General features: G+C 37.6%; 11 protein-coding genes and 2 long non-coding RNA genes across 22 annotated transcripts; 6 read left to right on the top strand and 7 right to left on the bottom strand.

Annotated features, from left to right (window-relative positions):
• Positions 1-317: 317 nt before the first annotated feature.
• LOC139979045 (nucleoporin NUP188-like) lies at positions 318-5,198 on the top strand. Its single transcript, XM_071989683.1, has 7 exons — positions 318-332; positions 757-864; positions 1,728-1,801; positions 2,881-2,965; positions 3,604-3,684; positions 4,274-4,318; positions 5,081-5,198. The coding sequence occupies exons 1-7, from the start codon at positions 318-320 to the stop codon at positions 5,180-5,182; spliced, it is 510 nt and encodes a 169-aa protein (XP_071845784.1). The 3' UTR covers positions 5,183-5,198.
• A 6,799-nt stretch (positions 5,199-11,997) lies between these two features.
• On the bottom strand, positions 11,998-36,149 carry LOC139978979 (uncharacterized). Its single transcript, XM_071989614.1, has 2 exons — positions 35,197-36,149; positions 11,998-16,979 (listed from the first exon to the last, which is right to left on the bottom strand). The coding sequence occupies exons 1-2, from the start codon at positions 35,650-35,652 to the stop codon at positions 16,785-16,787; spliced, it is 651 nt and encodes a 216-aa protein (XP_071845715.1). The 5' UTR covers positions 35,653-36,149; the 3' UTR covers positions 11,998-16,784.
• On the top strand, positions 26,965-31,018 carry LOC139978980 (uncharacterized). The gene is made up of 2 exons (XR_011797064.1): positions 26,965-29,707; positions 30,570-31,018. It is a non-coding gene; the product is annotated as an uncharacterized lncRNA (long non-coding RNA).
• A 421-nt stretch (positions 36,150-36,570) lies between the features above and the next one.
• On the bottom strand, positions 36,571-83,333 carry LOC139978978 (chromodomain-helicase-DNA-binding protein 1-like). Of its 6 annotated transcripts, none has more exons than XM_071989609.1 (39): positions 82,871-83,333; positions 82,268-82,362; positions 79,931-80,354; positions 79,600-79,680; positions 78,026-78,129; positions 75,374-75,501; positions 74,586-74,703; positions 74,132-74,259; positions 73,441-73,663; positions 71,133-71,233; positions 70,056-70,246; positions 69,594-69,718; positions 68,157-68,373; positions 67,590-67,682; positions 67,042-67,232; positions 66,590-66,778; positions 65,716-65,857; positions 64,645-64,797; positions 64,418-64,489; positions 64,086-64,235; positions 62,861-63,009; positions 62,032-62,122; positions 61,727-61,819; positions 61,214-61,375; positions 60,427-60,614; positions 60,087-60,128; positions 59,466-59,608; positions 58,762-58,996; positions 57,692-57,842; positions 57,175-57,288; positions 56,445-56,765; positions 55,449-55,559; positions 54,656-54,834; positions 52,893-52,995; positions 51,765-51,904; positions 49,341-49,430; positions 48,163-48,222; positions 42,085-42,228; positions 36,571-41,628 (listed from the first exon to the last, which is right to left on the bottom strand). In XM_071989609.1, the coding sequence occupies exons 1-39, from the start codon at positions 82,880-82,882 to the stop codon at positions 41,391-41,393; spliced, it is 5,691 nt and encodes a 1,896-aa protein (XP_071845710.1). In that variant the 5' UTR covers positions 82,883-83,333; the 3' UTR covers positions 36,571-41,390. The 6 variants fall into 6 exon arrangements, with proteins under 6 accessions (XP_071845710.1, XP_071845709.1, XP_071845712.1 ...); XM_071989608.1 differs by having other exon boundaries at positions 51,765-51,907; XM_071989611.1 differs by having other exon boundaries at positions 51,765-51,907; positions 58,762-58,888; positions 82,871-83,332.
• A 1,591-nt stretch (positions 83,334-84,924) lies between these two features.
• Positions 84,925-114,993, top strand: LOC139978430 (stimulated by retinoic acid gene 6 protein-like). Of its 2 annotated transcripts, none has more exons than XM_071988649.1 (19): positions 84,925-85,480; positions 85,733-85,821; positions 87,323-87,414; positions 88,023-88,165; positions 88,814-88,934; positions 90,691-90,745; positions 91,927-92,052; positions 92,264-92,337; positions 94,811-94,928; positions 95,573-95,732; positions 97,477-97,552; positions 97,938-98,013; positions 99,356-99,404; positions 102,400-102,517; positions 102,937-103,056; positions 103,558-103,721; positions 104,404-104,572; positions 105,621-105,991; positions 113,937-114,993. In XM_071988649.1, the coding sequence occupies exons 1-19, from the start codon at positions 85,453-85,455 to the stop codon at positions 114,041-114,043; spliced, it is 2,256 nt and encodes a 751-aa protein (XP_071844750.1). In that variant the 5' UTR covers positions 84,925-85,452; the 3' UTR covers positions 114,044-114,993. The 2 variants fall into 2 exon arrangements, with proteins under 2 accessions (XP_071844750.1, XP_071844749.1); XM_071988648.1 differs by having other exon boundaries at positions 84,927-85,480; positions 104,404-104,610; positions 105,623-105,991.
• A 17,317-nt stretch (positions 114,994-132,310) lies between these two features.
• LOC139978897 (regulator of G-protein signaling 7-binding protein A-like) lies at positions 132,311-177,262 on the top strand. Of its 3 annotated transcripts, XR_011797042.1 has the most exons (7): positions 132,311-133,982; positions 146,141-146,307; positions 150,651-150,778; positions 154,976-155,204; positions 173,218-173,291; positions 174,683-176,355; positions 176,949-177,262. XR_011797042.1 is itself a non-coding variant. In XM_071989458.1 (6 exons), exons 1-6 carry the CDS (start codon positions 133,785-133,787, stop codon positions 174,781-174,783), a joined length of 897 nt encoding a protein of 298 aa, XP_071845559.1. In that variant the 5' UTR covers positions 132,311-133,784; the 3' UTR covers positions 174,784-177,262. The 3 variants fall into 3 exon arrangements, 2 of the variants coding, with proteins under 2 accessions (XP_071845559.1, XP_071845561.1); XM_071989458.1 differs by having other exon boundaries at positions 174,683-177,262; XM_071989460.1 differs by having other exon boundaries at positions 132,320-133,982; positions 150,654-150,778; positions 174,683-177,262.
• Positions 177,263-182,673: 5,411 nt separating this feature from the next.
• LOC139978297 (sorbitol dehydrogenase-like) lies at positions 182,674-199,790 on the bottom strand. The gene is made up of 9 exons (XM_071988362.1): positions 199,605-199,790; positions 193,763-193,796; positions 193,049-193,213; positions 191,661-191,820; positions 189,979-190,097; positions 189,222-189,287; positions 187,280-187,455; positions 185,372-185,493; positions 182,674-183,871 (listed from the first exon to the last, which is right to left on the bottom strand). The coding sequence occupies exons 1-9, from the start codon at positions 199,662-199,664 to the stop codon at positions 183,715-183,717; spliced, it is 1,059 nt and encodes a 352-aa protein (XP_071844463.1). The 5' UTR covers positions 199,665-199,790; the 3' UTR covers positions 182,674-183,714.
• On the top strand, positions 193,803-197,679 carry LOC139978299 (uncharacterized). Its single transcript, XR_011796940.1, has 2 exons — positions 193,803-196,199; positions 196,626-197,679. It is a non-coding gene; the product is annotated as an uncharacterized lncRNA (long non-coding RNA).
• An 865-nt stretch (positions 199,791-200,655) lies between the features above and the next one.
• LOC139978298 (uncharacterized) lies at positions 200,656-207,240 on the top strand. The gene is made up of 4 exons (XM_071988363.1): positions 200,656-200,810; positions 203,055-203,198; positions 204,404-204,557; positions 205,903-207,240. Exons 1-4 carry the CDS (start codon positions 200,804-200,806, stop codon positions 205,976-205,978), a joined length of 381 nt encoding a protein of 126 aa, XP_071844464.1. The 5' UTR covers positions 200,656-200,803; the 3' UTR covers positions 205,979-207,240.
• Positions 207,074-216,839, bottom strand: LOC139978296 (uncharacterized). Of its 2 annotated transcripts, none has more exons than XM_071988361.1 (3): positions 216,108-216,839; positions 210,161-210,527; positions 207,074-209,798 (listed from the first exon to the last, which is right to left on the bottom strand). In XM_071988361.1, the coding sequence occupies exons 1-3, from the start codon at positions 216,525-216,527 to the stop codon at positions 208,375-208,377; spliced, it is 2,211 nt and encodes a 736-aa protein (XP_071844462.1). In that variant the 5' UTR covers positions 216,528-216,839; the 3' UTR covers positions 207,074-208,374. The 2 variants fall into 2 exon arrangements, with proteins under 2 accessions (XP_071844462.1, XP_071844461.1); XM_071988360.1 differs by lacking the exon at positions 216,108-216,839 and adding an exon at positions 212,712-214,745.
• Positions 216,840-223,232: 6,393 nt separating this feature from the next.
• On the bottom strand, positions 223,233-225,688 carry LOC139978509 (limbic system-associated membrane protein-like). The gene has a single exon (XM_071988795.1). It carries the CDS (start codon positions 225,541-225,543, stop codon positions 224,008-224,010), a length of 1,536 nt encoding a protein of 511 aa, XP_071844896.1. The 5' UTR covers positions 225,544-225,688; the 3' UTR covers positions 223,233-224,007.
• A 7,608-nt stretch (positions 225,689-233,296) lies between these two features.
• Positions 233,297-247,761, bottom strand: LOC139978510 (follistatin-A-like). Its single transcript, XM_071988796.1, has 6 exons — positions 247,586-247,761; positions 242,512-242,712; positions 237,814-238,029; positions 237,252-237,470; positions 235,977-236,198; positions 233,297-235,096 (listed from the first exon to the last, which is right to left on the bottom strand). Exons 1-6 carry the CDS (start codon positions 247,665-247,667, stop codon positions 234,789-234,791), a joined length of 1,248 nt encoding a protein of 415 aa, XP_071844897.1. The 5' UTR covers positions 247,668-247,761; the 3' UTR covers positions 233,297-234,788.
• A 20,183-nt stretch (positions 247,762-267,944) lies between these two features.
• Positions 267,945-282,942, bottom strand: LOC139978508 (RNA-binding protein 8A-like). The gene is made up of 6 exons (XM_071988794.1): positions 282,783-282,942; positions 279,510-279,569; positions 278,267-278,341; positions 277,670-277,806; positions 276,687-276,817; positions 267,945-269,103 (listed from the first exon to the last, which is right to left on the bottom strand). The coding sequence occupies exons 1-6, from the start codon at positions 282,844-282,846 to the stop codon at positions 269,085-269,087; spliced, it is 486 nt and encodes a 161-aa protein (XP_071844895.1). The 5' UTR covers positions 282,847-282,942; the 3' UTR covers positions 267,945-269,084.
• Between the last annotated feature and the right edge of the window lie 5,416 nt (positions 282,943-288,358).

A 288,358-nucleotide genomic window follows, 5' to 3' on the forward strand; every position in this document is an offset into this window, starting at 1 on the left:
GCCTGAGGTCAATTTAAGACTGGGCAGGTCGATTATGTAATCACAAAGCCTTCCTAGCTATAGCATGCTATTATTGGAGCCAATCAAGAAGATCTTTAAGACTCTCAATCAGGCCCTTATCCACTACAAATTACAGTTACACTAACATACAGGTAGCCTAATAATAATAATAATAATGACAGTTACGCTAGGACTATATATAGCACTTCATAGTCATCAAAATTAATACCTTAAGTTTTCAGATAGCATATGATTATTGGTATTGTCTCCCTCCCCCTCCCATGTAGGCCTAAGCATCCAGGGTTAGTACCTACACTATGGCTCAAGGGAGGGTAGCATTTTAATGATCTCTGAGTGGATCCGTAGTCATAGCTTTCAAGGATAATAGTGAAAATGTTGAAATATAGAACACCACATCCAGAAAAAAGTTTTGTTCCAGGTAAAAGTACAATGGTGACCAAAACATTTGGAGGTTACTTGAATGGACTTTTAACTTCAAGGAGGACTTCCTTTGAACTTAACTCTGAAATCATGAAATGTGTTGCAATATATATGGTTCCAAGAGAATTTTTACATAATTTATGATTATTACTAAATATGTTTATTAATGAATACTATAAGGCTACTGAACTACTGTAAGGTACCTAGTACCTATATGGTTCCAAGAGAATTTTTACATAATTTATGATTATTACTAAATATTTTTATTAACGACTACTATAAGGCTACTGAACTAAGGTACCTAGTACCTAACAGACTACATCCGTATATCAAATCTCACATGCTTTAATTTGTTTTTGCACATCCAGGTCCAGTCAAGAACTATTGTTCATTATAAGTGGTCACTCATCCATTAAATCAAAGGTTTGTTGCTTAAAGTTTGTCATTAAAATAGTGTTCCCCCTTTCATTGCCATTTCTTCCAGTTATAACCATAAATAAGTATAAAGCCATGGTTTACAAGAACTTTACATGTAGAGAATCATTAAAGCTTAATACTAAAAGCTATGTTCTGCAACTTAAGGAAGCAAAATTATTCAAGTTTTATTTTTTCGAATGATAGTTCTAACAATTAATAATACCTTCAGCCACATTCTGTAATTGCAAAGTAGGCTAGCCTTGTGCCTCTTCGATAAAGGTGTAGTGCTGTATGACAAGTCACTTCTTTTCAAACAAACACTCTCTTCTCAAAACTTAAAAACAGCTCTTTCATGATGATAATGCCCTCTAAGAAAATCAGAGAAGCAATTTCTGTTTAAGTATATTTGTTAGCTCAGGGACATACTGTAATTGTGCTGATTTGAAATTGTCCATCTGGATCATTTAATTTGTCAAGTAGCTGTTAAACTTCAATCAAGGATTGTTTCTCTTTGAAACAATGCAAAGTACGTTGTAGTATAGTATAGTAGTTTTGAAAACCAAATCTGGTTCTTTCCAATAGTTGAAAGGCATACAAATTTACATTCATAGATTAATTTAGGAATTTACCTGAATTCTTGAGCAATATTCACGAATCCTGACTGTAATAATTAATTGAGATTATTGATAAGTTGCCTACAATTAAACAAATAGTATATACTATTGATTTTTTCTTCTTCATTATTTGTCATTTAACTTAATTTTAATTAAATAAATAATAAACTTAACCTTGTGGCACAATTGTGGAAATCTGTTTCAATACCTTAATGTAAAAATAAATTTTAAACATTTGTTCATACTTCCTTGCAGGAGCTGATTAAAGATGAACTCAATGATAATAAAACTAGACTTTTAGATGGAATTACAATCTTCAAACCCCACAGGTAAGTTTCCATTCCAGCTGTTTCTCCATTTACTATTATTTTTAATTTTTATTTAAACTTTATTTTAAGAGGGAAGCTTGTTTAGCTCTAGCTAATCTTCCACGAAGCCCTCTAATAAGACATATAATTATATAAAATGTATGAAAATTTAAGAAGACTTACAATGATGACAGGGACAGCTATGGTTATGGAAGGAATGGGTTGAAACATCCTTCGTTTTTAACATGAAATATGATCAATTTACTTAATACAATGACGACACAGGCAGCTGGGGATGTGGTGTGAAATACGGCAACATCCTTCATGTTATTAAAAATGAAGGTGGTCAGACTCATTAATTAGCACTCAAAAGTCGTACATACTGTACCTCAGAAGAGTTCATGGTCATGGTGTGCAATAAGCTGGGGTATATGAAGGCTTGACAATTGTGGATCCATAGCCTTGTTGAGGATTTAGGTTTTGTCTAAGTTTATGTTCACAGATATTCTAACCATGAAAGTAAATGTAAAAGTCATGAGAGAAAGTTGGTTAAAATTGGCTCTCAATGTGGTAATTTGAGTAATTATCATCTCACTGAATGTTAATACGTATTGCAGATTCACATTCTTGACTGCTTAAAGGTCAATACAATAGATACCTCTGTAATTTTGGAATTGTAACTAAAAAGATGCAACGGAATTTATCCTAACCACCATCTGACTCCATAAATAAGAGAAGATTATTTTGCACTATATTGTCATGGTCTATTGAGCCTAGTACTAAAAAGAGTATTAACGACAATAGTTCTCTTTGAAACACTATAAATTGTGCTACACATTCTTATTGCGTACTCTGAAGCATCGCAATATGCAATTAATTTTGTATATCAGCTACAACAGTGTTTATAATGTTAAATATTTCTTAGCAATTATTTTAGCAAACGACTACATTGCTAAATGTACTCTTTAGTCTTTCACCAAGCATTCAATGATGTTTTCTACAGAACGTAATAATCTTTCGGAATCTAATGATGCAGAAAGTAAATAGTTTACATAAAATAAAACCCTAATCATATTAACCATATCAATTTGCCTCTTTAGTTCCGGATCAGAAACAAAGTTGAAAGCTGACAAGAGTGTCGATCACCTCGAACAGAGATTTCTGCTTCTGCTTAGCAAGTTTCTGGTATGTAAATTGGAAACCGAAATGTTTTGTTAGGTATCTTTCAAAAGGGCTTTGATTCTTCCATATGATTGTCTGTCATATGCACGTTTTAATATTGCATTGAGTATTATGGTACTGTATACACAACACAAGTTGTTTTTCTGTAGTCATTTAATACTACTGTAACTCTCGTTATTGCTAGGAATTTACATTTTCACTTTTGTTTTAATACTAAAAGAGTGCAATACAACTTTAACCTGGTGAAGAGGGAGCTGCTACATATTTCTTTGATTTCATTGTCCTTCCCGGAAACAACTTTTGTTAAAGTGTTGACAAAATAAATATTATAGGTTGCTTATTAGTCTGAGTTTCATTTTTTTTTTTGTAAAAAGGGAGTTGTAACATATTCATCTTCAGAGCAAAGACTTTAATACTTACCAATTGTACTTAAGATTCCTAAAGAAGTTTGTTCTAGCCAAAAATTTCTGTGTCAATTTTAACAACATTTTGGCCCAACAACCTACTGTATGGTAAAGACTAATATCTTGAAAAGCCCAAGCGAAATCTTCCTTCGTAAACTGTAGATTACTTTGTTTTATTATTATTGTATGTAACAACTTTGTGAGAGGTTTTATTTATGCTTTTTATTACTTTGGCAGGATTTAGATGCCTTGCAGTGCCAAGAACTCTTTGGATGTTATCTTCAACATGCTTTCAGAGGAACTGGCCAGCAGTTACAGGTTTGTTTTAAAAAAGCATGTTTTTAGTTTTAATGAAGCTTGCTACATTTTCAATTGAATATTTGTAGCCATGCGAATACTTAACTACACAATATATGGTACTACTGCTATACTGATCCTTAATGAAATAAATGTTGGATGAGGCAGATGACTCTGCTGAGTGATATAGTAGACATCAAATATGAATATGTATGAATATGTATGAATGTTAAGTAACTATATAGCAAACAGATTCCCAAAGTCAATGAAAGCTTTTCAAGATAAGAATACAATAGTTTTGTGTTGAACTTGAGAGTTCCAACGTCAGATATTTTCATCGAATCTGTCAAATTCTATCAAGGCATATGATCATTAAAATACAATACAAGAGATAAGAATAGTCTTGCATAGAGAGCAATATTAGCCTTGTATTAATGACTAATTAATAACCTCAACTGTAATGATACACACATGACTATCCAGTGTATACTAAAATGTGTAGGATTGAGACAAATATTGTGGACGACAGTGTGAAACAATCTTTTTTGAATTTACTGAAAACCTTATCTGTCAGCAATTTCCAGCTTTTTTTCGTTTTCTTCCGGTGTAGTCCATCCTCAAAGATGAAAGAAGTATCCAAGCACTCATACTGAAAGTGAGTTATACGTGTCTTTCTTTTATTAATTTTAAAAGTTGGAGAAAGAAGTGATACAGTAAATTCCTATTTATCATCCACTCTGTATAAAGGTCACATGTTTTCATTTACATTGGAAAGAATGCCATGCTACCCTTTCAGATTTGCCTTGGTGCCCTATTGACAGCTGCAAATTTGTTGCATTGCCCGGGTATTTCAATGAAAAATCCAATGGATATTTCTAACTTTGCCCATTAAAAGAAATAGCCTCGCTACTCTTGATCCTTAATTCAAGTTGTGTTTACATAAATTTTATATCAAAGAAGCGAAACACTTAACTTGAAATTGTTCTGCCTTGCTAATGCCGCTCAGAATGTTATTCAAATTTTTGAGTATAAATATTATTGAGATTGTAGTTGCCAATCTGTGAAAGAACTTGTTCAATTTCCACTTAACATTGATCCCTAAGAATAAGAACTACAGGAGAGAATAGTTCAAATATTTTGAGAGATATATAAATGACCTTAAGGGGTGAACAACAGGTGCCCTGAATTATTTTTGGTCAATTTTTAAAAATTAGGTAGATCGTAGACGGTATGTACAGTAGATATGTAAGTAAATGAATATTCATTAATACCTCAGCCATTAAGTTTGGGAGTGTTGTGAGCAATTAATTTTGAATGAAACCGTAACTGTAAATTACTTTCCTCAGTTTTCATCCCTGTAGCATGGATATCTTGAGATGATGTTAAATGATGATGTTTGTTTATTGCTTGTCTGCAGGTCTGTGATTTCTATCGATCTGAGAGGTTGCATCTGATTCACGCCATCAAACACATCATTGGATTCTGTCAAGATTCGGAGCACACTTACCAGGTTCGATAAGGACTTTCCACTGCCATTTTTGTTCTTCTTAACTACGTCATTTTTTTTCTGAGTCAGCTCACAGTCAAGGATATTTTTATTTGAACAGTCTTTGAGCAAAAAGGTATACTCAGAACTTTCTGCTCTTAACTGAAGGTTTTAAAATGAAACATTTGCATTTAAGTTGACTCAAGGTGACTCAATGTTTATTAATATTTTTGTTTCTTTACTAAACATTTGGTGACATTGTTACAGTCCCAGAACACTTATCATGATACTTGTTGTCACTATTGTCACTTTATTTGAAAGTGAAGCAAACACAGCCTTTAGGATAAGGGCTGACTTTTAAGAAAGTTTGATGGGTATTAACTATGATTTTACACAGACTTCCTTATGTCCAGCAATATTAATGTTCACACAATTTAGTATAAAATGATATAGAAAATAATAGGTCGTCTGTAAGAGTACCTCAAGGATAGTTTTGGTTAAGTTCATTGGCAACCTTTGATATCCACTGTCACAGAGATGCTTAGGATAGATAACAATAGGCAAAAACAAAGATGGTCAAAAACTTCAGATTTAACCTCCTTGAGGAAATATGCACTCCAGTATTTGTACTTAAAATGGATCCCCTGACATGGATTTGAGGGGCTTAAACATAGATAAAACAAGAACAAGAAATGTATCCTTGATTGAAAATTAAATTAGAAGTGGAGCCAAACGAGTGCAGTAAGTCCCAAACAAGCGAGTTAATTAGCTCAGTGAGTAGTTTTCTTGTAGCCCCGCCCCGATAATTTGGTCAGACGTAAGAAATTTCGCGAAACTGCTTGAGACCTACCCCTCTGGTATAAAGGTTTGCAAGGTTTGCAACGATAACCTCCATGACGCGATAATTGGAATCTCAAACAATTCTATTTAAGTATGTATAAATATGCTGCAGTCAAACATGCATGGCAACAATATAAAGGTTAACCAGTTTTACAGTATATTGTTTGTACAGTTTTTGTCAAGTAAAATAAGTATGTATAATTTGATTCTATAGGGTTACTGTGGCAAATTTACCACGTGTTACCCCAATTTAACCTTAGCTGTTTACCCCTGTAAGACTAGGGTACATTTTTTTGCTGGGAGCATATGTAGGGTGATATATTATTGTATTCATGTCCTTTTAACTGTTTGTCCAAACTCTCTTGTCATCCTGGACTTTACTTTCATTTAAACATTCCGTCCTACCGCTTTACCTCAAGTCTTTTCATTGTGTTTAAAAGCTATATTTTGTTGTCTTGTTACTATGTTCTAACAGTTTTACGTCTCAAAATTTAAAGTAATATGAAAGAGAATTAAAGAGACCAAAAAATAAATGTGTTGTCATTCTTAAAAAAGAAAGTTCTCTGACCAAAAGCACTGGCAGGGCTTTGACTCTTTGCAGTAGCAGGGCTTGTACTTGAAAGAGCACCAGCATGGGTCCATCTTCAGAGTCTCAAACTAAAATTATTGCTGGTGATAAATGCACACCAGTTTTGAGTGTCTGATTTCAGCGAGTAGTACAAAAAAAGCGATTTTTACGATATGGCATTGCTTGCATGTATTGTTTTGTGTGGATACCGGATGTACCAAATCGATGTATTTGCAGTGAGTATTTCATGATCTCCAGGCGTCCTTATGCCCCTACCCACACAGAAAAGTCATTTTACTGCAATGAATAGTTCCTCCTATCATTCGATATATGCACGGAGTTCCATGATATAAGCAAGAAGATTCCGCAGCGAAAGCTGGCAGATGGGAAGGGAGCACTATGATACACTTTGAACTCTTCTAGCTCAAAATCTAAACGGTCATGGTGGCAAAAGTTGAATGTTTCATGATAGCCCCAGCCTTTAGCTATCATATGGTGGGTAGGACATGTCAATTGAAAACTTCTTTCTATGCTCAATCGGCCTTTGAAAGTGACGAGTTAAGTGTGTAAGTCAATGGGAGCAATTAATTGTGGAACGGTACCTGTTAATTACCGGCGATGCTTATGGAACGCCAAAAGGGAAATAGGTGGCGCTATACTACCCTAAACAGCAGAGCCGTATCTCTATATACGGCTCTGCTAAACAGCAGAGCCTACGGCTCTGCTAAACAGGGGTCGCTACTCTGTAAATACGACATGTTTCCAAAGCAGACCGCAGTAAAGGATAATGCCATTAACATCTTCAGGTTATTCCTATGAGGATATGCTCTCAGTTTGACCGAATTATACAGATACATGAACTAAACGTTTAAAATTTAGCAGCACTGATATAGCACTGCTCTATTTTCTGATGGGTAATTAATTATCTTTGCTAAGTGTTTGTCCAAGTGTTGCCATAATGTAGTAGACTATAATGATAATTAATCTGCATTACGGCCATTAGCGTATATGTGGTTTATTTTCTCAGCAACCAACCCGTTGGTGGTGACCTCCTGCTGAGGTCGCTCAATTAAACACCTTTCTTATCAAGAAGATATATTCTGGAGAATAGCCTTATACGGTAGTGTGGTCGTCATTATTATAATAATCAGCACAAACTGAGACATCGGGGAGAGAGAGATCTCCTAAGGAGGCTCTAGCCACTTGTCGTTCAGCCTCTCCGAAAATGAAGATGGAAAATTTAAAAACGTTGGAGAAGAATATTCCCCGACAGCAAGTTTGACTGGCAATGTTCACGAACGTTCTTGTTAACACAGCTCTGTTAAATTCATTCGAAGTTTGATCAGGTTACTGATTCATCTGTGTTCCCCCTTTATGTATAGTCGATTTCCACGACCAGAGGGTCGTTTCCCTCCTTTATGAAATTCTGCATTCGCCTTTGGCTCTTCCATAAAGGTTCCTACCTAAATTTTGAATTTTGCCCTCCACTTTTCAGGCTACTGATACATTAGTCTAAAATTGTATGATCATTGCCGATGAATATGTTGAAATATTAATATTACGTTCTCAAGTATTTGCATTGTGGCCTTGTGTTGTGTAGGCGCGGCTGTCTAGCGCAGTGTGCGGTACTCTGGCACTATTATGTGACGTTATAACGGGGTAATTTTCACACTTACCACGTCGAACTCTCACTACAGAGCAGTACACACATTTATGCGACCCAATTTGATCGATTCATGTGTTGATCTTATATTTTGTTATCTTTGTTGGGAAATTATGTACATGCTGACTGTGAGGTTGATATATAGTTTTTGTATCTCTCGTCGCTGATCTTTTGCATACTTTGCTAAATTTGATGTCACCATGGAATGTGTTTAATTTTAACGCAGGAGATATTTCCAAGGTTGTAATGTGTCCATGATACTTTTACTTTACTTTCCAGTTTGTCACATTTCATCATCACTAACTTGTTTTGATCATGATCAACACCAGCTTACTAAACAATGTATTTTCTGATGAGAGGCCTTCTCTCTTGCTGGTAATTTAAAAATAAAAAATAAAAATAAAAAAGACTGCTGTGCCCCTCCCCCTAATATGATCCATCATCATATGTATAATTTACATCAAAAGTTACCGGACACGAGTAATGTGATATTTGAATTGTGTGTACCCCTCCTTTAATTGTTGGTGCCCCTCCAAATCAGAATTCCAGTTAGGAAATTTCCTCGAAGGTTGAAAGAAAAACTAAAACTAAAAAAACTAAAAAACTAAAACTAAAAAACTAAGAAAAACTAAGAAAGATTAAGAATTTGGACCAAAGGTGACCATATTTGAATATCTAGCATAGTTGGGGGCCAATACAGCATACGATACAAGCACAGGCGATAAGTAATCCTTAATTCTCTGACTCTTTAACTTGTCCTATGCCCCCTCGTCCCACGATGGCTGGCTACGCACAAGAACACATTGCTTCTAATAAATCTATAGTACAATACCATGAGGTTAATGACAATATTTGCAGTACAAATGCAGTATTTCTATGTGTTTATGAGCAACTCTCCTTTATCTCACAGGATCGCTCCGATATCAGGAGACGCTACTTACAGAACTGAGTCGTTGTCTAGTGAAATAGCGCCATCACTGCCTCCGTCACTCTTCCTGCACCCACCCATCCTTCCATTCAGTTTATGAGATAAGGAAATTCGGAGGCGATATCACAGATTCAATTTCCGATGAGAAATAAGTTGTCACATAGAATTAACATCGATTATGCATCAAACATCAGCTTTTTGTTGTATAACTGAGATATCATGTGTAAACTCTGCGTCGTTGTTGCACTTATGAATTTATTAAACAAAATTTGGACACATTTTTCTTCTGCTATTATCAAAATTACTTTCCATCTTTGTTCAGCACTACTACGTTGGCTTTGTAGTTTTTGCTCACTGCTGATCGTGTGTGTAAACACACAAGTATGTGGGTGAAGAGAGGGTGGTTGGGAGTAAACACACAAGTATGTGGGTGAACAGAGGGTGGTTGGGATCAACACACAAGTATGTGGGTGAACAGAGGGGATTGGGATCAACACACAAGTTGTGGGTGAACAGAGGGGATTGGGAGTAAACACACAAGTATGTGGGTGAACAGAGGGTGGTTGGGATTAACACACAAGTATGTGGGTGAACAGAGGGGATTGGGAGTAAACACACAAGTATGTGGGTGAACAGAGGGTGGTTGGGAGTCATGCTAAGTAGGAGTGGCGGTTTACCAAATATTTCAAAGAGGGTATCCACCACCACCCCACAGTTATATCAACGTCGAACTCCCATTCGAAGGCACTGTTACGAACGCCCCGTTTTCACCTTATAACCAAAGCTCCCTTTTTATTTGCTTTAATGGTTGTTTCTGCGATACTGCATGTTTCCATTTGTTGTTTGTAACAGTTTAGCCTACATCATGAACTATCTTATTTATCACATTTTCATACTAATATATAGTTTTTACCTCACATGACATTTGAGCGCCTCCAAAATGGCAGAAACACTAGAAGTTATAAGCACCTATCGATATTCTATGAGAATGATCACTACTCTAGTGTATTTGTTGATTAAGCTTTCCTACGAAATTTCACCACTTGGTCGCTGGTGACCTCAAATGACCTTTGACCTCCACCAATAACATCAGAAGCTGATGACTCACGAGGATAACAAAATTCATCCCAAATTGAATATGTAAAAGAAGAAAGTACAAAACCTTTTCAAACTCAAATGACATCCACAGATAACGAATGAGTTATGATACTGAGGTGAATCTAAACACTGCGTATCATCTTAGCTTCATTTATGGGGTATTAACAAGCTCTTTAGACATTGACCACTTTTGACCTTAAACAGCTCTTTGACCTCCATGACTTAAGTGATGGGTTTCAGATAACCATGAAGGTGGATGCAAATTCTAAGTATGAAGTTCATCCAAGCTTTGCATTGGAGTTATCTTCATTAGGTTTCTAGACTTTTGACCTCTATGAACCCTGTTGAACATTGACCTCTGAAAAAAACATAAAAAACATTCCGAAATTGAATTGACAAGGTTTACAGACTGTGATGTGTGTTGACCTTTGACCTCTACAAAGGAACATGACTTTTAAACTCATCGTTACCTGCATTTCATTTCTCTCGTTACCATCTTTTCATTTCTCTCGTTACTTGGGTTTCTTTTCTCTTGTTACCTTCGTTTCATTTCTTTCAGTGTACCTTCGTTTCATATATCTCGTTACCTTTGTTTCACTTCTCTCGTCAACTTTGTTTCATTTCTCTCGTTACCTTTGTTTCATTTCTCTAGTTACTTCAGTTTCTTTTCTCTCATTACCTGTTTCATTTCTCTCGTTGACCTTAATTTCATTTCTCTTGTTACCTTTGTTTCATTTCTCTCATTACCTTTGTTTCATTTCTCTCATTACCTTTGTTTCATTTCTCTCGTTTACCTTTGTTTCACTTCTCTTCAACTTTGTTTCATTTCTTGTTTACCTTTGTTTCATTTCTCTCATTACCTTTTTCATTTCTCTCGTTACCTTCTTTTTATTTCTCTCATTACTTGTGTTTCATTTCTCTTGTTACCTTTGTTTCATTTCTCTTGTTACCTTTGTTTCATTTCTCTCATTACCTTAGTTTCATTTCTCTCATTACCTTCATTTAATTTCTTGTTACCTTCATTTTTATTTGTTTCCTCCCAATAGAGAACACATATACAAGGTGACAGCTTTCGTAACTTGTTATTCACAGGAGTTCCAAATTCTTGTAAATGTCAAACTCTTTACCTCTCAAAGTAACAGTACAATAATATAGGTTGCTATAGATCAATCAAAAATTGGTTCAATAATGATTGCATATTTCTCCTAACTTCATGGTTTTTACATCCTTAACATACCTTCTCTGAACTCAATTTTTTCTCTCTAGGTTCTGATTGACAAGATTGTTCTTTTGTTTTGGATAGGTGGGGTGAGGAAGCTGTATTTTACAACAGCAGTGATAAAAAACTGTATGCTTGGTAGAAAAGGTAAACCACATTTAAGGATTAAGGATAAGGATGAAGATATCCTGGTAAATATTCCTGTATAAGTAACCTTATTACCTATCCCCCTTCCCCCCTGTACATATGTACAAAGAAAGATATCCTTGTAAACATTTCTGTAAGTTAGCTTACCACAACCTCCTCCTTACCACCCCCCCCCCCCCCTCCTGTACATACGTACAAAGAAAGATATACTGGTGTAAGCTTAATATTTATCCTCTTATCCTACAGACCTTCCTCAACATCTATAATCCTCATTTTATTGATCATCCTCTTATCCTACAGACCTTCCTCAACATCTATAATCCTCATTTTATTGATCATTCTCTTATCCTACAGACCTTCCTCAACATCTATAATCCTCACTTCATTGATCATCCTCTTATCCTACAGACCTTCCTCAACATCTATAATCCTCATATCATTGATCATCCTCTTATCCTACAGACCTTCCCCAACATCTATAATCCTAATTTCATTGATCATCCTCTTATCCTACAGACATTCCTCAACATCTATAATCCTCATTTTATTGATCATCCTCTTATCCTATAGACATTCCTCAACATCTATAATCCTCATTTTATTGATCATCCTCTTATACTACAGACCTTCCTCAACATCTATAATCCTCATATCATTGATCATCCTCCTATACTACAGACCTTCCTCAACATCTATAATCCTCATTTCATTGATCATCCTCTTATCCTACAGACCCTCCTCGACATCTATAATCCTCATTTTATTGATCATCCTCTTATCCTACAGACCTTCCTCAACATCTATAATCCATGCAATGAGCAGAATCTACGTCAAAAATGGTCTCTCTACCGTTACAATGGTTTGTTCAGCTGAAAAATGAGGAAAACTTTCACAACTAAATTCTGATTTCCTTCCCTCCCAAGGTGAGATTTTTTCAACATTTACAGACGACGCAGGTGGTTAAACCAGACATTTTTTATTCCCATTGACAAGAATATGATTGGGAGTAATCAAAACCCTTCAGGAAAATGAAAAATAATGGAAATTAATCAGAACCCTTCAGGAAAATGAAAATAATAGAAATTCTGCTTGGCAATGACTGCTGGAAGCTGTCAAACAACTTTTACGTGTTAAGCAATCAACCATCACTGTGAAATGGTTTTACACTTCAATTTCTTAAATTGTGACAAATTGCTCACTTCATGGAAAATTCTCAGGCTGAGCCAAGCAAAAAGAGAGAAAAAACCTAATCTGTAAGCATTATCAGTTAATTTGAAATTAACTGCTTTATGATAATTCATTCCACAATCTACAGCTGACAAAAAAAAAATTAATATTTTATGGACATTTTTTTAACCAAAACTCTTAACTAGCAAGAATTAATTACATGATTCATATAGCTATTAGGCCAGGCCACTGCATCCATGAGTAAAGATCTACACAGACAAAGAGCAGCTTACAAAAACTTGTTCCTATAGCAACCACTCAGGGATGTATTGTAATGTACAAAGACAAGAGCAGCAGAAAGAGAAGATTGACAATTATCTAGAATAGTGTAGTGTAGCACTGGGAAACATCTAACAGATAATAAAACTACAGCAGACTTTTTATCTCCCAGAACTGAGCACATTTCATTCAGTAGTTCTTCTTTTCATGTTAATGTTTAATGACATCAAGCAATTGTAATAATCCGATTCCCATAAATCATCAAGATCTTCCTCTTCTGTAGATTTTGCTGGAAGAAACGTATCCTTTGCTTATGTTTCCTCTCTCTTTGTGGAGCTGCTAGTCTTTACTTATCATGAGTTAAGAAATGGTTACCAGATGTGTTATGATATCAGTGATATAGACACTATAGTACTGCCATCACCATCGTTAATCACAGAAATATTACACATTAAGATAGCTTCATTTCACACAGCACGATCATCTTGAAGCTGCAGTGTATTATGCTGAAAGCTATTTTGATGATTTAAGTGCGTGATCACATCGTGGTTGTGATACTAATTGAGTCCGCTACTATACTCTGACATCTTGGTAATATTACTACTCAGCAGTAGAAACTCAAAGTCATATCACTGACTGGATCATAAGAGATCTACATTACAGAAACAAGCACAGTAGCAGTACATCTACTCAGTTTATATAATGCAGTTTATAGAATGCAATATATACAGTTTATCTATTAAATGCCAGCAATTGGGAGACTATCAAAAGGAGACACAAAACCCAATTATTACTTAACAGGTGCGCAGGTTGCCTATCTGATGTGCACATAAATATTCAACATGCAAACTTAGTAACACTTATGAGAAATTGAGAATTTTTAGTTTCTTACAGACAAAGGGATTTCATGTCAGGTATGATACAACATACAACATAGGTTTTTTAATCATCACACCCTGATTTCCCCTTGCATCCCCCTGTACCGCCCCCCTTGGGTGCTCTAGTACCCCCTCCAAGTAAAACTTTCACATTTACACCCCAAAGAATGCATCCATAACTTCATAGGCATATAAGTACACAAATATGCATACACGCCCACATATATATCTATCTGAGCCTTTCAGACTACTTTCTTGTCATGCAAGAACCAATTCACATCTTATAAGAGTCTCCAGAGAAAATCGATGTAACACCTGTTTGCCCTTATATAGTCATGAAACTAAGTAGGTTCAAAATATAATCTCTGGCTAGAAAATTGATCTGAAACGGAAAAATCAATAAAAATGCATGATCTCCAATATATGGAGAATCTCCTGTAAAACTGATGATGTGAAAGCAAAGGGAAACTGTCAAAATCTCAAAATACATCATGAAATATAAACAATTTTAATACAGCATGAGGATATATGGAAATGATATATATTGCGGGTAAAATTTGTAATTTGAAGAAAATTAAAAACAGAAAAGAAAAGGAATGACATTTGAGCCTGTTAGTTTTTAGTTAGTTTTTTATGTCAAACAAATTGATATATTAACATTTAATAAGAAACGCCACCCCAACACCAGCATGTAAGTAAATCATAAAGTATATATATATATATATGTCAAAGTAAAAAGCCACATGTAATTTCTAAAAGGAGTTGTAAAAACAGGGTGAGTTGCTGATTGGCATAATGCTAATTGGTTCTTCAAAATAGTTGCCAAGGAATTAGCTCCAACAAATTTGAAAACAAGTCAGCAAGTTTCTTAATCAAATCTGTGGTACAGTGAGCAGGGCTAGCTAAGCCTAACCAGATTACTCCATGTTAAAGGAAGAACAGAGCTCACTGACATAGGGACTAGAATAAAGCTAGTAAATAGGCAACTACATACAGTCTGGAAATGGCAACTACGTAGGGACGATAATATAATAAAATCTGATGCCAGATAGGATTAAATTAAACTTATGTAGATAGTTTTGTGGCTGTCTGTGTACTCCATCTGGAATGAAGAGGTGGATTGGAACAAGTAAGAATGTTTTTGATTTTCATCATATTAAGAAACAAAATCTACGAACATGTCACCATAGATATTTACAAGACAAAGTATTTTCTGGATTCATCTGTAAATGCAAACCAATTTAGAGGATTCTCAATGAAAGAGAATGCATGATCCAACTGTGTTAGTCTGTTATGAGTTGTTTAGATGTTTAGACTGGCTTGCATGTACTGGGCATTAGTCTACAATAAACAAGGGCTATAAGTACGACTGTCAGTAATCACTGTATCAATACCACCAAAATATCAATAAATACGCAACATTGTTGACTACACTCCACTGTCACAAATGCCAACATTAACACAACATTAAGTGATCCTGACAAACCACTACTTGATTATTCTTCGGCTCTTTCTTTAAGTCTATGTACTCAGTGCTCCGCTGGTCAGTACTGGTCAGTACCGCTGGTCAGTACTGGTCAGTACTGTAGTATCAAGGATTGCAATATACTACCAAAGTACATAGTACAGTAACATTCCTAAAAACAGGACATCAAATTACAACTCCTGTCCCTTCAGACTTTGTCATGTGAATGTCTGATAACCAATAACTTAAAACATGTCACAGACTAACAGCAGAGAGACTGTCACACATTAAACATGTCACAGACTAACAGCAGAGAGACTGTCACACATTAAACATGTCACAGACTAACAGCAGAGAGACTGCCACACATTAAACATGTCACAGCCTAACATCAGAGAGACTGTCACACATTAAACATGTCACAGACCAACAGCAGAGAGACTGTCACACATTAAACATGTCACAGACTAACAGCAGAGAGACTGTCACACATTAAACATATGTCACAGACTAACATCAGAGAGACTATCACACATTAAACATGTCACAGACAAACAGCAGAGAGACTGTCACACATTAAACATGTCACAGCCTAACATCAGAGAGACTGTCACACATTAAACATGTCACAGACCAACAGCAGAGAGACTGTCACACATTAAACATGTCACAGACTAACAGCAGAGACTGTCACACATTAAACATATGTCACAGACTAACAGCAGAGAGACTGTCACACATTAAACATGTCACAGACTAACAGCAGAGAGACTGTCACACATTAAACATGTCACAGACTAACAGCAGAGAGACTGTCACACATTAAACATGTCACAGACTAACAGCTGAAAGACTCACACATTAAACATGTCACAGACTAACAGCAGAGAGACTGTCACACATTAAACATATGTCCTGACTAACAGCAGAGAGACTGTCACACATTAAACATGTCACAGACTAACAGCTGAAAGACTCACACATTAAACATGTCACAGCCTAACAGCAGAGAGACTGTCACACATTAAACATGTCACAGACTAACAGCAGAGAGACTGTCACACATTAAACATGTCACAGACTAACAGCAGAGAGACTGTCACACATTAAACATGTCACAGCCTAACAGCAGAGAGACTGTCACACATTAAACATGTCACAGCCTAACAGCAGAGAGACTGTCACACATTAACATATGTCACAGACTAACAGCAGAGAGACTGTCACACATTAAACATGTCACAGACTAACGACAGATAGACTGTCACACATTAACATATATCACAGACTAACAGCAGAAAAACTGTTACAGACTTATAGCTCTGAATACTTTATCAAGCATTGACAGCTTAAAAGCTGTTACAGACTAACAGACAACATTTCTTAGATAACTGAGGCAGGTTCTTTCGCTGGTACTTGGTTATTGTTTGGGGTGATTCCCATAGAAGAACTCTGTAGTTTGTTGTCTGCCTCCACTGGGCTTGATTTCAGCTTGTTTGTATCTTCCCTGGGTACATAAGAGTAAATGAGAAGGGCGTCTTCTGCATCAGTTGGGCTCTCACCTTTCTTAGGAGGGAGCTGGAAAGGAAAAATAGGAAAAAGGAAGACTTGAAACAAGTGTTATAATTTAAAACATAATTTAACCACATATTTTACATTCCACTTCACTCTCTGAAAATGTAAAACGAGTTAAAATTTAAGTGTTTCATATATAACACTACATACAGTGCAGTATAATATCGTATATGACAGTACGTACAGTGTATCAATATGACACAACATTCAGGTTGTATCATATATGATTGATGTTTATGTCTATATTAATATGATAGCCACACAGCAACCCATTGCAAAGGGTTTTATATCAAGTGGTTGTAAAGATTTGATTCATACAGAAAGAACACTTGACTATGACCTCAGGGGGATAAGAAACCACAACATGACACAATGCTAGGGGAATAATGTTTGTACATTCAGGACACTTGGTTTCTATAGCAAAGAATGCCAAATATGTCCTTGTGTATGCCTGTGACTACAAAAACTAACAAATAGTTTGCTTGCTGATTTGCTACTAGTGACAATGACAATTCATATTTTCCTTACAATCAAACGATGCAAGAATTATATTCAAAGCATTTTCTGGTGGCCAAAGTTGATTGCTGAACAAAATTGCTGAAATTTGTTTGAATCTAACTTTGAAAACCAAATCCTCATAGCAGTTTGTATTGCAAAGATATGATATATATATATATATATATATATATATATATATATATATATATATATATATATATATATAAACTAATGTAACTTATTGCAATTTAGTGAAGTCTAGCTTTATTCAATCCATGCAAAAGTTAAGGTATAGCAGCCATTTCTATGGATGTCTCATGATTGAGTTCCTTCTTCATTACATCAAGCGCTCACAATTAAAGATGGCTTTTTCATCATTTTCTTTGATATTATTTTCCATATTTTTTATTCAGGATGTTCCTTTCACACAAATCTCATATGACTCAGCTCCTATAATGAAACTCTCTTGCTACCTGTACTGTAAAATAATTTCCTCAACAATTAACTCTAACATCACTGAGATTGTAAATGTTAGTGGCATACAGAGTGTTTCACCACAATAACCTTGACAAATTTACAACATAATGTAGCACAAACTGTATATTTTTCCAACTGACTTTTGTGTTACTTTTGAAAAAATTCAATTAAGTTTCAAGGTTATCAATTTATTAAAAATTGATCATGATGGACAAGACCCATGCGTGATATCCTGCTGAATGTACACTGATCATTTGATGTGAGAAACTGATTTGACTACAGTACATGAATACAATGTGCATACTACACCACAATTACTGTAGGTGAAGGAGGTACTCCCAATGTACTGGCAGCCAAGGTCTCTTAAATTAAGGAAGTTAGCACACTTGACTTGATGACGAAATTGGACAGGTTTGACGATTGGGATGACGGTATGCAAGAGTGGTTGAAACTGGTAGAGTACCATACAGTTTAAATATCTAGCGAATAGTAAAATTAATATCTGGGCCTGGAATAAAGACGCTGGTTTATTACAATTAATGTATAATTGGATCCCGAGTTTCAAATTTAATTTCCTAGTTGTGGCGTAGGGAAGGAAACAAACGGAGTGCAGCTTACGGAGTTCAAGTCAATGACTGCATGTCCTGCATCAAGGTTATAAATCATGCATAGCTGATCATGCATAAATGAGACAGTAACTTGTAACTAAGGAAACAACTAATTCAAATAAAGTATGATTTATTTCACATGTCACATTTTAACATACTGTTCTAAACAGAGAATACCCAACAGTAGTACAAGATTTGATTAATTTTATTTTTATGTTTTCACCCAAGATATGCTTTCAGTAATCTGAAGCAAGATGACGTAAATTGCTTTCACCGAGCTGCAGTGGAATCAAGTAAAATCCAATGTGATACATATATTGCAAAATAATTAACGGACTGAAAAGTCATTAATTAGTGACAAAATCCAGATGTGACCCTATTAAAAAAAAAAAAAAAGAGAATTTGCCTTTTAAGGCGTTTCTATGTTCATGTTTATTATGTGTACATAAGTACACAGTACTAGTAGGTTTATACAACACACACTACTATAGAACAGTAGCTAATTTTCAAAGTATCTTCCATAATTAAACAACGTTCACCACTGATTTAAGTCCAAAATACTTGATTACAAAATAGCTGGAAAAGAAACTATAGTTAACCTAGCTCTGTGTGCAGTTGACTTGGCAATAAAAGCTGTGTTATGTTGACAGAATTTTATCTTATCTGTATCAAAATGCAAACATTCAGTTTAGACCATTGAACGACTAAAGTACAGCATTTATTAATTTAATATCTGTAGGGTGCATGCTAGTACTGTACTCTGGTATCTTTGATGTAAATGCATCTTCTTTCAGCCTTAAATCTCAAATAATTCTTGTTTTGATTACATGTTGATAATGTTACCATGACATCCACCAATCAGAACAACACATTAATATTTGAAAAAGAAGATCATACTGCTTGCACTTAAGTAACATTCATGTAGATCACCCACCTGATTACTTATAAAGACTAGTAATTAGCTACATAATGGTATGTTGTATGAATCCTATATGCCTTACAGGTACTAGCTAGCTACAGTATTATGTGTAGAAGTGATTTATGTTACATGAATCCTATGACTTACAGGTACTAGCTAGCTATTATGTGTAGATGTGAGTAATGTTGTATGAATCCTATATGCCTTACATGTACTAGCCAGCTACAGTATTATGTGTAGAAGTGATTTATGTTACATGAATCCTATGCCTTACAGGTACTAGCTAGCTACAGTATTATGTGTAGATGTGAATTATGTTACATGAATCCTATGACTTACAGGTACTAGCTAGCTACAGTATTAAGTGTAGAAGTGAGTTATGTTACATGAATCCTATGACTTACATGTACTAGCTGGCTACAGTATTAAGTGTAGAAGTAAGCAATGTTGTATGAATCCTATGCCTTACAGGTACTAGCTACAGTAGCTACAGTATTAAGTGTAGAAGTGAGTTTTGGCAAATATGTGAAGATATTCAGCAACTTTACCATACTGCATGTCTGTCTTCTTGAGAATTGCATTGTATCTAATCATGTCCCAAATGCAGTATAATTCCATGGGTAGGTAAACTGAGACTTGGAAAATCTCTATAAAGCCTGATGGTATAACTTTTTCAATAATCAGGTGCTGAATGTTAAATCTCTATGGGCCTCTGACAATCTATACAAAGGCTGGATATCTTCATCACATATTAAAGGGGAGCATGAAGGGGAGACAGTCTAGGTAAGACAACTGCTGCAAAATCAATTCTTGGATAAAACTTTATCTGTAACCTAGACAGATTCCTACTCCATAACAGAGCTACTGTAGTGTTCTGCTATTCACTTTGGTAGAGTAGTGTGTGTTTTAATTTGCACGTTGTATTAGAAACTTGGCACTGTTTGATCTATCTGTAATATGGTCGTTATGTAGCTTTTTGTTTTGTATGCTTAAAAAACACCCCATTTAAACTGGACTGACCTGAATGTGATAGAAAGAATCACAAGTTTAGATGTTGAGAGTGATTGAGAGATACAACTGAGCACTAAACATACAGCTGACATGTCTGCCAGGAGACATTTGCTAGACAGCTAGTTTTATTGGCTTTCATGCCTGTGCAGACTATATAGACACATTATATACAGTAAGAGTTATAGTATCAATTCACTTAGTTAAATTTGGATACTTAATGGACGAAGCTTTTAAAGCCTGACATGAATAACTCACAGTCGTTCAAATTCTCTTGTTAACTCAGTGAAGTTTCCTAACAAAGTTCCATTACAATAAACATTATAATGGCCATGAGCAGTTACTCTTTTCCTGGAGTGGCGCTAAATTCATCTACATTATTATGATTATAATCTTGTAAAAATCCAGATAATAGTCCTTAAGCCATGCATAATTATATACAATATCTTACTGTACATGTACCAGCAGAAAATGTCATAGTCATAGTGTAGCAAGTCCATACCCTACGTATGATAAATCAAACGTTAAGAATCAGGGATTCTGTGAACTTCACAACTAAAGGTAACCTTGAACTTGTTTCAAGTTTGCTCAATTGATTGAAATATAATAACAGTCTTGTTTGTACTCTCAGTATTGTGACAGATGGTACAGTTGACCAACAACAACATACACTGTATGTATAAACTGTATAGTAGTAGTAGTACTTATACCATTTGTACAGTATGTTAGCATCCATATATGTACACATATACTGTCTGCGGTAATACTGTTCATATACCGGGGTGTTGGTTTTACATGTACTGTACCTCAGTTCCCTCCATGACCATCATATGGTAACATATATCTTATTGTAGGAACAAAGGTTTACAGTAGGTACAGTCAAGTACTGTACTTAATGGCTGCTCTTTGTAATGACAGAAGATTCAAGAGGCCAATAAAAAGTGAACACAAACATCTGCTTATATCCACAAGAGACAAAATATAAATAAAGCTATCCTGGTTACATGTGTTGTAATACTTGCAGACTATATCATATTAGTGAAATACAGTCACATGCCTCAACATATACAGTAGCTGTTGAAGCTGATCAATTGTACAACTGTACTGTATGTACGCAGCAACAAGAGGGGGTCTTTTGTGCGGAATTGGACAATTATTGTGATAGTATTCATACTCTAGTACTCACATGACGAACAGTATGCAAACATTGAGATATCCATGTAGAATGTGTAGCAATTGGCTTCAATCTGAAGCATTCAACTTTGCTAATGAAGCCCACTTTGTCAGTCTTGTAGTGTAGTACAGTATATGTATTCTTAATACTATTATTATCTGCATTGCTAAACTATGTACATGTAACATTGTACTACATATGTTACTCATAACGGTACATTACGTACACATCCTTACCAATGTGTACTGACATGGATCTTGACAAGGCTACCTAACGAAAAAAGAAAGAATCCAACGGCGCCCAATTCAAAGCTAAAGTAGAACCGTGTTAAGAAAACACAGCACAAGTGCATGCAGTGTTTTAATTGTAATTTATGGCATGTAGGATTTCCATAGAAAACGTAGCACTTTACATTAAAAGATGTAGGCTACAATAAAGTTTGAGCAGTTTCTAGCACAAGATATATATATCGAGTGTCTCATCCTTATGAATGGATTATACCTTACTCTGTACAAAGTACTCTCATGGCAGACATCTTGAAAGGTACTGTAATGCACAATTTGGTCCACATTATGTACATTTGGCCTTGGATTACACATGTGATTAATTGTTTGTATCTTCTGAAAGTTGAAAACACATCACTTTGAAAGCAGATAAATTAAGTGCTCTGAAGAAGAACGCTTTTTGAAATATAATATTAATATTGATATCAATCATATATAGCTGCAGCTCCTGACATGATCCAAGCTTTCCCCAGGGCATCAAAGATTTACAAGTCTGTAACAAATTTGCCTGGAGGTTGCCTTACTAAGTATAAGCTCTTGACTACCGTTATTCACGCTTTGTTAAACTACCTACTTATATTTAATATTTAATTACTCATGAGGTCACAAGATCTTCCATACAAGGCACACCACACACTAATCATAATGAAATTTGTTATCAAGCAATGACAAATGATGCCGACAATTCTGCTATATACAGTAAACTGTTGAGAATTAGTACAGTGCATGTACAGTAGAAAGATCATAAGTGTGTGAAATCTAGGGTTGGACTATAATTACATGTACAGTATGTACAGTACAGTAAACCAATGTTCTAACTCCTATCCATCAAAGAAACTACTGTGTGACATCATTTGCAAAATAACAAAAGATCCATGATACTTTTTTTTACAATATTTATTTACTTTGCTTTTTGTTATTAATATACTGAGCACTGGCAATGATAACAAATGAACCTGTACCTGTGAGATCCTTCATTTAACATACCATAGACACTGAGTACCTATCAAATCAAACTCTGTTATTAATAATCTACTAATCTGTAGAATTTGAACAGTACTTACTGTACTATTTAATTTCTGTTATTGACTTCTGTACTACAGGTAGTTTCATTGCAAAGAGATTGTTCAATATTTGGTTAATTGTAGTTTACTTTACATCTCAATATATACTCCAAATCTTACAGGTTGGGTACTTATGAATTATGATATTTAAAAGCTCCTGAACAAACAGTATACTGTAGGTGTCAGCTCTTGTTAATCTGAACACGAGCTTCTGGAAGGGACATGGCAGAGACCTGGTGAGGGTCACTGGGTGCGCAGTGCAAGCATGGTACCAATTGTTGCAGGTTAAGTATTGAAGTGCATACTGTACAGGAGACAGAGCCTAGAAAGATCAAAGATTCTTCCATCTCAAAGAGAGAAGTCTATCTCTTCACTACCAAATGTTTAATATTTTGAGAAAACATTGTGATTAAAATATCCAGGATACATGCTTAGTGCTAGTGTGTTTTAGGGTGCTACTGTAAGCTGTACAGTATGTGAGGTTAGAGATGTGTTTGGTACAGCAAGGCAACTGTTGATGAAGTAGGCTACACACAAAGATGTGGACTTTCATAAAGACACTGCATCTAAAATCTAAAGGAATCCTGCAGTGCCTGTACATTTCTGATTAGTGCACCCTAAAAATTCATTTAGCATCCTTTTTTCAAAGTTTTCATACATAATTTTGATGCCCAGTCGCTTAAATATCATAGCTATAAATAATTACTCCATTAATACATATTATTGTAAGCATGACCACAGACCCTGCAAACACAGGTGTTTAAGAAATGGAAAGCGATACAAATTTGTGTATAATTGGTACAGTTTTAAGTATGTACAGTATGTAAATGTCACAGATCTTCCTGGAGTACAGTAAATAATGAGCAGATCTGCAAATCTTAGCCAGCTCCATACACTAGCTATAGCTCCATACACTTAGTACATCCTAGCTAGCTCCATACACTAGCTATAGCTCCATACACTAAGCACATCCTAGCTAGCTCCATACACTTAGTACATCCTAGCTAGCTCCATACACTAGCTATAGCTCCATACACTAAGCACATCCTAGCTAGCTCCATACACTTAGTACATCCTACAAGCTAGCTCCATACACTTAGTACATCCTAGTAGCTAGCTCCATACCCTTAGTACATCCTACAATAGCTAGCTCCATACACTTAGTACATCCTAGCTAGCTCCATACACTAGCTATAGCTCCATACACTAAGTACATCCTAGCTAGCTCCATATACTTAGTACATCCTACAAGCTCTAGCTCCATACACTTAGTACATCCTAGCTAGCTCCATACACTAGCTATAGCTCCATACACTTAGTACATCCTAGCTAGCTCCATACAGGGCCAAAGCCAAAAATGGTCATCACTATACCTGGAATTTGAACATTGCCACTTAGGCTCATTTCACCCATGGTTATGAGAACAACTAACCAAAGTTCTGTAATCATTAAAAAAAATTACGATAATTCGCATAACTGTGGAATGCGGTCATTCCAAAATGCAGGTAGCACGATCCTAATGTGGTGGGACGGAATTTTAGAAAAATGAGGTAATTACATATGGGAACAAAGTTGAAGTTTTCTGTTTTTGACGTTATAAATGGCTATTAATTAGGATACTTTATGCACTATAAAATGTATCAATAGTAGTTCTTGAACGAAGAAAAAAATAAAACGAACGTGTTCAATTCCGTCCCACCACATTTTTGAACATATTTTTTTATTTTCCAAGGGGGAAAAAAATGATAATTTTTTTTAAACTCTCCAAACTATCAACTATGTATGCAACTGACACCTCTGAGTGGAGAAAATATAAATATTTCATTCTGGATAGACAGGGGGGTAGTCCAACATTTTCGTGGTGGGACGGAAACAAGTTGTGGTGGGACAGAATTTTAAATGAAGGGCATCTTCAAACAGCATGTCTGGTCCAAAATTTTCCTCTGTCACTCAAGATTACAAATTTATATTCAGACTCCTTGAACACCCGACCTAATAACAATGTGATCAATTGATTATACTTCAAAATGTTACGTATCTGGATATTCCATACATACTGTACACATCACATCAGTTTTGAACCTGATGTGTCAAAACAACACATTTTCTGGAAAATTGAGATTGGGTTTTTTATCATGCATAAAAAATCCCATCACTATAGAAATAGTCCTAGTTGTTCACCCCAGGTTTCTTTTTTGGCCCTCTTGGAGTCTTGGCTTTCCTAAACTATCCATTCTAAAACATGTGCTTTTGAATTGATATCATCTGCTGATGAGCAATAATCCATGTGCACAAGAAAAGTCAAGTTGTTATGGTACTCATGACGTGAATCATACAAGATAGAAGAGCTAGATTGCAAGAATTAAGGTAAGAATTCATTCTGCTTCTCAATAGTAATAAATTAGTTTACCTCCAGTTTATTGTTATAGGCAATTCAGACAATTTGGTAGTGATAATTATGATTTAGCCTAAGCTGTTGCCTAACAGACTATGTTATACAGTAAAGGTTTAAAACAAAACTTATACTATACTGAGAGGTAGAAATGTGTAGCCTCCAGTACTAATGCAAGGAAGCAAACCTGTTAGATGAAATATTACACATTTTGCATGAGTTGTCTAGCCTAGCAAATTTATGTTTTAGCCTAAGCTGTTGCCTAACACGATATGGGATGATGCCTAAGCTGTTGCCGTCTAACATACTACTGTAAGTTGGATTTTGAAACTTGTAGCCTACGATGCAGAAAAGTGAACCAAAACACCATGTAGGCTAGTTGAAATATATTGTGCAGGAAGTGTATACTGTCTATGCCTGTTATTCAGCCTGTTCGTAACTGCACATTATGAGGCCAATCTCATGACATATTGCATTTGTAATACACAATTCACAGGATGGTGAAGCCATCTTATTCTTTCTTTCTATTCACATGTTGGCATATGGGGAAAGACCACGATTGCTTCCTGGTTCCCCAACTTCTTAATAATTAAGCCAGAGATGTGTGTGGCTATATCCCCCACCCCAGCCCCCTTTTCATGCATCCCGCTGGTAAGAATGTCCTTTTATCTCTCTTTGCAAAACAGATCAATATGGAAAATCCTGAGCCTCAAAATGTGTCTGCTAGCAGATACATACTTATAGGAAGAAAAAGAAGGAGAGAACGGGTGCTGAGGCATTTCGAGAATGGGAGCGGAGTAGGAAGAAAAGGCAAAGGGCCAACCAGAAGGCAAATAATCCAGCAGCGTACAAAGCATCCATAACAAATGTTCGAAATAACTTCCCGACTGAATTAGTCCAAGATATCATCGAGCATATTAAAAAATCATTTCACTCCAGCATAAATTTCATTGTTGCTTATGAACTTCTTGTGAGAGAAAACATAATTGTTTAATGTTTTTGTACCTAATCAACAGCCTTTACATTGGAAAAAAATTCCGTCCCACCACATTCCGTCCCACCACATTGACACACTTTCGGTAAAATTAACACAATTCTTATGCGTGAAGTATAATTTCTGCCATTGTTTCCTTAATGGTAGAAGAATAGTTCACCTCCATTTCAGTGTTAATAATTACTATTATATTGTACTACTTTTGATAATAATTACATAAAGGTTACATGTTCATGATTTCATGAGATTTATCATTCCGTCCCACCACGTCAATATATTTGTGTTACCATGGCAACATCTTCAAATTTGTGTCTGTTTTTTTTTGTGTCTGGTTGCAGTCTGTGACTGACCTGTTTGTGTGGATATCCTGATTCCTTCATATATGCTACATATAAAGTGGTATTATTTAAATGGTCTATCAAATTCCGTCCCACCACAATACGGTAATTTTGGCTTTGGCCCTACACTTAGTACATCCTACAAGCTCTAGCTCCATACACTTAGTACATCCTAGCTAGCTCCATACACTTAGTACATCCTAGCTAGCTCCATACACTAGCTATAGCTCCATACACTAAGCACATCCTAGCTAGCTCCATACACTTAGTACATCCTACAAGCTAGCTCCATACACTTAGTACATCCTAGTAGCTAGCTCCATACACTTAGTACATCCTACAATAGCTAGCTCCATACACTTAGTACATCCTAGCTAGCTCCATACACTAGCTATAGCTCCATACACTAAGTACATCCTAGCTAGCTCCATATACTTAGTACATCCTACAAGCTCTAGCTCCATACACTTAGTACATCCTAGCTAGCTCCATACACTAGCTATAGCTCCATACACTTAGTACATCCTAGCTAGCTCCATACACTTAGTACATCCTACAAGCTCTAGCTCCATACACTTAGTACATCCTAGCTAGCTCCATACACTTAGTACATCCTAGCTAGCTCCATACACTAGCTATAGCTCCATACACTAAGTATATCCTAGCTAGCTCCATACACTTAGTACATCCTACAATAGCTAGCTCCATACACTTAGTACATCCTACAATAGCTAGCTCCATACACTTAGTACGTATCCTAGCTAGCTCCATACACTCAGTACGTATCCTAGCTAGCTCCATACACTTAGTACGTATCCTAGCTAGCTCCATACACTTAGTACATCCTAGCTAGCTCCATACACTTAGTACATCCTAGCTAGTTCCATACACTTAGTACATGTATCCTAGCTAGCTCCTAATACATCCTAGCTACTGTAGCTCCATACACTTAGTACATCCTAGCTAGCCCCATACACTTATAGTGCTAACATGTACAGGATATTCTCTACATGTGCATACAGTATTGCATGCCTATATTCTGTGTTATAGGATGCAATTGTCTATAGGGTACATGTTTTTATGCTTTGTTCTTTAGTGTGTGGTTACAGTACTGTAGCTAACTGCATACACTCTTTACATCCAGGCTATATTCATTTAGAATTTATTAGTTCTGTGCGCTGTGCATTGAGCTGCATATATAGTGCCAACTAATCTATTTTCCTTTTGTGTGAGTTCTACTGTATATCTTGTCCTGTCGCACTCTATAGATGGTGTTGGATGCATTGTTCGATTCTGTAGACATTTTGAGAAATTATTGGCTCTCCTTGTGTTCTAGCTATAGGTTCTGTTAACAGATGTATAGAGCATACTGTACTAGAGTATATAGAAATGTATAGAGCATACTGTACTAGAGTATATAGAAATGTATAGAGCATACTGTACTAGAGTATATAGAAATGTATAGAGCATACTGTACTAGAGTATATAGCAATGTATAGCGCATGTACTAGAGTATATAGAAATGTATAGAGCATGTACTAGAGTATATAGAAATGTATAGAGCATGTACTAGAGTATATAGAAATGTATAGAGCATGTACTAGAGTATATAGAAATGTATAGAGCATGTACTAGAGTATATAGAAATGTATAGAGCATGTACTAGAGTATATAGAAATGTATAGAGCATGTACTAGAGTATATAGAAATGTATAGAGCATGTACTAGAGTATATAGAAATGTATAGAGCATGTACTAGAGTATATAGAAATGTATAGAGCATGTACTAGAGTACATAGAAATGTATAGAGCATGTACTAGAGTATATAGCAATGTATAGAGCATGTACTAGAGTACATAGAAATGTATAGAGCATGTACTAGAGTATATAGAAATGTATAGAGCATGTACTAGAGTATATAGAAATGTATAGCGCATGTACTAGAGTATATAGCAATGTATAGAGCATGTACTAGAGTATATAGAAATGTATAGAGCATGTACTAGAGTATATAGAAATGTATAGAGCATGTACTAGAGTATATAGAAATGTATAGAGCATGTACTAGAGTATATAGAAATGTATAGAGCATGTACTAGAGTATATAGAAATGTATTATAGAGTTGTGTATTGTTCAGGAGTCCTTTGGGTCAAACTTTATATTCAGCAGTGCGAATTAAACTTCAACAATCTCTATTAATCATTATTACTTTCAGTGGGTCAAAGCCTCAGGACAAATGCCACTGTAAGCTTTCACAAACAATTTATATTTCTCTTGACCCCTTAAAGAAGTTTGTCATATAAATTTAATAGGGATATAATTGCTGTTGCAATATTTTGCTAATAACTATTGTTCCAATGAAACCCTTATTCCCATTTCAGATGTATCTAAAAGAATTACTTTGCAGTGTTGTGATTGACCAGCTGCAACTATAATTATACCATTTGTGTTTTAGAGCTATTTTTACACAAATTATTATAACTACCAATTGTACTGGTATAGAGGTATTGGGAAAGCAAAATCCAATTGTTTATGAAGTTGCTCTTTGTTCCAATAACTTGTAAATTTCTATAAATAGGGTAGAGAATATAAATCCCATTGTGTTTAACAATATATTATTAGCAGTGCTCAATGGTTAAATTTAGCCGTTTGATATTGCCACAGGTTTCCATATCACGTTTGTTTTTTCTTTGGCTTTTCAATTGTGCCAGTAGTAAACTGAACTGTCATCAAATTTGATGAACCATGACTGGAGCCTCCCTGTCTGTGTGAGGACACCAACTTGAATAGAATTGTTAACACATCATGTACAGTGACTGCATGCAGTTATTTCACTGTGTTATGTGTACAGTAGTTGTTGTTCTACCATGCATTACAGCATAAGATTTAAGCTTCACTGCTTTAGCTGTACCTTGTAGTACACCAAGAACAAGGCAAACATGCAGTATTTAGTAGGTGTGAGACTTTATTCAGGTTAATATCAAATTTATAGTTTCAACTTTATGATTTCCTCCATGTGACCTCTGAGGTCATGGAACATAACATTACTTGAATGAATTAGCAAATGACTTCAGGCCTGCTGAGAGTGAACATTTCAGCAATTAACTAATTGCCTACAAGTGGATATATGCACACATCAGAAAGTGTGTGTAAGGTTTTGGAGTACAGTGTTTACCACACTCAAATGATGCTAATCTCTTGCTAACAGACAACCACTACACAATTAGGACACTATAAACCACTACACTATTAGGACACTATAAACCACTACACTATTAGGAATAATAACAGTAGCACAGACATTGATGTTCTAATGACTGTCTTGAAAGGTCCGATCTCCAATATGGCCAGATTGTTCAATATATATATGTACTCTTACAATAAAATCATAATTTGAAATTGGTTTGATTTTAGAGACGTCAGTAAAAAATCTGCTGATATTGTTAGATAAACCCTATCCAACAAGTACCAATCAAGTTCTCTACTGCTGTGACAGGTTAAAAACATGTTTATATGGCTGGAGCATAATCATCTTATATCTAAGTGTAGGGTATACAGTAAACAATAGTTTCTCACACCGACATTAAAGAAACTTAACTGCTGATGGGGCAATATTCTACAGGTATTCAGATGAACCATCACATCATGAGTCTAACAGCCATTTTGTGAGAACTAGGAATATATGGCTGGATGAAAATCAGAATTGACAATACGTATTTGAGGTACAAAATGTGATCTGGAGTAATTATAACATTGAATATCTTACAAATTCAATAAGTTTTTCTCGTCATTCTTCTTTCTCCAAACTACATTGGGTTTCCTTCATTGCTGACAGCAACCTGGGATGAACAGTGGAAGCCAACTTTACCAATCAATGTCCAGAAAATGTAACCATTTGAAGGAGAAAGGACCTGGATTTCACAGCCCACCACTGTTTGACTCTCCATATCCCACCCCTTGAGATATGGTAGCATTAACTTATGAGTAGTTTCTTGTTGGTCAACTGATTAGTACTTACACACCAATCTAAATTTCCTGTACTATCTATGCCAGTTTGATATATCTCTCTTATCAAGGGAGTATCTTTCATTCCTGTGCTGCAAAGCTTTCAAAGGCCTGAAATGTTTATCAACAACTTCACAGGATGCAGACTCAGCCAGACTTATCAAAAGGGAAAAGGAAATCAGTCTTGAAAGAGGAGCTCTGAAACTGCTGCTCCTACACATCACCAAATCAGTCTTGAAAGAGGAGCTCTGAAACTGCTGCTCCTACACATCACCAAATCAGTCTTGAAAGAGGAGCTCTGAAACTGCTGCTCGTACACATCACCAAATCAGTCTTGAAAGAAGAGCTCTGAAACTGCTGCTCCTACACATCACCAAATCAGTCTTGAAAGAGGAGCTCTGAAACTGCTGCTCGTACACATCACCAATGTTACAAAACTCCAATGGGCCAAATACACTGTAGATAGCATATGGTAATCTCTGAACAATACAAAATAACTTTCTGATTTAAGTCATTTCTGTGTCAGACTCAATTTGTGATAAACTCTCAATCATATAACATAGCTTTTAAGTATCTTATCATGATATCTTATGAAATCTTCATTTATAGGAGCCTAGGCTATAACCCAATGTACAAACTTTCTTCTCTGTTAAGATATAGCACAAGTATCAACACACAAACACATTAGGACTGATATGGGATTTATAAACTGGCTGATAATTCAGCATATTAGATGATGACTTTCATTGAATGGGTGGACATATATAGCATGGCAAATTAAACAAACCAATATGACATCAATTAGTATCACAGTATCACCAGTCAGGAAATAAACAGGCACCAATAAATGTTCAGTTTAACTGCTTTAGCAGTCAAACTCTAAATGAAATCAAATTAATTAGTACTGCAAGTTACAAGTCTGCATTGAGTATATTGAGTATGTCAGCAAAGTACTCTAGTACAGTAGTGTACTGTAAGATGTATTCATCGGTTAAATAATTCATTCATTTAATTACTGTGCAGACAGAACATGTTAATTACTGTGTACAATAGTAAAGATTCATTTCCATCAGATCAAATCAGCCAAGCACAGTAAGCTAGCTTACAGCATACAGAACAAATTAGAGTTACCATTTCTGATGGGACAAAAAGTTGTTAAAAATTTATCAATCTGTCTGACTATAACAAGCTAGTATGAGCATGAAGATCCTCACATGAGAAACATGAAACAACATGAAAGAAATTAAAAAAGATGGCAAAATGTACCTGTTAATGTCCTGAAAGGTCTTTTCAATATTACATGTTAATTTTTGCCTACATGACAATATGAGGTAAACGGTCATCAGTATTCAGGCTACAAATTTAAGCATGTTAAAAGTTGATATTGGTGAGTATTACGTTTGATATTTCCTGTTAGTGAAAGTATTTTGAGGGTGGTAGAAAAATGCTAGCTGAAGTTGGAGCATGGGTGATGACCATTATTATTTGGCATATTTGGAGTCAATATTGATGACATTTAAAGCACATGTTTACAATACCTTCAATTACTGCACCAGTATCATATGTCCCTAGGTTGATCCTGTATCTGGATGAATTGAATGTCTAACATTGTTACATGACATAGGCTGATGTTGAATAAGTTTTAAGTTGTTTACTGTTTAATGTCAATAAATCATTAGATCTGGAGGGAGTTTCCATGTTTTGTTTTAGTGTACACAATGTCAGTTAAGCCAGCAATCCATTACAGTACTGTAGATATACAGGTCACACAGCATACTTGTAGAGCTATATACTGTACTGTAGCTACATCTGAACTGATGGTGTCAAATCTAAGAAACCTGTTCCCACGACAGTAAGTAAACAGCATTAGATTGAACACACAGTACTAGCGGGCAATATTTCTCAAACATTTTGGTACATCAACCCTCACAGAACTTTATAATATACACAGTGTACAGTAGAGAGCGTTGTGGTCAAGTGGTTATTAAGCAGTGAACTTGTGATATAAGGATTACAGGTTCGAGTCCTGGCCAGATCATTGCGTTGTGTCCTTGGGCAAGGCACTTTATCTCCATTGCCTCTCTTCACCCAGGTGTAAAAATGGGGACTTGCAAGGTAACTTGTAATAGTTGTGTGCGCCGGTTTGTGGCTGCACCCTATGGGAAGTCCCCCGGGGACACATGGTTGTGGTGCACTGTGGTGCCCCAGGAGAGATTGATTGAATTGTGCACACTTTGGTGTGTAGATGTGACAAGTTACCAATGACCAGGGCTAAGTTGTGTGAGAGGGCCTTGGCCTTGAACAAGGCTATAAACCTAAAATAAAAATAATAATAAAAAAAAAAATAGAACTTACTGAACAAAACCTGTTTCATAGTTCAACATGTATCTTGAATTATACAATTCTGTTGTTATGTACTGCAGGTACAGTAAGTACATACACATAAATTTCATAGCACAGACCACTCAGATGACCGTAGCTGAGTTCAGGTGCCAGTGCTAATACCAACCAAATTAGAAGTGCAATGTTGTATGCTGCAGAACCTTCAGTAGGTCCAGCAACAAAAATATTTGTCATTGCCAGGAACAACTTTACCAGTACATATCAAACAACTGTCAATAGCCCTCTCTGAAACTAAAATCTATTGTTAAACAAGTTTACAAATGGTTCACTGAGTCTACTGGACACTCCTTTTGGAATAAATGAATTGGCCTTAAAGAAAGAAAAACAACTTGTGGAATTCAAGAGCCCTATAGGCATGCTGGTAGGGTCCAGCAGGAAAACCAATCCACGGTTGAGCTTTTGTGTGTGAGTGGTGGATTTAACCAGCTTAAAACACACTAATCATGCAAGCATTAGAAATCTGGCAATCACTGCAGCACCTGTAAGATAAAGTGACCATATTTTTTCCTGGAAATCCAGGGACATGACATTGATGCTGCCCCACCCCCCCCCCCCCAATATATATACTGAAATAACTTGGTCAAACATACAATGCACATTTAAAGGGAGCCCGGGTAGCAATTTGTGGATCTCTGAGTGTTTTGCTGGTGTTGCAAGTATATGCCCAGACTTAGTTTAAAACAATTTTTCCAGAAACATGTATCAGTTTAAAAATTCAATTGCTGAAAAACATGATGGTAACTGGAAGTCTCAATATTCACTCAATGCAAAAATGCTTTCATATGAATTTCAGGCTATATGAAACAATTTAATGCAATGATCTGGGTCGCCATTAATCTGTGAGCCATGACTGAACTTATCATTTGTGGTTGTAAACAATCACAGCTTAAGTTCAAGCTGTCTCTACGCACAGGAGACTACAGATATTATTCAGGAAATACTTTCTCTAAATATGAAGATGTTCCAGAGACATGTATAGAGTCTGGGGCATTTCCAGGGAAACTTTTAGCAGTACATGAAATCTGGAGACTGTCCATGGAAATCAGCCATGTCTCTTCACGTTAATACTATAAGACTGCAGTAGGTAGCTATAGCTATATACATAGGTCATCAGTAGATATTGCATGCTCCCAAGATTTAGCATTCATATTCTGTAAAACGTACGGCTCCAAATATATTTTCTTACAGGTTAAAAAAGGTTAAACTACTCTCAGACTTTTGAGAAACATGGCATTCTGAAATCAGAAGAACCAGTTTGATCTAAGGAGGCAGTGAAATAACAGTTACGGGATGACCACAGCTCTGACCATTTTGTCTTTCTATCAAATTTGGGGACAACACATGTAATATATACAATGTAACTGATCTTGCAAATTGTACCAAGTTGCGTCTGTTATTGAGACGTCTTGTAAGCTTATTAAAGAGAAAATGTAGGCAACTGCCCCAAACAGAAGAAATATTTAAACATTTGATTTTTTAAACTTCTCAGCCCTGTCACCATTCTTAAGATGAAGAAATTTACAAAGTTATACACATACCCCAAGCACCACAAATAGGGAACAACTGTACAAACATTGATCGAACCCTAATTACTGTAGACTGATATTTATACATGGTGAGTTTGAATGAACTGACCAAATGCATGGTTAAGGGGAATAATTAGTCAGATATTGTATCTGTTGTTTATTTTGCTTTGCTAAACTATCCAGTAGCACACCATCACGCAAAGATATTTTATACATGGAACCCTATTAACAGATTGAAAAAAACCTAGTTAGCATACAGTTCTTTTAACATGTGTCCTCAACCTACTGTAAACAGTCGAAAATTGTTTTCAAAAGTTGCAAAATATAGCATCACTTTGCATCTGAGCACCCTCCATTTGACCAAAATGTCTATGGGGAGGGGTCACCAACCAGTTTCATTTAAACCCCTGCCCAACAATACAGCTACTATTACACTGCCCAGAGTGGGGAGTTCATGTCATGGTGGATGTATCACCTTTACTACAAGGAAGGAGTACTAGTAGAGGCACAGATTGTTTATATACTTACGGTTATTCTTCCACATCTTGAAACATCCAAAGTTACTGGTGTTACCAATTTTTTCGCTTCTTTCGGAAACGCTAAAACTGCTGCAATTTCTAGTACATCGTCTTCATCATCAAACATGTCTGTATTCAATGGCATATTTTTAACAGGGCGTAGCTTTGCGGACGCCCAGCACACAGGTAGGGCGAATAATGAATGCAAGGGCAGGTAGCTAACGTTGAAAACTTCTACAATTTCTATGTCAAAATCTTCCTCATCTGCAACATTTTTACTTGTCATGATAAGTCCAGAAAAGTCCAAGGCCTTTTCCAAGTCCCCGGCGGTTGGAGATCCTAAGCTATCCATACTGTGAGATGTGGGAATTGACTGCTGCTCGTTGAGTTCAAGAGCCAGAATCTTCGGACCACCTGCTACCGTCTGTTGTTGCTGATCTGAAGGCTGAGCACTAAGGCAAAACATCTTGCCGATATAATTCTGCTGGTTGCTAATCGATCGGCTTTGTTTACACGTCAAGGCCAACAGAACGTTGAACTCTTTTCGATACGGTTGGCTAGAATTTCAGATATGTTTAAAGCAAGCCACGGTGTATGTGTAGACAATTATGCGAAATGTAAAGACAAAACCTAACGCTTTTCACGACGGCTTAGATATTAAGGCCTGCTCTTCCGCCCTTCAGACAGTATGTGTCCACCGTGTCGTGAATGCATTACCGAGGAATCGCGGACCCCTAACGCTGACCTATACGTAAAAGGAAATCGAAACAGGCTATCATTTGTAGTAAATCAAGCGGAGCAAAAACCGGGTTGTTTGTCAAAATCTTGGTAAACATTGTGAAAATACCCAGGCATGCAAAGAATATCTCGTTGTGTGCTGCTGTTGGTAAAACGAAATTATCAAGTCGTGTGGGATGAAAGGTCGTCTGAGATAAAGGTGTTTACATGTAATATCGAGCACATTCTTTCGTAATGGTACGGACCGGAAAACTGCCACATCTCCAGTTTGTGTAGGTCTTTATGTACAAACAATATTAACAACCTATCCCACCTAATTCACTACTGAAAATATTGATCGGCGGCCACAGTATTGTGGAGACAGAAGATATGAGGGGGGGGGGGTTAAGGAGGGGGTGGGGGTTAAGGGTGGGTGAAAACTGGAAGGAAGGAGCCTCACAGGTTTGGTCTGATCATTGTTTTTGTGAAACATGAAAAACCATGGATGGAACATTTTTTCCCCCACATTACCATATTTGCAAAAGGAGGGGGTGGGGGTTGCTAAAGTTGTGTAATGGGGGTCAGAGGTCACTCCATATTTACTGTGAAATAAAAATAAACATGTCCGTAAACAGAATGACCAAAAAAATCTGTGACAATTTCTGCATAAAATTCTTTCTTTACAATTTTCTTTTTGTCTATCTTCAATGACAATCATCAACAGAATGTAACTTTTGCTACAAAACATTTTAATATACAAGAGAATCAGTCAAAACACCCTGATTAAGGTGATACAATGGCTTTATCTTATTCACATCCTCATAAAACTCAGACCAAGATTACATTGGTGTTAAGATACAGCAGCAATAATACACTGGCCATTAATAAATAATCAAACATATTATAAACGCCAGAGGTGAGATTCCCTCAGGGCATTTTGATTCAAATTATAAAAAAGATGCTCTGGGGTAAAATTAATGTAACCCAAGCTGCATTGAGCCATGAAATAAGTGTGAGCATTGCACACTGGTATGGATAATTGCAAATACAATGCTGCACTCAGGATGCTGGTAAAGCTAAACCAGGACGGTGGGATACAAACAGGATCACATGACAGTTAAACAGCGAGGGAATGATGATGGGTGTGATACTTCATAGGGACATTATTCTATATATCACATAATATAGAACCAGATTCTAGCACCTGCTCTATTTTCATTCCTATTTCTCAACTTTAAAGCAACTGCTTGAGTTTATTTTAATTGGCCATACTTCTCAAACCTACGCTACTACCACAATGCAGTCACAGTTCTGGACTAGTCAAGTTTCATGTCAAATATTACAAGATGCGTTTTTGCAATTCATTCATATTAATACAAATCATGTATGGGTGGGTGATCATACTATATCCATCTCCTGATCATTTATTATCTTAGAGAAGAACGTTTCTAGGAGGAAGTCAAAGCGAATTGCTGCTGTCAAATTATGAGACAAGTGAGAGATCCATTTACACAGCAATGCCTTTTACGGAATTGCAGCCAAGACAGAGCCCGGTCATGAAACCATTCATACTATCAGCCTCAGTACCCTTACATTAGGACTGTGATATGCTATCCTTATTATGGTTTGTCTAGTGTTGCATCAGATATAACACATGACCATAGGCCAAAAGCAGAGACTCTTACATTTGTATTACTAACAAGGACAAGCCTTAAGGAGTAGCCAAAAGGATGGCAGTACCCAGTTTTAAAAGTTTCACTCCATTAAAAACTGACATTTTAAACAATGTCATTGGAAAGTGAAAATAATTATAACACCAAAAAAGAAAAGAAAAAAGGACAGGCTACTAATCTTTGGCAGGTAACTGTTAAATACATGTCCACTACAGTACTGACTACAAGGGACTAGATAGCTGTGTGAGATAACTGAGCGTGATGTATTGAGATCTCAGAGAAGATGACCTACATGTTACTAAATAGGAACATCCTAGTAGTCAATAAATTAACATCATATGCAGAACTTACGTGAGATGCGCTACTAATAATAGTTATATATCATATAGCTTTTAATCAAATTGATTTTCATGATTATTAAAACCATTAGCTCAAGTTAAATATATTCTTATGCAAATTTAACATTACCGACAGTTCAGTACTTGACGGTTTGGTACTATGGTAGGTTACATTACAGCCTATAACCTGCTCAGCTCCCATGGTTCATATTGACTTCAGTGCAAGGTACTGAAACTAAACTTGGCAGTAAGTCTAGGACTTGTTGAAGATTGAGGTTGTGTCACAATCTTCAATTGAGGTTTGTACTGTAGAACAGAGCTGTGGTTATAACACTTACTTGATGTAGTCTCTGGTAGTCAATGATACTGTTGTTACACAACCCGTGTTGTACCAGGAACTTGCACACAGAGTTCCAGGGCTTCTTATTCAGCTTGGTCACTGGAGCACGCAGTCACTTAAGATTGAGTGAGAGTGCTATGCTGCTAGAGTTAGGGTTAGTGAAAGTCATGTCAATGTCAATGTCACTACAGGACTAAAACCATGAAAAACATAACACTCTCTGGAAATGTCTGCATTTTCTTTATGTATGCCAGTTTTTAATGGTTTGTTTGTACTATAGCATATAGCTGATATTTTGAGGTGCCACTGAAAACAAGAATTTCAGCTTCATCTTTATTAGAATAGACAACATACATGGTGCACTGCCTCCACCCCCCCCCCCTCACCCTCACCTTTCAGAAAAATGATAAGAATAGTTCAAACTTATAGTCTGTTTGTGTATGCTGAATGAAACCAAAGCAACCGTGTACATCTCAACATCCAAATTTTGCAGTAATACTTGATGTAACTGAAACATTTCCATGTAGTGGAAGCACCTACACACAGCAGACAGATGTATAAGGCACATTAATTTAGACCTCTTGCTTTCATGTCTCCTGTAGATATAACTATGGTGCCTTGCTCTACCTCCGTAGACACACACACTAATAGGGTCATTTGTCAAATGGCTTCCTACAGTACTTAGGGTAAAGTGTGCAGTATTTAACTAATACAGGGTCAACTTACTAGAAATGTGCAGGCTAATGGTTATCGTACACTACTATGTGTAGACAATTCATAAACAAACCAAGACAGCAGCTGAGGTGTGCTGTTACTATATAGGCTTAATAAGGAGAGTGTATTGCATGTGAAGAGATGAACATGTATCCACTTATGCAAATATATTAAGGGTCAGCCACGCAATTACTATTAACATTGATGATTTTGTTCATTGCAACCTAATGGTAAACCCTAGTGACAGTGATATATTAGCACAGATGATGTGCATTGGTACTTTTCAAGTAACGTCTCCAAAGATACAGCCTGGGCACAAAAGCCAAACATCTTAACTGATCCCCTCTCTGCAACAGTCTCTTTACATTGAGACGGAAACAGTCTGATCTTGACGATGTTACATCAAATGAGTCCCTCAGATGTGCATTGGTACAATTCTACCAGAAACTGACCTCTTACATGATGTGCAATGCACTCTTCACTCAACAGAATTAATATACACCTCACATAATTTGTCAAATCTATAAACATATAATCCTGATAGTTACATATAACCAACTTTGACCCAATTTCATAGGTAGAGTTTTTAATTCTACTTTCTTACTCATTGGTGTATTCAGAAGGTGGCCATGAGATACAGAATCTGCATAAATAGCAAGTTGTGAGACTTTTGAACTATTTTATTCTGATGTGACTTAGCTCATCTGTTTACTGAATGATCACTGTTCAACCTCCTAGTGTATGTCAAACCTCCAGTGTGCAACAGGTTACTAGCTTAGGTAATAGCTCACTCATAATCTACATGTTATTTCAAATGACAATGGACACAAAGAGTAATAATTGATTTCTAATGAGTCCTTAAGTAGCATATATCTTGTGGTGAGTATTATGCAGGCTAAGCAAACTAAAAAGCTTCTTTGATTTGAAGTAGCAGAATAATTTCATGCTCAAACAATGATTGATGTTGCTTAATTACTGAAATTAATATGACAATATAAACAAACCTACACTAACAAACTGTAACCTCATACTGCCCCTAAAAAAATGTTATCTCATACTGCCCCTCCAGCCACCCTATAAATTATCGGGAAGCACACTCATATTTCAGGTCTGTAAACTTGACTAGCTGCACTCTCTGACTATACATCATAACATCACCGTGAGTTGATCTAGAGCGGCTATTTTCAGCCCCTTTACTTGACCTTTCTAAAGCCATTTAGCTTTCTAGTAGAACCAGTCAATCACCTGGTGAGTCTGTCCACAAGTTCATCAGGTGTGTTAGCAGCTGTGAAAGCTTTCACATGATCGTTTAAACATTATAATGTCACTGGTAAATCAAGTGAGGTTCCTACTCAGTATCTTCTGAACACCTGTTTTGGTGCAGACTATAAACTGATAAAGGACAGGTATTAAACTACAGCTATCAGTGGTTGGTTCCTGTGCAGCAACAGTATTGTATGAGGCTGACAGATACACAGCTACCTTCATGAATTTATCATGACATAGTTGTTGGAATTGTTTCCAGGAATGCTTTTTCAATCATGTTGTATTTTTTTCTGCACTATGATAATGATTTAATTCTGGCCTCCTTTAGAGATCAAGTATATTACAAAGGAAACTAGTGACAGAGTACCCACTGCAGGACTGACGTGCAATAGCAAGAAACACTGGAGAGAAGAACAGCAAGGTATCCTTTTATGAATTGAGCTATGGACATGTTGAAATTTCATTCAAAATTAGTCAAGTGTTGTATTGGTACCATCATCTCCCAGTCAATCCATAATCAAGCTTTGTGTTGTCCTGTAGTTACTCACAGCCTGTTTTCATCAGGTTTGGTTACCAGATACCATTTCTCAAAGATGTGAGAGCCAATATCAGACATGTTAATCAGTTATAAAACTTTATGCCTGATACAAGTAATCAATATCAAAAGGTCACCTTTAAGACTACGACGACGACCTGTTAATGACATTAAAAGCAACAGGAATACTTTCAGAGAATACCAGCAAAATATACATAAGCTGAAACAAGCGCAAACAACAAGGAGATAGTGTAGCTACACTTGAAAGGGATCCCCCTGTAGAAACTGAGTCACCACAGCGGATACTACAATATTAAGTAATAACTTTACATATTTACATCGAATGAAAACATGTCACAAATACGGCTTAATCTCCCCTGTAACACCACCCAGGGTTCAGAGAGGCAAATGTCCTTTTGAGGAGATTCCAAATAATCACTAAAGTATTTGTATTGTAGAACCCATACGAGGACGATGTATACTCCTCCTAACGTTTCAGCACCATCTATTGGCCAATAGCTATCAATTTCAGACCAATCAGGTGACTGAGCTGACAACGCTGCTACTACTGCTATAGCATTCTACTTCCCCAATCTTCTCCCTCTCTTGAGATGAGGCCTGTCACCTGACACGATTATTTCCTGGCCAATGGTCGGACTTGGATCCTCGTTTCCGTTCCTCAGCCTTATCAGAATTCTCGGCCCACTCACGTTGTACTGACCGCCTCTTGGTGGGAGAGTGATGCGGCCTGTCATGTCTTTCCTCAGAATGATGCCTAGACTCTTCTCTGTGACCATACGAGTGTCGTTCATGGTTGGAATTCTTGCTATGATGCTCCCTCTTGTGGTCTCCAGCAAATCTGAAATGTTTAACAAGAGAAATAATGAGGTAATATAAGTCACTAGGAATTGTCTGCTGAAAGAAATAGATGGCAAAGGTTATTCAAAGAGTTTTCAATAACCTGACGATACACAACGGTTTGAATTAATCTGCATTTATTATCAGGAGTGACTAAACTGGAAGAAACCATTGTGCTAAGTAATGACTAAGACAGACTTTCTGTTGTCCCAACTGGGTGTCTACAACTAGATTAGAATCACAACTTTGTTTTAATTCTTAAAATGTTGTGTTTACAAGCCTGAGCACAGCATACATACACACAGGCCAGCTTGAAAGCAATCAACTTTTACAGTCGCAATGAAGTATGCTTTCTTCCAATATAACACATATCCACTTTTAAATTAGCAGGTAATTTCCTGTCTTCAATAGAACAAGCCAATGGCCAGTTGAGATGGAATGATAAACGTACCCTCACCTTGAGTGGGTGTCATCTCTGTGTCTGCTGTCACCCCCACCTCCTCCTCCTCCTCCGTGGTAGTTACCTCCTCCTCCTCCTCCACTGGTGCCATACCTGTGGTTGTCATAATGAGACCTCTGGTAGTCTCCACTGCCACTATACCTGCAATAACAGAGAGAGAGAGAACAACACTACCCTGTTAGAACATTTAGCAAAAAGTGTTTTGTTCTCTTGAGCAAGGTCGTAATGATCAGTAGAACCACCAAAAACCGGAACCAGTCTACACCCAGAGTTGTCAAACTAGCCAAATACCTGAAACTACAGTTACATGCACAATAATGAGTGTAGCAATGTTAAATCAGGGAATAAAACACAAGCAACACCAATTGATGCAATAGATGAGTAAGAAACATGAAATGAAAGACTAGAAATAGTCAAATGAAAACTGCAAAGAATGAAAAAGGAGTTAAGATTACCATGATTCAAAATAAATAAGGAAACACAAAACCAAGAAGAAATGAAAATGTCTAAAAATCCAATAAAAAATTCAAAAGAGGAACCTTCACAAAAACTTACCAAATTATATTATACTGTTAGAATATAATATCAATTTGGAAACACAAAACCAAGAAGAAATGTAAAATGTATCAATGCATAAAAATCCAATAAACAAGTCAAAGAGGAACCTTAACAAAAACTTACCAAATTATATTATACTGTTAGAATGTGCTATATGACATTACCTACATAATGTTACATGACTTAGCACAATGTAACAATGAGTCATTGCAATCCATAAAAACAATGACAGACCAAAAAATATCTAGCCAAATTGACATCTAAACTCAACACCATTAGTACACACAACTAAAGACACTGAAAACTAATGTTACACACTGAACTATTTAACAGTGGCTTGCATTACATTATGGAATTAGTCAAGTTGAAATGCTTTGAAGTATTTCTGGTCATCCAAAGTGTACAACTATCTGGTAATATGCATTATCAATTATCAACACTATTAATTGAGCCTCCTCCTCCATACATGCAATGAATGTTGTCATTGTACACAAACTCAATTTGCAGTGGGTCACAGGACTCTCCCAGATGATTGAAAATTTATCTACTTTTCAGGGCTTGCAGGCAGAGATCATAAAATTTATTTTGTTTTGGCCATCAAGTGCACAGTTGAAGCTCGCTTACATAAATTCTTAGTATGGATTTAGAGGCTGGGGGGTCGTGGCCCAGTCCACATGGAATATCCTGGGTCATGGGCTAAAAGTTTGCAGACTGCTGGTCTAGGTGCATTGAAAGGCTTGGACCAGTTGTTCATACATTTTGTGTAACAAGACTTCTCATCATTTTTAAGATCTGTTGTGCTACATGTATGTGATATATAATATTTTGTGAATGACTATACATAAATGGAGATGTCAAAGAGATCCATGCGATTTCATATACAAGTCATGCTTGAGTATTTATTTCCTTGAGGGCTGTGTCCACTATAATCCATCACTCCCAAATCCATTCAGTTTAAGTATTGTAATTTAATACAATAGTGTTTCAAGGTCTTCCGAGCATATATACACACCACACCACACAATAGTGATCCATGCGATTTCATATGCAAGTCATGCTTTAGTGTTAATTTCCTCGATGGGTTGGGACCACTACAATCCATCACTCCCAAATCCATTCATTTTTAAGTATTGTAATTTAATACAATAGTGTTTAAATCAAAGGTCTTCCGAGAATATATACACCACACCAAACATGAGGGTATGCTTAAGTATTATTGCAATCCTACACAAGCCTACAAGACATGTCAGTCAGCAAATAGAGACTTTAGCTATCAGAAAGGATATCATGCCATAGTAAATAAAAGATCTTGAAATATAAAATGGAAAGAAAATCATGCTGGTGATACTAATAAAATAAAAAATCAAGACACACTAGCATACTTTTACACACTGTGACTAACCATGCTAATCTGCAATTCATACAGAGAGGGTATAACAACTCTTATGATTACTTTTAAACACTTTATAGTTACTATTCTTACCATATAGTTAATATGAGATTGTATTTAGTTTGTATTAATGCACTTGTAGTTACTACTTACTATTATGGGATGGTTCTAACATGTATAAACTGTAATTGTTATTTCTACATATTATAGTTGCTATTACTTCACTGAAGTTGCTAGTCTTTATTTTGGTTGATATAACTTATATTAGTAGATGCTATTTCTGCATCAGTTGCTTACTGTAGGCACTATATAACTACACATTTTGCAGATGCTATTTAATGTTACAGTACACCTGGTACCATTAGTTGCTATCACTTTGTATGTCAGATGATATGCTATATTACAATTGTTTCTTTTACATTGTAAAGTGCTATAACTACATATCACAGATGCTGTAAATACATATTACAGATGCTGTCACTGCATACCCTACAGACGCTATAACTACATATTACAGATGCTATATCCATTAATAGACGCTATACATATTACAGATGCTATATCCATTTATAGACGCTATAGGGCAGGTCCAAGCTATTTGCACTGTGACGTACGGGACATTTCAGAGACTTAAATGTGTCTAAAAGTTATAAAAAATCTATTTTCCAGAAACTTTTTCAGGTTTTCATATTTGTTATTGCTGCTAATTTATTACAAACTCATGAAGATTTCCTACACTTGCTTTAATTAGGTCCCATCTTAATTAATGTACAGTGTGACGTACGGGACCAGAGAATTTTGTGTTTTTTTTGCTAAAGAGCAATGCTGAAATCCCTCTGAAATTAGGAGGGCAGTGATCAAGCTGTTATAACTAGTGAATAGCCTAACCTTCCAAGGGCTAAGCTGTAACATATTAGAAAAAAATATGAAGCCATTCCAGTTCAGTGATTACACAAATGAAAATTGTCCTGTGACGTACGGGACATGTGACGTACGGGACAATTTGTCCAAATAAAAATTGACTATGAAAACTCATATTTTTATTCCTGAATATACCATAACAAGCTGATTTCTACATGAAAACATTAATTTGGATATGCCAGAACAATGTCATTGGTAATTTAATGCCATATTTCCTTCTTTCGGGGATCGAAAAGAGCAGTGACTGTACTTGTGAGATCATTCCACTACATAAAACATGGAATGCGTAAAGTATAAATCTAATCTACACATTCATCAAATACTCATAACATCAATTTTAGCTTTGTTAGACCACAAATGATCCAAGATGCAAGTTTTGGTGCAAAACTGTCTCGGTATATACTGTACAACACTGTATCATACTCCCCACTATTGACCCTCAAGTTGAAATATGATCCATCCCATTCAAAACATACCAAAATGTCCACAGTAACGTCCACATAATGTCCATCTATGAAACTAGTACAACAAAGAAAACTCTATAGACCTTAGAATACTGGTTACCAGACCAAATACTCATAACATCAATTCTTGCTTTGTTAGACCACAAATGATTCAAGATGCAAAGTTTTGGTGCAAAACTGTTTCGGTATATATACTGTACAACACTGTATCATACTCCCCACTATTGACCCTGAAGTTGAAATATGATCTATCATATTCATTACATACCAAAATGTCCACAGTAACATCCACATAATGTCCATCTATGAAACTAGTACAACAAAGAAAACTCTATAGACCTAATACTGGTTACCAGACCAAATATATACTCATCATAACATCAATTCTAGCTTTGTTAGACCACAAATTATTCAAGATGCAAGTTTTGGTGCAAAACTGTTTCCAGTATATAATGAACAACACTGTATCATACTCCCCACTATTGACCCTGAAGTTGAAATATGATCCATATCCTATTCATTACATACCAAAATGTCCGAGGTAACGTCCACGTAATGTCCATCTATGAAACTAGTACAACAAAGAAAACTCTATAGAACTAATACTGGTTACCAGACCAAATACTCATAACATCAATTCTAGCTTTGTTAGACCACAAATGATTCAAGATGCAAGTTTTGGTGCAAAACTGTTTTGGTATTTACTGTACAACACTGTATCATACTCCCCACTATTGACAATCAAGTTGAAATATGATCCATCCCATTCAAAACATATCAAAATGTCCACAGTAACGTCCACATAATGTCCATCACTAGTACAACAAAGAAAACTCTATAGACCTAATACTGGTTACCAGACCAAATAGTCATAACATCAATTCTAGCTTTGTTAGACCACAAATGATTCAAGATGCAAAGTTTTGGTGCAAAACTGTTTTGGTATATTGTATACTGTACAACACTGTATCATACTCCCCACTATTGACCCTCAAGTTGAAATATGATCCATCCCATTCAAAACATATCAAAATGTCCACAGTAACGTCAATGTAATGTCCATCTATGAAACTAGTACAACAAAGAAAACTCTATAGACCTAATACTGATTATTGAACAAACTCATGAGTGATTGTCCTCTGCAAAAATTGGGCGAGCAAAACTCTACACTTGTAACTAAAAATCTCAATGTCTACTATCTAAGTTCAGGACACAAGAACATTGTTGCACAGTCATGATAGTCACACTTCACAATAGGCCTACGAAATGTTGAAATGCAAACTCAACATTCCTGAAGTCGTCCTCATTCAACGTCAATGTTGAATAGCATTGTAGATGATTCTGTATCCCACACACACACACAATTGACTTCCCGATAGTATATTGAACAACACCTGGGCTGTTGGTGGTCATCAGTCAATGGTTTATTTGAAGCCATGTTGTGCTCTTCAGGCATGCAGGGATTATAAGTTGCAACTACCATCTTTCAACAAAATAAATTGGTAAGCATTGGAAGTTTTCCAGTAGAGGTCCCCATTGGAGCCCATGCATGTTTATTATGTATAAATACAGGGTTTCCCCCACACTATGTCCCGTACGTCACATTTTGTCCCGTACGTCACATTTTTAATTTTGATAATTAGATTTGCTGTGAATATTTTTTCAATTTTTTTGGGATGGATTTTGTTGAACAATGTTCTTAATTAGAACTTTACAGAATATCACCAAAAAAAAATTGTTCGTCCATATCAAAACTTGAAAAAAAGTGCTGAAAATTGTGACGTACGGGACATCAGTATTTGGACAGTAGCTAATTAGCATATTTAATTGATGAACCCCCAAACATAATATGTCAAAATTATTGGAAGGAAGGGTGTATCATGTCCCACATAACTTATATTCAATAAGTTCATATTGCTGGCAGCGAAATAGGATTCCAAATGTCCCGTACGTCACACTGCAACTTGAATTTATGCAAATTAGCTGACTGTAATTGTTCGAATAGGCAAAAAAAAATTTAAAAATTATGAAAATCTGAAACTTCAATATTTCAGCTTTAACATGACACCACATTTAGGGTGCTTCAGTAAAGTTTGAAATTTGGCTTCTAGGGATACAATAGCTTGGACCTGCCCTATACATATTACAGATGCTATATCCATTTATAGACGCTATACATATTACAGATGCTGTAACTGCATATTACAGATGTTATAACTACATACTACTGATGCTACATTAACTGTATTAGTGTGCCATTTTGTTTTGTAATAGCTATATAAGCTACACATGGTAGATGTTATTACTTTATTACAATAACTATTATAACACTTTAATTGATAAATGGCAGATGTTACATTAAAGTTGCTATTATTTACATTATAGTGGATGTAACTATATTTTACGGATACAATTAGTGCAATTACCTCGTTAACTTTATACTTGCTTGAACTATGTATTACAGATGCTAATACTGCATAACGTTGCTAATATTGAATCCTCAAAAATGCATATTTTTTGATTGTACCCATTACGATACCTTTACAATTTTGCACTGCTGAACTTTTCTCATAATTCTTTGTCTATGAAGAGAGATCTACTGTTGACCTTTATAACAGTAATGGCACTCTATCCCATGGTCCCAAATCAGTCTTGTAGGATGAGTATGAGATCACAAGACAACAACAAAAAGTTGGTAAAAGATGATGTGGTGAAGAGTCAAAGACGGTTAAATTATCTCACATTTTCACAGGTTGTCTACCAGGGTGCTGTAAGTTCATTCCAGAACAGTGTATCCCCATCCTTCACGGTTAGAGACCGCGAACAGAGAAAAATAAAACATATCAGGAGCAAAAAGAAAGCTCCACTTTCCAAACAAATGACTGTGGAAAAGCTACTTCGTGTTTATGTTTATCTCAAAATTGAGATGTAACAATTTTAGAACTCCTTCCCCAATAATCTAGAGGAATGTTTCAAATCAGCAGAAAACTAAAAAGGACAGAGAAGATGCAAGGCTGCCAAGCTCTGATACCAAACAAATACACAACAAGCCACTAGCCGTATAGTAATAATAACATTCACAATCGAATACCAATGTCTAGCAAAGAAGAATAAATAGAACAATGTTCTTCTCAAGGTGAAACACTTGACAGTTCCTGTCCATCTTGAGGTGACATTTTTACCTAATTGTATAGAATCTGAATGGAAGCTAACTCATTAATTTAACATTCAACTACACCTGAGGTGACAATTTTTACCCAATTGTATAGAATCTGAACGGAAGACTACTCAGAAACAATAGCATCATTTTGCCTCACTTTGTACATCATTAGAACAATAGCCATAACTAGTAGTTACTTGAGTAACCTCTCTCTCTTGATGCAAATATGGTAATGAAAGCAAACAGTAAGTTATAAATAGAAAACAACTCTTGTTTAAGATAGGTCCACACACCGCAAGTTATTTGTAATATGCAAACATTGAATCGATACTGTTACTGTGCTCTTCTAGCATGTCCACCTCCATAGAGATTTGTGCATGCAAAACCCATCTTAACACAAACCAATTCACAACTTAGGCATGTTTTACTAACATGCACTTCTATTTTTCAATTAGAATTTAGAGACTAAAATCAAGTCTCATTACATAATTTCCACACTTTCTTTCATGATATGCTGCTCCCCCATTACAGTAGGCTGGTAAGGTCTTGTGACAAAGTATGTGACTATTGTCTTAGTAACATGTAGACTTCAAACAATAAGTATTTCAAATTTCAATGAGGCTCTTTTTGCCACCTAATGGATATGTTTGTATTAACAACCAGGGCTCCTGCACATCATGACAGAGGAATAGCTAGGACAAAAAAAAAAACATTTATCGATTCAATGTCTCTGTTAATGAGACACAAAAGGTGTGCTAACCTGTCCCTCAGTTGGCCATCACTTGGGCGCCTCTCATGGGCCCTGTCTTGGTTGAATGAGCCCCCTGGCCCGAGGGAGGCAAACCTCAGACTGTGGAGGCAAAGTGTCATAAATAGCTTTACAAACACAATGGAACAAGCAGACATCTAACAATATTCAAGCACACTAAACATGTTTCACTGACGACAAGGGTATTAGTTCTAAGTTAGCCCTTCATATTCATTGAACAGTTCATCCTGATGTATCTGACCATTAGTTCTAGATTAGCCCTACATACTTATTGAACAGTTCATCCTGATGTATCTGACCATTAGTTCTAGGTAAGCCCTACATACTCATTGAACAGTTCATCCTGATGTATCTGACCATTAGTTCTAGGTTAGCCCTACATACTTATTGAACAGTTCATCCTGGGGTATCTGACCATTAGTTCTAGGTTAGCCCTACATACTTATTGAACAGTTCATCCTTATGTATCTGACCATTAGTTCTAGGTTAGCCCTACATACGTATTGAACAGTTCATCCTTATGTATCTGACCATTAGTTCTAGGTTAGCCCTACATACGCATTGAACAGTTCATCCTGATGTATCTGACCATTAGTTCTAGGTAAGCCCTACATACTTATTGAACAGTTCATCCTGATGTATCTGACCATTAGTTCTAGGTCAGCCCTACATACGTATTGAACAGTTCATCCTGATGTATCTGACCATTAGTTCTAGGTAAGCCCTACATACTTATTGAACAGTTCATCCTGATGTATCTGACCATTAGTTCTAGGTTAGCCCTACATACTTATTGAACAGTTCATCCTGATGTATCTGACCATTAGTTCTAGGTCAGCCCTACATACGTATTGAACAGTTCATCACTGATGTATTGGACCATTAGTTCTAGGTCAGCCCTACATACTTATTGAACAGTTCATCACTGATGTATTGGACCATTAGTTCTAGGTTAGCCCTACATACTTATTGAACAGTTCATCCTGATGTATCTGACCATTAGTTCTAGGTTAGCCCTACATACGTATTGAACAGTTCATCCTGATGTATCTGACCATTAGTTCTAGGTAAGCCCTACATACTTATTGAACAGTTCATCCTGATGTATCTGACCATTAGTTCTAGGTTAGCCCTACATACTTATTGAACAGTTCAGCCTGATGTATCTGACCATTAGTTCTACGTTAGCCCTACATACTTATTGAACAGTTCATCACTGATGTATCTGACCATTTTAGTTCTAGGTAAGCCCTACATACTTATTGAACAATTCAGCCTGATGTATCTGACCATTAGTTCTAGGTTAGCCCTACATACTTATTGAACAGTTCATCCTGATGTATCTGACCATTAGTTCTAGGTTAGCCCTACATACTTATTGAACAGTTCAGCCTGATGTATTGGACCATTAGTTCTAGGTTAGCCCTACATACTTATTGAACAGTTCATCCTGATGTATCTGACCATTAGTTCTAGGTTAGCCCTACATACTTATTGAACAGTTCATCCTGATGTATCTGACCATTAGTTCTAGGTAAGCCCTACATACTTATTGAACAGTTCATCCTGATGTATCTGACCATTAGTTCTAGGTTAGCCCTACATACTTATTGAACAGTTCATCCTGATGTATCTGACCATTAGTTCTGGGTTAGCCCTACATACTTATTGAACAATTCAGCCTGATGTATTGGACCATTAGTTCTAGGTTAGCCCTACATACTTATTGAACAGTTCATCCTGATGTATCTGACCATTAGTTCTAGGTTAGCCCTACATACTTATTGAACAGTTCAGCCTGATGTATTGGACCATTAGTTCTAGGTTAGCCCTACATACTTATTGAACAGTTCATCCTGATGTATCTGACCATTAGTTCTAGGTTAGCCCTACATACTTATTGAACAGTTCATCCTGATGTATCTGACCATTAGTTCTAGGTAAGCCCTACATACTTATTGAACAGTTCATCCTGATGTATCTGACCATTAGTTCTAGGTTAGCCCTACATACTTATTGAACAGTTCATCCTGATGTATTGGACCATTAGTTCTTCCATCCTGTATTTACTCAGTTCAGAAAACATCCTAATAGACAGCAAACAATGCCGGCTTAGTTTGACCTACACTAACAAATTAGATATGAACAAAGTGCCCAACATACTTAGCATAAAGACTTGACTGTGAATACTTCCTGGAGGTCAGTAGAAGCACTTACCAAATACCCATCAGTTATCAGGCCAGTTGACTCCAAACACATCTAAAACAGATTCTACAACGATAACTAACATTAAAAAACACATTTAACAATCTCACTTCTATATCTACAAGGAACATAAGCAACATTTATTAAAGCTAAAGGAGAGAGAGAAGAATGGGGATATCATGCAGGGATGGTTGAGATGGGTGAGCTTACCTATCCCAATCTGCTGATCCCCTCTTGTTACCAGGCGGGGAGTGAGCTGTTTGATGGTGTCCATCCCTGTATCTGGACTGGCTCAGGGACCCATCTGATCTCTTCTTGGTAGGAGTGGTGGGGTTGGAATCTCCTTTGGCCTGCTGATAAGAGGATTGGCATGATTAATATCTAGCAAAACCATAGACAATGAATGGTTGATGGATCCTACATCAGAAAACAAAAGTTGACAAAACTGTGGTTGAAAGATGCATTTCAATTTGCTATGGAGGTAGGTGGTTTACCATGAGTTATAGACTTACATTCTTTCATAGAGAAATCAATATGGTAGCTAGTTTCATTCACTTTATTGAGTGACTTAGGTAAACCATTGAAGGGTACAGTACACAGGGATGTGAGGTTTTGTTGACAGTTGTGATCCGATTGTTGCATAAAACTAAGAGTGAATCATAAAACCACTGCTTCACTGCTGATGCGGCTGGACCTGACATTATTGCCATAAACAAGAACATCAGCTATGTTGTAGCACAATGGACATTTGTAAAGTGAATTGGACCATCTATCATGGGTCACACATTGTTAAAGCAACTATTTCATGGTATCTGTGTGTTTCCTAGTAACAGATATTGACACTAATTGAGATACTGCTACTCCACACTGCCCTCTGAAATCATGGACACTTAGTATCTTACATCCCCTTTTCTTTGGAAGAGAGACATTACAAAAGATTTTGGGTTTAGCTCTGTTTTGAAATGATTCACGTTACTCCAAATATGTGACATGGTCAAGATGACCACACAATTGGGCTGCAAGGAACAGCCTTGATTAACTAACTTACTATTAGTCAGATAAACACACTAATAGATGGATATTGCATAAACTCCATTGGCATCAATGTATTGAGTCCATTTGTACTTTATAGGAACCTGTCAAAGTACTATCAGACTGGGAGGGAATACAAGTGCCCCTTCACACAACCAGCAGTTTTAAGAGGCACAAAGTCTAACTGACAAGTAAGCCATAAGAACCCTTGTATTCAATGTTCTTTTTTGCTGAGGATATTTCAAACAGAACAATTATTCTTTGCAAATAGTGATTCTCTCTATTCCTCCAGGATGTTTGACTTACCTCTTCTGCTTCCTCATTCCTCTTCTTCTTTGCATGTCGATACAGTTTATGAAGCTTCTTTGCATCAAATTCTGTGAACTTTGACACAAATGTCCAGAGATACCTGCAAATATTCAAGTTAACCAAATTGAAATAAACCTTTCACCTCAATTTATAGTTAAGTTTATACTTGTTGTGACATACCCTTCCATTAACAATGTTTCTCCAAACCTTCAGAAGTGACACTACCATAGTATGTTTCTTCCCAAAATGATCTCTACTATCAAGAAAGTATGTGTTACCAAATACCCTTCCCATTAAATGTTATTTTTCAAATCTTCCATTCAGATACTAATATAGAAATTTTTATAAGATCAAGACAGCATTTGTTCACCACGTAACCTTCCCATTAAATGTTATTTTACAAATCATCCATTCAGATACTAATATAGAAATTATTTCTAAGATCAAGACAGCATTTGTTCACCATGTAACCCTCCCATTAAATGTTATTTTACAAATCTTCCATTCAGATACTAATATAGAATTATTTCTAAGATCAAGACAGCATTTGTTCACCATGTAACCCTCCCATTAAATGTTATTTTACAAATCTTCCATTCAGATACTAATATAGAATTATTTCTAAGATCAAGACAGCATTTGTTCACCACGTAACCCTCCCATTAAATGTTATTTTACAAATCTTCCATTCAGATACTAATATAGAAACTATTTCTAAGATCAAGACAGCATTTGTTCACCATGTAACCCTCCCATTAAATGTTATTTTACAAATCTTCCATTCAGATACTAATATAGAATTATTTCTAAGATCAAGACAGTATTTGTTCACCATGGAACCCTCCCATTAAATGTTATTTTACAAATCTTCCATTCAGATACTAATATAGAAATTATTTCTAAGATCAAGACAGCATTTGTTCACCATGTAACCCTCCCATTAAATGTTATTTTACAAATCTTCCATTCAGATACTAATATAGAATTATTTCTAAGATCAAGACAGTATTTGTTCACCATGGAACCCTCCCATTAAATGTCATTTTACAAATCTTCCATTCAGATACTAATATAGAATTATTTCTAAGATCAAGACAGCATTTGTTCACCACGTAACCCTCCCATTAAATGTTATTTTACAAATCTTCCATTCAGATACTAATATAGAATTATTTCTAAGATCAAGACAGTATTTGTTCACCATGGAACCCTCCCATTAAATGTTATTTTACAAATCTTCCATTCAGATACTAATATAGAATTATTTCTAAGATCAAGACAGCATTTGTTCACCACGTAACCCTCCCATTAAATGTTATTTTACAAATCTTCCATTCAGATACTAATATAGAAACTATTTCTAAGATCAAGACAGCATTTGTTCACCATGTAACCCTCCCATTAAATGTTATTTTACAAATCTTCCATTCAGATACTAATATAGAATTATTTCTAAGATCAAGACAGCATTTGTTCACCATGTAACCCTCCCATTAAATGTTATTTTACAAATCTTCCATTCAGATACTAATATAGAATTATTTCTAAGATCAAGACAGCATTTGTTCACCATGTAACCCTCCCATTAAATGTTATTTTACAAATCTTCCATTCAGATACTAATATAGAATTATTTCTAAGATCAAGACAGCATTTGTTCACCATGTAACCCTCCCATTAAATGTTATTTTACAAATCTTCCATTCAGATACTAATATAGAATTATTTCTAAGATCAAGACAGTATTTGTTTGCACATACCCTTTCCATTTGTGTACTTTTTCTGCATCCTTGAGTTCTGATATACAATCATCTATATGTTCTCCTATCCTCAACAGACACTGCCGGGTATGATTCAGCTGTTCTTTCTCTGATACATCTACTGGTGGGTTATCCAACTGCTTCAGGAAGCGTTTCACAGGCCTCATTCGTTCTTTACACTATCAAAATACAAACATAGAAACAAAATAGAGATGAAGTTTTTAAAAGTAAACTATAATAATTCTATGATGAAAGTTATAATAACAGAGGTTGGGTTGTGGGATCAGTTATAACTAAGAATGCTCCCTCATACTTCTCAATGTGCCCACTCAGGTTAATTCCTAAGTGTTCCATTAAGTATTACTTACAGCACTGAATGTTGCCTCATCAAGGTCTCCAGTGGGGTCTATAATGACAGGTTAATTCCTAAGTGTTCCATTAAGTATTACTTACAGCACTGAATGATGCCTCATCAAGGTCTCCAGTGGGGTCTATAATGACAGGTTAATTCCTAAGTGTTCCATTAAGTATTACTTACAGCACTGAATGTTGCCTCATCAAGGTCTCCAGTGGGGTCTATAATGACAGGTTAATTCCTAAGTGTTCCATTAAGTATTACTTACAGCACTGAATGTTGCCTCATCAAGGTCTCCAGTGGGGTCTATAATGACAGGTTAATTCCTAAGTGTTCCATTAAGTATTACTTACAGCACTGAATGTTGCCTCATCAAGGTCTCCAGTGGGGTCTATAATGACAGGTTAATTCCTAAGTGTTCCATTAAGTATTACTTACAGCACTGAATGTTGCCTCATCAAGGTCTCCAGTGGGGTCTATAATGACTGGTTTTCTTTCAGCTGTTATGTGCATTGGTGGCAAGTTCTTGGTATTCTTCTTGGCTCGACTCTGTAAAGATTATACAAGTAAAAGTTGTTACCAAAGACATTCATTAAATCATGGATGAGGATATTAACCAAGTCTCTGAGCTAGCCTCTATTATGATAATTCCTACATAATCTCCAGTGAATAGATACGAGCACCTAGTAAGGAGACTTAAATTTATCAAGTCAAGTACTACAAAATATAACATCTTAAATTTACTCTACTCAGATCAACTGATTTTTCAAACATACAGAATAGAATCAGGATGACCGATACCAATATGTTAGTATAAACGTTAGAGAAAACACCTTTATTTGCACGTTTTAAGAATTGCTCAATGTCAGCTTATTCAGGTAATAAAGCAAGAGTAGTAAATTGTTGACAAGGCCTTGTCAGGATCCTCTGGTAGCAATATCAGGTACAGCAGTAGGGCTTGGACAACAAAAATACTGTAATAATAAAACACATGTAAGACAAGATACTAGTGATGATGATGGTGATGATGATGATGATGATGATGATGATGATGATGATGATGATGATGATGATGATGATGATGATGATGATGATGATGATGATGATGATGATGATGATGATGATGATGATGATGATGATGATGATGGTGATCATGATGAAGATGATAATGATGATGATGATAATGGTGATGATGATAATAATCATGTTGATGATAATGGTGATGATGACAATAATGATGATTATGATGGTGATGATGATAATAATGATGATGATGGTAATGGTGATGATGATGATGGTGATGATTATAATAATGGTGATGATGATGATGGTGATGATTATAATAATAATGGTGATGATAATTATAATAATGGTGATGATAATTATAATAACATTGGTGATGATGGTGATGATGATGATGATGATAAGACTCACCCTTTTCTTTGGTTCTTCAATTTCTCCTTCTTCTATCTCTTCATCTCCTCTGGGCTGCTCTTCCTCTGCTTCATCCTCCAGCTCCTCTTCTTTTACCTGGACCTCCTTCTTTTTCCTCTTCCTTCCCCGTACTGGTTTTACCTGTCCATCCTCTTTACCTTTCCTCTTTGGTCCTCCTTTATCTGGTTCCTTCTTTGGTCTTGATCCTCTCTCTGCATTGTTGTCTTGTTTATTCTTCCGCCTCCTGCCTGGTTTTCCTTCTGTTTCAGTGTCTCCCTTCTTCCCTGCTGCATTCCTTTTCTTCATGGATTTTGCTGCAGCCTACACAGATAACAATTTGACAAATGTAATAATAATGCCACATCCTGTAAATAAATCACTTAAATTGGTGATTCAACTCAAATTAAGGTTAAATTTAATATATATATATATATCAGATACTTCATATTTACATTTACAAACTACAACATTGATATCTAACAATCAGAAACAGTCAGGTTTAGGAAAATCTACCAAATGAGTAGTAGCTTGTAATCCCTGATTTGAATACGTAAACTCCACAAACTGCCATAAACATAACCAACTATTTGTTTCCATGTCACATCAATAAGCAATATCATAATTCCACTGATTCTGGATAAGTTATACCAGTTACATGTTTACATCATGTTCATCTTTCTTCTGTAAATGTTATAAAGCCTTCAACAATAGTCCTAGCATCACACCCTACCTCCATGATAGCTTTCTGGGTATTAGCTTCCTTGTTGAGAAGCTTGATGAGGTAATCACATCTTGTCTGAAGCTGCTTGGCTTGAGGTTTCTTATCTGGGTCAGGCAGTAAAATCTAAAATGAAAATAACAACATGTAGAAGTGATCGTAGGTAGTAGATATAAATCATGTTGCTAGTAGCTCTTAAAAAGGGAACAAAAATCCATGAGTATTGTCCTGAATTGAGCAGATGACTATAATGTGCATGCTCACAATACAATGTTCATAGTTCAGTTTGCATCAGGTAAAGGCTGTTTGGGATCCCTTTCAGGAAATGGGAACTACTTTACAAACATTAAGAGAAGGTTACATAAATGGACAGCCAAAGATGCAGTCACACACTACCATTTTCTCCAACACTTAATAAATAAACACTTTAAAAAAGTTTTTTTTCCCTATTATGCCACATTTATTGGATGTGAGACTTTTAAAGGTTGTAATGATCAGTGCAGATTTTTTTTTTTGTCTTTGTTTTTACCTTCTCATGGAGATTTAACTCTGGGTCCATCTTGAGGGCTTCCCAGTTGCCAACTCCATACTCGTAGATACCTTTAAGCAAATTGGAATCCTCGTCAAGGCCCCATTCAACACTCCAGTTTAATGATTTGGCTCTGGAGACTAACTTGTAGCTAGAAGATAATAAAAAAAAACAAGAATGCGATGTCAGCAAATTGATTGCAAAATAGACAACAACAAAGAAAGAAATGGACAACAACAAGGAAAGAAATGGACAACAAAGCAAGAATTTGAACCAGTGCCATTTAAATTAAATTTGTTGCAGCTGATCAACAAATAAGTTGATAATTCCGTAAAGAATAAATATTAAAACAATTAATTAAATTCACTTACTCCAAAAGGCATAAATGTGTGTCATATCTGTACACTGATCACATGTTCTCTTATGCTCCTTAGGTAAAGGACTCTACTGGGAGTTCTCCTCAATTTCTTACATTCCCACCAATTAATCGGGGACACCTAATATTCATATGTCAGCTGATGTTTCATGAGCAAGTAATATTATAGATCCCTAATACCATTGCTTTTAGGTGGTGGCATCAAATGTTTCAGGTAAGTCACAATCCTGTAGTATTTTCTTACTACACCTGACTTTACGTCCAGTAACTTTAAAATGCATAAAACTAATTTGGAGTTGATGAAAGAGAAGTTTGTTGAGAGAGCCAGTAGAGTACATATTTGGGATTTGACTTGTTCTTCTCCCTTCTAACACTCTTCAAAATGCTTTTCTTTATTCATTATTAACTGCTTATTATAAATGTTACATTCAATAACCTTCTGTTCATAAGGCCTACAGGTTATCCAACAGAATTCTGTTTTATCAGTCCTAAGGCTGCACAGTCTCATTACTATAACTGGTTTCAGACTTAAAATCGACTGGGTTTTACTTCACACAAAACCATGCGGCCATAATCCGCCAGTAGTAGAGATCACAGACTAATGATGAGGACTTAGCTTTCACCATCGCTATTACTGTTCCAATATTTAGTTCATGCAAAGATCTACAGGGTACCTCACAAATAATCATCTTACTTTCTTCTCTCCTCTTTATCCAACGGGATGATGAGAGCCAGAGGTGCATATTCCTCTTCATGTTTCATTACGGAGGGAGCGTTGATGGTGACACTGGACAGTTTCAATGTTGGACCTCTCTTCTTACCTACATGAGAAACCAAAGCACTTTTGAGAGACTTATGTTCCTGTCTTGTGGTTGCCTCAAGAGACAGCTTGGCTATATGCAGAGCAGATGAAAGTTTTGTGAAATTGACTGTAAAAAACCAAAGTTTATCTTTTTACCATCTCTGTTCAATGTGTTCCAATTCTTTCAAGATTACTGTTACTGCAGAAAACACACATAGTAAAGCTCACAGTTATTGTACAATGGTTTCATTTCAGTAGAGAGGTGTAAATCTGTTTTACAGGATGATTGCGGGAACATCACCTTTCACTTAAATGAGTAATATAAACTTCATGACAAATGATTGCTGTTACTGTGAGAGGCTACTCTAACAGAAGACTGTTTTTTTTTATTATCCTTATCTGTTCATAATGACATGCCAGCCTCAGTGAAGAGTTGCATTGCACCTCCTTCATTATCTCAACCTCCTAAACTTAAAGGGGTGGTATAGCTTGTGTGGCTGATATGCCACAGAAACTGAAGGCCATATGGAAGTATTTGCAATGCCTATTAATTGATGGATACATTGTTTTTCTGTAATAATAATAAAATTGCTTACCATCAAAGTTAGGGTCTTCTTTTTGCTTGGCTTCATACTCTTCTATTGCCCTCACACATCCCTCATGGAGCATATTACCTAGCCTCTCAAGGTCACCTTGGGATTTCTCCTGTAAACCAGCATCGCCAGCAATTGCCTCTAACCTGTAATTAAATCAACATTCCCATCATCAACAGATGCAAGTCATGAAGAAAGATACAATTTATTATCTAGCCCAGCAGTCTTCTCCAAATTGGTGTACACTTACAAAGGGATAGGAAGCACCTTGGTAATATATAACGTAGAGGCCCTGCTAGCTACAAGTGAACCACAACTTAATACAGCCCAAGTCAGGAAGAAAAGCCAGATGGATGGATTTTATAGATAGTGCTCCTTTACCTTCATTGTCAAATTATTTTTTGCAGTTCCATCTGGTTTATGTTTGGATTGCACTTCTTGTCTAGTGAGTAGGAAATTTGATGACATTTTCTGTATACTGCATGTGCAAGATTGAACGCTAACTCTAAACGAGACAGCTATGATACATCATTCTGTGTGAATATTGATATTAGTAAACTTGAAATAGGATTCTCTTGCTGTAACGTAGGCTAATTTAATCTAGCAGGCAGAACAGTATCGTACCTTGTGAGAGGAGCACCAAACTTCTTATAACTTTTCACAAATCTGTTGAAAGAGGAGAAAGACATGACTATAGAGAGAGCAGCGAGTCATACATACTTAACTGATAGATGTGAGAGCTTCAAAACAAACACTACCTAGCCTAGGAAATTAACACACTGTGTAGATATAATGTGACTAGATTATCATATTATCATATGAACCACGAGAGATGACATTAGCTGGGAAGGTTAACCACCAGTTGATTAGAACATTCTGGAGGCAAGAAGACATATCTCACTGAACTATGAAATATTTGACTAGTTACTTGAGTGGCTAGCCATTTTTGCTAAACATCAGTTACCTTCTAATTTCTGCGTCTGTGAATCCTTCTATGGTATTTCTGGGAACAGTCCTTGGCCTGCCTCTAGGTCGTTTCACTTTCTTCTCAGAGTCGCTTTGTTCAGATTCACTGACAGTGACGCTGGATCCCCGCCTCTTTCTCTTCCTGCTGACTACTGAAGTCTCGGAATCACTACCATGGTAGGTCATCTAAATAAACAAGGCAACAAATATTAACAACACTTCCCTGGTAGGTCATCTAAATAACAAGGCAACAAATATTACAACTTACTAGATCACCCAGCTGCAAAATGGGTAAAGACAACAAGTCAGTCTGTAGACAAGCACTGCTGCAATTTGTGAATGAGCTACAATAAAATACAAACATTAACAGCTAAGAACAGATAATCTGTTAGATATCAGACGCAGCTATAACACCCGCTTAGTATGTTTACCAAGGCTGGTCTTTTAGCCACGGTGAAACATATCTACAACTCTTTAGCTTTCATAGCTGTGCAGGATAAATGAATAATCTCATAAGTTTCATGTAATATAAGATACCTGTGTTAAGTATTAAGTGAAGTATTCAGTATCTTACACCCAGACTACACACAGGTGTGTAAAACACGAATCAGTATTACTCCCAGTAAATGCCGTTGTCAAATAACACAACATTCTTTATCTCACCACTGCAGTAATGTTGTGATTAGCTTCAATGTTGGTGACTCTGGCCTACCTGGCCTAGTTGTATTACCTGTGAAGTTTGTTTCAAAGCTAATAATCTGCTGGTATATGTTCCTTTAACTCACCCTGTTGACCTGTTTCCTTATCCTGGGAGGCAGATACAGCTCCAGCTGTTCTTTCTGTTTATCTTCCTCATCTAATTTATTTCTTGCATCTTCTGGGATGATTTCCTCCCAAGTTTTACCCTCATCTTGTAGGTCATCTTCCATTGTAGCAAAGCTAGCAACCTGATCAACAAAAACACATGGATAACAGTTCTACTGCAACGGTTACAATCTTAGCAGTTTAAAAGTTACCACTATATGCTGATTCTACCATAAAGATGTATATATGCTGATTCTACCATAAAGATGTATACTACTGTTATATGCTGATTCTACCATAAAGATGTATAATACAGTTATAGGCTGGTGATGTTCTATGAGTAGATGGGAGTAAATGCCGATACTATCATAGAGTTACCTAGTCATACTGGATTGGTAATTGAGATGTTTGATTAATATTCTGTAGCCCTTTCAATGCCAGGTATCTGAAGTTTCTTCTTTACTATATCACCGTAGACGGATGGACTGACCTACCTTAAACTGGGACAACAGTTCTTCACCTTTGCCCATGTGCTCTTCTGTTTCTGTTGTTTCAGCTCTTTCTAGGATGGTATCAATGTCCATTTCCTGAAAGAGAAAGATGTGTATAACTCACTTAGTATACATGAGAGCAGGCATATTGAAAAAGAAGACCCCACTTAGAGCATATCAGGTATACTAAACGAGACAGAAATCTCTTGATGCACCACCATATGTAATTATTTCATCAAAACACCAGATTACAGCACGACAAACTACTCTCACAGTACTACATTCATTATAAACCAATCAATACATACCTCATTGTCTTCATGATCAGAATCCTTGAACAGTTCTTCAGCACCAAATTTTAGGATTACTTTCAGTTCATCTGTATTAAACGGAGTGTTTCTGAAAGAGAAAAAGAATCTGGCGTGTTACAAGTTGTGACCGTTAAATGTCTAGAGGTCAATGAGAAAAAACCTTATCTTACTATTGAAGACAACTGTTTGTCATTATTTTCATTTAATTTTCATTTGCTGTTCTTGCAAACAGAGACTAGCACTTATCTCTAAGAGGGCAGAAAGAAGACCAAACTGTTTCTTGTAAGTTGTAGATTCTGCTCTTATTTTGTCATCAGTTTAGACGTACATTGTTTTGATTCATCCCAAACCGTAGATTTCACATTCTGTTGATTTAAAACAATTCTGCTTATTTCCAGGTTATTTTTAAGTCATCAAAACATTTAAATTCTTCTTATCCTCCTGTTTTGACATAGTTATTGTATCTTGGTCATCTTAGGCTGGTGAAATTAACCTTTGTCCTGATTACAATTCTCAAGCTTCATCAAAACAAGCAGACATTACATTTGCAAACACCTTGTATAATGACTTGAAATTAGAAATGTGACAGTTTGTACTTAAGTTCTTGTATAATTGCCTGAACTAAAATAACAAGTTATTTACTACAATAATTCATAAATAGAAGAGAAATAGTCTCCATAATGCAGACATAGGGATGGTTCCTTACTAGTCTCAAACCTGTAATTTTATATTGCTTATGAGCAGTTGGAATCACCAAAGGGTGCATTGCCTGGACAAGCAAAGTGCAGGGTGAGTGTTTGTGAGTGGGGGGGGGGGGGTCACTTACCCTACAGGATTAGATGACTTTGAGAGGACAGTCCTCCCGGTGGTATCCATCCTCTGGATAACCAGATGATCCAATACCATCTTCTTTTTTGCTCTCTCAATAATGTCTTCTTCTACACTACATTTAGTCACCAGTCTGTAAATATTCACCTGGAATCAAGCAGATTGGCTAAAATGTTACAAGTCATACATTAAATATACAACGACCTCTCATAAGCTACATGGTAGGTGTTGATGTAAAATATACACAACTGATTCAAGAATGGGTCTTGAGTTTAGGGCCAAGTTTCAAGGTTGTCATTCAGTTGATATGAAAGGAGCAACAATCATTTAAGTTGCCAGTATATCACAAATTGGGTCACACAAAACTACTAACAAAGGTTTAACATGGGTGATGTTGTTCTTATCATAACATCTTGTCCAGATGACAGAAGAGGTGAGATGTAACACTTGAACCACTATACACATCATTCAACAGAGATATCTACAATTAAGATAACATTAAGGCACAGTCGCATAGTACCTGTGAGCCATGCCTTTGTGCTAGATGACCTACAGTAACTTTGTTTACCATGCACAGTTCAGGGTATGATATGCTTATATTATGCTGCTCTACCTGATTCCTTTGTCCTATTCTGTGAGCCACGCCTGATATCAGCTGTGTTACTCCCAATGCTTGATGTTCATATTACATTGTGCTAGATGATCCTACAGCAACTTTGTTTACCATGCACAGTTAAGGGTATGATATGCTTATATTATGCTGCTCTACCTGATTCCTTTGTCCTATTCTGTGAGCCACGCCTGATATCAGAGCATGTTACTCCCAATGCTTGATGTTCATATTACATTGTGCTAGATGATCCTACAGTAACTTTGTTTACCATGCACAGTTAAGGGTATGATATGCTTATATTATGCTGCTCTACCTGATTCCTTTGTCCTATTCTGTGAGCCACGCCTGATATCAGCTGTGTTACTCCCAATGCTTGATGTTCATATTACATTGTGCTAGATGATCCTACAGTAACTTTGTTTACCATGCACAGTTAAGGGTATGATATGCTTATATTATGCTGCTCTACCTGATTCCTTTGTCCTATTCTGTGAGCCACGCCTGATATCAGCTGTGTTACTCCCAATGCTTGATGTTCATATTACATTGTGCTAGATGATCCTACAGTAACTTTGTTTACCATGCACAGTTAAATATTATGCTGCTCTACCTGATTCCTTTGTCCTATTCTGTGAGCTCTTGCCATGGCTTGTATGTCATTCTGAGGATTCCAGTCAGAGTCAAAGATAATAACTGTATCTGCAGTAGCTAGGTTCACACCCAATCCTCCAGCTCTTGTTGACAACAGGAAGCAGAAGTCCTAGTTAATAGAGAGGATAAAAGAACAATGTATTTACCATCCCTACAGTATGTCGTCTACAAATACATTTTGCTAAGAGTAAATAATGAGGTATATTTACAAACTTGATCTTTTTTCTTTATAACACACAAATTTTGCAGGATATTACATATCTGTAGAAGTATGGACCATTGTATATGTACCTGAGAACCTTCAGCGTTGAAGTGGTCCAGCGCTTGTTTTCTAAGTTCCCCTCGAATTGATCCATCCAGCCTCTATAGATGATAAAAGAAAAGGGAAAATGGGAATAACAAAATAGCAAACATATCCTCACTGAAAGATTAATTCAATTTCCAATCATGGAAATTACCAGCACACATTAACTACAGGACTTCAAATTTGCAGTTTCATAAATACTGATTTGACAAACCTGAAATGTGAAGTGTTTCTGCTCCAAATATTCTGAGAGGATGTCCAGCATCCGTACCATTTGGGAGAAGATGAGGACACGGTGGCCTCTCTCATTCAGACGAGTAAGAAGTTTGTCCAGCAGAACCATCTTGCCACTACCCCTGATGAGTTGCTAATCAGAGACAAACAAATTAAAATATCAGTGATACCATAGCTGTCTCTGACTGCTAATGTCTAGATTTCTAACACACTTACTTTTTTCCACAAAACTGACTTTATCAAAAGGAATGAGTAATTATGAAGAAACAATAAACATAACATACACATATAGTCTAATGACAATAAATGTTGAAATAACCTACTGGGTGACTTGAGACTCACTGGCAAGCATCAGACATATCACTCATCAAAAGTTCAGAATTACGTCCCATGGAAGTAATGTCATCATTTGCTTTTAGGAGTTCATGACAAGTTGAGATCATTCAGAACAAGTATACCTATGTTCTGAGGATCAGCATTAGATTAACAATTGTACAAAGAGAATAAACTAATAGTTGACTCAGACTGTGATGAAATCAATGATGGTTACGGCAGGACAGACAATATTTGACAAATAGCAGCTCCATACAATCACAGAAGCTCCAAACCTTCTAACTGTTCTGGATGCCATTGTGTTTGTGTTGGCAAAACACAAGAAATGCCATTATAGAAACCTTATACCTCATTTTGCCATTGGGTTCCTGCTATCCAATCTAAGGTCAATTAAATACTAGTTTTAAGACACCACCACAATGCTTTCTCATTTTTCCATTGGGCTCTTGTTATCCCATCTAAGGTCAAGTGAATACTAGTTTTAAGACACCACCACCATGCATTCTCATTTTGCCATTGGGTTCCTGCTATCCCATCTAAGGTCAAGTGAATACTAGTTTTAAGACACCACCACAATGAATTCTCATTTTGCCATGATTTCTCAATACAAATTATCATAAAGCAATCTTCAGCTTGTTTCTTCCAAAAAGATGCAGTCCAAATATTAATCAGAGTATTCAAATAAAAGGAACAGCTTGATCCATTAAGAAACACTCACCACTAATTCTGTATTGCGATCATCTGGTTTCACTAGCATGGGATGATTGCAACATTTCTTCAGCTCCACCACTATATTGATGAGACTAACATTACCTCTGTTTCCCTTGTTTAATGCTTTGAAGTTCTTTGTCAATATCCATCTATGGAAAGGATTAAACAGTGAGTACCCATGACACACAGGCCCAGATATCATCTGGAATTACCAATATCACTTCCATATCTAACTTTGGGAATAACATGGAAATTAATGTCACTCAAGGAGATTGTGAGGCATTTTGCAGCTGCTGAACCATTAAATACACATGGTTTCATTTAATAAATTATTGTAACTGATTAAACTTTAAAATATCCTCTCCTTTCTCTATTTGTTAAAATACGACATTTACATTTTTGTACCTTGGGAATGTAAAGTAGCAGTTAATATGATACACTGAGTAGAGTTTCATCAACATCACTGATGTAACAAAGCAGGTTTATAAACTGTTACAGAATTAATTTGGAAACTCAATCAGTGAAGTTAATGAATTCACTGGTAAGCCCAGTTTATATCCTCAGGCAAGAAGGAATAACACATTCCTGAACAAATCCAACTCAAGACGGAATAACACATTCCTGGACAAATCCAACTCAAGAGGGGATAGCACAGCCATGATCTTTTGACACATTCAATTGTACTCAATCTTAGTATACCAAAGGCATAAACAAGGTTCTTGTTCATTTTACCTGATTTCACTTTGCTAATATGAAGTTTGCCAGTATTAAGCTAATATGAACAATGAAAAGGCTTGCAAATAGCAGCTACTTCAGAACTCTTTTTAAATACATGAAGTAAACATTTATTTATAGTCTTTGGTTGATCAGAGATAACTTACTTGTAGTACTGTTTCTGTATTGAACTCATCTCCACTCTTAATATTCTCTCTACTTTGGCTGGTAAAGATTTTTCTACGTCTTTCTTGACTCTTCTCAGCAAGAAAGGTTCCAGCTCTTTGTGTAGCTGTGCATAACCATTCTTATCTGCATTAGAAAACTGCTCTTCAAACACATCCCATCCAGGAAAGCTACAATTCAAAGAGAAGAAAGACATCATGAGGTAACAAACATGGCACACCTAATCAACAGTGTTTGTTTTCACCCAGTATGGTACCCACCCACCTAGGACTCTTCCCAACCCACCTGCCCACCTAATCACCATACCCTTGGTTGAGTGCACCGTGGTGCACTCACAGCATTTGCAAGAAATAACCAAATCCTTGTTGTTTTTCCAGAGGATGAAAATGACATCTGTTTGGTACACCAGTATATCTAGTATAAATGGATTTACCTTTGTGGCATGATGAAGTGGAGGAGTGCCCAGAGATCCTTGAGGGAATTCTGCAGAGGTGTGCCAGTGATCAAAAGTCGATGGTATGTTTCAAAGTCCTTGAGGGTCTTGTAGAGTAAAGAGTCATCATTCTTCAACCGATGGGCCTCATCCACCATTAATGCTGCCCAGGATATGCTACCCAAGAACGACTGAAGAAAAGGTAAAGTCAGACATTGATAGACTATAGTATAGAAGAGCAGGTTCAGCCCTTTCCTTTAACACTTTTACTTTCTGAGCCACAGGAATTTGTGATGCCTGCGAATGGCTCAAGAAAAAAAGGGAAAATGCCCTTAAAGACATAACTCTTGCACTTTACATCTATAAGAATAAAGAAGACTTCAGAAAAATTTGATTCTCAACTAAGGGAGAACATTGACAGATTTTTCTCCAGCTTCTAAATAATCACTGACCAGATTTAATTACTGCCCCTTCTCTTCACAATAAGCGCCCCTGTTCCTCTCAACTGCACCCCAACTTCACTTCCTTATACTTCAGTAATAGCTCACCTTGTCTTTGAGGAGTATTTCATATGTTGTTAATATAGCGTTGAATTTCAGTTTATTTCGATTGCCGTTGTGACACCATTCATGTTCTCGGATCTGAAAATGAAAATTGAAACTCGTTTCTAAGAAAAATATCAATGAGGGAGTTTTGATTTATTTAAGGTACCAGAAATGGGAAAAAAAGGAAACTTAAACACTACACTCCCCCCCCCCCCCACTCTCCTGCCTTCCTTATAGCTGGAAAGGCAGGTGGATTTCATAAACCCTCAACTGGCTACAAATACTCTTAGTCTTAATAGACACAGTGCAGTATACTAGTATATTTTTCAGTCAACCCCCTATCAGACAGAATGTAAACAATGTGGAATGATTAATAATAATTTGGTCAGTCGTAAAGGTAATTGCCTACGCTATTACTCTCACAATGAAAAATCCTTGTACCAAGTTGTGGAGTGTGTGATATCATTGAATCCATCTATACAGTGATAATTAGCAGTACATGACACAAGGGCAGCTTTAGTTAATTTACAATCTGAAGACTGCATAGAGAGAGATTCAATGTAGACTTACAATGTTCCTGCTGTTAAGATCTCCAATGTAAACAACTACATTAATGTCCAGACTCCAAGTCTCAAACTCCCTCTGCCAGGAGGTCATGGTTGAGAGTGGAACAACCAATAGGAATGGCCCATAGAGTTGATGGGCGTTGTAGAGATATGAGAGGAAGGAGATAACCTGGATGGTTTTACCCAAACCCATTTCATCTGCTAAAATCACACTATTTTCTCTGTGAAATGAAAGAAGGCACAGAAACCAGTGTGAAGATGCTACAGGGGTACTTGTCATATCAAAGAAATTAAAACCGAGATGCAAGTAGTCAGCTGAGGAAGGTAACCGTTGAACACAAAAGTGATGCCTTGCCATGATTCATATCTAGAAACATGATAGTTTATCACTGCAGAAAGTATTAATTACATCTCTGTGAACACGATAATTTATCACTGCATCCAAGTTTACTTTGGAGTTTACAAGATTTACAGACTACAACTCCGGTTAACTTCAACTGACCTTCCACCTTCTCAAAAACAATATAGTTTTTATACTTGCAAGAATGACATACAATAATTATGTACTCTTTGAATTGTGTTTACGAGGCCTTCCTCTCTGATACAAAGGCTTGTAAAACAGCCTTAGAGTTGACTTTAATCAAATCATTATTCCAAATAATTTCATTCTTGAAATTGGTGAGTGTATTTCTTAAGGAGAGATGGGACCAGGCAATACATTACATTCTTAATGAAGTGGTTCTGAATATCGATTTCCTTACACTCCATATCACACTGAAGTAGAAAGGTCTCCTATACTTATTTACATATATTGTATATTTGCGCCTTATAAGAACTGTGTATTATTATTATTACTTATGCAAATACAGATCAAGACACAATATCCATGGACCATTAACATCTTTGTATACCGTTCACCCAGGTACATTAAGACTATGAATAAAGCTTGGGATCTGTGCAGCCCTTAGGGTATGCAAATATCTTCATGCTGCTTAACGGCCGATCATGTTCCATTTACATTCATTTTAAAGGTCCTTAAAGTCTAAATTTTCACTTACAACCTCATTTATTACTTAACTGCTGCTCCTTGAAACCACCAAATTTAATCTGCACAGAATGCATTAAATGAACACTAATAGGCTGTTTTTAAGACCAAATACAAGTGACTCCCAACCACTTTACAATGTATGAACTTAATATGCATTCATCCTCTCCATGTTCAAGTTGGCTCTAATGGTTAAGAGGCCAATAACGTGGGGTAAAAGCAAGGTTCCCACATTCAATTTATGGCTAGAACAACAAGGTTCAAACCAGTGGGGTTACAAGCCCATTCTAGCCATAACTTTCTTTGTTCTTTTCCATTGTCCCAAATTTACCAGTTTTCCATTATTTAATTACTTAATTAATTACTATTTACTTGGCAGGAGATAATGCTACTTACTTGCACCATGAGTGAGCCAACCAGTTAAGACCATCTAGCTGATAGTCTCGCAACCTCATCTCATCATTACCAATGTATGTAGGCTGTTCTTTAAGCGCCACAAACCGAGGTCTGACCTTGAATACCTGTAGTAAAACAACAAGATCCCCTCAATCTAATCATAATTATAATAATACAGCTAATTATAAGGTCTCAAAGCGTTATGGTAGTAACGTTTGGATTTAACACTAGAGACTATACTCATTATAAAACAAGATTATTGATAAAATATAAGCAGACCGATACACCAATGACTTGAATGATATGTCAAAAGGACAACATTTAAGAGTTTCTGCAGTAGTGATCTGTTTCTTCAATTTTATCAAAATATATTTGAAATAATTGATCTTCTCTCCTCTCTCCATCTTTAGGCAAACCAGAGGATGGGTTGGCTTTATCTGTTTATCTGAACCTATAACCAACCTTTGAACTTCTAGAAGGTATCTTCTGTGATTTATTTCTTTTGTGGTATGCATCGATGCACTCTTGAAACTTCCTGGAAATAAGTTCCCCATCCTCCCAGGTGCATTCAGAATATGGAAGCCCTTGCCACTTGCACAGGTAGTCAGGGTAACCTGAGGGGTAATCTCCTGGCTGTTTCTGGTTAGTATGAGCTAAAAAAGGGTGAGACCAACAAAGCATCAAGTACAGTAATCTTATATCTGACAAAGTATAATAAATCTTGCAATAACTTAAACTTTTGGTATTTTCATTAATGAGCCTTCCCACCGCAAATTTATCAATAAAATGCCTCTCATGGTTAAAACCTTTAATTGAAATGTAAACAATAATACAGTTTATTTGTTACATTGATTTGCCAAGCATACATATCACTCTTTATCACAATGGTGGTATCTGTTCTCTCTCTCTCTGGTCATATTCTAACAGTGAGATACAGTAGCTTGTAAGCACCAGATCATTAATCAATCTCTACCAAACTAGCGAGGATATACACATAATTATTGGATTGCAATCTTTTACATTGATTTGCCAAGCATACATATCACTCTTTATCACAATGGTGGTATCTGTTCTCTCTCTCTCTGGTCATATTCTAACAGTGAGATACAGTAGCTTGTAAGCACCAGATCATTTATCAATCTCTACTAAAGTAGCAAGGATATACACATAATTATTGGATTGCAATCTTTTACATTGATTTGCCAAGCATACATATCACTCTTTATCACAATGGTGGTATCTGTTCTCTCTCTCTCTGGTCATATTCTAACAGTGAGATACAGTAGCTTGTAAGCACCAGATCATTAATCAATCTCTACCAAACTAGCGAGGATATACACATAATTATTGGATTGCAATCTTTTACATTGATTTGCCAAGCATACATATCACTCTTTATCACAATGGTGGTATCTGTTCTCTCTCTCTCTGGTCATATTCTAACAGTGAGATACAGTAGCTTGTAAGCACCAGATCATTTATCAATCTCTACTAAACTAGCAAGGATATACACATAATTATTGGATTGCAATCTTTTACCTATTACTCTCTCCACCAGCTGGTACTGAGAGAAGAGCTGCATGGTCATCTCATGTTGACATTCATAGTATTCTACATCTTCAGGAGTTGCTTTCTCTTTCCTAAAGATAACGAAGAAAGATTAAACTTTTATCTGCTTTATGTACACCTTAGTAGAATCCATTCCCATTCCACCAATTCATATGCCACGGCCTGGAGAAGGGTTAAGGGACCCAGGGTTAAAATCTCACCAGTTTATGACCTGGAGAAGGGTTAAGGGGCCCAGGGTTAAAATCTCACCAGTTTATGACCTGGAGAAGGGTTAAGGGACCCAGGGTTAAATGTACCAGTTTTCGACCTGGTGAAGGGTTAAGGGGCCCAGGGTTAAAATCTCACCAGTTTATGACTTGGAGAAGGGTTAAGGGACCCAGGGTTAAAATCTCACCAGTTTATGACTTGGAGAAGGGTTAAGGGACCCAGGGTTAAATGTACCAGTTTTCGACCTGGTGAAGGGTTAAGGGGCCCAGGGTTAAAATCTCACCAGTTTATGACTTGGAGAAGGGTTAAGGGACCCAGGGTTAAAATCTCACCAGTTTATGACTTGGAGAAGGGTTAAGGGGCCCAGGGTTAAAATCTCACCAGTTTATGACCTGGAGAAGGGTTAAGGGGCCCAGGGTTAAAATCTCACCAGTTTATGACTTGGAGAAGGGTTAAGGGACCCAGGGTTAAAATCTCACCAGTTTATGACTTGGAGAAGGGTTAAGGGGCCCAGGGTTAAAATCTCACCAGTTTATGACTTGGAGAAGGGTTAAGGGACCCAGGGTTAAAATCTCACCAGTTTATGACTTGGAGAAGGGTTAAGGGACCCAGGGTTAAAATCTCACCAGTTTATGACTTGGAGAAGGGTTAAGGGACCCAGGGTTAAAATCTCACCAGTTTATGACTTGGAGAAGGGTTAAGGGACCCAGGGTTAAAATCTCACCAGTTTATGACTTGGAGAAGGGTTAAGGGACCCAGGGTTAAAATCTCACCAGTTTTCGACCTGGTGAAGGGTTAAGGGACCCAGGGTTAAAATCTCACCAGTTTATGACTTGGAGAAGGGTTAAGGGACCCAGGGTTAAAATCTCACCAGTTTATGACTTGGAGAAGGGTTAAGGGGCCCAGGGTTAAATGTACCAGTTTTCGACCTGGTGAAGGGTTAAGGGGCCCAGGGTTAAAATCTCACCAGTTTATGACCTGGAGAAGGGTTAAGGGACCCAGGGTTAAAATCTCACCAGTTTATGACTTGGAGAAGGGTTAAGGGGCCCAGGGTTAAATGTACCAGTTTTCGACCTGGTGAAGGGTTAAGGGGCCCAGGGTTAAAATCTCACCAGTTTATGACCTGGAGAAGGGTTAAGGGACCCAGGGTTAAAATCTCACCAGTTTATGACTTGGAGAAGGGTTAAGGGGCCCAGGGTTAAATGTACCAGTTTTCGACCTGGTGAAGGGTTAAGGGGCCCAGGGTTAAAATCTCACCAGTTTATGACTTGGAGAAGGGTTAAGGGACCCAGGGTTAAAATCTCACCAGTTTATGACTTGGAGAAGGGTTAAGGGGCCCAGGGTTAAATGTACCAGTTTTCGACCTGGTGAAGGGTTAAGGGGCCCAGGGTTAAAATCTCACCAGTTTATGACTTGGAGAAGGGTTAAGGGACCCAGGGTTAAAATCTCACCAGTTTATGACTTGGAGAAGGGTTAAGGGACCCAGGGTTAAATGTACCAGTTTATGACTTGGAGAAGGGTTAAGGGGCCCAGGGTTAAATGTACCAGTTTATGACTTGGAGAAGGGTTAAGGGGCCCAGGGTTAAAATGTACCAGTTTTCGACCTGGAGAAGGGTTAAGGGGCCCAGGGTTAAAATCTCACCAGTTTATGACCTGGAGAAGGGTTAAGGGGCCCAGGGTTAAAATCTCACCAGTTTATGACTTGGAGAAGGGTTAAGGGGCCCAGGGTTAAATGTACCAGTTTTTGACCTGGTGAAGGGTTAAGGGGCCCAGGGTTAAAATCTCACCAGTTTATGACCTGGAGAAGGGTTAAGGGGCCCAGGGTTAAAATCTCACCAGTTTATGACTTGGAGAAGGGTTAAGGGGCCCAGGGTTAAAATGTACCAGTTTTCGACCTGGAGAAGGGTTAAGCGGCCCAGGGTTAAATGTACCAGTTTTCGACCTGGTGAAGGGTTAAGGGGCCCAGGGTTAAAATCTCACCAGTTTATGACCTGGAGAAGGGTTAAGGGGCCCAGGGTTAACATTTTATCAGTTATAATGCAATAGTAGAGTCAAAATGCAATATTCTTACCATTGCTGAACTTCATCTTCTCGCTGGATGAAGTTCTCCAACTTTTTAAATCCCCTTGCCTTCTGCTCTTTTATGCTGTCTACAGATTCCCAGGTGTTATGGAGATGAGACCAATTCTTCCATTTGATGAGATAATGCATTTCAGTTTCTGTGTCGTCCTCTCCAAGTTCATTGGGATCGCCGTTGGCTTCTATGCAGTATATCGTTGTCATATTGCCTGTTACTGAAGATTCAGATAGACCATTGTGTTAATATCACAGACTTAAAACATATAACCTGGCACAGAGTAAGTTTCATAGATTAACTGAAACATAAATGACCAAGAGGGGACAATACATACAGAACATTCTGCAAAGACCTCTGAGATCAATGAAATATACAATAACACTTCTGGACAAACCTTGCTTTAGACCTTTGTACCTGTCTGTTATTGAGTCACACTATGCTTGTTGGCTGATGTGTCTACATAGTTATACCAAGTAACTTACAGGAATTACCTACTATTACTACTACAACGATGCCACCTGGTATAGCAGAATGCCTACAGAGAACCTTAGTACTTGCAGTATCTTATGGGATACAAAATTAAAATATGCTACACAACATGGGACTAACACTGCTTTACACCCCGACTTATGATCCGAGATGTTCACAATAAACACTGATATAGATATGTGAGATTGCTACTTACTGCCTCTCTTGCCGGTGAGTCGGCAGAGAACTTTCTCAATCATCTCAGTGCCATCATCTTCCTCTCTGATAGCTGTGCTCTCAATGATGTCATCTGAATCTGTTTCATCTGCACTCTCCTCTTTATAGCTGTGAATACAAACAACAATGCACAGCTTGCAGTGGACAGAATTGTGTGTAGTTTTACAACAAGTTGAAACTTCCTTGCTCCATAGTTCATGGTAAGAGATGATACAAACTGCTGTCATTGCTATGTACCTGGTTTATGTTTTTCTTTTTTGCTTTGAAATATATCGTCTCCAAGGACATAGCAGGTTGCCTAAAATTCAAATATATTCAAACAATGGATTAACTGTGCAGAGTGCATCTTTAGTATTACATCTTTAGTATTACATCTTTAGTATTACATCTTTAGTATTACATCTTTAGTATTATATATATGTGGCCTGGCCTACCTGATTGCTGTCTTAGATCTTGCTGATGATCTTTTCTCCTCCACGCTGCTGTCCGTGTCCTCAGAGCTATCGGTATCATTCTGTGACCGCACCATTGTAGGTGGCATTGATGGCTTAGCTGTAAATTAATCAAAGTCATCAAGTTAGGTGGAGCAACACAAGGGTAGACAAGGTCAAGCAGTACACTACCCATCATCTCCCTACTAACCAACAAACCAGCCCATTGTGTTCAATTGCTTTTAATTGTTCAGACACAACTACACAAGTACAGACACTATTAATACAATAGCTTTCCACATACTTGTATGCAATACAAATCATATGTCCAGACGAAAAGTCTTAAAGGAGTATATTCGTTTAGAACACAGGCTGATTGCAGGCCTTTGTAACTCGTTTGAACGAAAGCTGAGAACATTTTAACTATGCACAAGCAAACTATCAAATTTGATGAAGATCCTTGCTCTTCAAAGTATGTCACACATCAGTCTAGTTCCAGTTAATGAGGTTGGTTAATAACCCTCAACCAGTCATCTGTAACATCTTTCTACCTGCTCGTCTTCATACAGAAGTTCACAACAACTGTAGTTGATATTCATATAGGCTAAAAGTTGGCTTCACAAAAAAGACATTAATCATTTCAAGCCTTTTACTCCATTTTCTCTTGTCAGAACATCAGTCCGTCCAAAGTCGACAAAGATTTAGGTCAGTGAGCTCTGGATGGACTTACTGAGCTACTTGCATCACATTTAAACAGAACACATGCTCATAGTCCAGATAGATGGACTTACGCTGTTGCCTCCGTTGGACGGGCCTGCCTCTCCTTACTGGTTTCCGCCTTGGATTTGGTTCAAAGTCAGATTCACTGCTGCCTTCTTGATCTGAGCTGTCACTCAGCTTCTTGCTCCAGTTCTGAGACCTTCACATTATAAACAAAAGACCAGAACGCCAGTTGGATTTGTGATTCTTTGCGATACAAGTTTTGCTCAAAATTCCAAATAACTATCTCACTAATGTAGAGCAAGTGAGTTAAATTTGAACAAGATTTAAGTGAGAACCAGAAAAGATCGGAGATTATCAGTTCTTATGTGTAGCAATCCCTTGTGGGCATCAAACATTTAATCCACTGGTAAGGATTTTAGAGTATAGATAGCTTATTCCAAAATGTTTCAATATCCAGAAAGAATAGTCTTCCTATGTGAAATATAGATGTATGAATAAAAGGTCATTTTCTTTACCAATTTTAAGTTAGTAATTTAGCTCTGTCACCAACCATCCATTTCCTAATTTATCAATGAATGAGCTCTCTACATGACATGGTTAAGACACCAAAACGAAAATCATTTAGTATAAATCAGAGAAAATGGCCAATATTTTTCTTTTTCCACCAATTGAAATAGCCCGTTGATCCCTTGATGCTCCGAGGGTGAAAACTTATAAGGGCCTGCTTGAGTGTATATCAAGCAAGACTATCAATTCTTTGAAGCAGATTTCATTTCCTGGATGACTGTATGTTTTGTTGAAGACCTATAAAGCCCCTTCAACAAAACTAACTAACTAACTGAATTTGACCAAACTATGTTTACCAAAAGAATGTAGCATTGGAGAATTCACAGATAAATTGCAGCTTGTACAAACCAAGATGGATCTGCAGAGCATGTTTGAAGTTCAACAAAGATGTATTTTTTGCTTTATCGTGTTTACAAAGTTTTCAGACTTTGACTGCTGTTAACCCCAAACAACCATTTAACTTCACAGAAAACAATAGGATTCTTGTACTCAATAAGACGGATTCACATGCTAAGTATGAAGTTGAATCAAACCAGAGGGAAACCCCTCCCAGCGGTTACTTACATTTAAATACATTACATATGCAGCACAAGAGCAGTTTACAAGCTAAGCCTAGCTGATGTTCATACTGATGTACCTAAGCTGACCTTTGATCTCCACCTACAACAGCCAGGAGGATCTACTACATATGGGGAAGTCAAATCAGCATAAGTTTCACATCTTCATTGAGACCTGACCTTTAGAAATTCTGTAGGGTTTGACTTAGACGGCAAACCTTCAATGGGCTTCACCTTTACCAAATTGTGGAGCAATTTTACTTATCATTTCCGTTATCCAACATGCATATTTAATCTCATTTGAAGGTAAAGTTCTCATTATAAAGTACTTTTGATATTTTGAAATTTGGACCTCTGCTGACCCCAAATGACCTTTGACCACTACCCAAAATAATAGGGTTCTTGTACTTACTATAAGGAAGACACATGCCAAATATGAGCTGTGATGTAACCTATCTAAGGATATCATGTTAACAAGGCTGGTGTTCATAAGGCTTTTGAGTATGACCTTTGATGACCCCAAATGACCTTTAACCTCCACACAAACAACAAGGTTCTTTTACTCTGATAGGGAAGCTACATGCTTAATATGAGAGCCATTCAAGTTTCCTGTCAGGAGATATTATGTTTACAAGGAATTCAAGGTTTGACCCCTGATGACCTTACATGAACTCTGACTTACACAAGTTGTGCAAAACATTTACACTACATAAGGTTATCCTACTATGCATAAATGAGCTTCTTTGATGTTCAGGTTCTGGAGATATGTACACCATTTTTTAAACTTTCACATTTTGCCCTCTGCTGACCCCAAATGACCTATGACCTCCACCGAAAACAATCATGTTGTTGTACTAATTATGGGAAAGCCACATGCCACATATACGAACAGCAGAGGTTTCCTACCAGGAGTTATCATGTTTACGAGCTAGGCATCACATACATACACACGTCAACTTGACAGCATATAGGTTACTTGCCACATATGGCAAGTAACCAAAAACACTTCATAAGCATAGATAGATGTTTAAGTACTTCATCACATAAAATAAGAAAGGGGAAGTAGTTTACTGGTGCTGCAAGGGTAGGAATGGAGCAACTGTTCCATCCTCAACACATTCAGTTTGTACATTCTCACTATGGAATCGTATGACACCTGGACTTTTTACCGTTTCAAGGTGTTGTAACTACTGATGTACTAAACAAGCTCCATAGTTAATGTATGCCCTGTACAGTGTAATGAGACAAATTTAAGCACTAGTAAATCAACTATCATGTTGCTACTTTTGTGTTCTTGCTACATGATTTTTTTACTCATAAGGGGGTAACTTCTTGCCAGACATAGAACAGTTCTGAGATGAATGTAGCATATAGATTTATCTAGTCCATACTGGTTCTTCTCCTCAAAATGCAAATTACAAACTATTATCAGTGATACACATAGTGACTCAAAATAATTGTCTGGTCAAAGACAGGGACACCAAGAAACTAAACTATTAAACCCTCATAGCATCATTGAGACAGCAATGTTATTGGGGGAAACGGGAGGGGGGGAGGGGAATTGATGAGCACCTATAGGTTGGTATTAGAACTTACGGTCTCCTTCCTGTCGGGCCTCGGCTCTTTGACATCTTGTTACTTGATGTACTGTTCTTCCTCTTTCTGCCTTCTTTTTGTGGTTGATCATTTTCCTCTCCCGGCTATCAAATTGAAAATAAACAAAATTAACAATAAAATGAAGCGCCATCTTGCTTGGAAGTGTTTGTTACATTCAAGAAAAGGACTAGGCATATGTTCATACACTCAGTATTGTTACTAAGGTTTAAAGATGTTTGCATCCACTCAGCAAAACTTGCATCCCTACAGTCCTTCTTTAAAACATGCACTTTAAAATACCTGTAGAGAAACAATCAATACTTAGCTATAATGACCCCTGACAACACATTGGCTTGTGCACAACATAAGCCTATAGTGTTAGGTCTATAATATGCACGAAAGAAAAATCATATGATGAAACTTGCATATAACTAAAATACAACAAACTGACTGTCAATTCCGAAGCGGGAAATTGCTTACTAGAATATGCTGGCCTAGACATCACGCATGCATACTACTGTATGGTATACAACTCCCTTACATAGCAGTGAATATGTTATAGGCTATGAATACGCTGTGATGACGGACGGAAATCAATGTAAAGTAAACCAGTGCCTAGAGAAAAAATGCAATAAAATACTGCACTTTTCACTGATTTTATTGAGCCCCTAAAATTTTGTAGAAAATATTACTTGAAGATCTCAATGACACAAGAACATGACCGGGTCTACTATTTGCTCACAACTTTTATAAACCCCTTTTATTCATAAGGTTTATTTCAAAGTTGGACAATGTTTTCCTTTTCACCAACCACTATTGGCAAGTCAGCCCAACCCTGGCCAGTTCCAACCCCTTTCCCACTGTACAGTATGTACAGTAAATAACTCTTTACGCGATGTCGACTCGATTAAAAAAACTCAAGCTTCAATGACCACTTTTGACGATGTATGAACATTGCACAACTAAAAAATAACTGGAGCATGTGGTTAAAGGGAACGCGACAAAGTTTGCAACCAAGAAATATGAATGTACAATTTAATAAGTTTGTGTCCACCGGACGCAAGCAATTTGAAGATTTTGTGTCTGTAGCTAAACATTCCATCCCGGACGCAGAATCCTGTGTTCGTAACAATGCTGTACACTGCTGCTGCTGATGTTATTCACGATGGGTTGTTAGTTTAGACAGCAATGTGTCCTTGACAAACTAACAATGTCCTATGTACTCAACTGCATTTGCATTACATCTCCAACACAACAGCATCTTTGCAATTTCCTTCTGGAAGGAACTGAGTTTAAACCAAAGAGGTTGCTAGATATGATCAATTCTCACATGTATTTGAGCTTTCTTTTTAGGCAGGACAAATTTGTATGGAATTTTCCTATTTCTCCTTCTCTGAGACAAAATTCAGTCAACTCAGACGATCTGATGACCATTAAAAATTTGCCCTATCAGTGATTGTTACACTTAAGAACAATCCTAGTCAACTACAATACACAACTATTAAAAGTTAAAACAGTAATTTAAATCTGACTTGACTTTGGCTAGTGAACCTCACAGACGAAAAACAACTTACAGCAGCTGTGAACCGTTCAACTTCCTTTCTAGATCTGCTTGACCTCCTTACTCCATAAAGATCTGGAAAATCCTCCCAATACTGTAAATAAAGACAATTGAAAGAAAAGTGAACATCCTGCTCTACTTTCAGCTTATTTCATATTGTGTACACATGTTCTTATTGACTCTAGATCAAGACTTGAATTACGGATTGAGAGGGACAAGGAGGGGGGGGGGGGGCAACTTAGAAATTGCCTTGGATTATCATCGAAATGGTAAGACACCACAGCAATTTTCAAAGAAAAAGAATGACTATCTACATAGCTAGTTAAATTTGCTGATCACTTTACCCCTTTCAAGTCTCGCAGACTTTCTTTCCTAGTGAAATTTTTGTTGGTCTTCTTTTTATTTTGGTTCTTTTTCACTGGTGGATCATCATCACTATCTTCATCGTTGTTGTCATCATCGTCATCGTCATCATCATCGTCATTCTTGAAGGCATCATCATCGTCATCCTCGTCTTCATCTGCTTCTTCTTCACCTTCGTTCTCCTTGTTTCCATCTTCATCATCATCTGAATCTTTCCTGTAGTCAACAGAAGCATCCGAATGAGCTTCATCTTCCTTCTCTTCCTCCGAATGTGAACCTCGATTTGATTGGTTTTCATCTGCCCAATCCCTATGCGGCTCTTCTTCCGAGTGCTCCCCATTTCCAGAATGACTTGCCTCTTCATGTGATTCCTGTTGCTGTTCAGATGCTGAGCTCTCATTCCCACTACGGTCAAAAAATAAATCTATTAACAATTAATGAATCTCTATTTGAAACTGCTGAGTACCACAGTAGTCACTTTGTGATGTACAGTAAGAAAATGTTACTAATTTGCAGATAGCAAAGGGTCAAGTACTGTACTGTACGCTCTTTGCACAGTTCTGTAATAGTACACATACATCTGCAAGTACATTACAGATCTCAAGGAGCTCTGTATTCAGTATGACAATCAAAAACAACTGTGAACGGTGATTTCAAGGGTGGTCAGTTTCTTCCTGAGCTACAGTACTACTGCACTGTGTTACGAGAATAATGTTTAATGCATACAATTCACATAAAAAAATAAAATAGTAAAAAACATTAATAAATAAATGGGAAAGTAACAGACCAAGAAAACTAATATTCAGACAAGCAAAACCGATTCAATGTTATTTTATCCATTCTCAATGGATTCTTCCACTGGTAAAAAGCACTGGTTATGCAGCAGCCTAAGTGCTATATATTTGCAATGCAATGTTGCACTGATTCTACATTAAACAAAATCAGTTCATGCTAGTGCAGAAATGACTCACTCCACACATTGCAACATTGTATGTGGAAACACCACCCATGACAGTTGATTATATTCTTGACAAAATCAACCCAGTAACTGCCCTACTATAGTACCATAGAGCAGGCTATACCCATACAAGGATGTTAGGAACAGTAAAAGCCTTGGGTACAGTTAAGTGTGTAACATGTGTACAAACTCCATGGGCCCCATTGTAAAATAATGGAGACTATTGTTAAATTTGGAGTTAGCCAACATATTTGGAAGATGCAAAGAGATATCTTGGGCACATTTTTCAACCTGTCTTATAGCATTAGTCACAAAGAATACCCGCCTAGATTGTATGTACATATTTTGTACATGATATAAAGAAGATGCTAAAAAATAACAAAGCATTCCCAAAAACATGAAAACCTACATTTACAAAACATGAATAGACTTGTTTGAAATACTGAAGAAAAAATTGTAATATTAGTAACTTATGTGACTACATCTCCTTTGATGAATCTGTTAGGCTGTTTCAGATGTTCACTGTTCCTATTGCTCTAATAGAAAGTTCACTTTTGCAATTGACCATCAAAAATATAAATGCTATACAAAAACCTAACCTATCAAACTCGTAACTTCACAAAGTGAGCAACTATTTCACTTCAATACAATTCATGGACCCATTTTAAGGTGCAATGAACATATCAGAGATTAAAAATCAAACAATTATGAGACTCCCTGTTTAATAGTGAGATACAACCGCCTTACAACCTATAGTCTTTCTAATGTACACTGAACTATGCTCAGTTCTTAAAACCTCCCGGCATGTTTTGGTCAACACAGGCTTAAATATTCACAATAGTCTTATTCCTTGTGTTAAAACGGGAAAAAGAGTTCTTGATTCTCAGGTTATGTAGAAAAAGATCTACAAACATTATTTCTTTACAAATTCCAATAGAAGTTAGCACTACCATTGAATTGGTGGTATTGAGTTATGTATGATACATATGGTTTCCAATGCTTCTTTCCTGCAAGGGATTTTTTATTTACTCAAATGTTTCTAATCTACTGTAGCTTTAAACTAGTTCAGTTGCACAGAGAGGTTATAAAGATCACATACATTTAGCATTAAATCTGATTTGTTAAGTAATTGACTTGATCTTCCCAATGCAATCAAGCAAAGTCTTACCAACTCAATATTGACATCAATATTATCCAATCAGCAAAACAAATTGGAGGATACCTTATTTCTTTGAAGTTATTTTAACTGATAGTCTGTACCTACAATTCCTAGAGAGTACAATGGCAAAAACAGTCCAACTAATTGGAGTCTAGGGGCCTAGCCTATATCACTATCAGTGACAACAAGCAGAATTCTGACCTTGTGTTTTCTTCTACTTCTGATGAGTTGCTTGCAACTTCATTATGGTCATCAACAGGTGATGAGGGTTCCTCATCTTTTGATTCACTATCCATCTAAGAAGAAACAGTACATTTGTGAAACTTACAGGTAATCACTGAGATCATTTTGGGCCCACTACACAGGTGCAGTGAGGTTATATTTCACAAAATGATACTCTACAGCAGCCTTACGTAAGGACCTGTAGACACGAAAACAAAATATTACTTTTCTTAGCTGATACCCCATTCACTTTGTAAAGAATGATCTTGTAAAGATGTACAAGGACTAAACATTATGCAGAGCTCCTGAAGCTCCACTTGATGCTAAACCAGTTGTGATATTGCAAGTTTTAATAAATGACATAAATAGTCAAGACAGGTAGAAAATCAAACAATTTATTAGTCAATACCATGGTAAACAGCAATGTTTTTAAGTGCCTTTAGCCTACTGCCAAGTTGTACTGTAACATACCAGACTATCAGAACGTATATTGATGTAAATTTACCAAAATGTTACTCTAAAATGTAGAATATGCCATAAAACATTCAAAATTGATAAAAACGATACAAAAAATTTACTTACTCGTTCCATCATGACAAAATTGTTAATATGAAATCAAGGGATCAAGAGATGGTAAAATCTTAATATTTCGAGTCAGTTTTGTTCCAGGATTTGACAAAAATGGGAATCTCTCTGAAACTCTGCAATTTGAGCAAAATATTTGTAAATACTGGCAAGAGTCAGAACCACCCTTGAAAATAAACATGGCTACCAAGTACCAACTGTCAAATGCGTAAGCAATGCATGTACAGATGAGACTATAGGCGGTTGCAAGGATGTCGCCGACCCTCCTCCACTGCAGCAACCCTCCTTCCTCTCAGGAGGTGGCATCAAAAACTTCGTGAGAATATCCTGATATGAATGCAAATCCTGGTTAGAGAAAAAATTGTTTACAATTGCCAAGGAGACATTATATCCTTCCCTCTAGCTCAGCGATACATGTTCCTAACAAGCAATTTTTCCGCAACATATGTCGCCATGCATTGTGGGAAGGGTCAGAGTACAACGCGCTTAGAACTTGACAGTTTAAACGATCAACATTTTTTGGGGATTGAAATACTCAACTTGTACAACTAATTCGATATTTTCTTGATAAGCTATGTTTTTGAATATTATATATTTAAAAATTTCACACCCACAAATCATTGAATATATATGGTCCTTCAAGTAAAAATTCAAAAGAAATATTTGAGGCCGTAAGTGAAAGAGTCTCTATTATTGGGCGATACCAAACAGCCGACGTGACCTCCTTACTTTTGAAACTTGCTGACCATATTAGCATATTTCTAGCTAGATTAAACGTCGATTTTGTACCACAGAACTGTGATTCTACCTTATGTACGGTGACTTCAACGCACAATCATGCACACCCTGTACACCCTAAAAAAAATTGGCTAACGCTAGTTAAGGCCCCCAGCCCCCCTTTTTTTCATTATTTTTATTTTCGGTAAGGGGCTTAGATGCAAAATGATTATATCTTTTCCTTTATTTTACTATACATTTGTGTACTTCATAGGCTACAATTAACCAATCTGCATGTGTGCTTTATAAAATGTTAGCCATTTCAAGTGGAGGAACTTTTACCCGCCCTTTCTTCCCGACAGCCTGGACGAATCATTGTCCCGATGAAATAGTCCATGTTCCCTACAGTGGAGGCGCCAGAACTTGCAGAGAAGGGGGAGAGTATGTGGGGCAAGCTATAGAGGTAAGATAAACTTATACAGGGAATATTTAGGGGAAGGGAACATACGCGTATCCCTCCCCCAACATACACACGCTCTATCGGTTCCCCAAATTTTCGTTTATAAGAAGAATTACTTTTTGCATGAAATTAAAGTTGTGACAGAACTTAAATTGTATAAAACCAGGAGAGCAAATTGACCAGTTTTCAAGAAGGATGTAACCGTGCCCGAGCAACGTTAAATAAATTAACATATAGCATGCACTCATAGATACGCACAATTCCTTCTCCCTCGTAGTGACCCCCATTCGAATATGCGGGCGGGGTGATCATTGTAATTTGAAGAATATGCATTGAATTTATGGTTCGAAGTTTGCTGCTATAAATGGTGCATGCGTTCAGGTGGAATCTCAACACGCATCATGAACACTATATAAAACGAAGAAGTGGTATTCGGACAATCTAACGCATGAATGGTTACGAAATTCATCTTGCGATCCATAATTTACCGTCCGCAGACCGCATCACAGAAACGACAAAAAATAGTGGGAACCAAAGTACCAATAAAAGACCACAATATACTGAAGACCTTTATTCGGTGAATCATTTTTTCAGTTGTTAAGATTGGACAAGGTTCCACTGAGGGCCACATCTAGTGCCAGTGGACCGCAGTAATGTTGCTCGGGCGCATTTTGTACCCCTGTGGTCTAAAGCGTCCCGTCATCAATGATATATTTGATATATCTTTTGAGTTTCGAGCTAACCAATCCTGCGTGACAATGATTATCTTCAAATTATTTCCATGCAGTCATGTCTGTTCATCGGTTTAGGAACACATGGAATCACTCATAGCCTGTTGTGCAGTGCTCGTGACGCCTTGCCTGAAAGTGGAGGACGCCACACATAATTTATACCACTCTTTACAACAGTCGGCTCACTGTAGCATATTCCATATACTTGCACCATGACTTACACACTAAATCGTCAGAGTAATGTGGTCACTTAGTCCTTGTAAAAGTTTTCACTAGCTAAACCCTACCCATCACTGGATAGCTGAAAAATTATGTGCTACAGAAGCTTTTCGCTACTTTTCCCCAGTGAGAACACTCGGATTGATGTAGACTCTATTAGAGTATACCTGCATACATATCCTCTCTAGCTAGAGAAGTAAACACAGTGAGTCATACATGCATCGAGCTGTCTGCCGGGAGAGCCACCAGTTGTATTTTGACTGTGATGTACCAAGTCAGTGTTACACTAACTCTTTGGCGAACAAAACGTTACTAAGTAGTCTCTGTGTCGAGTTTTAGGTATATGGAGGATTGATCAGTTTTTGAGTTGGCTTCAGTGGCGCTAGCGTGTCCAAACTCTTTCGCTGGAAACCAGGTTGTCTTACTCTTAGCTGAGCACGTCCTCTCTTGTTATGGCTACCGATGTTACTTCCACTTGGGGTGCGTTATCTTGAATTTGTCGACATGGATAACTGAAATCATGTAGGCCTAGGCCTAAAACATGTACACCTATGACGGGAGAACATGAATGTAGGCATACTGTCGGCTATTGCTAAGTACAATATATCATTGTATTGTCAATAGATAACAGTAACACTACAATAAAGACATTACATCTGTAGGTTTCTGTTTTGATGTAATATGCATTGACTTATCTGTCAATTTATTGTTATTTGTTTTTACTTGAAACAGAGGAACCATCTACAACCTCTGTGCCAAACAACAATTGTGTTGGATCCATTCTTTGGGTGAATTTTATCCATTACTCAGTAATACCAGCTGTGAGTAATATACTTTTTGTAACTTTTAAAGATGACTGGAAGCAACAAATCTTTACATGTTGTTGGCCATTAAAAGACACTGGTATGAGTTGAGGTTGTATTTCTATTTTAATTTTTGAGGAATGAACCTTAAACAACTGAAGTGTATTAATTAAAGTACAGTTTGCATTTCACAGTCTTAAAGAGTGACCCTTAGGTCAGTTCAGATAGAACACAAAACCATATTGAAAAATGTGAGACAGTTTTTATAGCCTCATATGACATATTTTTAATGTTACAAATTTTGTCAAGGACAAATTATGGTGAATGTTAACCAAGGGTGTTCTGTTGTTTATATGAAGTTGAAAGATATGAAAAGATCATGTTAAGGTTAAGTTATTAGACTTTATGAAACAATGGACTAACATTAACATTAATACATTTAGGCCTATTGAGTCTTTTGTCAATTTAATTTTAAGGGAGCATTTCAAAAGAATTAGCATATTTTAAAGGTGAATACCCTGAATATAGGAACAGCTATAGAATAGCACTTAAGTATTTCTTTTCCATTTCCTTTTAATACATGTATATCAACACTAAACTTCTGCCTGTATTTATCCTTTTACTCTGTAGATTCTCTCCTCTGCATAAAATGTCAGAATGAAGTAGATAGCTTGAAAGTATCTTTTCTTTAAGTTTAATTGCTAGAAGAGTATTAATTATTTAAGTGTATGCACCATAGTGCAGTTTGCCAACACTTAAATTCATCCAGCCAACTTCCTCAACCACTAACTGTAATTAAAGACTTCTAGTTGCTAGTCACTCATCTCCATTCCAAAATTTAAAGCTTGTTAACATGCTAAGTGTAACTTAAGAAGTACATGATGAATGAACTTGATACTTTGTATGTGGATTAAGTGTGAGTAGAAGAAACCTGTTGAAAATCATTCAAGGTCAATAGAGTTCAATGCCTGATACTGTACCTTGTAAACATGATAAAACAAGAAGGAGAACTTGGTTGAGCTTTATATCAGGTACATGTTAATCTTCCTCATTGTCTGTTGTGGTAACAAAAGATCATTTGAGGTCAGCAGAGGTCAAAGTCTGAAAAACTTGTTAACATGATAACTCCAAAATTGAAGCTTGGATGAAGTTCATAAGTTGGTGAAGTTGGTTCCACGGTCTTCCGCCTTTACTGTACATTATCTCTGTCTGCTATTCTAGAGGGGTTCTTTTAAATTTATTTTTTGTATAGCTATTTCCCAAGATGGTATCACTTTAAGTGTTTCTCAGACAATAAAAACAGTACTTGTAAGTGGATTTTATAAAGATGTTTCGTATCCAGGTGAATAAAGTTTTATTGATTTTATGAAAATGTCACTCAGAAAGGAAGCTCAAACATAGTGTATCTTCCTAAAATTCCTTTATTGTGCAGAACATATTCCTAATAATCATCACACAGTTTACAGTAATAATATGTTTTGTTGGATTTTAGAGTTTTCTGTTTACTTTCACTCTATAGATCACAATCATTGTGTTGCTGAGTTTCTTGGAGAAGAGGAAAGACGAACGTATGAAAAGTTTCTTTGGTTTACGTCACTTTGCATTTATTTAGTGAGTTACAGTTTAGCATTTTACATAATATTCTAATAAAACAATGAACACTGATTAAACTTACAGTACAGCTACCACTAGCTCATCTCTTAAACAACTATGATAGCTATTTAAAATTAAACAGGTATTTACTGTAGGGTATTAGAACAATGATGTTTTAATGAACAAACTTTTCATCAGAGAGATAAGAACATATTTAGAAGGTGCAAAGTGCCTTAAAATTACCTTTACTTCAATATCCACCATGTAAAGTATATATGGTAATTATCATATTTATTCATCATGAGAGGAACTAGACTTAATTAATTTCATAGTAAAATATTGAAATTCTTGTATCGGTTGCCTTTTCATGAATACATGTTATTGACAATAAATGTTTTTGAAAACTTGCAGATGGTCTGTGAGATATATGCTTGCAGATTGATTTCAGACAAGGTGAAGTATTGTTAAGTAATATTGATCTGTAATTTACATCCTGTCCTGTCATTTAAATCACTCTTGACCTGGTCGTACTTAATTTACCTAGTAGTAGTACCAGACAGACTAGGTTCAAACTATTTCATAAGAAAATTCCATCAATTTAAAATATTGTCTGAATTTTCCTCTAGCCCAATCAATTTGGTTGACAACCAGGAGAATAGAGTGGCCTATGCATTAGCATTTGGTGCAACAGCCACCCTGATTCTGGATCTGTTTTCTGGCTCATTTGAATATTATTATGCAGCCACTTCAAGCCAGCCATGGGTTAGAAGTAAGTAATTAAACTAATTAAATACATGGAATGTAACTTATAATATCAAAAGGCTGAATTGAGAGAGAGAGACTTTGTTGCTTAAAATGGCAATGATCTTTTCTGGAAGTGAACTTTTTGTCATTCTTAGACTTTGTATGATTGTTGAAACATATGAGGCAATTATATATATACTGCATCCACTGTGTGATCTTAAGACAGATTTGATTTGTTGGTCATAATTGTACCATCTTTGTATACTTGAAGGATTTATGTTCTAGGAAATCATGTTTAGTTGGTGTAGTTGGATGTAATTTATAATGCGTGGTGCATTTGTTGCTGACCTAAAGTAGTTACATTATGCTTTGTAAAATTTGCAGTCACATTCACCTCCACAAATGCTGACAATTACCTTGGGTTTAGCTTTCTGTTAGCAGAATGTAATTTAATTTGTATAATAATTGAGATTACGAGTACAGTGAATATTGGTAGTACAGTACTACCTGTGCAGTGTGTATTCTTAATTCTGTAGGAATATAGTATCTCAGAAGCCAGATTGGCTTCTATAGACCAGCAAAGGACTTGCAATATCTGATGGGTGGGATTAAATGTCCAGTGATGTTAGTCATCCAAGATGTATCTGGTGATATTTTTTTTATTTAATTTTAGTTTTGCTTGGAACCATTGGTACCTTTGAGGTTGGTGTTGACTGTTATCCAATGTTTGCCTGTATAACTTCAAGAAACAAACTGGTTGGATCTATCTTTGGATTTCTGTACACAAGTACTTGGTGAGTGATTGTCTGAGCGCTGGAATATGCTTACTACACTTCAGTATGCATTTTGTGTTTGTTCTTTGACATTTATGTTTATTAACTTTGTTGCGCATTGTGCAACCCATGTTGACTGCTTCAGAATAGGGAGTTAGGGTCGGGTCACACAGAATTTATTTTATTTTGCCCTGTATGACCCTTTGAATTTAATTTACTTTGCAGTTTCCAGTTCAAAATTACTAACAAATGTTTCTTTGGAACCACTTTTGGACAAAGTTTCATGTTGACATGTTGTAGGCCAATAAAAAATAAGTTTGTGTATTAGGCAATGTTCCTGTACCTACAGTACACCAGTTTTCATTAACTGTTGGAATATTGTGTGAAAAGTTGGGGAATAAACCTTTACTCCTCCCCCTGCAGTCATGGGCTTATTGTTACGTTCATCCATTGGTTTCTTCTAAATTCAAATAAATCCTAGTTAAACTTGTTCCATTAATTTTGCATATAAACTGAAGCACCCCAAAAGTTGAATTAATTGCCAATCATCCATGAAATGTTTTCAGAAGCTTTATAAACACAGCATTACAGACCACAAAATCTTACAATTTCTATTGAATTTTGAGTTACCTCTAAGGAGCTGACTTATTGACCTGATTGCCAGACTAGGTAATGCAATCAGTTTGATTGATAAATTTCTGTTGTTTTAAAAGAGAAGTACCACCTCCCCCCTTAAAAAAACATGTTTCTCCCCCACCCCCTCCAAAGAAGAAATGGTTGTTTGGAATGAACTCTGTTACATCAAACTTAATGTTGTGTCTAATGTTGTCCCTTGGTTTGAGGTGTATGACTTTTAACATGTGATTGGGTTTGTTCAGTACATGTGATTAATACTGATTATATGTGTATGAAGATGATGCCATGTATGTAATGTGTCCGCTAGCCTAGCTCTGAAACAATTAAACTCACAGAAGAAAATGTCTAGAGTTAAAGATAACAAGTAACCAAACCTAAAAACCTTTATTCTTGTAACCATTTTGACAACGTGAAATAGCTGGTAGTCAGATAGGAAGCATTATTTGGTGAGGGTATAGTGAGCGTCTAGGTCACTATGTGACATATTAATCTTTATTAGAGGAAGTTAAAGCAGATACAGTTTATCTCTGTACACAAATAAGAAGGACACTAAGTCCGTCTGTTTATATATAAATTTAAACTAGTGATCAGTGGTATGTGTGTGTGTACAGTGTGTACATTGGCCATCTGATATCATTGATAAGATTGCATGCAGTAGCAAGAAAACAATTCCAGCGAACTGCATGATTGAGCTTTCTTATGGTGTTAATTGGTTTTGTCTTTATTTTGTTGTTTTAGCAATATTCAAAGTGTCTGTTATTGCCAGCCACCTACAGTACAGTGCATAACATGATTGTATGTGGAGCTGATTCATAGTATCACACTGGTGCCTCTCTCCACAGGTAGCTTAACACTAAGTTCAAAATAGCTTAGTGCTACAGCATGAAATCTCACAGTATGTTTTGTTGAAATGTAGAACATTATGAAAAATAGTATTGATAATTAATATCTTTATGCAGGTTACAAGTTTCTGTAACAAATGCAACTATTTTCATAATCCTCATTATCTTGGTTCATATGAGTCAGAAAAATGACACTTTACCATATACCTTTTGAGGTTTCCATCATTTTATGACTTAGTTGTCAATATGAATGTGTGATATATTTATTGATACCCTTTGTCTGTTAATTGTTGTTCCAGGTTTTGCTTCCAGTTGGCCAGTGTCATACTTTGTCCTGTTGTGAAAAGGGGGACAGTAAGTAACAAAAGATTAATTGTGATTGCTATAAATAATTTTCATTATAATGGCATCTGAACAACAATTGTTTGGTATTTGCATGGGTAAACATAATAAGCAGCCTTTTGAGATGATGTCAGTAAATACCTTGATTCTAATGACCCTAAAATATCATTGCTGCTTTATTAGTGGAGTTTCAAATAATGAACAAGTTGAACATTTTAAAGTTCCACTTTGCATATATTTGACATGTGCTTAATACTAATTTGCAACTTGTGTAGACAAAGGAATGTTGAATATGGATGGAATTATTCATTATTTGCCTTCATTTGGTGACTTTAATGGTGGCATAGACTGATCAACAGCAATTTAAGTTTGAGCAATATTATGAACTGGGGATTTTGTTTTTACCAAAATCAATAGACTCTTGTTAGTATGGGTGTTTATGTATATATTATAAGTGACCATGTGCAAACCGGACATTTTGTGCAGGAAGCTTTTCACAAATTAGCCGTACTATAAAGAAAGACCTCTTTCACTGAAGTAGATTGAACCGAATATCATATATTGACAATTCCTCAACCAATTTTAGGGACTGATTCCTTCTTTTCTGAATACCTTTCCTATACCAATGTTTTCAAGACCCACCTGATTAGACTTTAATATACTATTTAGTTCTTTCTTTGTAATGTATTCAATGAAGATAATTGTTGCAAGGTTACAATTATAGTAATAGACAATAAATGTGAAATTCAAAAACACTGAAATCACGCCAGTAACCTCAGATATGCTAATTCCTAGTTGTTATCCGTCAACTGTGCTGAATAACCCACTATAGAAGGTCTGCTTAGGTCTCTCTAACTGAGTACTAATGAAATTGATTATATGTACAGTATTAGCCCCACACCTGGCTGGCTATATCACTTGAGACTTGTTTATTTGAGTCACTGGTCCAAGTCCTGTTTCAGGCACAAAACCTTTTCCTCCTACGAACATGAGAAATTCTGTAATGTGGTTGCAAACAATGTTTACATAGAATCTTATTTGTTTATGAATATTTAACTATCATCCAGTTGCTGTAATTATAACATCTCCACCTTCCATGGTACAGTACATGTACATAGTTATAACAATGTAGTAGTTTTTACAACCACTCGTCTCTCACCATCAAATTAACTTCTCCACTTTTCTTCCTTCAGAGTATTTCCTATGAGCCACGACTGGGGGAAGTACCTACATTGATTTGCATATTCTTCCTGGACTGCAAGTTTGCTCACGACTTTGTAGTCACTATTAAACAGAGACTTTCAAAGTCTAAAATTACGGTGAGAACCCTTTAACCTTTGAAACTTCTTTGTGGAGGGATTGATAGTCCAGCATAGGACAGTGCTGTGCTGTAGTCAGCATGTCATGCTACAATGTATATTATTAACAATTAACATATATATAAAATATGATATTATAATATATATTATATTATTAACAATGTATATAATTCATATATTCTTTTTTCATGATTGTTTCTTACATTTCCAGATGGTAGAAAAGTTTATGAAGACCAGTGAAGCAATTTATGTGAAAAATTTATTTCAAAAGAAGAAAGATAAGGTGTAAGTTTTCTCAAGTATTCTGCAATTAATTGTGTCATGAGGAATCAGTGCTGACAAAAAAGCATAACTTTGTTCTACTTTTAATTATTGACTCCCTGGCCTTCCCATAGCATAATGGAATACTGAATGATTGCCCTCTGACCTCAGCAATTACCACAAACGTCAGTGGATACAAGGTTGGGTATCAGCTAGATTTGCTGTGTAAAATATGTAAAAACTCATTCTACTTAGTTAGAGATTGTGGTGGATAGGCTCTTTTATATTTTAGATTTCTTTCAGAAGGCCAAAGGAACCTATGCAATGGTGTGTGTTTGTTTCTGTGTGTGCATATGATGCCCTAGCTTGTAAACATGGTAACTCACTGAACACTGGATAAACTTAGGACTTGGTGTTTGGATGACTGTTAGTAAGTTCTCGACTGCTTTCATTACTAGGGGAAGTTATTTGAGGTCACTTGTAGGAAGTTATCTGAAAACTTTGTAAACAAACTAACTCAGTACAGTAAGTCTAGTTTTGATGTATCTTAAACTGGATATGTTCATGGGGCTCCTCTTGTGTTTTGTGGAGGTCAAAGGTCTTTTAAGGCTACAGCCTTAGTTCATTTGTTAGATCACCTACTGTAGGTAATGAGAATCCCCATGGCTTCACAGTGTATCTATGAGTCTACACATGAAGATTGCTCATTCTGGAGATTGGAACATTTTGGCAAAAGATTTGAACAGTGTATTGTACAATCCTTATCAGTGACTTGTTTGTTCAGTGTCCAGAAATGAGTATCACAAATATGTCAGTAATGATCGAGGGAGAAGGAACTCTGTGATCTTCTGGTACTGACTTAATTCATCAGTCACTTCATTGATGGCAATGTTTTGGTTAGGAATCATAAAGTTACTGTGCTTCCTGGTTTTCTTTATAATTTGTTTTAGTACAGCCAGATAAACGCTAACAGTTATAACAGCCTGATGGTACTGTATTAGTATGTTTAATCATTGATAATGTATTGTAAACTGCATTGAATATTATTAGCGTACCATCATATCACTATTATAACAGAGAATTGCTTTGGCCAAAGGTCTACGTGATACTGTAATTAACATTTATTTGTTCTGTGCAAAGGCAAACAATTGGAAGTGTTGATTTAGTAAACTGTAGTGAAACTGAATATCGTATGGCCTCCTGTTGGAAGTGAAACTAAAGTCTCTATAGTCTGTTACAGTTGAATGTATCTGGATATTACTGTGCATTTGTGCATACTTGCAATAGGCAATTATTACAGGTTGACATAAGTACCATAAGAGGGTAAGGTCTATATCAGGCCTTCAGTGACAATATCAATCCAAGCATAGTATCTGATAATTATCTGTACTTGAACCAAACTCACTAAATTTGTAGCTTTGGTGTGTTCTTATTTGAATTGAACTATCAACCTGACTAATAGAACACAGAAACATCAGTTACTATTTAACTTTGTCACATTCTGTGACTCCAAGAATTAAAATGTCCTTAGTATTACATTATTGGGGTCTTTTTAATGCAATGATCATGGTGGAACCAGTTGCACAATGCTGTTAGCTTTAGACCCTGACTACAAACATTTTGTCGATATGAGGATGTCAGCTTGTAAACTATCAAGTCAATAACCAGTATTCTGACTACTGAAACATTCTAATGTTACTAGAGAGCATTTACGCCCCACATTATAAGTAAAGTACAATGATTGTCTGCGATAAGGATGACATGCATATGTGACAAAGAACTGTCAAAAGGTTGTCTTTGTGATCTCACATGGTCTGAAACAGTGATCAGACATGACCCATGTTTGTGTGATCTACTTTAAACAATCATTTTAGGCAAATGTGTGTTGTTGGAATGTTGTCAAAATATTTTGTGATGAATTAGATTTAGCTATGTAGCTCTCGTTCATTCCAAACCAATTTAAAGGTGTATGTTAGCATTTATATGTTGGATCCATTAGGTACAGAAAATGTTATGGCTTAAGAGTGCATACGTTTTGCTTTTCCAACACAGGTAGGCTTGTCATACTGGTAATTGGTTAGATTTGACATAATATTTATCAGCTATTGAAGTGATTGGGGTCCATGAATGGGTGTGAGAAATACCTCTGCAGTGGTCAATGGTAATGGTCCTGACTTTGGACATAGTTTTCTCTATCAAACAGGTGACAATGTGTAAAATGCTAAATGCCAAGAATCATAAGCCTGGGCTTTTTACTGGTTGTTCTGATGGGGTGTGATGTTGCATCATGATGTGTCACCCCCTCCCCCCAGTTTGGTCTGATGGGGTGTGATGATGTAACGATGCCCCCCCCCCCCACAACGTCGCTTCACTTCCCTGTTCCAGATATTCTAAACATTGAGTTATACTTTTGGAGCTCAAGTATTTTGTCAATTTATCAGTTAATGATCTTCCTTACCATATCTTACAGTACTTTCAATCATTCTATCTCTTTTAGGGAACCTCAAAATAAATTTGAGACAATTCTGTTCAAATATTATGATCCTGTAGCTGGGTTTGTCTTCCCTACAAGACTGATATGTACCTTCACAGTAGCCATCATCTGTCAATATCAGGTGGGTGTTGTTGCACTTTCTAAGACACACAAGTTTAAAAACATATGTCATATAACAGCCAGGGGAGCATTGGACTACTACTATGGGTGTACCCACTCCATCTTCTTCAACCTCACACTAAGTATAATTTATAAGCATTGTATTAACAGCTAAATATAGACCTACTTTATAGTCTAAACAGGGAGCTGCTACTCTTAGAATGCACCATTTGGCGTCTAAAGTTTTTGAGTTGATTATTATTTATTAACACTCTTCCATTTATAGCTACTTTAAGTGTAGGTATGCCTCAGCCTCAGCATCCATCATTAATCATTTAAAACAAATTTGTTGTATGGGGCCAAACCTCAACCCCCCCCTCCCCCTACATAGGAATTGCACCACACAGACCCACCTTTATCAAATACTCCATTTGCCTCTGGCCACAAAAGTTACATTTAACTCTTGTTCATTTAACAAAAGTTCATCCCCGAACATTAATCAGTTGGGGGAAGTTTTGAATAAGGCCCCTACCCCCTCACCCACCACCCAAGCTTTGAGATCCTGTGCATGCCACTGGGGATAAGTAGCATATTTTACATGTATCTGACAGTAATATTTCTGTGACCACATATTTCACAAATCTTCTCTTGTTTCATTTATCTTAGCTTGCAATAGTTTTCTTCCGAAATGGTCTGATGGCATTGAAGAGGTTGTTCAGTACCATTGAAGGTTCTTTGGAGATTGTTAAAGTTCAATTTAATTGGACAGATGAACAGTACGAGAAAGCAGTTGAATTGACCAGGGACTATGGAGTAGCAGCTCAAGGTGACAGATTATTTTTACCATAGTGTTAGGTTACTGCTATTGAGTCATGTGTAAGCTCAACCGTCTGTACATAGATGATAAGCTCTTGTGTAATAAACTCTCCCACATACCTTAAGAAAATCTTTCTCCATTTTGGAGATAATGTGGATAAATATTTATCTGAGGTGGTTGCCATGTTTGTAGTCTGTGTTGTGGTAGTGCCACCGAAATGTGAAAGCTTTTATTTTCCATTTTGATTCCTTGCTGGAGGCCAAGGAATCTATGTAATGGTGATGGCATGTGTGTGTTTGTGTGTATGTATGTATGTGACACTTGCTTGTAAAAATGGTAACTCAAAAGTTTAAGGTGGATAAACTTCATACTTGGTATGTGGATCCATCTAATTGAGTACAAGAATTTCTGTGTTCATTTGGGGTCAACAGAGAACAAAGACTGAAACCTTGTGAACAGATAACTCAAAAAGGACATCTTTGTTGAGCTACAAACATGGTATGGTAAGAACCCTATTGAAATTGCTGGAGGTCAAAGGTCACTTGAGGTCAATATTTAAATGAAAGTATAAAAATCTTGTAAACATGATAACACAAGAAGTGCATCTTTCTTGAACTTAATACTAAGAATCTACATCCAGCTTGGTGAGTGAAAGAACCTTGTTGAAATTGGTAGAGGTCAAAAGTTCCATGAGGTCAACAGGCATTAAAGTCTGAAAACCTTTTTTACATGATAACTCCAATATCAACCATTAATCTGTGAATCCTCCAATGCTATGATTTTCTGAACATAGTTTGGTCAAATTCAATTCAGTTCAGTTCTGTGAAGGGCTCTATAGGTCTTCAATGAAACATACCTGGCATCCAGGTAATGAAATCTGCTTCAGGGTTCATACCCTTGCTTTAAATGTGCATTTCAACCTCATTTAAACCTACTATAAAAATCCTTATGAGTGAATGACATGGTTGATCCCCACAAGGGATTTCTACAAATCATTTCTGGTTCTCACTAAATTCTTGGACAGATTTAACTCACTTACTCTACATGAGTCAGATAGTTTCAGTATTTTGAATTTGAGCAATTTGTATGGCAAGGAATCACAAAGCTAGACTGTCTTTCTGATTGTATTTTAGGGTGAATATATAACAGTGCTGAAACGGAAACCAATGCCAGTATATGGTCATGATAAGAATTTCAATATTTTAGATTCAGCATTTACAAACCCTTGTACAGGAAGTAAACATTGCTATAAAGTTGCATATATGTGTCTCTACGTGCCGTACTTAGACTTACACGAGTAGCCAGTCTTGTCTGTGTACTAACATTAAACTCCAAAATGGAAACAGATTTCTTACAGTCATTGGATATATAACTCACTTCTTCTCTTGATACTGACTTGGCTGCAGTTATATCCTCTACACATCTGACCACAAGAGTGGAAGTTAAGGAAACCTACTTTCTCTGATCTAATCTAATGTCTTATCCCTCAGTATGCATCGTTGATTGTTATACTTTGATCTGCAATATGGAACATATCTCACTATAAACATGTCATCCCAATGGAATAATAATCCTACCATAGGAGTGCTGATACCATTGACAAACATAGTTTGTATGAATAGTTCTCGTTTCACTCAAGCTCGGACTGGACAGTGTTCATTGCAAGTTGATGGTATCAACCATCATTTCAAACCTGAGAGTAAATGTGATCTAATTTTCACTGAAGATTCATTTTCTTATTTATCCAATCCAGTTTGCTGGTGGGTTACATCTGTCATGGCAATCATTATTACCTTGATGATGGTTGTACATACCTGCTTATGTTATAGGTAAGTCAGTCACCATGGAACATACCTGCTTATGTTATAGGTAAGTCAGTCACCATGGAAAATACCTGCTTATGTTATAGGTATGTCAGAAAACCCTTTTAAAATGCTGTTTCGAATATTGATGTTTGAGAAGCTCATGTATTGTGTATTAAGGTATAACCATAATTAAAAATATAAAAAATAAACTTCTTCACAAAGAGCTCTCCATTTGAAATGGGGACTTACTAGCTAATATTGTTCTCAGTGAAGTGGTTTCCTGTAGTGGAACCATCATAGCATAAGAGTAATGTAACTGGTAAGTATCACATGATTCTAGTTGTTTTGAACATTTGATTTTTGACGTACTGGTAGTCTGCACATTTTTCCATCTCTTTCTGCATTTCAGGAAACACATGCTGAGGATGTACAAAGGAAGTAAACTTTTCTTGCCAAGAGATACTCTCTCTGCCTCTGAGAGCGTGGTAAGTTGGCTTTCATTCCAAACAGAAGACATTTACCGAGAAGTTTCTGAGAGTGTGGTAACTTCTCTCTCTTCTTGATAAGAGATCTATAGGCCTACCCTCTCTGCCTCTGAGAATGTGGTAACTTCTCTCTACTTGTCAATAGACGCCCTTTTTGCCTCTTAGAGTAATAAGTCCCCTCCCCTCTTGCCTCTGAGAGTGAGAATGTAGTAAGTTTTCTCTGCTTGCCAAGAGATACCCTTTTTGCTTCCCAGTTTGTGGGAAGTTCTCATGTTTTGCCAAGAGATACCATATCTGCCTCAGAGGGTGCGATAAATCCTCTCTTCCTGCTGAGAGATACCATCACTTGCTCTGAGACTTTGGGATAACTTCCTTTTCTTGAGAAGAGATATACTCTCTGGTTTTGAGAGAGTCATAAGTTCTCTCTTTTGTGGAAAGACACCTTCTTTGCCTCTGAGACTTTTAACTGCTGTATTCTTGCCAAGAACTGCCTCTGAACTGATGAATCCATCAAAGCATGGATAAAAACTAGGACACTGATCAATTTGACCATGAATGATCAGTAAATTACTGAGCAAATGTTTTGTTGACTTGGTAGAACTGAATCATACATACAAATGTGTAGTACATGAATGCTATTATAAGGAACATTAATAATATCCAACTGATGATATAACACTGGTTGGGCAAAATAACTTTGTCTTGGCGAACTGTATCATGATGTGCTTATACAATTCTTTCAAAAATGATTAAACCACATTCATCCAACAAATATCATGTATGGCAAACACATGGAACAGTGGGAAATTGTGTCGAGGGCTCTATGGATGAAAAACAGCCCTGGGTGATCTTGAACTGTGAAGTAAGTGATGGCAAAGGATGGTGATGTCCTTATGTCCCCTAAAGACTTTACTGAGAGGACAGCCCCACCAAGACCACCCAATGCTGTCATCTTTGAAAGGAGCAATTATTAATTTGCAATTGTCATGCATCTTTTCTGAACCCTAGGTCTTTTATTTCTGTAGGATTCACTGCATTAAGTGGCATCACAGTTCAGTTTTATTTTCAAGTTTCACAGAATAGTGAATGTATATGGGAAACCGTCTGAACATATTACGCCTGGTCAAAGGTCATTTAAGGTCAAACCAACAATTTTTGGTAATGCAGTATAGGCAAACTCCTTGAGTAAAGGCACTGTCTAAATGGTGTTGAATTAGCATTTTGTTTCATTATCCAGATTTTCTTGTTTCAGGTCTGAGTTGACTAGTGAAAGTAGTTTGAAAAGAATGCATTTCACCTAAAAAAACAAATTTTCTTAGCATTTTCTTGTATTTTATTGTAGACAGGAAATTTGCAGTATTGTGGTTTTCAGATAGCTTACTATTTGTCAGGTAAAAGTTTTTTAAAATGTCATGCACATCATTATCTTCTCTCCAGCCAATAATTTACTTGACAAGATTCACAAACCTCACAGCTACTGCTTGGCTAATACTTTATCATATTTAGCATTGTAAATTATAACTAGCATGGAGATGTTGGAAGAATGAATCAATTCACAGCTTAGCACAGCTGAACTTACTTATTAGTATTAAGTGTTTACATTTCTGTCACATCCTGTGAAATTATGATGATTCCACATAATTGGAGTTCAAATTAGATTCCTCATAAACAAGAAATCAATACATCTTACCTGCTTCAGTGCTGTGCATCATTCATATGTCAAACACAGCTTCCTTTCCATATTTAAAGCTGTTAAATGAGATCATTAATTATTCACCACTGCTTTAAATTCCAAGTTGTATTGTTTGTCATTTCTTTAGATTCATCCCTTATTTAATTTAATTCAGGGAATAATTCAAATGTTGTTCAAATTGAGTGTAGCAGTTTTGGGGGCTCTGAGTTGTGTATCTTATAAAATACTATTATTCCTGAGTACAAAATTGCTACACATCTTTGCACTAGTATAGTATATAAAATTGACCATTTTTCATAGCATTTGTGATGCGATACAGGATAAATTATTCCCTGTTATTGGCGTCACACTTTACAAGTTTGTATTATTCCCTGTTATTGTCGTCACACTTTACAAGTTTGTATTATTCCCTGCTATTGGCGTCACACTTTACAAGTTTGTAATATTCCCTGTTATTGGCGTCACACTTTACAAGTTTGTAATATTCCCTGTTATTGTCATCACACTTTACAAGTTTGTTATAATTCTCTGTTATTGGCGTCACACTTTACAAGTTTGTATTATTCCCTGTTATTGGCGTCACACTTTACAAGTTTGTATTATTCCCTGTTATTGGCATCACACTTTACAAGTTTGTATTATTCCCTGTTATTGGCGTCACAATTTACAAGTTTGTATTATTCCCTGTTATTGGCGACACACTTTACAAGTTTGTATTATTCCCTGTTATTGGCATCACACTTTACAAGTTTGTAATATTCCCTGTTATTGGCGACACACTTTACAAGTTTGTATTATTCCCTGTTATTGTCATCACACTTTACAAGTTTGTTCTTTGTTTTCCCTTGACTGTTTAGTAATTTGTAAAAAATTCAAAATCGAGAGACAAGATAATGGCAGAGTAATGACGACAATTGTAATGATCCTTTTCATTCAGAGACAAACAAATTGTTACATTTGGCATCTTTATCTGGCAATTAAATTAATGTACAGATTCTTGGTTGAAACTAAATAGTAGTTACTGAAACATTGTCAGACACAAAGAGATCTGCAATAAGCTAGACAGTTTACACCAGTCATTTTGTCCCTCTGTAGGCACAGAGTTTGGAAGGCTACTGATATATTATAAAGTGTGTGCCCCTCAGATTGGCAGATAGAAGAAAAGATAAAGAGTTAATGTTTTCCAAACTCATTAAGTAATGGAATAAATAATGTGGATTAGAAGCCAGTATGAATTTATATAGGCTCTGCAATACAGTGCTAGACAATGTCCACAGACAGCATCCTCTTACCCAAAATAGAAATTTAGTTTAAATAATGTGGATTAGAAGTCAGTATGAATTTATATAGCTGCAAAACAGTGCTAGACAATGTCCATAGACAGCATTCTCTTACCCAAAATAGAAATTTAGTTTGTGACTTGTATTTATCCAAATCATACATCTTTTCCTGGTACATTGACAGATCACATCTTCTTTCTGACACTGCAAATCTCCCATCACGTCCACTCTGTTTATTGCATACATTTTTTATATCACTGGCCAAAGATATAACGCATTTAAAATATATTTCTTTTTTTTGCAACTGTTTCACTAAGATCTCCCATTTTGAAATTATATCAAAGCAATTTTATATTTCATCTCCATTTCCTTTCAACAATTTCAAAATATCACATTTATCATTCTGCAGGGTAACCTATCCTGCACTGCTTTTATTCCACCAAAACATGTTCTGTTTGCTACACTCTCCAATATCACTGCATTATTTTGATTTTCAAGTTTTATTTTGTTCCTTTTAATATTTGAGACTCATTTTCTGCTTTTTTTTGCTGAATGATGTACAAATTGCTTCAGCATCTATTGTGTATGATACCATTGTTTCTGCGCTTAATATCAGAAGATGAAAAATTTACGCTAGATGCTGCTGACAAATAATGAAATACTGGGTACAGTGAGGTTGGCAGGAAAAGCGTGGAGATGAGAATACTAATGAACCCAATTTGCATTTAGATGAGGTATTATATGGAAGAGCTAATGCTATGGAAATAAATTCAACTGACAAGGTTTTCTTTGGTTTTACTTTTTTCAGGAAAAATTTCCCAAAACCTAAAATATATGTCTAAGTATACCTATGAGTAATGACAGACTTTTCTGATCTGCAAAGGTGTAGTTGCTGCTAATAGAAGTTACCATTCATAGGTCACTGATGTTATGGTACTTGTGTGATTTATAACTACATGGGAAGACACAGAGGATCTATTTGTTCATATGTTCTGTATTATTTTCATGATTATATTGCTATGATTGCCAGAAATTAATTGTTCTCATTGTTCATGGGAGTATTCTCTTAGCAAAGTGAAAATCTCTGTCAAGCCAGGCGTATTGAGATATTTTTTGTTTGTTTGTTATAAACTGGATCATGTTAGTTTCATGCAATTCATTATCTGTAATTTGTGGTTAATAAAGATATGTATGCTTTATGGACCTACTAGATAGGTATGCCGTTTATACTAATGTTTGATACACATTTTCTCGTCTACAGGTTAAATTATGGACCTACTAGATAGGTATGCCGTTTATACTAATGTTTGATACACCTCATCATTATTTTTTCGTCTACAGGTTAAATTATGGACCTACTAGATAGGTATGCCGTTTATACTAATGTTTGATACATTATTTTCTCGTCTACAGGTTATGCGATCATGCAGGGTCTTGTTTTCTTTCTAAGCTACCTATTCACCGGTGGTGTTGTCTTGCCTTTCATTCATTTTACTTCAAGGGTTCTTCATGTCTTCATCAACACAGTCATGTAAGTTTTTCTCTCTTTGCATATCTCTCTCTTTTCTATCTCTTTCCAATGTTGTGGAGTAAAAGTATACATCAGATTTGTTTTGATATTGAGGTATGTCATATCTCTTAGATTTATTTTTCTTAGTATGTGACATGTGAGAACAAAATCATGAAGAAGTGATTATGTGCAGGATATCCATCCAATTAGTACAATTCTACAAATATTAGTTGTTTAAGAAAATGTTAAAGTTTTGATGAAATTATGTTTGTGTTTTTGTCAAGTGTGAGCAGTGGCACTTACATCCCACTTCCTTTCATAGGCGCACACTGTTCCCCTCACCATTAGAGAAAATTGAAAAGTCTGATGAATTTGCTTACTTCACTCGTCAGTTGAGTTTATGATAAATAAGTATTGATTTTGTTTTTGATGTATTATAGACCAACACTGATTGTTCTAGTTCTGGTGTTTGCTAGCCAACCAATCCTCGCACGGACATATTTCTTGCAGAAGAGATTAGACGATGGAGACTGGGATAAGCCACTGGCTCTTCAGCACAGGTAAATGTCATTTCAACCTTAGTAAATGAAATTTTATGCATATCAGAATCCTTTGTCACTGAATCCTGAAACCACTTACAAGATTTTTTTATCAAAATTCACAAATCATATTTGTTTCATGCAAACTTCAAAATTCTGTTGTCGGCTATTGCAACCACAAGCAGTGTCTTTGTAAATAAATGATTGCATGTCTCTTCAGGTGATGTTTGTAAATAATCTCTGAGAAATAGTGTTGTTTTTCAGTAATGAGCTGCAGGACGTTTTCTGGTGCTTTCCAAATTGGAAAGTTATTCAAATCTGTTTATGTGTTTTATGTTCAAATGAATTGTTTGACATATTACCTGCTGTTGCCTAACTATTTTGTCATTTAAAACAATTTAATATTTTGCCCAAAGATGGCTCTGAAAATGACCCCTGGTTGATGATGCGTTTCACACAAAGTAAATTCTTAATAAAGGTTTCCATTAAAACCTACTTTGCTATTTGTTGGTTTATTTTCAGAGAGGGTTTTCATAACTTTTCATACTTTCTGGTCTTCCTGAATGTGCTGGTGGGAGTGGTTGCAGCTGTTGTCAGGGTCATGACCTCTCTGTTGCTAGGTCTTTTCCTAGTCATGAGAATTGATAGACCTATTCTAATGAAGGGATTTGAGAAACTTGACCAATGTAAGTATTAATTCTTCAGTAAGAAACCTTAGATATAGAGCAGTGGTTCCTAACACCAAGACCCAAGGCTGGGTTGTGAGCTCAGAAATAGCTTTCTCTTTATAATTTTTTGTAATAATACCAATAATCACTTAGACTGATTGTATTGTTTTGCGCCTCTGTTCTATGTACACATCCTACAACGTCAGCAATAATTAGTCTCAAAGTCAATATCTTGTGGTTTGTTAAAAATAATGAAAAAAAAAAACAAAGTCAATTTTGGCTTTAATGGGATTCAAACCAATGACCTCTGGGTTTACAGGCTCAGCACTCTATCAACTGAACTATCCAGCTTAAAGTTGGTGGAGATTCCAACATGTATTATCAAATAAATATGTTTTATTGAAACTATGTCTCTGATACAGCTGTTTTGTTAGTTTTATGTGATAATTGTGCCAATACAGTAGACCTGCTGGATGTTTAGGTTGCAATCATCCATAATAGCATGAACATATGGCTCACTGGAAACAAAAGTTTGAGAAATGCTTGTCTAACCTGTCAGTATGGTAACATTATTTAGTTAGATACTTACTATCTAGAATTAAACTGAGCAGCCTATGATTTTATGGAATAATTTGATGTTATGAATGTTTGTGCTGGTATATTCCTTCTATTTTGTTCCCCTTTGGCTGGCCTTGATCAGCATACAAGGCTTATGTAGGTAACCTGCAGTTCCTTAATGCACACAGTCATCCAGTCATGGTTAGCTTCTGTAAGATCCTGTACTACAAAACACTACTTACAAGGAAGCAAGAAAAGAAAAGAACCTACACACGACCTGTCAGCACTGATTTCTCAGATATCCCTGGATTAGCAGATATCCCTGGATTAGCAGATATCCCTGGATTAGGTGAGTCAACGCACCAGTTATTAATTTAAATGTGAGCACTGATTTCTCAGATATCCCTGGATTAGGTGAGTCAACGCACCAGTTATTAATTTAAATGTGAGCACTGATTTCTCAGATATCCCTGGATTAGGTAAGTCAATGCATGAGTTATTATATATTCATATTCCGGCCTGTGAGCACTGATTTCTCAGATATCCCTGTATTAGGTGAGTCAACGCACCAGTTATTAATGTAAATGTGAGCACTGATTTCTCAGATATCCCTAGATTAGGTGAGTCAATGCATGAGTTATTATATATTCATATTCCGGCCTGTGAGCACTGATTTCTCAGATATCCCTAGATTAGGTGAGTCAATGCATGAGTTATTATATATTCATATTCCGGCCTGTGAGCACTGATTTCTCAGATATCCCTGGATTAGGTGAGTCAACGCACCAGTTATTAATTTAAATGTGAGCACTGATTTCTCAGATATCCCTGGATTAGGTGAGTCAATGCACAGGTTATTAATTTAAATGTGAGCACTGATTTCTCAGATATCCCTGGATTAGGTGAGTCAACGCACCAGTTATTAATTTAAATGTGAGCACTGATTTCTCAGATATCCCTGGATTAGGTGAGTCAATGCACAGGTTATTAATTTAAATGTGAGCACTGATTTCTCAGATATCCCTGGATTAGGTGAGTCAACACACCAGTTATTAATTTAAATGTTCATTAATATTTTAAAGGATAGTTCCTTAATCACTATGATGACCTCTGTCATTATTAGCATGATGACATATCCTAGATAGAAGCATGACAGCATGATAGACTCTGCATTGTCTGCCTATAAATATGATTATTGTATAACAGTATATTGTTTACATATTAAAGCAGGGTGGCCACTGGATCATTAATTAATTTTCCACATTAAATAATATATTCTCCATTCCTTACTGAAGTTAGAGGCAGCACCTGTTTCTCACCTGAAAATCAATGCAATCTTTCCAAATCATGTTTTCTTGCAGCTGCATACGAAACTGACATCGGTGAGTTAAACTGGAAGAATCCTTTATCGAAATCAGTCAAGCGATGGCATGTTGCGTACACGCTTATCTTTAACCCAAAGCTGATCGAGATGCGTAAGGCTTCCAGCCAATTGTCTTATTTCCGTGTGGAAGATTTCCTCGCCAATAGTGAAGTGACAACTCTTAGAAGACATCGGAATGAGGTACTTTTACGGTCCAAAGGATTCAAGAGGGATGAAATTGATGGCATTTTGAAGACAGTCAGAGACAAAAACTTGGGTCCAGCTCTCATGGCTAGGTTATCTCGTAACCTTCACGAAGACATACCAAGTGAAGAAGAACTTGAATCTCCAGAGCCCAGTGAATCTAGTAAGTATTTCTCTTCATTGTTTCGGTTTATGCCTCTTAAGATTGAAGAAGATGGCTCATAACCCCAAATGTGTTTGTATTAAAACATCTGCTGACACGGTTTGTTTGCTAAGGCTTTAAAAAATTAACAGAAATGGTGTGGAAAATCTCTCAGTGTGGAGGTTTATAATCTTGCATAAGCATATTTCATATTGTATCTGAATATCTCTCAATACCAAGGTGTAGGTATTAGTGCCCTTTTAGGTATGTTGGTATCAAATATCTCTCAATACCAAGGTGTAGGTGTTAGTGCCCTTATAGGTATTTAGGTATCAAATATCTCTCAATACCAAGGTGTAGGTATTAGTGCCCTTATAGGTATTAAGGTATCAAATATCTCTCAATACCGAGGTGTAGATGTTAGTGCCCTTATAGGTATTTAGGTATCAAATATCTCTCAATACCGAGGTGTAGGTGTTAGTGCCCTTATAGGTATATAGGTATCAAATATCTCTCAATACCGAGGTGTAGGTGTTAGTGCCCTGAAAGGTATATAGGTATCAAATATCTCTCAATACTGAAGTGTAGGTATTAGTGCCCTTATAGGTATGTAGGTATAAAATATCTCTTAATACCGAGGTGTAGGTATTAGTGCCCTTATAGGTTTATAGGTATCAAATATCTCTCAATACCGAGGTGTAGGTGTTAGTGCCCTTAAAGGTATATAGGTATCAAATATCTCTCAATACTGAAGTGTATGTATAAGTGCCCTTACAGGTATATAGGTATCAAATATCTCTCAATACCGAGGTGTAGGTGTTAGTGCCCTTACAGGTATATAGGTATCAAATATCTCTCAATACCGAGGTGTAGGTGTTAGTGCCCTTATAGGTATATATGTATCAAATATCTCTCAATACTGAAGTGTATGTATGAGTGCCCTTATAGGTATATAGGTATCAAATATCTCTCAATACCAAGGTGTAGGTATTAGTGCCCTTTTAGGTATGTAGGTATCAAATATCTCTCAATACCAAGGTGTAGGTGTTAGTGCCCTTATAGGTATTTAGGTATCAAATATCTCTCAATACCAAGGTGTAGGTGTTAGTGCCCTTATAGGTATTAAGGTATCAAATATCTCTCAATACCGAGGTGTAGATGTTAGTGCCCTTATAGGTATTTAGGTATCAAATATCTCTCAATACCGAGGTGTAGGTGTTAGTGCCCTTATAGGTATATAGGTATCAAATATCTCTCAATACCGAGGTGTAGGTGTTAGTGCCCTTAAAGGTATATAGGTATCAAATATCTCTCAATACTGAAGTGTAGGTATTAGTGCCCTTATAGGTATGTAGGTATAAAATATCTCTTAATACCGAGGTGTAGGTATTAGTGCCCTTATAGGTTTATAGGTATCAAATATCTCTCAATACCGAGGTGTAGGTGTTAGTGCCCTTAAAGGTATATAGGTATCAAATATCTCTCAATACTGAAGTGTATGTATAAGTGCCCTTACAGGTATATAGGTATCAAATATCTCTCAATACCGAGGTGTAGGTGTTAGTGCCCTTAAAGGTATATAGGTATCAAATATCTCTCAATACTGAAGTGTATGTATGAGTGCCCTTATAGGTATATAGGTATCAAATATCTCTCAATACCAAGGTGTAGGTATTAGTGCCCTTATAGGTATGTAGGTATCAATATCTCTCAATACTGAAGTGTAGATGTTAGTGCCGTTAATGATTTGCAAGTGTCACATTTGAATATCTCTTAAAATTGAGTGGTAGGTTTTAGTGCCCTTATCTACATGTGGGTATCACATCTAAATATCTCTCAATACCAAGGTGTAGGTATTAGTGCCCTTATAGGTATGTAGGTATCAATATCTCTCAATACTGAAGTGTAGATGTTAGTGCCGTTATAGATTTGCAGGAGTCACATTTGAATATCTCTCAAAATTGAGGGATAGGTATTAGTGCCCTTCTAGATTTGCAGGTATCTCACATACAAGATTTCCATGAAACCAGTGGAAATTAATGTTGTCTGACATGTGTGCACACATTTTAATATATATGTATTTAAATGTAAGTGTGTCTGTATGTATGAAATCATTTGGAGGAGAATTATGAGGAAGTCTAAACGAAATGGCAATAAACATGCAAAAAACAGTAGTCTTAACTAATAAACAACAACATGCAGCCTGATTCAAAAGTACTTGACAGTGAGACATGCAATTCCACTTGAATGCCCAGCTGCATAAAACTAGTACATAGCTCATTCTTCAAAATGCATAATAACTTTTCAAGCCTAGTTTTACATTAAACAGAAAGATGCTACTTTACTAGTGTTCCCAAATGAATCACTTAGTTTAGTTACTTCTGCATACTGCAATAGTACTGTCCTTCACACAGTCAGTTTAATACAGTGTTTCATCTTAGACTAACACTCAATGACTTGGCTTCCACTGCAATGCTGAACATCTGCATGTTAATTTGAAGTGTTTGTTTATGCATTGTGAGATGTGATAGATATAGTACAAGAAGTACTGCAGATCAGGTCTTAAATCATAATTGTGTAAATCATTTATAGTAAAGTGACAGTGGAACAACAAGCATGTTGTTTTCAGTTATGCAAATAGTGCTAAAACATTTTGATCCTTGAAATGCCAAAATATTTGCTTCAATCTAAACTTTGTGTTTGGCTGTAACTGTAAAATTGACCAGGTAATGTAATATTAGCATATACAGTAATTGGATGCCCCCTTAATAATATTCAAATAAAGATGTCAATTAGATCATTTTGTCTCCCAAGGTTGTCATGTAATTGCTTACAATTCTTAGAATGTTTATCCTAATTGAGTCATTAATTATGTTGTGATTATGGTGGACTGTGTATTTTATATTATATACTGTTGCATATTTAATACATTAGTGAAGCCTTTAAAACTGTTTGACCAACAATTTACATCTGTCTAGAGTGAAACAAACTTGTGCAAGAATTAGCTTTCAGATACCATGACAACAGTATTGATTACAGTAGCTTTGCTGTATATGACCTACTTGTTTGAAAATAATGAATGAAAAGTCCCTCAACTTAACTGCAGCAAGCAAACCAGTTCTCATTTCCATGTACATTCAAGCTGTCCTTGTAGGTTGACATTAGCTATACGATGGTATGAATTAGGAAAGCACCTTCCAAAGTGTCTTTACGGTACTATGTCTTGTTAAGATTTGTTAAATGCACTTAGATCTCTTTGTCACCCTCCAAGCAAAGTACTAGCTGCAAGGTGTAAAGTAAAATACATAAGCATTTAATACTTCACAGAAATAACTCTCGGCTGATAGAAAAGATGATATACTACTGGGCAGGTCCAAGCTATTTGCACTGTGACGTACGGGACATTTCAGAGACTTAAATGTGTCTAAAAGTTAAAAAAAATCTATTTTCCAGAAACTTTTTTCAGGTTTTCATATTTGTTATTGCTGCTACTTTATTACAAACTTATGAAGATTTCCTACACTTGCTTTAATTAGGTCCCATCTTAATTAATGTACAGTGTGACGTACGGGACCAGAGAATTTTGTGTTTTTTTTGCTAAAGAGCAAAGCTGAAATTGCTCTGAAATTAGGAGGGCAGTGATCAAGCTGTTATAACTAGTGAATAGCCTAACCTTCCAAGAGCTAAGCTGTAATATATTAGAAAAAAATATGAAGCCATTCCAGTTCAGTGATTACACAAATCAAAATTGTCCTGTGACGTACGGGACATGTGACGTACGGGACAATTTGTCCAAATAAAAATTGACTATGAAAACTCATGTTTTTATTCCTGAATATACCATAACAAGCTGATTTCTACATAAAAACATTAATTTGGATATGTCAGAACAATGTCATTGGTAATTTCATGCCATATTTCCTTCTTTCGGGGATCGAAAAGAGCAGTGACTGTACTTGTGAGATCATTCCACTACATAAAACATGGAATGCGTAAAGTATAAATCTACTCTACACATTCATCAAATACTTATAACATCAATTCTAGCTTTGTTAGACCACAAATGATCCAAGATGCAAGTTTTGGTGCAAAACTGTCTCGGTATATACTGTACAACACTGTATCATACTCCCCACTATTGACCCTCAAGTTGAAATATGATCCATCCCATTCAAAACATACCAAAATGTCCACAGTAACATCCACATAATGTCCATCTATGAAACTAGTACAACAAAGAAAACTCTATAGACCTAATAATGGTTACCAGACCAAATGCTCATAACATCAATTCTAGCTTTGTTAGACCACAAATGATTCAAGATGCAAAGTTTTGGTGCAAAACTGTTTTGGTATATACTGTACAACACTGTATCATACTCCCCACTATTGACCCTCAAGTTGAAATATGATCCATCCCATTCAAAACATATCAAAATGTCCGCAGTAACGTCAATGTAATGTCCATCTATGAAACTAGTACAACAAAGAAAACTCTATAGATCTAATACTGATTATTGAACAAACTCATGAGTGTTTGTCCTCTGCAAAAATTGGGCGAGCAAAACTCTACACTTGTAACTAAAAATCTCAATGTCTACTATCTAAGTCTGGACACAAGAACATTGTTGCACAGTCATGATAGTCACACTTCACAATAGGCCTACGAAATGTTGAAATGCAAACTCAACATTCTTGAAGTTGTCCTCATTCAATGTCAATGTTGAATAGCATTGTAGATGATTCTGTATCCCACACACACACACAATTGACTTCCCGATAGTATATTGAACAACAACTGGGATGTTGGTGGTCATCAGTCAATGGTTTATATGAAGCCATGTTGTGCTCTTCAGGCATGCAGGGATTATAAGTTGCAACTACCATCTTTCAACAAAATAGATTTGCAAGCATTGAAAGGTTTCCAGTAGAGGTCCCCATTGGAGCCCATGCATGTTTATTATGTATAAATACAGGGTTTCCCCCACACTATGTCCCGTACGTCACATTTTGTCCCGTACGTCACATTTTTAATTTTGATAATTAGATTTGCTGTGAATATTTTTTCAATTTTTTTGGGATGGATTTTGTTGAACAATGTTCTTAATTAGAACTTTACAGAATATCACCAAAAAAAAATTGTTCGTCCATATCAAAACTTGAAAAAAAGTGCTGAAAATTGTGACGTACGGGACATCAGTATTTGGACACTAGCTAATTAGCATACAGTATTTAATTGATGAACCCCCAAACATCATATGTTAAAATTATTGGAAGGAAGGGTGTATCATGTCCCACATAAGTTATATTCAATAAGTTCATATTGCTGGCAGGGAAATAGAATTCAAAATGTCCCGTACGTCACGCTGCAATTTGAATTTATGCAAATTAGCCGGCTGTAATTGTTCGAATAGGCAAAACAATTAAAAAAAATTATGAAAATCTGAAACTTCAATAATTCAGCTTTAACATGACACCACATTTAGGGAGCTTCAGTAAAGTTTGAAATTTGGCTTCTAGGGATACAATAGCTTGGACCTGCCCTACTGAACAATAGAATTATTAACATATGTTGCTATTTCTGTGTTTGAGAAAGTCTTTCACAATTTTGGTTGCGATGTTGCAGGCTCTGTAACCATTGCTCAACTTCATGAATATTAACGTATGGCTTACCAAACTACAAATATGTTGGACATTGGAACCACTAAACGTTTTCTGTTTTGTTTTATGCAAAGAACAAATCATGGAAATGAAGAGGAAGACATTGTTTCTTTGGAATTGTTGGAATTATTCAGAGCTACACACTTATTAGTAGTTTGTACGTACATGGGCCTTACATATCCAACAAAGTCAAACACGGGCTACAATTATTCAAAGTGGCAATTAGACTGCATTTAACAGAACTTGCCATCTTGTTTGTTTTATTGTTTGTCAGTTGGACAGAGAGAAGTCCTGCAGTCTATTTATTCCTTGCAGTGATATTATGTTTGGTCTCCACAAGCAAGCACTGCTATTATTTTTGTAATGGTAAATTTAACTCCATTTCTCTACACCAATCAGATAATTGTGTAAAAAAGTTTATAAGGAATTCAAGTTTCTGGGCTTTCTGGATTGTTCTCTGTACTAATTAAAGGGTTTTCATGATAGATAAATTGCATTCCATGACACTAGATTTTCTTTTGGTAGAGCATGTGTATTGAAAGACATCAGATTTGAACATAATAGGGTGTTCATGTACTCAATGATACAACATATCCTTATGATAAGGCAGTTGTATTCAATGATGTTGGATGTTCTCTTCATATATAAATAGTGTTTTTTTCCCTCACAGAAGAAATTTTTATCTTGATAGCTGCTTTCATATTCTGGTTTTTGATTTCGCAGATATTCATGATAACTAGCTAGTCATTGAAGTATGATGTCTCACACTTCAGAATTTATGAGGTCGACTGGGAAGCCCTCAGTGTTAAGCCAGCTTCAAGTAACATTCTAATCTGATTTGTTATTTTTTATTCAAAGAACCCTTATACAAAATTTGTTCCACTTTAAAAGCTTTTTTTCCAAGATCAATATGTAAGCTTTTCAAACTTAAGGAATATCACAAGCTGACCCTTGTTGCAATCTTTTCTAAGGCTCATTTTAATTTTTATTGATGGCATAGTGATGTGTGAAAGTAGATTTAAGATGCATTGACAAGTAGTTAAAGAGTGGCAAACACTTGGGAGTTAAGGTGACAATCACAAGATTGCAGCATAAAGAAAACACAGCTTCATAAAATACATGTGGATTTTCCCCAAAGCATTACATATCTATTAATTACTAATGAAGTCAGAGAGAGTTATTTGTGCATTTCTCATTTTGGTTGTTTGCATAATTTTGTAAATTGGTGTTTGTGTGATGATTGCCATTCAGAAGCATATAGCTGGTATGTAACACTGATGGAATGAAACTGTGGTTGGTACATCTGAAAGTTATTGTCACTTTCACACAACATGACAAATTACTGTGTACTGACTCAATACAAAAATGAATCTCTTGTTATGCTTCAATACAGTTGATTCTAAATACTGTACTGTATGTGTTTTAGTATTTGGTACAGATATTACACCTCCTGTATGGTTCATTATATTTGACAAATCTGATTGTAACATCGTTGACTGTACAAGGAAATGGTTGAGTAATATTGGAAGGACACAGCGGTAGATAACAATACTAGAGTTATATCATTGGTATGTTTATATATTTTACATACTATGAGAAATATAATTGCACATTTAATGATTTGACATTTCCTTGATTGACATCAGGCTTCCAAACATTGATAACTTTCAATGTGTGTTATAAGTTGTTCAGACCATTTAATGAATATACAATACATTACAAGAAGGATATTACTAACAGGGAAGGTGTCGGCAGTGTAAATAGGTGTGGTAGCAGCCTTCTTATGATTATGAGGATAAAAACAAATTTACTGATTATAGAAAGGTTCACATACACTCCACACCATCCCCTCTCCACTCTTTATTTCAGATATTTTAAAGGTCTTACTTTGATATTCTATATTAAATTCTTGTCTGTGAGAGGTATCCCTGTATTTTACCTGGAGCTATAAAATCAGCCAGACTGGCCTCGATTAGAGTATTCATTTATCAACTGCTGTGTCAGAGTGGCCTACATTAGAGTATTCATTTATCATCTGCTGTCAGACTGGCCTCCATTAGAGTATTCATTTATCATCTGCTGTGTCAGACTGGCCTGCATTAGAGTATTCATTTATCATCTGTTGTGTCAGAGTGGCCTCCATTAGAGTATTCATTTATCATCTGCTGTGTCAGACTGGCCTGCATTATAGTATTCATTTATCATCTGCTGTGTCAGTGGCCTCCATTAGAGTATTCATTTATCAACTGTTGTGTGGCCGCTAAAGCTGGCTGTAAACTTTGTCTCACTATATTTCTTTATTCAGATATTCCTTCCCTGGCTGAGAGTACGTCACTGACCCAGCTTGTCATGGATGACCGGTCACACTCATATGGAAGCTGCAGTCATAGTGGCAAAGATGTTGTCGACTGATCAGATGCCGTACTCTGTCCCAGATCTCCCTTCCTGCATTTCAACAATGTGTTAACGTTTCCTATGGCTACAGTGGACAAACAAAAATCTTTATTTTCATTTCAAATATGAGCAGAACTATTTCTTTCAAGCACAATTCCTCAAAACATCATCTAAGTCTAAGATTGTGTCTTTATATTTATGATTGGGAGGAGCCTGCACAAAAATGAAATAAATTACTGAAGACCTACTGTAGCACATTAAATTGTTGTGGGAAAGTATTACTTACATGTGTCAAAGTATAATATCCTTCTGCTTTCTAATTAAGGGAATTGGTTGTTGTCTTCCAAAGCTTAAAGGGACTATGTAGCAACACACTGAGAGGTAAATATTCTAAACATGAACACAACATACAAACAGCACAATTGAAAACATGTTTGGACACCTTTTGGAATGCCTATTTTGAAAAATATTAATAATGTAGTGATAATATTTGTGTTTACAAGTTTACATCATGACATAAAAGTGAAGAGGGCAATATTTGCTGCATTTTGGTAGCATCGTTTTATGCTACTTTTTGCTTCACTTCCCCATTGCCTTTAGAGTGGGGCAGGGGGGAGGCAGGAGGGGGTGTCTAAAGTGGGTATGTGAATGGGGTCTTAATTGGTGATTTAGTTTGCATACTCCAGACCTGTAGAATGTTAGTGTGTACACATGTGATGTGAAAATTTTATCTTTTAATTTCCTTCATCTTTTGCATATGAATTACTGAATGAATATGAGACATCTTTGAATTGCAATAGGTTGCATGAAACTGATTATTTCTGTAGCAAGTCAAACACATAAATACTGAGCTGAAGATGCTTCAAGTAAAGTATATGTAAATTAAAGTAATATGAATATTAATCTATTTAAGATATACTGTTATTATGAACTCGTTTTACTTTGAATTTGACTTTGAATTAACATAATACTATTGCTTTCTGTACTTTATTTACATATTTGGTGTAAACAAAGTTTAAAACTTCACTCTCAAATCTGATGTCACTTATGGAACGAAACATTGACAAAGAATAACGGTTTGAGGGAAATGTAAGGTAGACATGATACTTTGGGATAGAGTTTCCATATGTACAATTGCACATTTGTCAGTGATTGATGTGTTGGGCACATTGGGTATTCTATTCCTGTGCAGTATAGTGTTATGTTAAATGCTCATGGCTTGTCGGTGGGATATGATTAAGACTAGAAGGTAGTCGGTGAAAGCCCTTGACCCGACACTGCTTTGTGAGGACATTTATGTCGTCTAAAGTAACAATATCTGACTGGAATTCTATGAAACACATGCACCAATGCTCATGTAACAACATAACACTGATGGGTTGAGGTTTACCTGTACATTGGTATATAAATGGTAATTACAGGTAACAGGTGGTAAAAACTGGAAAAGGGGATTACTTAACACTTGACAGATTCAATGCTTTATTCTGTTTAATGGTGAAAGCAGTAATAAAGTATGTATCATATTAGCATTACATCCTTTCTATACATATAAATAATAATCAATTTTGGAAGGAATGGATACAAGGGTAGGTAACATATTTATTCCGGCCATAAATCTTGACCATGGGTATTCAGTGGCATAGCTACGGTTTCACCATGGGTATTCAGTGGCATAGCTACGGTTTCACCATGGGTATTCAGTGGCATAGCTACGGTTTCACCATGGGTATTCAGTGGCATAGCTACGGTTTCAGGGGCCCAGGATCATGAGCAGAGCTGGGGATTTTATCTTGTTTGATGCAAAGCCATAAATTAGACATCAGGCACACTGTGATCTGGTATTGAACTGGGCAGTTAGTTTTGTCAACTACAACCAGTTGTTAACTTTTAATTATTCATGCAGCAACTTGACTGGCATGTGTCATCCATTGGCTTAAATTTTCAGACCAATTGATCCTCTGAACCTCATATTGGTACACCTCAATTGATATGTTGTTTATGACATATAGTACATACATATTACATAGAGTTGTTTATGATGTATAGTACATACATATTACCTATAGTTGTTATGACATATAGTACATACATATTACCTATAGTTGTTTATGACATATAGTACATACATATTGCCTATAGTTGTTTTGACATATAGTACATACATATTACCTATAGTTGTTTATGACATATAGTACATACATATTGCCTATAGTTGTTTTGACATATAGTACATACATATTACATATAGTTGTTTATGACATATAGTACATACATATTACATAGAGTTGTTTATGATGTATAGTACATACATATTACCTATAGTTGTTATGACATATAGTACATACATATTACCTATAGTTGTTATGACATATAGTACATACATATTACCTATAGTTGTTTATGACATATAGTACATACATATTGCCTATAGTTGTTTTGACATATAGTACATACATATTACATATAGTTGTTTATGACATATAGTACATACATATTACATATAGTTATTATGACATATAGTACACACATTACATATAGTTGTTTATGATGTTTAGTACGTACATATTACATATAGTTGTTTATGACATAATGTAGTGCAATTGCCAATCACCAGTTATTTGATTAGATGTTGGATGGATGGGGGGGGGGGAGAGGGTGGGGGATCAATGGGCAGGAGTTGTTTAATTGACTGAGTGTTGCTAAGATGTGAGTTCTCGTTTCAGATTCATTCTGTTAGATTTGTTCTTCACAAATTATGCTTGACCAGCTAATAGTTCTAATTCACAGCGCGTACTCCCTCACCTCATATAACCTATGCATTACCGTATTAACCTCGCTCTAGCATCTGGCAATTTGTCTGTATGTAAGTGTGGCCATCTCCCTTCCGTAATTGCCAGCTGTTACGCAAGTATCGCTCTCTTATTGCTCTCACTAAATCCTAAGATTTCAATTACTTCGTCTAAAGTTTATCGTTGTTTTTGTAATTCTTTTTCATCTATTCAACGTCCTGCACGTTTGAACTGCTTTTTGTCTTTGAAACGTTTTTTTCTTCGTGATTTTCGAACGTTTTTTTGGTTTACCTCGTGAACGTGGTTCACGTAGCGTGGCTAGGCCCGCACCTTAGTGTAGCGTTCTCCTAGCGTTTATTTACTTCCACGTACAGCAGTCGTGTACGTGGGCTTACTTGCAGTTAAGTAACTGCTTTGTTTAGTTCTTCATACTGTTTTCGTACAGCAGTCGTGTACGTCTTCCCTTTGCAGTAAAGTAACTGCCTTGTTTATTTTTCGTACTGGTTTAGATACGAATTTCTTACTGTTCACGTACAGCAGCCGTGTACGTTTTCATTCTGCAGTAAAGTAACTGTTTTTAATTTAGTTTTCACAGCTTCAGGTCTCGGAGATTTCTCAAAAAAAAAAAATTTTCGGAGATTTCTCGAAAAAAAAAAAAAAAAAAAAAGGATGGAAAACTGCCGTTCTTGTAAGCAGTTCCGTCCGTTCAAAGCATGGGATAAGCATGATTTATGCCCAAAGTGTCGCCCATGCGGGAGTAAGCAGACCTGCTCCATTTGCCAGGACTGGACTCAGGAGCGCTGGGATTTGATCGGTACCTGGCTGGCGGATAAAGCCGCAGAAAAAAGAAAGAAGGCGGCTTCCTCAAAGCAGGGGAAAAAGAAGCCGCCGGCGAAGGAACCCCAGGCGGCCATAAGAGATGGCATAAGCCCTAAACATGGGGGAACGGAGGGCGCCATACGAGATGGCTCAAACCCTCCTCAGGAACGGGTATCCATACGAGATGGAGCTAATTCCCGTGCGGCGTCAGCTCAGCCACGGCCGCGACCCCAGGAGGGTCCGTCCACTTCAGGCCACGTGGAGTCCAGAAGCCCCCGAAGACAAGCGGTGGCGGACTTATTTACTTCAACTCCGGGGTCGTGGGACCACAACCGGAGAGATTTCTCGGGGTTCTCCCCGGAGAGTACGGAACGGCGCCAAAGCCGAAGCAGAAGCCGTACCCACAGCCGTAGCCGCGGTAGGAGCCGGGAAAGACACCGGCGACCTCGACGCAGGTCGAGGTCTGGCTCGTCGCCCTCGTCCTCGAGCGGACATTCTTCTGGGCGACACAGGGCCAAGAAACGAAAGAGGAGACAATCCCCAGATCCGGGGCAGGCTCTCCTTTCCCAGGTTAAAGACCTCCTGGGACAATTGCTACAAAAGCCGAGTCAACAGGACCCGGAACAACAAGGGGCTCCGTCAATTCCACCACAACCGGCGCCACCGCCAGCACCGGTTACGGACGATCTCGCCCCTGAGGAGGCCCAGGCAGATCCCTGGGACGACGTCTCCTCCAGAGCTGATGATGCGCTGTCAATCGCAGCTAGTGCCCGCCTCCTCAGTGGAGACTCCGAGGCGGAGGATGAAGAACCCTTACGGGGTACAGAAATTTCGGCGGAAGCCTTTGAGAAGGCGACGGCAGTACTCCGCAGAGTCCTCGGCTTCGAGGAAAGGGTGGATGCGCGGGCCCACGAGGGGCCGGCATCCAAACTCACTTTGAACGCGGCCACCCAAAAGCCTCGAGCCTCCATCCCGGTGGATGTGGAATGTAGAGAGCGGTTCGAGGCGGTGGCACAGGCGAAACGCTGGACAGCCTTCCAGCGATCAGCCCATCGCACTTTCCACGTGGGCGACGAAGACTGGGAAAGTCTTTTCACGCCACCCCAAATCCCGCCTCAAGTGAAGGAGAGACTTCGGTCGGCGGGTGCCTTAGACGGCAAAGACAAGTTCAGGGAGAAGGGTGCACAGACCCTAGAATCCTCCCTGTTCGACGTAGATAGGGCCTCCCGCGCAGGGATGAAGTACTCGTCAGCCCTATTACTTTTCGCCGAGCTATTGAACAGATCGTTCCAACAGGCCCAGGCATCGGGTATCTCCCGCAAAGATACCGCCGCCATCATTGCCCTCCTGGGACCCGTTTCCAGGATGGTATTAGACCAGTTCGCCCGCGTCTCGGTTAAGGCTACCTTGACACGTCGGGACCTGGTTCTGAACTCCCTGAATTGGTCGTCCAGATCCACGGCGGACGCGTTCCGCAACTTACCGATCCTGGGCAGCGACCTCTTCGGCGGCAAGTTCGATGACAAACTCCGGGAGGAGGCAGAGAGGATGAAATCTCTGAGGGAGGCGGATGAGCACATGTCCCGCCCGACCTCATCCTCGCGCCCACGTTTTGACTCAAGACAAGGTAGCCGCTCAAGATCCAGCTACAGTCAGAGTCGGGGCGCTCCGCGAACGCGGCATCAATCCGCTCCTTCGCGGCCCGAACACAGGCCGTACCGCCCGCAATACCGCGGAAACCGCGGAAGCCGCGGGCGCGGTAAACGGCCCTAGGGATGCCCACCCCACCGTAGCGGCCAAGGCCAAGGTGGGGGGGCGACTAAGAGTTTTCTGGGCTCACTGGGAGAAAATCGACCCAGGAGCCTGGGTACTGGACGTGGTAAAAAGGGGCTACGAGATAGAGTTCTCGTCTACCCCACCCCAATATGGCCTCTTCGCAACCACGCCAGTACCCGAGATACCGGAAAAGCGGGCCGCCCTCGAGGACGAGATCAACAGTCTTCTCAAAAAAGGCGCCATTACGCGGGTCACCACCGCAAACGCGGACGGCCCCCTCTTCCGGTCCTCGTTCTTCCTCACGCCGAAGAAGAACGGGACTTGGAGGCCCATCCTGAACCTCAGACCTCTCAACAGGAGGTTCATCCGACCGGAGAGGTTCAGGATGGAGACTCTCACATCAATCCTCCACCTACTGCGCCCAGGGATGTGGGCATCCTCCGTCGATCTAAAGGATGCCTACCTACATATCCCCATCCGACTCGAGGACCAGCGGTTCCTCGCGTTCAGGTACAAGGCCATAGATTACCGCTTCACAGCGCTACCATTTGGCCTCTCCACGGCACCCAGGGTTTTCACCAGGGTAACAAGGGCGGTCCTGGCTCACCTCCGCCGAAACGGGGTAATGGTGTTCGCCTACCTAGACGATTGGTTAGTACTCGGCAACTCCCAACAAGGGGCTCTCGCCAGTACAAACGCCACCGTCTCCCTCCTGACGAAACTGGGGTGGTTAATCAATGTCGAGAAATCCAACCTCGTGCCCACTCAATCGATCATATACTTAGGGGCCCGTCTCGACCTCGCCAGCGGCATGGCCTACCCGACGGCCGAAAGAACGGCAAGCCTAGTGGCCACGGCCAGAAAAATACTAGGCAATCGGAATACCCCAGCGCTCACGTGGCAGCGCCTATTGGGGAAGATGGCGAGCTTCACAGACCTTCTAGACCTGTGCAGACTCAGAATGAGGCCGCTCCAGCGGCACCTCCTCAAACACTATGCCCCGGATCGGTCGTCGGCGGCAACGCCAATCCCACTTCCAACGGGGCTTCGCCCGTTTCTCACGTGGTGGGCAGAGTCGGACAGGATCGCGGCAGGGCGACCTTTCCGGAACCCAGCCCCTACAACGTCGATCACGACGGATGCCTCCCTCAGCGGCTGGGGAGCGGTATGGGGCACACACACAGTTGCCGGCGAATGGGCGGAGCCCGAGAGGGGTCTCCATATCAATATTTTAGAGACGGAAGCGGTCCTGAGGGCCGTACGTCACTGGGCAACCCACCTAACGGGCCACACTGTCACGGTCCGGTCAGACAACACCACGACCGTGGCGTATATCAACCGTCAGGGGGGCACTCGATCCCTGGCCCTCCTACGCAGGACATGGGACCTGCTCGTCCTCTGCGACTCCCTTCGGATCGGCCTACGGGCGTCCCACCTAGCAGGGAAAGACAATATACTGGCAGACGCACTGTCCAGGGGGTATCTAGACAATGGGGAATGGGAGCTCTCCCGAACGTGGTCCGACCACATATTCCACCTGTTCGGCAGGCCGTCCGTCGACATGTTCGCGACGGCCAAGAACGCCAAACTCCCGACGTTCTGCTCCAGATACCACGACCCGCAGGCCTGGAAGACCGACGCCCTAGTCGTCTCATGGGCGGGCCTCTCCATGTACGCCTTTCCCCCACTGGGATTACTCCGCAGAATTCTCACGATGCTTCGGGACGTGGAAGCGGACATGCTTTTGATCGCACCTTGCTGGCCCAATCAAGCATGGTTCCCACTCATCATCGAAATGCTGGTGGACCTACCATACAAATTCCCACCGGCCGCCAAGCTCCTCTCCCAACGGAGCGGCCACATAACCCACCCCGACATCACGAGCCTCCATCTAGCTGCGTGGAAACTCTCCGGCTCTCGCTCCAGACAGCGGGGTTTCCACCGGAGGTTGCGGACATTGCAGTGGATGCCCGCCGGCAGTCCACGGTTAAAACATACGATTCTAGACTGCACCGATACTATGTTTGGGCCGGGGACAACGCTGCTGATCCCGTGGAGGCCTCAGTAGACCAGGTGGCGGCCTTCCTACTCGAACTCTTCCGAGAAGGGAAGCAAATAAGTACAATTAGAAATTACCGCTCCGCAATAGCAGCGGTTCACAGCGGATTCTCGGATGGCTCCTCAGTAGGAACCAACCCGGTCCTCCGCCAGGTCTTAAGGGGCATGTTCCACAGACGCCCTCCCAGGCGCCGCCTGGCCCCGTCATGGGCCCTCCACGAGGTCCTGACGACCCTTGCGGGCTCTCCGTACGAGCCGTTACACAATGCTCCATTGGACAAACTAACACACAAAACTCTGTTTCTGATCGCGGCCGCCTCTGCCAGGCGCAGAAGCTGTCTCCACGCGCTCACCCTCCAACGGGGGTTCACGAGGTTCGAACCAGGAGGAGTCAGATTACTACCTGACCCTCACTTCCTCCCAAAGAACCAATCAGTAACCTTTACCCCGAACGAGATCTTCCTACCGAGTCTGTCACAAGCCTCGTCAATCGCGGAAGACAAGCGCTGGTGCCCTGTCCGAGCCCTTAAGTGGTACATAGAGAGGACCAAACAGCTACGTACCTCGGACAGGCTCTTCATTTTACCGCGGTCGCCCTACACCCCGGCCTCAAAGGACACCATTTCACGGTGGATGGCCGACTTAATTCGTGCCCACACCCAGCCTGGGGAACCCGTCCGGGCGCACGACGTCCGAGGCCACGCCACGTCCAGGGCGTGGTTCCGGGGGGTTCCCCTAGAAGATATTATGAAGGCGGCGGCCTGGAAGACCCCGTCTTCCTTTGTCGCCTGTTATCTCACAAACACCCCTGCCACGGAAGGGGATTTTGCCCGAGCGGCCCTAGGTCCGCCGCCCGCGAGATCCTCGACCCACCGCCAGGGCTCCTGTGTCACAAATGCATAGGTTATATGAGGTGAGGGAGTACGCGCTGTGAATTCCCCAAACCTTAACCGGTTTGTGAATTAACGAGCGACGTACTCACCTCATATAACATCCCGACCCGCCTCCCCACTATGGGGGACCTCGCGGACGGAACCATACAACCACGTCGGATACCCTCCTCGGATACTAGGGGAACTGGCCACACAGATATGACCATGTGACGGCCTTTCCCCCCAGGAATTTTCGAGGGATGTCGTGGGGTCCCGCCTACACCCACCGACGACCCACTCTGGACCCACTTCGGGCCCACTCAGGACCCACCTGTCACCCACACCAGCCCACCTAGGGCCTCTTCAGGTGAGAATGTTTTTGGTTGTATCCTCGGGGTTTCCGCCCCTTGGTCGATCCTCTCCCCCTTCTCCGTCCGGTGCCGCACCATTGCGGCCTGGAAATTACGGAAGGGAGATGGCCACACTTACATACAGACAAATTGCCAGATGCTAGAGCGAGGTTAATACGGTAATGCATAGGTTATATGAGGTGAGTACGTCGCTCGTTAATTCACAAACCGGTTAAGGTTTGGGGAATCAGCAAGTGTTTCGACTTCCTTATATTTAGTGTTTTATGTCAAGCAGCTAATGGACCTTCAGCATTTACACTTTTAGGCTTCATTAATTGAAATCATACTACTCTCAATAGTTACTCACTACTCTTAGATCTTGTGTGCAATATAAGTGTAAAATGTCCACAATGTCCTATTACCATTCCATTGTTAGACAACAGAAATCATATCACTGATAGAAATAAAGTCTGGATTGAATAAGATTGGTGCTAGACAGTAGTCAATGTAACTGAAGTGTTATGTATATGTTCTCAACAGAAAATCATAGCAAGCAAATTAATGTTCATTTGTACTAAAAGCCTATACAAGCCATTCCATACTAGAACAATGTTGTACTATAAATGCTGTGGATCCATATATAACTTGGTAATGTTCTCAGAGAAGTCTTAACAGTTTTCAAAATACTGTGATAAGACAACGTTGGAGCTCACGTTAGGAAATAACAAGTTTTTAATTCTTACACAATTGTGCATTCTCCACGCTGTATGTCCTCATAATATTTATATTTTAACCTTGCTGAAATGGATCCATACATTTGACTTTACAAACAGTAATAACATAATGCATGAACTTTTGCTTGTCTTAATAGCGTATGCTATGACCTTCTTGTCCATGTTAAAGTGTGGATACAGTGATGTGGGAAACAATGTGCCAAACTAGTAACATTCAAAATTAAAATAAAAACAAACAAGCAAAATGATAAGTTTACTAATTAATTTAATTTAGTCGAACAGGGTTTTTGCTATATATGTGTAGTTGATTTTCTAACCTGATGGATTTTACTACCTGTTTAAATATCATGCCAACCTGCAACATTCTACGATGTCACACAGTACTATGGTTTAATGATTCAGTCTACAGTAACATTTCTGACTTGTATAACACTGTGATATGTTTTGTTATTATTGTTGTATCCTTCTAGTTAAAAGATCCCTTCATGGATACTACTACAATTGAAGACCTATGAAAAGAGTAAACTATAACGTACTGTGCCTCTTGCTCTTTAATGTCCTGAACAATAAATACTAATATAGACACTATGTAACATTATACTACTTAGTATGTATCAGGAACATACTGCCCACACCATAGGCCCTATAGACCCATACAACAGACTAGTTGAACTTAATGCAGAGATCTGCTTGCATCTCCCAAAAACCCCTCCGCTCTCCCCCTCCACATACACACACATACCATTATTGTATAATCCAGAATACTTTTCATAGCCACTGGGATATTGCACAATTCAGGCAGGATCAGTTTACAGTGATATATACACTGATTTCATATTTAAATCTATTGATGATATATGTAAGTTTGATTAACGGTCATTTGCAGTGACCAATTGAGAGGTGAAACAGTCGTTCGGAGAGTCAACATATAATCAAAGCTGAACAACTTGAAATCGGGTTAGCCATAAGAAATGTTACAGCCACTGAAAAATGTGTTTCCTTTAACTTTCTTGGACGACGACAAAACAAAGTCTGCCTTAAGTCACCTTTTAAATTCAACTTTGACCTAACGCGTTCTTAAAGTAGCGTTCCCTCCTTATACAACATAACATGTCATAAGGAGTTTATCCAATGCTTTAGCTGATATGAACCAGATTTACGTTATGGAATATCAATCATATAGTTTTGTTGCATGCACTGATATTTCTGCCTTGTCTTGCACGTCTCAATTTCCTGCTAAGAGAAGAATAGCTGTCACTTTTTTTTGTTTCTCTCCCAATCTGCTTTTTGCTCTCTGGACTCAAGTATGAAAAGGCTACATTGTTGCCTTAAACTGTAATTTATCTTATATAATATTGACTGGAGGCTATCAGGTTCGTCATATTCGTGTTTATTTTAACCGTTGCCGATCTTGTCTCTGTAGGATTTGTAGTAATAGAAAGCGACATGTAAACCAACAGAAACTAAACAGAACAAAGCAGAAAGAAGGAAAAGCTGCATCGGGTGATAGATTTACTAAATCAAAACGAGTGACTGTAGTTTCAGTTTTCTGGATGAAATTATCAGAATATGTTTGGAGATGAAGCAGATTGCATTCGATACTGAAAGAGTGTTAATAAATTATCAAATAACTCTATATTTTTACCTTCTGGCAAGAAATGTGAGAAGTCGACGGATTTCAGTAATTTCGAAATTGAGCGAGGTCTATATAGCTTGCTAGATTTTCTGATGCAAGTGTGTACAGTTGTCTACTTTCATATATTGGCAATGTATTTGTAAATTGGTGAACTGTTAAAATCCGTCATGCGTCGGTTGAACAAACAAGTCTATTAAATGCACTTAACTCTGCCAGTACGTGTTGGTATGGGGAAGGGGAATAGGGAGGGATTAGAAATAATAAGTGTTACAACAATGACGTCATTAAATTATTATCGACTTGCTAATATGTTATTTTAGTTACTTAATTATGCCTTAGTAATGCCATGAAGTGTGTCATTCCTAATCGGGTTTGTTTCAAGGCTATATCGATGACATGAGAGTACCGTACTTGATAATAAACTTGATAAAATCGTGGCTTATTATACTATATATATATATATATATATATATATATATATATATATATATATATATATATATATATATACATATATATATATACATATATATATATATATATATATATATATATATATATAAATATATATATTCATATATATAACTATATATATATATATATATGTAATATATATATATATATACACATATATATTTACATATATACATATACATACATATAAATATATATATATATAAATATATATACATATATATATATATATAAATATATATATTTATATATAATATATATATATATATATACATTGACAAATGACTATATATATGTAATATATATATACACATATATATATATTTACATATATATACATATACATACATATATATATATAAATATATATATTTATATATAATATATATATATATATATATATATACATTGACAAATGACTTCGGGGTGAAAGTCGTTGATCGGTTGGCGTTATATTCACATTATAGTAATTTGTAACTTGCTTTGTAGAAGTATCTTCACGTTGTCTTTTGTTTCCAAACAAAGTGCGAAAACGAAAATATGTGCTCGAATTGAAGTAATTCATCAACGGAAGCAATGCAAGAAATTGAGAAGTAAACAGTCGAATAGAGAAACTAATGATGTTTAGAAGATATTTAGGTTAATGTATAAACATTGGTGGGAGAAGTACCTTCCATGTATGGGTGCGTGTATGTGTGTATGTATGTATATATATGTATATAAATATATATATATATATATATATATATATGTATATATATATATATATATATATGTAGATATATATATATATATCTTTATATATATATATATATATATATATATATATATATATATATATATATATGTGTGTATATATATATTGCGTTATCCCCAATTGTCCCCGTTCTGGATATATTTCTTGCCGTAATATGATAATTAATAACCGGTATCTAGAGATGTCTCTCGTAAAGCAACTTGACAGGCCAACTTCAGTGCAAAATGTCTTGTAGATCTGTTGTATGCAATGATTTCCCTACTGATGAGTACAACATAGCTTCATTCATTTGGATATGGTAATCTGAGTAGCGTTGTCAGTACATGCAATCAATATGTAAATTTATAGTAATATTTGGACGTATGTTACTATATCGTTTCTAAATACAGACATCAACGTACAAGAAGATATTTCCCCTGTTCGATCCCCGGGTAAAGAATCCATACATGAAACTGTTTGATTCGTTGGAGTAGAATAAATGATACAGTTAGCGGCTTGGGTGTAGAATCCATGAAACAGATCCATGCGGTACTGAGACACACGCAACAAAGAGGAGTTTAACCCCTGATCGACCTCGCGAGAGGTCCTACTGAGACACAGACTATGAGACACTGACTATGTAAGGCTCGGTAATCTTACATGATCGATAGCAATGAAAATGACATGGATGATCAGAGGATAATCTTCAACCGATAAACTCGGCATATCCCAGCTGACAAACATGGATTTTCGACCGGAAATGCTAACTTTAATTAGAAAATCCTGATTATCGGTGATAAACCTAGATTATAGGGTGATTGGATTGGCGAAGATTGTATTCAAATAACTCGTTTTATCAGTTGACAGACCGGGGATTATCTAAATTACTTGGTATATAGATTAATAAATAATAATCCAGGTTTACCAGTTACAATTTATGATTAATATACCTGGATTATCACCGATAAGCACCGGTTTCTCGAGTGATAATCAAAGATTATCGACCGCTAAACCCGGATTACCGAAATAACTTTGTATATCGCTCGATGAAACTTTGGCTTATCAGTTACCAGCAACCACTACTTGTGCACTGCTTGCAAACTTTCAGTTTTCTTACATGCTTGTATTGTAGAGAAAAAATACGAATATGGTCAAGATATACATTGAAGAATAATATTTGCTGAGAGGGGGAACGAGGAGTTTGTTTTCTAATATTGTGCATCATTTTGTCCGTTCCCAGCTTGAAACGCGCCCCTGCATTAACTTAACACTTAAATGGACGACCTAGCTCAGGGGTGTATGAGTACACCCCCCCCCCCCCTCCTCCCTCCACTTTGGACGATACACATTGAATGGTGAATGTATAAAAGAAATTCGGTTTTCGTTTGAAAAACCTTGAATTATCGGTCCAATAACCAGGATTTCCACCACTATACCAATGTGTGTCGATTAATCAGGATTGTCGTCTGATAATCCGGGATTGTTGAATTATACTGACCAAGCGCAAAAGCTGAAATTATCGTTGGTCGGTGTTGATCGGCGGAGTACTTACTTATTTAACTTTTACAGTGGCCATTCTGAACGATATCATTGTTAAGGTATGATCAGGGAGTTTCGTGGCAGCTCTCTGGCATTTCCATGCAAATTACTTTCTCGGAAGCTTGGAAAGTCACTAATATTTATGTATAAGTGATTGACTTTGCAATCCATGTTTTCAATTCATATTTGAGAATATAAGGAACACATGGGTAAGTATAGGCCTGACGAAATAACTGTTACCTTGTGAGAAAACTCTAAAATGATGAAAGCATCACGTGATCTTTTGTAGTGATTTTATTGTTATTCGGGATGGTTGCTGAGGGCTATCTTAGAGGCATCTTAAGTTGTCTCGTAGAATAATATCTATATCTCCATAATGTAGGCGGGAAAACTTCGATCGTTGAAAGCCTGATTTGTGAACATCAAAGACAGGCAATACACGTGATCTAATTTCATATATTTCTTGATAGAAGATTCCCTCGTCTCGATCAATAATGAATGCGTCTCCTAAAGTGCAATTCCTTTCTTCTCCCTTCCCGAAGATTGTATTCTTTGGTGATCGCCAGTTTCCTCGACTGGAAAAAACCTAATCACACGTAAAATTGAAATATGCTTCCACGAGAGATGTGACATTATCTCTATTATCCCATACTACTATATACGGGATTCAAATGTTAATAAATTTACGTAAGGCTGCTGTTTCGGTGTGAAAGAGTGAAATTTTATTCGTGTTTTCAGTTGTCATAAATGTCAGCATCCAAAATAGCTCTATCTGTGAAAGGTTATCATGTTATTGAAGGCTCTTTCCTCCACATGAAAAAAATAATAATTTCGACAGGGATGAGGCTGAGAGGGAATACCTTTGTTGTATTACTCGGCATCATATTGTGTATTATATACTTGATAATTTACCAATGTTATGCAACATGCCCGTACTGCCTTCTGCATGATGTCATGTAGAAGGCTCCTTTACTTAATTCTAATGGGAACTTTCCATGGTCTTAATGGCTTTAAAGGCTCAATGGTTTTACTTTACGATGACGACATCGTCGTCGTTATCGTCATCTTCATCTTTATCATCATCAACTTCGTCTCCATCTTCATCTTCGTCCTCTTCACCATCATCATTCATTATTGTTTTAATTGATTGCTTTATACCCTTTATCCTAACTTGAACGATCGATAGGCTATCCCGTGCCATCCCATAAACTCTTAACTGAGTTGTTCTTCTGTGTTAGATTTGGTACATCGGTCACTCGTTTCCGAGTCTTGTATTTGATATGTAGAACCTAGAATTAGCTTTTGATCTGATTAGTGGTGACACGTGCACCTGACCGTCAAATATAATCCATTATAACCGTCAGTGTGGACGTAAACATTCGGCGATTCATACTTGTTGTCTGTCTTCTATATGCTGAACACCACTAGTTATAAATCACACCTAAAGCATCGATTTCATCTGTGACGTCAAGGGCAACCAATCAGAACCCGATAATTAAATAGTGTGAAAAGAGTTTCCGTGCAAAATGCAACTCTATAAAAACAAAATCACAACACATATATATGTAGCTGGCTCTGTATGTTACATTACTATGGTTTACACCTCCCTTGAAAAATAGCATAAGTTAAGTATGTCCATAACAAATCATTTAAGTACTTCCCATGCAATTAGTGAAAGAACCAGCGTTCCAAACGGTGAAAGTGCGACTAGAAATATCCTTAAACGTACAACATACCTTTAAGGTGAATGTGTATGTAGATCATGCTATTAAAGCTGTTTGCTCGCTGCCTAATTGTAACATGATTAAATCATTCTGGCAGTGCCATTTAATATCTTCTTATAACAAGATAGCCCTCACACACAGGACACATATGTAAATGCACGTTCTGTGTCAGTATATATATATATGTATGTATGTATGTATATATATATATATATATATATATATATATATATATATATATATATATATATATATTTATATATATATTTATATATATATATACCAAGATACAAAATGCTATTAGAATGTGGTTTTGACTTAAGGATGTAGTTTTGTAAATGATGAACTTCAGCTTCCGAAATATCCCTTTAAATATCTACATTAACTTCTTAAATATTCACATTAACTTCTTAAATATTCACATGAACTTCCCTATATATCCACTTAAAAATTCTAGCAAGTCGTGCATGTGTACGTTTCTATTCCAGTCAGTAATTTTTCAAGTATAAACTTAAACCGAAGATAGCACCATCTCATGCACCTGATGCAGTTATCGATTAACTAGCTAAATATTAACCTTGTTATTTACTATCCTTTACCAGTCGAAAGTAAATATTCTGTGATAGTCTCTGCTTTCTGATGGATGATATTTGGATGGTTAAAGATCATTATAGCTCTTGTACTATTTATACAATACAGTCAGTTGAGGAAGTAAAAGTAAATCGAGTTATTAAACATTAATTTTGCCTCTAAGTTAAAAGCAGATGCCACTCGAATAATAAGTGAGCATATCATGATAAAATAGTGCAAACGTTAAAGATAATGCAGGTATTTGGAAGTGTATAATGGCTCAGGAAAAGTTTTGAAAAAAATCTTTGCTTGTACAAAGTTCCATCACTTCGTTACCTTTGGTGACATATGGAAGCAATAACCTGCTCTGTTTATAGAAGCAATATATACATACGCATTGAAACCACTGTTAGGAAGTATTGTGTCGCACACACATAACTTTCAATCAATTCAATAATTTTCCATACACATAAATTAATTTATTTCCTTTATTGATGATAGAATAAATAATATGACGTAGTCAACGTTGTTTTGTCTGTTCATCAAATGAAACTAACGGTATGGAAAACGAGATTTCAAGTTGGTTATTCACGAGGAAGATTCAGTTATTCGTTTTTTTTTTCATAAACAACAAAAATTTAATTAATGTATAATACTGATTTGCGCCTGCAGATAATTGAATACGTTCTAGTCCTCGAGGTACACGGACACTAGCATAAACTGCGTATAAACATTGCACATTGGGACTCCGTATATATCATTGTAATGCGTACAATGTAAACTACCTGATGCTCGCTGCCTACCATAATATGTCATAGTTAATCTCTCGATAAATATCTGTGTACAATGTAATCTATATGCGTGCACGGTCGTAGCGGTGGGTATCGCACCACAATTAGGGTAGTGCACGTCCGCCTCAGAGGTTAACCATTGTCGGAAAATAGCCCTACAGTGACCTACTGTATTGATTTGTTTGGCACTTTCGTTTTGATGCTTGGATGCTGAAGAGGACGAAATAAACTACTGATGGTAAAAAATCTGGCATTTTAGAAAATCTTGGGTGAAACAAAAATATACCGTAGCGAGAGCTGGTAGATGGGTTGTGAGCACTATGCTAAATTGTTAGCTCTTGTAGCTCAAAATCTAAAACTGTTATAGTGGGAAAAGTTGAATGTGTTGTGATAGCCAAACCCTTCAGCTATCATATGGTGGATAGGGAGATGTCAGTTGACGTGGTAGTCTATCTATTCGGTCTACTAACGGCCTCGGAAAGTGACAAGTCGTGTGTACGTCAATAGGGGCAAATAATTGTGGTGCGACACCTGCATATACAATGCACACTGCGTGTATGGTTGGCAATAAAGGACAAAATTCTTAATTATTTAAACCATTTATTGCACCATGTAACTGTGTCGCAAATGTACGTATACTGGCTTCAAACGAGAATTCGGGCCTTTTCACTACATTTTGCTATCCGAGCATGGGTACTTTTAGAGAGTACCGAATACTTTGTAAGTACACTAGAACACTGTAATTTGCAGCGTCCGTTGTGTTTGAGGAACTCGGTGACCCTACTCAAACTCGAATTGGGATGATCTATGTCTCGATTCAGGGTCAGATCCTAAGGACTCCAGGCTCTTGGTCTTGGCTCGGTTGTCATGGACTGGACAAAAATACTGCTTGTACAATTATGTAACATATTTACATTATTTTTCGAGGTTCAAGTCGATAGCCTGCCCAAAAATATAATACAAATGACGCCTCTGTGGTAACCTGATATGTTAGTATGGTGAGATACTTTATGCAAATGACCTAAAGAGAGACTATGTGTTAAAAAATCCTTACGAAAGAGGAAAGAAATATAGTGAAATGTTGACATTTTGAACATTCCCTTTTGCTGATGAAGCATAACTACGCCATTCCGGTACTGATATGTAACTCGAAATATTCAGTTAAAATTAAGGGAAAAAAAGTACCTAACCAAACATGCTAATATGGTGACATATTTATATTCTAATGAAGTGTGTCAACATAGTGACGGTAATCTAAGGTACAACCGATTAAAATGGTTGAACAAAGTGAAGTGTTTGATCTGAAAAGCGGACATGTTAACTTATAATATGCTAATTGTCTATCGAGAAAGTATGGAAAAATCCCGTGTTGTTCACCAGAATCTATGCTTTTACTATATACGGCTTAATATCTTGCCCTTCAACATTGCTTTCCATTCGTTAAGCATTGCATAAAGTGTTTCAGTCGAGAGATGATAAGCACTGCATGTGTCTATGACTTCGGAACAGGAGAAACCTTGCCTGTAATATCCACACGACCTGGTTACATCAATTCTCTTTGCTCGTGTTAAGCTGGAATATGCGATGTACTAATTCTAACTTTGCGGAATTCTCTTATCTACCGTAGACGAAAGCTGCACTTGATGCAGCAGCGATACGCAAGTCACTGCATCACCTGTTATAGGAAGATTTGGTGTCAAACCAAGCAGAATTAAGAAATTGAGCTCATTGTTTCGTGTATAGGTGAATATCGCAGTATAACTCCACGCAAGATATTACATTTCTCTGCCAGTGAGTGGGATCGAAGCAAAGAAACACGTACATGCATATCACGTAATTAGCAAGTGAATGCGACAGATAGAGAAGTACAAGTATAAGTTTTATTATCACGTTGAGCAAATGGATACGTTCCGGCATAAAGGAACCTGGTATAGTGTGGTCACCTAGAAGCCCAGTGCTAATTCTATTAGCTTTGTGCAATATCGCGACCTGGTATATATGACGCACGGATGGCACAGAGGTGATCGCAAATGTTGAATTTCGTAGTTAAATTGTGTAGTTTATTTCACTTTCAAGATAGCAGCGAGAAATTGAATATTTCTTTTCTTCGGTCTACTAGATTTGTTACTTGTTACATTTGCCGTGTTTCCGTGACTTTACGGTGTTATCTTGCATAAATGGAAGACGTTTTCTCCTTTGTAGGATGTTAGCATAGAAGAAGGTGAAGGAAGAAGGAATAACACAAAAAATTGCCATTTTATATGAGAGATCTGGTGGTTTGGCTGCTGAACGACAAAGAATGTCATTGGTCGATTCAAGTCCATAAAGAGTGGATGTTGTGTTTCATCTGAAATTACGATCTAAAATATAACGTTAACGTTTGTTTTACATTATAATAGCGACTACCTTACGAAACGTTTCGATGGGAAAGGAAGCGCGCGATGATGATGTATAGACCTACAATTAATATTCGAAGCCATGTATGCAACACCTGTGTAAATATTATAGAGTAGTATATCTAATATGAACAACAATTCCAATATACTGTTTATATATTCATGACAAACCGATGAACTATATATAGCTATTTTACACACAACGCAATTTCGCGACAGAGCACATGGCTCTGAGTAACCAGGGATTCTAATTGGAAGCATTGTCTTTGGTAAACGCGAGTTAAATTGAGTAGCGTTGGCAGCCAAGGTGGGCTTGGTACAAGTTCCATTGCAAAACAAGCTGATATGTTGTTCTATTTGGAAACTATTAAACAGATTCCTGCTGCCATGGTTACATTCACGAGTGTCGTCTGATTTATCATTGGTTGGTCTTAGTTTGCTCCTCGTACGCACCGTTCCTTCTATTTTCAAAGAAATAGATACATGTGTGAATGAATGAACAGTGGAATTATTCCACAAAGGGTGACCACGGTCGCACCCACCCTTGCGGCATCGCCGGCGGGTCCGCTGAGACCAGTTAGCGCCCGATCGTACCAGTCAACAGCTAAAACTCCTTCCTCCGCCATCAGAGGCCCCACAAATACAGAAGAAGAGGAAGAAATACTTCTGGAGCTGATTGAAGAATGCGAGCGGGTAAACTTGCTTTTATATTTTTTGTACAATTTGTTGTATCTATACGATAACTATAAGAAATTTGACTTTCTATTCATATTATGCATTATGCCTATATCTATACACTCTCTCCCACAAGCGACGATGTGAGGGTGTTCCCCACGCCTCCCCATTCCCCACCCCTCCCCCTCCTCTCGACTGTTTTCACCAACACAAAACTTACAAGTAGTTATAGGCACCATTGCGTGTATATATAGACCTAATTATAACCTAACTTTTAACCTTAATATGCCACCCACTGCACCATTTTAGGTATAGTTTGTTTTCATCTGGGGGTTTGCCTATCCCGCCCCCACGCCCCCATACACGGGAATCGGCTTTAACGACCTCAGGACCACACCGTCTCCTTTATGAGTTCCTGGGTCCGTTCCTGCTTAGAGCAAGTAACTATAATCCAATAATTAATCGATCGCTTCAGATTCTCTATCATGCTTGGACAGCTATAAAATGCCAACAGGGCTGAAACATCAATGTATGTATAATGTTACTGTAATACTAAAGTTAAAATGTTATATACCTTTATATGATGTAACAATGTTCTACGTATAGGCCTATTTATGGTGTGGTGGTAATTTCAGCTGAGATTATAAACATCAATACATGAATTAACATAGATAACAAACATTTCTAACTATAGTACTATTTGTAACTGCTGACACACAACATGAGAGTATGCATGATGTTGGTATATGCTGAAATTGCCTGATACAGTGGGCATGTTGCAACACAAAATGATCTCATCTGGGTTATGCTGTATATAATGTCATGAATCATTCAGTAAACGTATCGTTAGTGTATCGCAAAGTGAATAACGTGGAAGTACCTCCATCCTCAACATATCATAAATAACGGGTCTTGGAAGCCATTGCTTTAACTTCCCACATGAGTGCATTTCATACAATTAATCAACGAAGTCCAATTAACACATTACTGAATGAACAAAGGCTAAGTATATGAATTGGCATTTACTCTCAAATCCTGCATAATTATAAGGGTCTCAAGTTTTAGGTTTCCATGGCAACTTTTTATTACTAAAAACTTCTCTAGGGAACCAGTGATGTATGCCGATGACAAACTAAAGTGTGTTAAGAATTTGGTACATCTTTATGTTTATGTAATGCGAATGTTGAAACAATTACTTAACAACCACAGATTGAAGTGCATGTACCCGCATTACATTGATTGCCAGCTCACAACATTCAAAAAGATGCTAAAGGAACTAACTAATTGGTCTAAAGAGAATTAGAGAAATGATCAGAAATCAAACAAGCGCAGAATTTCGTCAAATAATTCATCATTCGAGCATCTTGAAATTATATCATTTCGGAAATGAACGACGAGTTGTACTCACGTCCTACATAGTAACGCAGTTACATAGTTACTAATGGAAATTACGTTTGCATGAAAAGGTGTAACAGTATTTTGAAATTTTGTTGCAAATATGATGAACTATCCCACACAAAAGTTAAATCATTTCCTAATTTCGACTTTTCTTCAACAATAATATAACTAGATTTTTCTTTTCTTTTTTGGAACATTTTTTCAGGGAAAGTATTCTCAAATTACTGTATGTTAAGGGAGCCATTCAATTTGATGCAAAATGTTGAATTGGTGAAATAGTAGATTCATGCTACCACCGTGTGCTGTAGCTGTACGGTAAACGCACACAAGACGCGTATAGGGAAGCTTCAAATTTAGGCCTACACGTCAGAATGCGAAATTACACGTATCGGCTTTATGTCATATATTCCTTTGGGTGTTTGGTTACATAGTATGACTCTCTTGTCTTGCAAGAAAACCCATTCTTTAAACTTTATCTGTCCTCGTTATAGATTGCCTAGTGTGATGGTTGTCTAAACAGTTGGTTTTGATGTCGTTTGAAGCAACACTGGAATGCACCGATTGTTAATTGCGTCCGTGTGCATATATGTATGCGATTTTGTTGCCTTCGGATAGGTTTTATTTATAAATTAAATGTACCCGTGTATATCGCTTCATTGAATCTGATGTTCAATAAACCATATACCATCTCGGTATGATTGAATCGACAATACTTCTACTGGGGCACGTCCTATAGTATAATAGTGGATTGGGTTGGCATCATCCACTGTTGACGACAGTCATTATATAATAGTAGGGTGGGTTGATATCATCCACAGTTGACGACAGTCATTGTATACTTCTACCTGGGTACGTCCTATAGTATAATAGTGGGGTAGGGTGGGTTGGCATCATCCACAGTTGATGACAGTCATTTTATATATTATATTCCAATTAATTATTTTCATGTTTCATGTTGAAGTATAGATTAATGATGACGAAAGCGTATACTAATTGTAATCCAAGTAGAATGCTAATATCTGTGTGAATAAGCCTCAGAACATGGTGTAGAGTTGTTGAAGGTAACTAACCAATATTGTATTATATGTTTGTCTTCATCGACCACCAAACCAGCCGCCTTGCTGCACTCGTCCCCTCCGCCTACCCCCCCCCCCCCTGGATAAACTCTTTTTTTTAAGCTTCCTCTACGGCACTGCTTAACCATACTAAAAGGAAATAAAAGGCAGTTATATTGCTCATGTCACTATTACCATGGAGCTATATAGCTCCATGCTATTACAAAGTGTTGCAACCTTTATACCGCAAGCTATTATTACAAAATGCGTCAAGGATTGTAAATTGCGTCGGTTATTACAAAATGCTGTAGTGCAAACCTGTAAGGTCACCACACATTGTAATCGAATGACCGTGATTTCTAGTTAGTATAGGCTGCATAGCTCAATGGCACAAGTAGATTAGACCTCGTTAGAAGAAAGGCGGGAATATTGTCTGTGTATATTGAAGGTCCACCTTTCGGGTTATTCTTCGCTGAATGCAGAGTTAAGAGTCTTCCTACATGTATTAAGTACATGTAACCTTTCATATTGTAAAGTAAATTTACATATGCAGGGACCTGTATTTAGGTTTCCAAGATCGTATTATAGGTCAGATTTTCATAACTGTGACTTATCTGTTTAGTACTCAATGTGACTTTGATGACGATGAATTTCACACCAAAATCAGATTAGGTAAAGTGATCTTGAAATTGGTAGGCCTAGACAGAGTCGAAGACTTCACGCCTTCATTAAGATAAACAAGACAAAACGTGACATAAGAAAGGTCATTATTATTATACCGTCGATTTGAAATTTGTGTCTTCTTGGGTAGGCCTATGCCATACTGTAATTAAGATCCAGTAAGATCATGTTTAAGGGGCATACATACATACATGTAGGGAATGATCAAAGGGAGGTGCATGGAGGATTCAAAAAAAGGAAAAAACACGGCTACAAAGTATCTTTTCTTGTAACATTTCCCTTCATAAGCCTTGATTTAAACTTACATGGAAACACGTTGTCATTATAAATGCATATAAATTCGAAAGAAATACAAAATTCGTAACAGGTTGTTATGCCCCGCGGCGAGATTATGTGGCCCGAAATACCTGTACTTTTGTCTTGGTTGGTACTAACATCTTAAGAACCATGCATGTGTGTAGATGCAGAGGGAACATTACCAACCAAGCAGTCACCTGTAATAAAGACGTTAAAAACTAAATAAGCGAAAAGTCCTGTTCGAGGCCTGCTGGAGTAGACTTTAATTTGGCGCAAACAATTGTTATACACATAGGTCTACAGTGTAAGAAACATAGAGTGAATGAGTTGTTCTCTTGCTTGTCTCTGTGGTAGAATTATGTACTCTTTTAGGTAATTTCAAATCACACCTATATATTTACATTGTTTAGAGGTAGGAATTAAGGGAAAGCCAACACCATTGGCATCTTGTATAGTTTCGATGAACACTTAGGGTGTTAACCTCCCTTGCAGAAAACCTTTAGACTATACCATACCTGTCTTCCAAATCATATCATTATGGTTTTCAGTGGCAATAATTTCTTCGAATTATGAGTACTCTACGTTTTTGTTGTGTACATGGGAATGCATTCAATAAATCTTCGATTAAATTGTGTCCATCTAAACATATTAGAAAACATTTGTTACCAATTTATCATGGTTAATAAAAACTTCCCTATAGTTGGGCCAATTCTTAATTACGTAGGGTGGATTAGACATATCTGTACCCATTAGTTTTAAATCATGGCACAAATGTACTTTACTCTAACCAACTGTATACGTTACTCTAACTGCGAATATTAATCGTCTGGTACGCCGTTTTACCGAGAGCACATTAGAATCGACCTACACGTAAATGAAAATAGTTACAATACATAAAGACTATATTATACATACAAGCAGTTTCATACAGAAGATCGATATTAGAGTCAATATTATTTGCATGGTACAATGAATTGATAAGCATCGCAAATCGACAGATAACAGCAAACGCAACTCAGTGTGTTAAGAATAGTTCCATGGAAATACGATATCTTGCGATGTGGTTCAGTTTTGAAAGTTTATACGCAGACGAAACTTCATTTTGGAGTTGCTTGCAGTACAGTACTTGTGATGCGACTCATTAAACTTAAGCGTCACATTTATTTCAATATGAAAGTAGACTTTGCAACTGTGTAACAATGCGTTTAAACTTAGAATGACGATGCAGAGGTTGTGAAGACATAATTAATGTTATAATTGTTATTACTAAAGCTGTCTTTTATGTTGATTTTCATGTTATGGCAATCTTACTGCATATACTGTACAGTCACAAGAAAGGTCAAGTACCTTAAAATAATAAACGCAAGCGAAATAATAAATTTAGGTTCGCAAATGAAACAAAGCTATGATTTATTCGCTTATAGTAAAACATGATTGTGTTCACGCATATCTCATGTTTAAACTGAAGAGTACCCGTGTATGAATATTACATAATTCGGTCTTAGTACCACAGAGATACTTTTTAAGAAAAAGTCGCCCAGGAAAGAACCTGGTCACGACCGAAAAACCAAACTACTGAACGAATGATCCGCTTCCAATCCCAGTCCCCTTGCATCGGGACTGTGACTGTGTGATGTACAACAGAGATACGTCCCAACAAATACTGCATGTTTAGTTCATGGCTTACACTTAGACTCATTTCTCCCTATGCTCGGTGTGATGGGTTGTTGAAACAGCTCCAACGCTGGGGAATAACATCTTCATTATCTTAATTATGGATGTGTTTCTACATTTTGGGCGAATGAATACAGTTTACTTTGTATATTCAAGAGGGTCACAGAGAGTTATCTCGCTACAGTCTCGTATATACAAGTTAATTATTACTACTTCACTCGACCATCATTAGGATAAGAATCACATCAGACTTACTTCGCTGACACCATGAGTTATTCATAACCAGGGTGTTACCGCAATAGTATAATTACGAGTAATTAGTCTGGACTTGAGGATGAATATAAACCAGTGAAGAATGATGATAGCTAAGAATGCGCACAAAACATTGTTTGTATTAACACCCGGCTGAATAGTGTTCACTTCTCAACAGACGACAGATATGCGTGTAACAGGCGAGTTTCTCTCCATGCAGGGTAATGATGCGGCGCATTGTACAGTAAATAGTCACTATGTAGAATAGATTATGTTTTCAAAGTGACGTAATGGTTGAGTGCCCGACAATAGCTAATAAGTAATGAATAAACTGCTACACATAGGCGGAGGCATATAGCGACCTTACTATAAAATAACAAATCGTGTTTAATACTAGATATCATATAGTATGAAATATTTCCCCGTGGGACGAACTGAACAACTTTCGCTTGAGAGGATGGAGGGGAGGGGGGGGGGGGGCTTTCGTATTTTCTGCTTGTGGATACTTTTTGATCCTGAATCAACGACAACTTACATAATCGCTTACACTGTACCTTGCATAGGTTAGCTACAGGCTTATTTACAGCACCGAACCTATTATTTCTTATCCGAATGAAATATTAAAAAAAAAACAGATTTTTAGACGGCCCATAATAATCAGCAAATTATCTTCATCCCGGAAATATCATTTTTTTTACTGTCACGACACTGAGTCTCATATGGGAGTCCACCATAATGTTACCTTAAATTTGACTTATAAATATACATAGGCCTACTTTGTTTATGTCAAGCACGTTACCCCGTACAAATATGTGACAATAAGCTACACCTGTAGCCCTCTTGAGTTAAGAAAAATTTCCACATCATGATATAGCATTTAGTTTTTCTTTCATTCAAAATTACACGATCGCATGCGTCTCTATTAAACGCCATCCCATCCATACATAACTATATTTTTCAACTTAAGCCAACAATGAAAGGCCGAATTTTTCAACGCTTCATTAATTACAGACATACTTATGGCAAACGTCAAGTTCGTGTTGTGTTTTGAAAGTACCAATACAGTAAAGTGCTTGGTACCCAAGAGAGCTTGATTGATCGTATTGCTAGCGTGTAGTTTAGTCATATCAGCGAGACACTAACCAATGAAGAGGGCCGAGAGACTGTGTGTTTATACGTTAAGTTAATTTAGTAGATTAGATCATGCAATTTGCTTGCATTGATCGTTACTTGAGGCAGGCTTGCAATATGATGTCACCAATTGGTGTATGTCACAATGAATAGTTGTATACTTGTAGTAAACTAACTCACAAAGCTACAAGAGTCATCACATGGTATGTGAATGAATATTTGTTTGATGTTATACTTTTAACATCGCATGAGTCGTTAGAAGTTAACCGTGACAACTTGGAAAGGAACATTTACATAACAAAAGAGGGACGCGCCCTCAGCCATAGCTCTTTTGCAAAACAGAAACTTAGAAGTATGAATAGCATTAGATGCGGAACTATGGTCCCCCACCCCCCCCCCCCCCACTCCACCTCTTCGCTCTTTCAATCCCTTACAAAAAGTGTAAGTAGTTCTTTTCACAGCCTTGCGTGTCGACGTAATTTGCAGCCTAAATACGCCATAGAATGCATCATTTCACGCAAAATTCTTTCTGGGAAGGACCCCACCCCCTTTAGTGTAGTTTGCTTCAACGAACCCATGGCCACACCCCTCCTTTTAAATTCAGTGATCCGCCCCTGCATGGACATCATTAAAATATAGTTTTGAAATTTTGGCAAAGTCGCAGAAAAGGTGTGCGCTTGAAAGTAGTGCGTTCTTAGTTGGTAAAGAGCTCGGTTTATTTTATGATCCACTTGAAGAAATGTAATATGCCTTTAATTATACCATATAGCTTGATGACATTTGTTTTCCATGTTATAAGCTGCGAACGATTGCACCAAAGATTTGGCGAAAACCTTGAATAAGAATGTCTTGAGGGTCTATTCAGGGAATTTATCGAGTCGGTACTAACAGGATTTACAATTGTTTGCTTTGAAATTCCAAAACCACCGTAGGATATACCAAGTTTGTCAGAAATAATATGGTCAGAAATAATCAGAAATAATCCTGCTATCGCCAGAATAAAAACCCCTTTCATGTAGCGTACGTGCGTTAATGGCGTATTAAATTTGGATATTTTAAAGCCAAAGAGATAAGTGTATCGAACATTATCGCCAGTAATTATGCCGTGCGATAACAGGTATATATACTATTCTAGTATAAACTCAAACTATTGCAGGACGGATCTACGCTCAAGATGTGTGTACATGTACATAATAAGCTCTAACGGTTAAAGTCACATTTGAGTACTAGGTTTACTATATTTCTTTGGTCGAAAAGTGGGACACTGCGCCTCACCCTCTCTAGAGGGCTACATAAAGGCATTTTCCTGTCAAGCTTGTGGGCTAATATGCGGTCATTAATCATATTTGGTATTGTTGAAACTGTTTTATATTATGCTTTTCAGACGGAAACGTATTATTATGCACACACCATCTGTACATCTCAAATAACGTCTCAAAGACCTTCTGAAAATTGGGACAAATTCGTTTGGGCGGGACAATATGTTTTTATTACAAAATCGAGACAATCCCGGAAGTATTGTAACCCTTCATTTGGGCAAATAATTGCTGATGTCATAAATCGACAAACATTTAGTAGAAAGGCTTGCCAAGTACGAACGCCTCAGTATAAGCAATGAATATGAAATTCTAATTTAAAACGTTGAATGCCGACTAAAAATCACTGAAATTATTTACACAAGATGATAGCAGCAAACACAAACACATATTGTATTATATAGCATCTACATGATGTCACCAAACATTGAAGTGCATGTTATTGAGATAGGTTCGAGCGTACAATATAATAATATCAACGTATATGATATCATGGCATAGCATCGATTAGTGTTCGCGAGAATGAGTAGATTCAATATCATACTTCTAACAATATGATAGCATGTAATGAGAAGTTGATAGCATCGAACGCCCATATAACTATAGTGCTATAGATGATAGCATCGAACGCCCATATAACTATAGTGCTATAGATGATAGCATCGAACGCCCATATAACTATAGTGCTATAGATGATAGCATCGAACGCCCATATAACTATAGTGCTATAGATGATAGCATCGAACGCCCATATAACTATAGTGCTATAGATGATAGCATCGAACGCCCATATAACTATAGTGCTATAGATGATAGCATCGAACGCCCATATAACTATAGTGCTATAGATGATAGCATCGAACGCCCATATAACTATAGTGCTATAGATGATTGCATCGAACGCCCATATAACTATAGTGCTATAGATGATTGCATCGAACGCCCATATAACTATAGTGCTATAGATGATAGCATCGAACGCCCATATAACTATAGTGCTATAGATGATTGCATCGAGTGTACGTATACATCATCATAACATGAAACATATCAATATAAAGCACTAGATTCTTTGTCTCAAGTTGTTTCTCTTGTTTCCCAACACGGTTCTGTACTTTATATGAGATGTAGTAAGAAGACACTTTCTCATACCAGTCAACCGACAATTTAACTCTTGACATTTTAGACTTTCCCTCTTAAAACCAGATCGTTTTCCTCATTCATTGAACATCGACCGCCCCAGAATGTCAAGGAACTTTTCATAGCTCTAACCAAATTTCCTAAGTCATTTTTCAGTTAAAAGAAGGTGTTGGTAACACGGTTTCAAATGTTAAAGTCCTTTTAATTCCTCTCTAATGGTATTGAACTATCTATAACAACTGGAATATGCTTGGAACCATCCGCCTTGGCTCTCATAATCGACGAATTAACGTCAGGAGTCGAAGAAAAAAAACTGTCCAGAACATAGAGTATATTTAATGAATTCATTAGAAAGAAATGAAATAATTCTCTACATTGAGTGCTCATCATCAATGTCATTACATCCTAAAAGATTAACAAATGTATCGTGAATGTAATCAAGACGGTATCACCCATTGGTCTTATGACATCATTATGAAGTATGATATAATATCATTCATGAATGGGTCTGTTATGATGTTATTAATGGTTTTCGATTACGTCAACTTGACATGTTGGATACAATGTTATCGCAATGGGTTACAAATATAACCGATGTTATAATAATGTTTTCTTTGTCGTGTACTACAATCATTGTAAACTGTGATATCATGAGTGCAGGGCTATGGTGTAACAAGGGTCTGCGATAATATATCGAGAAACCAAGGAATTTACCATCATAGTCTGTAATGAGAATACGGTGTTATCATTAGAAGTACATGCGATGTTATGATATAAGCTTACGATGTTATTAATGGTCAAAGGCTATAACATAATGTTGGATGTTATCATCAGTGTTCTGTTTTATCACCAGTAATAGACAAATACCATGAATGGTTTGTAATGAATGCATCATGATAATGAACATGTAGTTATAATTAAGTACATGCGGATAAAAATACCAACTGTATAACACATATACTGACATAGTTCTAAACTTAAATTTCTGTGTATTTTGTTCACCATGTCTTGTTCTTAATATGATTATAATGCTATCTATAAACGTCTATTTTATCAAACTTGCCGCATGTACACGTTAGGTGCATAATCTAACAGAATGCTGTTACTATAATACAGGTTGCTGTATCAGTATATGCACTGGCATATTAAGCCATAAAGTATATATATTCCTATATGTATATACTAAGGATCATGTTATTGTTTTCATCCTGAAGGTAGAATTACAAAGGTTTTCAAGTTCCGGAAGTGCGTGTATTGTATTCTCAAGTTCCCCATTTGTGTAGATTTCTGTCGCAGCTTTCCTCAATCTTCGCTTAGCCACTTAAGTCTAATTTTGGAACGGCTGCGCTCTCCTACTCACAACGCAAATTTAATTATCACAGAGATGTTGTTATCATTCGGTGCGCTACATGTTATCTGCTTTCATGTCGAGAAGAACAGGACAAAAACATTGGATATTCTCTGCCTTGGCAAAATAGTAGTGGAATTTGATATAAAACGAAAACGATTGACTTTGAATTTCGCTATTTCTTTAGTGTTGTTTAGATGTGTTGCAGTTATATATTATGGACAATTCAATCATGTTAACTGGCTTTATAGACACATATTTATGTACAGTATGTTTGACGATCTGATGGAAGAAAGAAACAGTAATGTGTTTAGTTTACTTGTGTACCCTAAACGAAGTATTACAATCTTCCGCCAACAGATTGCACTGGTAGGAGGCATGTCCGTACAAGGGGCAGGAAGGGGTCATGGGGTTCGGACGAACATCCCTTCCATACCCCTCCACCCCCTGACAAAACATCACCAATCCATATTTATGTTGCTGAGTTGCACCCCTGTTCTGCCTCCTCCCTCAATTGGTCTCGATTTGAACTTTTTTTTTTTTTTTTGGGGGGGGGGGGAGGTCACGAACTTACATCCGTGGCTCACATCCGTGCTATGGAGGGGTCTTAGGGGGAGGGTGTCCCCTGAATGGAGATATTTTGTGTCATAAAGGGGAATTACACTTACATTTCTCTGAAATCTGACTCGGGGCCCCAGTGGGCTAGGGGGCACACAGCATGTAACTCAAGCGTTTTCAGATATTGCTTTTTCTCTCGTAGCGTGTTTAAACCACAATACACGTGAAGAGCGAGAAATTCAATGGAATTTTTTGGAAAGTTCTGGTCGTCGGGGATCCAGGGGCGAATCCCCCACAAATTGCTTTATTTTCAGATGTTTTGTTCTCTCGTAGAGACTTTAAAGCACATGTCAGAACGAGGATTTAATTTATGTGAAAGGTATTTCACTGAAGCACTGCTCGCATAATTAGCGAGTTGTACACAGATTAGTGCTATACGGCAAATTCAACGTCATAGTAATATATAATAACACCTAAACTTATACACACAAACAAATTTATATATATATATATATATATATATATATATATATATATATATATATATATATACCTACATAAATACAAACATACAATTTGTGATACGGTATCTTTCCGTTTAAAATATTCTCCAACTGCGAGAACTCTCTGTGAAATTTAATTAAAGTGAGCGCAAAAAAAAAGAAACAATAAGAAACTAGAGCATAAATAAAGTGATCACGACTATGCCTATATATATATGTCTTTGCTCAGAATAGACAGAAGGCAAAACCTGATCCAATATCGTATATACCAGTGTCACAAGATGCAAGGTCAAGCATTTATGATACTCTCGGCATACAGGGCAAACGTTCGTTAACTGTGGTTGTTATTATGACAACAACGAATTATTCACTTTTAGTGTCTAATAATATAATAACACAAAACTTAAAAAAGATAGCTGCTCCTTCCTAATTGATTTTAATTACGATTGTAGGTACATCTCATTGTTTTATTGGTCTCATTACGCAATGTTAGTATTTGATTCGGAATCATCACCTGCGTGCAATTGTTTACATTGTACCTTGGCGAACTTGTTGGACCGGAAATTAAATTAATTTTATTGGAAGCTTTGATTTTCAAGGTAAACCTTTCTATTTTGTATCAGTATATACACTGTTACATGGACACTTCAGGGTTTGACACCTATTACTCATAGCATAGGTCATTGAGATTTTGTAAAAACAGAAGTAAAATGTTTATATATTAACAAATATATTTTAACAAAGCTAGTGCTCAGGCGCTTAGGTTATAAACACACACGGTCACACAAATTCAGCTTACTGACTGTTTTCTTTTTCTTTGCAGTTAACAAGAGACTTCAATGTCAGAGTGGCTCTGTACCGCGAGAAGTTACGTCAGCTAGGTGACGTAGGAGATGGTATTCTCGTACGAGAAGAAACTAAGCAACAAAGACAGAGAGGTATGGAAGCCGCTAAAATAGCTTCCATAGCGCTATCCCCGCACATTAAAAGGTGGGTCGTTGTACCTGCGCGTAGGCGGGTTTTTCTACTTGCGTCTATAGGTGTGTAACTATATGTGCATATAGAAGCACTCTACATACGTTTTATCAAACATTTTACCGATCACTGAGTATGTATATATATAGTTCAACCAACGTTAGACCTAAGAACAAACAAAAGTAAGATATCTTAACCAACCCAATTATCAAAGCATGAGGAATGTCTATAGATGACTGACATGATTGTTTGGTTAAGTCGACAAACTTCTACCCACGTTTGGTTGTATACATGTATACGCACCCAGTATTGGGTAAACCTTTGCACAACTTTTCAAAATTACGCGTGCCACCTAGATCTATAGTTGGATTTCTCTAACCACGATTGGTTGATCATTTGTATTCTAGTGCCCCTGGATGGGTTATTGTGACTGCTGCGGAGTGAGTAGTTCGGAGTGGGTAGTTGCGGAGTGGGTAGTTGCGGAGTGGGTAGTTGCGGAGTAGTCAGTTGCGGAGTGGGTAGTTCGAAGTGGGTAGTTGCGGAGTGGGTAGTTGTGACTGCTGTGGAGTGGGTAGTTGTTACTGCTACGGAGTGGGTAGTTGTGCTCCAGTGCCCCTATGTAGGGTGTTCTGACTGCTCCCATGCAGGCATGGGTTGTTCCACCTCAGTGTTGCTAGGTGCTCCTGGGTGGGTTGCTGCAATGAAGTGAGTTCAATGGAGTGTTCTACCTGACCCTATAGGGCAGATTGTTGTAACTCAATGCGACTCACTATATATAAGAAGTTTTGCCTGTATATCTATATATGTACCAACGTGACCTTCAACGTGTATGCCTATATACTAGAAAGTTATTCACACATGTGTTATGAGTTTCTGTGGCTATCGCAAAGAGTTTGATACATCTCTTTGTATAAATTCTGTGAAAAGACGTAAGATAATAGAAAGATGTGAAACGCTCGTTATCAGTTTACCAATTAGGAAGAAATCCTCTTCATTACAGACAAACTTGCCAAGATTAAATTAAAATGATCAAGCAACTTATCAAACTTACGCATACCAACGTGGGAAACACATTCAATAACTTCTCAATAACCATCATATATACTGTAAGCATCTTAAACTCACAACATTGCTAACTTCTCGAGCAAAGACAGCTGTTAGCAACGTTATGATGTCTAAAGAGTTTGTTGATAAAAATGAATCGAGAATATGCAAGAAATATCGATTCGTTTCACTGAGAGTTATGACTTCCGAATAATTACCCGAAGATTAGAATGAGACATTTCCTGAGAACAACATTGAACATATATTAATATGAATATATGGCCTAGGTTTGAAATTGACATAATGCATTTATTGACACCCCAGCATGTAGAATGATATCTAATCAAAAGAATGTGAAATCGATATCTTTCTCCGTATATTATTTTCGTCTTTCGAAAACTATAACTGGTCTTCGTGAATATTTTTGAATTTCAAAACAGTTTCAAATCTGCATTTTGTGATTGCCAATTTACATTGAATTTTGAACATCATTCGCTTGGGGTTCTGACAATAATCACCATTTGGTATATAGACACGAACCAACTATTTATAAATCGGAAAAACGACAATGTTGAACTTGTAATTCTTATTAGCTTATTTAATTAAACGTGCGTACTACGACAACGTAACGTTGCCCATAGCAACCAAACATTACAACATAGCCTATCATACAAATTGACTGTTTAATCAGTTTGCTAAATGTAATTTGCCGTCCGATAGTATTAAGTGACATACCGTACAAGATTTGTTCAAGAGTATATACTACAACTGGGTATGGTGTCACACTATATAGTTTGACATTATATCACGGTCAGTCTTGTGTGTGTTGGCTATATCCGTAATGCAGTGAAGCCTCTATGTAGGGTGAAATACATGGTAGTGGAGTTCCTATACAAGAGGCTGCAAAGCAGAATCAGTTGAAAGAATTTCTGTACCGACGAGTCAACTATACACTTTTCCATTCCCTGTCAGCAGTCAAGGATAACATTGCATGTGACCGGTATGCTAAACGGCAATTAGATATAATATATATATATATATATATATATATATATATATACTTACTTGAACGCAGTGGCGTAGGAAGGTACTTTTGAGTGGGGGGCTGAAGACTGATGACCGGCCTGGGGGAGGGGTCTAAGGGGAGGGGGTGCCCCCTCCCCTTTGGAATTTTTTTGCATTTCCAGGTGGCCTCAGATGCAATTTGGTGCAATATAGCACACTTCAACACCCACTCCATTTTGAAAAGAATTTTGCATTTTCACCTGGCCTTAGATACAATTTGGTGCTTCAAATGAGATTTTTTTCTCATTTGGAAATGAAAAAGGGGTTTTCTGACTTGCGGAGCGGGGGGGGGGGGGGGCGGAACGATACTTCCGCCCCCATATTTTTCACTGGGGGGCTGGCGCCCCCCCCCCCAGCCCCCGGTTCCTACGCCCTTGCTTGAACGTTAATGCTATACTACCGTATAGAGACTGACAAGCTTAAACTTTCGTAGTCCCATCAGTATTAATGAATATTCATCAAAATATATGATGACGCAGTCATTGGTTGATAACATATAAGACCTCCTCACCGTATCTCCGCATTTTACACGATTTAATATACATGCGGCTGAGGAATATTAAGTTCACCCAATCACGCCTGTAAGAAATAGAAGAGTTGAATTGTGTTTGCTTACACCAGTTAATGTAGCTTCGTAAATCGAAATATAAACCCTTTACCCCGGTAGCCCGGAACTTCATGAGAAGACGGCAAATGATGTGATATTCCATCCACTTTTGAAACTGAAAAAAAAACATAACGCTATTTCACACGTTTGTGGACTCCAAACTATGTATTGCCCATTATGAGATATCTTCAATGGAAACAGTTCTTTCTTCTTTATTCAAAAACCTAATAAAGCTGTATCATCGACGCAGATATATATAATACCGTATATTACTTTATATAATATGAATCCATATCCCCGGGCGTGCCAATTGTTCATTCAGATGAAACGGCGGTATTAATTTTACCATTTGGAGGACGTTTCTTTTCAAACAGAACCGCAGAAATGATTCGTCGGTTTTTTCTCCCCATCAGTTGACAACTTACATATAAATCTGACAATAAGCATTCTTTATTTAGACGAATTTGAATTCCCTTTAGCTAAAAGAAGAAAGCATTCAATATCACTTCATTGATCAACTTGAATGTTCTGTTTTTACCCACTCACTAATATTTCAATTACACACGCACACATACACACACACACACACATATATATATATATATATATATATATATATATATATATATATATATATATATATATATAGATATATATATATATGCACGGCAGGGCACAACGAGTCATAATATGGATATGCCGAAGTTAGTATGTTATTTTAGCAATTATTTGCCTTGTATTTTCCTAAATCGTTTTTCGAATGCCCAACTTATAAAGTGTTATCCAATCATTATCCAGGAGATTACAACCTTTAACATTGATCGCCGTCTATAACTGCTAACAGAAGGCTGGTCACTCATACCGAGTCGATTGCATGTTACTGAGATTACACTAGGTCTCCTACCATTTAGCATCTTTTAACTTTATGTGGGTCTCCCATTTGAACAGGGTCAAATCGTCTCTCAAGATATGAAATGAAAGTCTTCTTCAAGCCACCTTGTAGTTTTTATTGAATTTATATTGTATTTTTCACTAGCATTTTAAGTGTGTCTGAAAAGGGTTTGTTACAAATGTGAAGTAAGTACAAATGTGACTCCTCTTCTGCAGAATTATTCGCACATATTAGAACTATACACATTACTATATAACTGAAGGTTACAGTTATACGTGATGTCTTGCTATGTAACGACGAAGACTGAGTGCCATGTAGATTCTTCGATGAACGATTTCATATTTGAGTTCCATCTCAAAGGGAATTATATGTACAAAGTACTTTGATAAATATGCAGGTCTTCCACACTTGAGCCAGAATGTTTTGCATTTTACACCATTTCAAAAATTATATATCCTGAAGGCATACTGTGAAAGATAAAACACAGGCAGCTTCAATTAAAATTGTAATATAGCAAGGCTCAGTTGCATTGTATTGTAAGTAGAAATCTGTTTGCTTCCCGTTTTAAAGTTGTTGAACATGATACTTTCGGTTTAGAGCTACTTTATAGTCACAACCTTCCTCTAATTTACTGTATTTTTCTCCTACTTGAGATTCGTATTGTTTTTGCAGCACACAACAACATAACCCTTAGACTTGTTTATTTACTTCATTAACACATATGAATATACTTTTGACCTTTCTGTACAGCAGCACAATTGCACGAGAAGAGTTTGATCGCATCTTTGTTCAATTAACTGGTTGTATGGAACACTTCTTAATGGAAATGAAAAAGGGTGTCTTCCTTGTACAGAAATTCCCTTGCGAAAGACAAGAGGGTAAGAAATCTACTTTCATTAGTGTCTGTCTTTGTTTGCATTATGATTCCATCACAGACAGCGAGACTCGCTTCCGTATTTCAAGTGAGGTTAACTGTGATGAAACGCAGCAGTGTGAACATACCGTCTGTAGGCCTGCGTTGTTTGTTTTACATAATGATTTGCATGATGTTTGCTAATCAACAGTGACGATAAACAATTCGTTTACGCAGTGCAACCGCTCAAGCAGAGAGAGTGGGACTGGAATTTTAAGTGTTTAATGTTCAGCAATGGAGCCAGGGAGCTCCCGTACTATCTGCATACATAGGCCTCTGCGGTGTGACAGTTATTCACCCTTAAAGGGATATTCCGGTGTCAGATAAGGTGACACTTACATGAAAATACAAATATTCCACAGTGTTAGTTGGAACCCCCATTTCAATATCTTGCCCCGAATCTAAAATATGATTGATTGAATGTAACCAATGTTGACTAGTAAATAATCTTCCAAATATTTTAATCCTTATTAAACTTCTTGCTGATTTAGTATTGAATTTTGATTTTCTTTGTATTTTGAGTTTCATAAAAATGCGACGATTGTGTAGTTTTCCTCAGTGAGTAAAGTGAGATAAATATTATTAAGATGAACTAAACATTTTCATCTGAATGACCGTGATGACGTCATTTATTCTGCTGGTGCCAGATGCGTTAACAAATTACAAACACTTTTAAAAACAAAATCTTCGTCGTACACAATGCTATGTGGATGTGGTGACGACCTAAAGATGCAGACAATTTCCTGCATGTTACTTAGCAACCAACTTCAGCCATCGGAATATCTTTTTAAATGTGACATAATGTTATATGCAAGAAGGAGAAATCATTGAAATATCATGTTACGATGGTATCTAAATGTATTGACAGTGTTGGGTTCGCGGTGCACTGATTTTAATTAAGGTTACACCTGACCACGAATGTTTTGTGTTTTATGGAAATCTTTATTATAATATCACAGCAGGTGCATGCTTCCTGCAGGGTATGGATTCGTATCGCTGACTTAATACCGAGTCCTAAGGTACTTTAGATAATCATATTGGGAAAAAACTAGAAAGTAATTACGAAAGGTAATGGTTAAGTTAAGATAAGTCTGCTACTCTTAATAAACTCTTGTTTCACTCGACACAGGGATTAACACATCCTTAGGGAAAGGAACTATGGATTACATGACCTTCAAACAGGTTGACCTTCTTTAGGTGTAATCCAATTTAGTATTTCTAAAAGTCATTACGTTTCAAAAAATTAAGTAAATTTACTTAGTCCAGACTAGTTATAATGTATCATTTTAATTTAATTTGCATACTATGTATAGTTGATATATTAAGTGTAGCCTTAAGTCGATAAAAAAAAAATCCCCGTTGAAAGCCGACACTTATGTTGTTAACTTTGTAAAGGCTATATTTTCTCAAATGATTTGAAACCGTTGAATGTACATTATCCTCACAAAGCACATTGTGGAAAGTCCGATTTACTAGTTGTTCGGGACAGGGGCGTCATTCCGAATTGAAACGTGGGGGGGGGGGGAGGGGACGTAATCGATTCGAGTATTCCGGCCGTAAGTACTATCTAAGCGGAGCGCCACCATCAGTTGGGCGCAGCGTACCAAGAAAATTTCAGATTTCAATAACTGCCAGATCGCTGGAGATGGCACTTGCCAGGCTGGATAGCAACCATCTAGTTGCGTGATTTCGGGAGAAAATTTCAAATTCGTCACTCAGGAAATCTGGAAAGTTGACAAATGATGCGGGAAACTGGAACCCCAGCCCCATTTTGCCCTATGTTTCAGGATAGAAAACCCCTCATTTTTTCGAACCCATGACAACTAACATTCTGTGAATAAATTTAGTTCGAAATGGGCACATTATATTGCACCCAGTCTGTCAAGGAATGACCCCAGGGCCTCAAATATATGCCTATAGGAACGATGTCCCAAAATGTCACCGGACATAAAGGCGAAGGAAGCTATCCGTCGCGACTGCATATGAGTTTCTCGACTTGCCGTCCTGTTCAGGACCTCACCCATGCGCATGTATTGTCAGACTTAAATAGGTCCCATGTGAGTGGTGGCTAAAGTGATGAAGGCATCAAAATAAATCAGTGGTTGTTCGTTGGAGTCCTCACGCAAGTTACCTCGGTTGCTAGGTGGATCTGCATCTGGTAATCGAGTGAATTCTGGTCGAAGCTACTATGTAACCACCTTGTACTCAGGGACGTAGCTAAGGCCTGATGATTGGGGGGGGGGGGGTAGTGGCTGAAAAGGGTTTTGAAGCCAGAAAATTCCGACTGCTGCCTTGTACCCTCTCCCCCTCCCCCACCCTCGCTCTACTCGACAACGATCCGGTCAGTGTCAGTCAGACACCCAATCTTTCGCGACTGCACTTTTGTTCCGAACTTTTTTCGATACATTTGTACCCACTGGCACTCATTTCACAAACTTATTAGCCCCCCCCCCCCCACCTCAACCAAATATTTTTTGTGAAAATTCGGGCAATATGCTGATAACTTTTCGGGCACCTACTGAAAGAAAGATAATTTGCAAAATGTTTTTCAGTGGTTAAACTTATATTTATATTACCATTAATATTGTAACGACTTCCCCAATAATTATAACCAATATGGAAGAGTAATAACACGGTAAATGATTGTATGTTTCTGGCATGCGATGTAAAAACTGATGCATGCCTATATGATATACACATTTACATGTGGAACCGCGCGAAAATTTTGGTTATATTTTTCGGGCAAGTCGTTACAGCCCCCCAAATCAAATTGGACTCCTACGCCTATGACGGTAGTTCTATTAGGCATTTTGTTTTGGAGTATTCAAATTCATACGAAGTTTTGTACGGTGGAGTATAAGAATCGCGAGATACAATTTCTCAAAGTGGCAAGGAAAACGTGGTAAATATGACTGGTTAAAGGTCAATTTTGACCGAAATATTTCAATTTTTAAGTCATGCACAATCACAGGAATAAATGAATAGGCCTAGATAAACTAGAGTGCGACAGTCGGAAATTCCGACTGTCGCACTCCAATTTTCCAACTATCGTCAGTTTCACCAAGTTTGCGGGGTGAGACACCCCCCCCCCCCCCTCTAACAACGCCCCTGTGTGTACCCAATGTTCTCACTGTGAAGTAAACTCCGGTATCACTCAACAACAAGGTAACATGGAATCCGCTGCCACGGAAGATGCTCCCTATTTCATTTCCCCAATATTAGGTAACGGGCACCGTCTTTGAAACACCATCTACAACTAAACAACAAATATGTACAGGCTTTGGCTCTAGCTATGAAGTGCTGTCTCTTATGATAATGACAGAGCGCACTAGTTTTCTACGGAATCGCCCGAAGATACGGCGTCTGTAATCCGAGGAACCAACGAACTTCTCTGCTAACTCCTCAGGCTTCAACTGGGCTAGACGTTCGCGGTGAATATGGCACACCATCACATGGTTCAGCCTCTGTTGAGTCATGGTGCTCCGTAGCCATGTCTTCAAACGCCTCAAAGAACTAAAAGATCTCACGGCTTCCGTCGAACTGGCGGGGAGACGAGGAGCAACTAACCGCAAGAGAGCTTCGACATCACCAAACATAGCCCGTACGGCTGGATTCATCGACATGAATATTTGTCTATACCCTTCAACCGACGGCGACTGGAACTGGCCTCGAAATAAAGGCAGACTAAGCTTAAGTTTGTCGGAGAGCTCAGGGTACCAACTCACGAGATCTGGGTGGAATTCTTCATTCAGCAACATTGATTGATATTCGATGATATGAATCCTGAGATGTGTAGCCGTAACCAAATAGAGCCACGACACTACTCTTTTTCCAAATGTATGTGTGTGGGGGGGGGGGACATTTGATAATGTGTCCCCCACCCATCGAAATGTGGGGGGCGTGTCCCCCGTCCCCCCAGGATTGACGCCCATGGTTCGGGATGAGCTAAAAGGAAAGAAGACAAAGTAAGACTTTAACGTAGTTGAACTTTTTACTCTTTTAAAGTCGCATTGCGCATTTAATTATAAACACGATAAAAGTGATACCGATGGCTACTTCTGCAATGTACAATAAACAATGTTAATATTATTCACGAGACACTGAGTTCTATAATATGAGTATTCGGCAAATACAACAAGTTAGTGTTTCTCCTTGTTCGCAGAACTGGATTTCTCTGCACTTCCGGGTGTAATATTAACGGAGTCTGATCGCAATGCATCTAACATTGAACTATCAAGAAAATTTAGCAATAATAACCAACCAAAGCCTTCATCAAGGCGGTCTTCAACAAGGAAGCAGAACTCTGATTGGCTAGAAGACGCTGGTGGAAGTACTGACGTAATCTTAACGTCATCACCCTCATATAGACAAGACGTTGAAGGCATGATCAAGTAAGATTATACATCAGATTGATTTTATTCGAATCAGAATAGCCAGAAAATATTATTTTTATTATCTTTCTTTCCTTTCATCTGAGGAAAGGGGTGGGGGATAACGTATGTTAAATTGGTTGTCCACTCTTATATTTGTCATCCAGCCACTTCTTCATTATTAATCGCATGCAAATACCAATCTAGTATTTTCAACAGTGTGATAGCTTTCTTCATCACACTTGTTCATATCATATAAATATGGTTACTGATATATTCTTAATATATTTCCATTTTGTCTTCAAACCGTGCGGTACTAGAAGCATAACTTAAAGGAGCATAACTTAAAGGAGCATAACTTAAAGGAGATAATACAAATCCAATGGTCATTATTGGTCTATGTGATATAGATAACTGTCATGACAAACTCCCATATAGCTAAGAAATCTGATACCATTTGGAGATTTAAGTATCTCTATACACACAGAAGGCATGGAGCCTTCCTTTAAAGGATTGGTTCAGGTGTTGACATGTCTATTTTGTATGAAAGAGCACAAAAAGACAAAAAGAACAGTGAAGAAACTACCATGATAACATGCTCTGGTAAGGAGATATGACAATTTGTAGACATCAAAATTTCTTTGGAAACGACTTGTGTAGAAAGACTTACTGTGAGGGTGTGACGTTACATCCTCACTTCCTTAACATTTGTGAATATATTTCTTTAAAAATTATTTACATTTTTTAACACATTTGAAAATAATATAATAAAAAATTCTTCAGATGTTTAATCTCAAATACTTCCTTCGACAAATATGAGATCTCCTGACATATCTTTTGGTTGAAAGTCATGAAATCTCACAACATATTTAGAGAAAAAAACAAAGACTTTCAGGAATGTGAGGATGTGACATCACAGCTAGTCAGATTTCAGCAGTTTCTACACAATCTGATAAAACTTTACACTTGAATATCTCTTTAACCGAAAAAAGATATTTAAACAGTTTTTTCACCATTGTGTTTCTTTTATTGTCGTCTTTCATAACATAAACATGTATGACAACTGAACCAATCCTTTAACAATGAAATCATCTACCCACATATGCTTAATTTATTTATGTTTTTATTTATTTATTACAATATTACTTTCTCTCATTTTTAACACGATCCAATGATGACATTGGTTTCAACGCTGTTAACATTTCTACCTTGAAAAACATGAGTGAGTAACTTAAGAGAGAGTCAAATGTTTCAGATCCTATCTGCACTGACACATCACAGATTTACAAATTGATAGTTCCCAGACACGACTTCTTCAGTTTTTACACCTCGACTCCCACTCCCACCCCAGATTGATGAGTGTTGGAATAAAGTACATTGGGACGCACTTGATACGGAGTCCAAAGTTGTTTCAATAATGGTGTATAGTGATGTCTTCCAAGCACATCTGTACACTTTGTGAATTTTTGTTTGTGTTAGTGCATATATGCCACTGTGCAGGTGATATGCTAATTGAATAAAAACATTGAAGAGAAACATACTATTGCTCCGAAACAATGAAAACCAAAATGCTATTCTACGAAAGTAAAATAGTTCTGTTGTAGCTACTCTCAATACAGCAACACTGTATATACTGAATAGTACTGCATGGTAATGGTTATTTAACAGTAACGTATAGTTATTGTTAGCTGACTTAGAGGCCGATTATTATCTGTCTGTTAATTCAGAAAAAAGTAATAAAAATCTATATAACTAAAATCAGTATACAATACTTATCACACTGAGGAATGGTGAATAATTTTCATTAAATACAATGATTTGACAAGTATTATAAATCCTTTAGTTTAAATACTGGAATTAACATACTGGTAGAATTTCATCACTTCATTATAACCAACTTAATGAATTATGTTTGGTTTTTACCTTACAAAAATACTAGCAATATAAAGTACTATTTTATTTTAGCTATAATAACCATCGATATTTGACAATTCTGACTACAATGTTGGATAATATGTTTGCTGTGCTATTCTGCAAATAACCGCGTGTACGTCTATATTTCTACATAATCGCAGTAACCTATAATACTGTTACAACATGGAATCAATTTGCAGTAAATAGAACTCCCTCATATGTATATAAAAGTTACCTATATCATGTATATTCCGATGGCATACCAGAGTACATGTAGCTTTAGACTTCATTCAATAGAATTTGAATTAAGCGAAATTTCTGCACCCTTCATTCGAATTGTTGCCTAGTAACAGTCCATTATTTGCTAACATTCACCAACAGCTCACGCCATACTTTGTAAAAATAGAATATGGGGGATAAATTGAATTAACATTTATACATTAGTCTACAAATTATTGTGCAAGTAGAGCCAAATGAGTTGGTATTCGGTGCTGTACAATATATAGCTAATTAGATTTGTTGACTGGGCAGATCGAAGTTTCGAGTTAATGGTAACGTTTATTGCAAGTTGCATTTAAGTCAATTGTGTGTACCATATGATGCAAAGCAGTGACTTTTATAATCACAATACTAAGACCAATATTTAAATTTGACGCGATACTGAGTAGAATGCACAATAAACTGTTAGTAGATACATTAGCATGAAGATGCATGCGCAGAAGACAAAACAATGTTCGGAAACCGGAAGGGTGGGTGAGAGTGGTGTGGCGGGAGAGCGGGGAGGGGAACTGGGTGATATTCAGACTGGTAGTGATGGCTAAAAACGGTCTTCAAAACAATTCCAAAACATTCTCTATACGCTTACCGCTTAAAAGGTGACAGCAGCAAACTGGCTTTGAATCATGTTGTAATGTGTGACAGTGAGCTGAAATAGGACCATGGTTTGCGTCTATGATTGGTGCAAACTTGTTTCATGATATGTAGGTCCGCATTAGGACAGGACTAGTAACTTGCTGCTAATAATATGCAAAACGTGACAATTTTGTGTACTGCCGATTATGTGTTCATACTAAGTGTGTCAATGACTAAATATGCATCTTGGCTTTCTTCCTTCTATTCGAGATTTTTAAATTTCATCAGCGTAAATTTGCTCATATCTATCTCTAAATATGTAACCATACGTGTTTAGATTAAAACCTATATCTCGGCATACACAATTAATTCTCAATGAATAAAACATGGTAGGACTTCTTAACTTTTACTGGATTTCTCAATCACAGCAAACCAGTGTTAGAAATCGCTTCCCTGCGTAAAATGCGTAAATATTAGTTACGTAGCCCACAGAGTACTGTCAGTTTCCAAAATAACATTCGAAGTGTTCTCCTGATCAAACTTAACTAGAATTAATTCTAAACGTACGTGAGGAATGATAAAATAGAATCAACGTTTCAAGAACAAGTCCGTGGTATACAAATGACCATGCCAAGGATCGCATTATTCTTTTTCTCTTTAAAGTTTCCTTCAAGGTTTGATCTGTGCAAAGCCTCAGAGCATGTCAACGTGACCATGCTTATTGTAAGCTGATAGTACTTCTGTAGTTATTGCCTTTAATTCATGGTCACGTCGGATGCAGCGACTCGCCTTAAGTCAAGCCATCTTTGACATTCTGTTTGGCTTTATCAAGCTGATATGTCATACAACGACCATCACAAACATATTGCTGACGTAAGAGAACCACTTGTCGAAACGTATTTGACCCTTTGATTATTTCCGTTTCAAATTAATTCCATAATCATATTTCTCATTGCGTAAAACAAATTATAATAATAATGTCAAATGCCTGCAGATTTAGATTTTGTTTTCATTTGTATGAAACCCATTAAACTAAACTAAATACTTCCATGAATACTGCGCAAACTTCATCGTATATAGAGCTGCTCTACGTGAAATTCACCAAGTATGCAAGCTACCGAGGAAAAATATTTTTCATTACACAACTGTTTATTGTCACTCAGTCGATACAATGTTCTAAAAGCTGTACACAAGTAATGACAGTATGAACAGTGTGATGTCCTGTTTATATTAGATACTGGTTCGGAACTGTTCATACTGTCAATATGAGTGCTTTGAAGCATTACACAAGAGGACAGTATAGCATGAACAGTATGGACAGTGTTTATGTCCTGTTTATATTAAATAGAGGTTCGGAACTGTTCATACTGTCACTAACAGTGATTTGAAGCATGACACAAGAGGACAGTATAGCATGAACAGTATGGACAGTGTTTATGTCCTGTTTATATTAGATAATGGTTCGGAACTGTTCATACTGTCACTTTGAGTGCTTTGAAGCATGTTACAAGAGGACAGTATAGCATGAACAGTATGGACAGTGTTTATGTCCTGTTTATATTAGATAGAGGTTCGGAACTGTTCATACTGTCACTTTGAGTGCTTTGAAGCATGTTACAAGAGAACAGTATAGCATGAACAGTATGGACAGTGTTTATGTCCTGTTTATATTAGATAGAGATTCGGAACTGTTCATACTGTCACTTTGAGTGCTTTGAAGCATGTTACAAGAGGACAGTATAGCATGAACAGTATGGACAGTGTTTATGTCCTGTTTATATTAGATAACGGTTCGGAACTGTTCATACTGTCACTAACAGTGATTTGAAGCATGACACAAGAGGACAGTATAGCATGAACAGTATGGACAGTGTTTATGTCCTGTTTATATTAAATAGAGGTTCGGAACTGTTCATACTGTCACTAACAGTGATTTGAAGCATGACACAAGAGGACAGTATAGCATGAACAGTATGGACAGTGTTTATGTCCTGTTTATATTAAATAGAGGTTCGGAACTGTTCATACTGTCACTTTGAGTGCTTTGAAGCATGTTACAAGAGGACAGTATAGCATGAACAGTATGGACAGTGTTTATGTCCTGTTTATATTAGATAATGGTTCGGAACTGTTCATACTGTCACTTTGAGTGCTTTGAAGCATGTTACAAGAGGACAGTATAGCCTGGCATTAGCATTGGCAAGTTATAGTGCAGTAAAATTTTACAATTTAGAATATCCCAATTGTGTTAAACTTGTTTAATACTACCATTGAAAAATGAATGAATACAATATTCGCACAAGAACCATTGTCGCAACTATACCGACCCCACCCCCTCCACAAGTGGGCAGAATACTATACACAAAAGAGCGTACAGTTGGCCTACATAATAATATATAAAATAAGTGCGGTATAACCTGAGCAGTCGAAAATTCTTTAATTTCCCTTTCCTACTCAGACATATATAGTACCATTTTGCATCTAAAAACCCTCCGTTTTACCCAAATTTCTGAAAGGGGAGAGTCCTGGAGCTTTCATAGTTAGATATGGTAACACCGTAACAAAGGGATGATTCGAGACAAACGATGATAGAACCTCCCTGTGAATACACATGTGTTTATATTTAAATGAAACAGACTCACAGCAGTCTTTGTCTCTTTCAAACCTTTGATTAATTTTAAAAACTATGTACAATCCATCCAATCAAACTATTGAAGCATATAACCAACCAGCAGGTGCTTGTTTATCTTTAATCAATAACTTTCTAAATGAAAGCACACATTTCTTTATATGATTGTAAGGTGTTATGCTAACACTTTCTCGTGGAATTGGGTTAATGTATTGGAATGGAAACGGTGGGAAGGAAAGCTGCAAACTCAGTATACATTGCTCATACGAAATTTGGGATAAACAGAAGCAAAGAGGGCTGAAGCTTTTAATCATATCAAAAATCCTCTGTCAGGTTTAGGGGAATGGTTTACTACATGAGTTTACTCGGGGGGGGGGGGCTTAAAAACACTTTACATCCCCTCCTGATGCTTTACAACACTCTCGCAAACATATCTACAAACTACCGCCATATGCATCACAACAATTACTCCAACATAACCACCAATATTCGTGGTGAGTTACGAAACTTTCGTGGACATAATCAACCATCACAGAGCTTTGTAATAAATCTTCCACAATCTGCCAGGGACCATGGGCGGCGATCCTGGGGGGGGGGGGGAAGGGGGGATATATCCCCCCATGAAAATGGGTGGAGGGGATGTAATACACCATATCCCCCCCACCAAATGCCAGGGATAAGAATATTTTCATGCCTACATTTATGCATCATCGTGAATGTACGGCTCTTTTTTAGCTTCATTTCTCGCCTACCATAAACGCAGTGCGATCTTTTCAAATAAACCGTCTTTATAAAGAAAGAGAGAGAGTTTACTGTAGGCTTCATTGGCCCTATAAAAACAACATGTATTTGCGCCCACGGTATTCATATAGTACATATATGCACCCGCATAGTATTCATATAGGCCCTATAGTAGGCCTACACACGTACATGTTCCCTCGAACAGCTGAGAATCTCATGTTACCAGGGTAATGTTTAATACACGTTTCACCTGGATGCCCTAGCAATCGGTACCTAGGAATGTAACTATGTGTAATTGTGTATTGCATGTGTATAGGCCTATAATAGCCTGCATGAGGCCATTTCCTTCATCGAATAATATAAAAGAGCTCTCGAACATTCTAACGTAGCGCCTGAAACGAGATTTACAGGGGCAATTTTCCCAAAATAACACCCGAAATTAAATAAAAAGTATTTTGGATCCTGATTATGAGATATTTCGGACATGATATCCCTATTTTAAAGTTGGGTATATGCCGCTTGGAAACCTCGGGAAGTGCCGTTTCCGGCCATCTAGAGGGTTTGTAAATCCCAAAATTTTCTTGTACGCTTCGCGCCAACCCATGGTGGCGCTACGCTAAGATAGTCAACAAGGTCATATCCCCCCCACTCGGAAGTACGGATCGCCGCCCATGCCAGGGACATATTCATCATATGTAAACTAAGAACGTAACAACTGCAGCGGATTTTTCAAACCATTTAGGCGTTGAGCTACACCCAACAAAATAATTTATTGGGGGGGGGGGGGGCAAATTAACTATAGGATCATTTCACAACATTTAAGTAGGCGTAAATGGCAGATAATATCCGATAATCCGATAATCCAAGAGAAGCCCTCAGATTTACTCTTCCTTCCGTTGATTTACACAAACGTTAAATATTTATATCTCTGTTCCTGGGGACTTCTCGTCCCGAAATAGAACCTGATATGTTTCATAACTAATCAAACCTGCACATAACTTATACTTTCTCCACTTCATTCATCTGTGTTACTCAATAGTGCGATCGTTCGCATCAAATACTCAAATTAATGCCCTGACTCTCGTACGTAAAATATAGGATAGGCATAGAAAGACATCTGACATTGAGCTGTTTGCAAGCCATACTTAGTTTTAATATTTATCTTCAAAAAGAACAAAATATGTATTGATGTGAGAAAGCTGTTAATAACCTGCATGAGCTAGAAGCCTTTCGCATTAATCTATTTCTTTGTATTGATATATATTTGATGTCTACCTTAGAAGGCAGATACGGTCAATTATGCCGAAGAGAACTCCTATAGGACCCTAACGCCATTTAACTCCTATAGGACCCTAACGCTATTTAACTCCTATAGGACCCTACTGTCATTTAACACCTGTAGGATCGTAATGCCACCTACAGGACCCTAACGCCATTTAACTCCTATAGGGACCTACTGCCATTTAACTTCTGTAGGACCCTAATGCCATTTAACTGCTATAGGACCCTAAGCCAATTAATTCCTATATGACCCTAATGACAGTTACCTCCTATAGGACCCTAATGCCAGGTAACTCCTATATGACCCTGATGCCATTTAACTCCTGTAGGACCCTAACGCCATTTAACTCACATATAGGACCATAATGCCAGTTAACTCCTATAGGACCTTAATACCATCTATGTCAGGAGCGTAACAATCTTTCAAACAATGTAAAGGACTGATTAGATTGTACCCACATACAGTGAACTGTACACTACTGAACCCTTACACAAATTTTGAGGTTTTTGTCACCGCTGCACCTCCCTATAGGCTTTACCATATCCCAGAAGATCCCTGCACATGACAGTTAACTCAGCCTATAATCATTCGGGCTATACCCATACAGTAACCTTTACATTGATAATACCAGTATAGCCAAAGCCATTACAATACTTTATAGTCATAGTTAGGCCTATAGCCATGGCGATAATATGAACTTCAACATTAAGCTGTATTCAGTACATGGTAACCATTACAATAAGAATAACAAATTCGCTGCAGACATCAAATTTATAAATTAGAAAGGTAATAATGAGTACAAAAGTAGAGCCACGTGTTCTGAAGAAATAGGCTAAATCCTTACACAAATGCATGTTATAAGCCTCTAAAATTAGTAAAAGGGAAATTTGTTTAGAAATGAGTTAAATATGCATGTTCAGATTTGACAGGAGGTTTCTTGATATTTAGCTTGATCTCTTGCACACGGGCATATTCAATGTACTATATATCTCAGGGGCGTATCCAGGGGGGGGCGCAACAGGCGCGCGCCCCCCCTATTGGCCGTCACCAAAAAAAAAAAAAAAGTTTAGCAAAAAAAAAAAAAAAAAAAAAAATTGATGACGACCTTTATGTGAGATGTCGGTGATCGCTCAACCCCCCCCCCCCTCCCGTATGCTTTATTTTTTGTTTGCCAAAAAAAGGTTCTGGCGAAGTTCGGCGGCATAATAGTTTTAGAAACATAGATGGTAATTGTGTTTGTATTATCACTATAAACACTAAATGACATGCCAGCCATACTAAATTGTGCATTTTGTGTCCATATTTACTGGAAATGTTGCTTATTATTAAGGTCGAAAAATGGATCACATATGGCCATGGGCGGCAATCCTGGGTGGAGGGGGGATATATCCCCCCATGAAAATGGGTGGAGGGGATGTAATGCACCATATCCCCCCCCCCCACCAAATGCCAGGGATAAGAATATTTTCATGCCTACATTTATGCATCTTCGTTAATGTACGGCTCTTTTTTAGCTTCATTTCTCGCCTACCATAAACGCAGTGCGATCTTTTCAAACAAAGCGTCTTTATAAAGCAAAAATAGTTGACTGTAGGCTTCATTGGCCCTATAACAACAAAATGTATTATTGCGCCCACGGTATTGATATAGTGCATATATGCATCCTCATAGTATTCATATAGGCCCTATAGTAGGCCTACACACGTACATGTTCCCTCGAACAGCATGTAACCAGGGTAATGCTTAATACACGTTTCACCTGGATGCCCTAGCAATCGGTACCTAGGAATGTAACTATGTGTAATTGTGTATTGCATGTGTATAGGCCTATAATAGCCTGCATGAGGCCATTTTCTTCATCGAATAATATAACAGAGCTCTCGAACATTCTAACGTTGCGCCTGAAACAAGATTGACAGGGGCAATTTTCCCAAAATAACACCCGAAATTAAAAAAAAAAGTATTTTGGATCCTGATTATGAGATATTTCGGACATGACATCCCTATTTTAAAGTTGGGTATATGCCGCTTGGAAACCTCGGGAAGTGCCGTTTCCGGCCATCTAGAGGGTTTGTTAATCCCAAAATTTTCTTGTACGCTTCGCGCCAACCCATGGTGGCGCTACGCTTAGATAGTCAACAAGGTCATATCCCCCCCCCCACTCGGAAGTACGGATCGCCGCCCATGCATATGACACCATTTTGCATTTCAGCCCTTCTTTGAAAGAAAAAATTGTACACCCCTCCCCTTAGACCCATCCCCCAGGACGGCGATCATTCATGCCTGGCGCCCCCCCTATTGGAAAATCCTGGATACGCCCCTGTATCTTCCTGCAAGTAAACGTCCGCCCCAACTTGCTATCAGCCATGTTTTTGCATTCAGATCGTCTTGAAAAATAACTAGGAACATACACTGTAAACCTGACATATAGAACAAGGAATTATTCTATTAGCGCTATTAACATGACTTGTCCGTTGCTCTATACCCTAATCATAGATATGTTTCCTTTGGTTCTTCGATTTTGTTACAATTTGAAGATAGTTCTAACATATTCAGGATAACAGGATCGGTAATTCGTCTGTGATCGATGCTTTAGCTGTTGTGTGTTTCTTCTTCGTCTTTCTTACTAACACATTAACTATGTGGCATTAGATGGTCAATTACATCCTATCGATATAATACGCATTCATTTGTAAGGCCTAAGGCTATCCTAGATTCAAACACTACACATGTGGGTCAAGAACTATAATTTATACTGTTCTCTAGTCACCCGAGAGCCATGGTTGTATTCTTGTCTCTGTTCTTCTGTGAATACAAAGTTTGATTAACCGTTATGTTATGAAAATCAAGAGTGTATGGACGGTCATGTACAGATTACTCTTTGTAAGTAGCCATAGGCAACAAGCTGTTACAAGTGGACAATGTATGCATATCGTAAAGTCACCGAGAGAAGTGATTTCTCTTACATGATGTCAGGGATTTTGTAGAAATAAAAGAACCACACTCAGTATGGGTGATGGGACAGGTAATTCTGCAGTTGCAATTTATAAAACATATATATGTACACACTACACACTACGGCAGTGGCGTGCACATGATTCCATTGGCGTGGAGAGGGGAGGGGCCAGGGGGAGGGAAGGGGTGGGAAACTCAAAAATTTCCAAGACTGACAAAAGGTAGGGGCCTGAACCCTGATGGAAGTGTGAGAGGCGAATCAAGCTCTTTTAAAGGAGGAGGTGCTGCCCTGGGGCATTCTCCAACCGAAATATTTAGGCGTCAATTGCTGCATTCTGGAGCATATTTATACTATATTACGGTAGGTCTAACCTATATAAGTAGTCCTATATATTACGGTAGGTCAAGCCTATATAATTACTCCTACACGCAATTAAATTGTATACAAATAAATACTTTGTGTGAGGTTGTGGTGTGGTCTAATTCTTCCAGGCTAAGTGACAAGAAATATCCACCGACTGAAGTCCTCCCCCCCTCCTCCTCTTCCCTTACAAAGCGCACACCACGGCACTACGGTATATAGCAATGACCTGTCCAAATATTTAATAAAAACTGAATGCACTTCAATGCACTGGAACCTCACATATATCTTTTGACCTAGACTGAAGCTTTATATGCTCCTCGGCCCTATACACATGTTAGTAGTACAACTTTGATGTTAGCCGGTACATGTCCAATACTAGTAAGCTGTACAGACTTCTAAACTCATCATTAATAAGTAAAGGAACATGTCTGGTGGATAACAGCATTAATTATACCTAAAATCGCGGGAAACTACTTCATTACATTATTACTCATAAAATATGTTACCATAAATCTACCTTTCTTTCGCAAATTTTAACTTGAACTTTCGCACTTGTTTGCATTAAAAATACTTACATAGCCTGTATGTTTATTTGATCGAAAATACAACAGACGAAAATATGGCGACGAGAAATTCTATGCGACATAAACGATAAGGTAAAATTTGAAATTCTTTACTGTATATTATAATACATATTACTTGGTCAATCGGTTTTCAGACACATCAATTCACACTGCCTGGCGTTAACTGTGGACACGTAATTGAACACGGCTATCGGAAATTTTCACAAGCCAGCATTGATGACAAAATATAGAATAAAATTATTTACTAGAAAAATGATGAATGAAAGACAGATGAAGAATATGATCAGAAAAACGAACTTTAATTTCTAGGGCGCTTACGCAGCATCGTTAATTATTACAAGCTCGTTGAATGCCAACTTACCGCAGTGTTTAAAATGCGTAATAATACACATTTATCAGTTGAAACATTTAGTTCATTTTGCGTGACTTTTGATGTGATTAGAATCGCTAATACATTTTTTTATTTATAAATATCTCTCTGATGTGGAATCTTTGACATCTTTAATACCATCGATACAAAAAAAGTTGTGAAACAGTCATGTTTCAAATATAACTGTAAAGTAACATGAAAAGGACATGGATGGTCTTGTAGACCTGTACACAATCAGGGCCATCATCACCATGGTAATGACACGTGATGTGTGTGTGTATCAGAGAGCATGAAGAATGTACTAAACAATTTAACCACGGGAATAATTTGGTCTCGGTAACACAACTTATGTTAAATAAGGAATGTGATAATATAATTTGCATAAACAGGCGCATTGCTGTAAGGAAGACTCCTACAACTGAAAGTCAATTAGTCACCAAGCAGGAAGTATACCCGGCGACACTAATATATAGCAGCACTTGATAATGTGCTAATGTATGACTGTTACAGCACACCACAGTCATCAACATTGAATGTGGGCCCTAAAACTTTCATATATTTGCTTTGCTTGACAACAGAAATACCAAATCCAAATCTAAAGCATTGCATCGGAATTTTCCATCGAACAGAGTCAAGAAATGTCCTAAATCCACTTAGTTGTTGTACATCGTGTAATGGCCTTCTTTTACAAATATACACCGACAAGTTGGTTGCAATATCAGACTTTTCCCTCAAACCGAAATTATTCTGCGCTGTCCCACTCTTTAATTGCTGCAATTCCAACCGGCATTTTTGCTCTCCAAAGCCATTATGTACCGACATGTCACATAATTATAACACATCAAGGGTTTCAGCTTCGGTACACATATTCTAGTTTTACATTTAAGCTGCTGAATATTGGATAATTGTTCATATTCGTTGCCATGACAATCGGTTATCAGATTAATGTTCATTTTCAGCATACACATTCTCAATGGTGTTTACTAACTGAATATAAAACTACGAATAAGACGAGGTTGTATAGTTTTACTAACACTACACTGATAATATCTGACGGTAAGAACGCTAAGTTAATTTTAACAACTGGTCTGCTGCCAAAGAACATTTACGTGAATACTAGTTTTCCATTGCATACATAATCTAAGCAACCTACAAGGTTAACCTTAATCACTGAAGCGTGATGCACTTAGGGAGGTAAAGTATACACATGCTTGAAGAATATATAAGAACTTAACTAGTTATTATAAGCTAGAGCTCACCTAGCAACGCACGTGACTGTGTGAAAGAAGCCGCCGAGGGAAAGGTATTTTATAAATATGTTAGTCAAACGGTTAGTTTCATAATTACGACTAATCTTGACCATCACGTGAAGCTTGTGTAAGTTCATATATAAGAGTCTTTGCCGCTACTCGGAGGGTATCAGTTTTTACATGGAGAAGAATAAGAAAGAAAAATGGCTACTCTCTATCTTGTCATCCATTTTGGCGTCGCATATTCGTTTGCATGCAGTTCAGGGGGATACTTCCGTAGCTTGTTTTATGGAGTTTATGGCACAATGGAGTTAATCACAGCCACCCATCACGCCAACACTAAGACTGAACAAAAGTGAATAAAGTAAATAATGGCAAACACTGGCAGACAAGAAAAGTTCTGTTCTGGCTGATGTAGAAGAAGAAGAAGAAAAAACGCCTCCTTTCTATTTTACTCCGTTTTTGGCGTCGCGATGAATATGAATAATTTATGAACAAACAAACACCGGCTGCAGCAGCTTTCTGTTCACTTTAATTTAGTCAAAAACTCAAGAATCATATCCCTGTTTTTCAAATATTAACTTTAAATAAAGTGTCTACAAAGACGCTGGTAGGTTTACAATCACACAGAGACGGCGCGAAACCCGACTCAAGTAACATGAAAGACTTCCATCAGCTGCAGTGCCCGGGCGCCTCATGTACGATAAGACGATAAGAAAAACAAGGCATGGACCAGCCTATGTGTTACTCTCAGAACAAGTCCAGACGTTTTCATTAAGTAACTTGAAAAGAATGTGAATCCGGAACTTGGTATAAACATTATACGTAACACCTTTTCCATTACTGGTCTTGTAAACCGTGCAATTATCCTTTTAACGTGGAAAGCGAATGTACAAACATGCGTTGCAATATAGAACAGGCTACATACACAAACCTTACTGAATGGAACACACCAACATATAAGGGAATTGAACCAACCAACGGCAGCATTTGCAACCTGAGAAAACTACAATGTCACAATCAAGGCTACCCTGTTTACATGCACAGTGAAATTTAGTTACGTAATGTTTAATGTTATCGTCGACATAACTTTGGGAGATCGACTTAATTGCGGCATGGGATTTGATTCGATGATGATTGTGTAGCTGATATTTCGGGAAATCAAATTCTTCCCCGATCAGACACTCAGTATAGGCTACTACATGGCGGAACTTGTGGAATATTTTTTAACAATGGGTGTTGCTTCTTGATGCAGTTCCTAGACGAAAAGCACATTGAAGTATTATCCCAAATCATTACAAAATAATATACACTGTTGTCTTGTGGATGTAAAAAGCTTGTAAGCCCACCACGCAAGCGCACTACACTACTGCATATTTGCAGGCAAATGCAGTTCTATTTTCTGTTAGGAAATCCCTCTTCTGTTACGCTATAAGCATTTCCATCACATCTAGCGCCGTTGTTTCTCTGTAAAAGTTGAGTGAACTTCGCGTTTGGTGTTAAACTTTGATAGAATTTGTTAAAAAGTTTATATAACAACCTACTTCTTAGGTTTAAATTGCTGGCCTATCTTGCTACTTTAAATCATTCATGCAGTGTCTGTTTCCCCCAAAATATGACGCGTCTCATTTCTGCTTAACTTCCTTCCTCGGTTATTTTATCAAATCATAACGACAGGTCCGAAGTCAAAGACAAACATTCCTGATTGATTGCAAAGATCTTAATCACTTTTTTCCGGTCGGTTTCGTAACATGTGATATTATAATCTCATTACAATGACCTAAAAATGCGCTGATATAGTCCCCGGGAATGTTGCTTTTATTGATGACCAAAAAATTGATCAAATCAAGCGAGAAAACGGTTAGAGGGTGAATCGTTTATCAGGAAGGTTTTGCGGAATACTTTGGTATCTCTGAATACTAAAGCGGGTTGCCAAAACCATAGGAAAAGCACCAGTTATTTATCTAGCCTAGTTTATGTTTCGATCGAGATGAAGGCATGTTGATGTTACCTGCTTTTCGGTAACACTCTCACCTTTTAGCTTCATTTCTATCATCTACTCTTATTTTCCTTGACTTCTTTTTGCCAACGGCAAAATGACGAAATAGGATAGTATTGAGTGAGTCTTCCATGTCAGGAATAAAGACGTTGAATCTCTGTATCGGAAGGTATGGCTTTATCGCCTCACAGTTACAACTCAATATATATTTATAGGACGGTTAACCAAAAAATTAATAAGTAAACCTCATCAGAAATAGTTTATTAATTCTGGAGATATGCTTGGCAGAGAAGAGCATTTCTATAAAAAGTCTTATTCCAGGCGCGTATCCAGGATTTTCTAACCCCGGGGGGGGGGGCGCGAATTACTATCTAAGCGGAGCGCCACCATCGGTTGGCGCGGAGCGTACAAGAAAATTTCTGGTTTTGATACCCCCCAGATCACCGGAAATGGCACTTCTCGGGCTTGAAAATGACCAACCAGATGTACACTTTGCCTGAGAACCAAGTATTTCCCAAAAGTTTTTTTCCATCCATAACCTTTTTGAAGATTGTCACCAGTCACACATCATGTTCGACCTGATTGCATGTCCTATGGATGATTGCTTTTGTAGGTGATTCTACGTCACGGCCCACAATATCCGAAAGCCCCACTTTTGAAGGTTTTAAGCCCATTATTTGTTGAGAATTTGAAAATTCACTTTTCTCGTGAATAAAATCACTTGAAAACATACCCATAATGTTGCAGAAAATTCAATCTATAGACAACCAATATAGAAAAACCTCCTTGAACCCCTAACAGACAGGTCAAAATTGAACGAGTAGAGGAAAGTATGATGAAGAATGTTGATGAGGAAATTTTGGAAAATTCCGACACAGTTAATCCATCTACATAAGACATTTGGTTGTTTACATTAGCATCCGGCGGTATACTGTGCAACTTTCACGGACCGTGCGGTACACGATGCCATACAATGTAATGACCGATCTTGCCTATATGATATTGGCATCGACATGTTGAATGCGCTCAGCGCGCGAAAAATTTTGGCTTTTTTTCGGGCAAGTCATTACAGCCCCCAAATCCAATCTGGCTCCTACGCCTTTGACTACACACATTGACAGTTTTTGAGGCTGTTCATCGTGGAACATGCATTTCAATGCTCATTGATATGATGTTATATCTGCTCTTTGCTTTACAAATTCGAACAGGCGTGTAGCGAGTAATTGCCAAGGGAGGGCGAAGCCTGTAGGCAAACTATGAGTTGGCGCGATGCGTACAAGAAAAATTTTGGCCGAAATTGCCTCCCAGATCGCTGGAAATGACACTTCCCAGGCCTTGTAAGTTGCATCTAAGCATTGTCTATTTTGAAATTACTAGCGATGTCATAAAGAAAATTTGCTCGGGGGGGGGGGGGGCGGTCGCCCCGTTCCCGAAATGCGTTATGTTCCCCGACGACTCGGTCGAGTTCAAGTACATTAGTGAGAGAGGAAAAACGGAAACGTCAAAAATGGAGTTGTCGGGGTAAGGGGTAGGGTGAGGCGCACACCCCCTCCGTAATCCTTGATCTGTCACTGGCTACCCTGTGTATATAATAGGGATCTTTCTCTTCCCGAGGTCTTGGCTATCTTCTACTCCCTCCTTTTCTCCTTTTTCTCTCTTTTGTCTTTTTCTTTTCCCTTCCTTCCTCTCATCCTTTTCTTTTTTCCCCTCCTTTTCCCTTTTTTCTTCTCTTTTTTCTCTCCTCTTTTCCTTACCCGGGGGGCGCGCGCCCCCAACGCCCCCCCTGGATACGCACCTGTATTCCAATTATATGCTAGACTGTGTGTTTCTTATACGTTACTTCCATTGTATCACCAACCAGCAATCAGCACAGGCCAAGATTTCCCCTAGGAGTTTCTCTGCAAATAATGTAATATCTTGTTTTCTTGCATGTTATGTCTTGTAAGCTTTCAAACAATGCTCTCACTAAAAATCAAAGGCATTTATAAAACTCCCTTGATGATTACCTCAGTAACGTAGTGAATAACATGAAATAACGTGTATACATGGCAGAAACTGTTAATTCCATTTATTCGTACATTTCTACATTGGTATTCAAGCCGAGAGCTGCCATGCTCACTGGTGAAGTAATCCTATACTCCGAGCTACTCTATTTATAGGGTATCTTTGTTTGGTTAATTTGGGTATTTCAAATTGATCTATTTTCCATTTGATACAGTTCAGTTTGGTAGTAAGTTCATGCCATGCGCTAGTCTTGGCCAAGTCGTTTGTAGTACAGTACTCTCTTTCACGCGTGCAACTATACGGTGAGCGTACAACTACCCCCTGGACAATTACCCCCGGACATTTACCCCCGCCCCCAGACAACTCCCCTGGACGAGTACCCCACGGACAATTCCCACCCAGATAATTCCCACCCGGACAGTTCCCACCCCAGACAACTCTTTTGCAACAACGGTATGAGTTCCCATCCGTTGTAGTAACAGTTTGCAGTAATGTTTTTGTGAATAATATCGATGACTGCACCATGTTAAAAAAAAGTGTGAATATGCTCCAAAAACAGTATTGTCATTGCTGTATGTATAATAGTTGTGGGTACAGTACAGCACGTATAATGAGGCCACTGTAACTTAGGATATATTTCTTCTCGACTACTGTTGAAGCTGCAAAGTATACGTGTAGACGCATGGCGAACCAAAATAACCAACATGCTTTTTGGTCCTACATGAAATGAAAACAAAATCAGACATATATAATGTGCTTTAATACGTATATGTTAAATGTATAAACACGATAAATATACTGTCACATATTAGTTTTAATTGAACATTAATTACTGTATTGGATATCTTAGCTCAGGCAACGTCATCAAAATATATATGTGTGTTCATGAAAACACAAGAATCATAATCCACCGCCTTCAATGTAATGGTAAATGCAAGATAAACGCATGATTTATGCCAAATATTATACAATTTTTTAATGGTGTCATATTAAGCCGGGTTACAGAAGTAGCAAACATTTAACAGCTTTAATTTTTTTAATAAATCATCATTTTATTATTGATCGTAGCTGATATTTGTTCTTCTTTCAGGGACATCAATGAAATTGAAACATTACTAAGAGAAATCACGGGTACAGACCTAGGAACAAAACCGAAGACCGTGGGTAAGGAAATCCCTGGACAGATTAAACACAATTAAACGTTCATTTATTAGCTTCATTTTACTTCTAATCTGGTTACTTCAACTCTGAGAGGTTCATTAATTTAGTTCAGTAACATTTTTTGGGGTTGGAGTGGCGGAGGAGGAGGAGGAGGAGGAGGAGGGGCCATTCCTCGATATCAAATTTCCTTATTGAGCTTCTTAAGCATTGCGTGCATTACTGTCGTTTGTTACTGCACATTAGTTTGATTTCTGTTACAGTAATGACCTCCATAAGCAAACCTAGGTCAATAATTAATACCAAATATAGCATTTAATGGTCCCTATGCACCTTGACTACTCTTCAAGACAGAATACTAAATACGTTGTTTGAAAGCCAGGACTGTGGCTTCTGCCGAGCAGTTGCAGCGGCTGACATCAGTTACAGTCTTAATTGGAATAATTGGGTTTAAAAGCATCATCAGAAAAGTATTTCAAGGACGAACATTAAGTATACTGTTCGCGGCTTCAGGCGACAGTGTGCAGCGATATATATATATATATATATATATATATATATATATATATATATATATATATATATATATATATATATCAATATATAGCCGGTGGAGGCTGGGAGTTTTTTTACTGTTCAGGATTTTCCAACTCATTTCCATTTCAAATATATATATATATATATATAGATATATATACATATATTCATTTGCCTAAGTCGTTAACTTCCACTTCATTTAACAGAGTCTGTCCAAAGTATGATCTCTTTGAGATCCGGCTTTAGGGTTCACAAATGATTTCAAGATGATAAGCATCATGATTGGTCTCTAGAGCAAGGCAAAATGGCACCAAAAAAAGAACTATCATTGTTTGATACAGGTGGCAAGACCTACAATGGAATGACGACCTTCCTTACAGATTTCGAACCGCTGGTGAGGGTGTCCGCATATAAAGCGTCCCGCCTGGATTCGAACCGCTGGTGAGGGTGTCCGCATATAAAGCGTGCCGCCTGGGTTCGAACCGATGGTGAGGGTGTCCGCATATAAAGCGTGCCGCCTGGGTTCGAACCGATGGTGAGGGTGTCCGCATATAAAGCGTGCCGCCTGGGTTCGAACCGCTGGTGAGGGTGTCCGCATATAAAGCGTGCCGCCTGGGTTCGAACCGCTGGTGAGGGTGTCCGCATATAAAGCGTGCCGCCTGGATTCGAACCGCTGGTGAGGGTGTCCGCATATAAAGCGTGCCGCCTGGGTTCGAACCGCTGGTGAGGGTGTCCGCATATAAAGCGTGCCGCCTGGGTTCGCATCCTGCTGGATGTTAATTCACTTTTAAAATTTTCCAACTATGCCTACTTACCATTTCATATATATTTAGTATTTTATTCCTGTTTTCTCGACACAGAAAGAGCTACTCCTTCACTTCTGTCGGAAATTTTCCAACCAACGAGCATTACAAAATTCAGACGACGTCTTGGATCCTGCTGTTGTCTGCCATCTCTATGAACAAACTAGCAGAATTTTAAATACCAAGTGCAACAACAACAACAACAGCAGCAGTAGCAGTAGCAGCAGCAAATCAAACAAGCCTGCATTATCTTCATTTTATTTATGCTTGCTCAATTAAGAATTTCCAAATTCGCATATTTTCCGGAAAGGCAATCTTCCTTTCAGATTATATAGTTTGCATCAGAAACTAATAGATCGTATACGTTCTCTTAAGGGGTGGGGACGGTGAGCATTTCTCAATTTGACATCGGTTAAACGTGTCGCTGATGAATATTTCACTTTCTCTTATTTCGAGACACAGTTGTACTCCCAAATTTGGACATTTTGGGGTTTTTGTTTTGCCCAGGAATACAACTGGGAAGCAACCTTAAGGTTTAGGGAGAGTTAGTGACACCCTAATGTTAACAGGTACACATACATCCGCACACACATTACCCTCTGACTCCACCCCAAACAGGCAAGTCCACCCATACTTTAATCTTACCCTATGAAACCCCCACAAAATACACACGAACCCACCAAATTTCCGTTCAGTGTCACAAGGGGTGTAAGATGGGCAGTCATTTAATTAAAATTGAAGTACATTATATGATCACTAGTAAGTTACATGTATAGTGAAACCATGTCTGTGGGCAAGGATACCGTGTACGTTCTAAATATTCTCCATATTTGAATAATTATGAATGCTTTAATGAGCTTCATAAACTATATATGATGTATATTGACGGCTTCCTTAATCTTGCCCACGATTTAAACGTTAACCAACTCATATTGAGTTTAAAGGACGAAATCAAGTACGCAATTAATTTCAATATGTTGTCGACCGTTAAAACCAATGTTCTCTGTGCAGGTTGTACTTCTATATATATATACGTCGGTTGTTTTTCTTGAGAAATAAGCCTTTAACATCCGGATTGTCGATCAACTGGTGTTGGATGTCATTCATGTGTGCTCTGTTGTTTCTATGAAATTAAAAGAACGGATTTTGTTTATGAGTTATCACAACTCGAATTATGGATTAACATAACATGTATTCCTGGGAGCGAGGAGCCACTTCACCATTTATTTACGGTTAAGTGAACATTCCAGATATTTAGCATGTTTTATTGGTGAATACTTTGTCAAAAGAAATAGTTGTAGAAACATTATTATTATCATTCAAGATGTTCATTTTTCTTTGTTGGCCTATGGTATCGCAACTCTGCAGTTTGAAGTTCGTTGTGACTGTACATGGAACAATGCGAGCTTTCCTCTTTCTTGAATACTGACTTGATATTTACTGTATTCTGTTGAACACACTTGAATTGAAATAATTCGCTACTTCGGCTAATTAGTTGTAAGCTGAATTCTTTATGACGTCATCACGCTAAATTTATCCTGTTATTATACCCGTGTTGGATAGTTTCTGAAAATATATCGTTTTAATTTAGAGCATTGTACGAAATCCTTCGTAAAATCCTTGCGTATGCAAGCTAATTTCTCACAGTGCATTATTTTTTTTTTAACTTTAGAACTTAATTTGATTGATTTTACGAGTGCGTCTCGAACTCAAATGGAGCGAAACTTCGGGTAAGAAAAAAAAATAAGGGCATTCTGAGATAATATTCTGCCGCTTTGTGTTGTAATATTTAGACGTTTAAACAGTGAATATAGGAGGAATGTGTCAACTATAACAGGAAGGAGGACAGCGTGCAACGAATCACGTGGAGTCTTTACATCCGTATTGCATGAAATTTGTATATAATCAGTTTAGACTGGACTAAAAGAGAACTTAAGCCGACAACCGAATGAAAATTTAGTTGCACGCATTTGGTCTATAGCAATAATAATTGAAAAAAGTTATTTGAATGTTTTCGATTCAAGTTTTCTTGGAATTAGCTAATGTTTACACCATTTAACATGAATACAGTTATAATTTAAAAAGATAGATAATTATGCTCCCAGAACCACGCTACTCCCTTGGTTTCATTCATTAGAATCATTAACTTATGTTGTTGTAAGGGTTGGTCCTCCTATTGGAGGCAACCGTAGGCTGTTATCGTTGTACTAAAGAACCTTTTCTTCCACCTCCCTCTCTTTTTAACCTGAGCTTCTGCTAATGCCACTGAGTACTTACAAATTCACGATGCAACAGCAACTTGCAATATTGCTTCTACTTGCAGGTGAATTCCATAAAACGTGATAAGAATTCGGTTGCTGCAGGGTGGTCAGGATCGAGGATTTCGTTAACTTGTCTGTCTGCAGCAACGTTTAGTGAAGCAACTTTACTACAAGAATATGCAAGTAACGACGTCTCTGGCTGATAAATAAAAGTTGATGAGCTAACTGGCAACATCATTCGATATATAGTAGCAACGAAAGCCTAATGTAATTATAACAGTAAGATTTGTAATAATTTATATGCAAAGTACTTGACAGGTTGAATTAATCCGAGTCATTGTCAAAACTACTGAGACTTTTCATTAAACTATTCATTCTGTCAATTTCATCTCTCTTTCTTTCATTATTGTTTTGTTTATTATTATTTTTAAATATGGAACTGAAGATAAAAGCGCCCTCTTTATACCCTTTATTAAAGCACTACGTTATGGATGTAGGCTGCCCTCACTTATATGATTTTTTCCCCTTGAGAGCTATGAGCAGATTTAAGACAAAATGCCGGAGTGAGTACAAACTGAATACAAACGCTTTAATGACTCATACACTGACCATGTTACTGGCACGGAGACGATAATAGGTTCCTGAGAGTTATAGCGCTGGACACTGGAACAACTAAACGTAGTTGGGAAAGAGGAAAACCTAAGATATTACAGGTAATTTTTATTACCAGGCATAGGATGATCATATTTAATGATAACCTATGATAAAATATGAGAGATATGTTTATATCGACTACGAACCCTTCCATGACTTGTGCCGTCTCATGAATGTATTCATCTGAGATGTTATACAATTACAACATATAGATTTCCCGGTATACTGTGAATGGAATGAGCAAGATATAAATAGCATTAAAGAATCATAAGCAGACTCTAGATGGATGTACCGAATATACGGAAGGTGAACATATGAGTTAGTTGCATGTGATGCTGTCTAAGTTAACTATTTGCAGCTTCTCATCAATGCGACCCGGTCATAGTCACACGACCAACACTGATAGTGTCCGGCTCTCCGGGGATAAACCCTATATATGCAGTTAGGTAACATTAATGTTCTTCGTTTTGGTTCTGCCCTCTATTTCGAAGATTTTACAATATAATTGACAAATTAAGCTCCATTCCAGCAAAAATACAACGAACCTCAGGGCCCAGTCGTTCAAAGGAACAAATAATACATTAAGGTCAGCACTATTCCTACCCCCCCCCCCCCCCTACCTCCTCCAGACCTCAAAATGTCAGAAAATAGAGAGGGTCATTTATGTTTAATATTTCAAGAAGATATTACTGCTATATCCTCAGAGCATTTTCTCATTCTGAGATATCGTCTTCTTGCCTCCTCTCAAACTCTTCATTGTCTGGAAAGGACTTTGGTGGAAATGTTGGTGTGGTGGCGGGGTGGTGTCGGGGTGGTGGCGGGGTGGTGCAGGGGTGGTGGAGGGGTGGTGGAGGGGGGATATCCTGGATAGTGGAAACGTCTAATTGTTATTTTTTTAGTAAGCTATAGGTAGAGGTTACATACTTATGAATCATAAGTCGGTCAGTTTCGGTCAGTTATAGTTGTATATGACAAAATATTAACACATATAGGTCTGATGTATTACGATAGCATTCATTCCATACATTATTCTTCAATGGGAAACATTGTATTGTATGCAATGTTAAATTATGATCTTAAATTAACCAAAAATTTACAAATGTAGCTACAGTCAAAATCGTTGAAGATACATGTAGCAGCTTTCTATCGCAAGTGTCTCAGAGGTCAAATAAATTGTAATGAAAAAGGCCTAATATGAGTTTCATATGTGTAGGTGAATTAACAGTGCTACAAGCATATATGCAATTCTTCGAAACATACAGTTTCTGTTTCAATCTAATCCAAACATATTAACATAAAGCATCTTTACATAACACAGGCTAATTAATACAAAAATCTCCCCTCTTTTAGAAGTCTAAAATCCTAACGTACTTAAAAAACCTTAAAAGTTCAATTGAATTATATATATGACGGTAATTGACTTAACATACATCCTCGAGTTTAAAATAAATATTCCTTTTCATGATTGCATATTCAAGTTATATCTCGTCCCTAGTCCATTCTGTGTGGTACCGTTACTACACACTGTCCAGTTTAATGGTCAGTGAACTAACCGTAAGATGAGTTTCAAAGAATCTTAACTTATTGAATGCTGGCTTGATATATCATCTTCATAGCTTGTTTCATAATATTTGTCTCAGAAAAGAATAAATATGACATGAGAGTCAGAACCCCTTAACTTAAGTCATTGGCAGATCGAGTTAAAAATAAATTGCTATTACCAAATTAATTTTTGCAACTTCGCTAACTAATCACCCCAGCCTGGATGCTACTTGTGGAAATAAACTCAAAAATCTGCTGATTGGAGATGACCAGTGAAATTGTGATTTCAGATATATATATCTGTGATGTGGCAGTACAGGAGGATGACATGAAATGTCGCCAGTTTCTCCAAATTGTTATCTAATTTCTGAATTCAAACATGATTGTGGGACATAAAAAAACACAAAAGAGAGCGAGGTAAAGGGATTAACCATATACAGATCACAAGCCGATCATGAGAATAACTATGCATGCAGTATCGCGTAGAATATTAACTTACCATAATAAGACCTAAAAATGCTGTAAACGAAGTACAAGGTTTTCATGAATCTAAGTATCAAGAAACCATTATAAGAGAAGAAGAGGCCGGATCTCTCCCAGATCAGTATCCTCGAAGATAGAGTTATAGTCAAACAACTGTATGCCTATGTGCTTACTTTATTCCACACCGTATGCTATACTTACATACTTTATTGGCTACCAGTGATATTGAGATAATAATCAATTGCTAACAATAATAGTTTATGAACATGCTTGAGATTTACACAAGATTTGAGTTTTAAAACAGACTATTGAATACAAGTATATAATAAACATAATTTCTCTTTATTCTTTGATGATTTCCATGACCTGGAAATGTCTGATTATTTTTTTAAATGTTAAAATTTATGTAAAAGATGCTCAAGTTTTTATGCCCCTGATAAGTAATCATTTTCATCCTCATATTGATATAATGGTGCTTAAGCTTTTAACTAAAAGGGAGAACTAGTATTATGATTGATTCCTCGTTGACGTCATGCAATGTCGTAAAAATTACGAGGTACAATCAAAGATGGCGCCCTACATTAAAATCACAATAGTACCAGAATATTACTCAATGGACGGACGCTTATGGTGCGCCATGTCCTGAAATCGACATATGTAGAATTAAATTGATTTATGTCGCTTTCTCGTGCTCTCATTGGACGGCCAGTGTCACATGTTGTTTTCTGGCGCTCCGATTGGAAGAGAAATCGACATATGTCAAATTGAATTGTCATCGTGCTATGATTAAATTACATATTCATATTCATATAGGTAACATAATCCTAACAGTTGGAAATGAGAATAGTTCAACGTTATGTTCACGTTCTTTTCATCAAGATTTGCATAAATCTCAAAACTGGAAACCATGAACATGGAAGAATCAGCAAAACAGCTCAGCAGTTTCTTTATATGCATTTTAATTGGTTGTGTAAGTATCACTATCTTTGCAAGCCTAGGATGACCTATCCGGCAGATTTGCTCTTTGCCAAAGCCAACATATAGTCTAAATAGCAAGGCCTGTATAGTCATTCACATTTGTCGATTTCTTCCAACCAAAGGGCTAGAAAACAACATGTGACACTGGTCGTCCAATGAAAAACCATCGAAAACTGTCTTGCTCTTTATGTCTCGTGTACGCAAACATCATGACAAAATTCGGCACCAAGTTAACAGAGTGAATGGCAAAACTATCAAAGAGCGCTGAAAAGTGTTGCAAGGCTTGTAAACTTTTTGGCCATTTAGCATATCTAGCAGGTTTCGTTTCTACTAGTCAATTTAAAGGGGCACTTTTTCAGTTATTACTTTTTACAGTTATCCCACGATAGAGCCTGTGCAAGAAAAGCAAATAAGTTTGATTCATTCTCAACCCAAGTCCCCTTACATTGAGACAGTACATGTGTGCATGATTATGACGGTGTCACGTCGAGTGATACCATACCTGATCTTACCCAACTGTTCACTTAAAGGGGTTCGACTGTATACGTGAATCAGTTCAAGTAAAGTATTAAACAAGATGCACGGAGTTACATAATTTACAGCACACACCATTTATATTATACAATTGATTCTAGGCTACATGATAGTAGGCCTATGTTTCAAAATTCACATCTTTCATTCTCGAGGGCGCACTGAACAAAATATTCGATCTACCATGACAGCCTAAGTATTGTAAATATACATTTTGATAATACACAACTTGTGAAGGTTTATTCTACATTTGACCTTGTGTTCACATCAAAGTTGACTTTCCTCTTCAGTCGATTGATAACCTCTGACCTTTCATTCTGATGGTTTTCAAGGCACAGGTGCCTATCCCGGAACACCTTCTTACAGCCTTAGCATAGTTGATGAATATCGCTCTAGGTGTTAATGCGGATATTTTTTTACATATACAAGCACTGATATAACACATTTGAGCTTTGACCTGTTACCATGGTAACCACTTATTTTGATAATATTTGACATAAATCTGCAGATTTAAGAGACACACACACATCCATCAACACAAATGGATAGCTTTGTCCCCCTCCGAAGAGATAAGCTTTCGGTCACTCGGCGGTCAGGGGCGCAAGCATCATTTTTTTAAGGGAGCCGGGCGGGCTAAGATGTTAGGTCGTCCAGGGGAGTGGTGTAATTATGGCTGTTACTCTCCTTTGACAAATTATGGTAAAAGGGAGCGTTCTTAGATGCAAAATGGTGCAATAGTGTGCAACTTCTGAAACACTGATTAGGATTTTCCACTATCACGGTTTATGTTCCACCCGCGGCAAATGCATACTGTTCATTAATGTCATTGTGCACTATATGTTTTGTTGTAACATTCTGTAAGTTGGTTAGAGAACAGTACCGTATATCTATCTACGGCTCCTTTAGAGAATACAGCCATTTACAGAACCAGGTTTATTAAGGTTTGAGGATAGCCATATTGTATTCTACCAGTATTAAACTGTGTAAAAAAGTACTGGTGTATGGAGTAAGGTTGTTCACAAAACCAACCTAGAACTGTGGGAGGGGGGGGGGGCAAAGGGGCAGGAACAGGAAGAACAAGGGAAGAAGCATTGTTCCCTACCTGTGACATATCTCCGGGTACAGAACTATGAGACATGAACCACCATTCACTTTCACGAAAGGCAACTAAAATAAACTATTGAAGTTTAAGGTCAAGGTTGTGACATATCACAAGTTAAATAGCAAAGGGCTTTAGCCCACTTAGTTCTGTACCCAAGCCCTTACCCCATGGTAAATTGTCAACTGATTGAAAATTCAACAATTCAAAAGTATATTATAGAGTATAAACGTTCACGTCTAAATATCATTCCTTTGTCGGTTCTGTTAGATCATAGATTTTGGTATAGGATATATCTTGTATAGGATATACTTTGTATAGGATATATTTTCTATAGGATATATCTTCATAATCAGTGCCTGTGATCCCCAAACTAATAAATCAATGTCGCTACATGTGTTCTCTATACTTTAGCTCCCAACGTGGTTACATTTTCAAGCCAAATCCGTATTGGCGTTATTCATATTGTCTGCTAGGAAACAAGACAGTCATAGAACATATCATGGTTTCATATATATAATCTCTGTAAAAACATTTCTTTTAATCAAATATACTTTTGCTCATTACAACACTGAATAAGGCAAGATTACATTAATGACAAAAGGTGGATTCATATAAAATAATCTGAAGCAATTTAACAACAAGATTAACTTGATTAGAACTCTCAGCAATGGACGTCACGTCATGATAACCGTCAGACTGTACCAAGTACAGATACAATTTACAAATATAGAGTGTAGTGAAGGACAATGTGTAAGCTGTTTCTCTGTAGTCAATGCAGTACAGACAAACTCTTCCTTACACCAAATCAGTCACTCTGACCAGCAAAGGAATCATTCCTCTTTCTGGAGTAGTTGGGGGTGGAGGTACCTGTTTTGGTCCCCTCATAAATACTGTAGCTGATAGCACAAAAACTCTTTGGTCAGAATAATAATTATTTGCCAAAATAGATTAACAGGACATGTTTTTTGGATAGGACAAAGAACACCTATGTAACAACGTTGGCAATTGTAGCTAGTAAAACCTAGCACTAACAAACCTGTACATGCAACAAATAGTGTTTCTTTGTTCAAAACCAAAGATATTATAAACTTTATTTTGCATAAGTATACGGTATGAGACCCTTCTTACTGTAAGAATGTGATGGTATATAAACTGAGATAAATAATGTAGGTTCTATAGACTAGCTAATGGCAGTGAGGTTGTAGCATTCCACCAATACTGCAAAGAGGCATGCAACTTAAATGAAACCTGCTTATAACATGCCACATACCAGTCAGTCCCTGGCTCCATGCTAACCAGCCATATATTAGGTAGAGCAGCTTGACCAGATGGTGAGTAAATTAGACAATTTAAGATAAAAATCATGCTGATAATAAAACAGAATTGACTTCATTCACTGGGCTGATAAAAGTTTGATATGTCAAAATAAGTGTAAATTCATAACCTGATAGAGTAACTTTCTAATTCTGGAACTGTTCCGTTCAACCTGTTTACAAGTGTTTTTGTAAATGGTCTAAATTCATTGAATATTGACATGTTTATTCATTACAATGGATCATGACTTTGATGGCTCCACCAGCTCCAGTTTTAGCTGTTTCAAATGCTTCCAAGGTCTTCTTAAGAGGAAAGTGATGTGTTATGAGAGGCTTCGCATCAACTTTACCTGACGCCACCATAGCTAAAGCGGTAGGGTAGCTGTAAAGTAAAACAAAAGAGATTTTAGTTAACAGAAGGCTGAAGAATGAGATAAGCTCAAAAGCTCCACTTAGACTACATGAAGTACACATCTAAAGCGCCACTTACACTACATGAACTACAGATCTAAAGATGCACTTACACTACATGAAGTAAAGATCTAAAGCTCCACTTACACTACATAAAGTACACATCTAAAGATGCACTTACACTACATAAAGTACACATCTAAAGATGCACTTACACTACATGAACTACAGATCTAAAGCTCCACTTACACTACATGGAGTACAGATCTAAAGCTCCACTTACACTACATGAAGTACACATCTAAAGATGCACTTACACTACATGAAGTACAGATCTAAAGCTCCACTTACACTACATAAAGTACACATCTAAAGATGTACTTACACTACATGAAGTACACATCTAAAGATGCACTTACACTACATGAAGTACAGATCTAAAGCTCCGCTTACACTACATAAAGTACACATCTAAAGATGCACTTACACTACATGAAATGCACATCTAAAGCTGCACTTACACTACATGAACTACAGATCTAAAGCTCCACTTACACTACATGGAGTACAGATCTAAAGCTCCACTTACACTACATAAAGTACACATCTAAAGATGCACTTACACTACATGAAGTACAGATCTAAAGCTCCACTTACACTACATGGAGTACAGATCTAAAGCTCCACTTACACTACATAAAGTACACATCTAAAGATGCACTTACACTACATAAAGTACACATCTAAAGATGCACTTACACTACATGAAATACAAATCTAAAGCTGCACTTACACTACATGAACTACAGATCTAAAGCTCCACTTACACTATATGAAGTACAGATCTAAAGCTCCGCTTACACTACATGAAGTACAGATCTAAAGCTGCACTGAGCAAAGAAAACCAATTCTAAAACCGCTTCTGCACGTTAGACTGTAAACATTAGAGACTCCATTAATGATCTCAAACCAAGACTTTACTATAACACTTTTCCCTAATAACTCTTCAGCATACCCCTTTCAGAGTAGCAACTGATGGAAATGACAAAGGCAAGGAGGTCCTGGATGGCAGCTAGGGTGCATTCTGGATCACACACAATTGTATGTGTAGAGTATGCCTCTGTTTTGCTAAGATTGTGATTCTGTGGTTTTTGACTATCATTTCGTTTAAGGGTAAGATTTTAAATATTACACCAAACACTTACTTCAGTTGATCAAATCATCTGTCTGACAGTAAACATGGACATATCAAAACACATTTCATTCTCATTTTGAGAACACTCAAGAAGGCATAGATGATGATTAGCAGTGTTATAACTTTAAAGATTAACTGACATTATTCTAGCTAGATTTAAATGATCTGAAAGATCTTAATGTCTGGCACAAGTTTTTATTTCTTAGAGCTCTACATTATTTAACATAGATCATCTGATATATTAATAGGGTTGCCAGTTTACCGATGAATTCTTACCAGTTTGCATATCGGAAGATCCCCCTGATGTCAACCTCTCTGACAGATGCATCTACTATGGGAATGGTTATCTCACTTGGACCAAGGCCAACTAGCACAAGGACACCTCCAGATTTGGTACTCTGTGAAGAACATTAATGCCATAGTAGATATTTATATTCATAATACATGTTGCATACTCTCAATGTGAGGCATTAATATAAAAATTCACGTTCTTACAAGTGGCCTTCCATAACCGCTTCATTCTTGAACTTTAGAATAATAGTTCCTTTGAGTAAGAGTAGGTCTCTTGTACTCACTAAGCTGGATCCATACAGTATGCCACATATGAACTTCACCCAAGCTTTGCTTCTGGAGTTAACATGTTTACTAATTTGTCTGCCTTTGACCTTTTATGACCTTTGACAAAAAAAACACCCTGAAACACCCTGAGATTTTGTGCTCACTGAGGTTGGATCCACATTCCAAGTATGAAATTGATCCTTGCTTGTTTTCAAGTTATGGTGTTTCAAGGTTTCATACACTGACCTCCGTTGACCTTACATGACCTTTGATCTATGCATATAATAATAGAGTTCTTCTAACCTTATCCACTTCATCTACATAGAAATATGAAGTTGTACCACAATGTGCTTGTTGAGTTATAGTGTTCACAAGCCAAACACACATACAAATGCGCATGCCACCACGTTCAGAAAGGAATAACCAGAAAACCAACTGGCTTAGTAAGTCCTTGACTCTTCCTGCATGGGAAGATTGAATGTAACAATGCACAGAAGTTGTGAATCTACACACTACATATTAAGGTCTTCCCAGCTTTATTTTGTGTTTATAAACTGTTCAGACTCTTGACCTTTGGTGACCAAACATGACCTTGACATCCACAGGAATAAGGTGGATCCACATGCCAACTTTGAAGTAAACAGCATGTCCTTATCAAGTTTTAGAGTTGACAAGCCAAGTAGATAAGCACATTCACAAACACACACAGCAAGCAGGCACCATCACATATATTCCTTTTGCCTTCCACTAAGAATAAACACACAACACACATCTCACCCTCAACACAGGACACTTAAATATCATGAATGTCATCCATTCAAGCTTCCCTGCTTTATGTATCATGTTTACAAGATTTTCTAACATTTTGACCACTGCTGACCTTACATGACACCCATACCATAAACATTGGGCTAGCTTTGTTTTATAAATGTGGGTATTTTACATCTGACCCCTGCTGGCCTCAAATGACTGTTTGAACTCCACCACGAAACAATAAGCTTGCTGTATAAATCAGTAATGGGGATCCGTATGCTAAGGATGACATGTATCCAAACTTATCTTCTTGAGATATAACGTTGACTAAATTTTCTACGTTTTCAAAGCCACCTGCTGACATACAATCAATTGAGACATCCCCACTCAAAAAAAAAAGGCTTCTTGTAAATAAATATAGGACAGTCACCCCCTGAGTATGTCACACACCCATGTTTCTCTTGTTGATAAACCAAACACTTACTGGAAACTTCTCAACAAAATGTGAAATAGTAAACATATAATTATTTATAACAGAATTGTAACCATAACTTCAAGTCCTGTACCAACTACTGTATGAGCTACCCAGCAGTTATGCTATCAGTTAAGTAATGATTCATTACCAGAATTTGATGCAAACATAAATAGTTCATGTATTTATAGGTTCATTACTGCAATAGCATAAACATGTTTAATTCTAATTCCAACACCTATGTTATATCTATATGTGTGTGTTTTATATTGTTGGAGATATTGCCACTAGTTTCATCAGAGGGCAGAGTACCTAGTGACACATCACTGTTTTGGTTCTACCAATGCACATCCAAAATACTTGCTCTTCTTAGTCAAATATAGCAGGTTATGATAGCTTACAAATATGCCTGTCTGAACACTAGCTGGTGCTCCACTACATTCAATGGTCACATCTGGCTGTTGTCCCAAACTGGACTGAATTTTCTTGGCCATCTCTCGACAGTCTTTGGTGTCGACTTTAAAGGTAAAATCTGCTCCAATCTTCTTAGCAACCTCTAGACGATTCTCTGCAATGTCTAAAACCAAACATGAGAAATACACTGGATTGCATCTGTCACCCAAGATATGTAGGACCAAACATGAGAAATACACTTGATTGCAATGGTCACCCAAGATATGTAGGACCAAACATGAGAAATACACTCGATTGCATCGGTCACCCAAGATATGTAGGACCAAACATGAGAAATACACTCGATTGCAATGGTCACCCAAGATATGTAGCACCAAACATGAGAAATACACTCGATTGCATCGGTCACCCAAGATATGTAGGACCAAACATGAGAAATACACTCGATTGCATCTGTCACCCAAGATATGTAGGACCAAACATGAGAAATACACTCGATTGCATCGGTCACCCAAGATATGTAGGACCAAACATGAGAAATACACTCGATTGCATCGGTCACCCAAGATATGTAGGACCAAACATGAGAAATACACTCGATTGCATCGGTCACCCAAGATATGTAGGACCAAACATGAGAAATACACTCGATTGCATCGGTCACCCAAGATATGTAGGACCAAACATGAGAAATACACTCGATTGCATCGGTCACCCAAGATATGTAGGACCAAACATGAGAAATACACTCGATTGCATCGGTCACCCAAGATATGTAGGACCAAACATGAGAAATACACTTGATTGCAATGGTCACCCAAGATATGTAGGACCAAACATGAGAAATACACTTGATTGCATCGGTCACCCAAGATATGTAGGACCAAACATGAGAAATACACTTGATTGCATCGGTCACCCAAGATATGTAGGACCAAACATGAGAAATACACTTGATTGCATCTGTCACCCAAGATATGTAGGACCAAACATGAGAAATACACTCGATTGCATCGGTCACCCAAGATATGTAGGACCAAACATGAGAAATACACTTGATTGCAATGGTCACCCAAGATATGTAGGACCAAACATGAGAAATACACTTGATTGCATCGGTCACCCAAGATATGTAGGACCAAACATGAGAAATACACTTGATTGCATCGGTCACCCAAGATATGTAGGACCAAACATGAGAAATACACTTGATTGCAATGGTCACCCAAGATATGTAGGACCAAACATGAGAAATACGCTTGATTGCATTGGTCACCCAAGCCATGTAGAAGGTCCACTCACACAGGTGCAGATCAAAATGGAGTGTAGAATCCCACCCCCCCCCATCCCCTTATCAACCCCTTAAAGTATTCAGTAGCACAACCGTGCATGTAAATCTAAATATAGACCTAATTTTTAGCCTAAATTTGTCTCACCCAGCACGATTTCACATATAGCATTTACATTTTTAATGGGGGGAGAACCCACCCCCTCCCAACCCCAACATGTATCTGTTTCAGTGACCTTCATGCAACACGTTGTTTATAAATTCTGGATCCATTTCTGTTATCACGTGTCATAGATGCTACTACTCTCATGGCTACATCTAGTGCTGTATTAAAACAAGGTAGGCTATGGCAATAAAACCATTCAAATAACAGAATATTTCATCAATAGTTCGCTAGTTTCTTTAATATTGTTTTCAAAGACACTGAAATTAGTCAAGTAAGAGTAAGTTAGTCAACAGATTTTTTGCTCTGTATAGAAATTTCTATGTCGTGAGAAAAGATTTTAAACTACTAATACTATCCATCGATTTATCTTCTATTTGTCAATAAAAATTTGTTCAATTGGCGATCTTTTATAAATAATCACATATTTTCCACAAATCCAGCATCTGAAGAAATAAAGTGAATGGCTGAAACTCACCAGTGATCCCAACTACAGCTGCTCCCATAGCTTTGGCTGTCAATAGACAGACTAAGCCGATAGGACCTGCAGAAAAAACATCATTAAGCAATGTTATACATATCAGCTGTAACTTAACTGTGCAAATATACAAAAGCAGAGGATTTAATCCATTGTATGCATAATTCTGTTATTAAATTTATATGATTGATTTAAATGTTTCAATTTCAATAACAACTATCATGGCAACATGAAAGCAGAGTAATGCACAGCTGACATTGTCACAACTCAGGGCACACATGAAACAATGAGTGACAGCATTTAACTTATGCCTTAAAAATTTATGTGAAGTCTTAAATCATATTTATATGTATTCAAAACCACTTCCTGTCAGTTCCACTGATTGTAAATAGAAGCAGTTGGGAAGCTTTTTAAAGATTAGTGAAAACTTACTGAAGCCTTATGATTGTGCTATACTAACAATTAATACCTGGATTGAAGCTAGCACTTAAGTTCATCAGCTACCAAACACAGACAGAAGCACAATCAATATGTTGTTTAGCTCTGCGCATTGATATTTACACTATGTGATATTTGTAGGTTTGGTTGATATGTGAACTTTTTATTTGTGTGACAAACACAGGTACTTGTTTTGTTACAAGCTAAGAAATACAAAGAGAGAATTACCACCAAGTGAATAGTTACTAGAAGACTTCACAAACATGTCACGAGATACCAAGCCACTGAGAATCAAACAGAAACCCCCACGAATACTGACCTGCTCCACAGACTAGCACGTTGCTGCCAAGAGTAACACCTGCTCTCTTACAAGCATGCACCCCAACAGAGAGAGGTTCTAAAAGGGCGCCCTCTTCCAAAGTCACATGATCAGGTAATCTGAATGACAGAAAGTAATGAAGAGATAATACATCAAAATTATCAAGTTTATTTTCTTGTAGTGTTTCAGGTTTCAAGACAGATCTCTACACAACAGTATAACAAATTTGACACTAACTTGTGCACACCAAAGTGAAGAGGATTATCTATTGACTTATGTGGCAACATATAAAGGATGTACCAGGAATCAGTTATCATGTTGACAAAGTCCATCAAGTAACATAGTATAAAAATGGATATATGTAGGAATATTAATGAGGTCACATTTTCATAAACATGTTTTTATATACTTACATTGTATTATCCAAGTATATGTATAAAGCTAAATAAACATACTATTTCAGAGATATCTGATTAAGAATTTTATGTTCACGGATCGATTTTCATGATATGCACACAAAACATAACATGATTAATTGTGTATGAATGTAGTGTGACAAACCTAATTTATTCCAATAATGAAAACAATGGAACATTTGGTTCTTGTCTTGTGTTGGAGACAACATGAAAATGTGCTTATTATGTACCAACATCACCATCACAGTATGAACCAAATTTTACATTAAGCTCTGCCCATTTACTAATATTCATGAAATGGGAACCTAAAACAATCTACTCATCACAAGGCATCAACCTACCAAGTATTACATTGATTCATCTTGTGGTTGTTGTGGTAGTTGCATCACCATACCTAGTACAAACTAAATCAGACATAGTTGTAGAGATATTGACATTTTACAAATTTTATGGTAAGTTATTCCAACTTATGGTAAGTTATTCCCACTTATTAATATTCACGAGATAGGAACCAAAAACAAGCTTTTTAGGTTTTAAGAGCAGTAGGCCACGTAGCTCTGTTTCGGGCTTGCCACTTCCTGAATATGAACACATATACACTACATAATCATTAACCCCCCTGTTGTCCCCAAATGACCTTTGACCTTAACCAAAATCAATAGGCTTCTTTTACTCAATGTTATACACCTTCATACCAAGTATAAGATCTGCCCAAGCTTCCAAATATTGAGATATCATGTTTACAAGGTTTTCACAATTTGACCTGATGACCCCAAATGACATTTGACCCCCACCAAAGATTGTAGACTTCTTGTGCTCAATGTGGTTCATATACATAGAAAATATGAGATCTGTCCAATCTTACCTCCTTGAGATACCTTGTTTACAAAGTTTTCAAAATTTGACCCCTGGTGACCCCTAAATGACCTTTGACCTCCACAAAAACATCAGGCTTCTTGCACTTAACATGGGACTTCTACAAACCAAATATGAAGTTGGTCTAACCTCCCTTTCTTCAGATATTGTGTTTACAAGCTGGGCGTCATAAACGCACACACACAAGCCACCATGAATGCAAAGGTTACGATTATCGTGCAACCAAAAAATAATGTTGTATATTTGTCACACATGGTCTCTTTATTTGCCAGGAGTGATGAATGACAAAGTGCAATTATAGGTATGCAGTGCGTGCAATAAAATACATTATGATTATATATAGGAGCAATAAAAACTCTTGCAGTTTTAAACTGAAATATGACTCCTTACTTGTAACAGAAGTCTGCTGCATGGCAGTAGAAACGCCGAAGAGAACCGTCAATAGGTGGCGTGGCACAGAAGGACATCTCAGGACAGAGGTTATATCTTCCATCTTTACAAAAACTGCACATACGACATGGAACACCAGGCTCTATAGCCACCCTGTCACCTAGGAAACCAAAATGGGATAGGGATTCCTTGCAATATTTTAGATGAGAACATTCAATAGTATTAACTCTGCACAAACATAGCTTTGACCACTGCTGAACTGAAGTGATCACAAAGAGTTTTACACTGATATCAACCAAGATATGAAGTATTGCAGTTCATAACTTCATTCATACTTTATTGTAGGAGGAAGCATGTGTACAAATTACAAGATTTCAGGTTTCGACCTCTGCTTGCGATCACTTCAACTTACTGTTCAAACAATTGCATTCTTGCACTCACTATTAGGTTGCTAATCTGTACACAACAAGTTTTTTGTTGAATGAAGCTGTGTATTGTTAAACTCAATGACCTTGGACATAGTGGGTTCAATTCCTGGCTGATCAAAGGTGGGTTTTCATCCATGAGAAGTTTATCACTTTCCATTCTGTAGCACTTGGTTTCCAAATTGTAAAAAATGTAAACTGAGCTAAAATTGTACTAATTTGGATAGCTGCCAGAGGTGAAATGTAAGATACAGCCATTCAGCTGCTAATGTACAACATGAATGTGTGGCTGTTTAGCATCATAAATTACAGTCAATGCCTCCCAGGCTGATTAATGGTCTTTTTTTAGTTTTTGACATTTTGTCCCAGAACAACAGCATCTTTGTGATCACTAAGATTGAGCAACATTCCAAATGAGACATTCATCAAAGTTTTACTGCTACAGTTATCATGACCTATTAGCTGACCTTAATGACAGGTTTCTCTTAGATAAAAGGTGGTTCTACCTTCAACTTTGGTGTTAGTTTATCAAGTATGAAGTTCAACCATTCAGTAAACTTTTCATTCATCATGATTACATGCCAACACACAACATGCATATGCTTACCACTGCATATATTCCTTACACACTTGGCAATGATTCAAAAATAGAAAGGTACTGTTAGTTTAAATTTAAAATGAATCATTGTAGGCAAGAACAGAGAGTCAGAGAAGTGATGCCACGTTCCCAAAATTCAGTGAAACCTCCTTGAAATGGTTACATGTTGACTGTGATAGATTTAGATGTATTCCCAGAACTTTCCATATCAATTGCATCTTGTATATTTTGGTTCTGTTATTCCAAGCCCCTTCCACTTCACATCTTACTCATGATATCATAGATACCTTGACCCACTACCATAGTTTCTTCTGTTATATCTGTTATACAGTAACTACACACCATTGCTAAAGGTTCCAACCTACCCACTTTGAGATGTGTAACTCCTTCTCCGATAGCAGACACAATACCACTTGATTCATGGCCTAGGATCATTGGTTTCCGTACAATGAAGTCTCCTATTTCTCCATGTGTCCAGTAATGTACATCAGAGCCACAAATACCTACAGCTTGCATCTGTAGTTGTACTTCTGAAAAGACAAACCAGTAAATCATAATTTGTGAGTGTTTCATGTCAACACATCACAATGAAACACAAAGATTGTAAGGACATGGCTAGTCTCCTGGTGAGGGTTTCCTTCTCTACCGCACATGGTGCAGACAATGGTTGTGATCTTAATAATAATACAGTCTGCTGTATATTAGTATTTCATTTCATTGATACTTCATTGACACATTTAACAAGAAATTGTTGAGATCACAACAGTAAATTAGCTCCCCTAACTTTCACTTCATCAAGCACACAAACTATGTATCTCTTTTGACCTTAAGATAAAGTAAAACTTTATCCCCCATCATCTAATGACCACAATGACCATGAAAATCAAACAAAGCCAGAGGAATAGGGTATCTCACTGTCTGACCTCTTTACGACCACAAATGACCTTTGAATCTTTCCCCATAATGTTTCAATATCCAAGAAGAACATTCTTCTTATGTGAAATATAGACACATACAGTAGATGTGTGAGCAAATGGACATTTTCTTGTACCAATTTTGTACCAACCTACTAGGCTTACCATTTTTTCCTGGTTGTGGGGTAGGAGTGTCCTCCTGTAAAATAAAGATAAAAGCATTTATGGGAAAGAAATAACATCTGAGTGACTAGCTTGCTCATTGTCTTATGTTAGCTGAACAGTTCATGGTCAAACGTTTCATCAAACTTGAAATCCTCGCCATACTATTCTTAATATGCACAATGATGTCCTCAGAGCTATAAGTTCAGTGAATATCATTGCATGGATTGACCAGACTTTGAGTTACTATTTAATAGTAGTCAACATTTCCACGAGCTGTTGCTTAGTCATCAACTAGAATCAAATCGATTGTGATAAAGTACACTTCATGAGATTATAGGAGGAGCTATTATTTTGTTCTTACTCTTACTCTTCCAGAATTTGACAATGCAACATTCCAAGTAATTAAGAGGATTCATCTAGTGAAGAACATAAAGAGAAAAAACAGGAATTTCAAAAACCTTCAAAATAGTAAGTTACATTTAGTGTAGTACTTATATATTGTTTCATTACTTCTAAGTTAGTAGCAAACGGGCTGTATTGGATAAACTTAAAACAGTTAAATAATTATGCAATTGCAAAGCCACACAAATCTCTTAGGGAAACAGCTATCTGAAAGTTCCCTGGTCTTGATTCTGACTTTTCTATTGACATGAAATGACCACTGAATGCCATTACAAACACTAAAGCCTTGGTACAAAAATCAGATCAACAAATTCTTTAACCTTCGGGAAATATTGTGTTTAGAAAGGCTTGCAGACTTTGACCTCTGCATATCCCAAACAAAAGGGTTCATTACAGTAACTCAAGTCTCAATAAACGTGATCATATACATACCTCATATAAGAGATATTGTGATTGGTTTTCAGACCTCAACATCTGATGACCTTTCACCTGCAATAAACCAATAGGGTTCCTCTACTCCACATATGAGATACATCCAAGAATCGATTCTGTTTTTCAGCCTCAAATTGCCCTTGACGACCATAAGCATTTAGGTTTCTTGAACTCAATACTCTCATTTCCATACAAAGTATGAGATCCATCCCAGCTCTCCCATAATATTGAATTCACAATTAAGGCACTCATATTTTGACATCTCATGAACACAAATAACCTCTGACCTTCACCATAAACAATAGGATTCTTGAATATCCATAATATCCAAACTTCACTTTAATAGATAAAGTGTTAACAAGGAAAGTGTCCCACACACACATTAACAAAAACAAAGTACACACACATGTCATAGTGATTGCAAAACTTACAAATCCATCTCAATTATTTTTCACTCCAGAGTTTCCTATTTCAGTTTAAACAATGCAGCTTCAAACATAACCATTACAGCTTTTCAACAAACCAGCTGACATTCAAAATTTTCATATCAATTACCGTGCATTTAGAGAGGGCGTTGTGGTCAAGTGGTTTTAGGCAGTGGACTTGTGATATAAGGATTACAGGTTCGAGCCCTGGCCAGATCATTGCGTTGTGTCCTTGGGCAAGGCGCTTTATCTTCATTGCCTCTCTTCACCCAGGTGTGTAAATGGGGACTTACGAGGTTACTTGTAAATATAGTTGCGTGCGCCATTTTGTGGCTGCACCCTATGGGAAGTCCCCCAGGGGACACGTGGCTGTGGTGCACTGTGGTGCCCCAGGAGAGATTGTTTGAATTGTGTACACTTTGGTGTGTAGGTGTGACAAGTTACCAATGACCAAGGTGTTAAGTACAAGCGCATAGAACTTTCGGATTATGCGCTATATAAATTATGGGGTAATAATAATAATAATAATAATAATTTAGAACGTATGGTAACACATGCATGGAAACTGCTTAAAGTGGCCATGACACGAAAATTTCAAAGTCCTATATTTTTGGGATCCATCAAAGAATGTTCTCTAGAACATGTATCAACCATTCTGCCAGTTTAAAACTTGATTTTTCAAGTCGAAAATTGAGAATGAATTTACCCTTTTCGGCGTTTGAAACTTTGTTTACTCGAAAATTTTCCGATTCGCATGACGTCATGTGACGTCACGTTTTGAACACATTTACGATCCTCCGAATATACCATTCACGTACACAGTAGACAAGTACACATACCACTAGTAGTTACTAAACAAAACACCGATCACAAGTGCGATATCAAATCAAAATTTCCTGTGAAATGGCGGATCCAGAACCAATTGCGGCAACCGAAGTTCAAAGTGATAATGGTTCTTCACTAGGCAGTGAAATTGGGCTATAATTAGAGTGCCCTTTCTCATATTCGAAGCAGAGAGTGAAGGCGATGATCATTCCAATATTGAACCGAACGTTGAGGGTGGAGCGGAGGTGTTAGAACCGTATCAGTTCGAGCCTGTTAAACGAGCCGAAATTGAAGCTCCACAACATATCGAAGAAGAAATCCGTTCGAAACCATTGCAAGGAACATACAACGTGGTAAGAATTTTTTAACGAAGCATTTAAAAACAAAATCCAGTCCATTTTGTGCATGTGTTGTTGGTATTCGCGGAACACCCTAAACCGTATTGTGCGTTGTGTTACGGTAACTTACAACCCATATGTAGAGTGTGTAGTACTAGTAGGGTTGGTTGCATACTGAAAGTTTGGCTCGGGGATGTAAGTTGCATTATGCAGCCATGCTAGGTAGGCATATGTGTTATTTCATACTCATTATTACTTGGCTAGTACTTTGGCCTGGAGTTTTGCAAATCAATTTTCTGAAACAAAAGAATGTTTCATGATACACGGAAGGTGTAAAATCACAACAAATGTAACCATAACTGTACATTGTATGCCTGCTTGTTATTGTGGACATCATGGCCAACATTAATACATTTTGAACTTTCATAAATTTTTTCCCAGGCAGTACAGATACATAGCCTACGGTCAACAGGTTCAATGATACTTGGGGTTCCTAGCAAGACACGTCAGGGTTGTGCTACCATCATGTGCAGTCCAAAGGATCAGAAGTGATTTTCCAGCCAATGGTCATTACACTGGATTCAAGTTGCCAGGAGAAAACTCATTGTATAGGAAGCCTTGGTTGAGAAATTCCTCCAGGAACACCTTTTCTAAACTACAATTGTATTGGATTATCAATCCGTCAGGGTTCCCTCAGTGTGATATATTGAAATTCAAGACTTTTAATTCAGGATGAAAAGGTTACTTTCCAGACCCAACATCAACAATGAAAGAAAAGGCATGTTTTGAAGCATTTGGACACAAGTATTGGCATGACCGTGATGTCATATAATATGTGCATAAGGGAACGGGCATTGACCTTTTTAGGGGCATTTACCTCCCAGACGTTTGATTCGTACCTTTAATCTGGAAGCCAAAATATCCATATCACCAATGATATTTGACAGAAAAGTCATAATAAAGACCAATGGAGGCAGCAGAACTCTTGAATGTTTAGACTTTGTTTCTTCAGCAGCAGTTGGCTTGTTTTGTAGTCTTTCTTCAAAAACTCAGCAGTACACCCTGTTAATGGTCTTCGATTGTTTTAATGCGTGTGATGCTGTGTTTCACATTGCCCATCAGTGTTGTACGTGTCGTCGTGTTTGTGTAACATTTTTGCATGTGAGTTACTTTGTGCAGTGTTTCTTGGTTTAAATAACCCTTTATTGTATTTGATTCTGGATTATTCTAATTAATTTGTCACAACAACGATTGATAGCGATGGACATGCAACTGCTTTGTAGGCTTAAAGCAAAAAAATTCATGTAAGTTGTTTTCTTTTAACCTCCTTTGATGTCACAAATCACATTAGTGTAATTTAAGAATGATAATGTTTATGGAAAGTACAGTTTTACTTTTATGTCATATAATACAATGATTGTTGTTAATGTTAGTTCAGATTGTCCAGAATGACTGTCTAGAACTGATATTGAATAAATTTTGTTCAATGATTTAACACTTGAACTATGTTGTGTGAATTTTTGGCTCTGTGACTTTAAAATAAATCGCTTTGAGATTTAATTAAACACCCTTTGGAATAAAATCTTTTTACCTACCTATTTTGACCCATCCCCATTACCCCCACTCCCTCCACAACATAAAAAATGGTTTTCCTGGAATAGGAATAAGAAATTATTGCTATAACTAACTGATCCAGCATATTCCAGAAATAAATTGGGGCACTGAGATTTGTTCACAAGAAGATGTAACCCATTGCTTCTGAAGCTAACCTCATAGCTTATTAGTATACAACAGAGCAATGAAGGGGGTGTTAATTTAGATGATACAGTAAAATCTCTTCGTCTATTGCGACTTCAGTGTAGTAACGCTAATACTATAGTACTACTAGTGCTCGGCGCGCTACCTCCTAAGGATCGCCAATTGCCCCATTGGAGGTTTCCTGTTCCCCGATCTGGTCTTCAGAGTAGTTTTTTGTGGATTACTTGACAGAAGAATGACTCTTTTATGTCGAACCGTTAAAGTCCATTTGTTTTATTTCATAACAAAAAGGAGGGATCGTAGTATGCTTCCGTGAAGTGTTCGCTTCATTCGGAGCTGCATACTGGCTAGGCCCAGTGAAATCGGCGCTGGTGTTGTGCACTAACTTGGTCATAATCGCCGTGTTTTTTTCGTCCTTCAGCCATGGATGAAGGCTAATTGCATGGGTAATGATATTTATGCAGCCCCCAACAACACAACGGACCGGCATTTCTCTCGGATAGTTTACAACAGTTGTAAAACAAACTTGAAATTTCTAACGATATAGCGTAATACAGTGGTTGTTCTCTCAGTGTAAATGTGCGTGTATATGGAACGGTATGATCGTCGCGTATCCGATACATGCCTGGGCTTTGCACGTGTGTTCCTAACATGACGTCATCATTGTCTTGTTGTGAAATCGCATTCTCAGATATCTATTTTCGGATGCGAATATTAAAACGTTAATTACTAATTAGTCCTTGTGGTTTTCAAGGTGTTGAGGATAGTTTTGAACATAGATTTTCTCATAGATTCAGAGGAAGTTACTCTCGATGAGTTGGATTTTTCGTGTCATGGCCTCTTTAATTAATGAGAAATAAATTAGTGTGAAACATTGTAACATGCTAACTGTTGATGGATTGCTATGGTCAACACTAGCTGGCACAACATCAGACAAATCTTTTTTCGATTTTATGTTTATTGTTAAGCTGCTTAATAGCTGGTTTCTGACAAAACTCGGTGAAGTATCAGATAAATTTTGGGAACTGATTTAGGTTGAAATACACGCTTAGTGATCAAGGCAGTGAGGAGACACCCCTGGCAAAACAGCAAATAGATTGTTATAGGAACATTCAATTGTGTAGGCAGAAAACTGTGAACTTTAAAGTCCAGTCTCAGATATCCCCAATTTTGTAGTCTGAAGTGGAGGCCCACCCAAATGAGAACTGAAACAAATTTTACCTAGACCTACCAAGACATCAGAAGAATCCTTTGTTAGTCTATGTTTCTTTGAGTGAGAAATAGTATGTAAACTACCATATATATTCATGACTTAGGCATTACAGTCATTGGCTCTAAACCAAGGCCTAGCTTAATTAGACCTTGATAGACATTACATATTGAGTTGAATGAAGACGATGTGACTTGCAAACTCTTGATCAATCATATTCTCGGCTCACGAGCACCGCTGTTAAACGATAGCCTTGACTTTCGGCTAGTCCTAAGTTAGGCTACCTTCATAAACAATGTTGTCCTAGGCCTAACTAAGTTAGGCCTACGCGCTGAAACAACTAGTTTCACGTTATTCTATATCTGCCTAGCCTATGCTACTGAAGTCCTAGGCCTAGCGTAAGTTAGGTCTAACTTAGGCTACAATTATCGTTTATAGCCTGAGTTATATACCAATACAAGCTCATCTTTCTTCTTCAAAACAGCGGATAAATTTCCATCTACTGGAGCCATTGTCCGTTACTGTTATTTTCCCTGAATATACGAGGTAATTTCTTGTAGCCTACACACCAGAAACAACGGTCTGCTAATTAATACCCCTGTGACAGTGAGCAGGTTCACAAATGGATACCTTCTAAACAGACAACTGTTACGCAGGTCGGAAGAGCCTGAAACATGGATACTTGAACGCGTATTCATTCAAACACGATTTCCGATTTCATCAACTAATATTCATATTACTAAGTGCTGCCTAATATTATAATATCAAAATTGATAAAAATTGTTTCATTTACTTATAATTAAGGATTTTTAGTGTTTTTTTTGTATCTGCGTGTCATGTTTTTTGTATCGGTGTATAAATTTATCTATCTCGTTTCTTTCGACTGCTCCGTATTACGTAATAATGATACGCCCCTGGATCAGAATGTAAACATTACATCAGTTATGTACACTGTGGTTGGCACAGCAAAATAAAAACCATGATAGCACAATCTGATGCATTTAAAGTACGTTAATAAATTTGGCTAATAAATAGTTTGTCTGGGGTGGAAAGAATGGGGAATGTACACTCGTATATTGGGGTCAGTTCTTCCCCGGCTTAAAGCAAAACAATACCCGACTGAACCAATTTTCCACGCATGACGATCGGAGGTGTGGGGAGGTGGAAGGGTATGGCTACCCATAGCGCGCCACTGATTACCAATTATATATCCAAGTAATAGAGCGTCCCGTCCCGGGGCCTTTGAAATACATTTTTGTCGTCGAGATATCAAGTTATCGTTAACCGGTAACTCGACAAAACTCAAATGTTTGTCCTCCTTTTCGAGTTACCGTAAATCAGTAAGTCCACAAAATCAAACGTTAGTCCTGCTGCCGAGTTACTGTAAGTCTGTAACTTGGCCAAAAACGTATTTTTGTCGAGATATCATGGTACGCATTCTAACACGATATCTCGGCATCTCGCATGTCCCCTTACAGCTTCCGTACTAACTTCCCAGGTCGTGCTCCCTGCCTGCACTTACAAACTAAAGTCCACAGGTCGCATACCAGACAACTTCAGGGCATTATACAATAATCAGGTACCTGTCAGATAGGAAAGTCGAGGCGCACAGCTACTTACGTTCGGATCTGCGAAACAACCGTCTGTAACAATGTCAAGTAAGCATGGCGTATCTAAGCATAAACTTATGTATAATTAACATATAAGAGTGGGAGGGGGAAGGTTGCTTGAGGACAGAGTAACTTCCTGTCTGGCCAATGTTTGGTCATTGCCAAAAGTATTTAAGTTGTAAATTTCATCTATTTCAAGTCGGTTAAGAAGAAGTAGCAGATTGGCCGTAGTCCAAAGCAATATGTAGTTGGTTGAATTAGGGTGTTACTAAAACGAATGACAATTGCGTTACACATAACGAATGACAATATGTTGTACACACTAAAATATTGCGTTGACTAAAACGAATGACAGTAATGACAGCACGGACATTTGCTTCAAATGGATATCACAGTTCAGACTTCGTGGGTATCTAGATCTAGTAAAATACGGACAAGATAAAAACGCACCTTATAGTAAGCGAAATTGTAAGTCTGATTTTAAAAAGTAAATTTAACGTCATTTTCTTCCGATATTAATTGTTAGAAACTAACAATACTATATAATCTTGAAACGGCTTCAGTTATCTTTTAATATAAATCTACAGAGGTAAAAAGCACAGCACTCAAGCGCAATGTGGTTTCTATCCGTAAATTACACCAAAACCCTGCAACCACGTGATGCGATTTTCCTCAAATCATTTTTTCGCAGAAAATCAATAACCGCATTTACTCCACTCCGTTAATCATTCATTCTCCACTCAACACTGTCCTTCGTTGTCATTCGCTGTCATTCGCTGTCATTCGCTGTCATTCGCTGTCATTCGCAAATGATAATTAACCCTGTACAAAGTCAATTGTCATTCGGTCATTCGCTGTCATTCGTTTTAGTTTGTCCCGTTGAATTATATAGTTTTGCAGCAGTTTTAGAGTAGCTTGTACCATCATGTAGCAGTTAGCAGTTAGTGTAAAGTAGCTTGCCACAAACTTCAATGAATCACAAAGTCACCAACTTTAAATATATATATATGTATAGATGCATCTCCAATTCGTGTGTCTTTATTTGTTCACATATCACTGTGACAAATCAATGGATCGAGGAGTGCTATGATTTCCACATATAACAGATTAAAGATAACAGATACTGTAAATGTGGCACCAAGTTTTATAACCATGGATGCTTGAGAAGGCAGGGAATAATATACTTTTCAAACTTTGTGTGCTGAATAGTTTTGGAGGCTCTAAATTTGTTCTCTTATAAAACAGACTGCAGGTTCCTGTGTACAAAAAATGCTATAGATATATCATCTTTGCACTTATAAATGGCAATTTACCAGTTTTCATATTGTGCTTTGCGATGTCATACAAAAGTTTCCCTCAAAGACTTATTTGTGTCTTTGTAATGAGGTTGAACTCAGTTTACTGGCTTCATATTCAATGAGCTGGAACTCACAACTGGCTGTGTATAAACAAGACTAATGAATAATATATATGCTTGAGCAGTAGAGTGTAGCAAAACAAACACTTGCAAATATCTTACCTTTCAGAGGTCAAATCCTCATATTCTGTAATACATGAGGCTCACCTTTGAATGTGGGTGCTGATATAGCAGGCTATCACAATAAGGAGGGTCAGGTCAGCTCCTCCAGTCAGGACTATGCATAACTGTATGGCAGGCCATCAGTCTCAAATCGTGGGAGATCGACTTATACCGCTTTAAATCGACATATACAAACTTCCTTGGACTTATACCAGTTTCCAGTAGATTAGATTGACTTCTACCGATTTAAATCGACCTATACCAGTTTAATTCTACATATCATCGATTTAAATCGACATATACCAGTTTAATTCGACATACTGTATCATCGATTTAAATCGACTTATACCAATTTCAATCGATGATAAGTAAAATAAATCGGTATATGTCGATTTAAATCGACATATACCAGTTTAAATCGATGATATGTCGAATTAAATCGGTATACGTCAATTTAAATCGACATATACCAATTTAATTCGACTTATACCAGTTTAAATCGAAATATACCGATTTAAATCGACATATACCAATTTAAATCGATGATATGTAAAATAAATCGATGATATGTCAATTTAATTCGACATTTACCAGTTTAAATCGATGATATGTCGAATTAAATCGGTAGAAGTAAATTTCCGTGGACTTCGCTGTTTTTCCACCATAAGGTAGTAATAAAGAAGTCCTTATATCATGTAGAGTAGGGATTAATTTATAGCCATTTGTTGAGCATTAACAGGTTAGTTCATCTTATTTTGTTTTCCCACCATAAGGTACTATCAAAGAAGAGATTGAGGCTGCAGACCGTAAGTTGGAGAACTGTTTTGGATCTGCAGACTTTGTTGGTTTGAGTAATCTCTACACTGAAGACTGCAAGGTGCTGGCTACTGGCTCTCCCATGTTAGAAGGACATGAAGGTAAAATAAAGTCATTGAATGTCATTGAATTACACCAAATTGCTGTTTGGTATTTTATGTACAACAGCTTACAGTATACTGTATCGTGTTTGTCAATGTCATTGGATTGCTCCAAATTGCTGTTTGGTATTTTATGTACAATCTTACAGTATATTTTGTATGTCAATGTCATTGGATTGATCCTAATTGTTGTTTGTTATTTTATGTACAACAGCTTACAGTATACTGTATCGTGTTTGTCAATGTCATTGGATTGCTCCAAATTGCTGTTTGGTATTTTATGTACAATCTTACAGTATATTTTGTATGTCAATGTCATTGGATTGCTCGAATTGCTGTTTGGTATTTTATGTACAACAGCTATTATATCTCGTATATCAATGTCATTGGATTGCTCCAAATTGCTGTTGGTATTTTATGTACAACAGCTTAGGTATATCTTGTATGTCAATGTCATTGGATTGCTCCAAATTGCTGTTTGGTATTTTATGTACAATCTTACAGTATATTTTGTATGTCAATGTCATTGGATTGCTCCAAATTGCTGTTTGGTATTTTATGTACAACAGCTTACAGTATATTTTGTATGTCAATGTCATTGGATTGCTTCAAATTGCTGTTGGTATTTTATGTACAACAGCTAGTATATCTCGTACAGTATGTCAATGTCATTGGATTGCTCCAAATTGCTGTTTGGTATTTTATGTACAACAGCTTACAGTATATTTTGTATATGTCATTGGATTGCTCCAAATTGCTGTTGGTATTTTATGTACAACAGCTAGTATATCTCGTACAGTATGTCAATGTCATTGGATTGCTCCAAATTGCTGTTTGGTATTTTATGTACAACAGCTTACAGTTTATCTTGTATGTCAATGTCATTGGATTGCTCCAAATTGCTGTTTGGTATTTTATGTACAATCTTACAGTATATTTTGTATGTCAATGTCATTGGATTGCTCCAAATTGCTGTTGGTATTTTATGTACAACAGCTTACAGTATATTTTGTATGTCAATGTCATTGGATTGCTCCAAATTGCTGTTGGTACAGTATTTTATGTACAACAGCTAGTATATCTCGTACAGTATGTCAATGTCATTGGATTGCTCCAAATTGCTGTTTGGTATTTTATGTACAACATTTTACAGTATATCATGTATGTCAATGTCTTCTTCAAATTCAACTTCTGCTCCATTTCAGGAGTTGCAAAATTGTTTAAGGGAGTCTACGATTCTGGTCCAAAGTCTGTAAAACTAGTCGAAGAAGAGATTGGCACTGCTGGAGGTGATGTGATTTACTCTAGAGGATTGTACACATTCTTCCTTGCTGATGGTAGTGTTGCAGATGAAGGGAAGTAAGTACACATAACAGGAATCAATTTACCCATTACCCAGTAGCACAATGAGGTGATGTGATTTACTCTAGAGTAATTTACTTCACTCCTCTCTTACCTGTCTCCTACAACACTAACGCACATTTCCTAGTCTACCTAGACGCCACTGGTATAATTTTAGCACTGCGCCCCCGGTGACCTCTCCCCCAGGTCACAGCGCACTCTCTCTTCCTTCCGAATTTACCATTCCGAAGGAAAACGTGTGTTTTTAAGAGCTCCGTTTTCACTTTCGCCAAACTGACGTGATTTACTCTAGAGGATTGTACACATTCTTCTCTGGTTATCACCCCGGAATGTATTATAAGGAAGAGTCCACTATCAATGTTCTTGAAGCAACACATATTTGCTGTCTCATATTTGTAAGGAATAAAGACGTAGGGAGTCATTATGGTTAAGTCATTGCCAGTGGTTTCTCTCACTGGGGTCACGTCATTAACTCAATTCTCTGTATAAGTCTCTGGAAAAACTTCACAACCCCCTAAAGAGGTTTTACTTCAAATTTTAATGACTCGAGTCGTATATGACTCTTTGCAACGCTGTTGTGCAATCGTATATACATCAACGGCGTAGCTGGCCATCCTCCATTCCCCACTCTGTGTTCCCTGTCCTACCACCAAGTAAAGAATGTTTACTTTTAATCAAGATGGATGCATCTTACCTTGGTTTCCTTTCATTAGTCCCTTCATATGGAGGATGTGTAATAGACATTCTGCATGTATTGCTATATGATTGTTTGTACTCCTTTGGTTGTAAGTAATAAATAGTTTTAAGGTGATCTGCCAAACTATGGATAGCTCAAAAAGATAATAATTCTACCTGGTTGAAATGATGACATGGCATCACTTAAAGTTTAACATTATCCTGTATGTGGCAGATTCACCCTTATTCCAATCACTAACATGTGCCTAATATTGCTGTTAACTGCCTATTTGTATAGATACTGTATTGAGGAAGAGCAAAGAATTCTGGAATTTAATAGGGGGTGGGGTCTAATTAAGGTTCATGAATTTGCCAGAATGAATATGTTTGCCACAGTGAGTGGGCCAGAATATTGGCAGAAGATTATGTTTTTTTCTGGATGAGTATCTGAGCTGACCTTGTCAAATTTAATGGTGCCCTACCATATATCAGGGTCCATTTATATGTTGTCTACTTATATATCTTTTCATACGTGCTGTATAAATATAAAAGTTTGATTTAACGCTTAAATGTTAAACATGACAGTAAACATTTGGTGCTAGTAATATGTTGAAATTGAGCAGTTATTGTCTGAAAGTTTCATTAGTTTTTTCCTACTTGCCTGCAGGTTTGTGGTCCTGTGGAAACGAGTCAATGGACAGATGTACTTGTACACTGATATCATTAACACCAACAAGTCGTAATAAGTTACTGCAAATGTGACCATCGCTCAAGTACTCCGTTGAGAGATTATCTTTGCCATTCTTTGGTCGACTGGAGCATATCTTTATATTTATGCATGTAAAAGTTATAATCATGTTAGCAGCTCTGATGTACCATTAGTATACTCTTATCATATTCTATTAACTTTCATAAAAATTCTGCGTGTGTTTGCAAATATGTCAGTGGTGTGATTCAGGGATTACTTTTGCAGTCATCATGAATGCAGTGCATGAATGTATGATACCTTGACTTGTAAACTTAACTCACCATGCATAGCTTGCATTGGTGGAGATTGAAGGTCATTTAAGGTCACCACTGATCAAAATCTGAGAACATTGTCAACATGTTTTCTTAAAATGTCCACTGTTGGTTGATATTGTGTTTGTTGAAGGTAAAGGTTATTTGAGGTCAGCATTGTGAAAACCTGAGGGTTAAATGGGTTATCTGATCAAGGAAACAACTACTCAGCAGGGTTCTTCCAAATATTGGCAGTTATTGAAATAACACCACAGTTTTCATTAATTGATAACAATCATGTTTATGACAGAATTGATTTTGATAGAAAGGTTCATATCCATGCTGTGTCAAGGATGCGTCTATGTGACATCTTCCTGGCACACAGAAGGCTTCTCTTGTTGAGTATTTAAAGTGTTGCCATGGAGAAATAAATCTGATAATGTCCTTATCTTAGTGTCTTTAAGTATAGTTCATGTCCCATAAGTGAGTGAGACTTTCAGATACTTCTCCACCAAATCTCTGATGTTGTAGCAATTATGACTTAATTCTGTAACATGTTTTAAACCAAGGGTGCACCCACCAAACAAGGCTTCTGACTTGATTTGACCAAACCAAGTCAGAAGCCTTGTTTGTCATTTCCTTTCCTGCCAAATTTTACATCAACATTTCTAGTATTTGTTGATGTTTACGGTGTTAATTGAGTTTACGATCTCAGGATCCGTTAGAGATACCAGTATTAAAATGCAGAAACCATTGTGTGAAATATTTAATGATATGAACTACTCTCGATATTGTTTAACATCAAGTCCCTATAGATTAATTAGTGCCAATATTCTAAATGCCTCTCTACAGTACTATGTCGAAGGTTACATGTTTGGTCAGATATTAGCAATAGCACCTGGATCAACCCTGTATGTCTTTTGAAATTATTCTGTTCACTCCCAATGTCATTCTACTTGTAAACTGTGTTAAGATGAATTAATATAAGACTCATATTTTCACATGATTATCTTCCTGTTTGTTTTCTTTCAGCTGTTCACAGGCATTTTCCTGTCGCTAGTTCTTTTGGTGCACGATTTTATAGAATGTTCAAAAATAGCTAATACTGCAGTAACAAGCCGTTATGTGCTTTACGCACAAATACATAACTGTTTAAACACCGTGGGGGAAGGAAGCAAGGTATAGGGTAGCTGCCCTAGGCAATTTTAAAATTGGAATGGGGGGGGGGGGGGCATGCAGAAGTATGTCTCCCAAGTTTGTAACCAGAGGTGCAATCCAAGCCTTTGCTACTTCATCAAACTGCATGGATCCTTTTGTTTAGTAAAAACATTTCTGGCAAAGAAATAATCCATATTTGTTTCAGGTACCTTACAAACCTCAGAGTACATGCAACGGAGCGCCACCATAGGTTGGCGCGGAGCGTACAGAAATTTTTTTGAGTAAAGATACTCCCTAAATATGTAAGGAAGTTACACACCAACAGTAATATCAGTAGCACCCAGTAGTATGTAAGGATGTTACAAACCAACAGACAGTTAGGAAATAAGTGCGAAACGGTAATTTTCGGATTGTTACCATTATATACGGTCAATAATTTGCTCGTCAAAACGGTGTTTCAGTTTTTCGACCTTATTATACTCAAATTAACTCAACCAATGTTTTGGACGTGGCCGTCACTCTTGTCACATCAACAGCTTTCTATTTTGACGTTTTACTATAGTGAACATGACAGCTTACATTGCTTTCATTAATAGTTCATATATAACAGTGGAACAGTACACCATCTCATTTTAATTAGTTTTTAATTATTATCAAAGATATGTACATAATACTGGGAGCCTACAAGACGAATATTTATATATAGATAGGTTTATTACCTAACTCAATTAATTATTTATTTATATATATATATATATATATATATATATATATATATATATATATATATATATATAGATAGATAGATAGATAGATAGATAGATAGATAGATAGGTTTATTACCTAACTCAACGGGATTCGCAATACCCAGATTCAGTCAAGAACTTAGAGTACTGACGAAAGATCAAAGTTCTATAATGTAGCTGCAAACAGTCTATTCTTAGGAAATAAGTCTCTGGTCAGAAACTACCTATTCAGATGTTTACTTAACATCAGTAAATACTATTTCTGCGTCAACTTCGACTTGTTTCTTTGGCTTCTTGTTCACCTTTGCATATTTTGGTTTGGTTAATTCTAACTGTTTTGGGGTATTGCGATTGTCATCGCTATCACGTTGTTGTACTTCAGCATATAAGGGTGATGCTGGAGCACCCTTAGCATCAATCATATCTCCATCCCCAGAAAGATTAAAATCTGGCTTAGCGTAGCCGGCACTATTTTCTCTATTTCTCGTCGGATCCACGTCTTCATACCGCGCCATTCCATTTGATTTGACTCCTCTTTCAAATATTTCGCCTTCCTCTAACTCGGTAACGTTTCTACGGTTTTGGTCGTTAGTGTCCGTTTCTTCAAACTGTGGTTTTGCGTAGCCATCGTTGCCTTCTTTGCTCTCTATGATGTTTTCACCATGTATCGATTGCGCGAAGAATTCCCTTCCTTTCCCCTCACTTAAAACTACGTTCATGTCAGGTTCGGCGTACACCTGTTCAGACATTTTGTCGTTAATTTGTATTTCCTTGTTGACTTTTTCATACTTCGTGATTTCTTTCTTATCTCTTCCGTCATCAAGCAGATCCGGACTTGCATAAACATCGTCGTCAATCACGTGATTTTCAGTCATCGTTATTTCTCTGACTTTAGGGTAGTCAGGTCTGGTATCTGTTATAGATGAATTCAATTGATCTTTCGTTTTCGATTTCCGATGTTTTTTGTCTACCACTGTGTATGCATATTGACTTTGTCTATGGCCTTCGAACTCTGATTTGCTCCCTTTTTTAACCTCGGCATAAACGGGCAAAATGTTGTCCTCATTATGATTGCTAGCTTGGTTTTCTGAAATATGATGTTTTAGGTTCTCTTTCGATGGTTTCATTTGTTCATAATTGCTCGTTACACCGTTTCCTTCATTATTGTCAATTTCCACATCCTTATGTACTTGGTCATATGTCACCTGCTTGTTGTTTAGAGTTTCATCATGTTTCTGATATCTTACAGTTTCAGCATACTCCAAGGCATCTACTTGCCGGTCTGCATTCTGTTTCGAAGCATCATCATAATCAGTAACACTGCCTGGTTTTTCATGATCGGAAGGATCGTTTTTGTGAAAGACATTTCTTCGCTTAATAAGAACAAAAATTACGATAATTACCACAAGTAATGCTAAACAGGCAGCTACTATTATTCCAGCCATAGCACCAAGACCACCAGTTGTTTTGAAATTTTCATCCTTTTGGATATTCCTGTCACCCGTACCATCCCGTTTCGAGTTAGTTTCGACAAGTAACGTCGCTTTAACACTTTCTTCAGCACCAGTACTCGCTTGAACGATGCACACCAGAGTTGTGTTGTTGTCTGTTGCCTTTAAATTAGTAATCACCAACTCTGTTTGGTTAAGTCCATGCCGCCCTGAAATAGAACCATATGAACATTTATAAGTTTTCATGTCTGATACCATAGACCAATTACTTCATTTCAAACAATAACATATTGCAAAGATGGACTATTAACATAAGTGCTTGCACGTATAACATAAGACTTAGCCAACATAAGTTAAGCTGTATACAGAATTGTGAAATTATTGTTAACTGACTTATACATTTTGGTTGTATACGGGCTGAAATGCTATCATTTGAGATTTTCTTCTGGTATATTCCTTCCTTTCATTTTCTGCCATTTGTGTCACAAAAATTAAATAATGAGCATAGATTAACTTCCGGTTATTAGAAAGCCCAAAACCTTTACAATACGGTGAAAGTATAAACAGTTACCTTGAAACTGAAGTAGCGTCTTATCGTCCCATGTAATTCTGACATCACCATTTTTCACAGAACCAGTACATGTGAAAGTGACATTTTCTCCAAGCATCCTTCTTGCTGTCAACGGGGTAATGTTAGCATTAGGTTTACTCGGGAAAGGAATCACGGAACAGGAGGGAAGAGAGGCAACATCACCAGTTCCTATAACGCACGTGTATCGTATATCTTTGTCCTCTGGTTTTAAGGTGGTCTCGATCCGTAGATCATTGCGTTGATTTTCTGAAGCCAGTTCGGTTTCGTTCCCCTCTTTAAACCAACGTATCAATGGATAGTTATTTTTAACGCCGGACTCGCAAGCTAGGATTATATTCTGACTTTCCTGTAACAAAGAAATATATTTTTAATAGCATGCATATTCAAATTCATTTCCATAAGTTTGTCAAAACTGAACGCCTTACAACAGTAGCCTACATAGGCCTAAACAGTAGTGAAAACCCACTAACCACATATAGGACATAATGTATATAGGCCACCATGTATAGAGGCCACCATGTATATAGGCCACCATGTATATAGGCCACCATGTTTATAGGCCACTATGTAAATATGCCAACATGAATATAGGCCACCATGTATATTGGCCACCATGTAGGCCTATATAGGCCACCTTATATATAGTAGATAACTTTTCGTATAAAACTTCGAAATCTCGAAATGAAACGTCACAATTTCGTGATAAGGCATTAATGTTTCGATATTAAACGATATGAAAGTTTGTAGACATATAACTTGTTAAAATATTGAGATGACTATGATCAGGGTAGGCCTATAATTAAGTGTTCAAAATTCCTGGACTTGCAGTTTTATCATTTTGCATAGCATTTTGCGATGAAATACTGGATAAGTTATTCTTTGACGACGATCGATACGTGAAACGTCAAAATGATGTAATAAAACATCAAATTTACGACATAAACGTCGAAAATTTCAAGATGTAATATCTAGTACTTGATAAGTGAGTGAGTGAGTGAAACTTTATTGATCCCAAAGGGAAATTCAGGCACTCGCTCATAAAACAATGAAAATGTTACAAAAATAGATGTGTATATTGTACAATAAAACAGTAAGAATAATAAGAAAAAGTCACTATATGAGAGTCAACTTAACAAAACCTCATTGAAAAGCTTAATTGCACGGGGTATGAAAGAATCTCTGTATCTATTGGTTTTGAGACACGGAAGTCGCAACATGCCACTGCCTCTGGACATCTGACTAATATGAAGTAGCTCATAGAGGGGGTGGGTATGGTCCTTCCATACCACGTCCAGTTTGGACTCGAGAAGGCTGTGGTAAACCGAGTCAATGGAAGGCAAGGATTCCCCGACTACTCTCTCCGCTTTCTTAATGATGCTGTTAATACGATCTTTTTCATGTTTGTTGACATTCCCACCCCAGCAAATCAAGCAATAACGCCAAACCCCGCTAAAACCTTAAAAACGCCAAAACCCTGATAAAACTTTGAGACAAATTTCTGTGCAAGGGTCCCACCACTGGCTTATGGGCCCTTCGTTTTTCATATTGGTATGGCCATATGAGCAGATGAAAAATGATCCTATGTGTATCAACAAACCAGAATAACTGTTTTCATGAATACACTCTAGTCTACAAATTCACATGTGCTCTTGTGTAACCAAATCCGCCACGGAACTAACAACCAGAAATGGGAGGGGAAAAAACGCTCAATATTATATTTTTACCTAAAAACTGTTAGTGGTCCAGAGTTCGTATGAACGGCAAATTGTCACTGCAAATATAGTACTTGGTCTTACGAACATGATTAATGCATTTGACTGTGTCCAGAAATAAGAATGCTCTGATATTACCAATCTTAGACGATATATCTGTCTGTCTGTCTATCTGTCTATCTATCTATCTATCTATCTATCTATCTATCTATCTATCTATCCGACAGCCTGGATGGATCATCGCCCTGATGAAATTTTACATGAGTTTTGGGGGTCTGGAATGTAATGTACATCCCCATAGTGACGTCACTGGGTTGTCTCTAGCTTACTATTTTTTCTATTGTTTTTGCAATGATTCACCTATTTATGACTTGATGGTGAATCCATCAAAGTGTATGAGGAGACTTTATCTCGATATCGTCAACATTCATGTCCTAAGCATGAGAGCCTCACATTTATGAGAATGCAATATGTAGGCTAGTAATCGCAAGCTACATTGTCGACGTAACATGTTGTTGACATACTTATAGAAGTTTATATCATTCGCGTTTATGGTGTATAGATTGTGTATGCTTTAATGTAATACGTTTTCTGTATGGTAAAAAACGTGTAACCACAATGTAAGATTCACTTCCGGGTCGGTAGAAACAGCCTCATTCACTTATACTTTGTACATTTGTGTTAGTTTAATGACACTATAGGATACTATAGCATATTAACTTATGGGTTTTCAATCTTTGTTCATGGATATTAATGTTATAAGAATAAAGAAATGAATTGCTTACAACATGTATGGGTTAATGTTCACACATACAAACCTTTCCTATTTGTAAAGGACCTTGCACTAAGTCTTGGGACCAAACAGAACAGTTTGGTGACCAGACTGGTAAAACATGCAGAACCGTAGATGATATGTGTCTGCTCTCATAGGCACATTTATAAATACCCGTGTCAGATTCACGAACTTGTAAAATAGCTATACCGTAAACTGTGGAATTGTAAAGAACGAAAAAGCGGCCCTGGAAGCGAGATTCTACGAAAATGCCACGTGACACAACGTCACCAACATTATCAAATACATTTGTGTAGTATCTCCATGTCATAGCTGCTCCCTCGTAGTCACAGAGTAAGATAGTTGAGTCATTCTGTCGTATTGTAGTGTCTGAGATAACCAGACAATCTCCTTCAGACACGGTAAGCTGAATCACAACAAACACGAACCTTAAATATCTCATACTTGTCAGGACTCTTCGTAATTGATTCATTTTCCTTCCAACTAATGAAATACTTGTAATTAAAAATATAGCAAACAATCCATGAAAAAAATCACATTTTTGGGGGTATCGATAACTTATGTCTTTAAGATATATATAGAGTTATAGAGTTAAATGCGAACACAATATTATCCAGAGTAAACCATAACGTCGTTTGAACGTGACGATCTAGCAACGGTAAATACAGACAGAATCATTCGCAGATTCGTTCGCTGATCGGGAATCATCTGCCCTTAACTTTACTTCTAAGGTGGATGTAGTAATGTAGTAGATAACTTAGTCATCCGCACACATACTGCAATAATTATTAATCCGATTTCTCCGATGAAACAATAATGCACGTTTATGGAAGTCAGATCAGGTGGTATAATAATGGGCACATATACACCGTGTGAAATCACGTAAATTTAGATAAGTTTTATAGTCTTTAGCATCTTCGCTTTAACATGCTTATCTCTAACACTGACCGTTAACCTTATATACCACTGCAATACGTCCGGTCAACTTCCGACACGATTGAAAGGCCTTGTCTCTATTTTTTTTTTTTTTTTACAGAAATTGATTAATTGTTTGTACAGATAACAAAACGTTCCATAAATAACGGAAAAAAAGTCTAACAGTAGCCTATCTTGCTAGATGAATTAGTTGTGCGAAGATTCACACCTTACTGCCGTAAAGAAGATATAAATACTCGAATACTATTAGATGAATAATTCTATTGTTATCTGTGTTTCATTTCGACGAAGAAATCGACATATCTGACCAGAATGAGGGAGCATCCCCTAGCTATTTCCTGTCCAATTAGCAAATAATAATCACGAAGTCATTCGGTCGAAGAGTTGCATGTAAAATAGACTACGGGCTACACATAGTCATCTCTGGTTCCAAATAAAGTTGACATCTCAGCGATGAAAGAAATTAATCATGAATTCTTGATAATGTAGTTACTTTTGAACTACTACAATGACTCACACTAAAGACCATTGTCATATCTTCGTAACCTCACTTCCTACTTATCAAATATTTGAGTTCAAGATTTTCCTGTCAGGAAACTATTTACCAGAGTCACAGCGTAGCCCTCATTTCCTCTAGGTTGATCAATACTGATAGAGGAATGCATGAACCAAGATCTACCCTATGCCACTGGTTATCTATATAATAGGTCAGTTCTGACATCGAATACAACAATGCTAAGTCACCATATCATTATGTTTATATATACGATTGCAATAATAACATTGTTTATATGTGTATCTAGCATCACGTTGAAGCAGGAATCATGGTAATTGAACACGCATTAACAGTGAGAGTCGTAAAGCGATACACTATTAATGTTCCAATCACACACAACTTTTGTAACAATAGTGAATTTGGAACAATGGTCGAGCACGTCTGTTTGCTTCTTTGCTATTATTTTCTTTTGTTGGACCACTAAAAGTTGCAAACCTTGATGCTTTGACAAAAAAACACATCTGAAGTCAAATGAAAGACACCAATGATATTATGATATTATATCTGAAGAATAATGCATAATGATGTTGATATCAGTGGCGTAGAAAGGTACTTTTGAGTGGGGGGGGGAGGCTGAAGACTGATGGCCGGCCTGGGGGAGGGGTCTAAGGGGAGGGGGAATTTTTGGAATTTTTTGAATTTCCAGGTAGCCTCAGATGCAATTTGGTGCAATATAGCACACTTCAACACCCACTCCATTTTGTAAATAATTTTGCATTTTCCCCTGGCCTTAGATGCAATTTGGTGCTCCAAACGAGATTTTTTTCTCATTTGGAAATGAAAAAGGGGCTTTCTGACTTGCGAAGCGGGGGGCGGAAGGTACTTCGGCCCCCATATTTTTCACGGGGGGGGGGGGCTGGCGCCCCCAGCCCCCCGGTTCCTACGCCCTTGGTTGATATTGTTGGAATTTGAGGAATCAAACCTTAATTTATCATCAGTAGAAAACCTTCAGTGTAAACTTTCATTTCTATGAGTACATTTGTATTGTGGAGTGTTAACATGTGATCTACTGAGTTTGTACTAGTATAAGTAAGTGTATATATCTCACCGTGTATGAAGTAATTTGTACTTATACAGAAGAAAATAACTTATAGTTATTAAAACATGCAGCGTTTGCGACCATACCGAGGCTGATAGGACACTGGCATTGTAGCGATGATCAACTTCTAAAGCACAAAATATTTTCATGATCAATGTTCTGTCAGAAAGCTAACGTAATTAATAAATAATTCAATACAGTTCATAATGATTGTGCAAAGAAGGCGGTGAACTGACTTCAGCAAAGAACTAAACATTTGTTCCAAAAGCTTACTACTCTGACTTCGAACACGAGAAGTGTCATACAATGCAGAATCTTGAAGAATCAGACAATATATTTAATAAAATAAAAATTAAAATTAGGGAGTTGAACGCTGTCAGGTGTCAATTGAAGAATAAGAGTCAGTTTCAATTGGCGGTGTACATTTTTATCATTGGGAGTTTATATCATTGTAACCTATAGCGTATATATTGTACTTTTCAACTTAAAGCGGCCTTACCTTGTTCACATCGAATATCAGTTCTGTGACCCAGATTTCAAAAGTATAGTAGTTTATCTTTGTTTATTAAGACATAATGTAGGATGACACTCTGATGTCTCTTAACATTGACGCAGATATATGCGCCACTTTCTCATTTCACACAATATAATAGGAATGCCCTGACAACGATGAACATTTTATAGTGAACAAAAGGCAGAATGTACAGACTTGCAGATTTTGTGTGGATTACTTGAAACATCTACTTTCAGAGTAGGCTGTATTACAGTACCATTGTTATACCCTCTTGGTAGCGGGGATGGACAATGAAGGCTTGACCCAGCCGAATATTCAGCATTGTTTGCCCGTGCCTATCAACATTGTCATTCTATAAATTTATTTAAAATCTCACCATATTTTGATCCATCGGCTCGCTGCTACAGAGCGGGTACTCATGAGGATAAACGTACAGTTTGTACTCAGTTAACCGATTAGACATCTCTGAACATATGTAGACTCCGGTATCAGTGATGTGGAGGTCTCTTATCGTTAGTTTGTACGAAACCGATTCAGTTAATATGATGTCGAATCGGTCTTTTGCCGGATAATTGGAAGTAATCTTCTCCTTTGAGGCTATGATGTCAGCCATAATATCACTATCGGAAACGTAATACCGCCAAACTTCATGTTGCACAAGAGGTGATAACAGACAGGTGAATGTAACATTTTGTCCAACCTCCATGAATACTTCAGAGCTCCATACGGAGAAAATAGGAACGCACAACAGAGTCCATAGACCATATACGGTTAGTGTTTTAACAGTGTAACCCATTGTGTTACGTTAATAATCGTTATAACATATTTGCTTTTCAATTTCTATCACTGCATCAAAGGGTTTTACCGTACTCAAAGCAAATCAATCGAATCTACACACCGATGCGTCAATACTGTATGTATCTTCTCGTAAAATACTACATACCAGAATATAAACATTGATTTGGTATTGGTGTATACTGCTTGTAAACCAATATTTCAATGTCATCATCTTCCTTGTTTCAAGTATTAATAAATCAGACAAGGACACTGTGAATATCCGGCATTGATTTTTTAGGTATGTTCTTGCAAACCCTTTAGCCTTTGACAATCAAAACAAAGAACTGGAGTATTTCCTTCCTCATATACGATAAACTAGGCCTAAATTAGGTATGATCTCATCGCTAACGTGTTTAATATATGTTAAACAGATCATGTGGTCAGAATAAAATGCCAAAGGTCAATGTTGATTTCAATTGTTTATAACTTTGTTAGTATTCCAACAGTAACATAAAGACGGACTAAACTACGGTTATATGCTCTTACTGACCATGTATTTTGAACGGATAGTGCGTAACCTCTTAATTAATTGATTTCGGGTTTTAAACGTATATTTAACTTAAAAGTTGAAGTGGCAAGCATGCATGATACACGGCACGTGAATATCCCTGTCATCTATTGTATATACAATTTTTACAAGAGATCTTTCAAAACCTGTGTAAAATACAATAGACGTAGATAGCTAAAGCAAATGACATATTATTTATCTAGGCCTACTTCGAAGATTTTTGCCTGTGTAGACAGAAATTAATATGTCCTCCACCAGTCAAATTTTAAAGCAAAAATAAATTTGCAATCCATTATAAACTTATTTCTCTACAATTCTTCTGGAAGAAATTACATACAAGAAAAACGTAGTTTTCATCAAAGGAAAATATGTTTCATGCAAGTATTTTCACCAGATTTTAAACTTTTGCCCTATTTTGAGCAACGTTCTTGATTAGGCTAAGGTTAATCAGTTTGTAAAATCTTGTACCATATATTGACACTATGCATGAATAAAGAATTATTTAAAGGTGTGACTTGTTAACTTATTTTCGGTATATACATGATAAATGATTTATTTTCTTTATATTTAAGTAAAATGACGTCATATGAAACAGAACTTAGATTGTAAGTATAACTAACACTAGATTTGTAGACTCACTTGCCGATGCACAGGGGAGGGTGGGGGCGGGGATGAGGTCTGAAGTTGATGGGGACACTATAATTACCTGGTATGCAGGGTGCTACCACGAGACAAAACGTCCGCATATAGAGCGAGAGGCCTGTGTTCGAATCACTGTTCTAGCAATTTCATCTCATTGTAATTTCAAATATATATGTACAATATTAATTTGCCTTGGTCGTTAATTTCCATTTTATTTCACAGAGTCTGTTCAATGTATCTCTTTCGAGATCCGGCTTTAGGATTCACAAATGATTTCGAGTTGATTAACATCATGTTTGATCTCTAGAGTAAGGCAAAATATGTCACCAAAACAGAAGTAGCATAGTTCGATACAGGTGACAAAAGCCTACAGTGGAATGACGTATTCCCCCACTTTCTCTTCTTTACCTTAAATTGTATAGATCATTACAGCAGTATCAATATTTTAGAATTCACTTACTATGATGGATTATATATAACTTCCATTGAAAGCACCGCATATACCGCTTTGAGTCTAAAATGTCATGCTTGTGTCGTCGTCGTTCATTCTGGTTTGTAAGGCACCACAGGGAGAAAGACAATCCCTACCAACAGTGTGGTCCATGTGATAGTGATGATAGGTTCTGATTTCATTTGAGAGATATCGCTATTTTAATGTTCCTTCACGAACAAGACAATATGCAAAAACAAGTCTAAATTTGACATAATTGAGCCGAGTTTTCTTAAATTTATATTAATACTTCCATTTTGTGTTAGAGATGGATTTTGCAAATGCTGATTCTAAACTCTTTTAATTTACAAATATTGCTGACTAAATATTGGCTTGGTTCAGCCAGAGGCTCAACCACGTATACTCTAGGGACGGCTTTATACCTCCAGACAAATAGTCAGGGACAGGTAGAATATTACAAAATATGAAGAATACATAAATATAACGTATATGGGGTAAAACGTACACATTTCAGCTTTGTTTCACACTTGGAAAATACAGCACCCTTTTGCAACTTAGAACCTTCCATTTTAAAAAAAAACAACAAATGAAAGGGGGAGGGGACAGCACTCCTCTTACACTCCTTCCCTACACGACGTTACACCTTAACCCCTCTCCCCTACACGGCGCTACACATTAACCCCTCTCCCTACACGACGTAACACCTTAACCCCTCTCCCCTACACGACGCTACACATTAACCCCTCTCCCCTACACGACGTTACACCTTAACCCCTCTCCCCTACACGACGTGACACCTTAACCCCTCTCCCCTACACGACGTGACACCTTAACCCCTCTCGCTTACACAACGCTACACATTAACCCCTCTCCCCTACACGACGTTACACCTAAACCTCTCTCCCCAACACGACGTTACACCTTAATAACCTCTCCCCTACACGACGTTACACCTTAGGCCCTCTCCCATGCACGACGTTACACCTTAACCCCTCTCATCCACACGACGTTATACCTTAACCTCTCTCCACTACACGACGTTACACCTTAACCCCTCTCCCATGCACGACGTGACACCTTAACCCCTCTCCCCTACACGACGTAACACCTTAACCTCTCTCCTCTACACGACGTTACACCTTAACCCTTCTCCCATGCACGACGTGACACCTTAACCTCTCTCCACTACACGACGTTACACCTTAACCACTTTCCCATGCACGACGTTACACCTTAACCCCTCTCACCCACACGACGTTACACCTTAACCCCTCTCGCTTACACGACGCTACACATTAACCCCTCTCCCCTATACACGACGTGACACCTTAACCTCTCTCCCCTACACGACGTTACACCTTAACACCTCTCGCTTACACGACGTTACACCTTAACACCTCTCCCCTACACGACGTTACACCTTAACCTCTCTCCCCAACACGACGTTACACCTTAATAACCTCTCCCCTACACGACGTTACACCTTAGGCCCTCTCCCATGCACGACGTTACACCTTAACCCCTCTCATCCACACGACGTTACACCTTAACCTCTCTCCACTACACGACGTTACACCTTAACCCCTCTCCCATGCACGACGTGACACCTTAACCCCTCTCCCCTACACGACGTAACACCTTAACCTCTCTCCTCTACACGACGTTACACCTTAACGACTTTCCCATGCACGACGTTACACCTTAACCCCTCTCACCCACACGACGTTACACCTTAACCCCTCTCGCTTACACGACGCTACACATTAACCCCTCTCCCCTATACACGACGTGACACCTTAACCTCTCTCCCCTACACGACGTTACACCTTAACACCTCTCGCTTACACGACGTTACACCTTAACACCTCTCCCATACACGACGTTACACCTTAGGCCCTCTCCCATGCACGACGTTACACCTTAACCCCCTCCCCTACACGACGCTACACCTTAACTCCTCTCGCCCACACGACGTTACACCTTAAACCCTCTCCCTTACACGACGTGACACCTTAACACCTCTCCCCTACACGACGCTACACCTTAACTCCTCTCCCCCACACGACGTTACACCTTAAACCATCTCCCTTACACGACGCTACACCTTAACACCTCTCCCCCACACGACGTTACCCCTTAGGCCCTCTCCCTACACGACGTTACACCTTAGGCCCTCTCCCATGCACGACATTACACCTTAACACCTCTCCCCTACACGACGCTACACCTTAACTCCTCTCCCCCACACGACGTTACACCTTAAACCCTCTCCCTTACACGACGTTACACCTTAGCACCTCTCCCCTACACGACGCTACACCTTAGGTCCTCTCCCCTACACGACGTTACACCTTAAACCCTCTCCCTTACACGACGTTACACCTTAACTCCTCTCCCCCACACGACGTTACACCTTAAACCCTCTCCCTTATACGCCGTTACACCTTAAACCCTCTCCCCCTACACGGCGCTACACCTTAACACCTCTCCCCTACACGACGTTACACCTTAGGCCCTCTCCCATGCACGACGTGACACCTTAAGCCCTCTCCGCTACACGACGCTACACCTTAACTCCTCTCCCTCACACGACGTTACACCTTAAACCCTCTCCCTTACACGACGTGACACCTTAACACCTCTCCCATACACGACGTTACACCTTAACCCCTCTCCCATATACGACTTTACACCTTAACCCCTTTCCCCTACTTGACGGTACACCTTAACCCCTCTCCCCTACACGACGCTACACCTAAACTCCTTTCCCCTACACGACGTTACACCTTAAACCCTCTCCCTTACACGACGTTACACCTTAACACCTCTCCCCTTCACGACGCTGCACCTTAATTCCTCTCCCCCACACGACGTTACACCTTAAACCTTCTCCCTTACACGACGTTACACCTTAACACCTCTCCCCTGCACGACGCTACACCTTAACTCCTTTCCCCTACGCGAGGTTACACCTTAAACCCTCTCCCTTACACGACGTTACACCTTAACCCCTCTCCCCTACTTGATGTACACCTTAACCCCTCTCCCCTATACACGACGTAACACCTTAACCTTTCTCCCCTACACGACGTTACACCTTAACCCCTCTGCCATGCACGACGTTACACCTTAACCCCTCTCCCCTATACACGACGTGACACCTTAACTCCTCTCCCCTACACGACGTTACACCTTAACCACTCTCCCCTACACGACGTGACACCTAAACCTCTCTCCCCAACACGACGTTACACCTTAACCTCTCTCATCTACACGACGTCACACCTTAACCTCTCTCCACTACACGACGTTACACCTTAACCCCTCTCCCATGCACGACGTGACACCTTAACCTCTCTCCCCTACACGACGTTACACCTTAACCCCTCTCATTGCATTACTGACAAACAATAAACAAAGGCAGTCTTGATGGGTTGAAATTATCATTGCGCAATACACTTATCAGTATTAAGTGAATGTGTTGGAAAATACAGCTATAATGCTATTAATGGAACAAGACGCGCGCTCCTTATTATTATGTTTTAGATTTCGTTCTTCGTTTAACATAAGTTCAGCTTCTGGGGCTTTCAAAACTCTTAAACCGACCAATCGCAGACAAGCAGATATTTCCCAAAAGTAGTGTCTATAGTTTTGTCCCCTGTATAGTATATCTTTCTTTTTCACTTCTTTATTTTCCACTTCCTCTCTTTTCTTTGTTGTTCGCCTCTTAGTAACGTTCACAGAGTTAGTGACCCTGTGTACATTACCCATAGTGTTTGCTTGACTTATTCCTGCTAAGAGGAGCACGTCGGCTCCCTTGTGCCCTTTGGCGGGCTACCACAAGCCCTATTAAGCCTAGTGTGTTACTCATTACGTTATCGTTAGTATTCGGTGTTTATTATAACATTATAGTGTTTTCCACTTCGAATCCAATACTAATTGGCCAGGCTTTGTTTTTTTCTCCTTTAAGTGTAAGAGTTATGTCATGCTCTCTGTAATCTCTGGTAGAATGAGTTAAATATGTGGGAAGAAAGTTTGTCTACTTCCTGGAGGATGGGTGGCCAAGTCTAAGTAAAATCTTGTCTGGTAGGGTGGGATTGCAACTTTCTGTAATATTTACTCTTTTTCTAAAAATTGCTTAAAGAACCCCAGGTTTACAAGCAATTCTATCCCATTCACCATGAAACTTCAAGCTTCCGTACACCTGCAGTAGAGACAAGCTGTACAAGATCATTACCAATTAACTGTATTCATTTCCACACATTATTTAGGTTATGTTGATGTAGTCGACATCTTACTGAAGGACTGGTCGATGTTTACACTGACGAGGGAACGGATTCGATGCCCCCCCCCCCCAACTTTTAGAAGTATTCGTAGACTGAGGGACCGTTCTAAATGGATGAGATGGGCGTGCCATTTGCATTAGTAGATAAGTAGATTAGTAGACCATCACTGTTAAATTATAATGACTCCCATTTATTAATCTTGTTTTACGTATGCATATGGTAATCCATCATTACTTTATGGTGAATAGTATTTACCCTATGAACTACAAGGGAATATTGTGTGCTTGTATTCATTTTAATATACTTGTGTGTAATATCATCGTAAAGGTAGTTTAACCCCGCTTCCCTTGACTTATGTGTCTTGTGGTTGCGTTACCAGCATAGCTTATAGTCCTTAAACTATGTGCTTCACAGGGTTTCTATTATAATGGTCTCATGCGGTGTTAAAGCAGGTATTCGTTCCAAGTGATACCTTTTTTCCCCTTCTTTTTCGTGATCCATCTGTTGTACACTATTGCTCAATCCCCAATTTAGCAAGTCTATACGATACAGTATATCGGACGCAATAAGAAATCTTGTTACATTTCAGTTATGTACAACCAACGTGTAGCACTATATAAGTGCATAGTTATGTACAACCAACGTATAACACTATATAAGTGCATGCGTAACCGGGTACTCTCATTCTTAGTTCATCGCAATTGTCAACTGACGGCATTAGAAACGTGAAGCTCTTTTTTTTTGAAATCTTCAAAATAAAGACAGGGCGAAAAGATGTAACATGGTTTTCTTCTTTATTAAATAGGTGGAACATGTTATGCTCTCTCTCTCATTCAGTAATGAAGTTATAACCAATAGTTCGTGTAAAGTATATCAATTCGTTTGAAAGTATATAAAATATATATACAACAGTTAAATTCGTTTGAAAGTATATACAATATAGATACAACAGTTAAATTCGTTTGAAAGTATATAAACAATATAGCTACAAAAATTCAAGTCGTTTGAAAGTATATAAAATAGATACAATAGTTAAAATCGTTGAAAGTATATATATATAATAAGGACACAACAGTTAAATTCGTTTGAAAGTATATACAATATATATACAACAGTTCAAGTCATTTGAAAGTATATTAAAATAAATACAAAAGTTACATTCTTTTCAAAGTATATACAATATAGAAACAACAGTTAAATTTGTTTGTTCCTATGTTGGTAAACATACAAATTGATTTAATTTGAAATAATACATCAAACGATGCACATATCATTTATAATGCCATTGGTAGTAAAGTGTAATAAATGGAAATAAAGTGAAGAGATATCGAAAGCTTTTCTTCATGTACCTTTGTGTAACTATGAAAACTATAACACGGTTGTACCGTAAAGTTAGCTATCCATGTACCAGACTGTAAGTTTACAAAAGATATTTAGATAACATAGACAAACCTTATAACATTCTAACAAAGCAATTAGTAGAACATTTGTTTCAAATGTACAATTTACAATGTAGCTATGAATACAATTCTCCGCTCAACCTGCATGAGCATCATTCAGGTTGGTCACTACTGGTTACTGATGATCGCATTTCTACATAATCTTCAACTGTTTGAGACCGTGGGACTTCATATTCACCAGGTGAAGAAGATGGGACCTGATGATAAACATCATCAGTAAAGCTTAAAGTCCCGGCTGAGTAAGTGTCAATGTCTCTGACGGTCGGTGTAATTCCAAGCGCATTATTAGCGGTGTCGTATCTGTGAAGACTTTTGTAGAGATGATCGTTGTTTCTCTGTAGGCCTACACCAACAGAATCGGACACTGCCTCTTCAGTTCGTCTCCGAACTCCTGCCTCCAGTGATGGCATACCTTCATCTTTCGGTTTCCTCATTCTATTTGCAACTTTATGAATCACATACACAACAGCAATGAAAAGTATTTGTCCAACAACTATCGCTACTATCAAAATAACAATAATCAAAGAATTAGACTTTGACGATGCGCTACCTCCAAACTCGACAGTTTTTGAATCGGGAAAGATCGTAGTCAAATTTCCAAAGTCTTCTTCTGTAATGTTCACGTTAAACGTTGACTGTGTGGTATCTTCTGTAGTGTTCACGATAAACGTTGACTGTGTGGTAAGGTTGATAACTCTTATAACGGCAGTAGCAGAAGAAATCCCATCAGAATTACGAGCAACACAACGGACGGAAACACCATTATCCTCAAATAATAAATTGCTTATCATTAAAACACGTCCCTCTGCTGCTATTTTCATTCTACGATTATCCAAGTTAACGGGATGATTAGCAAAGAACCACGAATATTCAAATTCAGTAATTGATCCACGGGAGGGTATGCATGTGAAGTTCACTGCGCTACCAACGAAACCTCGAAAAAGAGCTGGTTCTATATTGATCTCCGGTGGTGGTCGGAAAGGAACGATCGAACATGACCTACTCTGGGTAAATGTTGGATGAGATGACGAGCACGTAAATTCAATGCCATTGTGTCCACCTTCGACGATGAACGTGTATGTCAACACAGACGAAGATGAAGGTCCAGCTACCACTGCATGTCTGTTCTGGAACCAAGTCAAATGTGGAGGAGGAACGCCTCCTTCAGATGAACAGGAAATGGTGACAACTTGACCCACCTTGACATTTTCTCGAGGATGTGACGTACAAATTGGAGAGTGAGGTGATTGGAGTCTAACCATCAGGTTAACCGGTTTGAATAATGTTCCTTTTCCCGGTACGGGTTCGATCACACAGTGATACTGTCCCGCATCCTGAGTGTTCACGTTAGCAATACGCAAGTTGTAGAAACCCAGGTGATGATTACCAACTATGGTGAAACGAGGATTAACTGCCTCTGGATAGAAGGTCGTATCACGTGATAAATAACGACTCTGAGCAACACTCCACCAATAAACGGAGAAGGATCCTCTGTTTATTACTTGGCATTGAAGTGTTGCAGTCTGTCCACTGTTTACCGTGACGTCAGGAGGATCTATTGCAAACCTAATGGACGTCACAAGACGCACCGTGAAGATGAAGAACACTCCTGTCAAAAACAGTCTCATTTTGGCGCAAAAAACTAAGCGATCTGAAGAAAGTCACTGAAACTAGATTCTTTGCAATGAATAAATTTCAAACTAGGACACCATCGGTGAACGTGATAGCTCTGTTCATCAAACGTGATATCCACTTGTTCTTATGCAGTTACAAAAAGACAGGCCGTGTGCAAAACCTGATCCTTGGTATTATGATTCACCAATTCACTACTGACTTGCAAATTTAAGTCCTTGTTTGTACAACGCAATAACAGCGAACACCTAGCGACGAATTTCTTGACATAGTCGTCATTGAGTTGACCTAGTATGGACTTAATCGTTTTGACGTCAGTAATTGTCCTTCTCTTCACCCATTGAAGGGGTCACTCTTACCACCGATAAGCAATTACTTTGTAATTAAATAAGGTGGATTGTTTTCATTATTAACCTTGTTTTTGTGATGTAGATTCAAAACACTTTGGCGCACATATTTGTCACCCACAATAGGGAACTTTACACATACATTTGGTTTATTTGGTATATCTGGTTGTAGTTTTCTATACCTCCATCTGTTGTTCTGTTTTCCTTTAGTTTCCAATTCTGAAGGGGTTGTGCTTCTCCAAGAATATAACTTCTCTGAATATACGAGTACAGACCCATTAGAACCAATGTGAGCAGGCAAGGTGAAATGAGCACAAGTACGAAAATGTAAGTGTAAACCACCAACGATCGATGGACATAGTCACCCTTCCTATAGGTCAAAATTATGAGGTACACAAGGTATTTAACTTAAGGAGTATTCCTTACTATGAGTATATACAGATTCCTTACTAGGAGTATATGCAGCTCTTGTACTCCACGTTTGGTGTTGACCTGAAAGGCCCAGAGATCCATCAATAGATTTATTGGACTTAAATGTCAGAACAAGGAACGAAAATGTCAAATGATTTTAGCATTCCTTGTGCACCCTAGCGCTACAATTCACCAATTGTCTTGGTATTTTATTACAGCCGAACATCAATTCGTTAAATATATATATATATATCTATATATATATATATATATATATATATATATATATATATATATATATATATGTACCTTTACGAGCAGAACGTTGGATCAATAATGTTGCATATTATAGATATTGGCTATTATCGATATTTTCGATACATATTACAAAAAACAAAAGAATTACCTCAAATTAGTTCTTTTTGTGTAATCTATAGCATTTTATGTAGGTATAATGGTATAATTAGTTACGTCATGAATCATATAGACATACCGGAGAAATTAATGATGTGCATCAGTGAAGACCATTCACCTATAACTGCTGAAGAGGCATTGCAGTTAATTGTTAACAAATTTTAGGGTTGCTCAGCAGGGTCTTCCATATTGAGGGAAAGATAAGTCGTACCACTGTATCCGTATACCGTGATGTGTTTGTGAAGAGACTTTGATGGGAATACCACAAAGTTTGAATTTCATTTCTTCTTGGTAGCCTTTAATGAATATTTGAGGTTGCCTCCCCTTAAATTTAGCCTAATTCATTAAACAGCTCAGTTACAGGGATATTGTCCTTGGCTAAAATGTAGGTTTGGAAATTGGTGGACTCCCTATATTAGTTATTAACAGGATTATTTATCTTATTGTTATTAGGAACTGCAGAGACACCTTGTAAAGTGGAGCCAGATTATCTTTAAAAGTGTAATAACTGCACAGGACTCACTCTGGCTCATTAATACGCCTTGGTGACTTTCAGGTTAAGAGCACCATTACACTGAGGAGCTCTAAAATATCCTCCAAATGCTTTAGGATTCGATGAGATTTTCCTCTAAATTAGTTTTTTTTTACATGATACGCAGGAACAGTGACTTGCTGTCACTATAGTCCAAGTTTATATCATTTTCCGTCAATAATATGCCAAGGCAAGATATGATATCAATATTACCAAATTAGGACCACAGAATGACAATCTTCTAACTTACAAGCTATACTAAAGACTAACGTGAATTAGCACATAGTTGATGAATCAGCCGACACAACTTCTGAGAATTTCCACGGTGACGACAATTGACTCAGGAAATGACACAAGCCCTGCTTCAGCTAAGGCTAGGTCAACTGACAGTCACTCCAGTCAACTACTGCAGGCCTGATCATTTCCTGACTTTCATAATGCTAGTTGTATTGTAGCTGGTAGTGGTTGCAAGACCAATGCATCAAAAATACTTAACGGTTTACGAGCGACGATAATAGCGAGTACTGCACAGTCACTGCGGCATCCTTTTACTGCAATATTGTTGTTTATTTTATGACTATTTGCAGTAAACAATTGTAATAAATAGTTTAATAAATTATACATGTATTTCGTCCCTAATCGGTAAATTAAAATGACAATTAATTATTAAGTTATCTTTCTTTGAATCAGTTTATAGTCGACAACCTGCAGCTTTGTCAGTCCGGCTTAGTTTTACAATACCATGCTGATAACTCCCAATATCTGTCTCCAATATATGTTTTACTCTATACCTATGCATCCTTCAAGCGATGTTCCGATAAGTCGATTTAAAACTATTTATTTGAGTTAAAATGTCCCTGGTGGGTATTGAAGTTTTTTGTTAGTGTGAAGTCTGGTTACTTAGAAATATATTTAATTTATTTGAAGGATGAATAAAAGACATATTTTATTTGACTTTTGTATTTTGAAGTTCTAAATGTAAACGTCTATAATATCTTTAAATCGATTTGAAGATATATTGGAAATCGTTCTCTGTATTGGGAATTGTCAAAGCATAAATCACTAGACACTTCTACATTACTACACCTTTAACACTTCCTCAATCGTTATAACAGCAGATAAATTCAAATCGAATGTTGAGGATATCTTCAGATAAATCTAACGATAATTTTTAAAGAAGCGATCAGTGTTATAGCGGACACACTGCTAGAGATTGTTTCAATAAATTAGGGCTAGTCAGCAATCAGTGATACATGACATTTCTTTTGCAATCCCCACCGTTTCTTTGCTTGTTAGCGTTAGAGACATTCGAAAGACTTTCAACTTTCAGTCATTAGAAATGAAAGTTCACTGGTCAAGCTAAACCTTCAATGTTTTTTGTAATATGGGACATTTATCGGATAGGCAAACATCATTTAGAGCAAGTTAAAACCAACTTATTTTGAATTAATGCTATTTTTTGATAAATCTTAAGTGATATAATAAAGCAAATAAGGCTGACAATGCTAATGATTGCAGAGCTAACATGACATATTGTTGGTTTACTAACATATCCAGTACAATAATGCAGGATAAACTGTTGGTTTACTAACATTACAATAACGCATGACATACTGATGGTTTTATATATCCAGTACAATAATGCAGGACATACTGTTGGTTTACTAACATATCCAAGGGCGGCGGAACTGGGGGGCACAGGGGGCACGTGCCCCCACTTTTCCTCAGGTTAAAAATGTGCCCTTTTTCTACATAAAAATTTCTAAATAAAAAAAGAGTTCACAAAGCGAAACCACGTCGAATGAAATATTTCGGGAAGTTATTAATGATTACTACCATAGGCGTAGGAGCCCAATTTGATTTGGGGGGGGGGTGTAACGATTTGCCCGAAAATACTACCAAAACTTTTCGCGCGCTCCGCCCGAGTTCAACATATTAAGGTGCATATCATATAGGCATGCGTCGGTTATTACATCGCATGCCAATAACATACAATCATTTGCCGTGTTATTACCCTTCCATATTGGTTAGAATTATTGGGAAAGTCGTTACAATAATAATGATCATAATAATATCAGTTTAACCATTGAAAAACACATAGCAAAGTATTTTTCTTTCAGTAGGTGCCCGAAAAATCTCAGCATATTGCCCGAATTTTCACAAAAACATTTGGTTGCCCCCCCCCCGCCTCCTACGCCTATGTTTACTACCTGAAAGCTTACATTCTGGTGAGTGCCATTATGCATATTCAATTTGCCAAAAAAATCCTAATGCATTTCCAAAAATGCATTGCTATATTACATTGTGAGAATTTGTGACTTTGTAATAAGCAGAAGCCATTCATAGCCTACTATGAATAATGAGTATAGTTTTAATATCCCATAACCTACCCCATCCTTTCGTATTTTGACATATATATTTCATTTGCTTTCATGCATGTATCGATCGCGTACGTGTGCAGGGACTTGGACTTTATGATTTCACCTCATTTTGTCTCGAAAGAAATTTGTTCCTTGTTTCCCAATTTGCACATTGGATTTTGCAGTGCTAGTATGCATTTTTTCCTTGAGGGGGGGGGGGGGGGGGGGGGGGTGATGGAGTGATGTGCATACGCAAATAAGATAATACAATAAGAGTTATAAAGGGTACTAAATATCAGGCTGCATCAGTCCAATCGAATTTCTGCAAAGTGCCCTTCGACGTTGGTGCCCCCCACAATAAAAGTGCTTCCGCCGCACTTGAACATATCCAGTACAATAATGCGGGACATACTGTTGGTTTACCAATATATCCAGAACAATAAATGTGGACATATTGTTGGTTAACTAATATATCCAGTACAATAATGCAGGACTTGTTGTTGGTTTACTAACATATCCAGTACAATAATGCGGGACATATTTTTGGTTTACTAACATATCCAGTAAAATAGAGCAGGATATACTGTTGGTTTATTAGCATATCCAGTACAATAATACAGGACATATTGTTGGTTTACCAATATATCCAGTACAATAATTGTGGACATACTGTTGGTTAACTAATATATCCAGTACAATAATGCAGGACTTATTGTTGGTTTACTAACATCTCCAGTACAATAATGCGGGACATACTATTGGTCTACTAACATACCAGTACAATAACGCATGACGGACTGTTGGTTTACTAACATCTCCAGTACAATAATGCAGGACATACTGTTGGTTTACTAACATCTCCAGTACGATAATGCAGGACATACTTTTGGTTTACTAACAAATCAAGTACAATTATGCAGGACATACTGTAGGTTTACTAACATATCCAGTACAATAATGCAGGACATACTATTGGTTTACTAACATCTCCAGTACAATAACGCAGGACATACTGTTGGTTTACTAACATCTCCAGTACAATAGTGCAGGAAATACTGTTGGTTTACTAACATATCCAGTACAATAACGCAGGACATACTGTTGGTTTACTAACATCTCCAGTACAACAATGCATGACATACTTTTGGTTTACTAACATATCCAGTACAATAATGAGGACATACTATTGGTTTACTAACATATCCCGTACAATAATGAGGACATAGTGTTGGTTTACTAACATCTCCAGAACCATAATGCAGGACATACTTTTGGTTTAGTAACATATCCAGTACAATAGTGCAGGACTTATTGTTGGTTTACTAACATATCCCGTACGATAATGCAGGTACAATGATCAATTTGTGTATCCTCTGCTTGTAATTACGGAGCTTTAAAGGTGACATTCAGTTATTGATTTACTAAGAGATAAATGCCCTTGATTTTTTTTAATACTCACTAATTAAGATTTTCAGAATTTTTTCCTGAAATGTCCATATCTGAATGAAAACTTACATTTAGAATATTTTCTTCGTTTGCCAGTGTATTACGCCGACATATAGAATTAAATATGAAGATCTTAATTCTTCATCCCAATGGAGTGCGCTCTTGAAATTCGCGAAATGTTTCTTCTTTCTCAACCAGTGTACCTCAAGTTGAGTACAGTAGGGGTTTCAACGGACGAGTGAATGTCGGTCAGGTAATTTGGGATTTTTTTTTCGGAAAGGATTAGTTTGGGTATCCCCCCTTTTCGTTCTTTTGTATTGCTTTATTAGGCGTACGTTTTTTAACTGTTCTGAGAATGAAACAAAAATCATCAACAAACGAGTTGAATTTTACAACTTTTTAAAATATTTCAACTTCTTCTTCACGTCTTGTTTTAATATTTTTCTTGCGACCATCCAAACGTTTTTGGCGACCCTTAAAGGCCCAGGACCCCCACATTGAATAATATTATATGCTTTTATATTAATTTGGGGCAACTACACAGTAAATGTCCATTAATAAATAATCCAAGTATTCCTCCTTGAGAAATAGTGTTTACAAGCAAACTGACTGCGTCACATAAACTTTTTACTTTCAGACTGAGGAGCCCATTGTTTTTTTCATTGTTCGAATGCGAGTGCTCTAACCTTAACCATACACCTAAATAATAATAATTATGATCAGCAATTACATTTACGACGCTAACGCAGGCGCGGCGGAACGGAAAAATTATTGGGGGGGCTAATGTGTGGCAGTGTGGAGACTATCTAAGCGGAGCGCCACCATCGGTTGGCGCGGAGCGTACAAGAAAATTTTGGGTTTTTTCAAATCCCCAGATGGCCGGAAACGGCACTTTCCGAGTGTTTTATGCTGCGAATACCCAGCCCTAAAATATGGGTCTCAAGCCTGCAATTTCTCAGATTGCACGTAAAAGTCTGTAAAAACATTGTAATTTGTATATTCGATGGTTTTTTAAGAGAGTAGCTATTACTCGTAGTGTTCTCGCAAAGATGTTTTTGAGTGTAGTAAGGGCAGTGGCGGAGCTAGAGTATTGGTCAGGGAGGGCAAGAATGGTCTGTAGGGGCGCTTTCGACACTATCTAAGCGGAGCGCCACCACAGGTTGGCGCGGAGCGTACAGAAAATTTTTGAGTAAAGATACTTCCTAGATTGCAGGAAATGACCCTTTCCGGGGCCTTGCTAATTTGCAGATAAACGGAGAATAAATAGGTGTCGTCGCCATTTGTCGGAAAATTAAACCAACAGAATATGACAAATGTCAATAGGTATATGAGAGCGCAATAAAATAGTCAAAAATCGCGAATAAGTAAAAAGTAGTGAAAAGCTGAAAAGGGCGCCAGCAGTCCGTCAGGGGGGGGGGAGCATCCGCCCCCTGACTGTATATATGGACGCTCCGTCACTAAGTAAGGGGATGTTGGAGAACTGGCTGAAATGAGGCAAGTCATTGCCTAAGACGAAGTTGTGTTACGCTTACCGGTACTCACACTCACTGCTTTCACTTTTCACTGCTTCCCAACCGCGTGAAGACGCGGTTGGGGTGACAATGTGGTCTATAGCCAGGGGACGGGCCGAGGGTCCCCCAGCAATTACTAAAATTATTACACCTATAGAGCATACGTGTGCATCGGACAGATCGACAAGTATGCATTGAAAAATGGGCAGATGCACGTATCGGTAAATATTGGGGGGGGGGGGGGGGGCTTATCATGCATTTGCCCCCCCGGTTCCGCCGCCACTGCGCTAACGTGACCACAATTGTGGAAATAACCGGCAAGGACTTAGTATGGATTACAACTTACACTTCGGGTGGCTTCCAATTCAACATTTGAACTAAAATTTGGGATCTTTGCAATTTTGAAAGGCATTTCATATGGGAATACCGTAGATTGCTCATGGATGAAACCCACCTTACTATGACCCGGCCGGGAATCGAACCCCGAACCTTCCGAATGCTAAGCCTCATTGCTTCAAATGCCACCGCCTTTATCCACTCAGCCACAGCACCGAGAATAGAATTCTTTTGAATACGTAGTGATTCTTCTCTTATAACATCTGAGGACTTGAAATTCCTCGATCTGAATGCAAAACAATTATGCTTATGTGCACTCAATACGTTTACGATTCTTATCGAAAATTTGTTGTCATTGGCACGAAACGAAATAATAGACAATAGCGAAATAATAGTTTTCAAATTGTTTATATTTACATAATACAGAGTTTAACTTCTTCTATGGAACATGAAAAACGCAAATGACGTTTCATGTTGCCATTTCCACAAATTTAAAAATGTGTCGAATATTCCAAGTTTGATGCATAAATAGATAAAACAAGTTTGAGGTATTTACAATAATAATTTCATTATTTATTAACACGTTCAAGATTATGTTGTGAGAACAAGTTCTCATAACGTAGTTAATACAGTAATATAGAGTCAGGTAGCCATAAGTTCAATCGATTTTGGTCTTTTTATTCATTATATTTACAAATGACGAGAAATTGTGTCCTAATTTTACATAGAAGAAACCCATATCTTCTCTCTCCTTGCCATAATCACGAAGGCAAGAAGCACGATCGAATAAAATTTAATTGATATATCTCGCAACGCAATGAAAAGCCTTTTATGTAGCCCGGTAACTAGGGCCACATTGTGTCGTTCTACACCAAGCACCGAAAGAAACTCCGAAGGGAAAAGAAAACATTATTTTGATAGTGATGCAAACATACGTTAACTGCAACGGTGGTTCATTCAGAATCAAGGAACCAACTTGAATCTGTTTGTAACATTTCTCCAGGATATAAACACTGAAATACAATACCAAACTCTAGTCGACAATTTCTAGACCCAATGGTTGCAACAGCAAAAGGAGGCGATTTAAGGGCACACCGTATGACGACGATTGTACAAGGAAATTCATCCAAGATAGAGAGAAAGACCAAACAACTTGATCTACTCTCAACACCAGTCTCCTTACAGAATCGAGACTAAAGTCATTTAATCGTATCGGTTATACCTCGTAGCTCCTTTATTTGAAGGGTTTTACAGTTTCATAGAGGCCGAAGTTTAGAAAGAAGGCATGTTTAATTCGTTCGGAGCAATAAAGGTTTACTTTCTTAAAAGCTAAGTGGTTGAAGTTGCTCTATCAAAATGCTGGACATTCACTTTAAGGAAAAGTTAAAGCGTAAGTGGCGTATTTTAATACGGTATTGCAACACTGGACATACACTAAAGGATTTGACAATTCCCAACCACCTGACATGTTATTATTCAGACAAGGAAACAGGAACACGACAACACATGTTTATTTCAGAATAAGTAATTAACGCTTTAACTAGATTCATGCAGGGAACACATTTATCAAATCCGGTAACATTTACGAAGAAATGCTTGACTAATAGGAACATCATAGTAAAAAAGGAAGTCCAGAGTTCATAAATACTCATTGGTTTGAAAGTAATGTACAATTCATTTTATACACACTAGTCAATTGTTTTAGTGAATACTTCCGCAAATGGTGATCTAATCACACGCAAAAGTCACGGAGGTTGAACCCAGGGAAGCGAAGGGGAGTTGAAACGATGACATGCCAACAGTTTGTACCCCTCCCCTCTCACGATTGAACCCCCTTCCAATACGCAAATCGTAACGAGTTTCTTCATATCTAGAAGTATCGTTTCACAAATTAGGAGATTCTTTTTGCACCATTTCCTCGGCTACTTCCTCCTCCTCCGGTTCTTCTTCGGTCTCTACACCAATCACGTCTTCCTCCTCTCCCTGATTTTCCTCTTCCGTCACTTGGTTGTTCTCATCATTAGTCGTATCGTCATTGTCCCCAGTACGTGTCAGTGATTCTTCTGTGTTAGTTGTGAGTCTACGAATCAGTGCAGTGGTCGCAGGTTCAGAGACCTGTTCATGGTGGAAGAAACTTAAGTAATAACGGAAATACGCTTCCCTATCTTGCGGTGGAATGTGGCTCATGTCTCCTGAAAAGAACGGTTATGTGCGTTAATATCTGCAATGATTTAATTGATTGTCTTCTACTGCTTAATGACATTAAATGATCACTGATATTATAGTTCAAGAAATATGGAGCATTTGAGTGGAAGCAATGATTCCCTAGCTGTTATGTTTTTCCAAAATGTTCACTTTTCCAATATGCTAAATCTATAATGCTCCTTGTGGTTCTATAATGCTCCTTGTGGTTCTATAATGCTCCTTGTGGTTCTATAATGCTCCTTGTGGTTCTATAATGCTCCTTGTGGTTCTATAATGCTCCTTGTGGTTCTATAATGCTCCTTGTGGTTCTATAATGCTCCTTGTGGTTCTATAATGTTCCTTGTGGTTCTATAATGCTCCTTGTGGTTCTATAATGCTCCTTGTGGTTCTATAATGCTCCTTGTGGTTCTATAATGCTCCTTGTGGTTCTATAATGCTCCTTGTGGTTCTATAATGCTCCTTGTGGTTCTATAATGCTCCTTGTGGTTCTATAATGCTCCTTGTGGTTCTATAATGCTCCTTGTGGTTCTATAATGCTCCTTGTGGTTAAAGGGACGTCGGTTTCTCAGTGCTGGACTTATTGTTAATCAAGTGTTACATACATTCTGATAACACAACCAGAAGATTTTCTTTGAGCTTCATATGATCAACACATTACACTTGGATAAGATTTTAACATCATTTTCCCCTTGAGTTATATATACACAACATTTGAAGCCAGAAAAGTGTTATGATTTCCCATTGAGTTTTGTGTTGCATCTGAGGAACTGATCTAGTGGGCTGTGGACTACATCATCCAGTCACTAACTGATGCTCTAACTCAAATCAAATCTTCTTTCAATTGGAGGTATTGATACATCAACTTACTTGCACAAGGACCAAAGTGTTGCCTTTTTACATAAACTCGTGTGTCGCATATAGCTCTCTTCATTGCGCAGAGGTTGGCATATGTGACGTCATCAGATCCACACAGTGCTCTCAAGGCGTAACGCCCACATCCCGCTTGGGGACATGTTGAACAGTGAGGTTTAGTACCCATGGAGCAGATATTACCTTCCATGCACAGGAAAGAGCTACAGTTGGTTGAACCTGCAGCCAGATCAGACAATTATTTATAATCCAGACAATATTATTGGGTGGACCACATGTCAGGGAAATGACCTACTTTCAAAACATTAATAATGCATGTTTAATTATCAGCCTCTTTAACCTCACATTATCCGAGCCTTGTCCCGTGCTTCAATATTGCTAGCACGGAACAAAGTGTACCGTCAGTTCTTTCCGGCCGAATTTCCCCCTCCTTACCCTCAACACCAACCAAGAAAAGTTAAAGGGACTGACGGTCTTTAAAGCAAAAAGAAACATAGCTTAAATACCAAACGACGTTAGTGACGTTAGCCTCACTCAATCTACGAGAATTTTTTCATTTTTTTCAATTCTCGAGAAGCAGACCGCAGGGTCACTCTTAACTGGAGCATTGAATCTATACGATCTTCCCCACAACCGCGTCAGCAGGCACGTCTGGCCGTCACAATGGGATATACTGATTATACCTGAGAGGTAAGGCGTTTCTAATTCTGTAGCGTAACATTAGTTCCGACTGTGTTGGAGCTGCTTATGCTTCTTACTTACAATGAATTACATTTCGTTTATTTATTCTTGCGATATTCCATTAATTCATATAGAGCCATATTTGAAATGATCTTACAACCTTGCTTTCCGTTAGCATTATGCTGCATTTTCGTTTAGCTTTGTTTATTGGTAACAGTCAATATGATTTCAGTTGAGTCATTGTAGCATTACCGTGCACGGTAAGATCTTCCGAGAAAACCCGTTTCCGTTAATGATTAACTTTGACGTACTTACAATTACTCCAAATAATTGTATATCAATGTACTATGATGCGTCGTGCTATGTACCGTGATATCTGGGCACATATATGGTCCGCTTGATACGCCCCTCCCCCTCCCACACAACCCTACCCCACACTTGGTTGGGATGGGTCCCGAATCTAGTTTTCTTGCACGTTTTATTTTCTAAACCATTGTTCGTCAAGCACAAGTATACGATTTAGATTCATTACGGTTACATTATCGTAAAAATAAAGAAATGTATTAGAATTTATGAATGAAATATCTTTACCTACACATCGACCGTTGTGGTTCTTGATAATTGCTTTCCCGATATTACATGAAGTCAAACGTAAATGACATATTGATTCGTAGGTGTTTTTATCCGTTCCGCACACCGATCCCTGCACTTCTTTGTCTTTACACTCTGGCGAACAGTTTACACAATGCGGGACGCCCATCTGGTCAACTAAACAGGTACCATGTGCGCAGGTCACTGTATCGCAGGAATCTGTGATAGACAGTAACGAGAAATAACAGTATATTCGTTATAAGAACACAACTTCTGATGAAGTGGGCCGCATTACAAGTAAGTTATTCTATATCATATAGACCCCCGTGCTGGATTTTCCTACAACACTAAGTGGAAGAATAATGCTTGAATTAAATATTGAACTGAACCCAGATTTGATGGACGTGAAGATCAGTCTTCTGATGAAGGTATAATGTATACGATGGCGTTTGTGCCATTGATGGAAATTAGATTGTTGTCATTGATGAGTAATAACGAGTGTTTGAGATACACATAGGCCTACTTACACTAACTAGAGTGGAGTCTTTAATCGACAATTTACCTTGGCATTGACCATAGTAGGCCAGTTCAACATCACGTCGTTCCTGACAACGATTCATCTTAAATGTGCACTCGTTGGTGTAAGTCTGCCTATCAGAACCACACACTGGCTGATCGAGATCAACATCGGAACAATCTGGATCACAGTTACACAATGGTTGTCCGTTACGAGCAACACAGACTTCATCACGATTGCAAGTAATTCCTTCGCAAACATCTGAATCGAAAAAGATTACACATGGCTAATGAATTTAATGATTATTACCATAAATTCTGAGTGAAAAGATCGTGTAAATAAAACTCTCTCAATGTAAACCCCCACCCCCACCACACCCCACCAACACTACACAACACCACACCCACTACCATTGGCGGAGCGTCCATACAGTCATGGAGGCGGATGCCCCCCCCCCTCCCCTGACGGACTCAAATGGACTGCTGGCGCTCTTTTCAGCTTTTATCACTTTTTACTTATTCGCGATTATTGAATTTTTTATTGCGCTCTCATCCTATTGACATTTGTCACATTATCTGCAAATAAGCAAGGCCCGGAAAAGGGTCATTTCCGGCGATCTAGGGAGTATCTTTACTCAAAAAATTTATGTTCGCTCCGTGGTAGCGCTCCGCTTAGATAGTGTCGAAAGCGCCCTACAGACCATTCTCGCCCCTCCCCCCCCCCGGACCAATACCCCTAGCTCCGCCACTGCCCACTACCACTCCAACCAATATACTCAAGTTTTTTGTTAAAGATAACAATCTTTTCTACAACATGTACATGGTTGCATGTGGTTAGTGAAATTGAGGTGGACGATGCCAGTTCCACTATATAACTGAAGCTACTTTACGTGGGTGAAGCCTCCACACATTTCTCAGGAAAATCCCGAAAGACATCGCGACGGAAATCTGGCAGATTCAAGGAGTACGCTGATTTGTGAAACACTTTGGGTAACTCGAATACCACGTTAGAACGTTTTGGTGTAGGATTTAACTCTTTTCTAGTTTTACATTGTGATCTCCGATATTTGTCACATATTATTTGACAAAATTATATATTTGGTTGAGTGAAAATAAGACCATATTGGTGTTAGTTAAGCGAATTCTCATTTCCACTTTTTGCTATAGTAATGTGTTGGCCGTCTGCATTTTCTATGAACATGGCTGAAGTAGCACGAACATAATGAAATTATATGAATATGATGCACCGTAGTTCTTGAGTACACTTTTTCGCGCCTTAGGTATGTATGGGTTGAGTCGTAGTTAGTGACGCGACAACCACATTAAGCTGAATTATATTCTACTTAAGTGAAATTGATTGACCAATAGTATTTCACCAAATGGAATTGAACTTATAGAAACAGTATTCTATTTCAGTGAAATAGAATATGGCTTGAATCAAATTGTTTCTAAAATATACTTAGGCTAGATTCAATTAAGATTAAGTAGATTATCATTTTATTGCATTTCACCCAAGTGCAACGTAAATGAGATAACTTATGTAAATGACAAAGTAATGCTATAAAGGTAAGTTCATAGAGCACATGACTTGTGTACGGTCACCGGTTCCGCGAATCCCGTTCTAGCTCTCTTAATTTCTAGCTCTTCTCAAGATTATGAACTGATTAGCCGATGACCGAAAACGAGCACTGTATATAGCGGCTTGTGCAGACCGTTCCACTATTCTCTACTCCATGATTGAATCTATGTTGGTGTAAATTTAAGGTTTCTGAAAATTCATCTTGTAAATTTTCAAGTTCTATAGTTTGGCGTTCGACGGTAAAAAAGTGTAACAAAGCCTTCATCTTTGCAACTTTCGAAACGGACATTTTGCACGATATTCATTGAAGCAATCAACATATCATTTTCACTGCATGTAATTCGATTGGTCTATGGACTTCGTCAATGTTAAAAACCATTTAAAGTCATTTCGATACATGACGACAGGTAACACATGAGTAGTTCAACTTAGGCCTATATGTGAAGACTCTTATTTTCTCAGAAACCCAATTGGACACAACTATAGCTGCTGTAACCAGGATAACGTCTTGCGTGAATGCGTGTAAGCTTACTTGATTGTGCAAATATGTTACGGTTACAAAACTTGGCAACATTAATGTGACTATGGAGTGTCTTATAGGGCCCATTACATGTTCTCGCTTCACTAATAATCCTTGGTATCCTGCAGGCTTAAGTTGAAGTCCACAATACAAGGGGGTCAATTCCGAACATTATGCGCTCGTTTAATTATATTCATTATATCACATGGACATGACATCCAGACTAAACATTTAAGAGCAATTATTTATTCATTATTAGACTGACTCGATGACTTATTGTTTGACTTATCCGTTTTACAAGACAATATGACCTAGTTTAGTTAAAACTTTAAAAAAGGCCGAGATATAATAATTGCTATAAGAACTACCCCCTCTACTTATATACGCACATGTGCACCGTACCTGCATTGTGCAAATATTTCTTACAACGAATTAGTGGCGCTATGTCGATAATCATTGCTTTACTTTTGTAAGGAAGCCTGTAAGTAAATAATATTTATTAGATTTTTGATAAAAAAGCGTAGATTGCGCGAGATATGATTTGTTGAAACAATGAAGAGTTTTGTAACTGTTTTTACGGTTTTTGGACTGGTGTTTGGCAATATTCCGATCAGAATTCAATGTCCAATTCTCTATAGCCCTGATCTTTTCAGGGTAGTTTTTTTCTATGTTCTACTTCTAGAACATTTATGGAGATCCCGGCCTGTTTCTAAGTGGAGCCTACATTTTTTGAAAATAAAAAGGTCAAAACGTAGAATTTTCACACTTCTTTTTTATCAAAACAAAGTTTGAACACACATTTTTGAAATAAATACCAAACGCACCCCCTAAAATAAAGGTATTTGTGAATAGATCTGCATTTCAGCTTTATTCTAACACTCAAACCAAGTCTATAAGGCTTGGGAAGATGACAACATTTCGAAGTGTTAGGTTTTTGGGGGCATATTCCGCCCAGTAAAGTGTTTAAAAGTACAAAATTAGCCAGTCTTCATCTTTAAGTTTGCACCCAAAACAGAAAAGAAAAGATAAAGACAATGAAAGAAACAAACAAACGAACAAAAACACTGGGTACTTGTCATTGTATTCCAGGCACTTACACAGCTATTGTTTTCTATTACAAATACTGCCACCTCTTCAAAACAAATTTGATAACTGTGGTCTGTTGTTCTTTCGCTTGCACTATTTACATTAGAACAGTGTGAAGAACACAGTTGGTACCACTTCTGCACATGTGTATTGCATGTATGCAATGAAGTCAAAATTTTTTGGGTTCCCTTAGTTTTCTGATATTATCTGGAGCCTCGTAATCTTATCGACTCATTCTAACCCAATCTACCATATTGTGTTATCCGAAGATATTCAACTATATATAATTTGGCATCTCTATAGACGCACCAGCCTAGTTACGCCACTGCGCATGTATTTGAGGAGCGCATGGCTAAAAGAAGGGAACTTAGTCCGTTATTAGAAAACAAACCCGACTGTTTATAACATATAGTTCAGGCTCTTACTGAAATATACCAGCGGCAGTTTGAATACGTGCTTGGGAAATGAACATCAATAGCAACCCCCTAAAAAAAGGTATTTGTGAATGTACTCATTAGAGGGACTTACATGCAAATTATGAAGTTAAACAAAGCTGCATTTTTTAATGCGTAATAACGACTTTTACCTGTGTTGACCAACTCCAATTTCATTAAGGTGTTTTTCCTCACCAAATGGGATATATATACCAGGTACCATGATGGACTTGCTTAATTATTGTGCTTTAAAGCAGGGGTCTCAGAGCCTAACACACCTGCGCACATATACAAGACATCATCATCGCATATTGATTCATTTTACTTTAGGCAAGGAATAAGTAAATGTACGATCTAGTTCAATCTTCTGGAGATATGATGATGACTTGGAGCCCAACTCACTCGCATAGGCCTATACATGCAGCGACGCACGAATGCAATGCCAACTTTGACAGCTTTGACAAGTAACCAACTTCCCGACGTTTCTCTCCCCCCCCCCCTCCCCATTGTGTAAATTTGTAACAAAGTAATAAATTTATTTAGCCAATTAATTGTAAGTTACTTAAAGCCCCATCTATAAATTGTGCATCTATGCATTATAAACACGAACTAACCGATCCCTAACTCTACAATCGTTTTTAGTACTATTGTACTGGAAATAATCACAAAATCATGACAATATACTTTTGCCAACAATTTTAGCCTATTCGCAAAGATCGACTGAGCGAAAAAATATCAAACTAACACCAAGCAGGAAGTTATAACAACTCCCTGCACCAAGGTTCATTGTAACTGTTATCGTCGAAATGAAACGGGATCCGATTAATGTTTTCATCGGTTTTAAGGCTGGTGTCCATCCACTATCATAACATGGATAGGGGTTTTAAGTAAGCTTCTGTAGGCTTCATAACCTTTGGAAAGAACTAGACCAAGTTTAATTATATCGCGACATAGGGAGATTATATCACCCGATCTTCTACATGCTGAGTGGGGAGGGGCAATTATTTATTTGCATAAATTTATTTGAACCAGGCCGCCACCACTATAGGATTGAGGTTAGCATGACATTCATTTTGAAAGAGATATACAAACCAGCATCACATTCACTTACGGAAATAAACTTACCTTTTCCAAACGATGAACATGGCAGACAGTCCGAAACCCCGCCATGCATTATAAGAGATCTGAAGATGTCCTCTGTTGACATGTCCCGCTCGATGAAGGAAAACCCACTGATACGGCAACAATCCTCGTACGAGACTCTCCGGTGAATTAGTGCAACGCATTGACCCGAAAGTGTGTCGTAGTTAGCCCAGCAAGATCCACCTAATGAGGAAATAACAAAACCGATGGATTCTTCGGCTCTTGTTAATTGTAAGTGCCCACCGTAGGATCAACACATGGGAACCATATACTGTATACGCTAGTTGTAAGTGCTCAACGTAGGATCAACACATGGGAACCATATACTGTATATGCTAATTGTAAGTGCTCAACGTAGGATCAACATATAGGAACCATATACTGTATACGCTAATTGTAAGTGCTCAACGTAGGATCAACACATGGGAACCATATATGCTAATTGTAAGTGCTCACCATAAGATCAAACTCATATGAACCATATACTGTATACGTTGTAAGCACTCATCGTAGGATCAAACACATGGGAACCATATACAGTATATGCTAATTGTAAGTGCTCACCATAAGATCAAACTCATATGAACCATATACTGTATACGTTGTAAGCACTCATCGTAGGATCAAACACATGGGAACCATATACAGTATATGCTAATTGTAAGTGCCCACCGTAAGATCAAACTCATATGAACCATATACTGTATACGCTAATTGTAAGTGTTCAACGTAGGATCAACACATGGGAACCATATACTGTATACGTTAGTTGTAAGCGCTCATCGTAGGATCAAATACATGGGAACCATATACAGTATATGCTAATTGTAAGTGCTCACCGTAAGATCAAACTCATATGAACCATATACTGTATACGTTGTAAGCACTCATCGTAGGATCAAACACATGGGAACCATATACAGTATATGCTAATTGTAAGTGCTCACCGTAAGATCAAACTCATATGAACCATATATTGTATACGCTAATTGTAAGTGTTCAACGTAGGATCAACACATGGGAACCATATACTGTATACGCTAATTGTAAGTGCTCACCGTAGGATCAACACATGGGAACCATATATTGTATACGCTAATTGTAAGTGTTCAACGTAGGATCAACACATGGGAACCATATACTGTATACGTCAGTTGTAAGCGCTCATCGTAGGATCAAACACATGGGAACCATATACAGTATATGCTAATTGTAAGTGCTCACCGTAAGATCAAACTCATATGAACCATATACTGTATACGTTGTAAGCACTCATCGTAGGATCAAACACATGGGAACCATATACAGTATATGCTAATTATAAGTGTTCAACGTAGGATCAACACATGGGAACCATATACTGTATACGTCAGTTGTAAGCGCTCATCGTAGGATCAAACACATGGGAACCATATACAGTATATGCTAATTGTAAGTGCTCACCGTAAGATCAAACTCATATGGACCATATACTGTATACGTTGTAAGCACTCACCGTAGGATCAAACACATTGGAACCATATACAGTATATGCTTACTTGTAATTGCTCACCGTAGGATCAACACATTGGAACCTTATACTGTATACGCTAATTGTTAGCGCTCACCGTAGGATCAAACACGTAGGAACAGTATACTGTATACGCTAATTGTAAGTGCTCACCGTAGGATCAACACATGGGAACCATATACAGTATATGCTAATTGTAAGTGCTCACCGTAAGATCAAACTCATATGAACCATATACTGTATACGCTAATTGTAAGTGCTCACCGTAGGATCAAACACGTAGGAACCATATACTGTATACGCTATAGTACTGTAAACACTGACCGTATAGGATCAAAACACAAACGAACAATACTTGTGCAGCCTTCTGATGTAACCCGACAATGGATATTTCAGCTATTGTATACGCTTATGTTAAGCGCTGCAGTAGGATCAAACACATAGGAACCATACTTGGGCAGCCAAGGTGTTACCCGACACTGTTAAAGAGTCAAATTATGGTATCACAGCCTTAACAGCACACATACTACGTATAACAGCTGGTGACAAATAAGCATAAAATAAAGGGGTATGTTTCTATCGACAATTTTCCTTTCTAAGCTCACATTGGAGTAACTATATAGATGGCTAAATCACCGACAAGAAAGTTTGTTCAATTAGTGTAATTAGTTACTACAAAAATGTCGAACTACTTATAACGTCACGGAGCATTAATCACTTTTATTTAATTCTATCAATCTTCCTGGATTATATCCGGATATGACCGGGAAAATCCGGACATATGCAGGCAACGGTAACCTATATCTGTGCTTCCTGGCAGGTACAGCATACCCTCCCTCCCCTGTATGTAGAATACATTCACATTGTTGTGCGTATTTTAAACATTAGTATACATGTGAACATTCAACTTTGACATAATGATCCGAGGTTTCTCTCTTTTTCTATAAGATCGTAACAGAAAGCCTTGGGTTGGTTCATGAATGTATTATCCTATGAAATACTTCGGTATAATTGGGTGTACAATGCATGGGAATGAGGGAGCCTCACATACACACTATAGTGAGGTTATACACATCGCACCGTGGCAATAAACACGTAAAGGCTGCCGCCCATTTGTGATATGCTGCTTTATTGTACCAAACAGTTTGTTAATATGAGAAAAATAGATAATATTACATTGTTATAAAGCAGAATTATGAGTATATTTGAATCACATGAGTATATTTGAATCACATTATAGGCTTCTTCGCGAGTTCTTGCTTGCAGGAGGATCTAATATACATATACATATACATACATACATGACTTTACTGCTGCTTGTTGACGGCTAGATTTCCGCAAACGTATAGGTAATAGCTTTTCTAGCTCAATTCAATTAAAAAAGTGACGTATAAATACCCTCTTTTTCTTTTAAATTTCCAATTTGCTGCAAAAGATCCCTGTCTTCGAAATATTTAGAATCGCATAGAACTCACCAAACTTATGTTGATTCACTTTCAAGTCCAGGCCGATGTCCTAGTGTGATCGGTTAAAAGAATATGTTTTGAGTAGCCTTATACTCGCAGGGTTAGGAAAAACTACCGACCCAACTCAGTAAAATTATGGCTTTAAATACCTATCAGCTGCAAGCTTTCGATGGTAACAAATACGATCGCACGCAATGCAGCTGGGTGACACTGCTGTGGGGGTAAGAGATCACAGAACATGTTGAGCAGTAAATTGTAATACTCAGCAACGCCACGTACTTCTCTGGTTTAGGGTTAGGGTGTTGATACTAGTATACTTTACTCGTTCAGTCGGATATGTCAAATTTAATTGTAACTGCATCCGCTTCTTAACAGATCCTTTGACGAACGTTTAGAAGCAAGCAGCAAGTGGAAGAAATATCTCATTGGTCCAGTACTAACGTATTTATCATGTTTACGTACTATATAAAGATGTACCCATGCACGGACCTAGTTTAGGCTTATTACATTTTAATCCAACCATGGGTGGCTACCAATCATTAACAGCGGGTTGCACCTGTTGATATCAATCACATTTAGGGCCATGATCGGCTTTGTCTTTTCTTCAAAAGTTTAAGGCTTTACTACTTTCTTGAACACCTGTATAATGAACAAGAAAACACATTGATACTGCTACAATTAATCCGTTAGCAGTATAGGTAAACAAGGTCGTGCCGAGAGTTATGTACAATCGAGCATTTCAGTCATAGTTTAGTAAGGCACATTATAACCTCCTACTCCCCACATAGTGTCGAACGGTGACAAACAAGTCTAGTGCCAGAATGCCAGTGAATTAGCAGAATAAACGTCACTTATCTCCCCTTCCGTGTCTGATAAATTAGCGTGCCGTGTATATATAATCAACTACATCAGCATCTTTTTCACTCTTTTGTTTATCAACAGTATTTATATATATATATATATATATATATATATATATATATATATATATATATATATATATATATATATATACGCAGCATGCTATTTTATCAGACACGGAAGGGGCGATAGAGCAAAGATATGATCCAAGTCTTTGGCCCTTCTGACCTCCCCTCGACAGAAGAATAGCAAAAGCTCACCGATAGAGCCCAGTGCGTTATGATTGCTGGTATGCCTATATTTATAGAGCCCAGTGCCTATGATTGCTGGTATACCTATATTTATGTATGTATGTATGTATATTAGATCCTCCTGCAAGCAGGAACTCGCGAAGAAGCCTAATTGGCTTATCAAAGCCGCAAGCTGACCGAAGTCAGTATCTCACATTCATATTTAACGTCCATGATTATGAACTGTTAATTGTCAACAACTCTGTAACTGGACGACATACATTAATCTGGGAGTGACTCGAACCGGGGACCGGGGATTTATAGAGCCCAATTCTTGATGATTGCTGGTATGCCTATATTTATAGAGCCCAGTGCGTTATGATTGCTGGTATGCCTATATTTATAGAGCCCAATTCTTGATGATTGCTGGTATGCCTATATTTATAGAGCCCAGTGCTTTATGATTGCTGGTATGCCTATATTTATAGAGCCCAGTGCGTTATGATTGCTGGTATGCCTATATTTATAGAGCACAATTCTTGATGATTGCTGGTATGCCTATATTTATAGAGCCCAGTGCTTTATGATTGCTGGCAGGACTATATTTACCTGTATACTGCATTTGTCACCTATTGTTTTAACAAAAGAACCTCAACTTGGACATCGCTGTGGTTATTTCAGTTTTCAGGGACTGAAGCAGACAGAGTACCAAGCGCGGATATGTGGTCCTTCAAAAGCAGATATTAGGACAACCTTGCGTTAGACCTGTGGGAGGATGCTCCCAGACCCGTATAACGGGCGTCCCCTTCAACGACCCATAGGGGCACCATATAAAACCATGGATCCAACCAATTGATAGAGCCGCATGGTACTAACCAACCTACTTCGCGGTAACCTACATAATTGTAAATTATCAACACTCAGTCAATGACAAATCAGCAAATATCAATACATCGAGAGAAAAAAGGTTGGACATAATGTAAGCTTACCTTCTGTTAACGGTAAAACGGAGCTTGTTCCCCACATCATCACAATCATGATAAACGGTGAAGAATTCATAATGATCTTCATTCTTGTAGTGCGATGGCTTGTAATATCAATCTCTATTATGCTTGTCTGGTTTGTAGTGATGTGACAGCAGCTGACGTACCGACTGACTTACACATGAGGGTGATTCTATATTTAAAACTCACAAAGAGATTCACATGCGCAGGAGCCGAACAACACTATAACAAACAAATAAATAGACAATGACACTTGAACTCGTGCAATGGTCTTGCAGTTGTTTTGATTTTGGTGTTAAAAGCTCTCCTGTGTTATTCTTTTGTCACTGAGTGTGTGCTTTTCTTGTGGTTATGAGGGACTAAAAGATCTTTCCACAAGGCAAACTAAGCCTGGCCAAAGTTTGGCAAATAGTAAATTAAAGTTAACGTACGCCTAATTGGTGTACCATGCATATTGATTTGTATCATAAAATGAGAAGCTATGCTGTAGATGCTATTATGTAATGTACACACTTTTGTAATTATGAACATAAACATCACTACCAAGACCAATTATTTGAACAGTAAAAAAAAACTTGTAGCAAAAGCATGGAAGATATGTGAACTGAGTTCATGATGATAACGACAACGACGAAGATGATAGTGATGGTGGTGGTGGAGGTGGTATAATCACTACCAGGACAGGTGACGATGATGATTATGAAAATGACAATGATGATCGTGGTGGTGACGATGATAGTAATGGTGATGATGATACCGACAATAAAGAGTATGGCGAAAATGATAGTAATGGTGATGATATTAGGTAACAGTATATGTACATAGCGACACTAATGAAAGTATAGAAAATCACTTACAATAAAAATATCAACACACCATATGATCTCGTACATTTCTGGCGACACTCGTCGCTCTCATTTAAGTCTCCTTAAGAATCTTGCATTTATTTCATCATGACGTTGGATTTCCGTCAAGTCAAAGAGAGAGAGCCCGAAAGCTGCCAGCGGCTAAATTCAAAATGTTATTATTAACATGCTGAAGTTCATGAACCTCCCAAAATTAAGTTGCTGCTACCGGGATGTCGAATCATTGTTGCTGCTACCGGGATGCCCGAATCATTGTTATTGCTACCGGGATGCCCGAATCATTGTTGCTGCTACCGGGATGCCCGAATCATTGTTGCTGCTACCGGGATGCCCGAATCATTGTTGCTGCTACCGGGATGCCCGAATCATTGTTACTGCTACCGGGATGCCCGAATCATTGTTGCTGCTACCGGGATGCCCGAATCATTGTTGCTGCTACCGGGATGCCCGAATCATTGTTGCTGCTACCGGGATGCCCGAATCATTGTTACTGCTACCGATATGCCCGAATCATTGTTGCTGCTACCCGGGATGCCCGAATCATTGTTGCTGCTACCCGGGATGCCCGAATCATTGTTACTGCTACCGGGATGCTCGAATCATTGTTACTGCTATCGGGATGCCCGAATCATTGTTGCTGCTACCGGGATGCCCGAATCATTGTTGCTGCTACCGGGATGCCCGAATCATTGCAATGTTAGGCTGCATTTGACAAAATTAAGTTGCTGCTATCGGGATGCCCGAATCATTGCAATGTTAGGCTGCATTTGACAAATTGCTTTTTATTCGGCACAGCTTGATATGGTGTGATGGCGCTTGAAATATGAGACAATCAGATGAGATCCGGAGTCTCAAGTGGTTATTGTCAAACTACATTTTAGTGCCAATTTAGATCCAATTATATAGCTAAATGTCGCTAAGAATATAGATCGAAATATTTTCATGGGTGCAGAGTGTAACATTAGTGCTTGCCAAGAAATCAAAAAGACATTAATCCATCTATAAGAGAACACAAAAGATAACTCCAAGTGTAACAATGTAACAACCTGCCAGAAATAGTGACCCGCCGACAATTATCTCAGCTATGTAGAAGTTATTAATTCATAAAGAATGCTTATAGATTCGATGATTGTAAGCACTATACAATTATTGGCACGGTATCATCTACTTTTAAGGCGGATATGACGCAAGATTGTTGGTACGCTGCCAAGTCACTAAGGTATCCCACGTTGCTTGCTTGTAAACAATGTGATGGGTCACCGAACTATTAGGAATAAAAACACGTTTCTAAAATGACGGAAAAATCCCGGACAACTGGTGCCAATTAGAGTGTATGCGGGTTTCATTGACATATTGATATTAACACTTCACATACTGTGATCAGCACTGTATGTTTAAGCAGATCACTTCCCGGAGTAGCAATAGTAAGTATGTCACGGAGGAGACAAAATGGTTACGTAAGTGTGTAACTTATATTCATTACTTATGTACATTTGCATGTTATTCTGGTCATGATTTCTCTACGTCTTTGTGCTAAAACCTTGGTCTATAAATATATCAAGCCGCTTGCTGCCGACAGTTTTCCATGAGAAGTTACCACAAACCCACCCTAAATGAAAATCTTGATTGCTGCAGAATGCCGATTCAGTTTGACTCACAATGAATTTCGTGACATAATGCATTACTTGGCAGTTCATATAGCTAGCTATACGGGTAAAACATTACGCTATAACATATGTTATATTTGTGAAAGGCTCTGTGATAACCATTGTGCGTTCGGGTGTGTATAGTTTTGAATGTGATGCCTACAAATTTTGGCTAAGTTGAAGTCATACGTGTATGTATTTCCGTTTTAATGATTAAAAATTCATCTTGTTTGGTGCAAGTTATATGATCACGTGATTTCAGGCCATGAAAAGCGTTTGACACCTTGTACACATGATCAGAACTACATCACATCTCCCCTCACTCTCGTATCTGGTGTGCAGATTAAAACAATGTTAGAAAAAGAACTGGTTAGCGTTGATGTCAAAGGGCCGTTTAATTTAACAGACGTTAAAAACGTCCCTAACTGGTGATTGCCAATTGGTCCTATGTTTTGCTTGTTTCCCATCTTTCTACCATGCTCTCTGAGGGGGTTAATAAACAGGTCCCTTAAATTGAGATGGCTACACCTGATATCCTTTAAACACGGTGACATCTCAATTTATACTTGACAAGGTTTCTTACTTGGTTTGTATGGATGAATGAGTTCAACAGTATAGTAATTGAGAGCACCAAATAATGGAAAATCATACGAATTACTTTTATAGTGTATTACACTAGCAGAGAGGAATAATCTTATAATCAAACAAGAGGACAAACATGTACGTAAGGCAAAGCTAGTTCCTATGAAGTCAGGCGTTAATTTTCTAAATACACGCTAGAAACCTCCTAATTAAATAACCATATATGGGAGTTCTTCCCCGCATATTACAATTGTGTGACGATTGTTCTATCCAATTTTGAAGCCAAAAACAGTATTTATTTCACAGTTAAATGTGCCATGACAAAGGAGTTCCCTGTGACCTTTGTCTGAACTTTAATTTCTATAGTTTCCGAGAGCAATAAGGAAATGTTTGGAATGTTGGCAAAGCTGGTGGTTGTTCAAACGGAAAAGTTCATGTAAACGTAACCTTTTACCAGCGATAAACGCCGAGTGGCTGGCTCTTGGGATGACAAATTCCACGCAACGAAGTAAGCATATGTAAATAAATATAACGGGGAGCAAAATTGCCATGGTAACGATGCTATGTAAACAAACTTTATACGAATGCACAACTGGTCTTCTCGACGTGTTAAGATGACAATACCCCAACGTGGGAATAATTCCACCCTGGGCGGATGGTTGCCATGGAAACTGAATGGATACATCGAATTGTGCGTTCTCGTGTATTTTAAAACGTTCCTTCGTTTTTGTCTTCGTCTCAAGTCGGAATTCCGGCATTTTAGAATTCAAACAATGACAGGTGCTTCAGTTATATAAAAAAAATGTTATTGTTTCGTGGGGTATATTTGACATTCTTCGTTGTTTAAGATGTAAAGCAATCCCTTCCTCTATCCATGGCAGCAAAAAAAAAAACCACCTGCTGTCAACGTTAACGTTTTAAGGTTGAGTAGGCGAAACGGAGGGAAACAAGTACAGAGTAGTGATTTCACGTACAATACCATATATTTGTCCCACTGACTTTGGTACTATTAAGGAATACCATAGGTGGAAGTTAAGTCTTGAAATGTTATATCCTAAGTAACTCGAGTAACAGTAATGTTTCTACAGCTATTTTGGTTTCCAACATATGCTAAATTTAATTTGCTTAATGATGACGTCGGCTGGTCAGTGCATAACTAAATGTTAATTTCCTCAATATTTGTTAATAACTCAACCAGTCATATAAACTACAAAAACATTTAAATGACATTCAGCAACACATGTCATTGACAAACTTGAAATGCATTATATACGTCATTTGAGGTTTGTGCTTCCTCTTGAGGACTGATCCAACGAGGTAAATGAATCTGGAGGATTCATGTCAATTGGGTGCGCGCGTACCATGTATGGAGGGTCATGTGACGTGTTCCAGGGTGGTACTATACTGATATTTCTCTGTAGCAGTTCGAGAACAGTGTTAGTGACTTCGTGAAAGATTGGTCGGTTCGGACATGGGAAATAACGGCATAAGAAGGTACTGGTACTTCAGGCCTACGAAATAGTGCTAATATGCTAACGTTCAACCTTATTCTCTTGAATGAAGGCAGGCTTTCTACATAATCTTACTTATTAATACAGCTCTAGGGCAAGCTTTGTCTCATATGGCCTAACGTTATTAATACACGCTATAAGTTAATGTAGAAATGGGAAATGTTTAGTTCAGTGCAACCACGGAATTCTCCATGGAACAGAGCCTAATGCTGCTCGACGGGAATATAGCTATCACGTTAGGCTACGGGCACGGTTATTGCTAGGTAACGGGTGTCGTCTGCTGCTCTAAGCACGCAAACACATTTACGTACTAGTTGGGTGAAATAATCATGCGTAATAGGGAGAGTAGTATATTAGTACCACCCTGGAACACATCACATGACCCTCCATACATGGTACGCGCGTACGCCCGTATTTACTGTGTGATAGTTTCTCCAGATTCATTTACCTCGTTGGACTGATCTAATGGTTACTGTGTTAGACTAAGTGGTTCAGCCACTTTAATTGATGAACCTAATATGTTTGAAAGGGTCATATCTCAAAAATTAAAATTGATGTAATAATACAACCTGAACGGATCATAGCATCGTCTTCCACTGTTAGTTGTGTGCTCCCAAGTCACGTGTTTTTTGTTATGCTATTAACGTTGTAAATACACACGAGTTCGTTACACCATTCCCTCGTAGAAATGTTGTCTCTTATGTCGCTTCTAAAGCCATTAAAATCACCGCACTTTCAATACAACGATGGCAGATCCAACAGGTTATGGGCCCAGGCGTGATCCAGGAAGTCGATGGCAGAGACTTTGCTTCAACGGGGACGAAAATGAATACGAATTGTGGGAAACGAAATTTCTCGGACATCTACGTATGATGAAACTGAAAGATACCATACTAGGTCTAGACGTACCGCCCGAAGGTGAGGCTGGCAGTGGACAGCCTAACGTTAATGATGTCGTAGGTAAGAACGAAGAATGCTATGCTGAACTGATACAGTTTTTAGATGATAAAAGCCTGTCGTTGGTAATGAGAGATGCTGCCGATGATGGAAGGAAAGCCCTAAAGATACTGAGAGAACATTACTCGAACCAGGGAAAGCCCCGTATCATTACGCTGTATACTGAGCTAACATCTCTCAAGAAAGGACCAAACGAGAGCATTACTGATTACATAATTAGGGCAGAAAAAGCCATCACAGCCCTACGTAATGCAAAAGAGACCCTAAGTGATGGGTTATTGATAGCAATGATTTTAAAAGGATTGCCAGACTCTTTCAAACCCTTTGCTATTCACATCACACAGAGCAACGATGAGATTACTTTTACCAAATTCAAAAGCAAATTGAGAAGTTTTGAGGAGACTGAGAAATTCCGAGTCGAGTCGCATGACAAATCTGACAACGTCATGAAGGCAGGAAGTACAGGTACAGTACCCACTGGAAGTAGAAGAATTAAAGGGAGACTTACATGTTATCAGTGTGGAAATGAGGGACATATTGCTAGATTGTGCCCGTATAAGCTTCAAACAAGTAACAAGTCTCAAACCAAATTGCCAAGATGGTGTAATTACCATAACAGTTCCACACACAGTGATGAAACTTGCAGAAGACATAATCGCAAGGACAAGGCAAAGCAAACAGCGGAACAGACCGAAACTAGAGAAGAAGATCACACATTCTCATTCAAGGCTGGCAACAATACAAGCAACATACGTCAAAGAGGAGGGCCAGGAACCTTAATGGTAGATTGTGGAGCTACATCACATATAATCACAGATCTATCAAAATTTGTTTCTTTTGACAATATATTCCATCCAGAAAACCACTACATGGAGCTAGCTGATGGGACAAGAGAAAATAATGTAGCGCTAAAACGTGGAAACGCTCAAGTTACCTTGCTAAGTACAGAAGGCAAGAATGTGGAATCTATGCTGGAAGCGGCACTGTATATCCCTTCCTACCCACAGGACATGTTTTCTGTTAAAGCTGCCACCAACAATGGAGCCACAGTGACCTTCAAGCAAGGATGCAACATACTTACCCACAAAGATGGTACTACGTTCAACATTAAAGAACAAGGAAGATTGTACTACCTGAACGTTGTGGACGAAGAAATAGTAGGTGACAGAGTTAACGCTGTATATGATGTTCATACATGGCATGAAATCTTAGGACACTGTAATTTTGAAGATATTCTTAAATTACAAGATGTAGTCAAAGGTATGAAAATTAAAGGTGAAGTTGATAAGTCAACATTTAATTGTGACACATGCACTCAAGGAAAATTTGTAAACAGTAGGAGTAGAAAACTAGATGCTAAGGCCACCACACCCCTAGAGTTGGTTCACACAGACCTAGCAGGACCTATTAACCCTGTAGCTAAGTATGGGTTCAAATATGCAGCAACATTCACCGATGATTATTCAGGAGCCATATTTGTTTATTTCATTAGAAACAAGGGTGACACTGCATTAGTATTGGAAAAGTTTTTGGCAGATTGTGCACCTTATGGCAAAGTAAAGTGTATCAGGTCTGACAATGGTTCAGAATTCACAGGAAATGCTTTTGAGTCAGTACTAAGGAAAATGGGCATAAGGCATGAAACCTCTTCACCGTACTCTCCCCACCAAAATGGTACCGCTGAAAGGCAGTGGAGAACTCTTTTTGAAATGGGGAGGTGTCTATTGATAGACAAGGGTTTGCCCAAGTTCTTGTGGACATACGCAGTCCAAACAGCTGCCCATATTAGAAACAGATGTTTCAACAACCGCATTAAGCAAACCCCTTATCACATGTTAACAGGGAACCAACCTGATCTATCCAAAATGGGGATATTTGGATCAGAGTGTTATGCGTATAAGCACGACCCAAAGAAACTAGATTCTAGGTGTGAGAAAGGAATTTTTGTTGGGTATGACAAGAATAGTCCTGCATACCTAGTGTATCATGCAAACAGTGGAAAGGTGTCTAAAAACAGGCTGGTGAAGTTCTGTAAGAAAAGAGGTATTGAGAAACAAACCCAAACTGATGTATTGGATGATGAAGTTGAGTTGTTTCCTCAACAATACACATGTGGGGAGTCTAGTGGTGATGTTCATGTTCCTGAAAACAATAATGGAAGTAAGACAAATGTGTCTCAAAGAGAAATAACAAGAGAAAGTTTAAAGGAAAGTGGTTCAGAGGAAAACCACAGTGAAAGAATTAAGGGTGATGTAAGTCAAGGACGTTACTACCCCAAGAGGGAGAGAAAATCTCCCAAATACTTAGATGAGTATGTATCACATGTTGAAGATGGAGATTCTATTATGACTGGTATTGATTACTGTTATAAAGTATGTGGAATTCCCCAAACGTACAAGGAAGCAGTAAATTCACCTTATATATCCACATGGAAAAATGCCATGGAAGAAGAGCTAAATTCATTAAGGGAGAATGATACATTTGAGATAACAACTTTACCTGAAGGTAAACATCCAGTAGGGGGAAAATGGGTGTATGCAATTAAAGAGGATTTTGAAGGTACAAGGAGATTTAAGGCAAGATATGTCGCCAAGGGTTACAATCAAGTGAAGGGGATAGATTACAAAGAAACATTTGCCCCGACAGCTAATATCACATCAATTAGGATTTTAATGCAACTGGTAGTGCAAAATGATCTGATTGTTCATCAGATGGATGTCAAAACTGCTTACCTGCATGCTCCTATTGCTGAAGAAATCTATTTAGAGCAACCAGAAGGCTTTGAAGTTTTATCAGACACAGGAGAAAAGTTGGTTTATAAGTTAAAGAAATCACTCTATGGGTTGAAACAGTCAGGTAGAAATTGGAATAAAGTATTACATGAGTACCTTGTTGAAAATGATTTTGTTCAAAATTCATCAGATCATTGAGTCTACAAGAAGCAGATTAAAAATGACATGATCATAGTCATTATTTGGGTTGATGATCTGATTATGGCAGCTAGTGACACACACTTGCTAAATCAGTTCAAGGAAGTTATGCAGAAGAAATTTAGAATGAAAGATTTGGGTAAGATATCATATTTTCTTGGAATCCATTTTGAGCAAAAAGAGGGAGAAATCAAGATGAGCCAGGACAAATATATCAGCAAAATGCTAGAAAGATTTGGAATGGTAAACTGTAAGCCCAGATCCACTCCATGTGAACAGAAATTGGAATATAACAGTAGTGAAGCTGTTGATCCAAAGAATTACCGTGAAATAGTTGGAAGTTTGATTTATGCCATGACATGCACTAGACCAGACCTAAGTTGGGTGGTAAGTAGATTGTCACAGCATTTGTCAGAACCTAAAGCAGAGAACATGAATACTGCCAAACATGTTCTTAGGTATCTAAAAGGTACAATTGATCACAAATTATGCTTCAAGAAATCAAGTCAACCCTTAAGGTTACTTGCTTACAGTGATTCAGATTGGGCATCTTCAGTGGAGGACAGAAGAAGTACAACTGGTTATTGTTTTAGTTTGACTGGGGATGGTCCACTCGTTTCATGGAAATCTAAGAAGCAACCAACAGTTACATTATCCACTTGTGAGGCTGAATACATGGCATTGGCAGCTACAACACAAGAAAGTTTGTTGAATGGTATGGACAAGAAAATTTTTCACTGTACTAATATTTTTGAAGATAACCAGGGTGCTATTTCATTGAGTAAAGATCCTGTTCACCGACAAAGATCAAAACACATTGATGTCAAGTACCATTTTATTCGTACAATGGTCAATGAGGGTAAGGTTAACATTACATATTGCCCAACAGAGGATATGGTTGCAGATAATTTTACAAAACCAGCAACAAAATCAAAGATCAACAAGTTCAAGCGATTCCTGTTTGGTAACTGATGTATTTAACATTTGAACACTCTGAACACAAGAAGTTACAATATGCATATTGCTTTAAAGTAATTTTCATACAAGGATGTTTATTATTATGAGAGCAAGTGGGGGTGTTAGTTGTGTGCTCCCAAGTCACGTGTTTTTTGTTATGCTATTAACGTTGTAAATACACACGAGTTCGTTACACCATTCCCTCGTAGAAATGTTGTCTCTTATGTCGCTTCTAAAGCCATTAAAATCACCGCACTTTCAATACAACGATGGCAGATCCAACATCCACAGCATATCAAAATTACTTTGTGATTAAAGAGTCATCCTTTAAGCTTGATATATACCCGACTTGATATGCAGGACAGCAGATCGACATAGAGGCCTACACCCATCAGTTGATGGAATAATAACTTTGCAGTCTGTACGAAGTTGCTATCAAAGTGGTTTAATTAAGGTGAAATGTGAACTTTACATTGGTAAAGTAGCATTAATCTCCTCTTCTTCACTCCAAAGTCAATTAAACGAACTGATTTTATTGATGTTTCTACGAGTCAAACCATCATCTTTTAAAACATATTAATAGCTACATATATAAACATTGTGACGAATTTCATTCAAGTAATTGGTGCTTTAGCAGGTAGTTATATTACATACAGCCCAACGCTGACGTTTAATTTTATGCAAATCACATCACGTGCTGGGATCAATTCACCTGGAAAAGTTGTTTGCAGCGGCAGCAGCAGTATTGACCTATACGTTGTAATGTTAATGTGTGAACTTTGTAACTGATTATTATGACAATTTTGTGCTACTAAATGTTACCGTTCAGAGCAATCCATGTAACCGTGATCCTGGATCCCAACAGAACGATGAAATTACGCATGAATTACAAATAATCGCAGTTAATACAAGATACAGTTATTCCATTAAATTAAACAAGTTGAATGTATCTACCATTATTGTTTATAACTCACTATAATTCTTTGTTTCTTGTAGGGATCTTCACGCACAAAAAATACATAGAAAATTATAAGAGGGGGGACCTTTACCCCTTCCCTGATATCCTAAACCCCGGCAATATTTTTACAATGTACACGAAAATGTCCATACCATAGTCATCATACGAGCCCCTCTTTATATTTTCATTTGCTGTGAACTGAAAATCGCTCGTACATTTCAAGATGCTACAAAAATGGGGTAAAAGATGAAATAATGACAATTTTGAGAATTGTTTGTGTCTGAAATAAACTAGCACGGTCATTTATTGCCTCAAACTTTGTATCCAGACCAGAAAGGCGAAGTTTTCAAGACAAGTCAAGAGACACACTCAAAGAACGTGAAGTGTAATTTACCGATTCTATCGGTATGCTCGGACCGGGTTTGTATGTGATGCAATGTTTTACGTTCCTGTTTTACAATGTTTTACGTTCCCGTTTTACACAAATTGCAAGCGTATCTGAAGTGTGCAAACCATAGCTCCATATGATCGTTGAACTGTTACAGTTTTGAAATGGCTGTAAATTTGTCAATACGTATCAACGAAATGTCAATTCGGTGCTTCAACGGCGTCGATTATTTTCATCTGCAATGCAAACTTAATCACAATGCACACCATGGTCACATATTTATCCATCTTAGCTCCAATTGTTGGAATCTTGGATGGGTGATGTATAATCTGTCATAAATATATACGATATGTGCAATTTTATGCCGTATATACCGAAACTTTGCCTATAAGGTTACCGTCACGAACTCATATAACTACATATTCATGTCTCGACAGTTGTTCCCTAAGCTAAGTGACGTTCAATAAAATCGCATTTATTTGATCAGCATTTAAGATACATCTAATATGGGTAAGGATACGGAATGAACCTAATATCAACATGGTACAAGACAAGGTTATAAACAATGTGCATAAGTCATTAGCTTCTGCCTAGATATATTCATAAAAAATAAAAGAAGCCATGTCCATGTGTGTTTTTGGTTCCCGGGAAGCACGAAATGATTTCTCAAAAAGATATAGAACTATCGAACGGAAATCACAACTTTTGATTTATTTATCACAAGATTTCAGACAGAAGCCAAAAAAAGTAGAAAAGGCCACTTTATGTAATCTAATCAAAATATTTTGACAATGATGACTTCGACGACAAAGGGATGAATGAAATGATTTCTCTGGCTTCAGATCGGAATCGTACATATTCAATTATTGTGGTTGATCGTCTCGGCTTCTAATTGACCAGTTTGGATATTCCAGATCGGTTACCAGCTTGACATTTGAATGATTTATCTCATCCCTGTCGAGACTTACTTTCCACGACATCATCTGTTAGGCTAGTTTGTACGTGCCAACATCTGTTTAATTGATGAAATGCGTTGCATTCTTCTAAAGTCAGGTTTCATGATCGCTTGATAAAGTTGGCTGCCAGTACGATATTGATAATCAGCGTACACACTTTCACTGCAGGCATGTATGGTGACGACCTTTGTGCTGGCCGACCTGTTTTTCTCAACTTATTTGAAAATCCTGTCTCACCTTTCATGCTTTGATTGTGACTCTACCAAAAGTAGACGTGGTCAGCAATATTTAGAGAATTAAACAGTAATGCCTCCGCAAAGATAATACTAGCCTGTACTATTTTATTATCTCATCCCAACATTGCGTTTTACTGGGGATAAAATATAATAATAATAACAACAATAATAATAATAACCATAATAATAATAATAATAAAAGGAGAAGAAGAATATCATCATCTTCTTTATTCCATGAAACACTTGGTAACCCTAATTTTGTTATCATGCAAGCCAAGTCGGTTTTTTCTGGAAAAGCTTTTTTTTATTAGTTACTGTCGAACACAGTTCAGGGAAAGATCACGCAGCCCGCTGAATCAGCATGTTACACAGTTGCGCTCCTAACGCTGTGGTGGCCAAACACATAAATATTGGATGCATGGCACTGAGTTCGAGGTATCTAATCCACCTTAACAGTTCACGAGCTGAACTGACAACCTAGAATTGCGTTTCTTACTGCGAAACTGCCAGGTTCTGAAAGCTATGGTTCGTATGAGTTACATACCGTCCAGTGGCGTGAAAAAAAAAACATTTCTGGGACGAAACGGCAAAAAAAAGCGTCAATAGATAAATTAACAGCTATGAAACATGATAGGCGAATTGTTTTTATTGGACTTTGTAATGTGCTCTCATTAGGTGTTACTCATTTAGCCATACTAGGTATAGGAAAATGTTCTCTAAATAAGTTAACTTTGATCAATAATTGACACTTCTATTATCAAAGCCTTCCGCTTTATATGCGGACACCCAATAACCAACTAGGCTATGGAGGCTGATTGAATGTCCGAGGTTCGAAGCCGGTAAGAAAATTCGTAATTCAAATGTAGGCATTTGCCACCTGTATTGAACAATGCTTGTTCTGCTTTGGTGACATACTAGGCCTAAGGCCTTACTCTAGAGATCAATCACAAATGATTTTCGAGTTGGTTAGCATCATGATTGATCTCTAGAGTAAGGCAAACTATGTCACCAAAGCAAAAAAAAGGACAAGGATGCCGTTCTTGTTGACGCACAGACTAAACAATAGGACAGTGACAAGACTTATGACGAAGTCTAGACAGTCATATCGACTTTCACATCCCGCTAAGTTCACCAAGTTGTTCCCGACAACTTTCTCAGAAATATCTCTTGGGTTTTCTTTCACACAGAGTTCACGCAAGTGCAACCTTGAAATTTGTTGGAAAACACGTAAAAATGTTCTTTACCAGTTAAGTGGAAGAAACATCGTTGATAACTTGATTTAGCAGGGCTTAAATACTAGTGCATTAAGGGAGTTCATGGGAATATCTAAGATGTTATTGTAGATATAGTTTAGAGGGACGTTAATTTCGGTGGCTGAGGTCCAAGATTGATGTGGGAACTTTCTGCAATTTAAGTTAAAACCACACTTGTTAACAGCCACGTGCACAGGATTGCAAAGGTGCGTGTGGGGATTCCAAATTTTGAGACTGACTTTGGTAGGGACATTAATGTTTATCGAAAGATAAAAATGTTACTACGAAAGATGAGTGTGACAAGTGGTTCTTTGAATGCGATTTCCATGGATGGGGTCTGGGGAACTCCCCCCCCCAAAAAAAATATATATATATACATATACGTCAGTTGATGAGTTCTGAGGCATATTCATACTATAGATTAGGTCTACAGTTAGGTATTTACGCGAGGTTGTGCAACAAATAATGATGAATTTGAAGAAACAAAACGCCGTATCGAATGTTTTCCCTGATTGGCGATAGGGTGAGGCCATGTCCCCTACATATATATATATATATATATATATATATATATATATATATATATATATATATTTATTTATTTATGGAAGAGGATAGCGTTGTGCATTTGTTGTGATTTCATGTTATTCTACTACATACTAACAAAAACGCGGCGATAGTTAACTGCTAGCGAGGGTGGATTTTGAGCGGATCGACAACTTGATGCCATTTTTATTATTAAATTTTCCTTCTCATGCAGTGATTTACAGTCCTTGCCGGCCAGATTTGTAGGCTCTTTGAATATTTGGTGGGTTTTTTCTTGCTCTTAAATACGCCCACGACGACGATCTTAGGGACGAAAGAACTTCAGCTCCGTGGACACCTGTCCATGTGACCCGATTAATATTTCACTCGCCCATTTGGAAGGACAACTTGCCAGTTGTTCGGATTCCCATGAATGAGACTTCCCAAAGAGCAGTAGCGTAACAAGTAAGAGGCGAAAGCGGGTTTTGAGGTAGATTAGTAGGAGCAATTGCATTTCCTTTCTTTCTTATAGGCCTACATAACTGTTCCATGATATAAGACTTTAAATGACACGATACAATGTGTGTTACATCTAACTGTCGGAATAAACGTCAGCATGCCGAATTAGCGTGGTTGACTCTTTGTTTTTACTTCTCAATGCGGGTTGGGGTAGGAGGAAGGATGATAAGAGGTTTGACTGAAGATTTTTCTTCTGCCATCACAGACAGTAGAAGTAGCAATAGCTCAGAACAGATGAATCGGTGAGGAAATTTATACCTGCGTATCGAGGAGAATTTCATACTTGTTTTAAACATTTATATGCTGTTCCAGCTTTCAGCAGGTACAGGCCCTTCATCCGTGTAGCAGTTAGGCTATTTGCGACGTGTATACCATGACCTTTTCTTTTGAAGAGAAAACTTCAATGATAGATAACACTACAACTAGCTATGTTACGGCTTATTTGATATCAACAGTGAAGATCATGAACAAAGTATAACATAATTTTTTTCAAATTTATTATATAGTAAATATTTCATATTTTTAATCATTGCGATACAAAAATGTAATCGTTTAATCATAACTGTGATAAATATGACAAAGATTTATTTTACACCCCTCATAAGTTGGCTAATTTAGCATTTTTAATATATTACGATACGGTTACTGCTTATGAACTTAAATTATAATATTCTCGATAATTACGCCTAAAATAAAAGCAGTCAACATAGTCCAAACCCCAATGGGCCAGTGTGAAACCTAGTTCAACCCCAACAGGGCAAGTTCACCAGTAAACATAGTTCAAACCCAGTTGGGCTTGTGCAAACCAGTGAAACCTAGTTAAACCCCAGCTGGGTCAGTTCACCAGCCAATAGTCCAAACCCAGTTGGGCCAGTGCAAAACCAGTGAAACCTAGTTCAACCCCAACAGGGCAAGTTCACAAGTCAACATAGTTCAAACCCAGTTGGGCTAGTGCAAAAACCAGTGAAAACTAGTTGAAGCCCAACTGGATCAGTTCAAACATAGTTCAAACTCAGTTGGGCCTGAACAAACCCAGTTGAACATTGTGTAAACCCAGTTGAACCTAGCTCATGTACAGCATAGCCCAGTTGGAACCCAGTAAGACCCAGTTAAAAACAAGTTAAACATAGTAGGCCCTAGTAGAACCTAGTTGATTTTGTAACTGGGTTCTACTGGAATTTCTACCAGGGCACTGGTCAAGTTGTAAAGCGGCTGGAATACTATGCTAGTACCAATGGTTGTGTGTCATTTACTAGTTTTATACATTTTAATATAATTTGAACATAACAACTATCATGGCAACTAACACAGGGGCGATCCACGGAGTTGCAGATCTCATCTCATCCGCACCTACCCACCAAGTTTAAACGTGATCGGACTTATTTTGTAGGAGTTCTCGACACACAGTTTTTGCGCAATTTAACCTTTAACCTCAATTGACCTTTGAGCCCGACCCTACAAAGTTGACAAGCAGGAAATGACTAAAAACCAAATTTTTAGGTTTCTTGACAGTTGACCTCTGACGTCAACAATCACACAGGCATGAGTTTACAAGGTCATGTACCTACTCACTGAGTTTGAACTTGATCGGACATACGGTACGTGCTTACTAACACACACGCCCCGCACCCACACTTCCTTATGTGGGATGAAGTCCAATATCTCATCTCCCTATACATTACATGTAGGGAGATGAGATAACAATTTCACTAAGTTATTTTGCCCAAAACCCTGATATGATTGATGGATTTGATGTGTGAGGACAAGAGCAATGTTACTGCCCCTGCACACCTGTTTAACAACGGATGCATTCCACGGCAATGTTAAACCATTCAGCAGGATCCTTTGTTTTACCAAGTGTGCCTTAAATGAAAAAAGTTTAACCAACGGATGCCAAACAAATCCATATAAATGGGGCAAAAACAGTTGACACAGTTGTAGAGACCTGCATGCATATCACTTCAAAGTAAATGTCAGAAAGATTTTATGAGATTTGTGCAGTTTTTATCATTTTTATGTATTATTGTCATATTTAATGAGGGTAGTCCTGCTCAGTGCAGAAGCACTGCTTTCCAGAGGAGCCTTCTGTACTCCGAGAACTTTGGAAGGTCGATGAGTAGTCTCGAGAGAGCGTCTGCCTCTTTATCGGATCTACCAGGCAGATAGCGGATCACAAGTTACAGTCCGCTACTAGTGCCACCAATCTTTGTCCTGTGGCATTCAGACATAATATTGTCGTCACATATGTCAGTGGGTTATTATCTGTATAAACAGTGAATGATGGAGAATAATACAGATAATCATGGAACTGATCGGTAATCGCCACTTCAGAGCCAGCATTTGAAAGTGTTCATGACCCATATCATATGAACTTCATCATTCCATCCTGTCCTTGGTATAAGACGACTCCAATACCATCAGTTGACGCATCAGTGTATAGGATGAATGGCTTCTCGAAGTCTGGAAAACCCATGATTGGTGGATTTAAGTACGGTATGGTGTTGCTTAGTCCAGCAACTTGGGGTTTGGAGAGTGTGTGATTGCTTATTGCTGGTTTCCCCTTTTGCCTCTGGTTGATGGCTCAGCTGGTAAGGGTTTTACCAGTAAGGAATACAATGTTCTTGCCCTCTTGGAGAAATCTTGGATGTTTCTCCTGTGGGAACCTACTAACCCAAGGATTTGCTTAAGCTCCTCCACGTTTCTTGTTGTGTTCTCTTTCAGGCTGATTAAATCAGATACTATAGGGTCAGCACGATTGCAATCAGCTTTTCCAGGTATTGACCACTCTTGGATTAGTCTGCATTTCTCTGGTCTGAGTTGCACACCGTGTTGGGTCATCCTCTGTAGGACCTGTCGGAGCCGTTGCAAATGCTGCTCATGTCTTGTTGTATACCAGCACATCATCCAGGCATGTAACGCACACTTTGTAAATTAGACCATCCAAACTTTCTTCAATGCATCGATGGAACACAGCTGGTGCGTTCTTCAGGCCAAACGGGATTCGAACCCATTCGTCAAGACCTCATGATGTGACGAACGCCGTAAGGTGTCTGTTGTCAGCATCCATAAAGCCTTGGTGGTAAGTTTTACTTTGGTCAAGGGTTGAGAACCGGGTATGCCCTCTTAGACTATGAAGGACATATTTCATCCCGGGGATGGGCTGGCGGTCAGGTCCAATGCTCTGAAATCCACGTATAGTCGGAAGGTTCCATCCTTCTTCCTGACACAGACAAGTGGAGACGAGTAGGATTTTTTTTTTATCCTTCCTCGGTTAAGAAGGTCTTAAAGATAAGATCTTACTTCCTTGTAAAATTCTAAAAAAAAATGTAAAAGTCTAAACAGAGCCAGTGCTTACATGGTTTGATGACTGGGAATCATGTGCCACTATACCACAACCATTAAAGACAGAGGGAACACTGTTTGTTGTTGGTGATTTATTTAACATGCTCACTCTGCAACAAAGAGCTGAATATGCATTTGTAGTAGTTAATCTGATGAGATCCAATTTATATTTTGACCCCAATGACCTTTGAAATCCACCGAAAATAATAGGGTTCTTTAATCACTATAAGGAAGACATATGCCAAAGATTAGCTACGTGATGTAACCTATCTTTGAATACCCTGTTTACAGGGTTTGTGTTTATAAGGCTTTCCAGAGTGTGACCTTTGATGACCCTTAAAGACCTTTGACCTCGACCAAAACAATAGGGTTCTTGCTATCATTATAGGAAAGCCACATGCAAAATATGAGAGCCAAAAATTTCACCAAAAAAAATCACGTTTTGACCGCTGGTGACCTTAAATGATCTCTAATCTACACTAACATCAGTAGAAACTTTACAATACAACAGGCTATCCTTCCATGCACATATGAGCTACGTTGATGTTCAGGTCCTGGGGAATATCCGATTTTACAATTTGGCCTCTGCTGACCCCAAATGACCTTTAACCTCCAAAAAAACAATAGGGTTCTTGTACTCATTATAGGGAAGCCACATACAAAATAAGAGAGCCAATCAAGCTTCATATCTGGAGATATCAGTTTAAAAGGACACTAAATGACCTTGGCCTCCACCAATAACAATAGGCTTCTTGAACAGATTATGGGAAAGCCACATGCCAAATTTGAGCACTACAGAGGTTACGTATCTTGAGATATCGTGTTTACAAGCTAGTGTGTCACACACACACCTACAAAGAACAAATGAGAACTACAGAGGTGACAATTATCTTGATATATCGTGTTTACAAGCCAGGGCGCCACACACACACCTACAAAGAACAAACTAGTGCTGTTGAGGTTTTGAAGATATTTACCTTTAACCTTTCACTTATGCTGAGACTCTGGAATGCTTCTTTAAGCCATCAAAGATAATGAAATATGAAAATGTTGTTAAAAAGTTGGTTTCGATACAAAAGCAAATTGTTGTAACATAGGTGCAAATTTCTAGCCAAAAGATCAATTTTGAGATAAAATTGCAAGATAAACCAGAATGCATTGTGGTATCGATGAAGTAATGAGCAGTTTTCTTCTTGAATCTGACGTAATGTATAGTGAGGGTGTACAGCATAGGGCCTACTTGATCTTAGTAATACAGTGAAAAGCAGTGTGATGTGACAAACAATAAATTCACATTGACACAGACTGTCCTGAAATGACCATTGACCTCAACAACAGGCTTCTTATACTAAATGTGATAGATACATCAACATACTAAATATGACATCTGTCCTTGTTGAAATATTGTATAAACATGGTTTTCAAATACTTGACCCCTGGTGAACTCAAACGACCATTGACCTTTGTCCAAAACATTAGGTTTCTTGTACTCTATATGGTACAATTACATACCAAATATGCGATATGTCCAAGCTTCCCTTGCAATATTGTCTAGGAAGGTGCATTAGTGTAGAGAGACAGGTAAGAGGGGAGTGAAGAAAATGTTTGGCTTTTGTTGACTTCAAGTGTCCTTTGACCTCCACTAAAAGCAATATTAAGCTCCTTAAATTGATATGTTACATCTACAAACCAAATATGAGATCTGTCCAAGGTTCCCTTCTTGCAATATCATGTTTACAAGGTTTTCACAATTTGACCTCTGATGACCCCAAATGACCTTTGACCTCCACCAAAAACAATAAGCTTGTTGTACTCAATGTGGTTCATATGCATATCAAATATGAGATTTGCCCGAGCTTACCTTCATGAGATATCGTGGTTACAAGGTTTTCACAATTTGACCCCTGGTGACCACATATGACTTTGACCTCCACAAGAAAATAGGCTTCTTGTACTCAATGTGGTACTTCTACACACCAACTATGAAATTGGTTCGACCTTCCCTTCTTCAGACATCGTGTTTACAAGCCGGGCGTCACAAACACACACACACATACAAAGGTTAAGATTATCATCGAAACCAAAAGTAAACATTTTAATGTCCCATCTGGGCCACTGAAGCATATACAAAACTAAAAATTCCTCTTGGGAATACTCCTCAAACCATGGAGGTTAACCTCCATGCTGAAACTAATCAGTGTCCTGTCCACTTTCTGTTGAATAGCTTCCTACACCACTGATAACAGTTGGTGTCTTAACCTCCATGCTGAAACTAATCAGCGTCCTGTCCACTTTCTGTTGAATAGCTTCCTACACCACTGATAATGGTTGGTGTCTTAACCTCCATGCTGAAACTAATCAGTGTCCTGTCCACTTTCTGTTGAATAGCTTCCTACACCACTGATAATAGTTGGTGTTTTAACCTCCATGCTGAAACTAATCAGCGTCCTGTCCACTTTCTGTTGAATAGCTTCCTACACCACTGATAATGGTTGGTGTCTTAACCCTAATGCTGAAACTAATCAGCGTCCTGTCCACTTTCTGTTGAATAGCTTCCTACACCACTGATAATGGTTGGTGTCTTAACCCTAATGCTGAAACTAATCAGCGTCCTGTCCACTTTCTGTTGAATAGCTTCCTACACCACTGATAATGGTTGGTGTATGTGACAGATATACACTGCTTTAGTTAAGAGAAGACAATCCTTGCAGACTTGAGTGATAAACGCAACAAAACTTTATTCAATCATCTCAAAATGATTCAGATACAGGTAAAACACAAGGAATTTTAAAGAGCTATCAAGGAGAGGATATCAATCCAATAATTACAACAGGGAGCTAATCCCTCTACATTAACAATAAACTAAAGAATTCACACTATGTTTAATTGTAAATAGAACAGGTTTTATGGTCTCAGTGGCCACTCAGAACATGAGTTTTACAAGTTTTCATGTGTAAACAAATCTAAAATACTCCAGTTGTCATTTTGTAGTGTAAGCAGATGTTACTCTATGTTGTATTGATATACTACCATCAATGTCCTACAGTAAAAATGAGTTTTGGGTTTATACTTAATTATTTTCTTCATGCCAAGTTAATGTTTTAATGTGTTTCACATTTATGTTTGTTTTATGGATTGATTGCTGTTGCTGTGTAGGAAGAAGACCCTTTAATTGAATGTCAAAACTGACAGTATCTATTTCATCTACACTCTAATCAGTTGTAATCTCTTGTAAGCTAGGGAGATCTGGTCTGAACAGCACAGCAAGTGAAAGTATCAGACAACAAAGTATGAAGCTAGCAACAAACACCACCCTGTGATTTATGTTAGTACCGCAAAGGTCACAACCATAGATTGGCATGTAATCATCAATATGGCATGGATATTCCATAATCAACAAGTAAGACAGAAGTAATCCAGAATTGGTTCAACTAATAAATCTTATTCCTCCTGCCTTACCAATAAACTTGACCTTCACTAAGTTCACTTCCCAGAATCAATCTTTCCTTAAAAAATAACAAAAGAAGAAGTGGTACATCTTTGTAATCTGATGTTAAGAAAACTATACATTAGATATGGTACAGTATATGTACTGTACAGAAGTAACCAAAGTACATATTCAAACTGCCTGGGTGAGGGGATTAGGGTTAGGAACCCTAACCCTAACTATACAATTAGATATGGTACAGTATATGTACTGTACAGAAGTAACCAAGTAACCAAAGTACATATTCAAGCTGCCTGTCAACAGTCAAATACAGCATGTTATATTCTTAATGATGGGGGGCTGTTATTATTTCTTCCTTCAGATGACTTGTTGCATGTTGAATCTCCCCATCTGATCTTCTACGCAGTCCATCATCGTCTTCGTCCACCTCTATAGAATATAACAAGGTTGAACAACATTAATGCTGTTAATTTGCTACATTGTCAGCTAACTGGGACCATCACACTATAATATACCAGACTAGTAAACAGATTACAAATTTCTGACTACCTGCATATACAATTGCACAAAATCTGAAGTAACTTGATCCATGTCAGTGCACCGATGACATACAAACACAAGGATAACATCTTTTAGGTTTATTTCTGACTCTTTTAATCATATACCACTATAACAATCATTATTGATTACAAAATATTTGAGGAGATCAATTTGCCAAGCCCATTATTATGGAGAGCCTAATAAATGACTTTGATGTTGATATTTCCCACAATCTGAAGTACTGAATTTTCAGCAATATCAAGTACATTAGCCAAAGAGGATCCCATCTTTACAGTGCAGCAATATCAAGTACATTAGCCAAAGAGGATCCCATCTTAACAGTGCAGCAATATCAAGTACATTAGCCAAAGAGGATCCCACCTTAACAGTGCAGCAATATCAAGTGCATTAGCCAAAGAGGATCCCATCTTTACAGTGCATCAATATCAAGTACATTAGCCAAAGAGGATCCCATCTTTACAGTGCAGCAATATCAAGTACATTAGCCAAAGAGGATCCCATCTTAACAGTGCAGCAATATCAAGTACATTAGCCAAAGAGGATCCCATCTTTACAGTGCATCAATATCAAGTACATTAGCCAAAGAGGATCCCATCTTAACAGTGCATCAATATCAAGTACATTAGCCAAAGAGGATCCCATCTTAACAGTGCATCAATATCAAGTACATTAGCCAAAGAGGATCCCATCTTTACAGTGCATCAATATCAAGTACATTAGCCAAAGAGGATCCCATCTTTACAGTGCAGCAATATCAAGTACATTAGCCAAAGAGGATCCCATCTTAACAGTGCATCAATATCAAGTACATTAGCCAAAGAGGATCCCATCTTTACAGTGCAGCAATATCAAGTACATTAGCCAAAGAGGATCCCATCTTAACAGTGCAGCAATATCAAGTACATTAGCCAAAGAGGATCCCATCTTTACAGTGCATCAATATCAAGTACATTAGCCAAAGAGGATCCCATCTTAACAGTGCATCAATATCAAGTACATTAGCCAAAGAGGATCCCATCTTAACAGTGCATCAATATCAAGTACATTAGCCAAAGAGGATCCCATCTTTACAGTGCATCAATATCAAGTACATTAGCCAAAGAGGATCCCATCTTTACAGTGCATCAATATCAAGTACATTAGCCAAAGAGGATCCCATCTTAACAGTGCATCAATATCAAGTACATTAGCCAAAGAGGATCCCATCTTAACAGTGCAGCAATATCAAGTACATTAGCCAAAGAGGATCCCATCTTTACAGTGCATCAATATCAAGTACATTAGCCAAAGAGGATCCCATCTTAACAGTGCAGCAATATCAAGTGCATTAGCCAAAGAGGATCCCATCTTTACAGTGCATCAATATCAAGTACATTAGCCAAAGAGGATCCCATCTTTACAGTGCAGCAATATCAAGTGCATTAGCCAAAGAGGATCCCATCTTTACAGTGCAGCAATATCAAGTACATTAGCCAAAGAGGATCCCATCTTAACAGTGCAGCAATATCAAGTACATTAGCCAAAGAGGATCCCATCTTTACAGTGCAGCAATATCAAGTACATTAGCCAAAGAGGATCCCATCTTAACAGTGTAGCAATATCAAGTACATTAGCCAAAGAGGATCCCATCTTTACAGTGCATCAATATCAAGTACATTAGCCAAAGAGGATCCCATCTTTACAGTGCATCAATATCAAGTACATTAGCCAAAGAGGATCCCATCTTAACAGTGTAGCAATATCAAGTACATTAGCCAAAGAGGATCCCATCTTTACAGTGCATCAATATCAAGTACATTAGCCAAAGAGGATCCCATCTTAACAGTGCATCAATATCAAGTACATTAGCCAAAGAGGATCCCATCTTTACAGTGCATCAATATCAAGTACATTAGCCAAAGAGGATCCCATCTTTACAGTGCATACAAAATATGTTGATACAGTATTTAAACAGGGGCAGTTCCGTAAACTAGTAAACCTTTTCACCAAAACTTAAAAAACGTTGAATCATTACATATAGGGTATCAGATGAAAGCTAAAACTCTGAAGTTTCATTATATTTAGCTAATTTTCACAGAACAAATTGTTTTCAGGCAGATTAAGGTGTGTATTAGTCAACCAAAAAAATCTCAAATTTGCTTCACAAAAATTACCCAAAAACAAAATGCCTATTTTTGCCCGTGTATCTTCAGATGAATAAATATTCTTGGATTTGCTGAAGTGATATAATATATAAATTCAGTTGACAAACAAATAAAGTTGCAGGGATTTTCAGTTTTCTGAGAATAACTTTTTGTACAAATGTAAATTGTCGTCCGTCACAGAAAAATCACATTTTTTAAAATTTCATACAGAAGGAGGTACCCAGATTTCAAGACATCTACAATTCAATGCACATTTTGAACACTCAATAACTACATAATGTGCCTTTAATCCCTAGGATTTTATTTTTTCAGAAAATGCTGTGACAGACATACGTATTTTTGTACGTCCGTCACGTACGTCCGTCACGCGTACGTCCGTCACATTATTTTTGTTTAGATAAACAATGTATTTTAACATGTTTATCACTACAGTACCTCTGAATTTAATAATCAAACCCATTTAGTCATTAACACAGATATTAGGTAGTTTTGCGGTTGCTTCATTAGCATAAATGTAGTGGTATGCAAACATTGCATACTTCAGTGTCAACTAGCATATTTGTGTTATTGGAATTAGCACTTGGCAAAATATCAAAGAAATGGCATGGTATTGAACCACATGTTCAGTATGCTATTGTCTACATTGATATAACACTTTCACCTGAAAGCCTTGTTCACATTAGAAACAATGAGGTAAATGAATCTGGAGGATTCATGTCAATTGGGTGTGCGCGTACCATGTATGGAGGGTCATGTGATGTGTTCCAGGGTGGTACTATACTGATATTTCTCTGTAGCAGTTCGAGAACAGTGTTAGTGACTTTGTGAAAGATTGGTCGGTTCGGACATGGGAACTAACGGCATAAGAAGGTACTGGTACTTCAGGCCTACGAAATAGTGCTAATATGCTAACGTTCAACCTTATTCTCTTAAATGAAGGCAGGCTTTCTACATAATCTTACTTATTAATACAGCTCTAGGGGCAAGCTTTGTCTCATATGGCCTAACGTTATTACTACACGCTATAAGTGAATGTAGAAATGGGAAATGTGGGGAAATGTTTAGTTCAGTGCAACCACGGAATTCTCCATGGAACAGAGCCTAATGCTGCTCGACGGGAATATTGCTATCACGTTAGGCTACAGGCACGGTTATTGCTAGGTAACGGGTGTCGTCTGCTGCTCTAAGCACGCAAACACATTTACGTACTAGTTGGGTGAAATCATCATGCGTAATAGGGAGAGTAGTATATTAGTACCCCCCTGGAACACATCACATGACCTTCCATACATGGTACGCGCGTACGCGCGTATTTACTGTGTGATAGTTCCTCCAGATTCATTTACCTCGTTGATTAGAAAACACACAGAGGGGATCCGACCGAATCATATCCCCTGCTCGAGATCAACATCCTAATGTAAATACTATCCTTCTCAGGGTCAGACCGCGACATGTTGGTCCCCTGTTCTGGGGGGTATCAGTTCCAGAGTGTGAAGACTCGGGGACCAAAGTGACCGGAGATCAAGGCAAACAAACTACATAACACCATGTCTGTTCAACTCACTATTAGGCAAACTTACCATGGACATATATGGAACTATTAGCTACAAACTATTTGTTTGTGTACAAGATTGTTTCTTGTAGTTCTGCGATTTATTCTTCCCTCTGACCATAAGGTTTCCTTTCAATATCCAACACAATATTTTACACTGTGTTCAACTAGTTTTAGTAAATAATAAATCAGTTTTAGAAGATTGTCTGAGAGTCATCAAGAACTGTTATTGCAATTGTTAGTATTTTGTTACCGCTGTAGTATGCATGTTATAGTTTTGATGTAATTTGTTCTACATTTGCTTTAGGTTCATTACCTTTTGTGTTGGGTTTCAGGTATCATTATGTGGAAGAACAGTTAATTTTGAACCACATGTGCTCATAGTTTTATGTTGGTGGACAGAGTTACCAGATGGTTCTTCCTTAACTTCACAGTGTTTGTGTGTATTACTGTACCTTTATACATGTTTCATAGTTGCTATACTAACCAAGGGTGTGCCGCTGTATCTCTGTATCTTGACATGAGATATTTAAGAACTATTGCCAGTTAATGCTCTCATAGCTATTCAGCAGTACTGCTGAATAGCTATTTGTAGTATGCACACCCTAGTTATAACACTGACTTCACTTGTTATAACAGTGTTATAACACTGACTTCTTTCTCCCACTTTCACCTCAATATTGAATCAATATACTGTACACTGCATGCAGAAGTTAGTGACACTCATCTTTATTAGAAATTTGCCATAAACTTTTTGCATTTGCACTTTTGTGAGAGTAACCATACAAATATTGTAACTTCTTTTTCATTGACTCAGAGTGGGAAATCAGAGCTGGAGCATGAGTTCAAGTGTGAACACTAAAATAGGAGATTTTGGAAACATATTTGTGGTTAAATTGTCAACACAGGACTAAGAACAGGGGATCCAATGTGAACACAGCCTAAGAGCTCCTGAAGCAATACAACACAATGTATCACACATCTGAAGTTCTGAATTTCTTGTTTGCTGAAATGTGCTGTTAAGTCATCCATACAGATGCTTGCAGCATGTATGTATTTTAATATAAAAAAATTGTCAAGTAAATAAACAGGGTGTGAAGAAAAGTGAAAGAAAAATGGTTTGGTGCTCATACCATTAATAAAGACCCATCATTCTGATCCACTAAAGAACTTCAACTCCCTAGGGGTCTAACATCTGTATTGTTTGAAATGATGCACACAAAATTTTAAATGAGCTTACCATTGATGATTTGCATAAAACTTAAAGTAAAATATAGATTTCCAATAGAATAGAAATTTTGTGAGAGGGTAAACCTTCTTTTTACTATTACTTTTACCTAAGTTGTTCCATTAGCCACAAGTAAATGAGCTGCATTATTGTTTACATCTGTCAACAATGGAAACTCTGGGTAAAGCTCTGTCACAAATTAAAATTTTAGGGATACCAAGTAGCACTTTTTTTTGTGACGGACGTACATTTACTATATAATTTCACACGTGTACGTCCGTCACAAAAAATTGTACGTCCGTCACAGAGGAATTTTTGAATATATTGCAGGGAAGTGATATAGGTTTCAACTGCTTGTTTACTGATATGTGTAGTTAAGAGTCTTCTTCATAACATGTATAGAAGTTTTAAATTGCATCCCATCCCAATTCACAGAAATTTTCAAAAGAAAATTACGATCTGAAAAAGTCACTTTCTCTGGGTACGTCCGTCACAGGGAGGTTTTTTGAGTATTTTTGTAGTTTATTTAGATAGACAAGGAATGAAACTCCATACAAGAATAGTACAAGGTAGATGTTCCATAAAACCCAAATGAAAAGTTATCTCCTATATATAGCCATTGAGATATGGATCAACAAACTGTCCGAAATGTACGTCCGACTTTACGGAATTGCCCACAGTTTGATGCAGTCCTTTGAGGAGACAACATTCAAACTTCATCTCTGATTTTAATTTTACAGTGCATTGCTTGCTTGTGCCCCTAGTTTACTGACACACATTTTCTTATGCCTGTGTAGCTCTACAGGGTAAACTGAATGATCAAATAGATCATATATAGCTCCTGGCATGAAAAATAATATCTGAGATCAACTGTCATGTAAGACTCCTTCATGTTCAGATAAATCAAGCCACAAGGTTTCCATTAGTAGGTCATCATCCAGACAAAGATATTATATCAACCAACATCATGATATCAAATGACAATACATCATCATGTAAATACCAAGGAAAATTAATGTGAGACATTGTCAATTGATGGACAGTTCCTTCTAACCTTCACTGCACCTTTATGTCTAACATAAATAACAGCTTCCTCCTAGTGGATGACTGTCATAGTGACAGCCACATAAATCAATTAAATGAAGTTGGTGTTGGGAAAGACTCCATGCTGTCTTTCCCAGAATGCCTCTAACATTACATGATATACTCTGTTAAGACCTATTGATGTTGTTGAAAGAGAAATGTACAAAGCCTTAATTAAAATACACATCCCTATACTAACAGCAGTTACTACACCAACTAACACTATATATTATACACGTTGCTGTCATATCAATAAACATATTCCTTATAACATCTGTTCAGAGCTAGTGGGCCTCTGCATGTGATTATGAAGCCTGTAAACATTTAGCTTTTCTCCATCTAGAATGTTAATTGAAAGGGGGGGGGGTGGGGATTGTTGTGTTGGTGTACTATTTGCTTAGCCATAGATTCCTTCAGCAGTTGTCACAAGTCTCTAAGGTTGAGTCTATAATCCCAGGGGAACTCAGTGATGGTACCCATTGGCTAACAGGGGAACTCAGTGATCATGGTACCTATTGGCTAACAGGGGAACTCAGTGATGGTACCCATTGGCTAACAGGGGAACTCAGAGATCATGGTACCCAATGGCTAACAGGGGAACTCAGTGATCATGGTACCTATTGGCTAACAGGGGAACTCAGTGATGGTACCCATTGGCTAGCAGGGGAACTCAGAGATCATGGTACCCAATGGCTAACAGGGGAACTCAGTGATCATGGTATCTATTGGCTAACAGGGGAACTCAGTGATGGTACCCATTGGCTAACAGGGACACTCAGTGATGGTACCCTTTGGCTAACAGGGGAACTCAGTGATCATGGTACCCATTGGCTAACAGGGGAACTCAGTGATGGTACCCTTTGGCTAACAGGTCACTTCCAGAAATTCTAGAAGAAATGTGCTTCCACCAACCTGACAGGTGACATCATCAAGACCTTTACAACAAATCATTTCCTTCATTCACAGCTTATTTTGATAATGGAGCTCCCTCTATTGTTTGCATAATTTTATGAATTACTCTTGGTGGATGAGCAGTTAGTTTCCTTTGCCATATCTCTATTTCTATTACCTAGAATGTAAATGACTTTGTTTTATGAATCTGTGGAGAAGAAACAATGGTGCTTGACTTTTGTCAGTTTGAGCAAACAAAAGAAACAGGTGTATGATAAAGGTGTATGATATGTGGGGTGTATGATATATATATATAAGGTGTATGATATATATATATACAGGCCATAAGAAAACTTAGAATTATATGGTGTGATATAACTTACATCATCACCTTGTCAAGCACTGTAACACTTGGTGTACACATGACCTATTGAATCTGTGGTGCTTAAAATCTGATGGACCTTGTCCCATTTTCTTTATCACAAAAGAATCTAAAAAAATGTATGCGGTAGTGGCAGACTACAAATGTTTAAGATAGTTTGTTTATTCTTACCCTCCTCTTCTCTTGCCTCTCACGAAGGACCAATCAACACTGATAGATTGTCCTAGGATTTCTGTTCCATTTAGAGCATCGATTGCTTTCTGAGCCTCCTTGAATGTTTCATACTCTACCAAAGCATATCCCTGAAATAGAAGTCAGTAAAACCTAAACAGTATTGTACAGTAGAACATAGATACAAAATGGGACTAGAACTTTGTCATCACTAAACAGGTCTGTGGCACATTTCCATGGTCAGATTTCCAGGCTGTGTTCTTACCTCTCATTGGCTGTACTTACATGTAGCATTCAGTTCAATCACTTTCTATGGGGGACCTAGCTTTCAGACCATCTGGTTTTAATCCACTTCAGCCAATTTTGGTCAACTTGTGGAAACAACTGCTGTCAATTTGTTTTGAGAATGGAGATTAAAAGTGTTTGTTGAAACTAAAACACATATCCTTCTCTGTGTCTTCCTTGATTTTGTGGTCACAAACATAACTGGAGTCTTGTCCAGAAAGAAATCAAAGGGAGAATACTGCTAGTTATGTATTAGATCACGTAGCATACAAACTTATTAATACTATATACTTAGTATATACTTAGTTTGTAGTGGGTCTGCCATTCTACTCACCCTGGTGGCTCTGTACTTATACAGCACTTGTACTTGGGGCATTTGGAATGTAGTAGAGGTACAAATGAAAGATTTAGTGTTTCCTAGTGTATAGCCTTGTACTCCTAATCACACTTATATCAAGGAGAATTCAATTGTACTAATTCTCATGCTGCTGGACGCATACTACAAGTCAGTTGGACAATATTATGAACTAAAACTAAAATTATTCCACAAGTGATCGGCAGTACAAAACAATCTGAAAAAGACAATGATTTTGCGAATAAACCAACCAACACTTTCACCATTTTAACTAATAAGAACAAAACTAATAACTTCTTTGCTTAAGAACCTAGACACCTGATGTACAGATGTATTACTTTACCTTGAGGAATCCAGTTCTCCTATCCAAGTTGACATGCATATTTTTTATTTCCCCATATTCACCAAACTTGTCAGTGATGTCCTCTTCAGAAGCTTCTTCATGAACTCCTGTCACAAACAAAATCCATCCTTCAACAGCTTTTGGAAAAAGAGAGAATTATTAAGGATTATCAATCATTGAGGTTTCGCTGGCCACACCAACAAAAGGATTATAAACTTGAATAGAAAGTACAGGTACTGTACCACGGCAGGAGTAATTTAGTGTTCCAATTTGGTGTAGTATTTTCCAAGGCTGTGAATTTTTCCCTCATGGAATACTATAATTCCTGTTGAGTGAACGCTGTACATATTTACACTTATATAGCAACTTGACCAATTTGAAATGCGATAAAATGGGATATAATTGTTCCCCATATGGCATATGAGAGGAACCAAAACATTCTTATTCAGCATCTTTCCTAAGCACTCTACTGCACAGTTAAAATAAAATACATTCCTCACTATTTCTACAGTACAAGTTTTCATTCTGCAAGCCTTACAGTACAAGTAATATACTGTAGTGAATGATGGGCAAGGCCAGTTTGCATAAACTACTCACATCTTTGTGGGCCACTCTCACTTGTGTCAACTTTCAATGGTTCAAAGTCATCATCAGCTGTCCTGATTCCTCCTTCTAAATGCAGACATAAATAAAATCATACTGAACGTGTATGTGTATACTGTACATGCAGTACTATCTGTGTTACTTATGTGGTTAGTACTCAGTATGTGAATAGTAGTTAAGTAATTTGTTTACAAGTATTCTGTTTCACACCTGAACGTACTTGGATACTAAAGTACTCATACCATGTTCATCACTCAGTGATCAAGCTCAGATGCTAATGTAGTCATATTGTTATTGATTTAAAGTATTTGGTACTAGCTCAGGACAAGCACTTAACAAACACTTACATCATAAACTTGTAAGGTAAAACTGACATTACAACTTCAAGCTTTCAGTCCTTTTAGCATTCTATGGTGCTACTCTACTGTATAATAGCGCTATGTTCACTTATGTCTCTATTCCAGTACAGTATCATGGATAGTGGATAGTGTGGTACTCATAATACAATCAAGTAAGAATGTAAAGATTGGTGCATTCATTAGTTTTGCATTTTTGATGCACTAAGTTACCTATAAAGTATGTATTCTTTTGCCACCCTTCTCTCTGTCTATGATCAAAAGAAGTCCTTCAGCTAGTTAATGATATGCATTTATAAATGTGTACAGCCAGACAGTTTGCTGTGACCTGTTGATGTCAAGACTTCAAACTATAATTCTAAACCTTCTGTGGACTGGCATCAACAATACTCTATTTAAGTAAAATTAGAGGCAACCATGGCCAGAACTGAATTTTGAAAATGATCCAATAACAGTTTCCCTTTAATTCTTAAAATGTGTTCAAAGAAAATGAAATACTGTACACAAATGAAATAGAAATCCACAATTAATCTTACTTTAATACCTGTGTATCAAAACTAGATTTAAAGTAACTTACTGTAGGTTGCCATCATTGTAAATAAGCAGTTGCTCTTCTGATAACATACCGACTCCTCGACTGGTGTTATATGCTGTTATTGCACAAATCTATTAATTTTGAGGAAATTGCAATGACACTGCCAGTACAACTAAGATAAGTCCAATTGGTACTGTACTTCCAGTATGTATTTCAATGCAAGCAAAACAGTAGAAACACATACTAACATCTCAAAAGTGCAAAATGGACGTTTAACTCAAAGATCTAAGCCTGAAGGAATTAAAACTGAGTTATGTAGTTTAAAACAAAAGAAGATAATACCAACCTTGACCAAAACCTCTTCCTTTCTTCTTCTTCACATTTTCTTTTAGCTTTTGAATTCCTTCTGTAAGATAAATTAAATGAAGTTCTTTATACACAGTAGAGGGTTTTTTCAGTCCCTTTCCCAGTAAATTACATTTCAATCAACATTGACTCAATAAGTCAAGCTTCAATTACTGCTTTTGGCAATATGTGATGGATAAATTAACACACAAAATGTAGTTCAGAATTTTAGAAAACTATAAGTGAACCATGGGATCTGAAGAGCTGCAAACAAGTAGGCAAGTTCACAAGCAAACAATTGAGTGCTGTAATACTAATGCATGTTTTATTTAGGATCTTTCAATCTGAACGAACATGCTGTGAAATCGTATGTCACAGTCACAGTGAAGCTACACATCTAGGCTGGTACAGACTTCTTTGGCAATAACATGGCAAATAATAGTGAACTGTGGACTTGTCATATTAGCTCTACAAGCCACATGTAATAACTCATGGATCCATATTAAATACTGCTCTTGAACTTTTATGTCAATTCACTCCAATCATACTTCTTTTGTGACTAGACAAAGAGCATTAACTATGTAGGATTATAGATAATGCTTGCGAGGACAAACAATGGACTTCTCACCAGAGCTGCAGAATAGACTTAACTGCATTAATCCCTGATAAACAGTTTATCGCAATGATCACAATCTTACAATGCTAAACAAAAGGAGGTGAGCTTGATAACTGCAATTATTGCAATTATTGCAGTTCACACACCTCAAATGTTTGGTTGCTTTGGAATAGTAGTGTAGCTGAAACATGAATTGCAGTGCATTGTTTGGTCGTCAAATCTAAATGTTACTGTACTTGCCAGTTGGCGAGTGTATTGGATCCAGTCTCTCATCTTTCACCGGTGGTATATGTCCATATAAGTATTAGCCTAGATATTTTTTTTGGTACTTAGTATATAACATGACTGTGCACATTTCAGAATGTCAATGCCTCTTTGCCAAACTTTCTTCAAGAAGCATTATTGAATGGACAATTATATTCCCCCCCCCCCCAAAATTAATATGCATGAAACTGTGTGCTTGCAATCTATTTTGAAAAGTACAAGCCTATCCCTCCCATGACTTTGTTGTAGGGATGCACCGGATCCAAATTTTTGGATCCGGCTGGAACCGGATTTTGCCGGACAGTACATGAAATCCGGCCGGACCGGATTTTTTCATTACACAAAAGAAAATCATTAATAAGAAGTAGAAGTATGAAACAAGTAGCAAATCTTTGGTGAGGTATACGCATATTATAGAGAAGGTGAAATTAAGACCCCATTTATGAGATTAAATATAAATTAAACATGTTATGTTAAATCTAATTTTTCTTTACTTTGAATGTTTTTATTAATTTTTGGAAATAGTTTATATTGATTTAAGTTAATACCAACACCTTTTCAAGGAATAATTCAGGCCAGATTTTGAAAAAGATCCAGCCGGATTTTGAAAAATATCCGGCCGGAACCGGAACCGGATAATTGCTCACTATCCGGGCCGGATATCCGGTGCATCCCTACTTCGTTGTATGATTCCTTACTCTGTTTGACCAACTGGGTTTAACTCAAGAAGAAAACACTTAGACTTAAGTCTTTAAATTTGTAGTAAAACAGGGTCGCTTTTATATTGTTTTCTAGTACTGAATATTAATAAATTATGACAAGGCATAATTGGCCTCGGTATATTTCATGTTTACTTTTTTTCCACAGATGTTACAAATATTGATAAAAGATAAAAAATATCGAACACGAAGCCCCAACATGACTGAAGAACTGTCAAATTTGCACTTAAATGGAGATGGAAGTAGAAATGTCACTGACACTTGTGCAGTGCCCAACCCCCTCCCCAAACACACACATGCCCCCCACTACTGTGGGGATGGTACAAATGTCATGATTAGCCCCACCTCTCACCCCCCCCCTACTTATGTACAATATTGTAATGATTAAATTGTAAACAATACTGGTAAGTCGGTAACAGTCAGTTCAAACAACCACAAAGAACATTGTTTAAAGATTAAACAAAAAAGCCCTCAATACTTTCACTAAACTGTTCCTTCAGCATCAATACTAGTTTCTGCTCATTGGATTGCTTAGAAAGAAAAGAAAGGCCATAATGCGATTATGAAAAGTGTTTGCATTACAGCAGCTGGCATCAATTACACACAAGCTATTGTTCCTGTTAGCCGCATGACAATGGTGCAAAGTTATACAGAGAATTGATCTATGGAATTGTTTGTTAGGTCAAGTTGTGTGTTTTCATTGTATGATTGAAGAATATACCCATTTTGTTAACCTGTTTACATAAACATGGGTCAGAGTTCTCTACAAGTGTTTTGATGGTTCAACAGTGAATAGGGGTGATTCCATTTAGCATAAGGTGGAATTGGCAGCTAAATTCTTTGGTGACATTGTGCTATTGTTCCTCAGTTAAAAATCTGATAGAAACACAAAAGTGAAGAGAAGAATAACTATTGTCTTATATTGTTCATAACAGGGACTCATAATAAAAGGCTTGTTACTTGCTATTGTAAAGATGCAAGCATGACAGTAAAATGAGTAAACATGTTGCTTTGAATTACTTGTGGGGCTAGTCAATTCGAAATGTCACGCCAACTTACTTTTACACGGGCTAGTCAATTGTGAGATAAAGTCAAGAATGTATCAAAATTTCATGATTTTTTTAAGAATATTCAAAATAAAAGGATGCAGAGATAACAAATATCTATAATATCTTGACAAACCCACATTATTCATCATGACCATAAGAATGGGGGCTTGTATACCACAAAACAAACACATAAAGGGGATGTTGTAAATAAATTCGATCATCTGAATTTTTCACGTATCCGTACGTACCACAGTCCCAACTGGTTCGGATCAACAAGGTTTTGCTGTATCACCAAATGATGAAATTAGCGAAGAATACACATGATTTCCCCCCCTCATTGTCACTGATGATGGAGAACGATGTGTATGAGTTTTACGAATTTCGTGTAGTAAAGGCTTGGCCCGCGTCGTACTTTTTTTCGGTCGGCTCCAGGGTACCCGTATCACTAGTAATATCAAAGCGGTTATGAGCTTAGGCTTTACAAAATAATGTAAGCATGTACGCAATATTCACTGTACCCCAATGCGTTAGGCAGGATAGGGAAACCTACGGAACGGACGCCAGCATGGGTTATCATAAAATCAACATTTTGTCATTCAACACAAAGTTTTACACACGTTACTTACGATCTGACTCTTCATCGACAGCAAACTCTTCATCTACTTGGACGTCTAAAACATCAGAGGACATGATGAGTCGACAAAAGAAGTTTATTAGAAAATATCGTGTATTGTATATCAAACTGATTAAACGCCAAGACTGTAGCTTAGTTCAAAGCGTCATATACACAGTAGTTCCGCTAAAAATCCTCAGGTAACCAAAATACAGTAACTTTGAAATGCTGGAAAGCTGCTGAACGAACCTATGGAACGCCAAAAGAAGGAGAGTTGGCGTCACTACCCTAAACAGGTAGTGTTACTATACTAACCTAAACAGGAGATGCCTAAACAGGAGGTGCTACTACTAATATTTGACGGTGCTACTGTAAAATGGTAGCGCTGCTACTCTAAACAAGTGGCGTTACTGCTACTGCAGGTGGCGATGTTACAGTAAAGTAGTGGCGTTACTACCCTAAACGGAAGGTGCTTCTACTGTAAATTTTGGTCGCTCCTACCCTAAACAGAGGTCGATACTACTCTGCAACTACGACGCGTGTTTCGAAAGCAAACCGTAGTAAAGGATAATGACTTATAATCTTCGGGTAATTTTTTTGGGAATACATGTTCTCACCGTTTGGCCGCATTAAAGAGGTACTTGAACTAAAATGTTAAAATTTGCCGCACTGATATTGCACTCTGCCAATTTCTGTAATATCTTTGCCAAGAAAATGTTCTTCACGTGTTGCCAAAGTGTGGTACACTGATCATTAATCTGTAATACGGCCATTAGCGTATATGTGGTTTATTTTCTCAGCTACCAGCTTATTGTTTGTGGTAACCTGCTGAGGTCACACAATGAACCACTTTTCTTATCAAAGAAGAACTACTCTGGAAGAATAGCCATATACGGTAGTGTGGTCGTTATCATTATTATAAGCACAATTTTATCATTGATGAAAGTTGTAGGAGAGGAATGTTACTCTTTACGATCGAGTTCAGTGTTATTTTCCTACTTTGCAAACATGTGTACAAAGAAAACTAAATAACTTCGAGGTAACAGCATTTTTCACAGTTGAAAATTATTTTGCCAAAAGTTAACTTGAAGCAAACAGGTACGTGTGATGTCAAAAATGTTGAACATGAACAACTTAGTTTTCACACTGGCTGAAAACTTGTCTAATGCTAAAGTCTAAACATGACATCATCCAGCCACATGTGCTCGATTTTTTTTGTTTTATGTCTTTGCTTTATTTATTACGATACTTATTTTCAGTATTATATATAGCATGCGTACATCCAAGTTTGAGCCCCCCCCCCCCATTGTTGTAGTTCATCAAAAATAAATGTTCTCCTTCAACATAAATTTTTATCGACAAAAATAAATTTTCATCGACAAAAATAAATTTTCATTGTCAAAAATAAATTTACTCTGTCGAAACTAATTTTACCCCGCACGTATTAAATCTACCCGTCCGATATTAACTCATCCCGCATCCCGTCCTAACAAAAAATTACCCCCGGAAATAAATCCGAACCAAAATAAATTCCTCCCGTCAAAACTAAATTCACCACTGACCAGTTGAATAGACCACCAGCGATTTCAAGCACGCCATTTTGGTTTCTGACGCGGGCAGCAACACGTAATGTTTGTATGTACTCACGCGTCCTGTGAGTGCATACAAAATGGCAGCATCTCGTCTTTCATTTTCTACTTATATCCAACAAAATTGGTTGGTTAGTATATGCGAACGTTTAATGTTTATTCTGCAATAGCTTGAAAACTACCTAACTGACCGTGGATCAGATTTTAAACTAGTACGATACCGTTTAGATAGTTTATGCCGAGATATTGCTCAATACGAATAGGAGGCAATACCCCCTGACGGTGTCGTTCAAAGCACAGTCTATTATTATCGCCAATTATATCAATGTGTATTAGTGCCAGTGAGACAGATTTGAGAAACTCATTCTCATCACCAATCTGTCGGACAGGTTTGCCGGGAAGACCTCTGTCGTTCATTATTAAATGTGAACAACTAATGGAGATTTCTACAGGCAGGCAGCTGGTGCCTAAAGAAATCTTGCTCATCAGTGATGCAATGTATCACAAACACAATTCCCACACTTCAAATATGATTATTCACTGTGCTTTCTGCCATTAAGTAATCAGAAATATATGCTTACGTTCATGCCTCTGGTAGCCACCACCACTCACCCTCCCGAATGCATGGCTTGTGAATGTACAAGTAAAACCCTATTTGATCAATCAATAGAATGAAATTGTGCTTTCCTGACATAGATTAAGCAATTAAAGAAGTTTTGACCATATGTTGGGTGCGTCATTCAAGAACTCCAGGGTTCTATGATGCCGCTTTCACATACTTAGGCTATATAGATAAAATTTGCACAAGCAATCAGTCTTAGGAGTATATGGGAACGAATAAAGGACACAACACAAGAAAAGTAAGATTTCCTAAAAAATATTACTATTTTAGAGAGTTCCAAGACTATGCACTATTCAGCTATAGGTGAACAAAGTACAGTATAATATATCACTGATCGACCTTTTTACTCCTTTGATTCGGTCAACTACAGTTACGCTTTGCTCTTCCAATCATCCGCATTTGCAATTAACTCCTGGTCCACGTACCCGCACTATGACGATCGTGCCTTTCCTGTCGCTGTAATTTATTATTATTATTATTATAATTGAGTAAAATGTAAAGCAAGGATCTCACAACTTAAAAGGAAGCTTGAGTAAACTCAGTCAAGAAAGCTTCCATGCATCCAATTATACTCATCTAACAAACAAAGCATGCATGTTATGATATACCCCTTTTACTTCCTCCAAAGTGCTAATAAAACAATTTAAGAATTTTAGACTGAAGGTGAACATATTTGAAAATCGGGCAAATTTGGGGCCAATACAGCATAACTTTAAGCTTACTTAAATGTTTGACATGAAATAAATAACTGTAGGCAGGGATGTGCACGTGTTCTGTCTCTGCCAGCTTAGTGTTGGAGTTTTTTTCTTCATTTTTTAAATTATTTTTTTATTTATTGTTCATCACTTATATTATTTGATGTGTCTAGTGATTGACCTATTGCCTAACGATCGGCCTTCAAAATCTGCAAATTCGAAGTATTAAAACATTTGCTTTTAAAGTCTAGCCTATGGCTGCAAGGATAAAAAACAAACAAAAACAGTGCATGTTATTCTTTTAGCCTGGCCCGACATGGTCTACAATAATTAACGGCTTCACAGTCGATATAACTGTCACCATTAATGTGTAAATGCAGCGCGCAATTAGTAAAACGATTTTCACATAGACTATATAATTAAGTACGGTAAAAATTCTTTCACTTGAGCAGGTAAAACTTGGCATGAAGAATATTGCATGTAATGTGCTTTGACTTAACAAGTTAACATTGTACTGGCAAACGGGGTAATTAAAGCCTTGTTCTTATATCTTTCTCATGATATAATTTTGACTTCCGTCCAGAAAACTGTATCCATTAAACTTTCTCAAATATGTTAAGCGACTGGAAATTAATTTTTAGACCATATGATGTTCCATATTATGCTCCACTCTGACATTCGCCTTTAAGTGACCACTGAAGTAAAATAACATGGAAGGATGATAACTATTGACAACACGCACAGTACAATGCGACCGAAATCCACGCTACGACGCCATTTTCCTTAGCTCACGAAATATCGACGCGCCGCATGCAGAGCCATATGGCAACAGGTACGAATCAAACGGAGGATTGTTAAAACAAACTTACTCATTTGTGTGAATCTATTGTGGGATCCTGGTTACTGGCCAGCTGGGAGGGGTCCTGACTGAGGGGAAACCTCGGAGGCTCCGGGAAATTGGACATGTTGAAAGCATGAAATGCATTATCATGTCAGACCTTTCGATCTAGGATTAAATGGGTCAGCAGATATCTTGCACTGATAGTAAAACAAGGATTGTTACTTATATGATTGGGCAAAAGCCCACATTACGTATTCGTTCTTGACAACTTTCTATGAGTTCCTACTAAATTTGATATATAACTGTGACGTCTAGATTTTCAAATACTTATAGATATGTGGTCAATGATCATTGCACGACAAAATGACTCGGATGATAACGGCCGTATAGGCCTACCTACTATCAAATGCCTTGGATGATAAAAGCCGTATACCTACTATATTTCAAATACCTTGGATGATACTGGCTTTATACCTACTATATTTCGAATGCCTTCGATGATAAAGGCTTTGTACCTACTATATTTCACATGCCTTGGATGACAAAGGGCTTATACCTACTATTTCAAATGCCTTGGATGATAAAGGGTTTATACTTACTATATTTCAAATGCGAAATGCCTTGGATGATAAAGGCTTTATACCTACTATCATGGGCGGCGATCCTGGGGGGGATGGGGGGGATATATCCCCCCCATGAAAATGGGTGGAGGGGATGTAATACACCATATCCCCCCCACCAAATGCCAGGAATAAGAATATTTTCATGCCTTCATTTATGCATCATCGTGAATGTACGGCTCTTTTTAGCTTCATTTCTCGCCTATACCATAAACGCAGTGCGATCTTTTCAAATAAACCGTCTTTATAAAGCAAGAATAGTTGACTGTAGGCTTCATTGGCCCTATAACAACAAAATGTATTATTGCGCCCACGGTATTGATATAGTACATATATGCACCCTCATAGTATTCATATAGGCCCTATAGTAGGCCTACACACGTACATGTACCCTCGAACAGCTGAGAATCTCATGTTACCAGGGTAATGCTTAATTAGGGGCGTCGGAGCGGTTCGCCGGACCAATATTCACGGCGCAAAAAAAAAAGGAGAAAAAAGTAGCACTAAGAAGAAAAAAAGGCAAAAAATAAAGAACCAAAATGAAAACATACTTCAAAATGTGTTTCAGAAGATTAATCGGGTACAAAAACAGACAAGGGAGAATGCACAGAAGAAAAGCTCCGGAAGTGCCATTTCCTGCAATCTGGGAGGCATTTTTTCAAAATTTTCTCCATTACGATACGCGCCAACCAATGGTGGCGCGTAGCGTAGTTTGACCTTCCAAACGTCCCCCCCCCCGATAATTATGGTAGATGGCCACACTCTGATCTTCCGTACCAATCCCAAATAGCTTCCGACGCCCCTGTTAATACACGTACGTTTCACCTGGATGCCCTAGCAATCGGTACCTAGGAATGTAACTATGTGTAATTATGTATAGGCCTATAATAGCCTGCATGAGGCCATTTTCTTCATCGAATAATATAAAGAGCTCTCGAACATTCTAACGTAGCGCCTGAAACAAGATTGACAGGGGCAATTTTCCCAAAATAACACCCGAAATTTAAAAAAAAGTATTTTGGATCCTGATTATGAGATATTTCGGACATGAAATCCCTATTTTAAAGTTGGGTATATGCCGCTTGGAAACCTCGGCAAGTGCCGTTTCCGGCCATCTAGAGGGTTTGTAAATCCCAAAATTTTCTTGTACGCTTCGCGCCAACTCATGGTGGCGCTACGCTTAGATAGTCAACAAGGTCATATCCCCCCCCACTCGGAAGTA

Source organism: Apostichopus japonicus, chromosome 13 (genome assembly GCF_037975245.1).
Source record: "Apostichopus japonicus isolate 1M-3 chromosome 13, ASM3797524v1, whole genome shotgun sequence".
NCBI classification, from domain to species: domain Eukaryota; kingdom Metazoa; phylum Echinodermata; class Holothuroidea; order Aspidochirotida; family Stichopodidae; genus Apostichopus; species Apostichopus japonicus.

What these genes read in the sequence shown, in the direction of transcription:
- LOC139978978 (XM_071989608.1), bottom strand. An exon ending in ATGAGGCAACATTCAGTGCT is followed by an intron (nt 54,835 to 55,448) that starts GTAAGTAATACT and finishes GTATTTTGATAG; the next exon opens with TGTAAAGAACGAATGAGGCC. An exon ending in GGAATGAGGAAGCAGAAGAG is followed by an intron (nt 51,908 to 52,892) that starts GTAAGTCAAACA and finishes TCCTCTTATCAG; the next exon opens with CAGGCCAAAGGAGATTCCAA.
- LOC139978509 (XM_071988795.1), bottom strand. Translation starts at nt 225,543, where the DNA reads ATGAGACTGTTTTTGACAGGAGTGTTCTTCATCTTCACGGTGCGTCTT.
- LOC139978510 (XM_071988796.1), bottom strand. Translation starts at nt 247,667, where the DNA reads ATGAAGATCATTATGAATTCTTCACCGTTTATCATGATTGTGATGATG. An exon ending in CGTTTTACCGTTAACAGAAG is followed by an intron (nt 242,713 to 247,585) that starts GTAAGCTTACAT and finishes TTTCCTCATTAG; the next exon opens with GTGGATCTTGCTGGGCTAAC. An exon ending in ATGTTCATCGTTTGGAAAAG is followed by an intron (nt 238,030 to 242,511) that starts GTAAGTTTATTT and finishes TTTTCGATTCAG; the next exon opens with ATGTTTGCGAAGGAATTACT.
- LOC139978508 (XM_071988794.1), bottom strand. Translation starts at nt 282,846, where the DNA reads ATGTCCTCTGATGTTTTAGACGTCCAAGTAGATGAAGAGTTTGCTGTC. An exon ending in AGGAAGAGGTTTTGGTCAAG is followed by an intron (nt 278,342 to 279,509) that starts GTTGGTATTATC and finishes GTCTGCATTTAG; the next exon opens with AAGGAGGAATCAGGACAGCT. An exon ending in TGAGAGTGGCCCACAAAGAT is followed by an intron (nt 277,807 to 278,266) that starts GTGAGTAGTTTA and finishes TTTTTCCAAAAG; the next exon opens with CTGTTGAAGGATGGATTTTG.
- LOC139978979 (XM_071989614.1), bottom strand. Translation starts at nt 35,652, where the DNA reads ATGTTTTGCCTTAGTGCTCAGCCTTCAGATCAGCAACAACAGACGGTA. An exon ending in CAAGATGTGGAAGAATAACC is followed by an intron (nt 16,980 to 35,196) that starts GTAAGTATATAA and finishes TTTCCTTTCCAG; the next exon opens with CTCCCTCCTAAGAAAGGTGA.
- LOC139978296 (XM_071988360.1), bottom strand. Translation starts at nt 213,158, where the DNA reads ATGAATCAATTACGAAGAGTCCTGACAAGTATGAGATATTTAAGGTTC. An exon ending in GTCCTTTACAAATAGGAAAG is followed by an intron (nt 210,528 to 212,711) that starts GTTTGTATGTGT and finishes TCTTTGTTACAG; the next exon opens with GAAAGTCAGAATATAATCCT. An exon ending in GACGCTACTTCAGTTTCAAG is followed by an intron (nt 209,799 to 210,160) that starts GTAACTGTTTAT and finishes GTTCTATTTCAG; the next exon opens with GGCGGCATGGACTTAACCAA.
- LOC139978298 (XM_071988363.1), top strand. An exon ending in CATGTTAGAAGGACATGAAG is followed by an intron (nt 203,199 to 204,403) that starts GTAAAATAAAGT and finishes GCTCCATTTCAG; the next exon opens with GAGTTGCAAAATTGTTTAAG. An exon ending in AGTGTTGCAGATGAAGGGAA is followed by an intron (nt 204,558 to 205,902) that starts GTAAGTACACAT and finishes ACTTGCCTGCAG; the next exon opens with GTTTGTGGTCCTGTGGAAAC.
- LOC139978297 (XM_071988362.1), bottom strand. Translation starts at nt 199,664, where the DNA reads ATGGCTCCAGTAGATGGAAATTTATCCGCTGTTTTGAAGAAGAAAGAT. An exon ending in AGTTACACATCTCAAAGTGG is followed by an intron (nt 191,821 to 193,048) that starts GTAGGTTGGAAC and finishes TTGGTTTCCTAG; the next exon opens with GTGACAGGGTGGCTATAGAG. An exon ending in GCAGCAGACTTCTGTTACAA is followed by an intron (nt 190,098 to 191,660) that starts GTAAGGAGTCAT and finishes TCTGTCATTCAG; the next exon opens with ATTACCTGATCATGTGACTT.
- LOC139979045 (XM_071989683.1), top strand. An exon ending in TTCTGCTTAGCAAGTTTCTG is followed by an intron (nt 2,966 to 3,603) that starts GTATGTAAATTG and finishes TTACTTTGGCAG; the next exon opens with GATTTAGATGCCTTGCAGTG. An exon ending in TCCAAGCACTCATACTGAAA is followed by an intron (nt 4,319 to 5,080) that starts GTGAGTTATACG and finishes GCTTGTCTGCAG; the next exon opens with GTCTGTGATTTCTATCGATC.
- LOC139978897 (XM_071989458.1), top strand. Translation starts at nt 133,785, where the DNA reads ATGAACAGTGGAATTATTCCACAAAGGGTGACCACGGTCGCACCCACC. An exon ending in TGATTGAAGAATGCGAGCGG is followed by an intron (nt 133,983 to 146,140) that starts GTAAACTTGCTT and finishes TTTTCTTTGCAG; the next exon opens with TTAACAAGAGACTTCAATGT. An exon ending in GACGTTGAAGGCATGATCAA is followed by an intron (nt 155,205 to 173,217) that starts GTAAGATTATAC and finishes TTCTTCTTTCAG; the next exon opens with GGACATCAATGAAATTGAAA.
- LOC139978430 (XM_071988648.1), top strand. Translation starts at nt 85,453, where the DNA reads ATGGCTACCGATGTTACTTCCACTTGGG. An exon ending in TCTCTGCCTCTGAGAGCGTG is followed by an intron (nt 98,014 to 99,355) that starts GTAAGTTGGCTT and finishes ATTTTATTGTAG; the next exon opens with ACAGGAAATTTGCAGTATTG. An exon ending in GTCTTCATCAACACAGTCAT is followed by an intron (nt 102,518 to 102,936) that starts GTAAGTTTTTCT and finishes GATGTATTATAG; the next exon opens with ACCAACACTGATTGTTCTAG.